This window comes from Poecilia mexicana, unplaced genomic scaffold (assembly GCF_051168715.1).
Source record: "Poecilia mexicana isolate PSO_F unplaced genomic scaffold, ASM5116871v1 scaffold_18, whole genome shotgun sequence".
NCBI classification, from domain to species: Eukaryota; Metazoa; Chordata; class Actinopteri; order Cyprinodontiformes; family Poeciliidae; genus Poecilia; species Poecilia mexicana.
Genome location: NW_028263387.1, coordinates 6,899,162 through 7,179,565, shown reverse-complemented (window position 1 = coordinate 7,179,565; position 280,404 = coordinate 6,899,162). Strand labels below are relative to the sequence as shown.

General features: G+C 37.4%; 25 protein-coding genes, 4 long non-coding RNA genes and 1 pseudogene across 33 annotated transcripts; 22 read left to right on the top strand and 8 right to left on the bottom strand.

Annotated features, from left to right (window-relative positions):
- Positions 1-2,680: 2,680 nt before the first annotated feature.
- LOC106933490 (GTPase IMAP family member 9-like) lies at positions 2,681-4,348 on the bottom strand. The gene has a single exon (XM_015012764.2). It carries the CDS (start codon positions 4,337-4,339, stop codon positions 3,380-3,382), a length of 960 nt encoding a protein of 319 aa, XP_014868250.2. The 5' UTR covers positions 4,340-4,348; the 3' UTR covers positions 2,681-3,379.
- A 1,551-nt stretch (positions 4,349-5,899) lies between these two features.
- On the top strand, positions 5,900-8,585 carry LOC106933489 (GTPase IMAP family member 7-like). Of its 2 annotated transcripts, XM_088015351.1 has the most exons (3): positions 5,900-6,407; positions 7,159-7,250; positions 7,357-8,585. In XM_088015351.1, exon 3 carries the CDS (start codon positions 7,362-7,364, stop codon positions 8,235-8,237), a length of 876 nt encoding a protein of 291 aa, XP_087871477.1. In that variant the 5' UTR covers positions 5,900-6,407; positions 7,159-7,250; positions 7,357-7,361; the 3' UTR covers positions 8,238-8,585. The 2 variants fall into 2 exon arrangements, with proteins under 2 accessions (XP_087871477.1, XP_014868249.2); XM_015012763.2 differs by having other exon boundaries at positions 7,159-8,585.
- A 2,769-nt stretch (positions 8,586-11,354) lies between these two features.
- On the top strand, positions 11,355-13,846 carry LOC106933488 (GTPase IMAP family member 7-like). Its single transcript, XM_015012762.2, has 2 exons — positions 11,355-11,440; positions 12,200-13,846. The coding sequence occupies exons 1-2, from the start codon at positions 11,434-11,436 to the stop codon at positions 13,261-13,263; spliced, it is 1,071 nt and encodes a 356-aa protein (XP_014868248.2). The 5' UTR covers positions 11,355-11,433; the 3' UTR covers positions 13,264-13,846.
- Positions 13,847-16,027: 2,181 nt separating this feature from the next.
- LOC106933499 (uncharacterized) lies at positions 16,028-22,533 on the top strand. Its single transcript, XM_015012776.2, has 7 exons — positions 16,028-16,288; positions 17,559-17,689; positions 18,371-18,808; positions 18,937-19,173; positions 19,263-19,481; positions 19,916-19,973; positions 20,122-22,533. Exons 1-7 carry the CDS (start codon positions 16,111-16,113, stop codon positions 21,204-21,206), a joined length of 2,346 nt encoding a protein of 781 aa, XP_014868262.2. The 5' UTR covers positions 16,028-16,110; the 3' UTR covers positions 21,207-22,533.
- Positions 22,534-24,585: 2,052 nt separating this feature from the next.
- LOC106933500 (E3 ubiquitin/ISG15 ligase TRIM25-like) lies at positions 24,586-28,492 on the top strand. 2 transcript variants are annotated; one of them, XM_015012777.2, is made up of 7 exons: positions 24,588-24,972; positions 25,557-25,931; positions 26,037-26,132; positions 26,932-27,165; positions 27,450-27,612; positions 27,703-27,762; positions 27,860-28,492. In XM_015012777.2, the coding sequence occupies exons 1-7, from the start codon at positions 24,733-24,735 to the stop codon at positions 28,381-28,383; spliced, it is 1,692 nt and encodes a 563-aa protein (XP_014868263.2). In that variant the 5' UTR covers positions 24,588-24,732; the 3' UTR covers positions 28,384-28,492. The 2 variants fall into 2 exon arrangements, with proteins under 2 accessions (XP_014868264.2, XP_014868263.2); XM_015012778.2 differs by lacking the exon at positions 26,037-26,132 and having other exon boundaries at positions 24,586-24,972.
- Positions 28,493-31,780: 3,288 nt separating this feature from the next.
- Positions 31,781-44,919, top strand: LOC106933498 (uncharacterized). The gene is made up of 7 exons (XM_015012774.2): positions 31,781-32,055; positions 38,125-38,255; positions 39,566-40,660; positions 40,799-41,035; positions 41,125-41,343; positions 41,938-42,013; positions 42,186-44,919. Exons 1-7 carry the CDS (start codon positions 31,878-31,880, stop codon positions 43,277-43,279), a joined length of 3,030 nt encoding a protein of 1,009 aa, XP_014868260.2. The 5' UTR covers positions 31,781-31,877; the 3' UTR covers positions 43,280-44,919.
- Positions 32,065-36,210, top strand: LOC148153985 (uncharacterized). 2 transcript variants are annotated; one of them, XR_015766022.1, is made up of 3 exons: positions 32,901-34,817; positions 35,164-35,276; positions 35,912-36,210. It is a non-coding gene; the product is annotated as an uncharacterized LOC148153985 (long non-coding RNA). The 2 variants fall into 2 exon arrangements; XR_015766021.1 differs by having other exon boundaries at positions 32,065-35,276.
- A 711-nt stretch (positions 44,920-45,630) lies between the features above and the next one.
- LOC106933504 (E3 ubiquitin/ISG15 ligase TRIM25-like) lies at positions 45,631-54,671 on the top strand. The gene is made up of 8 exons (XM_015012783.2): positions 45,631-45,809; positions 49,578-49,833; positions 50,431-50,799; positions 50,878-50,973; positions 51,648-51,881; positions 53,249-53,396; positions 53,474-53,533; positions 53,627-54,671. The coding sequence occupies exons 2-8, from the start codon at positions 49,582-49,584 to the stop codon at positions 54,151-54,153; spliced, it is 1,686 nt and encodes a 561-aa protein (XP_014868269.2). The 5' UTR covers positions 45,631-45,809; positions 49,578-49,581; the 3' UTR covers positions 54,154-54,671.
- Positions 54,672-55,587: 916 nt separating this feature from the next.
- Positions 55,588-64,431, top strand: ltb4r2a (leukotriene B4 receptor 2a). Its single transcript, XM_015012780.2, has 5 exons — positions 55,588-56,623; positions 60,863-61,414; positions 61,507-61,707; positions 61,790-61,833; positions 62,172-64,431. Exons 1-5 carry the CDS (start codon positions 56,606-56,608, stop codon positions 62,461-62,463), a joined length of 1,107 nt encoding a protein of 368 aa, XP_014868266.2. The 5' UTR covers positions 55,588-56,605; the 3' UTR covers positions 62,464-64,431.
- A 1,645-nt stretch (positions 64,432-66,076) lies between these two features.
- ltb4r (leukotriene B4 receptor) lies at positions 66,077-73,296 on the top strand. The gene is made up of 4 exons (XM_015012779.2): positions 66,077-67,312; positions 68,098-68,639; positions 70,889-71,162; positions 72,382-73,296. Exons 2-4 carry the CDS (start codon positions 68,143-68,145, stop codon positions 72,766-72,768), a joined length of 1,158 nt encoding a protein of 385 aa, XP_014868265.2. The 5' UTR covers positions 66,077-67,312; positions 68,098-68,142; the 3' UTR covers positions 72,769-73,296.
- Positions 73,297-77,928: 4,632 nt separating this feature from the next.
- LOC148153984 (uncharacterized) lies at positions 77,929-85,004 on the bottom strand. The gene is made up of 2 exons (XR_015766025.1): positions 83,447-85,004; positions 77,929-81,576 (listed from the first exon to the last, which is right to left on the bottom strand). It is a non-coding gene; the product is annotated as an uncharacterized LOC148153984 (long non-coding RNA).
- A 6,568-nt stretch (positions 85,005-91,572) lies between these two features.
- LOC106933487 (solute carrier family 12 member 3-like) lies at positions 91,573-109,654 on the top strand. Its single transcript, XM_088015345.1, has 28 exons — positions 91,573-91,718; positions 92,303-92,488; positions 94,060-94,216; positions 95,048-95,182; positions 95,346-95,421; positions 95,775-95,870; positions 96,968-97,107; positions 97,374-97,484; positions 97,594-97,705; positions 97,796-97,926; positions 98,002-98,086; positions 98,331-98,488; positions 98,610-98,717; positions 98,810-98,933; positions 99,037-99,138; positions 101,189-101,344; positions 101,461-101,560; positions 103,058-103,169; positions 103,342-103,476; positions 104,622-104,728; positions 104,911-104,993; positions 105,099-105,167; positions 106,219-106,323; positions 107,168-107,279; positions 107,448-107,534; positions 107,793-107,928; positions 108,011-108,078; positions 108,189-109,654. The coding sequence occupies exons 2-28, from the start codon at positions 92,322-92,324 to the stop codon at positions 108,325-108,327; spliced, it is 3,111 nt and encodes a 1,036-aa protein (XP_087871471.1). The 5' UTR covers positions 91,573-91,718; positions 92,303-92,321; the 3' UTR covers positions 108,328-109,654.
- Positions 109,655-118,135: 8,481 nt separating this feature from the next.
- On the bottom strand, positions 118,136-121,771 carry LOC106933415 (uncharacterized). The gene is made up of 4 exons (XR_001421479.2): positions 121,640-121,771; positions 120,963-121,019; positions 120,791-120,859; positions 118,136-118,845 (listed from the first exon to the last, which is right to left on the bottom strand). It is a non-coding gene; the product is annotated as an uncharacterized LOC106933415 (long non-coding RNA).
- A 17,184-nt stretch (positions 121,772-138,955) lies between these two features.
- On the top strand, positions 138,956-156,482 carry LOC106912129 (solute carrier family 12 member 3-like). Its single transcript, XM_088015344.1, has 28 exons — positions 138,956-139,061; positions 139,687-139,875; positions 140,772-140,928; positions 141,733-141,867; positions 142,369-142,444; positions 142,924-143,019; positions 144,516-144,655; positions 144,895-145,005; positions 145,118-145,229; positions 145,320-145,450; positions 145,521-145,605; positions 145,857-146,014; positions 146,140-146,247; positions 146,343-146,466; positions 146,569-146,670; positions 148,324-148,479; positions 148,596-148,695; positions 149,739-149,850; positions 149,938-150,072; positions 150,388-150,494; positions 150,656-150,741; positions 150,853-150,921; positions 151,950-152,054; positions 152,539-152,650; positions 152,817-152,903; positions 154,368-154,503; positions 154,586-154,653; positions 154,764-156,482. Exons 2-28 carry the CDS (start codon positions 139,706-139,708, stop codon positions 154,900-154,902), a joined length of 3,117 nt encoding a protein of 1,038 aa, XP_087871470.1. The 5' UTR covers positions 138,956-139,061; positions 139,687-139,705; the 3' UTR covers positions 154,903-156,482.
- A 3,690-nt stretch (positions 156,483-160,172) lies between these two features.
- Positions 160,173-161,758, top strand: LOC148153983 (C-type mannose receptor 2-like). The gene is made up of 3 exons (XM_088015353.1): positions 160,173-160,621; positions 160,771-161,118; positions 161,412-161,758. Exons 1-3 carry the CDS (start codon positions 160,207-160,209, stop codon positions 161,756-161,758), a joined length of 1,110 nt encoding a protein of 369 aa, XP_087871479.1. The 5' UTR covers positions 160,173-160,206.
- Positions 161,759-166,811: 5,053 nt separating this feature from the next.
- Positions 166,812-169,580, top strand: LOC106911644 (C-type mannose receptor 2-like). Its single transcript, XM_014978450.2, has 3 exons — positions 166,812-167,165; positions 167,349-167,702; positions 167,952-169,580. Exons 1-3 carry the CDS (start codon positions 166,901-166,903, stop codon positions 168,287-168,289), a joined length of 957 nt encoding a protein of 318 aa, XP_014833936.2. The 5' UTR covers positions 166,812-166,900; the 3' UTR covers positions 168,290-169,580.
- Positions 169,581-170,165: 585 nt separating this feature from the next.
- On the top strand, positions 170,166-172,558 carry LOC106913390 (macrophage mannose receptor 1-like). The gene is made up of 5 exons (XM_014978451.2): positions 170,166-170,243; positions 170,362-170,410; positions 170,582-170,980; positions 171,083-171,439; positions 171,560-172,558. The coding sequence occupies exons 2-5, from the start codon at positions 170,362-170,364 to the stop codon at positions 171,916-171,918; spliced, it is 1,164 nt and encodes a 387-aa protein (XP_014833937.2). The 5' UTR covers positions 170,166-170,243; the 3' UTR covers positions 171,919-172,558.
- Positions 172,559-175,027: 2,469 nt separating this feature from the next.
- LOC106906448 (bone marrow proteoglycan-like) lies at positions 175,028-177,791 on the top strand. Its single transcript, XM_088015537.1, has 3 exons — positions 175,028-175,379; positions 175,482-175,838; positions 176,186-177,791. Exons 1-3 carry the CDS (start codon positions 175,106-175,108, stop codon positions 176,521-176,523), a joined length of 969 nt encoding a protein of 322 aa, XP_087871663.1. The 5' UTR covers positions 175,028-175,105; the 3' UTR covers positions 176,524-177,791.
- Positions 177,792-179,251: 1,460 nt separating this feature from the next.
- On the top strand, positions 179,252-182,554 carry LOC106906440 (C-type mannose receptor 2-like). Its single transcript, XM_014971719.2, has 4 exons — positions 179,252-179,255; positions 179,949-180,326; positions 180,546-180,899; positions 181,320-182,554. Exons 1-4 carry the CDS (start codon positions 179,252-179,254, stop codon positions 181,670-181,672), a joined length of 1,089 nt encoding a protein of 362 aa, XP_014827205.2. The 3' UTR covers positions 181,673-182,554.
- Positions 182,555-183,746: 1,192 nt separating this feature from the next.
- On the top strand, positions 183,747-186,321 carry LOC106906447 (C-type mannose receptor 2-like). The gene is made up of 3 exons (XM_014971725.2): positions 183,747-184,131; positions 184,891-185,256; positions 185,544-186,321. The coding sequence occupies exons 1-3, from the start codon at positions 183,876-183,878 to the stop codon at positions 185,888-185,890; spliced, it is 969 nt and encodes a 322-aa protein (XP_014827211.2). The 5' UTR covers positions 183,747-183,875; the 3' UTR covers positions 185,891-186,321.
- Positions 186,322-195,074: 8,753 nt separating this feature from the next.
- On the top strand, positions 195,075-198,301 carry LOC106906446 (C-type mannose receptor 2-like). Its single transcript, XM_014971724.2, has 5 exons — positions 195,075-195,520; positions 195,622-195,684; positions 195,800-196,192; positions 196,295-196,651; positions 197,603-198,301. Exons 2-5 carry the CDS (start codon positions 195,651-195,653, stop codon positions 197,962-197,964), a joined length of 1,146 nt encoding a protein of 381 aa, XP_014827210.2. The 5' UTR covers positions 195,075-195,520; positions 195,622-195,650; the 3' UTR covers positions 197,965-198,301.
- Positions 198,302-200,289: 1,988 nt separating this feature from the next.
- Positions 200,290-202,612, top strand: LOC106906444 (C-type mannose receptor 2-like). The gene is made up of 5 exons (XM_088016098.1): positions 200,290-200,349; positions 200,470-200,541; positions 200,655-201,056; positions 201,159-201,515; positions 201,766-202,612. Exons 2-5 carry the CDS (start codon positions 200,508-200,510, stop codon positions 202,095-202,097), a joined length of 1,125 nt encoding a protein of 374 aa, XP_087872224.1. The 5' UTR covers positions 200,290-200,349; positions 200,470-200,507; the 3' UTR covers positions 202,098-202,612.
- A 6,824-nt stretch (positions 202,613-209,436) lies between these two features.
- LOC148153982 (C-type mannose receptor 2-like) lies at positions 209,437-212,297 on the top strand. The gene is made up of 3 exons (XM_088015463.1): positions 209,437-210,326; positions 210,427-210,783; positions 211,645-212,297. Exons 1-3 carry the CDS (start codon positions 209,945-209,947, stop codon positions 212,001-212,003), a joined length of 1,098 nt encoding a protein of 365 aa, XP_087871589.1. The 5' UTR covers positions 209,437-209,944; the 3' UTR covers positions 212,004-212,297.
- A 1,908-nt stretch (positions 212,298-214,205) lies between these two features.
- On the bottom strand, positions 214,206-220,877 carry LOC106906442 (uncharacterized). The gene is made up of 11 exons (XM_088016252.1): positions 219,580-220,877; positions 217,909-218,175; positions 217,295-217,594; positions 216,748-217,020; positions 215,655-215,897; positions 215,451-215,564; positions 215,306-215,318; positions 215,124-215,215; positions 214,837-214,950; positions 214,689-214,748; positions 214,206-214,566 (listed from the first exon to the last, which is right to left on the bottom strand). Exons 1-11 carry the CDS (start codon positions 219,893-219,895, stop codon positions 214,490-214,492), a joined length of 1,869 nt encoding a protein of 622 aa, XP_087872378.1. The 5' UTR covers positions 219,896-220,877; the 3' UTR covers positions 214,206-214,489.
- An 8,085-nt stretch (positions 220,878-228,962) lies between these two features.
- On the bottom strand, positions 228,963-230,381 carry LOC148153981 (uncharacterized). Its single transcript, XR_015766270.1, has 4 exons — positions 230,316-230,381; positions 230,101-230,151; positions 229,829-229,891; positions 228,963-229,737 (listed from the first exon to the last, which is right to left on the bottom strand). It is a non-coding gene; the product is annotated as an uncharacterized LOC148153981 (long non-coding RNA).
- Positions 230,382-230,476: 95 nt separating this feature from the next.
- Positions 230,477-236,574, bottom strand: LOC106906443 (sialoadhesin-like; annotated as a pseudogene). The gene is made up of 7 exons (XR_015766208.1): positions 236,541-236,574; positions 235,843-235,968; positions 235,161-235,460; positions 234,015-234,281; positions 232,635-232,934; positions 231,939-232,214; positions 230,477-230,955 (listed from the first exon to the last, which is right to left on the bottom strand). The product of XR_015766208.1 is annotated as a sialoadhesin-like (transcript).
- A 3,842-nt stretch (positions 236,575-240,416) lies between these two features.
- Positions 240,417-248,149, bottom strand: LOC106911425 (Fc receptor-like protein 5). Its single transcript, XM_088016253.1, has 7 exons — positions 247,306-248,149; positions 246,427-246,744; positions 243,136-243,402; positions 242,389-242,688; positions 241,558-241,824; positions 241,161-241,403; positions 240,417-241,073 (listed from the first exon to the last, which is right to left on the bottom strand). The coding sequence occupies exons 1-7, from the start codon at positions 247,340-247,342 to the stop codon at positions 240,886-240,888; spliced, it is 1,620 nt and encodes a 539-aa protein (XP_087872379.1). The 5' UTR covers positions 247,343-248,149; the 3' UTR covers positions 240,417-240,885.
- A 1,198-nt stretch (positions 248,150-249,347) lies between these two features.
- LOC106911423 (uncharacterized) lies at positions 249,348-268,936 on the bottom strand. Its single transcript, XM_088015999.1, has 30 exons — positions 268,532-268,936; positions 268,266-268,301; positions 266,924-267,223; positions 266,265-266,540; positions 265,691-265,990; positions 265,095-265,370; positions 264,235-264,534; positions 263,389-263,658; positions 262,834-263,076; positions 262,619-262,738; positions 262,025-262,063; positions 261,792-261,940; positions 258,749-258,791; positions 258,542-258,577; positions 258,126-258,395; positions 255,867-256,130; positions 255,507-255,773; positions 255,151-255,420; positions 254,791-255,063; positions 253,582-253,854; positions 253,219-253,494; positions 252,795-253,136; positions 252,301-252,570; positions 251,830-252,072; positions 251,435-251,518; positions 251,282-251,297; positions 251,054-251,145; positions 250,628-250,670; positions 250,487-250,543; positions 249,348-250,114 (listed from the first exon to the last, which is right to left on the bottom strand). Coding segments are annotated over exons 1-29 (5,409 nt in total). The 5' UTR covers positions 268,569-268,936; the 3' UTR covers positions 249,348-250,114; positions 250,487-250,542.
- A 3,813-nt stretch (positions 268,937-272,749) lies between these two features.
- On the top strand, positions 272,750-274,586 carry LOC148153980 (C-type mannose receptor 2-like). The gene is made up of 3 exons (XM_088016254.1): positions 272,750-273,131; positions 273,349-273,702; positions 274,003-274,586. The coding sequence occupies exons 1-3, from the start codon at positions 272,807-272,809 to the stop codon at positions 274,344-274,346; spliced, it is 1,023 nt and encodes a 340-aa protein (XP_087872380.1). The 5' UTR covers positions 272,750-272,806; the 3' UTR covers positions 274,347-274,586.
- A 2,541-nt stretch (positions 274,587-277,127) lies between these two features.
- On the top strand, positions 277,128-279,233 carry LOC106911185 (C-type mannose receptor 2-like). Its single transcript, XM_014977962.2, has 4 exons — positions 277,128-277,161; positions 277,346-277,726; positions 277,908-278,261; positions 278,571-279,233. The coding sequence occupies exons 1-4, from the start codon at positions 277,128-277,130 to the stop codon at positions 278,912-278,914; spliced, it is 1,113 nt and encodes a 370-aa protein (XP_014833448.2). The 3' UTR covers positions 278,915-279,233.
- The last annotated feature ends 1,171 nt before the right edge of the window (positions 279,234-280,404 follow it).

Sequence of the window (280,404 nt, the reverse complement as noted above, 5' to 3'; positions counted from 1 at the left end):
AATTCACTTGGATTCACTGCCAAGTGTTTGCATTTAAAAGCCGATAAGTAATATTTTCTTTACAGTCTAGAGGCCCACAGACCTGTGCTGTATCACCTATTCATCCTTTCCTCTGGGAACATCAACATGCTTTGCACCGTTGAAGGAACGACACTTATGAAATATGCATTTGACGTGGTGCTGGTGACTCATTTGATCGACTGCATTGTGGTTAAAAACTTGGTCCAGCCTATTGCAGAGAACTCTTTAGAACTAAATGTCACCAAAACAAAAACACTGTGATGTTCAAGCAGTAACCAGAGCGTCTTCTTGAGCCACTGGTTTTTCAAGGCAGGGCAATGGAGCAAGTTGAATCCTGAAGCTAAATACTTTCAATGTACATTTTAAAAAAAACCAAACAATAATGATGATAATTACAGTCCGTTCTTATGAAGGGCGGGTCCAATGACTGAAAATATGATTTAATGTTGATTACAGTGACAGTTTCATTGCAATGAAACAATGAAACACAAAGCAAAACTATCCCACATCATTAACTAAGCCAGCAAAAGTAATTGGTTCAATATAACAATTACTGTCTGAGTTGTATGATGCCTCGGTGTTTAAGAGAGCTACTCACATCAAAGAGGTACGATCACTTTCAATGCACTGTGGCGCAGTTGGTAGCGCTGATGCCAGGGCCGTGCAGAGACCTTTGGAGGGGCGGGGGCTCAAAGTTAAAAAGGGGCACAATGAACAAGATCTTAAAACACGGGACAACAACATAGCAACAACCCATATTAATCAAGAATCTCATTTTTAACCTGATCATACTATATCACTGTCATCATGTGGGGGCAATGCAAAGCAAATATAGTCTGTATTCTCCCTGATAGGTATAAATTAGCTGTTTCTGCTGCTGACAGAGGTGGAGGGCTGAGTTGATCTGAGACTGTAGTTGTTAAACAGACCAGAGGAGAGAAGGTCGCTGGTTATGAAGGTATGAAATAAGCAAATTTGCTGCTATTTTGCTAAATAAGCCCTAATAAAATCTGTTTAACCTCTATAACAACTTGGGCTGCAGACTGCTTCAAAGATCAAAAAAGCTCAAAGAGGTTCACTCTATGTACTTTTTTATGTTAGCACTTCTGAGATCTAGAATTATAAGAATGGGATAACAAGGTAAAGAAAACTCAGTAGAAATGGTTGAATTGTAACACAGACCATAGAGCTAAACCTGTAGCATTCATTTATTGAGAATGATAATGGTATTAAATTTTATTTCATGCATTCAGCAGAGAAGAAATAAAAAAAAATAAAAAGTACATTTAGGATTTAATTAGGAAGTATACTTCGTAAAAGTTTAAAGAATCAGCTTGATAGTTTGATTGTTGTGTTACCATGGCTACAGTATTGTATAATCTTTGTGTTTGATCTCTCAATGCCTTGGTAGTGCAAGTTTGTGAAGTGGAAGGAAAACATAAATGTAAAATTGTCCGAAGAATTTTACTTGAAAATTGTTGTTCATAGATGCTCTAACTGAGCTTGATATTTTTAGCAAATCTAATTGTGCAAAAAATGTACATTCATAGCTGTAATTGTTGTGAAAGGTTGTTCACCAAAGTGTTTTCTTACTTCGCGTTCAAATTTCCAGCTCTTTATTTGCACAATGTGTTGTGTTGCTCTATCAGGTGAGGTCCCAAAAAGTATTCTTAAGCCAAGCAAGTCACTTAGAACATATCATCCCACATGCTCAAACACAGGACAAGTTGTTATCTTGAATTACGAAAACATTTCACATTTTGTCAGTACTTCTGGTAGATGAGGAGTTTCAAAACTAAGTTATGTCATCCCATGACTTATAGTCAAAGTACGGTGCATTTCACTGTTCATTGATATGGTGATTTCTATCTACCTAACCAACTTGTGAGAAGACAAGGCAAAAATTATTAAAGATATAGAAACATTACTAGGTGAAATTTGCTTTGGATGATGGAAAATCCTCACCCTCACAAAAGATGAGTTGTATTTGCATTTCAAAACTGATTGATATTTCCATCACATTTAAAGCTGGAGTATGTAACGTTTCTAAAAATTAAAAAAAAAAATTGTTTTCTTACATATTTACTAATAGACAGCATGAGACAATCTACAAAAAAAAAAAAAAAAAAATTCCCCCCCCCCCCTCCCTGTGCTGCTTTTGCAGTCTGCAAAAACGCACAATTCCCGGTCAAAAACAACCAATCAGAGCCAGGAGGAGGGTCTTAGAGCTGTCAATCAAACTTGTGTACTTGCTGCAAAGTGTGCTAATGGTGGAAAAACAACTCACCGTTACAGGAAAACCATTAATCCACCATGATTAGTGACCATGCTAACTGAGCAATTGACAAGCTAGCCATAGCATAGCAAGGTGGTGAATGAGTGTAGTACGCAAGAGAATGATTGTCAGCGCTAAGACCCTCCTCCTTGCTCTGATCAGTTGTTTCTGACCAAGCTGTGCATTTTTGTAGTTAGCACTGAGAGCACTGGGAGAAGGCAGTGGAGCTCACCCCTCATTACCTCACTAGGGACAAGAGTGTAAGACAATGGATGGATACATAACTGTGCCTGTGTGTGCATTGATGCTTCACTGATACTTACTTGACAAGCAAAAATAAATCCACTCTAGATGTTTTTCATTTTTTATTACATAGATGCCAAGCACAAAAAGTAATCATATTTGCATTAGGTACAGTAATTAAAATTAGATTTACAGGTTACAGTTATTATTCATAGCAGTGTCACTCTGCCCATAGAAATGACAACTCTGCAAAGTTCGTACATTCTAATTCAAATGAGGTTTTATGTCCATCACAGTGTTTTACAAATATTAAAGAGGTGCATTTTCTGAACACACAATGACTTTAAGTAAAGTTTCAGGTTTACTCCCGTTTCTTCATTTTCTTTGGAATTGGAGAGGTCATACCTGTCAGTTAAACAAATATACAAAAGACACATAATATATATAAATCATAGCTCTGAAAGCAATCCCTCAATTGGTTAAAATGGCTATTATTAAAAACTGTGTATCACTATAAACTAACATTTAACCACAACATATAGAAAGCAGTTGTTACATTAGTGTGTGATGAAGAAAGCAGAGCGAACTGGACGAAAATCTTGGAGAAGGTACAGGTTAGCGTCTGAGCTAGCTGTTTCAAACTAAGTACAGCCAGAGACAAATTTGTTGGGTCCAAAGCAACTTGGGAAAATGATCCCAGTTACTCCCGTCCATCATTTCAGATGTCCATCATGGCGCCTCAAAGTGATACGGTAATTGCAAAAGGTCAGTATCCTCTTATAATATGTCTTTCAGCCTACATTATCCAGTGGAAGAAGTTTATTTCTTCTGTGGTTCTGCTTAGTCAGCGTCATTGTCACTTGAACCTAACTCCTGGAGTTCTCCAGTCGTCTGAACTGTAGATGTTGCTGTGCCACCTGCACCTGTGGTCTCTGCTCCCAGAGCTATCCCCACTGCTGTCCCGAATGCTATTCCAAGTACTATTGGCACTGTTGGGTTTCCTTCTCTCATTAATTTTATTCCACCACCAAGAAATGCACCTAAAAGTGCCCCTGCTGAAATCCCTGTCACCTTTAACAGGATGTTTTCAGTGACAACACTTTTGGCCTTTTGCGTGACCTCAGCAGAGGACAGATTCGGAAATGCTTGCCTTAAGCTCTCTCTCTCATCATCGATATTTCGGTTGGCCATCTGCAGCATCTCTGTGGTATAATAACCTCCATTGTTTGCCTCAAAAATATTGTACAATGTGCTCAGAAGCTCTTTCACCTGGACAGAGTTGCTCCTGTATTCGTCCTGGCTTCCCTTCCAGTATTTGTTATCAAGGACGTTGCATCTGTTCCCACACCTCTTTACCAGGTTTCTCAGCTCTTCACTTTCATTAACAAACTGATCAATGTGTGTTTCCTCTCCCAGCTGGTCTCCATGAGTGAACAGCACTGTGGCAAACCTCAGAGCTTCATCTGAGAAGTAGTCGGTTAACTTCTTTATGACTTGGTTCTCCTGTTCTGTGAATTTCTCCACTTTTAGCACGATGATAAACACATGAGGACCAGGAGCGCACTCTGTGATGCAGCTTACTATCTCAGCCTTCACGTCTTCTTCAGATCTGTCAGTGTCGAAAAAACCGGGAGTATCGACTAGAAGCAAATTGTTCCCATTGACTGTTTTTAACTCTCTCTTACATATTTTGGTTCCAGATTTGGCGGTATGATTTATTTCAAATGCATTCTCTCCAGACAAGGTGTTTAAAAGACTGCTTTTCCCAGCTCCAGTCTTTCCCAAAACCACAATCCTCATATTTTCTGGAAGAGAAAAAAAAAAGAAGTTTATATGAGGACATGGATAATTTTGTTTGTATTAATCAAAAAGTATTTTTATGACGTAGAAAGCAGAATGGGAATTAAATCTGTTTAGGGAAATGTTTCACAACTAGTCCAAAAATATTCACATCCCAAGATAGAAATGATTTAAAGTAGCCCTTTCATTTTACCACCATTCCCCTAACCGGACATGATAATATTGTTGGCACTTGTCAAATTTCCTATCAGAAACAAACATATTGACTGAAAAATAAAAATTCAGCCAAATTAAAGGTGTTGAGTTTAAATGTAAACACAAACATACAAACTCAGGAAATGTGTGACAAAACCATCTGAATTAAGTAACATTTTTGTGTACAGAGGTAAACACACTCACAGTGAAAACTTAAACTTAAACATTACTTAAATCCTTGCTGCTGTTTTTTTTTTTTTTTGTAGGAAACATTTTTTTTACACGTTTGAAAAAATAAAAATAACTGCACCCTTTGACCAAAATCATGATTATCTGTAAAACATAGTAGCCAAAAAAATAACATTTTAAATGAATGTTATATAGGTTTACCTTCCATGCTGCGATGCTGCTACGGAGACTCAGATCCCCAAACCTTTTCCTTTTCCTTGAGCTTTTGTGTCACCTGTTTGAGTTGTTTAATGAGCTTACTATTTTTACCATCTGGGAGTTCAGCATAGCGGCGGCTGAACAGACCAATTGAAAAGTTTCATAAGAAACTTGATGGACTTGTCTTCCTTACAGGGGTTGATTACCTACCAGCTGCACCCAGTAGGGACATTATTTAAGCCAAAAGAACAAACACAGAAAGGAAAAGTATAAATGGTCACAAAAATACACCTAAGAACCAAACAAACTAAATAATGAAGGGGCTGCCGTGAGTATGATGTGTAGTAATGCTCATGGCCATCTGGTCATGACATAGTTAATAATAATAACATATAACCAAATGTAGATGTTTTGTTAACCCTTTTTCTAAGATTTCTTAGGTTCTTAGCCTAAGATTTTATTCTTAAGCTAATTAGTCAGAAAATGAGATGTCAGGTATGATCCTTCAACCTTATGGGGGTTTTTTTTATTCATAATGGAAGAATCATGTGCATGTATTCATATATTCACCTCAGCAAACTTCCAACTGCAATAAATAATAAAAAAAAATATCACAGCAAAATCCACAGAGCAATCAAACTTTTATTAAACCTGCATGTAGATCTCAAAAGTTTGTAAATTGGTTAAAGTGTCCAGAAAGCATAGACCGATATTTAAATAGAGAATCATTTGATTCAGTAAGTTTTGTTTTTGTGAACATCAATTGTTGTAAAAACATACATAATGTCACTTTGACACAAATTATAAACACATTTTAGGCTACACATTGATTGTACATTTAAGACGAATTTCGCAAAATCCCATGTAGAACATAGCAATGATTTTTGAAATGTTGCGGACAACCAGATATCTTTGCCACTTTATAAGCGACACTAAGCAAAAAAAAGTATAAGCAATACTTTTGATACTTTTACACTCAAAATGTAAGAAAAATATTAAGATTAAGGTCAACACACTAGTACTCCAACAGCATAATGGTCTCTAATAATCTCTTAAATGTATAAAAACCCTTAGCTAAACATTATGAAATAGTACAAGCAGGATCCCAAAAGTCATAGATTACTGTTCGTCAGATATTGTCAAAAAATAAATAGTAATTTCCATTTCATGGACTGATTCCTCCATCTTCTCTTGCTTTGTATCTTTTAATAAACATGGCTCCATGTTGTTTCTAATTCATGTTTTGTGCTGTATCTCTGCTTCCATTGCATTGTTTTATGATAGTGTTGAGCTCTACAAAGCTGCACACTGGTGGACCAAAAATTGATTTGATGTAATTGCACTTTGTGTTTCGAGCTTGCTGCCTGGAAACAAGTCAAACAGGAAGAAAGACAACAAAGCAGGCAAGTCAGAGCAAAAGAACAAGCCTCCGAGCTCAGACGTTTCATCGTTTCTTCATGTAATTCTCTCTGCGACAACATGAACGGTAAGCTGTGCTGACGTTTCCAACTTTACCTCTTTTAACGTTAAATTTGTTTTGAGCTGAAATGTTTTTGTTACAGTAAAAATAGAATTACTTTTGACCCAATTAAATGACGAGCTGTTTGGTTATTCATCTGATTATTTTATTTATTTAATCTCAAACAAATTGTCCTTCTGAAGGTTCTGTAGGTTTATGAGAAAGTCTAACGTGTCATTTGACCCCCCGCCCCTAAAAAAAAAATTAGCATAACTCCTTTTACTATTTCTGACTCTGTTGATTTACTCTTCATTGAATTTTGGGAGGGTGTGACTCTGCAAACCTTAACACTTCTACAATATTTAATACAAATGATAAAAGTCATTCAAAACTGTTATGTTGTCGTATGTGCTGGAAGAGACCTTTGTCTAAATGTAGAGCTTAGATTCTAGATATAGACAGATAAACTGATAACATTTACAAATGCAGAGAATAATTTCATGTTCACTGAGGTTTTCTCAGACAGTTCTCCTATTCAGTTGAATACTAGTTGAATACTAATCCAACTTTCAAAAACTCTTCTGAGACTATGATTACAATTAAATATATATAGATATACAGTGATTGAATGTGCAATATTTAAACTAACATTTTTTAGTTGATTTAGAATGGAATTGATGCATTTGTTGATGTGACTGAAACTCAGTTTTGATTGCAAGGGTCTTACAGTATAAACACCAAGCAGTCTGTAAATTGATCATTTGTTGTTTTCCTCCAGGGTCAGACACATTCAGGATTGTCCTGCTGGGGAAGAGTGGAAACGGCAAGAGCAGCCTGGCTAACACCATTTTTGGAGAAGCAATTTGTCAAGTAAAAAAAATTAACGACACAAACTCCTTTGCTACCCAAGCTAAAACCAAAAGTGTCAATGGCAAAAGCCTCACTTTGATTGATACGCCTGGTTTGTTCGACTCAGGCAGGATGTCTCAGAAGGAGGTCAAGTCTGCGTGGGAGACGTGTATCATAGAGTGCGCTCCGGGGCCTCATGTCTTTCTGATTCTTCTCAAGGTGGAGAGATACACAGAGCAGGAGAAGGCTGTAGTCACCAAAATATTAGAGAAATTCACAGATGAAGCCCTGAAGTATGCAGCGGTGGTCTTCACCCACGGTGACCAGCTGCCTGAAGGGATGAAAATAGAAGAGTATGTGGACCAGAGTGACGGTCTGAGGGAACTGGTGGAGAAGTGTGGCGGTCGCTGCCATGTCTTTGATAACAGGTACTGGAAGAACAACCAGGAAGACGATTACAGAAGCAACAAGTTCCAGGTGGCAGAGCTGCTCAACACCATAGACAAGATGTTGATGGAGAACAGAGGAGGGTTCTACACCAATGCAGAGCTGAATGAGGCGGAGAGAAAAATACAAGAAGAGGCAAAGCTGATCAAGATGTCATCAGAAAACCTGTCAGAGGATGAGATCAGACAACAGGCAATAGTCAAAATCCAAAAGAAGTCTTTGGAGAGAGGAACACAAATACCCATCAAAGTCATCATTGGTGTGGCAATCTCAGGAATAATTGTAGCCATCTCCGCTTGGTTCATCAAATCTAGGTTAGAGCAGACATTACCAGAGATAACACTATCCAGCACCACAATGCCAAGTCACGGTGCTGAAGAATTGATGGTTGAAACTTTAGAGGAAGTGGGGAAAGAAGTTACAGCTGTAAGCGTACCATCCCCAGCCATCCCTATAGGCCAGGAAGTTGAGCTGGAATCAGCAGACGGAGTGGAAGGTATACTGGAATGGCTTAAGGATTTGTTTGAAAGAAGTTATGATCCATTTAATCCATTTGAATAAACAGTAAAGGAGACTTGAATGTTAAAACTAGGATTCTTCCTCACCATTGTCGTTTTTGTGCTATGTATTCATGAAACTGGTGTTTTGGGTTCAATTTCTATGTAAATTCAGCAAATTGAATAATTTTACAGTTTGGAGTGTTGTACAGTCTAATCTTCTTTGGAAATGTTTTCACTGTATACTGATTTTAAGGTAAACCAATCATATTCCCAGATATATTTAAAAAAATTTCAACACTGACATTTATGGTACTTTTCTGTACGATAAACTATCTGTGTTTTTTGTTTAGGCACATCTTTTTTTCTTGTTTTTTTGTTATTATAGCAAAATAAAACAACTTGTTGGCCACATGTCTCTTGTATAAATACTTCTGCATCTCACTTCACGCTCACTTTCGCAAGCGTAGCCTAAAAGCCAAGATGGTGTTACTTGGTGTAAGAGTTTAGTTTTTCATCAGTCAAATATAAAACATGACAATAAAAAAAAAGCTTTTAATGAGCATAAAATGTCAGGTTAGTATCAGAATAACTGACCAGCTGACATAGAACTGAGGAAATAGGGGGGAAAGATGTTACAACAGGGTACATGGCAAACAAGTAAAAACTATAAAAACACATGTCTAAATACTCAAACACCTGAGAATCATGAGAGTAACAATTTTAAACTTGAACATTTTCACTTGCACAGTTCAATAAGGAAATCCAAAAGATTTTTTGAGCTAGAAACCCAACTTGGTTGGGTTTGAAGTTCTTTCCAAAGTAGAACAATTGTCGCTGTTTACAGTTGTCTGATTCAGCTCGTTCCAGAGGTCTTCAACTTTTTTTTTTTTTAAATGCGCACCTCATTTATGTTGTTTCTAACAGAAGATTATGGTGCCTGACCAATATATTCTTTTGGCTGTTGAAGATCACTAGTCACTATTTGTTCATCTTTACCCATCTTTTCTTCAGAGGACCACAGCAGAAAGTCCTGGTACCACTTTGTAGCAATATGTATCTGAGTTTCCACTATAAATGTGTCCAACACTTGGTCTATATTCTACTGTCAAAAAACCAAACAATAAAAAAAGAGAAAAACCACAAAGGTGTTTCCATTAAATAAGAAATTCAATTAAAATCACACATGAATAAGGTTGTTCAACAGTAATGGCAGTGATGGATATAAACAGTTACATGAGATGTGTTCATAATTCAGCCATCAGAAGTCAGCATCTTATTCATGCACTGGAGCAACAAGCCCTTTACACTTGGAGAGCGGGTTCTTACGCGCCATTTTGGGGAAATGGTAGTCAGCAGTTTTACAGAAGAGGTGTGAATTCAACATGTTGGAATGACACACAACTTTTTATGAGCTGTGCGATGCTGTGGGAGCTCTGGTGGAGCCAGCTGCACGATGTCCAAAAAACCCCAAAACAAACCATCATCCTCTTACCATTTCCTGTCAATGTGACATCCAGCTGTGACTCCTGTGATGCAAAAGAAGTTTTTCTATTGCAGTCTTGCGAAATACATTTGTTTCTATTCTGCTGAAAAACCACCTCATCCAAGCACAAAAAAACATTTTTAATCAAAAAACATGAGTTGTTTTCTATTTAGCCAATTTATTTTCCTAATATCAATTTGAACAATTCTATGATGAACAGGAATGCAGCTTTTGTAAAGTATGGTTTTAGTGCATTAACTTTTCTACAAAACCACATAAAACAATTTACATAAGAAAAAACTTAAGTCAGACTTTTTCCTCACTGATTGCCATTTAAGGATGGGGGGCCAGAAGAAAGTATCTGCCCTCTGGTTGGAGCCTGGGCTGTGGATGACCTTTGGGCCTCGGGGGACGGTTGGGGACAGGGCTGGCAATTCGGTTCCCCTGGGATCGGTCAGATTTTTGGTTATGGTGGCCGACCCTTTGGTTGGGGTGGTTGCCAGATTCCAGTGGGTGGAAGTGTGCGGTGGTGATCCGGAGAGGTGGCTTCAATTTGACAGTCGGCCTGGTGTGGTGTGTTGGAAATGGGGGGTGTGCTGTCTGGTAAGGGTGCACTGTCGGCATGTTTTGTTGCCGACAGTATATATAAAATATATTTTCATGAAAGGTACACACCGTAGCTTTGCCGTCTCATCTATCAGTAGCGCTGAAAACATGCCAGCCTTTTGGTGACTTAAAAAGACTGTAAACACTTTTGTTCTGAGGTCTCTGCTGGCTGGTATTGGGTTACACCTCACACAAAAATGTCCTTTCAGTTAGTTTCCTGTCACATCACGATGCAACCCTATAAAGCTATCAAAAGATGCCACCATTGTCCTCCTATTCTCACATAAGACATTCTTGAACATTATTAACATTATCTTTTGCTTATTGTTTTTAGGTTTTTCATTAACTGCTTCGTTGAAAGGAATAGAATGAACTCATTTAAAACCAGCACCACCCTGAAAAGCTGTGAAAGATGTCATTGTTATCCTCCTCTGACTGACAGGCAGGTTCCACTGGTACTTTATAATTAAGCAAAAAAAAAAATATATATATATATACACATTATTTTATAATTAAACAAAATAACATTACACAATTGTACAACTTTATTCAAAGACAGAGGAAAAAAATAATGATTTTTCACTTCAAAATCAGTTATTCTTTGTTCTGAAGTCCTACATCTTAAAATTACACATTACAAATTGATTTTTTATGATGCTAATAAAATGTCTATAAATGACCAAAGCTGACAATAGCATACAGCGGCTTGCAAAAGTATTTAGATCCTTTAAACATTTCCATATTTTGTCACATTACAACCAAAAACCTAAGTGTGTTTCATTTTAATTTTAGCCAGGAACCACAAATGAGTGACGAGACGCGAACATGGCTGGCAAACAGTGACATAGCAATGACTAAATAAATACACAGGGGATAACAAGGGACAAATGGAAACAATCAAGAGTAAAACACGAACATTAATTATTAATCAAAAATGCACAGAAAACCCACATCCTCGTCCTCACACGTGGAGAAAATGGGGCTGAACTCTTTTGCACAGCACACTTTTCAGTTCTCAACCAACTAGGCAAACCAGAATATACAACAATCACACGCTGCTGTAGAAAAACAACAGCAGTGATCGTAGTTCCCAGACAACACTTTCCTTACATAGAAGAGCAGCTGATCAGTCTTCAGGTGGCTTTGCTGTGATCTCTTTTCTGTCAGCATGGAAGGTCAGTTTTGCTTTCTTTCTATCTGTTCCTGCTCCGAACATCATATTTTGCATTTGATTGATTAAACATTGATCAGCTTGGTTGGGTTAAATGTTAACTTTCATGGTCTTGACTGACAGATTTAAAACTGTTGGAGGCACAGTGAAGGCATTTGCCTGCAATCAGCTGAATATGGTGCTACATTGTAATGTACTGGTTTGTAAGATTTTCACCGACTTATTTTTAGGCTTAAAATGCTTTTAAATTAATTAAAAAAAAAAAAAATCTTTATCTTATCTTTGTATATGATTCCTGTTTGAAGTGTGTTTTTATGAGAGCATGATTTCACTTCTGTTTGTATTTATTTATTTTCATTTCCTGGTGTTGTAATCCCTTCAAAGTTGACTGTTTTATTGTTTACCAGTAAGTGGAGATTTTCTTTTTATGTTCTGAATGTGTTTTTATGAGAAAGAATTTAACATTATATCCAAGTGTGAAAATGTGTGAAAGTGTTTGCTGAGGATTTATCAGATCACAGTGTTTGGACTACGCCCATCCTTGAGTAACATCTCCCCATATCCCAAGAAAAACAAATAAAAGAATAAAATATCCACTTTTTCAAGTTTAAAAAACCTGCAACCATCTGTTTCTCAGTCCGAAGACCACTAGATTCATCGACTGACATTTTGTATTTCTTAAACTCAGACGTTTACTGAGTAGTGGGTTAATTGAAAAGCTTCAATTCAAATATGCTTCTCTTGTACTAATCTTTTCTTCCAGTGCCGGACTCAAAGAGAATTGTCCTTCTGGGGAAAACTGGATGCGGCAAAAGCAGCTTGGCTAACACCATATTCGGAGAGGAAGTCTTCAAGATCAGCCACTTTCCCATTTCCGAACTAAGTCTGTCTCGAGGGGAAACCAGACCTGTTAATGGCAGGAAGCTCACACTGATTGACAGTCCCAGTCTTTTTGACACCCGTGACTCTGAAGTCATGCTTAAGACGGAGATCCTGAGCTGCATCACAGAGTGCGCTCCCGGACCTCACGCTTTCCTCATCGTTCTTAAAGTGGAGAAATTCACAAAGCAGGAGAAAGACGTCATCAGAGAAATATGCAGAAACTTCTCTGAAGAGGCTCTGAAATTTGCTGCCGTTGTCTTCACCCATGGAGACCAGCTCCCAGAGGGAAGGAGGATCGAGGACTTTGTCCAACACAACGAAGAACTGAAAGACCTGGTGAAAAACTGTGGAGGCAGGTGCCATGTTGTAGACAATAAATACTGGAACCGTAACACAGAAGATCAGTATAGGAACAATAAGCTCCAAGTGGCAGAAATACTGAGTACAATTGATAAGATTAGTGAAGCAAATGATGGCAAGTTTTACACCAATGAGATGCTGCAAGCAGTGATAAACCAAATAGAGGTGGAGGAGGCAAATATGAAGCACTCATCGACTAACCAGTCATCAGAGGAAACTAGAAACAAAGCTAAAAGAAGTGTGTTTAATTCGTTAATGTGTCAGTTAGTGGGTAGTGCTACAGGGGCATTGTTGGGAGCATTCCTTGGTGTGACCAAGCACATTAAACTCTTTCTTAGTGGGTCGGAACATTCAGATGTTCCACCACAAGCATCTGTCCAAAGCCCGACATTGCTTGCTATAAGTGAAGCCATTAGGGGAGTCTGGAAAGGATACAATGCAGGTGCAGAAGCAGAAACTGTACAGGAGGCATTTAGTGAAGCCATGAAAGCTGTTTGGCATCAGGGCCCCGAGACGGACTCAAGTGTAAAAAGAGAAAAAAAGGAGAAAGACTCAGAGAGTACAGGAAAGGCAGAAACAGATTAATTTTATCTGTTTGAACATGTTAAATGTGAATACAAGTATAAAACTTTCTGATTTTATCTCTCAAGAGAATCATATATGCTGCAAAGTTTATTCATAATAGTAATAATAAAAATAATAATCTGTGAAAATCATGCATGGGAAAGTATATGTTGCAATGATATTAACTTTATTTGATTCTGTTTATCTAACGAGGTCCACTGATAAACTGTTGTAGACATACTTAGCCACCAGGGGGAGCTAAAGCGCATGAAAAGCCTGGGTGCAAAGAGAGAAAGAACAAGGCGTCTGAGATACTTTGTTGTTTAGTGTTAATGGCCTGCAGATATAAAGGCATGCTAGAGAAAATAATTTGTTCTGTGTGGATTTTGAAAAACCAGACTAATCAAAGGGGACAATGTTTCAAACAATAATCTAATATAAACAGCGCCTCCTAGAGTCTATAGATAATGGTTGCAGAAGTAGGTGCACTTTTACAGAATGTTGCAACCTTTGCTTGTTTTATTATTTCTCTGAGTTAGAGAAGTTGTATTTACTATATCAAATATGAAATAAAATTTAAATCAAATAAAATTTGTCATATTCAGTTTTGGTCACAAAACACTTGTCTCCAGAGATACATCATGGACAGGTTGCCAGCATCAAAGCAATGGAGAGACAAAGAACAGACAGCAATGCATGCAATTGAATCAGAGGGGAAGCTAAAGAAACTAATTAATCTGAACTGTTGGAGGAAGTCGGAATCCCTAGACCAAGATTCAAACCAAACACGTTCTTGCTGCATAGCAACACTGCAAACACTGTGCAGCCCAAAATACAATATAATGTTCAGAATTAATATTCAGGGAAAAGAAGGACTGGAAATTCCTTGTTGTTGTTTTGTTTACAAAGCAAGGTGACAGTCTTTGTAGGACGACAGTGTCACAAAGTTTCTCTTCAGAGTTGTTCCGCTTATTTACCTTATCAGATGGGCCACAGCTTGGAAAGTTAATAAAACAGAATTTGCCTCGCGAGCTACAGCTCATGTGACTGTAACGTTGTTGACAATAAATACGGGAACGGTGAAGTGGAACAGTAGCATCACAATCCTGAGAATGGCTGATAAGTCCAACATTTAGCCTCATCTGTATTTCCTATTTCACAAAACACAGCACTGTGTAGTTTATATATATATATATATATATATATATATATATATATATATATATATATATATATATATATATATATATATATATATATATATATATATATATATATGTTTTATATATATATTTTTATTATGTTTTATATAATGTTTTATATAATATATAAAACATTTACATGCAAATAACTTTATTTATGTTATCCCTAATTTGTGATTATAAAGTGATGTGAATTTATATATTTATTACACTATGACATATTCAGAATTTTTAAAATATACAAAAATGTATCCACTTTATTGTAAAATAATATTCCCCAGCCAGCTAAAGCAATGTGCAAACACTAGACATGATGGAGTACTTCAGTGGGCTTTGTATGTATACAATACAGCTACACCTCATCTCCCACGGCACGCGTATGCACTTCATGCTTCCTTCTGCTGGAAGGGTTTATGGAGATTCTGGTTTCATTTTCCAGCAGGTCACTGCCAAAAGATGTGAAATGCTGACTCAATGACCATGGTGTTACTGTGCTCTAAAGAGCAGCAAACCGGCCTGACATGATTGTCAAAAGGAATTTGAGTCGGCAAACCCATCAAAACAACTTGGGTTTTCATTTCGTTGCCATGGCACGCCACATGACTGCAATAATTTATGTGAACTAGAGTGTATAGAAATTAATATAGCTTTCAGAAGCCTGACATTTCTCTTTGAAGTACCTGTTTTTATTGATCTTATGATCTGACCTGAACCTTCAGAGTCACATTAAGACAGTCACAAAGTTGGCCTTCTGTCACCTAAAGAACATTAGAGGACTTATGTCTCAGCAAGATCTAGAGAAACTCATCCATGTGTTTATCTTTAGTCACACTGATTACTGCAACAGCGTCTTCACAGGTCTGTCCAACAAATTAAACAGCTGCAGCTGATCCAGATGCTGCTGCTCGTGTTCTCACTAACACCAGGAAGACAGAGTAGATCACACTAGTTTTAAAGTTCCTACACTGACTCCCTGTAGCTCAGAGAATAGACTTTAAAATACTGTTTAGTTTTTAAATCACTAAATGGCTTAGAACCACAATGCTTTAAAGATCTGCTGTTGTATCAACCTTCCAGACCTCTCAGGTCTTCTGGTTCTGGTTCTGCTCTGCATCCCAGAACCAGAACCAAGTATGGAGAAGCAGCATTCAGCTTCTATGCACCATGAATATGGAACAAACTTCCTGAAAACTGCAAAACAGGCAAAACACTGATTTCCTTTAAATTTAGACTAAAAGCCCAGCTGTTTATTGGTGAGTTTTAACCATCATAAAAGAAACAGTGACCAACATTTTGATTTGTAATGACAGCACTTGGCAAAATATGTTTACTGTGTGGTGTTATAAAGCACTTTGAGCTGCCTTGTTACTGAAGTGTGCTATAAAAAATAAACTTTATTAGTTTATTAAACTCTTAGTTGAGCAAGATATTTTGAAAGTGTTTTATTAGAAATATTTCGGGGTTTGGTTTCCTCCTGCGACATTCAGATTAAAGGTTATTTAGAAAAAGAAAAAAAGATTTACTGATATGACAGCTGTGACGTCTGTCTGCCTCAGTTGTCTTCATTGTTGCCACTAGGGGGCGCACCTCTGGAGTACATTTGAGACGTCTCGTCGTCTCATAAGGAAGTACATACTGTCAGGGATTCGAACCTGAAACCATAACTATGGCAGACAATTACCAGTACCCCGTTTTTTTCGAGTGTCACAGGCTTCTTTCGGAGAAGAACAAAAAGAAAACAGAGAGGTTTTTCCGTGTTCACAGACGGTCCGGCGGAGGAGACTGCGGTCCATTAACGAGAGAGGCTGATAATGTCTACAGCATAGCGTTCAAATATCAGAAAGGTACAGAAACATAAGACTTTCTGTTGCTGTTTGTGTTGTGACTTTGCTTTAAGAAGCATGGGAGACCTGTAACATGTCCTTCAAAACGTACACGACTATGTGAAAAAAGAAAATGCTGAAACTTATTATTTTTATTGTTGTGTTTGTTATTATTAATGTTGTTATTAATGTTGTAGTAGCATATAGTCTGTATATTCTTCGACTTTGACGAATGGAAACGGGAAATTTATCTGAAAAGTGACTTAACTCAGGCTGCCAAACGCCATAAAGAGCAGCTGAAAACTGACAGAGTGGCAAAGAGCAATGCACTGTAAAAGATAATCTAAAACAAACAGTTACACTGTTATAAAGCTGAGTAACATCTGGTTTTTTACATAACGAAAACTACTGCATAACCTGATTGATTCAGAATGATACTGAAATACAAGTAGGAATGTAAATGATCAAGCTGGAGCAAATATTAAAATATAATATTGAGCATATTACTCAGAAAAATGTTCATTGCACGTCCACACAGGTGCTAACTAAAAGGTAGAAATTTAGGAATAGCAACCAAAATTTTGTTTATGCAGGTGTCACGCTAAAGCGGTGCAGTCGATTATTAGAAATAAAGGTATATTCTAATGTTCTAAAATGCTTAGCAGTTTAAATTATTGTACAACCTTATGATTATTTCAGTTTCTACACACAACAAAATTCTGTTATGTAACTAAAAGAAGACAAAACCAAAGAGCGAGTTGTCAGGCAGTGTACTGTTATATAGCTTGGGAATTATTAAGCCAATATAACTCAAGCATAGAGGTAATCTTGGTTTTGCTTTCCAGTCATTAGTTTTAAAGGGATAGTTCAAGATTTTTTGTAAGTGGAGCTCTGGGTAAAGGTAATAGATTGTAAAAACTGCCATATAATCTTCTTGTTTGCATAGATAAAGATTAGTTGTTGCTGGAGGTGGAGTCTGATGCTTATGTGACCAATTACTTGGTCACATAAGGATCAAGTAATTGGTCCTCATGTGACTCCGAGCAGGTCTGAAACTAAATTATATGTCAACCATGAAACAATCTCGGTCTCTGGAGTTTTACCTGGAACTCAGCACTGCTTCCCTATTTACATTGGATGATTATTTCCATACAGAACCTCCGTGATTATTTACGCAGAAGTCTGAGCTCGTCCAGGATCCACAATAATATAATTTCATTGCACACGTGCACACACAGACATGAATATAATTTTGTATACATGCATGAATTTATGATGCACTGTGCTGTAGATCAACAGGAAGTGTTGAAGAAATCTAAGCACGTCGTTGAGCTCACTGACAGCTTTCTGGTGTTCAGTGTCAGGGGCAACCTGTCACCTCCCAGCTCCTCACATGACACCACCGCTGCAGCGGCAGCAGAGGTCAGCACAACATTTCCTTCTGGGTTTCCAATTCGACAAAACAAACATGAAAGGGGGCCTGCAGGGATGTTTTATAATCTGCTAAATGTCCGATCCACATCTCAATTCTTCATCTTTTTCTTTCAGGAGGTGTTAAAAAAATAAACAGCATGTCAATTTTGAAAAGTACAGTTGATTAGACTGATGTTTGATAAGCATTAAATAAGTAGTATTTTGCTTTAGCAAAGAGACACCTAAATAGTTAACACACTTGAACTTTGAGCATGATAAATGGCCAAGCTGAAGGCCAGCTTATTTCTTTAAAACCATGTCCATCCATCCATCCATCCATCCATCCATCCATAGTACTAAAGAAATAAGCCTGGCTTGCCTACAGCTTAGCCTGAAAAGATGACCTGAGAAAGTAATCTTTAACATTTACCGTGAAACTCCCATAAACTAATAATTACCAACCTATTGACTGATGGCGTAAAAGTTGTTTGGTGATAGAAAAGTAAAATGGGAAGAAGAATGACAAAGAAAGCTGTTAATGTTCAAAGAAAATACTTTTAGGATGCTAAAATATTATTCCAGTTTTAAATATGACTAGAAAATCTAGTTATATATCTGCTACGATTTTTACATGGGACCTTCCTATATATGTTTACTTTGTAAATTCTGCTATTGTTATGCTTTCAACAGAGCCAGCAGTCCATTCCTGACCTAACTGATGCAGTGGGTGAAGCTAGAGACTGGAAAGGAGAGGAAGACCAACAGTGTGATGGTACTCTGGTCCACTTTGATGAAAATCCAGATGAGGTTGAAGCTCAATACTACAGAGGAGAAGACAGCAGATTGAGGACCTCGGGTGTGGGAGGTACTCTGGTAAACGCAGAGTTGTTGGACGTAGAGGAGGAGCGACATTTCGGTGAGAGCTCTGGAAAGGTGGTGAGGGCCATGCAAAAAGCATGTGACAGGCAGCTTCTGGGGCAAAGTGCTGCCTACCGTACAGGAAGCGAAGATCCACTTGGAAGGGAGTTTGATTCTGCTGGACAAAATGTAGCCAGAGGAGCCACAGCTGGAGCTCCCAAAGGTCTCGTCCAGGTTGAGATTGTTCAGGGGACCATTGAAAACCAGCAGGTGAGAATTAATGTTGAAAAGTTTCTTGTCTCTTAAGAGGATTGATTATTGGAGTTGTACAGCACTGTTGGCAGTAAGCTATTTTAGCACATGCCAATTTGTAACCTTTGGTTTGGAACTGTTTTTAGACAGATGCAGTGGTGTCTCCAATGGTCTTCAACGATCCTCTGTCTACTCGTGTTGGAAACATTCTCAGTAAAGCAATTGGTCCTCGTGTGACTAAAACGATTATAGGGAAGTCAGAAGGTGAAATGGGGCCTGGTGACTTCATTCTAGAGGAAAATCTGACTGGAGTTCCTTTTGGTGCCGTGTTCTTCCTCAGCCTTGTTCGGTGGGATGCAGAAGACAATGGAACCGCGGTTCAGGTGAGACAACTGAGCATATATACTACAATTAGTCTGTCCGGATGAGTTCAAAATAATGTTCAGCTTGTTTCTAATACTAATTTTTGCAGGTTCTCCGACTGGGCATCAACCAAATTCTGACTTCCTGTGAGAGCAAAGGGTTTGGATCTGTAGCAATACCTGCACTTGGGGCTGGCATTGCCCTGTGTTTCCCAATCACTGTAGTAGCCAGGGTTTTACTGGAGGAGATCTCTAAATTTGAGCAGGAGAGAACCACCAGCGCACCAGTTCGAGTTCTCCTTGTTCTACCAGATCAAGAGGGTTGGGAGGTCAAGTACAATAAACATGTTTTTTTCTTAAGTAATTCACAACAGAAGGGTTAACTGTTAAAAAAATAAAATATTAGCTAATGCATAGTTATGTTTTATTTATTATATATATATTATTTTTTTTGCCAATCATATCTAAGACAATGCTCGCCTTCTTGTCTGATCTCACAATTGATTTGGTGTAAGAACGGTCAAACATTTCTGTAGACACGTCTAACCATTGTAGTTTTTCTGAAAGAACTGAGATGGTTGTTGCTGAATAAAGGTGGGGCAAATTATTTTGCAACCTTTGAAATAAAAGTTGCATGTCATTTGGTTTAGGTGTGTGTAAGTGAAAATGACTATAATTTCGGCGATAAAGTGTATGTCTGTATTGGAGAGGTGGATGCTATATGTTGCGACTTGTACTAAATTTGAATGTCTTGTCCCTACAGATCTTCAAGTGTGTACAAGAAGGTATGCAGTACAACAGATCTACTGAAAATGATCAGGGTGGGTAGAGAACTGTAAGATTTAAATTAAATTTGTTTTCAGTCTGGATGATCAAATAAATATTAGAAAGCAAGAAAATAAATGACAGTACTGATAGGTTCAAAAATATATTCTGTATTCATATCCTCAATCTCAATGTTTTCTCCAGTCTCCAGTCCAACAAGGATCGTTCTGCTGGGGAAAACTGGAATTGGGAAAAGCCACCTAGCTAACACCATCCTGGGGGAGGAAGTTTTTACTTCATGCCATTCACCTAATGCTGGAACAAGAAGATGTCAATCAGAGACCAGAACAGTTAATGGCAGACGCCTCACTTTGATCGACACACCTGGTTTCTTCGACACCGACAGGTCGGAAGAAGAGCTGAAGCCGGAGATAATGCGTTGCCTCACGGAGTGCGCACCTGGACCGCACGTCTTCCTCATTTTACTTAGAGTTGACAGATTCACAAAGCATGAGCAACAGGTTATCACAAAAATATGCGATCATTTCTCAGAGGATGCTCTGAAATACGCTATAATCGTGTTCACTCACGGCGAGCAGCTCCAAGAAGGGATGAAAATCGAAGAGTTTGTCAATAAGAATAAGAATCTGAGTAATCTGGTGAAGAAGTGCGGAGGTCGGTGCCATGTCTTTGATAATAAACACTGGAACGGAGAAGGGCAAGATGATTACAGGAACAACCAGGTCCAGTTGGAGGCATTCCTTCAGACAGTAGACAAGATGATGGTGGAAAAAAACGGATCCTACTACACCAATGCGGTTCTGCAGCACGTAGAAGAAAGGATCCAGAAGGAAGAAAAGCAGATTAGAGAGATGGCAGTGGATTTACCCCCACAGGAGATCAGGAAGCGGGCTAAAACGTTTGTGTCTAATGAATTTCTGATCCAGTTAGTGGGTACTGCCACCGGTGCTTGGTTGGGGGCATTTTTCGGAGTGGCAGCGCTATTGGAAGTTGTAATGAAAGTTGTGAATACAGCCCAGGTGATGAAACACGTGAAAAACCTAAAAACGACGGCACCTGCAGCAGTTGGAAGTGAGGTGGCAGTCGTGGCTGGCGGTGTAGCGGCAGGTGTTGCTGTGCTAGCCGCAGCTGCTTTAGGGGGAATTCAAGGTGGTGCTATTGGAAGTGAAGCATGTAACGAAGTGAAAACGCCGATGGAGGCAATTGAGAAGAGTTATGAGGCTGTTATGAAGAAAAGACATACTTTCAGGATGCTTTCACAAAATTAATATTGTGGAAGCATATCAATCTCATAACGATTGCATTGGCATTGATTAGGAAATTTAAGGTTTTTTTTTTTTTTTGCTTTGCAATTACCATAAATGTACAATATTTTGTGTTATCAGCTCCAGCATTTTGAGTGTCTTTTTAACCTTAGAAGTCACAGCATCAATATGCAGCTAACAGGTGCATTTTGCTAACAGATACACACTGGAATGTCAATGGATTGTTTCATACGAGCTTCATAGCATCTTGTGGAACCAGTGCCAATAAGAGGATAGGGGATATTTTTTAGAACCAACACTATTCAAACATCTGGTTAATGCTGCTGATCATTTTTTGTCAAAAATACTTTACATGTTTTTATGTAAAAAAAAATCTATTTTTAAACTGCACTAGCAAGATTTAGGTACTAGTTCTTCTATTGCTTCACTTATCTTTTTAAATTCCTGCTTTTGTAAAGGCACTTTATTTTGTCAGGTAGTTCATAGTACTACTTGTTTTAGACAGACTGTCATTCTGCTGCATATTCACAGCATACATATTGAGCAAAATTTTGTTGCAAGGCTCCCAACAGATAAAAAAAAAGTTTAAAAGAGAAGACAGTGTAAGTATATACCACAATAATAAAAGGACCAGTAGGAGTTTGACAGTCTTGCGGCATGGGCGATTAAGCTGTTAAGGAACGCGGTTCTGCGTTTGAAATTGCTGTACGTTTTGTCGGACGGTAGGATGGAGAATAAACGACGGTGAGGGAGGATATTTTACACATTTGAAAGGTTTTACTTTTCTTGAAGACTTAAAGGCTTTTTATTTTATTTCTTTGTAAAAATGAAACTTTGTGTCGATTCTCTACCTCCACTTTTTTAGTGAGTGCTTCAAGCTTTTGTTTTTATTTTTCCAATGAGATTGACTTCAAAAATTACGCATTTGTCAAGCAATTCACAAAACAGGAGAAATATGCAAATATTTCAGGGTCCCACGCCGGACTCAAGTGTAAAAAGTGAGAAAGAGGAGAAAGACTCTGAGAGTAAAAGAAAGGCAGAAACAGATTAATTTTGTCTGTTTGATATGTACAGATATGAAACATTTTGCAGCTTCTCTTTTGAAATTATTATTGAAATGCTGTGATATTATTTCTCATCTGTAGAATTTCTCCGTTTTGCACTGATTTACGAAAGTGTTTGTTTATTTGTTTGACACAAACCCTAAAATTGTCCTTAACAATTTTTACAAAATTATTTCCCTTTATATTTGAAATGAGATAATAATGTTTTCTTCATGTTGTTTTTTACTGTTTTTATCTTCCACAATAAAATATGAACCTTAAACTGAGGTTTAATTTTGAATCTGTCTTAGTACAGCCTTTTTACACCATAAGAACTGAAAACCAAATTTTTAATCATAAGACAGAAATAACATCGGAATGTCAACATCCCAGACGGAAACATTAGGGAACTCACAAGAAATGTCTATTTTGTATTTGAAAATGTATAATAATAAAAAAAACTTTTTTCTTTTTAGCTTTTTGTGGCCATATACAGTACAGACCAAAAGTTTGGACACACCTTCTCATTTAATGAGTTTCCTTTATTTTCATGACTATTGACATTGTAGATTCACACTGAAGGCATCAAAACTATGAATTAACACATGTGGAATTATATACTTAACAAAAATGTGTGAAACAACCGAAAATACGCCTTATATTCTAGTTTCTTCAAAGTCACAACCTGTCGCTGTGATTACTGCTTTGCACACACTCTGCATTCTCTTGATGAGTTTCAAGAGGTCGTCACCTGAAATGGTTTTCACTTCACAGCTGTGCCCTGTCAGGTTAATAAGTGGGATTTATTGCCTTATAAATGGGGCTGGGACCACCAGTTGTGTTGTGCAGAAGTCATGTGGACACACAGCTGATAGTCCTACTGAATAGAGTGTCAGAATGTGTATTATGGCAAAACAAAAGCAGCTAAGTAAAGAAAAACGAGAGGCCATCATTACTTTAAGAAATGAAGGTCAGTCAGTCCGAAAAATTGGGAAAACTTCAAAGTGTCCCCAAGTGCAGTCGCAAAAACCATCAAGTGCTACAAAGAAACTGGCTCACATGAGGACCGCCCCAGGAAAGGAAGACCAAGAGTCACCTCTGCTGCGGAGGATAAGTTCATCCGAGTCACCAGCCTCAGAAATCGCAGGTTAACAGCAACTCAGATTAGAGACCAGGTCAATGCCACGCAGAGTTCTAGCAGCAGACACATCTCTGCAACAACTGTTAAGAGGAAACTGTGTGAATCAGGCCTTCATAGTAGAATAGCTGCTAGGAAACCACTGCTAAGGACAGGTAACAAGCAGAAGAGACTTGTTTGGGCTAAAGAACACAAGGAATGGAGATTAGACCAGTGGAAATCTGTGCTTTGATCTGATGAGTCCAAATTTGAGATCTTTGGTTCCAACCACCGTGTCTTTGTGCGACACAGAAAAGGTGAACGGATGGACTCTACATGCCTGGTTCCCACCGTGAAGCATGGAGGAGGAGGTGTGATGGTGTGGGGGGGCTTTGCTGGTGACACTGTTGGGGATTTATTCAAAATTGAAGGGATACTGGACCAGCATGGCTACCACAGCATCTTGCAGCAGCATGCTATTCCATCCGGTTTGCGTTTAGTTGGACCATCATTTATTTTTCATCAAGACAATGACCCCAAACACACCTCCAGGCTGTGTAAGGGCTATTTGACCAAGAAGGAGAGTGATGGGGTGCCGCGCCAGATGACCTCGCCTCCACAGTCACCAGACCTGAACCCAATCGAGAAAAAGGGCCAACAAGTGCTAATCATCTCTGGGATCTCCTTCAAGACTGTTGGAAGACCATTTCCCTAATTTGTAATTATGAAATTATGTGAATTTATTTAATTATTTATTACACTATGACTAGGAGTTTTAAAACATACAGAAATTGATCTACTTTAATGTATATATATAAAAAAAAACATATTTCCCAGCCAGCTAATGTGCGAACACTAGATATAGTGGAGTACTTCAGTGGGTTATGTTTAAAATACTACCTCACCTCCCACAGCCCGCGTCTGCAATTCAGATTTTTCAATCAAGTTTCAATCAATTAATTTATTTGTAAAGCATAATTCAGCAACAAGACGGTTCAAAGCGATTTACATCATAAAAAGACACTCGCACACACACATAAAAAATACAAAGTTACAGAACACACAATTACACATCAAAATGTTGATTAAATTCTATAGACCAATGCGTGAGTTCATTAAAACAATATGCGGTAGGGGCGGGGTTTTCCATAACCGCGCTTGTCCAATTATACAATTATGTTGAGTTCAGAAAAAAGAAAGACAATTATATAAGATGCTTTCTTATTGGTTATCCCTGCCACAAACTTAAGCATTATTTCCGAGCAGGTGAGAAGCACCAATAGGACAGCTCTCGCGGCTTCCCGTTTCCGGATACTTAAGAAAAGCCCGCGCGCTCCTTAGTCAGCTGCACACCTAATATTCTTTCAAGATGGCAGAGAACCCACCGGAGCATGGAGTTGATTTGGACCAGAGCCAGTTCTGTTGTTCGGTGTGTTTGGACCTGTTCAGGGAGCCTGTCACCGTCCCCTGCGGACACAGCTACTGCAGGCGCTGCATTGAAACCTGCTGGCAGCGCGACGACGAGGCGGAGGGCCGATACAGCTGCCCGCAGTGCAGAGAGGTCTTCCAGCCTCGACCTGTATTGAGGAAAAACATCACTCTAGCTGAGGTGACACACTTGCACTTAAGCGGTTGTTTTCTCTGAGACGAAGCCGTTTGAAATTGAGTCTCTAAAGTTAAGTTTAGCGACTCAATTTGGATAAATTTATCCAGAACTCGAGGACGTAATTCTGTGTCCACGTGAGCAAAAACCTGAAATGCGGTGTAATTGACCAAGCTGCGTGTAAGGAGGGACATCATTATTTCATCTCCTGCTGACTTTATAAATTTACCTCAGATGTATTAACTTTTTACTTTTAAAGTAAAATTCTGAAACTAGTTGTATATAAGTCAATCTACTTGGAATAAGTCTAACCAACAAAATGAAGCTGTTTACTGGGGCAAGTAAAGTCTGGCAGCCTACCAGGCTTGTAATGCACTGGGAGAAACCCTGAAATATCACAACTCTATGGGGAAGTGTCAATTCTTTGCAATTGCAAAATGCATAAAAAATGTATATGCTGCTAGTTAAAATGCTAGTTATGTCTGTTGGAAAATATAAGTGACTGTAAAAGCATTTGCCATTTGATTACTTAAGTCATTTGCATTTTTTTTTTTTTTTTGTCCCTTCTCTTAACCAACAATCTGACTCAGGTTGTGGGGAAGCTGAAGGTGATGGGCACCATGGAAACCCCTCTCTTTGTTGAGTTTACCTGTGCTGGCCCAGATGACGTTGCCTGCGATTTCTGCTGCGAGTCCAGAAGACACAAGGCCTCCATGTCCTGTCTGACGTGCCTGGCGTCGTACTGCAGTTTTCACCTGGCGTCTCACTACACAGTTCCTGCGCTGGAGACGCACCAGCTGGTGTCCGTCACAGTCCCGCTGAAGGAGAAGATGTGCAAGAAGCACAAGAAGCTGCTGGAGGTGTACTGTCAGTCTGACAAGCGCTGTATCTGCTACCTGTGCATAATAGATGAACACCGGGGACACTTCACTGTTCCAGCCTCAGCAGAACGAGCCACAGAGCAGGTAGGAACAGAAACTCTGCAGGGAGGTGCAAAGAAGTTAAAAATCTTAACGTAGGTCAAAGGTTCTTGACTCAAAGTTGATTTTTTTTTTTTTTTTTTTTTTAAGATTCTGCTGAATATGTATCAAATCGGTGTCCAGAGGAGTCTGCAGAATAGAGAGAATGAGCTGAAGGAGTTGGGCAAAGCTCTGGAAGATTTCAAGGTGGGGGAGGAAAATCAAGACAATTTAAGTTTTATGTAGTGACTTGCAGTGATTTTTATTTTTTGAGAACTGCTTCCACTTGAAACGTGACAAATGGTGCAATAACTTGTGATCTCTATGGGAAAAAAATATGTTTAGAGATTCTTTCTGTTCCCATATGATCTCCAGCAGTGGCATTCTCATTTAATGTTTAATAAGACAATGCAGGTTTGTTTCTAACTTTTTGGGGCTCTTATGTGAGATTTTATTGGGGTCCCCTTTTTGTGCTGCTATGTTTGGGAGTTTTGACAGTGTCATTGCCACTGCTTTAAAAAAAGAAGAAAACACTTGATTAAAACTAAGTCAAAACGACTACAAAAATCAACTAAATATGCCGCTCTTGGTGGTTGCCATGTCGCCCATATCAGAAATGTTAAATCTGTTTTCATAATGGAAGAAATATATTAGTAGTTCATAAGGGTTTTACTGCAGTAGTGCTAACACTTGTTTCTACTTTTTTGACAGGTTTTTTTTTTCTTAATATTGGGTGAGGAGCTCAAAATCTGAGATCAGAAGTTTAATGTCCTACTCTGAAGTGTCTTCCTCAGAATTATAAAATTGTCAAAAGTGTGGTAAAACTTTATTTCTAAATTTGCCAGCAGTATAAATAATTTTGCACTCAACTGTATGCATTTGATCTTTTTGTTTTCACTAATTTATCTTGTTGTGAAGGAGCAGAATGCATACGAGGGCATATTTTTAGGCTGTCCCTTTCCAACCTTAATACAAAGAGCAGCATCAACAACTTTAGTTTCAACAGGTTTGTAGCCGGACTGCAGTGGACAACGTCGACAAGATCATAAACATGTTGATTTCCTCCATCCAAATGAGACGCATTTTGGCAAAGCAGATGATGGACATGAGAGAGAAACTGGCGATTGCTGAGGCTGAAAAGCTGCAACTCCAGCTACAGGAGGAGATCACCAAGCTGCGGAAACGAAACGGTGACCTTCAGAAGCTCTCTCTCTCCAGTGACCACATTCATTTCATTCAGGTACCTCAAGTTTGAGTTTAATGCGGCTGCCCAATGCAAAGTGGCATACAAGTTTGAACTTTTCATCTTATAGCAATCTGCATGGAAGACATTTATAATCAGATTTTATATTTATTTCTCAGTAATTATCAGTAAAGTTCAGTTTTGCATTTCCATGACGGCCACAGTTCACTGTTAACTGCAGAGGCTTTAGTAAATTCAGAAATTGTAAAATTGCACCTGGGTAACATCTGATGTCCTGGTTGAGTATATTTTGAATTGATCATCTGATGTCCTTCCTCCAGACTTTCCCAGCTCTCTCCACTTCCTGTGAATCTCCAGACCTGCCACCCGGTGCTGTTGTTCGCCCTCGTGAGTCAATGGCAGCTGCATCTCGTTTTTTAGATGACCTGAAAGATAAAGTGGATGGTATTCTGGAGGACTCCTGGTCCAACTTTTCTGCCACGGGTACATCACCGTTTCATAAGAATCTTGATTTATATCTAGACCGTTTTCCTTAGCACTGTGTGGGATTGAGGATTTTCTTTCTGTTGGCAGTGTCTGCTGTCAATGTTGTGCTGCCACCTGTGCCAAAAACCAGAGAGCAGTTTTTACTCTGTAAGTAAAGTGTTTAGCCCTCATCAGATGGCAGGCATTTCATTTAAAGTCTTACTAGAAATCAGGAATATTGATGTTCATGTTTGGATTTTTGCAGATGGCTGTGTCCTCACCCTTGACATCCAAACAGCCCACAAGTGTTTGTCCATCTCCAAAGAGCAACAGCGAGACGTTAGTGTGTCCCGCTACGCCCCCTACTACGTTAGTCGCTCAGACATGTTTGAGAGTGTGAAGCAGGTTCTGTGCTGCGAGGCTCTGTCAGAGCGCTGCTACTGGGAGGTCACCTGGGAAGGTTCCTTTTGCGCAGTAGCCGTGGCGTACAAAGACATTGCAAGATCATCGTCTGATTCCGAGTTTGGATGCAATGACAAATCGTGGAGCTTGGAGTGCTCCAAGGATTCCTATGTTTTCCGACACCGTTCTCAGAAGAAAGTTTTGTCAGGCCCTCTGACCTCCTGGATCGGTGTGTACCTGGATTACAGGTCAGGTACTCTGGCTTTTTACAGCATCTCTAAAGAGATGATGCTGCTCCACAGAGAACAGACCATGTTCTGTAAACCCCTTTATCCTGGACTTGGGCTGAAGGACGATGTTCAAGCAAAACTGGTGAAGTTATGGTGAGGAAGTTTTCATGCTGATGCATAGCTGAGCAGTTTTTTTTCTTTTTTTTTTTTAACATGCCAAACAACTAAAATGCAATGTTTGAATAAAGTTCAAGTAATTAAACAAACTACCTCCCTGTTTTTTTTACTTGAAATTTGCTAGAAAATCCGAATAAATCATGAAGCACGAAATTTTACCAGCTTTACTTTGTTTCAATAACATTAGGTGTTTCTTTTCTCAAGCAATTATCAATATGAACTAGGGCTGAAACGATTCCTCGAATGGTTCGAGTACCTCGATTACTAAAATTCCTCGAGGAAAATTTACCTGCCTCGAAGCTTCGTTAATTTATGTTTTATTAGTTAGCGCACCGTGTTCCGGCCGGGACTTCATTTGCGTTGCGCGGAGCTCTCACTTCCGCCTCTGAGTTGTTGACAAAAGCTAAGTCTCAGCGGCATAAAGTCCAATCTTCAAGATTGGCCCGTGGGGATTTTATTGATTGATGATAATGCCCGACTTTTTATCGTTTTTGGGGAACCAATAAGCATCCTTAAAATGACTGGGGGAATGCCTGGAGTACGGCAGCATTTCTCCTCCGGGGCTGCTGGTTGAAAGCGAACGGCGGGAAGAGCGCTGAGGTGAGCGGATAGCCTGAACAGGGCGGGCGGCTGAGTAGCTGATGCTTACCGTGTAAATGTAGCTTTACCGACGAACCGCACAATAAATTTCATATCCCGGTCTGAAGAAACGGGTGGCGGAGCGCATCGTACATGGCTGGTAGATGAGTTTCTGAGTGTGACCAGTGAAGGTGTCGTAAATATCCCGTATTGCTTCCCCCGTGTTCGTCTCCCGGTCTAACGGTTCGTCAGTCCGCTGGTCTATTTCCTCCCCTCCACCCCATGTTCGTTCATTCGCCCTCTCCTCCCACTCCAGGCGGCATTTCCCGTATTTTCAAAACCAAAGCGTGACAGGTTAGGTGGCAAGGTGAGTTTAATTAATCTATTAAACTCACTGAAGATGAATACATAAACTAAAAGCTGGATTGTAGACATTTTTTATAAGCATATTTGTGAGCCTGCCTCTTTGTTATTAAATTCCATATAATTTCAGATTTTTCTATAACTTTTCTTCTGGTTAACTTAGAAAGTGAGCTATTATTGTTACAGGTTAGTTTTCTAAACTACAAAAAAGCAACTGTTAGGGATGCTCAAATATGAAAAATTGGACTGATATTGATATCTGATAGTAACACCGGTATTATGCCAGATTTACCAATATTTCATTTTATAATTTTTTTTATCCGATTACTCAATTAATCGTAAGAATAATCGATAGATTACTCGATTACTAAAATATTCGTTTACAACAGCCCTAATATGAACACCTTCCCATGACGTCAGGTTGTGGCTGGGTCTTTCAGGATGGCTTCAGATTCAACTTGGATGCTAAATTCTTCAGCTATGTTAAAATATAGTTTTGTTTTTCCTATACAATAAAACTTAATAATTTTGCTGCACACTGGAAACTCTCAAATGAAATTGTCCCTCTTAACTCATGTCACACCCTGATCTTTAGTGATTTCCTGCAAAGGTTTCCTGTGACACTAAATGGTCAATCTGGGCCAGCAGGCTACACAATTGTGTGGAAGAGTCACATGGTGGGTAGGCCATAAAAGGTGATTGCTGAAGATGCATGTTTTTCTGAGTACTGCATCCAAGCAGATTTATAGAAAGTTGAGTGCAAGTACAAAGTGTGACAGGGAAATAAGGAAATGGGATAACTAAAGGATTGGATAGAAAAATGTGGCCTGAGGCTGGAGTTGATAGTGTTTCCATTGACCATACAGCTGTGCAATTTGAGATTTCAAAAATGAGATTAATGGAAAAGCGGCAACTTTGGAAAAAAATTTTAGTTTGAAGCATTTTGTCGCATGGACGAGGTGAGTTTTCTTTGCCTGTATCAAAGTTGGTTCAACCTCACAAAACTGCAATGGAAATCATGATCAATTATTGGATGTTACTGGCGCAAACCATGAAGATGACAGGGAGTAGTTGGAGGGTAGTAGCTTTGCATGTTCTTTAATAACTTGTTGCAAGACTCAACTTATGCACATGATTTTGTTTACTTACTGGAAACCCTGCAATTGCAAAATTTTGACATCAGTGGAATATTGACAAAGTTTTGCATACATGTATACAAAACCCATCTAGTACATCAAAAAACTACAATATACTGACGAATCCTACACATGGGAAACAAGCGTATTAGCTGGACTGAGGAAAAGAACTGAATCGTTCGGTGGTCCAAAGACCTTAACTCAAAGGAAACCACGGTTATTTCATTTGGAATTCAATTTCAGAGTCTGGAGGAAGAGCAGAGAGGTATGGAATCCACATTGCTTGAAACCCAAAGTGAACTGTTCACTTGGCAATGACTTTGGGTACCAGGTCATCTCTTAGTATTGGTCGCCTGTGTTTTCTGAAGTCCAGTTAATGCAGGAAAGGCTTTATGGAGATACTGGTTTCATTTTCCAACAGGACACTGCTAAAAGATGTGAAATGCTGGCTCAATGACCAATTTGTTACTGCGCTCTAAAGGGCAGCAAACTGGCCTGACCTGATTGTCGAGAGGAAGGTGAGTCACTAGACTCACTTTTAGACTCGCCTTCCTCAACCTTTAGGTTTATAGCAACCAAAAGGTTGCTATGAAAACAACCTGGCTTGTTTTCAGTTCACAGCTGCCATGACATGCCACACAACTGCAATAATTCATTTGAAAGGAGTCTGAACCAAGAATAGAGTGCATAGAAATGAAACATCCTTTTTTATTGATTTTATGTAGCACTTACATTGTCTGAGAAACTGAATTATGGGTTTTCACTACAATTATTGTTTAAATTACAATACAAAGAGGCTTGGAATATTTCACTTTTTCACCCACAAATAATGTAAGACGTTCATCAGGACACCCAACTCTGAGCAAACAAGCATTTTTACAGAAATCTGTTTAAAAGTGGTACAATCACACCATAATTTGCATCGACAGCCAATGTGTTGCTTTTGTTTTCAAGAACTGTTTTGCATCTATTACAACATATTTCTAAAATACACATTTCATTGTCATTTTTTTAGTATGTGGGTTCATTTTAGAAGAGGACCTGAAGAATTCAGACTTCTGCATCCATAACCTCACATGGGGTCTTAACCCCAACTTTTAGGAACAACTCTTTAGCTTCCACTTGCATCCAGCGCTTTTACTGAACCATTAAGATAACAATACAATGTATTATGAAAGTGCTACGGTGGAAATAACCTAATATTATTTGACTTTTGGATTAAGGCTTAGAAGAAAAAAAAAAGTGGATTGACGTGACAGCTGTGACGCCTCCCTGCCTCAGTTGTCTTCATTGTTGACACTAGGGGGCGCAGCTCCGAAGTATATTGAAAACGCCTCGTCGTGTCTCAAGGAAATGCGTACTGTTATGTCTGACGTTCTGGCGTGAAGAGAGAACTATGGGGGACAAGTACAAATACCCCGTTTATTTCCAGTGCCAGAAGCTTCTTGAGGGAAAGAACATAAAGAAAACTGAGAGCCACTTCCGTGTTCACAGACGGTCCGGCGGAGGAGACTGCGGTCCATTAACGAGAGAGGCTGATAATGTCTACAGCATAGCGTTCAGATATCAGAAAGGTACAGTAACATAAGACTTTCTTTTGCTGTTTGTTTGTGTCGTGACTTAGACACTTTGCTTTAAGAAGCCTGAGTGACCTACATATTTAAAATGTCCTTCAAAACACGCACGACCATAAAAGTATTGAAACTATTGCTATTATTGTTAATATTATTAATGTTATTTTTTATTATTAATGCTGTTATTAATCATGACGATGTTATAGCCGATAGCCTGTATGCACATCAATATTGACAAATGGAAACGGGAAACTTCTCTGGAAAGTGAAACTTAACTCAGGCTGCCAAACGCCAGCTGAAAAACTGACAGAGTGGCAAAGAGCAATGGACTGTAAAAGATAATCAAAAACGCAGTTATGCTGTTATGAAGCTTAGTAAAATCAGTTGTTGGTCTTTAAAGCCACTGCATAACCTGACCTGACTTAAAACTACCCAGATAGCACATGATGTTAAATCAACGTTGAAAAATAGTTAGAATCGTTGATTTTTGGTTGAAGTCAACAAATGACGATGGATCAACCATCAAACAACCATCCAATCAAACCGTTGAAACTGTGACATTGAATCAATGTTGTTTTGTGGTTGAAATCTGATCACTGAAATGCCGAAGTCTGATTAATGGTTGATTTTTGGTTGAAGATGACAAATGACGGTGGATCAACCATCAAACAACCATCCACCTCTAGCCAAGTAACCAATGTTGAAACTGTGTCATTGAATCAATGTTGTTTTGTGGTTGAAATCTAATGACTGAAATGCTGATGTCGGATCAACATCTGATCAATATTGAATCAATGTCAGATGTATTGCCGCACCCCTTCCCCTCATCTCCTCCTCATCAGCGCTCTGGGTCAGAGCATTTTATTACTGAGCGGGGGTTATCACATTTAAATTAAGCACTGTAGAGGATAGTCGGTGGTGATTCCTTTCTGTACATTTTCTTACTTGTTCATAACAATTCTCACTGACTGTGTGTGTGTGATATATTGACACAAAAACATCTACAACTTACTACAAGGAGTGGAGGGGTCCACCCCCACCGTTTACATGAGTGGGATGTCCCAAACACACAGCTGCTTTGCTGTTGGCTTGTTGGAAAATATGTTAATTCAATGTTGAATTATCATCACAAAGGTTGCATGTTTGGTTGAGGTCAACAACTGATGGTGGATCAACTATAAAACAACCATTCAATTCTAGCCAATTAACTAATGTTGAAACTGTGTCATTGAATCAATGTTGTTTTGTGGTTGACATCAAATAAATGAAATGCCAACGTCGAATCCTGTGTGTTTCACCACCGGTCCTCCAGGCCCTACAAGTTTTAGGCATTTCCCTAATTCAACACACATGATATTAATTGAAGTCTGATTAACGGGGTTTTGCTGAACTGAAAAAACGCAGGTCAGTTTGATTGACGTCAAGGTTTGGGGAAGAACTACCCAGATAGCACACGATGTTAATTTAATGTTGAATTATGATCACAAAGGCTGCATGTATGGTTCAGGTCAACGACAGAAGCTGGATCAACCATCAAACAACCATTCAATTCTAGCCAATTAACATTCATTGATTGAAATGCCACATCGAATCCAGTGTTTTTCAGCACTGGCACCAGGCACACTGCCCTGCAAGTTTTAGCCATTTCCCTAATTCAGCACACATGATTTTAATTAACATTTGATTAACAAGGTTTTGCTGAACTGAAAGCATGCAGGTCAGTTTGCCTTGAGGATAAGGTTTGGGGAAAAACTAGTAATCAAAGTGTTCAGGTGTTTTTTGCACCCCTCACCACCGCCTGCCATTCAAACGCCCAACCCCCTTCCCTCCACCCGCCACCCCCACTCATGTAAATGGCGGGGGTGGACCGCTCCACTCCTTGTAGTAAGTTGTAGATGTTTTTGTGTCAATATATCACACACAAATGGTCAGTAGGACTTTTTTATGAAAAAGAAAGAAAATGTACAGAAATGAATCTTCACCCACTATCCTTTACAGAGGTTAATTTAGAAAGTAATACCCCCCACTCACTAATAAAATGCTCTGACCCAGAGCTCTGATGAGGAGGAGAGGAGGGGAAGGGGTGTGGCAAAAGAGCTGACATTGATTCAACATTGATTCAACATTGGTCAGTCGTTGATCAGACATTAGCATTTCATTCATTAGATTTCAACCACAAAACAACATTGACTCAATGACAGTTTCAACATTGGTTACTTGGCTGGAGGTGGATGGTTGTTTGATGGTTGATCAACCGTCAGTTGTTGACCTCAACCAAAAATCAACCATTCTGACTATAATTCAACGTTTATTTACCGTTGTGTGCAATCTGGGCAGTTTGTTGCAGCCCTCATCACCTCCTCATCTCCCCCTACTCCCTCCCAAGCCTCCCCCCACCCAGCTGCTCCTCCCAACCTTCTCCTCTTTACCCCCCTCTCATCCCTTCTTCCCTCCCCCTCCTTGAGCTCTGGGTCAGAACATTTTATTACTAGGTGGGGGTTAATCATGTTTCAAATTAAGCACTACATGTTGAGAACAGTGGGTTGTGATTCCTTTCTGTACATTTTCTTACTTGTCTGTAAATATTATTACTGACTGTGCATAATGTGTTGACACAAAAACATCTACAAGTCTGTACTAGGAGTTGTACAGTCCACCTCCCCAATTTTACACTTGTGGTTTGTCCCAACCAAACAGCCACTTTGCTGCTGGCTTGTTTGCTACCGGCTTCTGAATTGAATTCTCCGCTGAGCACTTTTATGGTAAGTTTTTCAATATTACTTTGATCTTAAATGTGTTTATTGAAAAATAAGGGCATTGTTTTGTGCCCATAGTAATCCTGGTTATTTTGGGGCAAAACGGATATTTTTAATAATTGAGGTCATGTCTCCTTTTGTATTATTTTCATCCTACCCACCACTCCAGGCCTAAGTATGAAATCCTGCGAGATTTTGTGGGATTTGAGTTTTTAAAATAGGGCGGGGCCTATTGTTTGGTCTGGGAGAGCATGTGGTGGACAAGGAAGTGTAAGGCTGGCTAGTCCAGGTGGGCTTTAAATTGTTGTGATAGTAATCACTTGTTTTTAACTTTTTATTATGATGTGCTTAGGGTCGTGCTTAAATGAGCCTCTGTACCAGAACAGCTGAGTTGGATGATTACATGACCGTCTGCAGCCATCAAGAAGTGCAGAAGGTTGTTAATCATCCACAGATTCAATCCAGGTGAGGCAGAAGGGAAACACTTAACATGTAAGGCAGGTGAAACACTGAACTAAACCTGCTAATGACTGATTCAGTCTGTTGATCCTTGGATTGGTAACTGGTTAAATTGAACTGGACTATTGTTACTTGTGTGGGATCTTTATTAGCATATAGACACTTTTTAAGGAATTTAATCAACTTATTTGGAAATATTTGTAGTTGGAAGATTGAACCAGCTATTTGATGGAAGTTTATTCTGTATAAATTATAATTTTTCCAACTACACTATAAATCACCTTTTGTTCGATTTATTTGTCTCTGGTGTGTTAAATAAACCTGATCCTCCCTGAGTTTTATTGTTAGGTTTTCTGATAAACAGCCCTTTATTTTAAATATTGATTTAATATCAATATCATAAATCCTACACTATACTGCAGCTTGATGGGTAAATGCAGTTGTATATGTAAACATTAAGATAAATATTAATGAAAGATTAAGATATTAATTTAACAGTGAGTGTACATGGGGAACTATATGGTTTGTATTTGTTCTCAGACCTGTAACCAGTACAGTGTTTAATCTTTCATTGTGTTTCAGAACTTTTCAAATGTTTATCATATTTCCAACTGGACCTTCCTCACTTTTATTTTTTTCAGCTGTTGCTCTGCAGTTTGACCGAAAGCTGACTCTTGAGGACTGCAGCAAAATTGTCAAGAAGTGGCTTCATTATGCGCCAGAATGAGAGGAAGACATCACAAGGAATCAAAGTGACGCCAACCAGAGTCAAACTGGGGTTACCACAACTTGTACTGTTTCCCTACTTCATACAGTACAAATCTTAACTTCATGGACTCTGTTCTTCTGTGGACAACATACTGTTGTTTTGACAGTCAAAAAGGAATCAAATATGTTTAAAGATCTGTCCCTCTTTTCTTAAATAAAATGTTAAATCAAACCCATGTTGTCATTTATAAACTTTTGTACACAGTTTACGCATCATCTGCCAATAATAGTGTTTAACACCAGTGAAGAAACTTTTAGTGGCATGTTATGATGTAGACCTATCAGACGTAAAATGTACATAAATCCTTAGCTTTCATTCAATATAAAAACAACCCAAATCTGCATGTACATCCACAGTCAAATGATGGTTGAATCAACATTGATTCAATGTAGAATTAACACAAATCTGCATGCAGATCCACGTTCAGCTGATGGTTGAATGAACGTTGATTCCTAACTGATTCAATGTAGAATCAACACAGATATGCATGCAGATCCATAGTCAAATGAGTGTTGAATCAACATTGATTCAATGTAGAATCAACACAAATATGCATGCAGATCCACGTTCAGATGATGGTTGAATCACCATTGATTCCTAACTTATTCAATGTAGAATCAACACAAATCTGCATGCAGATCCACAGTCAAATGAGTGTTGAATCAACATTGATTCAATGTAGAATCAACACAAATATGCATGCAGATCCACAGTCAAATGAGTGTTGAATCAACATTGATTCAAGGTAGAATCAACACAAATCTGCATGCAGATCCACGTTCAGATGATGGTTGAATCACCATTGATTCCTAACTTATTCAATGTAGAATCAACACAAATCTGCATGCAGATCCACAGTCAAATGAGTGTTGAATCAACATTGATTCAAGGTAGAATCAACACAAATCTGCATGCAGATCCACGTTCAGATGATGGTTGAATCACCATTGATTCCTAACTTATTCAATGTAGAATCAACCGAAATCCGGATGCAGATCCACGTTCAGATGATGGTTGACTCAACATTGATATAATGTAGAATCAACATTGATTCATAACTGATTCAATGTACTATCAACACAAATATGCATACAAGTTGACATACAGATGATGGTTGAATCAACATTGATATAATGTCAGTTATGGTTGAAACCCTAACGTTGATTCAACATACAAGTCACCGACCACTTTCAATGTTGTTTCAATGTCAGCGTTCAACGTTGATTCAATGTTTCTGGCTGACATTGATTCAATGTTGTTTCAATCATTCTGTGCTATCTGGGTAGAGATTGGAGCCGAAATAAAGCCAGGAGTTAATCTCAAGCTGGGATAAATATTAAAATATACCATCTGAATCGTATGCAAATGCATGCTATTCAGTTCACTTTTGAAAATGTTCAGTGCAGCTACTAAATAAAAGTAGAAATTAAACAATAGTCAGCATAATTTGGCTTAGGTCACCACTAAAGCGGGCTTTGCATAACACAGCGATGGTTTAAAAATAAATGTATATGGATTCCAATGTCCTAAGATGCTTTGCAGTTTGAAATATTGTACAACATTTATTCCTAGTTCAGTCAGTCCAACGTCTAAGCTTTTTAATAACTACGAGAAGATAAAGTCATATCAATTAGTGTGTTGTCAAGTGGTGTACTGTACTTAAGCTGGGGAATCACTGTCATATAATTCAAACACAGAAGTTATCTCTGTTTCGCTTTCCAAACATCAGCCTCAAAGGGATAGTTCAGGAATTTTTATAGGTGGAGCTCTGGGTAAAGGTAGCAGGCTGTAAAATCTGCCACACAGATGTTAACAGCTCCTTGTTTGCATAAATAAAGATGAGTTGTTGCTAGAGGTGGAGTCTGGTTACAATCTTAAGTCTCCAGATTTTCACATGAAACTCAGCACTGGTGCCCTGTTCTCATTGGATGGTTATTTCCATAAAACTCTTGATTATTTGAACACATGTTTGAGCAGGTCCAAGATTGACAATAAAAGCCAAATTCATATATTTATATATATATTGTATTATGTGTAGATGCATATATATTCATATGTTAACCTCTGTTATGCTTTGTGCTGTAGATCAACAGGAAGTGTTGAAGAAATCTAAGCATGTCGTTGAGCTCACTGACGGCCTTCTGGTGTTCAGTGTCAGGGACAACCTGTCACCTCCCAGCTCCTCACATGACACCACTGCTGCAGCGCCAGCAGAGGTCAGCACAACATTTCCTTCTGGGTTTCTAATTCGACAAAACAAACATGAAAGGGGGCCTGCAGGGATGTTTTATAATCTGCTAAATGTCTGATCCACATCTCAATTCTTCTTGTTTTTCTTTCAGAAAGTGTTGAAAAATAACAGCGATTGCGAAAGATACAGACTGTCTATATGCTATATGAGCACTTTTCTTTGCTCATATAGCATAGTATTTTGCTTTAGTAAAGTGAAACCTAAGCTGAAGGCAAGACAGGCTTATTTCTTTAGTGCCGATCATGAAGAAGTTCCTTCTGCAAAAAGAATAAAAAGTAGGCAAAATCTGATTTAAATTCAAAACAAATGCCAAGCTAATATGTGATCATGACAACCTGAAAAAGGTGATCTAAAAAAGTGATCTTTGACATTTACTGTAGAAGAATCCTAAACTAATAAACATCTGTTTATTTCTGGTCTCACTGATTGCTGTCTACACAGGTCTGCCTAAAAACACAAATCAAACACCTGCTGCTGATCCAAAATGCTGCTGCTCACATTCTCACTAAAACCAGGAAAGACGGGGTACATCACCCCAGTTCTGAAATCATTAGATCAGAAAATAGACTTTTAAACACTGTTGATTTGTAAATCACTGAACGGCTTAGCACCACAATACACTAAAGAGCTGCTGTTGTCCTATCAACCTTTGTTAGGTTGTTTGGTTCTGGTTCTGCTCTCCATCCCCAGAACCAGAACCAAACATGGAGAAGCAGCATTCAGCTTCTATGCACCACAAATCAGGAACAAACTTCCAGAAAAATGCAAAAAAGCTGAAACACTGAGTTCCTTTAAATCAAGACTAAACCCTACATGCTTAGAGTTGCTTGTTAACCATAATAGATGGAAAATTGACCAACATATTTGATGTGTATCGATGATTTGACAAAATGATGTTTTTGTGTTGTCATGATGTAAAGCACTTTGAAATGCCTTTTTGCTGAAATGCACTATACAAATACACTTGATTGATTGATTGATTGATTGTTAATAATTACCAACCTGTTGAGTAATGCTGTAAAAGCCTGTATTAGTGGTTTGCTGTATTTTTACTGTCATCTGCAGAATGTCACTAGAAAAGTGATCAGTAAAGCAGAAGGTAAAAGGAAGCTGTTAACAAAGAAAATACTTCTCGGATACATAGAATATTATACCTCTGTTTTAGTTTTAAATATTTTCTCTCTCTCATTGAAAGCAAATTTAATACCAGCTAAGATTTTAACATGTTACCTTTATATATGTTTGTAAAATCTGTTACTGTTGTGCTTTTACCAGAACCAGCAGTCCAGTCCTGAGCTAACTGCCCCACTGAGTGGTAAAGAAGTTGAAGAACAACCAGAAGAACACAAACTTCCTGCGCTGTCTGATTCCCCTGATACTGAGGAACTGCTCACCTCTGGTTTTTACTCGGCTGAGCATTACCAAAAGGAGGAAGAGACGTTAGTGAGAAGATTATCTCAAACTGACACTGTGGGTGAAGGAGAGGAAGACCAACAGTGTCGTGGTTCTCCAGACCCCTCTCATAAAGATCAGCACGATGTTGCAGCACAGCACTACAAAGACGAAGTCAGCAGAGCGAGGACAGCAGTTGTGGCAGGTAGTCTGGTGAAAACAGAGATGTTAGATGTAGAGGATAAGCCATGTTTAGGTGAGAGTTTGAGAGCAGTAGCCACTTACAACCTTACTGATGATGTTCAGCTGATGGTGTATCAGGGAGACATCACCATGTTTGGGGCTGATGCCCTGGTGAACTCTTCCAATGAGGATCTGAATCATTGCGAAGGCATCGCTGCTGCCCTGAGTCAGGCTGGGGGTCCTGATGTGCAGTTTGAGATCGACTCTTTAAGGAAACGTAAAGGACAAATCCCTACTGGTGAAGTTGTAGTGACCATTGGGGGTAATTTACCTTGCAAAAGACTGCTGCATGCTGTTGGGCCTGTGGCTGGAAAAGCAGCTGGTAAGGAGAGGGTGTTACTGGAAAGAACTGTTCGGCGGGCTCTGAGTTTGGCAGAATTGATGAAATTTAAGTCCATCGCCATGCCGTGTATTGGCTCAGGAGTGTTTGGCATTCCTGTCATAGTTTGTTCTGACGCCATTGTGTGTGCTGTCAAGGAATTCGGTAGTCAGGGTGGAAAGAGTCTTCAGACAATTTCACTGATAGATGACAGAGGAGAGGTGGTCAGGGCCATGCAAGAAGCATGTGACAGGCATCTTCTGGGGCAAAGTGCTGCCTACCCTGCAGAACACAAAGATCCACTTGGAAGGGAGTTTGATTCTGTTGGACAAAATGTAGCCAGAGGAGCCACAGCTGGAGCTCCCAAAGGTCTCGTCCAGGTTGAGATTGTTCAGGGGACCATTGAAAGCCAGCAGGTGAGAATTCCTTAATTTTAAGTTTATCTTTTTATTATTATGGATTGATTATTGCAGTGTTATAACACTGTTAATATGCCGCTATTTTACCTGTCAACATAAGCAAGTTCATAACCTTTGCTTTGGAACTGTTTTTAGACAGATGCAGTGGTGTCTCCAATGGTCTTCAACGATCCTCTGTCAACTCGTGTTGGAAACATTCTCAGTAAAGCAATTGGTCGTCGTGTGACTAAAACGATTATAGGGAAGTCAGAAGGGGAAATGGGGCCTGGTGACTTCATACTAGAGGAAAATCTGACTGGAGTTCCTTTTGGTGCCGTGTTCTTCCTCAGCCTTGTTCGGTGGGATGCAGAAGACAATGGAACCGCAGTTCAGGTGAGATATCTGAGCATATATACTACAATTAGTCTGTCCGGATGAGTTAAAAATAATGTTCAGCTTATTTCTAATACTAATTTTTGCAGGTTCTCCGACTGGGCATCAACCAAATTCTGACTTCCTGTGAGAGCAAAGGGTTTGGATCTGTAGCAATACCTGCACTTGGGGCTGGCATTGCCCTGTGTTTCCCAATCACTGTAGTAGCCAGGGTTTTACTGGAGGAGATCTCTAAATTTGAGCAGGAGAGAACCACCAGCGCACCATTTCGAGTTCTCCTTGTTCTACCAGATCAAGAGGGTTGGGAGGTAAAGTACAATAAACATGTTTTTTTCCTTGAGTGATTTACAACGAAAGGGTTTTTTTAACTGTTAAAAGTGGACATAACAAGCTATATAGAGTAATATTTTTAGCAATTTTATGTTTCTTGACAGCCACATTCTTTGAGTCCTAACCACAGTGGAAACCCATCTATCCGCAGTTCAGTATTTGTGGATTCACCTGTTCACAGACTTTTTTTTTGTGGAACATAACTCCAAATTATTCGTGGAAATTATGCCTGTTTGTATAATTTTTTGGTTCATTTGCACAGCATATCTGAAATAATGCTCACCTTCCTGTCCAACATCAGTGTCTGATCTAACAAATACATTGGTGTATAAATAATAATAAAAAAAATCCCATAAATGCACAATGTACACAGCCTTGAAAGAACAAAAGTGTTTGTCTTTTTCTAAAAAAGGTGGGGCAACAGTTTTTGCAACCTTTGTAATAAAAATAGGATGTCATTTGGGTGTGTGTAAATGCAACTGACCTCATTAGTTTCGACAATGTTTTATATATCTGTATTGAAGTGGTGAATCCTTGGACTTGTATTAAACTTGAATATATTACCTCTACAGGTTTTCAAATCTGTCCAAGAAGATATAAAGTTCAACAGATGTACTGAAAACGATCTGGAGAGCGGTCGAGATCAGGGTCAGTATTGACCATAGGGAACCTGTAAGATTGAAATGAAATTATGCTATTGTGTTCTTCCTTCTGTGAAAATATGCTAAGATAATTTATTAGAAACCAACGGAAAACTTAACAGCACTAAAATGTCCAAAACTTAATTCTGCATTAATTTCTTCAATCTGAATCTTTACAGACTCCAGTCCAACAAGGATCGTTCTGCTGGGCAAAACTGGAGCTGGGAAAAGCCACCTAGCTAACACCATCCTGGGGGAGGAAGTTTTTGCTTCATACCATTCTCCTAACTCTGGAACTAATAAATGTCAATCAGAGACCAGAACAGTTAATGGGAGGTGCCTCACTTTGATCGACACACCTGGTTTCTTCGACACCGACAGGTCGGAAGAGGAGCTGAAGCCGGAGATAATGCATTGCCTCACGGAGTGCTCACCTGGACCGCACGTCTTCCTCATTTTACTTAGAGTTGACAGATTCACAAAGCATGAGCAACAGGTTATCACAAAAATATGCGATCATTTCTCAGAGGATGCTCTGAAATACGCTATAATCGTGTTCACTCACGGCGAGCAGCTCCAAGAAGGGATGAAAATCGAAGAGTTTGTCAGTAAGAATAAGAATCTGAGTAATCTGGTGAAGAAGTGCGGAGGTCGGTGCCATGTCTTTGATAATAAACACTGGAACGGAGAAGGGCAAGATGATTACAGGAATAACCAGGTCCAGTTGGAGGCGTTCCTTCAGACAGTAGACAAGATGATGGTGGAAAAAAACGGATCCTACTACACCAATGCGGTTCTGCAGCACGTAGAAGAAAGGATCCAGAAGGAAGAAAAGCAGATTAGAGAGGTGGAAGTGGATTTACCCCCACAGGAGATCAGGGAGCGGGCTAAAACATCCGTGTCTAATGAATTTCTGACCCAGTTAGCGGGTACTGCCACCGGTGCTTTGTTGGGGGCATTTTTTGGAGTGGCAGCGCTATTGGAAGTTGTAATGAAAGTTGTGAAAAATCCCACCGAAGTGATGAAGCGCGTGAAAGCCTTAACAGCGATGGCACCTGCAGCGACTGTAGCGGGAAGTGAGGTGGCAGTCGTGGCTGCCGGAGTGGTGGCAGGCGTCGCCACAGTAACCGCAGCTGCTGCAGGAGGAGTACGAGGTGGTGTTATGGGTCAGGAAGCATCTAAGGAAGCGAAAAGTCCGATGGAGGCAATTGAGAAGAGTTTTGACGCTATTATGAAGGAAAGAAGTAGATTTAGGATGCTTCCACCAAATTAAGGGTGCATTCACAGCAGCTCTTGTTTAGTCCACTTTAATCCGACTGTAGTTTATTTGTCTAGAAAGTCTGGTAAGTTTGGGGAGGTGTAAATCCACAATTGAACTCTGAGGACCAAAAAATAAAACCTCTGGTCCACCTAAAAACCTAGGTCTTGGTTTGGTTAAAGTGAACTCTGGCGCGGTTTGAATTTGACGTGAGATCACTCCAAAAGCAGGAAGCAAATTATAGCGCAGGGCATTCTGGGTCAATAGACCAAAAACAAATGGGCAATTACAAGGAGAAATGGCTCATGGTCTTCTGTCAGAGACGAGAGAGAAATCCTACAACCACTAAAATCTGATGCCGCTCCATTTTGGTTCACTTTTTGTGAAGAATGTAGGTGCACTGGTTTTCTTCCAAGGTTTTTGTGCCGTTTCCTTCAGTGACTCTTGGTGTATCACCACCACAGGAAGGGGTGGGGGGAAACAGGTTCTTCAAAGCGTTTGGATCATTTGACACAGAGCAATGTGAAAGCAAACTGTACCAGCTGAAAATGTAACATGGTGCAATCGAACCGAGTCTATCGGACTATCAGGTGTGAAAACAACCCAACATTTGGCATTGGCAATCGTAAAGCTTTAAGTTTTGAGGAATGTTTTTATTCTTTGCACATGTCTTAAATATTCAGTTTTTTTGTGCCATCACTTGCCCTGGTGAGGCATTTTGAGTGGATTCTAACCATGGAAATTACAACATCAATGTGTAGCTGGCAGATCTGCAGAAATGATCATGTTAGACACAGAACAGCAAAGGAATGTTTCATATGAGCTGCATAGCATCTCGTGGAACCAGTGCTGATTCGAGATAACACTATATTTTTAGAACAAACTCTACACAAAGACTTGATTTGTTTGTGCTGCTGCGCATAGGAATTGTTACTCTTAACCTGTATTGGTAAGCTTTGGCCACTAGGGGTATCCTCAGTTTTTTTTTTTTTACTTTTTTTTTCTACTTTTTTTTTTAATTCCTGCTTTTGTTGAGGTACTTTACAAATCCTACAGCCGCTTTTTCTAAATACTCTACATTCTAATTGTTGATGCACTTTCGGTGATAGTATTACTCGTTTTAACGGGACATTATTTTAAAGACGGACAGGGTTTATTGTCACTGTTACCTTGTTTGAAGATTCATAGGCATGTTATGTAATTTCTTTGTTAAAAATGACACTTGGTGTGAGTCCTCTTGCCTAATTTATTAAGCAGTTCAAGCTGCTATTGCTTTTTATTTGCAATGAGATTATGACATTGAAAGCACATTTGTATCTCAATCTAAACTTTATGGTACAACTTTATTTGAAAAATGTGAACAAACAACTTGAGTAAGCACTAAATTTATGTATTTTAAGAGACACAAAAAGCTCTGTTGATGTAATGCTTTTATCACCAGTAGTAATAAAAGCATTACATGATATAAGAACAATACATGTAATAATCACTCTCTGTTTTGCGTATTATATTTTGTTGTGTAAAATGATCTTAATTTTACATAATATAAAAGTCTTTGTTGTTTTGCACATTTATTCCATGTTTGTTGACTTTGACAAAATGACATACAGTACATACCTTTTAATATATTTGAATAAAGTTTCTAAAAAATAAAAGCACACCATGCGTCTGCTTTACTGTTTAACTACAATCGATCTTGAAGGTTCTTTGTGACTGATGATGTTTTTTAAGCTTGTTTAAGAAGTGTGGTGGTATTTTTCTGAAAAGGGGTGTTTAATATTCATTTTACTTAAACTGAACGTGAGCAGGCTTTCTAATACTTCAATGTAATCGGTGGAAATAATTATCACGACAGATGCATATTGTCGCCTTCCTAAAAATAATGACCCAAGTCATTTTTTGCCAAAAGGGGCTTTAAGGGTGGGGGAACAAACAAACAACAAAACGTACGTATAACTCATACTACCCTAATCAGGTGTATAACGGCTAACTGTAGCTTTCCATTGTTAGTTTCAAGTTCAAGTCCGAGAAACATTTTTTATAGGTTTCTTTACTGATTAGACCATTTCGAAAACATTCTCCAAATATTTTAAAAATGATGGAAATGACACATTAATCTTTCTTAATCCTCCCGGGAGCTTTGGATCAAAGGTTGATAATACAATTATTCACGGTGTCACCTTCGACCTATTCTGGACATTTCAAAAATGATAAGTGCAATAACAAAGCTTATTAAAAGTTTTGTACTCTTCTGTAACAAAATAACTATTTCAAGATCGTCTCTGAACACTTTCCAAAACCTGTCAAATGATGAGAAAAGCAGCCCAGATTTTAACAACCCGCCCAAAGCTGTTTTTTTTTTTTTTTTTTTTCTCCATTCAAACGTGTTCAAACACAATTTTAATGTACTGCTATGCTATGTCCACCCATTGGGCGGAAACCCGCCCATGTTGGCAACACTGATTTTTCTTCGGTCCTGCTGTGGTTCATTCAGGGACAAAAGTGGCTGCTGACCTTTCCAGCACAGCATTCAAACATCAGAAAGGTACAGTAAGATGCGGCTTTATTTTGCTTTTTCTTATTTGTGTTGCGACAGACACCTTGTGTAAGAAGCTTGAGTGACGTAAGTGAACTTACAGTTTTGTTTTAAAACATGCACGACTATATAAAAAAGAAAAGTACCAGAAGAAACCATTTTTGTGCATACTGCTGTTATTATTATTGGCGTGCGGTCTGTGTGTGTAAGTTGACAAATGGAAACGGGAAATTTCTCTGGAAAGTGAAACTTAACTCGAGTATAGGCGTAGGAAGCGGGGGGGACGGGGGGGACATGTCCCCCCCAATATTGGAGAGAGTCACATTCGTCCCCCCCAATAATTTCACCGCTGTTGCGAAGAATTTTAAAATCTTCCACTCGCGTGCTTTTATTTTGAAGGCGCACAACAGCGCATTCAACGGAGCGCTTCCTCCCCCTCCCCCCTCTGAACGGCTCAGAGTAAAAGGCAGCAGCAGATGGAGTCAGAAACTCCGTTTGAAGGAGGTAAACGATCTGCCAGGAATGTTGAATATCGCTCGTTTATAACATCTTGTTGTCAGTTTACTTTCATATATAGAACTAAATCTTTTAGGTTAAGCCGTTTTAATTCTGGGATAGTCACATGTCCAAAATTTTACTGCTAACTTTGTTTAAAAGTTAGCTAGTCTAGTCACAATGATTTAGAATGAGACTGAAACAGCAACGAAATTAGCCTTTTTATTATTTAAAGTGAGCAACATCTGATCATACTCGACCACTTAACATGTATTTATATATTATATTATATTATATTATATTATATTATTTAGATATTTAGGAGAACAGCAGTGCTAGAATGATGCTGAAGAAAGGTGAAGAAGCTCTGGTGAGGTCTTCATTTAGTTTACTGAAATATGTATTAACTGTTTTTAATTTTTAAATAAGCTAAACTATTTTATTATGAGAGGAGCAGGTCAGGGAAGACATAAGAGAGCCAGGTGGAGTTTCAGGGTAAAGATATAAAAATTATATTAATTAATTACATTAAAAATTATATTAATTAATTATATTAAAAAATATATTAATTACAGGAGACAATAAAAAAAGTGCTTGAGGAGAGGTGTAAAGATAAATTAGTGAAAATGTTTGCTACACAGTAAATAGAGTTGAGATGTATAATAATGCATACATCTGAAAATTAAGTTGTTTAAATTCTCATTCTGTATGATAAAAACACTTTTTATATTTAGTTCACATTCTGACACTGTACATTACTGTAGTGTCTGTTGTAAATCCATGAATCCATGCAGGAACATCAGGCTCCAGAGAGTCAGAGGAAGGCAGAGACAGAAACACATATCTGTAGATATTTTAGTTAAATGTTTGCGGCTGAAAATGACAGGAGAAAAAAACATTTAGTCTTTTTGCTTCAGTGTTTTTTATGGATCATGTTTGGTAAGTTACTGAATGCAGAGCTGGAAAGTGAGACTGAGTTAACAGTGAGGAGCTAAGGTGTCTGTTAGACATGAAAAGTATAATTTTTATTTATTTTGTAGATCAAACTGTTGCACTGATGTAGAGAGTTGTTAAAGAAGAACAAAACTTGTTTAGATTTTATTTTTGTTGGTCAAATTGCTGTATTGAGTTTAAAACTGCGGAGTCATATTTTATGAGCTGTTTTTTTACTTTGGTTTTAGAAAGAAGTAGAACCTGTTCAATTACCAGTCAATTTATATCAATGCGTTTTGACCAATAATCAAATGTCTTTTGACCAATAAAATATATCAGAATCTGGTAGCCTGTGTGTGCTACCAAAGTATTTAGCTTGCTAGTTGTGAGAGGCAAATGCTAAAGTGAGTGTTCATCCTGGAATGACGGTCATTGTACTATGCATAACTTTAATCTGATTATTGGATTGTAAATAGTAACATGTTAGAATACTTGTTATTGAAACAAGGGTCAGATTAGAGTAATGCATTACTGATGAGTTGATGGCATCAGGCACATGCAGAGGGAGGGGCTGGGGGGGCTTGAGCACCTGCCCCTTTTGCTCCTTGCCCCCAAGTGCCCTTTTGGTCAAACTTTTTTTTTTTTTTGGTCTTATTTTCTAAGCCCTCTTCTGACACATAATAACGTACTAAAATTATTTGTTGTTTACATTTTTAATAGTTTAGTTCTGTAGAGACAAAATATGTCTGGTGGTTTAGCTCTGATTTACATATCCTGCTAAATTGTGGGTTTGAATATGGCAATACTTTCCTATAACAAAATAGACCTGCAGAAAGAAATTACTAATAAAATATCTTACATATGCATAGTTGTATGGTCTTTTCCTTAGCTTTGATTGTGTATCTCACAATTTTGTAAATTATCATTGTTTATTAAACTCTGAAAGCTGTGAGGCTTTGTTAATATTCTGTCCAAGAATGCGGTGAGATGTGCCCTTTTTTTTTGAGCACCTGCCCCTTTAGTGGTCCCTGCACGGCCCTGGACGGCATAATTGTTTGACAATTATGCTCAAGCTACTTACTGATCTGTCAGGTTTCCAATATGCGTCCCCCCCAATGACAGACTCGTTCCTACGCCCTTGCTAGTAGCCAAATACCATAAAGAGCATCTGACAAGCCCACAGGATGGTAAACGACGCGACGAGCAATTCATCCAAAAATGCACACTGTGGTTCCTTATTGTGCTGCTGGAACAAAAGTTTCTGTATAACACAAATTGAAGATTGACTGTAGAACTAGAGAATGATGCTGAAGTTGGTGTAAACATCAAAGTTGTAGTACTAAGACTAGATAAAGAGCGGTGTGTGATCAGTTATTAAGCTGGGACAAATGTTAAAATATACTTTATTATCTGTTTGAGTGATATTGGTGTATTACTCAGAAGTACACTTTTAGAAATGTTCAGTCCACTTAACACATATAACAGTCACTGCTTTGTAATAAGCAGTGACTGCCTAGATATTGTCCAAGTTTTTATTTTTTGCAGTTTAAAACATTATATAGCTCATAATGCCCTGTTCAATCACAATACACATTAAACTTCTGGTTCTGTTGTTTTACTATAAGAAAACAGGAATGTACTGTAATAATGGGAATTCACTTTCCTATTTTCTTTGTAGGTGGAGCTCTGGGTAAAGTTAGCAGGCTGTAAAATCGACCATAGATGATTTTGTTGTTTTGCATAAAGATGCCCAAATGAGACACAAATTTCCTGGGAAATAAACTAAAAAACTAAACTAAAAAAGAATGGCAGGAATTAGGAACTTTGCTTCATTCCCATAATTTAAGGACTCCACATTTTCTAGCGATGTCTTAGACATTTTCTTCTATGCCGTTTGAACTTTGTTGAAAAACTTATGCTGAAAAAAAAATAATAAAAAATCACATTTCCCTTGAGCACATATAAACCAAAACAGGTGTTCAAGTTTGGGATGCCTTCAAGCAATTTGTCAGCATTTAAATTTCAGAACTGTGAATCAACAAGTTGTTCATAGATAAAAAAATAAAAATAAAAAAAAGTATTTCAGAATCTGTCTGGTCATGCAGAATCAGAAAATCAGGACACTTTCCTGTCTCAACTTTATGAAGGCCCACTACTATGCTATTTGTTCTACGTATCTCCCCAGAAGTTGTTTATGATCAACATGATCTCAGACTGATTACTCTTGCAATGCCTCCACCAGCCCAACAGCAGATGGTTATTGCAGTTCGAACACTGAAACCTCTCCTCGCCACGTGTTCAATTCAAAAACCTCTCTGATCCGTTCCTCTTGTGTTGCTATCTTTTTAGCTAGATGGCTGGTAAGGAGGAAGATCTGCAGGACAATCAGTGCAGAGTCAATCTGGACCGTGAGCAGTTCTGCTGCTCGGTTTGTCTGGATCTGCTGAAGGAGCCCGTCACCATCCCCTGCGGACACAGTTACTGCCGAAGCTGCATCGAGAGCTGCTGGGACAGGCAGGGTGAGAGGGAGGAATACGGCTGCCCCCAGTGCAGGGAGACCTTCCATCCCAGGCCTGTCCTGAAGAGAAACAACATGCTGGCTGAGGTGAGGGGGGCCTATCCAAAGTCCTCTCCTAGGGCCATTTGAAGCCTCTGGGTTGATTTTGATTCCTGACTACAATTCATGAAAAATACTAATTTGGCATGACACCACAGGTGAACTGTAACATTTATAACAGAAATTTTCCAATTGTCTAAGGAAAATTTTAAGTACAACACAAAGTATTCATCTTCTAGCAACCAAGCTTTTTGAATTATCTTCACTTTAGTAGCAAATAGAAGCACATCTTTCCAGTGACTCTTATTCAAAGATAGACTTTGGTGTGCTAAAATAGGCTTTTAACTAATTTTTTAAAATTGGTGTAAATACAGTAAGTTTTTTCAGTTACCCAAATTGTGTTTTTGTTGCTGAAAATATAATTTTTCCATGTTCTCAATCTGATCCAAACTGGATTTCTCTCTTTTAATCAGGAAGATTTGGAAAACACAGTTTTTCTAGTTTGGGATCTACGACATACTTTTAACTTTAACAACCAGTTTGGACTCCACTGCTCTGACTAGATCTTACAAAGGTCTCTTTGGGGTACCTTAAGAATCAAATTTTCTCACTAGTCCAAACTGACTTCACAACCTGCTTCTCCAGGTGGTGAAGAACCTGAAGATGATGAGATATCCCCAACCACCGCCTCCGTCTCTGACCCTGCCCGCCCCGCCTGACGTCGCCTGCGACTTTTGCAGTCTCGGACGAAACAAAGCCACCAAGTCTTGCTTGACGTGCTTGGCGTCTTACTGCGACGAACATGTAGAGCCTCACTACACTGTCCCCGTGTTGCAGAAGCATGAACTGATCTCAGCTACGATGCCAGTAGGGGACAAGGTGTGCACCGAGCATCGGAAGTTGATGGATCTCTGCTGCCAGAAGGACGAACAGCTCATCTGCACCGAGTGCACGGTGGACAAACATAAAGGTCACACGTTTGTGTCTATTTTGGAGTTAAAAGAGACAACAAAGGTAAAAACAAATGATGTGATTAAAGAGTCACAGTCCAATTAAAAAGGTACTCAATGGGAGCCTTCTGGTTTCTTCCAGGAACGGCTGGAGAAAGTTCGAAAGCAAGTGCAAGAGAAAGTCCAGCAAAGAGAAGAAGAGCTGGAGACGATCATACAGGCAGAGAAGAATGTTAAGGTATAACCTAATAAAAAAAGTAAAAAAATTAAAATAGACTTTCTGTTTTTGTTTCCAGAGGTGTAATCAGTAAAACTGAATGTACTGTTAAAGAACTGGAACAAAAGACTGATCTTTATTGTGAAATGTAAGGATCAAAGACCTAAGCAGGAACAGCACGTATCTCCCGGACGTGACTCACTGGTGTATTGCTGAAAACTTTCAGCTGGAACATAACTAAGTAATTAGTTTGTCTGATATGGTGCCAGACCTCCATCTGAGTCTGACGGGTAACAATGTCTTCCTTCCACCACTTGATGGCAGCAGAGAGAAATCATGCATGGTTGGAGTTACATTTTGGGAGCTGAAAAACTCTCAAAATTCTTCTGAAGTGTAACAATTTATAGACTCTGATGTAATCACTAAGAGTCCATCCAACCTGCTAGCCAATTTGAGTTTTAAAGAATTGCAACTTTAACTCATTTATTAAAGCAAACCTAAACCATAACATTGGGGGCATGAAATATTTTCTGGCAAAAGAGAAAAACCATCCATGCCTGTTTTTTATCTTTTAAGTGTCATTTTAATTTGAACAAAAAAGAACCACAGGTTTGACTGAATCCCCCTGAAGGGAATCCAGTTTAGCTCCTATAAGTGTAACCACGCTTTAATAAGAGCTGCGTTTGTTCCCACAGAGCAGTGCCCAAACCTCAAAGGCAGACTGTGCCAAGGCGTTCTCCGAGCTGATCTCGTCCGTGCAGAACAGACGCAGTAAGCTGGAGCAGCTGATCGAAGCCCAGGAGAAGAGCGCCCTGGCTCAGGCTGGGGAGCTGAAGCAGCGCCTGGAGAAGGAGCTCGGTGAGCTGAGAGGGAGGGACGCTCAACTGCTGCGGCTTTCAAGCAGCGATGACGTTGTCTACCTGGCGCAGGTATAGACAGCGTTCGGACTTGTGTGCACTTGCTGAGGTTCTTTTTTCCTTCTGACTTGAATAAAGCTGAGTTACCATCAAACTCCCAGCATCGCGCTGTGCTCCGTTGACCTGTTTAGCATGTCAAAACATTTTAAAGAATTTAGGCTTCCTTTATGATTCCCTGTTTTTTTTTGTTTTTTTTGTTTTTTGTTACTTTCCAATGCCACTTTAGCATTTTAATATTTTCTAATACCACCAAACCATGTTTTGCAAATTAAAGGGTGACAAATCAGAAAAGAAGGATTTTCTCCACAACAAAGATACCTGGAAGACAAGTAACTACTTGTTTTGGAGCGGCAGAACCAGAACCTTGAATTAAATCTGGTTGAGAATATGTGCTGAAAGATTAGGGTGATGGCAAGGATGCCTTCCAACTTTACAGACTTGTATCAAACAAAGATGCACATAAAAAATATAAGTGAAAAAATAAACAAACTGGTCTGGTTACAAAAATGACAACAAAGATTTTTTTTTCATTGCTAATCAAAAATGATACATGTCATCTTTTAGATGCTATTTCTTTTTTTTCTTTTTTTTAAAGTGCCAGTAAATAAAAATGATACCGCTGTGATTACAATGAACACTCACAATGAGTGTTGACTTTTTCAAATTTCCTTCTTAGGAAGGAAATTATATTATTTCCTGTAATGTAAATAATTCGTTATTTACATTACAGTGCCCAGATCTCAAAAGGCAGATAGTATTCCTAAGAAGGAATATTATTTCCTTGCTACTCAAAATAATATTATTTCCTTCCTAAGAATATAAAAGAGCAACTGTTTTAACTTATAGCCTGGCCATTTATGCCCTACACAATTCTGTTTGATTCTAATTTCCTCTCACTGCTCTGTCTGGGCTTTCTCCCATTGCACTGGATTTCTCTGGCAGAATTTCTAGAGAACAGAAGGAGAAGTTATCAACGACATTATCGGTTTTCTGCGCTGTTTTAGAATTGTAGTCTGCCTGTAGTTTGACAATGGCGAGAGATGAAGTGAAGGAAGCCCTTAAGTCCATGTTAGCCACTCTTCTAAATATTGAATTAACATTAACAGCCATCTTATTCGACTCGGTATGTCTCAATTCACAGCGGAGGATGGCTGTTTTCGGTAAGCTTCATAGCGTCGAACTGGTGCATTACATACATCACGTTAGCAATTGGGTAAAATTTAAGACAGAAACAGGCATGGACAACAGAATCCATGCCTCCAGCTAGGATTCGTTTCTCAGTCACTGAGGATCCAGACTCTCTGTATGAGGCAAAGCGTAGAACAAGAGGCTGGTTTTTACCTGGATAGTATTAACTACTTTCTCTATATATTTTTCAGCGTAACTCCATTTCCGTTGCATTTCAAGACTTTGCGCCGGGTGCCGGTCCTCCACGTTCTTTCACAGATGTGACTGCCTGTGTGACTGAGCTGAAAGCTAAAGCAGACATTTTGCTGAACGAGACATGGCCCAAGATCTCAGCTACGGGTAAGTAGAGTTTCTGTGTGTATAAGATTTGCTTTCTTTCAGTGGCTCTTAAAAATGACTGCTGTGTCTTCTCACAGTCTCTTACGTTGACTTCTCCTTACCGCCTGCACCCAACAGCAGAGAGGAGTTTTTACGTTGTAAGAAATCAAACTACAGATATCTTTCTTTAATGGTCACAAATATTGTCAGAATTATTACAGTGGTGACTCTGTTTCTGCTTTGCTTGGCAGATTGGCGTCCCCTTACATTGGATGACACGTCAAACTACCCTAACCTGAACCTGGTGGACAGCTGTAAAATGAGGCCTTCACCCATCCCCTATCCTCCTCATCCGAACAGATTCACAAAGTTCCCACAGGTTCTCTGCAAAGAGGCTTTAACAGAGCGGAGTTACTGGGAGGTGGAGTGGCATGCTCGCACCCTCTCTGTGGCTGTAGCTTACGCAGACGCCAACCGAACATCGGACGAGTCAGAGTTTGGGAGAAACGACAAGTCCTGGACTCTAGAATGCTCAGGAGACACCCTGAAGTTTCGACACAATGATGTTGATATGAAAGTACCAGGCTCTTGCTCCAAAAAGATTGGCGTGTTCCTGGATTACCAAGCAGGAATTCTGAGTTTTTATCAGGTTTCTGACCAGATGCTGCAAATCTTTGAAGTCCAGACCATGTTCACTGAGCCTCTTCATCCTGGTATTGGTTTGAACTATGAGTGGTACGATACTGGAGTATTTGCACAGCTGGCCATATTGAAATAGTACAAGGACATGAAATGGTACAGAAATAGAACCACCGCAGTAATAATTATGACAATGTTTGTGAGTAGCGGTTTGCAGGTGTGGCAAAACTAATTCAGTGTAACAGAATTTCTGTCAAGAACTTGGAAAGTTTCCAAAGATTAAGGTGAAAGGGAAAGAGTAATTAAACTCTGTGGTGGAGGGAAAATATGAGGAAGTATTTTCACTTGGTTTGATGTGTTTTGAATTCGCCAACATGTCCTCAATTTGTTGTTTTTTTTTCTCGCAAAATCCATCTTCATCAGTTTCTCACAAGAGAAGAATCAGCAACTCCCTGTGTACTTGTGAAACCTTTTTTGTTTTGCATCGGTCAAAGGTGGAACCAACTCACACACCATCAGAGAAATGCACAGAGCAGATTTTCTGGGCGTTGGATTTTCTACTTTTGTAGTTTTGAACAGAAATGGACAAAGTCAAGTTTCTCAGGCTGTTTGATATGTACAATTTGATCTTGGGGAAATAAACATCTTTTTAACAAATTTGTAAGTTGTTATGTAATCATAATTTGTAAAAATGCATTTTAGTGTTGGTTGCGATCAGAAACTTTTCACCTAATAAACAACATTTTCTGTATGAGGTGAAAGTGACAGAGTAAGACAAGATAGAAGCAAACATTGGTTGTTCACATCAACCCAGTTTTACATATTGATACAATATTAAAAATGACTAAAATAAGCCGATACTGATATTAATACTTGCATATTGTGCAATCCTAGAAATTATTGCTATTATCATTACATCTGTCCAGTGACTATTATAATTTCCAGAGACTTTAAAGTAACTTGTCTGCTTACTGATGATTGAAAGCTTGATAAAAATTAAAGTTGGGGTATGTAGGATTCATAAAAAGAGATGTATTTGCATATTTATTAAAATTGTCACTGTGTCATGGTAGCAGGATGGTATGAGAAAGATAATATGTGAAAAAATCTGAGCTCCTCTGCCTTCTCCCAGTGATAGCTAGAGAAATACATAGCTCAGTCAGAAACAACCAATAAGAGCCAGGAGGAGGATCTTAGCCCTCTCAATCATGCTTGTATAGGTGCTGCTCACACCCTCTCACTTGCTTTCTTTTACATGCAGCTTCTCTCCATCAACAGTCTGAAATGAATGCTATGGCTAGTTAGCGTAGCTACTCATGACGGCAGATAAGAAGTTTTCCTGAAACGGTAAGTTGTTTCTCTGCCAGCACTGAGACCCGCCTCCTGGCTCTGATTGGTTTTGATTGGAGCAATTCTGCAGAAGGCAATAGTAACATTGAGGAGGTGAAGGAGCTTGATCTTTTCACAGATTATCTGTCTCATACTGAACAAATATGTGAAATAAGCATTTTATTAATTTTTTAATAATTATTAAAGTTACAGTTACCCTAGTTTAAGTACACAGAGCATGATAGAAGTGTTTTGGTACTGGGGCAAGAGTCCTCTTTTTTTGGAAATCAAAATATGGTCACCCTGATGCTGTCACATCTAAACCTTAGATGTAAGAACCGGTGGAACCGTGAGAGTATCAGGTTTCATGCTGACTTAACATTGATCCTGGCAGAGGTAGCTAGATGTCCTTTTTAAATTGTCTCCTTGGGAGCTTTTTTTTTTTTTTTTTTTTTTTTTTAAATCATCTTAATCCTTTCTTTTGATTTTTAAAGGTTTCTTTAGAGGGGGTCATGCACGAGGGACCAGTTTTACTTATGCAGCTGGAAAGCTGAGCAATCTCATTTTATTATTATTATTAATTTTTTAGTTAAAGTGCTGGGCTAACCTGGTTATTATTTGGTGTAGAATGGATAACTTTGGTTTGTTCCTGAGAGTACTGTTTTGTTTCAGTTGTTTTGATTATTATTTATGACTTAGTTTATTGTTTTCTTATTCTAGTGCAAATTATTTCAAGGGAATGCATGAATAAGAAAAAGTATAAGGAAAAAAAGCTAAAACGGGGCTATGCTAATGCTGGGAGGGGGGAAATGAATAGTAAGATAATTGTTCTTGTCTTTTTATGATGTATGATGTAACGCAGTTTGAACTACCTTGTTGCTAAAATGTTACAAATGAACTTGACAAAAAAAAAAAAAAAAAAAAAAAAAAAGGAACCGAAAGCTGCACAATTGACAGGAGGAATTCCAGGTTACTGTTAAATCACGGCTTCGAACAGGTAACTGGAGAAATATGTTCACATACTTGTATAAACATTATCAGACTGTCAAGGCAGACAGAAGCAGCCCAGGTTACTACGGACACACCCATCCTCTGTTAAAACGTGTCGAAGCAAGAAGAGCAAACCTATGGCGTGAGACACGGGGAGAAAAGAAGGGAGAGGACGTAGGTGGGTTGGAAAGCGTGGGCAAAGGGAAAGGTATAAAGGAGAGGAGGAAAAGTGTCCCACCTGAAAGGGAACCAGTCGTGCTTCACCTGTACTCATGGCGCCCTCTCTCTCGGTGAGTTTACGTCTGTTTTTCTGAGTTTTCACGTGCGATAAGAATCTCAGATGTGCTCAGGTTGCTCGAGCGCACATGAACTCTGTTATACTACGAACTATGAGTGCTGTAATATTTTTTTAAAAGAAATGTCAAAGTAATTTTTTTAATTGAGCAACAATTTGGTATTTTATGCTTTCTGAAGAACATTAAAAAAAGAAAAAAGAAATCCAAACAAATCCCGTCCAGCTAAATCTATGTTCTGCACGTGAGATGTAGTTTCGGGTACGTGTAGTTTTTTTTCCTCCATTGGTGCAGCAGCTGTCATTCTGAAGGCATGTCTTTGTGTCACATTGTACACAAACACACCTTCTGAGTCATTCGGGTCGCAATCTTTGGTCGGATTTGTTTGTACAACTGATGGAGGGGAAAAGACAAGGAGCAGCAAGTGTGCTATAGGGTTGACAGGAATAGAAGCGGGACGGATAACACAGAGCCAGGACTCACTCAACAGACTTTCTGTTGTCACTCGTCACGTGAAACTTTACTTTAACTCCGAGGAATCCTATTTGAACGTGTGCATGCTGCAGGGACTTATGTTAAAAGTTGAAAATTTATTGCAATAAATCTCTCTCAGGTGCATGCACTTGTCTGTCTTTAAAACAAACAACACAGTGATTTGCTCCCATGGATCATCTGTGATAATGGTGATTAATCAGAAAATCAACTAAGCCGGTTGAACGAGATCTTGGTTACAACTGGCAGAAAAAAAAACTGCTGGTAGAGCTTGAGTGATTGAAATGATAGAGAAAGTAAAAACTTGATGCAGGAACTTTTGCAGGTAGACAGAATTACTTTATCCTAAAGAAAGACTCCAATCCTAAAGAAAGTCTTCAATGCTGGCTAAAATACCCCAAAAAACCCCTGTGAGAGATTGCGTTTTATATATATATATGTATGTATATATATGCGTTTGAGTTACTTTTCTTCAGATAGTTTTGACTTGTCAATAATTGCAAATTCCAATCAGTGTTGGCCTAAAACCTTAAGTTTGAGTTTTAGAAGATTTAGCTTAGAAAAAAAGAAGTGAGACCAAGTAGCTGCACATCCAAATCACTATAAGAATCACTGGATGAGTTGTTAAAAAAAAAAAGAAAAAAAAGAAAGTTCTGGAAATCTCTAATTAGTGGCCACAACTATGTTTAATTAAAAAATTATTAAAAATAAAAAAATCTGCATGCACACCTAAAGAGCGCGTTAAGTTCTGATTGATTTGAAGAACTTTGGCAAATATTGTCAAGTCAAGATGTGACATGTACCAGACCGAGTGCTGAGAATGAATCAAAGTTTTTTTTCCCCCCGCCTTTTTAACATATTTGCTTGTTCTACAGTTGAATTTTACAAATATAAAGCGTTTTATTTTTCTAATCAGCTGCACGTTTTTTTTCTTTTTTTTTTTTTTTTAGTTTTCTACCATATATTTCTTATGCTGCAAGTTCGTTGGGTTTTTTTTATTATTATATTTTTTGTTTTTAATTTACATTTTGTGCAAATCTGCACGATTCCAGCACTTTGCTGAACTTTCCCGCTGACGGACGATGAAGGATTATTCTATTCTGTTCTACATATTGTTTTTTTTCCAGCACTTTGTCAAAAAGACTTCATACATTTGCATGACATCCCTAAATAATTAAGAATAAGAATGAAGTTGTTCTATTGCGAGAATAATATTATGACTTTGATCATTTGATCAACTCATGACTTAATTCTTGTAATTTTATTGTTTTTAAATTTTCTTAGCGTGGCCATAATACTCCGTCGTAGTTTGCTGCATGTCTCTGCCCTGAAGACTTTTCTTCAGCAAATTCCTAGTAAATCACTGCAGGTTGAGTTTTTTCAGACTGAGTTGACTTATGGCCAAATGTGAATGTTGATCTAAGTGTAACCATTTGTGCTTTGCACATGCATGTCGGATTGAGAAACAGCAGCTCCTGAGTCAACAAGTCGGCTGGAAAACTTGTTAATTGACATGAAATGTAAAATCTGAATAACAGAAGTGGAAACTAAAAGGCAGCCAGTGAGTCTGGTTACTCGAAAACAATAAATATGGAGATTATGGAACTAATTACGATGGAAAGAAGCTCTTAGGCTCTTAGGCTGCTCTAACAGGTTATTCCTGTTTTATATGAAGCAGTGTCTAACTTATCTAAAGCGGTCTCATTAAATAACTGTCTGTTTTAAGCCACAGGTTTTACCTGCTCATATGGCAGCTTTCTACTATAGGAGTTTCTATTTGCTTTTTATGCTTGAACATCAGATTTCAGTCACATGAGGAAAATGGATATTTGCTGAGGTATACAGCTTCCAAAAGTATTCACACCCTTTACACAATACAGCCACAAACATAAATATATTTCATTGGAATTTTAAGTGAAAGACCGACACAAAGTGGTAGACAGGTGTGAAGTGGAGAGAAAAATATGCAAGATTCAAAATGTTATTTACACAAAAAAGAACACTGAAAAGTGTGGTGTGCAAAAGTGTTCAAGCCCCTTCTCTCTAGTTGCCTTCAGAAGTTGCTTGACGACTGCTACAAATCCAGCTGCTCTGTGACGCCTCAGAGTTTGAGAGAATATTGGGAAGCAAATGGCATCATGGAGTCCAAGGAACAAACCAGACTGACCTGTCTGGTTTGTTCCTTGGACTCCATGATGCCATTTGGAGAAACATGTGGAGAAGTTTAAAGCAGGCTTAGGCTATAAAAAGATTTCCTGAGGTTTGAACAGAGCTCTGTTCAGACCATCGTCCAGAAACGGAAAGAGTGCAGCACAACTGTAAACCGACCAAGACGAGGCCGTCCAGCTAAACTTCCAGGCTGAACAAGGAGATCCCTGATCAGAGATGCAGTCAAGAGGCTCATGGTGACTCTGGACCAGATGCAGAGATCCACAGCTCAGGTGGAGGAATTTGTTCACGGGAAAACTATTAGTCATTCACAGCACAAATGTGGTTTTTATGGAAGAGTGGCTAGAAGAAAACCAAGATGGTCGGTGCTGATGGGAAGATGAATGGAGCCAAATAAAGGGCAATCATGGAAGAAAACCAATTTGAGTCTGTTTAAAACACAACATAATCATGTGTAAGAATGGCCCAGTCAAAGTCCACACCTTAACCTAATTGAGAACCTGTGGCAAGATCTGGAAACTGCTGTTTACAAACACTTTTCATCTAATCTGACTGAGCCTGAGCTGCTTAGCAAAGAAGAATGAACAAAAATTTCAGTCACTAGACATGCAAACTAGACAAAAACTAAAAGAGTTAAAGCTGGAATTGAAGCAAAAGGTGGTTCAACAGAGTACTGACTCACGCAGGCTGAACACTTTTACACACCACTGTTTTCAGTTCCTTATTTGTAAAACATCTTTAGAATCATGTATAACTTTCTTTCCACTTCACAGTTGTATCAGGGCCTCTCACATACAATTCCAGTGAAACATATTCATGTTTGCGGTTTTAATGTGAGAAAATATGGAAAGTTCAAAAGGTATGAATACTTTTGCAAGCTACTGTAACTAATTTTATTGTTGCACTTTGTAAATAAGCTAATCATTTAGCTACTTTATTCTTATCAGAATGCATGCAGCAGTGTAGTGCCTTCTACACCTTAATCGCATGAAAGTAGGAAAATCAGCCTGAACAGTTCCACAGAACATGCATCATTAGAAGACCTCAAAATTATGCAGAGGTGCTCTTTTCCATTTTTGCAGGATGAGATATTGTCATGTTGTGCGGTGTTGCTTTTTTTTTTTCTCTTCAACATTGCTCAGTTGAAGCAGCGCTTCGGATTTTTAATGACGCAGAAAGTTTTGCCCCATCAGGTATGCAAATAAAAAACCTAGTTGTAAATCATCACTCCAGTCCCGAAAGCAGCTGTTGCTAAGCGGTGTACTCTGCTCATGTCTGGTCTCGTCGTTCAGGAATTAAGAGTCCCGGTTAAAACCCGTCACACTTGTGCCCCTCTAATACGCGTCAGCGCAAGCAGTTAATACCTGTGAATCTCACGCCCACACCAGGAAAAACATTGAGGTCCTGTTCTTCTATCAGGCAATCTTGAAAAGGTGTTTGTTTTAGAACGACACTATAGAATAAAAGAACCTTCCCACTCTTGCGGTGGCTAATTTGTGGTTCTTTTTTTATGGGAAAGGAATAAACGCAACAACCCTGAATACAAATTGCTCTCCAATGCTTCCTCTTTACCAGGGAACACAGATGCCCCCCAATAACAGCAGCTGTATGATCAATGACAGCATTGTAAGTACTCCAGCTGCCACAGTGACGGGCACGCTCATCCTCTCCGCCGTGTTTCTGTTGGGATTCCCCGGAAACCTCTTCGTCATCTGGAGCATCCTGGCGCGGGCCCGAAAGCAATCCGTCACGACCCTTCTCATCCTCAACCTAGCCATTGCGGACGGCTCCCTGATGGCTCTGACCCCGTTCTTCATCGCCTACCTGGCTATGATGGACTGGAAAATGGGGACTGTGATGTGCAAGGTTCTGTTCTACCTCTGCTTGGCCAACATGTACGCCTCCATCCAGCTGATCATGCTGATGAGCATTTACAGGTTGGTGTCGGTGGTGTGGCCCCAGCGCATCAGCGTGATCACCGGCAAGAGGACGATCATGCGAGTGCTGGGGGTCATGTGGTTGCTCGTCATGGTCGCCTCGATTCCTGCGCTGATCTATCGAGATGCGAGGCTTAATAAAGAGAGGAATAGAACGGTTTGTGATTCATTCCACGACAAAGACCCAGATGTAAGTTTGGACAATCCCTTCTCTCTTGTTAGTTCTCTGAATACATATGAACTTTCTCTAATTTTTCCCTTCTTTTGCCCCCTGTATCTCAGGTGGTTCTGCAGTACATGCTGGAGATTGTGTTGGGCTTCGTGGTACCTTACGGAGTCATTTTAGTCAGTTACATTTGCATCCTGCGCAGGATTCGGCAGACCAGATTCCGCCGCCGGATCCGCAGCGAAAAGCTCATTCTGGCCATCGTGGTGACCTTCTGCCTGTTTTGGTTACCCTACCACATCATCAACATGGTGCAAGTACGCCACGTTTCTTCTGAGCATGATATGGGAGTTCATTTTTGAGTTGTTAGTCATCATGTCGTTTTTGTATTCCCCTCAGGTTGCATCGGCTTTGCTTCCAGAATGTTCACCAAAAAGATTGTTGTAAGTGATCCCCCGTCCGCAAACACACTCATCTTAGAATAAAAAGGAAAAAAACAACTCAAGCACTGAGCTATCTTCCTCCAAGGTTAAATTAACTCTTTTTGGTACCAATGAATGGACTGACGACAGAAACAGAAACTGATTGGCTTAAAGAGCAGCTCTCACTAACTGAAACTCCAGTCCTATGGTTCAGGGTATTGAGCCATTAAAAATATTCAGATTGTTTGACAAAAATACGGAGAGTAACAAGTGCCGTATAGAAGCCTGGCTGTCAGCTTTATAAAAATTTGTTCTTCTTTCCCAACTCTCACTCGTCTGTTTATGTCTTGTCTTACAAGGTTGGAGAAAATATGGAAGAAATTCCGCGCCGTTACCTCCACCATCGCCTTCATCAGCAGCTGTGCCAACCCGGTGCTCTACTTCTTTGCAGGAAAGTCTTACATCAGACGGGAGGGTCTGGCGTTCATGGCTCGCTTGTTTGAGGGCACGGGCTTGGACTCCACCAGGAAGAGCCAAATGAACAGCCAGAACAGCCGGGACAAGGACAAAGACGCGGAAGTCGTGCTGCAAGACAAAGACTCGTCCACAAACTCAAACTCTATCATCAAATCAGCAAAAACGGGAAAATAGAAGTGAACATCCTCTCTGTTGTGTAAATCTTTCTTCCGTCCAATCGTAAAAAAAAAAAAAGGTTTTACAAAGACTTGAGACTCGACACCACCAAGTAAGACTCAGCAGATCGCCGAAGAGGTACTCTTGGATACATTTGCAGACAAAAGCCTGTTAAAATGGTGATGCTACATGTATATAGAAATAATTGAAAACAGGCTTAACACCCATATGGAATATCAGACAAAATGAGGATCACAGCCAGGGATGCTTAGACTTCTCAGAGGTCTAGTTCAAGTCCTCTAACTTTGTACATTCTGAATAGTAGTTAAGTTTCCACATGCTTTTAAATGGATTACCTGCTATTAATTTGCTTGCTGATGTCTTTTCCCTGGGACACTGTCTTTTATTATCTTTGCATAATAGCATTTTTAAGGCGTCATTGAACTACATGTGAATTTTTACAGCACAACAAATAATTCCACTTTTGTATAAAACAAAAACTATTGTGTGCTTTATCATATCGAAACATTGAAAGAGAGTACTGGTTTCACTTTAGAGTCCTTCTCGCGTTTGCACTATATTGCTGTTCCAGTCATGATTTTGCATTTCTCTCTCCAGGACTAAAATGTCTAGTTTCACAATACATGCCACTAGATGTCACAGTTTTCCACCTGCTGAACCTTTATTTCTTTCTTTCTTTTTTTTTTTTTTTTTTTTACAAATAATTGTTTTCTGGCAATTTGAGAGAGCACAAAAGAGCAATCAGTCTTGCATGGCAAAAACTAAAACACAAGACTAAATTGTCTTTTCGCCTACTACGTTCAAGAATGGTAAGTTATTTTTTTTCTTCATATACCACATCCAAAGTAGAGTTTTATAGAAGTTAAATGTGTTTTTTACTTTCAAAAGCTTGTCAGAAGACGTGATTTTGAATTTATGTCTGTATGGCACAGAGGTATACATCTCGTAAGTGGACAAAGCAACATTCTTACTATTATGCATCCTCATCATTTTTTTTTCAATGACTTCTGCACTATTTTACAGAATATACTACTCACAAATAGATATGTTGAATTTTGTACAGTTTTTTTCCCCCGTCATCATCAAAACTAAACGACACACATAAAACACCAAACACAGAATGTATGAGTTGTCTGTAATAATGAGCAATGTATATCTCAAAATCCTCCAAATTTGAACGTCAGAAATCTATTTTCAACATCTCTGGCAAATTTTTACTGTAAATATCTAAGTAAAGCAAAAGCTACTTTTATTTCTAGTGAACCTTGAGAAATTTAGAGATATTTTGGGAGCAGATATATTGACCCCAAATAGATAAAAGATTAAATAACCATTCAGACTTTAACCTTTTGTGTCGGTCATATGGCTTCTGTTCTCCAAAAATGCTTAACACTAGACATTGAAAAATAAGACCACAGAAGTGATCTGTCATGGCTAATGTGGCGTTAGCAGCACTTCCTGTGAATCCACGTATTGGCCGTCTGGAGAAACTGTGATTTCTACCATGGATGCTCAGTCTATTTTGCCGTAACTTCATAACTCATTGTACCGGTTCCTCGTTCCTGCTAACAAACTGCAAAATCTTTTGGACGTCCATCAATTGCTTCCATTCAATAATCTGTTGTTTTATAACATCGTCACTTGCGTATAGAATGTCAGACAATATAAACTACATGTCTGAATGAAGAGTCGTTCTCTATAAAACGAGCAGTCCTTTTATTTTTCTAGGCATTGCAAACAAACGTGGCATTAATGAATATCTGTGAATTTAATTGATTTCTTTATAATTTTTTTTCTAGAAAATGTCTTTCAAATTGTCACAGCTTTCACTGTTTTTTAGCTATGAACTACAGCTTTAGCCAAAGTGTGTTTGTTGTACATAAGATTGTACTTTGCTTTTGCACAATTTTGTGAACAAATTAAAATAGAAAAAAAAAATACATGCAATAAAAATGTGAAGCAGTCCCCTGTATTCATTTAAATGGAAACAAACAATCTGCAGCTTACAGTAATCGTATCTCAAACGGCTGTGCTAGTGGTTTATGGTTCTGTCTTGAATATTTACAGGCAGTACCACACAAGATCTGATTCTACTGCACTGAATACACCAACAGTTACGTGTCATTGTGAAACCGTGACAAAGTCATTCATGCTTACAGACATTGGCGTCATGACTTCTCATTTTGTCAATGCTCACTTTTTCATTGACATGAATGTACTTGCCTTTTAGGAATGATCAGCAAGTGTCGTGGTGTTTTCAGGTCATCAGCTACGGTAAAGAAATGAACAGTGGAAATCCTTATAGAGATGTGAGAAATGCATCAAAGTGACTGAAAAACTGTACCGAGTCATGGATTTCCGTCTTGAGAAATATTTCTCTGAAACTGATCTCGAGAACATGTTTTTTTATATTATTATTATTTGTGTAGCAATACACCTATATCCTTCATGTTCCAAAGTATTTCTGCAATGTAGTTGAGCCACAGCCAGAAACCTCCTTTGGCAATCTTTTTTATTTCCTTATTTCCTTGTGAGCTATCTAGCTAGATATCAAGATAGCTGGCTGTCCAGATAGCTGATATCAAGCTATCTTGAGATCTAACAAGATTGCTAGCTAGATATCAAGATAGATAAGTACATTAGGCTCTGTGAGAAGTGGAAACAGAACACAAACAGTTTAACATGTTTGGCGTTGTTTATGTTTAAACCCTCACTTGTGTACACAAAAACCTTGAAGCGGTCCTCTTCACTGCCACGCTGGGACCCGTCTCCATATATGGCGGCCTGCAGCTTTGGAATGTGAGGATGTCACACATTTCTCACTAGGTCAGTCAAAACACGAAACTTCTTCGCATAGATGTGTTAATAATGAGTAATGATGATGGTTTAACAATGGTAATTTTTTTCTGGTGATATTTTAAAAACGTTTAGATTGCTGTCAGTTTTGAATTAAATGATTATCTGGTTATATGTGAGGGTAGAGTGAATGACAACCCTACGATTTTAACCACTTACCGCAAAACAGAACACAGCATGTTCACAGTAGCTCTCTGTTAACAAAACAAATATTAGTCATTTTATTTGGTTGATTTTTATTTATTTATTTTTTTCCTATTGTGAATCAGTGCTGGCTTCAAATATTTAAACATTCTGTGTCGCATTATGCTTCTTTTATTTATTTTCTGATTTGGGGGTAGCTAAAAAGACACGGAGGAAAGAAATCAAGAGGAACACACACATACATAGCAAATGGTCTGTGGCAGGAAGTTGACTGTCAAGGCCCTGGCCAGCCTTGGTTCAAACCAGGTTTTCCGTTCGCTAAACCTCTTGGCCCAGTTTCACCTCACTTTCTGTAACCCTCCCAAGAGCCATGATTCTGTTTGAGCTGACCTGAAGGCTTTTCTGCTGAATTTTACCTAGCAGTATGTAACCTACAACTCGTTAGATATTCTATAGACCAATTACTACTACAATTTAATTACTGGTGAACAATAACATGAGCTCGATGTTTTCCAATGACGTGTTGTAAAGTAAATGAGGTCACACACAGGTTTGCACGTGTCTGATAACGACAATCCCCGCCCATTTTGGAGGCGGCACTTTCGTCAAAGCTAATGCAGCTAGAGCTAGGGTACTTTGGGGCCAAAGCGACTGTAGTTTGGCGGTTTAGCGTTAATAACTATTTCATTTCTGTAAAAGACAAAAAGGAGAAAGAAAGCTAAACCAAAATTTATGACAAAGTAAAGGGGTGTAAAACATTGTTTGTATGAACTGCGACAAGCATTCTTGGACTTTAACGTGACAGAAATCCTCTTCACTCTCGGCCCAATTTGACAAGAAGTTGGTTCTAGCAGGTGAGATATTGTCTATTGCCTTAAAAAAAAAGCAGTTAAGACCAAAACAGTTTTACAATACACACAATATTTTTATTCAACACTTCTGTTTGCGCAAATTTAAAAGACTAATACCATTTAAGTTGAACCGAGACGATCTTTACTGAGTTAAATACTCTTAATTATGTAGTAGGAAGAATTATTTTCTAGGAAGGAAAGCTGAGTTAAACATATGCATTTGACTTTCAAAGTTTTTTTTTTATTTTTATTTTTTAAACCAACTGAGAAGTTTCTGGCAGAAAAGTAGATCATATGATGCAAACCATGACACAATTGATGCCGATGCTTATGAAACTGAATACATCCTGTCCATCTGCTTGACACAGATGTGGAAAGAAGAAAGTGCCGTAAAAGAAGAAAAAAAAGGTGTGTTGCAACAGCAAAAAAAAAAACAAAAAAAAACACAATGCTCCGTGATCCGAACTCGTGTACGAACAAGAGTCAGTCAGTTTACTGGAATATTCACCTCCCTCATTTATTTTCTTCCTCAAATGATGAAATCTCAAGCAGTTCATTCGCATTCTACCATAAACAAAGAACGCTAATGGTTTTTAGGCATGTTGAAGCATCCTTTTACTTTTATAGAATGAAATTATGGGGGAAGGTAGCTTCAACCAGACTGGAATTTATTTATTTATTTATTTTTTATTTATTATGATTGGACTTTTTGCCTCTTTGCGTCATACAGACACTGCTTCACAGAGACCTTCTTTCGCATGCCAACACTCTGGAGGAGGAGCAAGAACTACCTTGAAATCCAGTTAGGTTTTCTCTTGGCTTCCTGTGGTCAATGGGTTTCCCCTCACGTCACGTGACCAGCATTTCGCAATGGGCTTGGTTTGCTCATCACAGAAACGGCAGTCAGAGAGAGCAACAAAGTTCATACAAGTTGGAGAATAGAAGAAATACAGTGGAGTTATGGTGGCGAATTGAATTGAAGAGATCATTTTCAGGTGAGTTTCATACTATTGATACTTTGACCTTTTGATTGAAATTCAGACAATTATTTGGTTAATATTGCCTTGTTTCATCAATATGTATCTTCAGTCTTGAAGATTTGAGAAAGGGATTAAAAATGTTGGGCTGTACAAGTTTGCTATTGTTATTCATTCAACGTATAGAGTTTTTTAAATGAAAGCTTTACCATGTGTTATTTTATTTTATTTGTATTTAACTATTTGAACAACCTGTGATGTTTTGGTGGTGGGCTGGAATAATTCCATTGTTTCTTTTTTTATTTTTCTTAATTTCATTAATTTCAATGCCTTTAAAGCAAACTGATTGTACCTGAATAGATTAAAAAAGCGAATTGCTCCACCATTTCAACATTTACCGCACTACAAAACACAAACTCTTACCAAATAGTTTTAGTTTATTTTCTGGACCTTAAATAAGACAAAACTAACTTGCGAGTAATTTTTAAGCAAGACATAGGAGCTAAATATTGATAAAAAATGATCAATATGTTTGACTCCACTGGCAGATTATTTTCACTTTAAACAAAACACATTCCCCATATTATAAGTGAAATTATCTGCCAGTGGAAGTGGCTTGTTTTTCTACTCAATATTACATTATTCACCTTTTAATAAGCTCCTATTTCTTGCTAAAAAATTACTTGTAAGTTTTATTTCAAGATATTTGCACTAGAAACTAGACAAAAAAAAAAAGATTCTGTGTTTTTGCAGTGAGGATAAACAGCATACCATGTTTCCTCCCCTTCCTCCCTTTCTGACAGGTTTGGCAGTTTCATGCTAGCTGAAGCCAAATTCACATTCTTCAGATGAATTTTTCTTTGGGATCCAGTATGAACACCACTACCGCCGTCCCCATCTCGTCTCCTCCCAAAAACATCTCGGCTCAAATTGGCACCGCCATCCTGACCCTGGCTTTCCTGCTGGGTTTCCCTGGTAACATGTTCGTCGTTTGGTCCGTGCTCTGCCGGGTGAAAAAGCGCTCGGTGACGTGCTTGTTGGTGCTGAACCTGGCCTTGGCCGACGGCTTCGTGCTGCTCAGCGCCCCGCTGTTCATTCGGTTCCTGACGGCAGGACGGGGCTGGGAGTTTGGCTCGCCGGCGTGCAAGCTGGTGCATTACCTGTCGAGCGTGAACATGTACGTGTCCATCTACCTGATCAGTCTCATGAGCATGGACCGCTGGCTGGCCGTCACGAGGCCCTTCGTGTCTCAGAGGATGAGGACCAAGCGCTCCCTGCTGGTCCTCCTGTTTGGGGTCTGGGTGTTGGCTTTCCTCCTGTCACTGCCAATGCCGTTCTACCGCAGGTAAGACCAACACAGACAAAGGTTTCAGTACAATGAGGTATTTCTGATTGTGACACAATGGAAAAACCCTTGGAGACTAAACTACTCTAGGGTATCTGAAGCTATGGTCTCTAGGGTTTAATCTCTAAACTAGGCTCTAAAGACTAATCTAGGACAACTCTGGAGACTAAATTACCCTAGAGACTAAACCCTGTTTTAGAAACACAGTTTCTAAAACTCTGTTTTAGAAACTCTTTTGGAGTTGGGGTTTCCAAGGGTTGATAAAAACCAATGGTTGCATTTTGACAAAAAACAATCAAGTCCATTGATTTATTTTTTATCATGCATGGTTTCTTTGAAGGGATATAGGAAAGTTTCTTTAGAATTTCCTTAATATTTAGGCTTTTATTTCCTTTCATTGGGCAGGTTCATATACACCATCATATGTGAATTTTAATTAAGACAATCCAGTGTATACATGGAGCTTAATGGGACATAGTTCTTTGCTGTAACTCAATACAATTCACTAAGATTTGATGTACCATTAAAACTAAAATGATCACAGCCCTGGGAGATTTATGCTTAGTATTTTCAGTTTACTGTTTTCTTCTGACCAATGTTGATAATATTTTTGTAGAGACAAAGCCAGAATCGTGATGTCAATCTGAAGAAAATGTTGAGGGAGCTAAACGTTAGGATGATGTCAACCTTAAAGACTTGGAGTTTATCATCAAAGATTAATGGTCAAAATATAGTACGATAAATTTTATACAGATTGAATCAAAAAAAAATTACAACTTCAAATAACAGAAAAGGGAACAGTGACAATGACAATGGTATTCAAAACAGTAACTATTGATCTGACATGACTCAAAATTATGCAATATTCCAACCAAAACAAAACAAAAACTATTGCATAATTTGCCCTACATTTGTCTTTCAATCAATCCATCATCGGTCTTCTGTTGTAGAGTTAAGATCTGGTATGAATTAAATGTTTTCTATGAATGAAAACTATTTAGTTTCATACAGTTATTTTATGACTCAAACGAATCTGTAGATTTCATCGCACTTTCACAAGCTTGGATGAACTTCTCAATTAGTTATATTTTATTGGCTAAAATGTAACATTTTTAATTTTCTCAACAAGTTGCATCACTAATTACCTCTGAATACCTTTGTTCACTTTCATTTATGGAATAAGTCAAGAACTCTCCAAAAATGGTTTCCACAACCTGCTTATTTTTCTTAGTTTCTGTTGACTTAAGTGGAAAGTTCTTGCTCAACTTGAGGCAAGTTCCCACATCAGGAACTTTTGCCAGGATAAAAAGTTCCTGGTAATAGTAAAGTCATCCTCAATAAATTAGAACGTCGGTACCTCTTAAAAATAACTTTTTCAAGCAAGTAATGAACATAAGTCTCTAAGTCTACATTTCTGTATTACATTTGTTTTATTAGCCTGATGTATTGTAATGTTAGATGTTGTGTTTTCATTAGATGTAATCAGCAAATTATCACAATTAATACAACTTCAGTCTGAGTGCCTAATCTATATGTATTTCACTTAATGAATTGAATTACTGAAATAAATGAACTTTCAAACCATATTCTAGTTAATTGAATATGACTCTAGATTCCCAAAGTGTTTATATTTCGAGGCACGACTTTGCATAGAGTTTTGACTTTGGAAAAAAAAACAAACTGGAGTCTGCCCTTTGTGAAACAATCACCGATTATAGTTTTTATCAACAGTGGCACAAGAATATAATCAGCAACTGAATGTTGCATCCAGTGTTTAATTGTTGTTATACTTCATACATAGCCTATATATTCGGTATCCAGACTCTTCTTCTACACTCCTACTGTATTTCAATACCTCTAATGGAAAGCGGAGGATTACACGCAACACAACAAACAGAAAGAAATGGCAATCCTTTTATTTACTCAAGTAAATGTGTCTTGATTTTTTTCTAAAGTCTGGCTTTTTTGAAAAGTTTCTAAGGGTTTTTTCTGACGTTGGCTCAACTTGCTGAATTTACCCATTTTCATCTGTTGCTTGTTTTATTGCACGCAAACTGACAGTGACTTTAAAACTACCATTAATGGCTTTGCTTGATGGTGCATGGATGCATTTTGTTTTTGTTGTCTAATAATACTGAAAGTATTTAACAATTAATATTAAAGTATTAATTTCCACAAAGCCTGACTTTTATCATGTGGACAGTGAATTCATCTCTGCCTCATTCTCTCTTCTTGTGTCTTTCCTACAGTATTATAAAGTTACCTAAAAACAACATCACCATACCCATTTGCATGCCGTACCACTGGGGGAGCGTGGGCCACCCGGTCTTCCAGTACCTGTTTGAGACCATCATGGGCTGCTTGGTTCCCTTCTCACTCATCAGCACCTGCTACTCGTCCGTCATATGCAGACTGCAAAGCGCCAAGTTCCAGCGCAGAGGACAAGGCAGTCGTCTCATCCTGCTGATCATCGTCACCTTTGCCATTTTCTGGCTTCCCTATCACATCGTCAACATCACTGAGGTGATTCTGCTAATGCTATTATTAGTATTAGTATCTGAAAACTTTGTATAAGGTTTATTTCTGTTTAATTTTGGCTTTGAATGCTGTATACATCCAAAACAAAAGAAATTTGATGCTGCGTCATAGCCCTCTCGGACACATTGGAACTGACCTGTCTCTGAACCCCCCAGCCCTTTCCACCACTCCCCCCTCAGGTTGTCATCACAACGATGCTCCTCCATGCCATCCGTTGATGCCATTTACGACCGTTCTTAGGAGCGTTGCAGTTTGTGTGATTATAGCAGGTGTGCAGCTCCACCAGGTGTTTGCATATTCGCCTCCAGCAATTTGGGGCCGCTAGTCTGGAGGAGCTGGGTGGGGCATGATTAAGGGAGGGGTGGTCTGTGGGAGGAGAGCTCAACTGGGAAGTGAAACTCCTAGAGTCAAAGATAAGGTATTGACATTATAATGTAACATAAAGCTCAAAAAAGTTCCAACATGCTCCAGCTGGAACTGAACAGACTGTTAAGGGCCATTTGTTTTCACACACACCTTCCACACAACGGCGCAGACCATCCGGGGAACAGTCCTCCAGCTTCAGTGTACATCACGCCCTAGTCATCGGGGATTCCTCACCACAATACAGGATTTCCATCCTGTAGTTTTATTAACATAGTAGGAGTTTAGTGAAGAACTGTACAAATTTACGTAATTTCTCACCCTGTCAGATAAACGTTCCTCAGAGGTATTCATGTCTTTTGTGGATACAAAATCCGGAGAGTGGAAGAGGACTACGTTAAAGAGAAATATCAGCATTGCTGTCTGATCACATCATATAAAACAGGGCAACAAACTTCTGACCAATCACACAGCACTTGGCGCAGAGCTCTATTGAGTGGAGGATGGCTCTCATCAAACACAATGACGCAATTTCCGTCTTGTGTCTATGTCAATGACAGACGATTTCGGTACTTCGTTTTAAGTGTGTGGGAGCCTTAACTATGCTTGGAATTGTTATGTAGGTAATTTTCATTTCACTGACATCTGCTGATTGCCATTACAGAACCGTTAACTGGAATTCTTTATGAACGATTTCCTAAATATGCAAGAAACACTTTCCGAAGTACTGTAGCTGAGGATGAAGACCCAAACTTCTTCATAGAAACCCACTTTTAAAAAAATCCACATCCTCCTGTTGTCATGGATTATTTGAGAAATATCTCTCTTCTCACTTCCTCAGGTGGCTTGTTTACTGAAGAACTATAAGTCGGGGAAAGGCTGCAGTCCCGGCGCTCGGCCCACCGTCACAGCCTTCGCCTACTTCAGCAGCGCGGTGAACCCCATCCTCTACGTGTTTGCCGGGAGCTCCCACATCCGCCAGGCCGGGCTCAGCTTCATGGGCCGGCTCTTCGAGGCCACCAACTCGGAGAGCAGGACCACGTCCACCATCGCCCGCAGCGGCCGCAGCGGCTCTTCGCCGGACGAGAGCTCCGTCCTGTACACGCTGTCGACCAAAATCGGGAAGCCTTTCAAAGGAAAGGGCAAGGAGCGAAGCAGCAGCGTGGCGGGCAAGGAAGCTAACGAGCCAGAGCTCAAAACTCTCGCCACGGTTGAACAGATAGAGTAGCACTCGAGCCGTTTTATATGTACTGCAAAGAGGAAAGTAGCTTTAAAAGAGAAAAAAAAAAGGTAAGCCTTCTGTTTTTGAGTTTCATTGTTTGTCGTTAAAACTGGGAAATATTACTGTGCCTGAACCAGCGTAAGTTATAATCTATTTAAATCTTGTTATAAACATTAATGCTGTAGTGAAGTTTTTTATGCATTAGCAACAGGATTTCATGTGAAATAGATTTAATAGAGCAGTAGATTCAAACTTTGTATGTATATATTTTTATCAGAACTGTGTACATAAGACTGAATTTACTTTTATTATTTAAGAAGAAAAACAGTTTTGATATTAAACTATCATCCCAACACCTTATTGTATGTATTTATTATTGTAATTTGAACATCATAACTTTTCTGTTGTATATTCTTCCAATACTTGAGTTGATCTTGCATATTTTTTAAAGGGGAAAAAAAATGGAAAGCTACATGCTTTATTGATTTTAAATGCATTTAAATAGTAATAATACTAATAAATCTGTCAAGTTTTTTTTTTGGATGACTTTCTGGATTTTTTACATCTTACAATGTATTTACGTATCTATATTTGTAAGAGTCCGACTGATACACGATGTTCATACTGACGGATGTTCTGCAACACAAACAGAACATTGCACAAGAAACGTTTCGCCAATCATCCTTCCTGTAATCGTTTTGATGCATCGCTCTTCCCTCCGTTTCTCAACACAAGTGAAATGTTCTTTTTGCTTACACCTTGTGGTTAAACTCTGTTGAGGTTCAGAGCTGCTGTCAGACTGTGGTGGACTCGTTGATATAGATGTAAAACTGGAGCAACTTCACAGAAAACATGAGTCACATTCATGAAGCGGACTCAAAAACACGACTCATTTCAAGTGTTGATTAGGTGTTAAAGGTTAGAAATACATCTGACACACAAAAATGAAGAAAAAATGATTTATGGTATCATCTCATCAGTCATGCTTGTTGATGACAAAGAAAGTAGGAATATTTTTGCTTCCGGGGGTTACCAGTCCAGACGTGCACCTCATCAGCTGACGATTGGAAACCTTTCCAAAGAAACCTACATTCATGACTTATCAGCTTTTTTTATTAGAAGGCTGCCTTTAGTTTAATTTGTCAAAAAATATCTCTATTTTCAATTTATTTCTGATTGTGCTTTGAAGATTTTAAAATCATGTATTCTTTATCTGTTAGGATGTTAAGATCCCGAGTTGTTTTGATGTTTGTTTATTCTGTATTCCTTAGTTTCCTTTTTATTAGACAAATCTTTTTTCTGTTTTATTTTAGTCCAATTCTTCCTTAGTGATTAGTTTACTATGCTCATTTTTATGTTTAGCTATACTTTGTTTTTCTTCTTAGGTCTAGTTGTTCTTTAGTTTTAGATTGATTTCTTAGTCCCTTGAATCTGTCTCTCTCCCCTCAAACCTGCAACTCATTTCTAATCAGCCGTCTGTTCATTGTTCAGTTACTCATTCTCAGTTCCTCCTTGCTGGATCCTCCTGTCTAGTACTGTTATATCACATTAAACCTTGTCATCTACCTGCTGATTTCCTGTTTTGCTCCTGGATTCCTGTTTTTGTTCTGCTCTGGCTCCCTGTGCTCCCTCCAGGTTTTTTTAAATAGGTTTTTTTCATCATTTTTGATCATTAAACATTATTCGTCTTGAGGCTGCCTGCATTTTCTGCATTTTGATCCTCCATCACAACATATATCATGACAGAGTATTTTGTGTAGGCTCTGTTATATAGAATCCTAATAAAATACATTAAAGTTTGTCGTTTGCTGTTGGGCTCTGGTGACTCAGGTCTTAGGAGTTCATAGGAGTTCAACCGGTGGGCTGCAGGTCGGAACCTGCAGCCCACCGGTTGAACCGGTTGCCCACGAACAGTCGCCATGTCCTTGGGCGAGACACTTCAGCCATTTTTCTGATTGTATGGCAGCCTTGCTTCTGTTAAGTCTCCCTCAGGGCAGGTGTGGCTTCAGTTTCCCACCATCAGCAATGACTGCACTAAAGCGCTTGGGAGTCACCGTACAAGTAGACGCCATCTGCTATTTTTACCATCTGTGGTATTCGTACGGCAACACATCAAAAGGTTGTGCTGTGGTTGAAGAGATGCGAGCAGGAGATAATATGAAGCAGCTGTTAGCTACCTCTAATTCGAAAATAAACTAAATCCGCCAAAACCAGGGAGTGTGTAAAGAGCGCTAAGTGGGGACAGAGTTTTGAAAGGTTGTCATGGACACACTAGCTTGAAGAGTTAATGACCTGGCATGGTTTGATGGCATCATCTGGTTTTAGCTGAAGGGTAAAATGTCACACAAGCTACAGACACAACAGATGAGATGATTGTGATACTGGCAGCTAAATACTCCTCCATTCCTTGCCCTATATTGCATCATGTGCTGTTATCAGTAGAAAATCATGACATTCTGTTTTTGATTCTCTGTCTACGAAGTCTGCAAGACCAGATATTTCCTGCAGCTGTATGACTCACCAAAAAAGAAGATGAATTTGTCAATTAATTTAATATCTTCCATGGCCTGATGAGTGAATCTCTTTCTTTCTTATTAGTTGGATTAGTTTTGGGTGTATCTGTTCCTCTATTTAAACATGTTCTTATCATAAGTAATAATAAAAGTCATACATATGATGCACTTCTTCTATGTAAATATGTCTCTAAATACTAGTTTATTAGTAGAGAATTATAATTTTATTATTGCGCAACCGTGAGCTTTTAATAGCTTTAAGCTAAGTCAGAAATTTGGCTCACTAGTTTCCTCTCAGTTTTTATTGCATAAACTTGCACACCGATTCATCTAATACCAAATTAATTCATTTATTCAGAAAGAGCCAGTATATTAATACTTCATAATGTGCATTGTATTATAAAATAATTAATCACAGACAAACTCATAGCAGCCACTTCATGTTTTAGTGATTATCTTCTGATCTGTTGAGTCAGAGGTAATCTCATGAATCCTCGGTGGAGCCATTAGAAGCTCATAGTGAACAACAGGAATCTTTCATGTCATGCTATAGTTTATATAATAAATAATGACATGTTTTATGCCATTTATGCATAAAAAAAAGAAACAAAACTATTGCTTCTATAAGATGTAAGAGGGACAGTTGCAGCCAGCAATGGTCCGTCAAAGTTTTAAGCAAACAAAAACATATCTCTCTCTCTCTCTCTCTCTCTCCATATATATATATATAAATGTGTCAGTTTCAAATAAAAAGTGTTGAAAGTTAATGGTGGAACAGTTAGGAAGACTGAACTTTTTTTGTTGTTTTGGACGGTTGGTGTGGTAAAGGTTGAGCCAAAAAACAAAACAAAACAAAGACAGCATGACCTAGTTTCTGAATTTACATCCAATACCAAATACAAAGGCTTTCCACTCATTTCAGATTTTCGTTTGTAAACCGTTTAAAGAAATGTATCCATTTCCCTTATACTTCACAATAGATATAAGGGAAAGTCATGAAAGTCAGCAGTTAACACTGTTGCAAGATCATGTAGTTCCTTGTTCTCTTTTGAGTTATTACCAAATAAACTGAACTGAAATCACCTCACTTCAAATTTCATATACACTGGATGTTTCTTAATGTTTTCCCCGTTAGTCAATTTTAAAAAGTTTTTTTTTTTTTTTTTTTTGTGACCAGTATAAAAATGCTTACAAGTTTGCTTGTAGTATTTGGACTTCTGTAAACAATACCTGATCAAGAATAATTTCTAAGTTAAAATAGTATGGCTCCAAGTACAGCCATGTGAGTAAGTACACTTTGGTCAATAGTTATGTATTTACCAAACTTATTCAAATCTGAGCGCATCCACAAAGCCTCAGGGCTCAGATTCAAACGTGTTGTTACAAAAGACGAAACGCATGAAAATATAGGAAATCCACAGATTTTGCTGGTGAGAATTTAGAAAGGTGGTTTTTGAGTGACATACTTTTTATATTCGCACGTGTCACTTTTCAATTTAACAATTGAGGAAATTACTTTTTGACCCTTAAATGTCAAAATAAATAAATAAATGAAAAATTCTGACCAAAATGCTGATCAGTTTCTGTCTGACATACGTTTTGAAAATAAATAAAAAGAAAAAAAAAAAAGGAATAAGAAGTGAGTGGCCGGCATTTACATTATGTGAAGAATGAAAATGCTTTTTTTTTTAGTCAGCTTATTGTTTTCAAGCCAGTCGATGTCCATTACTCACAACAGGATGCTGCTTAAGACTGTGCACAGTTGAATAAGTGGGTCATAGCACACATGCAAAACAGTACAAACAAAAAAGAAAATCATAGTGGTTTATCTGATCTCATTTAGCAACATTCACAGGAAGTGGTTGGACTGTTAGAAAGTTTACTAAAGTGATGATGTCCTTAGAATTTTCTTAGTTTGACACTCAGGTATTTTTTTAAATTTTATAAGCTCTTATTTCAAATAAAACTTTTTTTTTCGCCGCCATCATATTGCATGCAAAATCCAGCCTAATCCTAATATTCCAGGACTGTTCATAGCTTAAACTTTTAACAATTTCTAAAATAGAAAACACTTGAAATTCTTGAAACTTTGCATTAGTTTTGATACTGTTTCAGAAATTTCTATTTGAGTAAAATGTAATAATTTCATAAAAAAAAAAAAAAAAACACTTGGTTCTGAAAATAAGCGTCTGCATGCATATGCAGGTGTGGCTCAATGAATGAGAAAATGTTTTTTTTCATTTCAGAAATTCAATTCAATAATTTTAGTCATTAAATTTCTGAATTTAATTAATATTCCAAAGATATGATTCTCTTAGTTTACACAATTCTGGCCTACAATCAGTGAGAACATAGTTTAGGTAGTTAGATATTGGGAATGCAGTATAAGATCATCTAAGGCTCCAGCAGACATTTAAAGCAACTTTTTTCCCTTACTGTCATCACTATTGACTGTTATTTTGCTCAAGTGGCCTGAAAAATGTTTTCCATTCATGGTTGTGGTTGTCATAATACAACCCACTTGTTTTTCTAAAGGGACAGCACCAACGGCATCTCAATTAGGGCGTCTCACAAATTTGTGACAAAGATCAAACCTTAGATAAACCAAATTATGCCAACAAGGCATAATATTATGACCACTTCATTGAGAAGTGAAATGAATAATACTTTTAATCTGTTCGTTTTAGAATTATACAGTAAATTGGTCACCAATTGAACATTTCTGTCTTCAAAGCTGATGTACTATAACAAGAAAAGGGTTTAAAGAACAGTCAAATTTTGATGCTGATTGACGTCACATCTCCAAAGCTTAGGGTCAAGATGCAACAAAAATGGCGTAGTGGCCAATCTTAGTTGGTGTAGGATTTCTCTTTTGTGGTTGATAAAAGACCATGAGACATTTCTCCCGCCAGCCGTAGACCCTTGCGTTTGTTTTGGTTTTATTTACCCAGAATGCCATCTTTAGGAGCGGTCTCTGGTTAGCTTGACAGTCACAAATGCATTCGAATCCTGCCAGAGTTCACTTCCATCGAACTGAGACCGAGGTTTTCAGGCAGACAAGAGGTTTTTTGTTTTTTTGCATTCACAATTCCTCAGACAAACTGGACTTTCTAGACAAACAAGCCAGAGTTCAATTAAAGTGGAGTCAACAGGGCTGGTGTGAATGCAGCCTTAAGCTCTCTTGTTGCGTTTAGGCGGTCTATGAAAATAGCAGTGATGGATGTTTAAGCCTCAGAGATGCATGTGGGGGTTAAAGACTGGCCTGTAGTTTAACAGATCAGCTATTTTAGCTCAACTTGCTGTAAAAACATAGGGGCACCAGTCATGTTGGAAAACCACTATAGGAAAAATGGTCTGGCCCAGTTCTGGCCCACAAAGTACACTTGCACTCGGCAGACATACCGCGAAGGCCTAGATTTGGTGGCCTAGATCTGCTTTGCCACTGGTGGCCCTGTGCCGGCCCAGAGCAGTCTGAGCACAGGAACCAGATGTCAGCCAGGTGTGCACCTAAATGAAGCCATTTAATACATTTTTAACAGTTCTTTAACGCTTATATAGTTGTACAAATGTTTATTTGTAACCGAATAGTCAGATATAACAGCGAAAATGAAGATGGTGCCATTTAGTGAAATGACGTTCACGAGCAATCCAATTCTTTTGAGCAGCTGCTTACGCTAAACGATAGGACTGGGTTAGCTCTACACACACTGCAGCAGCTTTTCTTATTCAATTTAAGTTAAAAATGTATTTATTCAATCAGTGAATTAATGAAATAGACAAAAGAAAATAGAAAAAAGGGCTTGATCTATGAGCACACAGAGCACGCTCGAGCGGCTACCTGTGTGTTTTCGTCACGCGTCATGGCGGATCTGTGCGGAACCTGATTGTTTCTGTCCTACTGCGGTTATTTACTTAATACGGATGATTTAACTTTTTTTTGTGAACTTCACCCACAATAACCATTAAAATAAAACTGTGTTATGGATAACATGGCTTGTTCTCAAAAAATACATGTACATTTTCAAAAGTAGATCATTTGGATGGTTCCTTGTAGTGAGAGCATCCTGAAGATTCAGTTCTCTTCAAAGAGTCATAAGTCCCATCACTACTTCTATTTATGTTGCGCAACATCCTCTAACAGTATTGGTTAACATGCAATGAAACAACCCTCAGGACTGGAGGAATTAGGTTTGAAGTGTTTCCTACAAATTTTAAAAGGAGCGACGTTCATTCACAAAGCTGCTTTGTCAGTTAGCGTGTCATGATAAGCCTGGGAGTAAACATAAACCAGTCAGATAATCTAACAGTGAAAGGACTAATAAAAGAAAATGTAGACATGAGTAAATAAACGTTTGGGAAGACGGATCTAAAATAAAGCAAGGGTGGCAGAAACAGAAAACAAAATAACTAAGGCAGGGCACAGATGAAGATTTGATGAAAAATACAAACACCGAAGACACCCACTCAAAAACCCACAATGTTTGGTTTTCTCTTTCTTATTGGGTGAGCTACCACTGAAGGTACGAAAAAAGAAAAGTAGAAATGAATTCTCTAAGGTTCATAATAAGCACATGCAGGTTGTGGGCAGCTTAAGTTGCCCAGCCCACTATTGGCGCACATATGGCACACACACATTCAATTCACGTAAACTCAACCATTATCGGGCCCCTTGTGGTATGCCTTCTTATAATCGGTGCCATCAGTGCCAGAACTTGCCCAGTTCTGGTTGAAATACTGGTTGCCGTGGCAGCAGACCGTCAGTAGTGCCATCCTGATGTTAGATCCAGCCCAGACCTGCTACATGGAGTATTTAGTCTAATATTTAACTTTTAAAGGGGCAGCGTCATGTCAAATTGACTTTTTTGAGCTTTACATCATGTTCTCGTGTTATTCTCCCTTTAAAAACACACCTGGAGTGTTGTTTTGATTCTTTCATGCATATTTGAGAACTTTAATCTTCTTCTGCAACCATAGGTCCGCTTGTGCAAAATCCCCAAGCGGACCTAGCCCCGCCTTCAAGGACGAATCCCCTCCTCTTTTCTAGAAGAAGCTCCTCCACAGAGCAGCAGTTTCCAAGCTTCCGCCTCACAGAGCAGCCCTCCTCCACAACTCCTCAGTCACTTCCTTCAGACTAGCCAGCAGCAATTAGCAAACATCTGGCAGAACTGCACATCTGCTCATATATCATACAAACTACTTCTCTGGCAAAAACATTTGCTAAAGGGTTCACAGAGGAGCAATGTTGTGATGACTGTCTGAAGGCGGAGTTTCAGAAAGAGTAATGGCTTCGTAAAAAGACAGACTCAATTTCAAGGCGTTAGATTGGCGTTAGACCACAGACCACCGCTTCCAGAGGGCGAGCCAACCTGCGGGGGAAGACGACAATATAAACTGAAAAAGAATCGGCGTCTTACAACTGTGAAAGAGTCACTATTCTTTCATTGACAAAATGTGTTGCATGACATAAGGTAGTCAGTTTTATCTATGGACCATTCTCCTCCTTTGACTGCTTAGCAGTTCCCCCTAGTGGCTCATGAGCTACATAAGAGGATGGAGGTAAAGTTTTATGTTCTGTATATGAACCTTGATAAACTCCAACTTTTTTCCTTTTTTTATCCAGCAGTTCTAACTATAAGGAAATCTTTCCTGCTTGGCATGATGAACAGTTGATCATTGTGCTTGATTTACTGTCATGTGGAGTGCATGGAGTGGTTGTTGGATCCATTTTGGATAGCAACTGATGCACCAAAAGCTTGGCACCAACTTACTTTGAGTGTCACTGGAGTGAGAGCCAGAATTCAGCCGAAACCACCTCATCCTAGTGCAAAAACGTTTTTATCAAAAAATGTGATTGTTTTTCTCAAAATGTTTCCATTCAGCACATTTATTTGCATAACTCCAATTTGTGCAATTTTGAGTTTTATGTTCTACCTCTTGACAATGCCTTCTGGAAATAAATTACAAGACCTGTGTGCACTATGTGAGCCAGCAGGTCCACAAAACAACTTGGTCAATTGATGCTGCTCTTTAAAACATGCACCACCCAAATCATTCCCACAAATTTATCAAGGTGCTAATAAAGCACCTCTGACATGTATCCCTGTGCAGATTTGCTTAGTACTTTATGCACCTCCAGGTGTTTTCCTCAGGACTGTAAAACTCCACATCGTCCGTGTATTGGCTGTCGTCGTAGTTACCACCCAAAACAAAAACCTTTGCGTCAAGGCAAACCGCTGCAAAGTAGTCCCTTGGGCACAACATGTCAGGTAGTTCCTCCCATTTCCACTGCGTCAGGTCTAGCCTGTGAAAAAACAAACAAACAGATAATTATACTATGTTTCATTCTTCGTTCATCATTCATGGATTCCTTCCGAAAGCATGTCGGATTAGAAGAATCTTGTCTCATTTTTAACTAAATTTTTTTCCCCCCCAAAAAATCTGTTAAAAATATTGAAAGGCAATGAGTACATTTAACAACAACCCTCTAAATTTAGGTAATTCTGGACTACCGTCAGTTTTCCTTATTGGAAGTGCAAATTACATCATTTTACACAGAAACCATTTTAACAGAAATATTAAAAAAATGTTTTAAATATTTTTTTGGCCACATGTAGCAATTAAGTCTGAATAAACAGCATTAACTGTCTATGAGTACGGACACAGAGAAAGCTACAGTATTTTGGAAACAGGCAAATCAAAAATAGCTACCATAGCTTAACTAGCAATGAGCTTGCACCATTTAGCATGAGGATAAATGAGCACATTTAGTCTGTTTCAATAAATATTTATGTATTTTAGTGAGGAGAGGAAAGAAAAAAACTATAAAGCTTACATCAAGACTGAACAGACTTATCAGTCATAAAAGTACAAAACTAATGTTTATACCAGGATTCATGGTCTGCTTCCACTCAAGGAGTTAAAGAATTACGCTCTACAAAACACCACAAAAACCCACTGTGATATCACACAGACAATACTTCAAACATTTCATCCTAATTTATAAGGAGTTCCATAGAACAGTGGAAAGAAGGAAGGCAGCCGGTGGATGGGATTAAAGGACGCTACTGCAGCGTTTGTTAAATATTCTTTCACTGGGATCCTGCAAGACTATGATTTTCTTAAGTTTTCAAATGTTGCTTAATAATGTGTATTCAAACTTCCCTACTCCATTCAAACACTGATTCCTGTTTGGATTTTTTTAAGTACAAAGGTAGTTTCTATTGACGTATTATGCATTCACTATTGCTGTTGTAGTTTCACCTTTTTTTCGTTCTGTTTTCCAAGGTGACCTTGGATGATCTAAAGAGGACTGTCAATGAGAATATTTTCATGGTTTTTCTTCAATTGAATTCATAATAATAATAATTAATAATAACTATCTTTATGATAATAGTAGCAACAACAAATATTACTGTTATTATTTTATTATTGTAATGCAATTATTTAATTACATTTATTATTTAATAATTAAACTAATTATTAAATAATATTTAAAAATTAAAATAATTTAAATTGTTATTATTAAATACAATAATATATTTATTATATTTAATAATTCTTATTATAGATGATTAATAATAATAATAATAATAACTTTATTATTATTACAAGTATAGCAAAGGAATAATTTGCAATGACTTTAGTTTGTCAGTTCATTTTGCAATCAAAAATTCACTTTCTTAAATTATGTTTTTATGAATGTACAAAATTACATTAAAGGTAATTATGCTTTCTGAGAGTAATAAATTGCTTCAACACCAGTCTTAAAGAAAACTATAAGGTTCAGAAAAAAAAGAGAAAAAGGTGTTCAGTATACCTCCACATATGTCTATATATAAACAGTTTCTCTTCTCCCGAGGTCTATTCTTTAAAAGTACAGCAGATGATTCATTATTTGTATTGCTGACAGGCTGTTTGGTCAGTTCAGGGAGATATTCATAGAACGTTTTCTCCGAAAGGCAAAGCATTCCTGCGTTATGAGTTTGTAAAGCTGTGACACATCATTTGGGTGGAAAATGTCAGAAATAACTGAGGTTTGTGTTGATGTCTGACGTTACCTTTTTCTAACAACCAGGATGGGTCACAGGTGATGTCCCATTCTGGGAAAGGGATTCTGGTAAAAATGTCAGGAAGAAGTACACAACGTATAACTGGAAGATGTATCATCTTACCTGAATATCTCTCTCCAGTATCTGCTTGTATTATTATATCACATCCTAATCCTTTGCCCCACGTGTCCTTGATCATCACCAAGCTCTTGTCTTTCTCCTTCGAAACAGAGGTGGTGACAGTTTGTGTGAGCCCCTTCCTCAGCCGATCCATTTGTAGATAATCACAGGTATTCAGGACCTCCACCATCTCTTCTTCTTGAAGGTGGTCCACAGCCAAGAGTCCATAATATGCAAACTCCAGAACAGCCCCAAATCCAAGTGGAGTCAGGAAATCTGGAATTTCTTTCATTCCAAGTCCAGAGATTGGTTTTGCACCAAAAAATAAATGTGGGCATTGACTGGCAGATGCGAGCACTACACTATGGGAGCGGAAAGTGTTGCCTTGAATGCAAAGACTGAAGTCCAGGAGAAGCTCTTCCTCTCTAAGGCTTTTAAAGAGGATGTTAAAGTATGATGGGAGGATATAGAAATCTGTTTGCTTAGGCTAAGTTGAAGAATGATGGAGAAGAAGGCGATGGACTGTAGAGTCTTGAGCATGCTTTGATTCTTCACCTAGAGTTTTGGTTTGAGGGAAACGTTTGGGTACAACTTTTCTTTGGACATCCCCTAAAGGTTCCGTCTCTTTCCATTGGTAGCTGCAGAGCCTACCATACTCTGGGCCAGCAGCGAAGACAGGCAGGCATTTATTTGGAAACTACAAGAAAGTTAGGGAGACAAAACAAGGAAAAAGCAGGGATGGAGCAGCAATAGAGTTCTTGGAAATGTTACATACACAATCACCGCACTCCGTGACATCAGACACACCAATACACATTGTGACCACTGAAGAGCCTTAGTTTGTAAATATTGGCACAGATGGAGAACAATGCAAGTAAAAATATTTCTCACACTAAAATGTATTAGTGTGAGAAATGTAAAAAAAAATGCCCCCGGGATCACAAGAGTTCACAAACAGTCCAGTTCAGCAAAGATTCCCTTAATGTCTAGTAACCAGTAACCTCACCTCTAAGTGACATTGAAAGTAGTCAGGGAAAATGAAAGTGAGAGAGAAACTCTACAATGTTGCTTCTGTAGATGTCATTTAGGCAGTTAAATATAAAACTTTGGAAAGCTTCAAAGAGAATACAGTATAATATCAGATTTGTGTAAGTTGTTGATAGTCTTTTATTTTCCTGGAGTTTATTTAGAAATCACCCATCAATTCGTCACTCCCAGGTGAGCATTTTCCTTTGAATCAATAAGCAAGTTATTTCTCATTCAGTTCTGTGACAATGTTTGTCCTTCAGTCAGTGGTGCTCAGGAATGCATCCCAATCCTGATCTGGTGAGCTCTGGAAAACAGGAGTTAAAGTGTTTTCATCAAGCTCTATAACAATTCATGTTAAAACAGTGTTAATAAATGTAAATAAGGAAACTAAAACATCTATTTGTAGAAATGTTATTTATGTGGTTAAATTGTCTCCATGGACTAAAACCTCTTTCTCTTAAGAGCATCTTTGGTAGAAGATTACTGGTTCTTGTAAACAGCCGTTAAAATCCAGGCCTGGTTAGGAACTTGAATCTTCTTGTTAGATTAGACCAAAGTTCAGTGGTGGGAAGTAACTTGTACTTAAGTACAATTTTCGTGTATCTGTACTTTACTTATGTAGATTTAATAATGGATACTTTCTACTTTCACTCCACTACATTTTACAGTAAGTATCTGTAAAAAAAAACTACATTCCGTTTTTTTCCGTTAAAATGTGAAGTTCAAGGACTTAAGATGGCGCCGTAAAATCCTGGCAATAACGTGACTTACGTGTCTGTTGTCACCCATCGCCTACCCTTTTACTCGCACGCAAAGCTCCAAGACATGCGCAGTGGTTTCCTCTGAGCGTGAGAATATGTCCGTCTAATCGTCAGTAATATAATAGCGCTGCATAAATCATAAGACATGGCGACATGTAAATTCAGCAGCGCTTCGCCTTCACAGACGGTGGGGACTTTGTCCAACTTTTAGCGTCACTTGAAAGGAAAGCTTAAAGAAAGGTAAGCTCCGTGGACGTGATGCTAGCAAAGCTAGCTGCACTGACTGAGACACACATGTTGCATCTCAGATGAAAAAAAGTTGTCACTCATCTGCTGAATTGTTGTGTGGAGGAGCCATTGTGCATAAATAAGCAGCTGAAAATAAAACAACAGACTCACCGGAGAAATCCCGGAACAGAATGTACATCATCCAGTTCAAAATAAACAGATTTCTTTCGTATAACAGCAGCCTTGTGAGAAGTGACTTCTCTACTTCTGCTGAAACGTGCTTAGTCTACATAGTCTGCCACTGTAAAAAACTTGGCGTTTTAGACCCCTTGTAGACCCCTGTGTTCTTCTTTACCAACACAGGAGACATTTGGGTCTAGTGCCCTCTACAGGACATTCTAAGAACTAATAAGACAACACATTAAACATACAGACAGATCTGCATAGTTTATAGGGGTTACATATATATTAGCAGACTCCAGTGGGTGGCTACCAAAAATAAAGTCACCAGGTCTTGCAGTTGAGACTAGGACATGTGATAAGGAAGGAATGAAGAATGTCTGCATAACTTAATGAGATAAAGCAATAAGGTACAGGCTGAGCCTCAATTCCTTCTCAAAGATATAAAGACTTTTATGAAAACATTCTCATCACCATGTTAGTATTTCAAACTGTTTCAGCAAAGTTCAAGTTTCAAAACTTACAAAAAATGAAAACATATTCTGTTCTTTCCTTTTACACCAAGCAGCGTAAAAGGTTAATATTTCAATTTTGGATCACTGAAGACGTACCTGACTTTTTCTTCTTCTTCCTGCAGCGTGGGTGCAATGAGGGGCTTCAGCTGGAGTACAAAGGCTTTGTGTGCAAGTCGGTATTCAACGCCTCACAGAGAGTCTAATTATAGCAGGGCTATGGAGAACACACTGCAGGAAAACTAAAAAAAAAACATCTCCACCTATTAATGGGCACTCAGAGTTATTGTAATGTTTTTTTTTAGTTAGTTAGTTGGGCATTTTTTAGCAAAACCTCTTTGCTAAAGGACAATGTAGAACATTAGCCACAATGCAAACTCAAACAGCTATTTGTTTTTGCTTCAGTGTATCTGCAATCAGTAATTCTTGGTTTCCTGTAACACCTACATATGCACATTATTGAAATCTTAAATATTAACTAGTTTTTAATAGAAATTGATCAGTGGGTTTTTGGCATCATTCTGATGGAATTTGGCTGACATTAGTGAAATCAGTTTTTGCTTGGACTAAAAAGGAATAGAGAAGCATAGGGGGCCCTGATACTATTTTTACTAATGGTCAGTGACAACGCAGAGGAGGATCTTTGTGTTTATTATTGATGTAGAAAACACTGCAAGCCCATGTATTGTCAACAGTTCTGGAAAAAAAAAAACCCGTTGAGTTATGGTTTAACTCCTTATAACAGGGGTGTCCAAAGTCGGTCCTCGAGGGCCGGCATCCAGCATGAAAACATGCTGGATGTTTTCGGCATCCAGCATGGTGGTAGTAACAAACTTTTCAGCAAGTCAATGTTCTTTTTGGCCTTCTAATGAGCCATCATTTGATCCAGGTGTGTTAAACCAGGGAGAGAACTAAAACATGCTGTCATGAAATGCATTTAGAGGTGCTGAGAAAGACACTGAGCATCCAGGTTGGAATGAAAGAATTATGTTTTAATGAAGAAAAAGCACAAATAATCCAAAGGGAATACTGGGAGAGGGCAGAGACTTGGAAGGAGCACTAGGAGGTGGGCTGGCGGTGGCGACAGGCGCCGAGTCTGCTGCGGCGACTGGAGGTCTGGCGGAGGTCTGGTCTGGTCATCGCCTGGAGGTGGTGCTAGTCGTGGAGATGCTGGCGCTGGGGTGGTGGAGCGGAAGTCTGGCTTAGGAGGCACAGGGTCGCCAGGCATGACTGCTAAAGCTGTCTGGCATTCCCACTCTGCCTCCCGCTGCAACTCCACCAAACCCAGCCATTGGAGATGGGCTGACCAGCCCTCCAACACCAAAAGAAGCCTGATGGAGACCCAGAGGCATCTGAAAACAAAGTAGGGCTCTGCCATAATCTCTCTAAAGTTCTTGATTGTTGATTTTAATTCATTCCAACGTGTAAGGTCCATGATGTTTATTTCTAGTGCGTTCCTCACCATAGCCACTTATGGTTGGATCCTTCTGTCATGAAATGCGGCTAGAGGTGGTGAGAAAGACGCTGAGGATCCAGGTCGGAATGAAGGAATGATGTTTTAATGAAGAAAAGCACAAATAATAAAAAGTCCAAGCAGCACAGAATGAGCGGAAGGCTAAGGCTCAAAAAATTGGTAGCAACTGGAAGCTAAATAGACGGCAGCAACAGACGTATACCAGACAGGATGACAAGACAGCAGGGTTTCCCCCATAAAACTTGCTGAGCCCGGTGGTCGGGGTGCTGAGGCTGTCTATTTAACATCTTTTAAAAGATGTTAAATAGACAGGACATGTAAAAATATTACTTGGTAATTATATGTTATGGGAAAACATCACCAGTCAAATGCTATTTAAACCCACAACTAGTCTTAAAAAACAACAAATCAAAAAATCCAATTAAAACGAATATCAAGTATTTGCACTTCTGTTTAATCCAAATTAAGTCAGCAGCTCCATCAGGCTCCCAGGGCTTCAGCTGCCCATAAATGCTAATATTTTAACACAGACCACAGATACATAAATGTAACATTTATTTATTGAGATTATCATTGCTGCTAAATTTGATTTAATTTAGCACAATCTTATGTAAGATTTCAATCTTACATTTAAAATATATATGTAAGATTTTAAGGAGTTGGCAAGTTTACTTTATAAAAATTCAAAGTACAATAGTCAGAGTTAAACTGTTTTATTACCATAGCAACAATCTGATGCTGAGTTTAATCTTTGAGTTTGAGCTCTGTTATAATAAAACTAGTAAACTGCAATTATAGCTTATTGCTTTTTATGTTGCCCATTTAAACTATTCTCTTCTCTCAGATTAAATCTAACACAGAAGCAGTTAGTGGTGTTTTTAGTAACAAAAGGGGGTCCCAAGTCAAATTCTGCTCAAGGCCTCATGCAGCCTTGGACTGGCCCTGCATGAGCTGAATCCGCTGCACTATGCAGAAATGTACAACAAACGGGAGATTTTTAACTTAATACTGCTAAGTTAACCCTTTCATGCATGAATAATGATGCTTTGTGTCAGGATTTTTTTTTCCAAATTTGCTTTGATTTTCTTAAGGCATAAAAAAGGTAGGAATTTTTTTTTATTACATTTTTTTAGGTGATCAATTGTAATTTTCTCCAAATACAACGTTATTTCAAAAATACATCAGTAGTATTAGTCTTTTGTCTGTCAGCCATATTGGATTTAACAAAAATAATTTCTTGCGTTTGCAACTGATGGCTAGTAGTTGATAGTGTATTTTATGACGCAATAGTGTTCACTTCAGTGGTCTGTGTGCATTTATAACATAAAAATCCACAAGAAGCACAAGAAAATGGCCTTTAGCTATTTAGCTGTCCACTAGTGACAGCTAAAGTTAAATCTTTAGTTTTTTTGGTTGGTTCAGTTTGTGGGCCGAGTTTCTCAAATTTCCGCGCACATTAACTCTGGCTACGTGGACAAAGCATATATGGTTTGGTGCATCGCGTAACCCGGAAAAAATTATACTAAAAATAACTAAATAATGTAAAACCAACGTGAAACATGACTACGAGGAGAGCGTGAAAGCTCCTCACAGGGGTGAACGTGCATGATCAGGTTAGCGCTGGTTGGTTAACCACTAACGCTCCAACCAACCGGAACCACAGACATACACTTTATCAGCACAGACGGAGCCGGGCGCTGGGCAACGTGTTGAGATGGAAAAGACGCACAAAATTATTTGTCCACAAATATAAATCACTCTCACCGCTCGCTCAATGCACCTCTGGAAGTGCGACTACAAGTTATTCCTGCGGTTCTCGTAGAGCTGCGCAACCAGAGCTAACGCGGCGGGGTTTGAACTCCTATCTTGATCAAAAACTCATAATGCCTGACGGGGTTGTTAGAAATATCCACACAGGTCAGCACGTGTCCAGTTTGAGTGAAAGGAGGCGCGCGGGATCCGCGCTGAGGTCAACTTAATGCTACAGCTACTGCAGCGCGCGAGGCAACGCGGAGAGGCGCCAGTGCTGTGATTGGTCCGGCTTTAAATGCATCAACTATAAACCTATCTTCTATAAACTATATGCATATCTTTTAGGAATAAATCTGCTCCGCCTGTGAACCGCTCAGAGCAACAGAGACACTTGCAATCATGGGCGTAGGTTTGGGTAGGGACGGTAGGGACATGTCCCGACCAATATTCACGGGATATGAAAAAGTCCCGACCAATTTTTGCCATATTGGCTCAAAGAACGTGGATCTACGATCTTTGATTAGCAGCAACAGGCGGTGCGCGGAACGGAAGCTTCTTAGTTTGACATTTATTATGAGCCTCCGAGACCGTGTCGGAACGGTGCTGTGCGGGGAGGGGGAGTCAGTTGAATCGTCGGACGTTCTTTGATTAGCTGCAAAAGGCGGCGGCTAGCTGGGCACACGCGTCTCCTTCTGAGTCTCCGAGACCATGTCGCCACCAAAAAAGAAAAGGACAGACATTAGAAATTATTTCGCTACGTCGGCTGTAAGTACAGTGAGTGGACCCATAAGTTAGATATCTATCACGCAACGCATTTGTTGTAAAGTCCGGTGTTTAGTAAGGTCAGCACTGAATGTGAGGTAGAATAGGTCTGTTAATTATGTAATATTTTTTCACATAGGATGCTCAGACAGCAGAGCAAGGGGCAGAGCAGAACGATGGAGAGATGGCTGGAGCTTCAGGGCTCCAGGTGAGGTGTTAGTTCTCAGATATGAAATATACTGTGAAATTATCTCAGTAAATATGGCATTTGAAGTGTTAGTCTTAAATTAAGTTAATCTGCTGAGTATGACTGTATCTGGTTGTATACACAAGATGTATGATATGGTTATGGTTGGGGGGAGGGGGTTATTAAGCCAATGTGGTTTCCCCCCCTTCTCAAAAATGTTCGGTGCTCTTGGGCATTTCACTGTGCTGCTGCGGGGGGTCAAGGTCCCCACCAAAACTTAGACCGAACCTACGCCCTTGCTTGCAATCCATATTTAAAAATAAACTTTATTATTATTATTATTTCCCTTAAACCATTAACAAGAAAGGCTTAGCCTGGCAGTGGGGCTAGTAAAGCATGGTGGGTCACCAGGCCTATAATACACTGGGTGAAATCCTGAGACAGATATGACAAGGAACCGACGAGGAACAAGAAACACATTTGGGATTAAATACACAGAAGGTAATCAAGTAACGAGACACACCTGGGAAGAATCAAGAAGAATCGAGGACAATACAGAGACTCAATAGACACAGAAACCTAAAATAAACACACAGAGAAACTCAAATCCTCACACATGCACAATGCTGGCCCTCAAGGACCGACTTTGAACACCCCTGCCTTATATGGACTCATTTAAAAAAAGTTTCAACAAGTTTGAATTTCAAACTGGTTTTCAAAATTAAAAATAAAGAACATTTCCATCTGAAATGGAAAAAAAAAATAGATCTAAATTTGGGATTATGTTGTGCAGCTCTGTTTTTTGTGGCATTTGTATATTGTAACACAGCTCAGGTAAATGCAAAATTGCAGATAAAATAAATTTTGGGAAAAAAAAGTCAATTGATTTCACGTTGGGTAGCAACATAAGCAAGTCGTATTAATCTTTCAAAGCTGCCATGGCAACTTAGTACCCGCTTGTTCTCCCTGTTTACTCTAATAACTTTGCGGCTACCAAATCAGTGGCTCACGCTTCCATTGTTTTGTGTCTAAAACTCACATTTCCAAAAACCATCTTCCAGAAACTAGATGTCACATCTATAAAGCCATTGTAGAATCGGATTTGCATATGTGTGACTGTGTACGCACATACCTTTCCGTGTGCATGCGTCTGCATGTTTATTGAAGACAGGATGAGTATGATTATGTATGTGTGTGTGTGTGTGTGTGTGTGTGTGTGTGTGTGTGTGTGTGTCTGTCTGAGGGGGAGGAAATGCATGGAGTAAATGGGAGGGATTTAACCTGCCTCACCAAGGTATAAATTGCAAGAGTTTTGCGGTGCGTTGATAAAAGGTGTATGTTTGATCTGGGGACAGATCAGGCAGCTCTTTCATCAGCTACAGAACCACTTGTGAGTATAAGGTCCTTCTTTCTTTCTTTTTCTCTTTCTCTCTTTCTTTCTTTCAACTTTTTATTTGACATTAGACCGAATAACTCCTTTCCAGAGTCAAAAATTGGAACATGGATTAATATTTGTTCTTTGCTTCTCATTTGGGAGAGACTTCAGATTTCATAATGTCTTAAATTTGTATTTGCCAGAATTTGTCATATTATTACCAAGTATGATGCGAGTAAAACATCACGTTGCTAGGGGAGTTCACACCAAAATAATATATCATGAAGCATATACAAATGCATATACACATTTCACTTATTTTGTGTGCTTAGACAATGTACAGTAAGTCAGAAAATGAAAACTACACAATGTGCCATATGGACTCTTCATAGATGATGTCAAAAAGATTCAAAACTAAAGAAAATATCAATGTCTGTTATATATTGTTTATTTTTGGCATTACAAAGTTATATTTACATTCTTAAAAAAAATAGCAAAATTTGGAGTGCTTAAGGTTTTTTTTTTCTAGCATGCTGATAAAAAAACAAAGTGAATTTGTTAATTTACTGTATTCTAGTTTAATGATTGTCGTTGTACAGGAATCACAAAGACGGGCTGATGGGGCAGTTTACCTCCAAAAGTAACGTAACTGCCAGGGGGGTGCACTCTTCCACCAATGAGGAGGGACCTCCCAGGTACTCCTCACACCACTTTGACAGCAGCACCATGAATGGAAGCAATGGGCTTCGAATCCCTCCCACCATCGTCGTCTCCGATGAGTCCAGGTTGGTGCCATCATTAAGAGTCCGTTTTCACATTTTGGACAGGCTCTTTTTTTGTCAATAGGAAATGCACTTTTGCTTTTGAATCGGGTTAGGAATGGATGACAAATTGCCCATCCTCCCACCCTGCTGTGTTTTACTTCCAATTGTCATGATTTGTGGTTGTGGCTGTGAGGAAAGACGCAGGAAGGCCTAGGTAGACATGAAGAAAATAATGGTTTAATGATAAATCCAAGTAGCTGATTCGGGAGTACAAGGAACAGACGGTGTCAGAAGACACACACGACGTAGTACGACAAGGACCCGACAAGAGACAAAGACAACAGGTGGGTTTAAATACACAATCAGGGAACGATAAACACCTGGGAACAATCAGGACAGGACAGCACAGAGACTGACAGGGGAACAGAACTAAATAAGCACAGAAAAACCTCAAACTAAATACACAGATCACAACAGTTACCCCCCGCATCCCCAAGGGCAGCTACCAGATGCCCAAACAACAAAAAGTCAACAAAAAACAACTCATCAGGGTGGGTGGAGGGGCGACGGACAGAGAGCAAGAGACCACAGGGAACAACACGGAAGAAACTCAGTCCAAACAAAAAAGAAAAGCAGCACGGCCAAAGCAGGGCCTGCCGTGGATAATCCAAGGGCGTCCACGGCGCAACAGGCGGACCCTTAGAGGCGGGTCCGGTGGGTGTGGCCGTAGCTGGAGCCACGGGGGGGCAGCGATGAGACCTTTTGGGCCCAACCCCAGGCTCGGGAGCACCGGCAGGGGGCGGAGACTCCGGAGGAGCACAGGGAGGCAGGGAAGCAGCAGACGCTCAGGGGGCGGGATCTCCGGCGGCTCAGGGGAGCAGTAACGGCGGGGTCCAACTCTGGGCGGGCAGATCGCTAGCCGCGATCCCCTCAGCAGCCTCAGACTGGGAGAAGCTCCTCCAAAAAACTCCTCTTTAGACCTCCGCCACGGCCTCCGTCTTTTGGCTGGGTCTTTTTTTTCCTGCGTTCCTCACCTTGATCTGGTCGGGTCCTTCTGTCATGATTTGTGGTTGTGGTGGTGAGGAAATACGCAGGAAGGCATGACATGAAGAAAATAATGGTTTAATGCAGTGTTTCTCAATTCCGGTCCTCACGCCCCCCTGCCCTGCATGTTTTAGGTATTTCCCTTGTGCCACACACCTGGATCGAATCTGTGGGTGATTAACAGGCTTGTGCAGTACTTGATGGTCATGCAATCATTTGAGTCATTTGATAGTGTAATTTTAATAACTACAGAGGAAGCTAAATGAGAATGCCCAATATAAGGTTGTGTTGATCTTCTGTTTTAGAGGAGGATGTAGTTTACTATGTTGAAAAGAGAAAGTTGTGGATGTTTAACAGACTGTATCAAATGCAGAGCTTTACACCATGAATGCATATTTAGCCTTGCCCTGCGCTGCTCCCATCAGTCACGCATCCTAGAAGATTTGCTCTTTACTCACCCTGTGCTTACAACAAGCAGCAAAATGGAGCTGGAAGGTATCAAACAAAAGCCATAGTTTTCAGACATGCTTCTGCATCTCGTCATGCAGCACATCAGAGCGTCGCGGCTCCAGAGCAGAGCTGCGCAGGTCCTCCGTCTACAGCACCATGGACCTGGTGCCCCAGCTGGAGCATTACGCCAATACTTTGCCACGCCAGATGACAAAGAGCAGGCCGTCTCTTGAAACCCTGCGCAAGACATTTGAGGTACGTTTGTCCTTCAGTTTGTGCTATTTGACAAATTTTTCCATTTTATTAATGCATTGTTCTGCTATGTATACTCAATTTCTTTACATCAGTGGCAGCATATGGGAAAACATGAGGAGTGCAACCGGTGAAATTTAGCCCCTTTAAATGAAATGTGATAAATAAGTGTTAAAAATGTATTATTCAGACTGCTGTAGTATTATGTAAAATTTACTTTTTTAAGCTTTACATCATGTTATAATCAAAATCACACTTGGAGTGTTGAGTTGAGTTTTTCATACACGTTTAAGAAATCCTTCAATCTCCCATGGCAACCATTCAGCTGTCCAAAATGTCATCTGAACCTAGCTCTGCCTTCGAGGTGCAGCTCCTCTTTGGAGATGAAGTTTCCAAGCTTCCACCTCACAAAGCAGCCCTCTATGTGATTCCCCCATTCAGCTCCTTCAGACTAGCCTGAGGTAATTAGCAAACACTTGATGGAACTAGCATCTGGTAAGCTCATTATAGGAGCTACTACTCAGTGCAATGCTGGTAAAAATGCTGTTAAATGTTTAATAGAGGAGTCATGTTCTGATGACTTCCTGAAGGCAGATTGTTGGGAAGAGAATTACTTTCTTAAAGAGACAGAGGCCAAATTTTAAGGTGTTAAATTTCTTTTAAGTCACATTTGATACACATAACACTTTCATAACAACTGAAGGTAACATTTTGTGCTCTAAAATAACTGGATGTACCTGGAAAACACCTAATATCGCTCCTCTAAACAAATTATTTAACAGTTTAAGCCTGACAGATGGTTCAGTTTCATTAGTTCTTTCCTTTGCATTAAAGGTTGTGGAGATCGGAATGGACGGAACGTCCACCTCTGACTCAGGCAGCCTGCCGGCACCAGATATGGAAAACGAAGAGTCCGAAGATCCTAAAGGGGACGCTCCAGTTAGATTTGGCTGGATAATCGGTGTCAAGGTGAGATTTTGTTTCTTAATACTAAATTTAATGCGGGTAACGTAAATGCTACATTCATGAAAAAAAAAAGTCACATTTCTGACTTGCCAGCTAAATTATCAGCACAATCACCTGGTCACTATGCAAATATCACCTGGCTGTTTTCATTGGTCTTTGGTAACAGATGCGCTGCATGCTGAATATTTGGGGCGTTATCATGTTCCTGCGTCTGTCATGGATCACGTCTCAGGCAGGCATTGGTGAGTCATTGCTTCCGGGTTTTTGGAACTCAGTATATTTGATTTTCTAGCACACACCGCACTGATCTCCTTCTTATCTTGAGAATATCTAGATTTTTTGTTAACACTTTATTTGAAGGGGTGTGCATAAGACTGACATGACACTGTCATAAACATGACATAATATCTGTCATGAGTATAAATAAGTCTTTATGAATGTTTATGACAGTTGTCATGAAGTGTCGTTCGGTAAATAATGACACTTTTAATGCAAAGTTGCTCTAAAAGTTCAGTTGAAAGTCCATTAAAACAGAAATAAAACACAGAAATGAGTTATAATTATGACTAATAAATATATATTCCTCTGATGACAGTGCTGACTTGTGTAATTATCCTGATGTCCGTGGTGGTGACCTCTGTGACTGCACTGTCCATCTCTGCTATTGCCACCAATGGGAGGGTCAGATCAGGTGAGTCCATGTGTAAAGAGATGAAATGTAAACATTAATTTGCATTATTGTAAATTAAAAATGATGCACACTATGGGAAATTCATAGCTTAGGTCATCAGTACAAACAAATTATACATCACTGTGCTGCCTGAATTTAGTGGACGCTTGAAATTTTTGTACTCAGCATAGAAACATGATGGGAACAATGGAATGATGCACAAAATATATGTGTAAATAGAGTAAACAAAAACACTTTTATTAATTAAATTTGTTATACAACAAAGTAAGCAATGGAAGACAAAAATGCTTGAGAATTGCCTTGCAAAGATCCTTACTCTGTTTTATTCTGACAACCTGCTTTTACTGCTAATTAACAAAAGTACTCACTTTCTTGTACAAGTTTATAAAAATTGGCAATGGCTGCCTTTCCATTGACTTGAAATTTGAGCAAATTCCAAAAATAAATTTCCCAATGTAAACACTAATTTAAAAAACAAAACAAACAAACAAACAAACAAAAAAAAAACAACACTTTTTACATTGAAGAAATTTTTTGCCCTGGGTTGAAGTGTGTGTCGTTTAACAACTTATCGCGTCACCAAACCTATTCACGTGATTTTAACTGTATTTCTTATTTAGTAGAAACATTCAACATTAGTGGAATATCAACAAAGTTTGGCTCACATTTGTTGTGGGATTTAGAAATAATGCAGGAGGTGCATTTACAAATCTGCAAGCAGTTCCATTTGTCGAACTAGACATCCTGATAAAACACAACGGGTTCTTTTACTTTACAATTCTCCTAAAGACAGATTTTTGTTACCAGAAAAAAAATCTAATCTTTAACTTTCTTTCCAGTTCACAGATCTACAGTATTTTGTGTGTTTCAATCACACAAAATCGAAATAAGACACAAATTATAGACTGACATGGCAAAGTGTAAACATAAACAAAAAAAACTAAGTCAAAAGGATAGGAACAATTTTGAGAGGCAACGCAAATCTTATAGCTATAAACTACTTTATTATTTGAGTATTCTTTTGTTAGTTTTCATAAAAATTGTCTTTCGTGTGTGTGTGTGTGTGTGTGTGCGTGCGTGTGTGAAACATTTTGCAGGCGGAGCATATTTCATGATCTCCCGCACGCTGGGTCCTGAAATCGGAGGACCAATTGGACTGGTGTTTGCCTTAGCAAACGCGATGGCCTGTGCGCTCCACACTGTTGGTTTTTCATTGGTGGTTCGTGATTTGACGCATGTATGTGGATCTGTTTCATCTTGTGTCAATACTTGTTTTATTCAGACAGAAAAAAAAAAATCATATTTATAAGTTCAGTGAGTATGTTTTAAGGTGATTTTAGTGTATGGCAAAAGAATGTGAAGGTTTTCATGCATATTTTTTGGAAAATGATTAAAACACAGATACAGGTAAGTATTTCCATAAATGTTTTCATCGTATTACGCCTTTCATATAAACCCCAATGTGTTGCATAGCTTTTTTGAGAATTATGTCACTCATTTTAGGAATTTGGTGCCATCATGGTGGATCCAATCAATGACGTTCGCATTATAGGCGTAGTCACAGTCACGATTCTTCTTATGATTACTCAGGCTGGAATGGCGTGGGAGTCCAAGGTGAGCCTATTCGTGGGAAATTTTGTGCGACAAAGCAACACCATTTTGCTTTGTTCATGAAATGTTCTTTGACTTAATCATTTTTAAATAACTTGCTTTGTGTTTTCAGACCCAGATTTTGTTCTTCCTAGCGCTTATGGTGTCCTTTGCAAACTACATTATTGGCACTGTAATCCCTCCAACCATTGAGAAGCAGGCTATCGGCATCTTCGGATACCGAGGTAAAGAACTCTTCTCTTTCCCACCAAACACTTCATTCGACGACGTAATTGGAAACACAACTCCTGACTCGATGTCAACGCTCTCTACAGGCGATATTTTTGTCCAGAACCTCACACCAAACTGGCGGGGCGCTCAAAACGATTTTTTCCGGATGTTCGCCATTTTCTTTCCTGCTGCTACTGGAATTATGTCCGGGGTCAACATCTGTGGAGATCTAAAGGTTTGAATCTCAACAAGGCTGAAAGAAAACAAGGAGCAACAAGGAGCAAGGTGATGATCAGCTTTCTGTTCGCAGGACCCTGCAACAGCTATCCCAAAGGGTACATTAATGGCTATTTTTTGGACAACATTGAGCTACCTGGTGATAGCAGTAACTACAGGTAGGTAACTTTTATAACATTACTACCTTCATCTTGTCTAATTATTGATTGACTCAATATAACTTTGAGCTTCCTGAAGTTAGTGTTTGCCAATACTGACATTAAAATTGTTAAACAAAATGAAAATGCAAGAGGTAATCTTCCCGTTTAGTGTCCATGTAGTAAAGAAACTGTAGTTTTCCAAAAAATGTGGTAAGAAATATCAGAAAGTTCAGCTCAGACTTGGAATATTTTTTTTTTCCAGGGTCATGTGTGGTGCGGGACGCCTCTGGGAATAAAAGTCACATCCTGACGGGAAACCACACAGACGGTTGCGTGGGACTGGCATGTAACTTGGGTTGGAACTTCACAGACTGTAGCCAGTCGCAGACCTGTCGATATGGACTCGCCAACAGCTTCAATGTATCTATCAAACTCATTGTCGTGGATAGATAGTTCAGTTTCACTTAAGTGTCGTTTACAGTCTTTAAGCATGGCTGTATAAAATGATCTCCTGTTGACTTTACTCAAATATTCTAACCAGGTTCTTGGACAACTCTCCGGTGTTTACTACATCATCATTGTGGGAATCTTTGCTGCCACTTTATCTTCTGCCCTGGGTTTTCTTGTCTCTGCACCCAAAATCTTTCAGGTGAAACAACGTTCACCTAAAGTATTCTGTTTTATACCACTAAATTGTGTGTCAACATTGAATAAAAAACAACTTTCCTGTCTTTTTTTCAGTGTCTGTGCAATGACAAGATATACCCTTACATCATTTTCTTTGCAAAAGGTTATGGGAAAAACAACGAGCCACGTCGAGCTTATATTCTCTGCTACTTAATTGCAACAGCTGTCATCCTTATTGGTGTGTAAAATGTGATTTTTTTTTTTTTTTACAAATGATTATTCATATTTTACACAGGTTAACAGTGTAAGTTTACATTTTGTCTGTTTGCTGCCCACTACAGCGGACCTTAACGCCATTGCTCCCCTCATCTCTAATTTCTTCCTTTGCTCCTATGCCCTGATTAACTTCAGTTGTTTTCATGCATCCATCACCAATTCCCCTGGTAAGTCACTTACCTTTTTTATTTTAATTAATCTATTTGCAGTTAATATAGTCTAAAATTTGTCATTAAATAATTGCTGTTGCTAATGACATAGTGTAAATAACAGAGACCCATAATGGGGTTTATTTTAAGAGCAAATTTATACAATCAATGTTATTTAGGACAAAATAAATACTCATGAAATAAGACTTTATGCATATAATACAGATTACAATTGTGTTTCTTTCAGAAAGGAGGAATGTTTAAGTTAGTGTCTAGATTTAGAAAGTCTATTTTACTTGGTTGTTAGAGGTGTTTTTGACTGAAAATAGTTTGCGAAATTAGAAATATGGATTTTGGATGTGGGAATTACTTTCTGGAAAGGAGAAAATAACTTTAAATTTGGAACAGAGATAAAACAAATCACCTTCTAGAACTTTGTTCTAGTAAAGCTAACCTAAGTGAACACATTAATATTTTCTCATGACGAAGGGAGATTTGTTTATTATGTATTTATTTACTTTTTTTTGTGTTTATTTATTTTCCCCACAAGCACACGCAAAATAGGTTTCACACTGAATCCTGGGCCACTCCTGTACAAAGAGTCTGGAACATTTTACTTGCTCTGACAGAGATTTGTAAATTTGAATAGATGTGAGCAATTTTGAATAGTCAAAAGCAGAAACAAAAAGTTTGCAAATTTAAATCATGTTTAGACAAGCAAAACAGAATTAAAACCAATCTGTAAGTCTAAAAACTTTATTTCCCCAGAGATTATACTATCTTTGCTAAGTAAAAATACCTTAGCCTCATTAATGCCTAATGAGTTTTGCTACAGATTACCCCAGAGGTGGGTGGAGTACCCAATAAAATGTACTCAAGTAAGAGTAGCATTACTCCAACATAATTCAAATAAATGTAAAAAGTAGCTGTCTAAGAAATTGCGTAAGAGTAAAAAAGTATTTGGCAAAAAGTCTACCCAAGAACTCAGTAACTTAAAAAATGACATAATCAGATCGACCAAAATATAAAGTTAAGTGGAAATGTTGGTATCTTAAAGACAAAAATAACAAGAATTCATATACCATATTTCCCGGACTATAGAGCGCACCATACTATAAGCTGCACCTTTAAAAAAAATAAAAATCTGGAAACGTACATACTGTATATAAACCGCTGGTATCTCTGTTGCTCTCGGTTTTCCATAAGGACCCAGCAGAGGGCTGTGTCCTAATAAATCTGCTGGATATATTAAGAATGCAGCCCTCCGTCTCCAAAGCCAAATCATGGTTTTGTTCACGCTAAGCTTACGTGCAGCGGCTCTATTTCCCTCCTGTAGTGCCAGATTGACAGCCTTCAACTTAAAAGCTGCATCATATGAGTTTGAAAACATTTCTCTGTTGTGCCTGCTGCTAGCATGAGCTTGTTAAATGAAAATTAGCATGTTCTTCTTTGATTTACAATTTTGACTTCGAATGATTCACTTCCTGCTAAAGAGCCCCCTGGTGGTTGAAGAAAAATCCACAGAAAAGCCGAACTGGGCTATAAGCCACATGGTTCAAAGCTTAGGAAAAAAGTAGCAGCTTATAGTCCGGAAAATACGGTAAGTAACAAAAAATAAATAAAGTCAGGCAAAAGAAATTTGTTCCAAATCAGTTTCTTTGTAAACTTATGAAACTTTAACAAAAACTGCAGGTCTGTGTCTGGTGAATTTGTGGTTAAAAAATCTCTGTTTTCCATTCAGTGGGTAGAAAATCCAGAAATTTTACTCAAGTAAGAGTTTAAATACTTCATAATAAAATAAGTAAAGTAAAAGTCAGCATAGTAAAAATACTCCTAAAAGTAATTTTTTTAAAGTTACTCAAGTAGCTAGAAGTAACTAGTTATACTACCCAACTCTGCAGGTAACTCCCTAAAGTTCTGCCTCTTTATGAGTCAGCTGGTTTAGCATCTCCGTTCACGTAGCAGATTGGACAAACATGACCAACAACCCTTCTTAGAGAGGAATATCAAAAAGTACATTTAAGGTAGATAACGTGGGAAAACACGTCTTATTTGTCGACTCTTTCAGGCTGGAGGCCGTCCTTCCGCTACTACAGCAAATGGACGGCTCTGTTTGGAGCGGTCATATCTGTGGTGCTGATGTTCCTGTTCACCTGGTGGGCCGCTCTGGTCACCTTCACTATCATCATCTTCCTCTTAGGATACGTCAACTACAACAAACCAAGTGGGTGCAGCTCGTTGAGCCTGAGCTCAGTTCAGCTGAGAGACGTTAAACTGAAAACAAGCAGAAAACTTTCTGCTGCGTTTGGTCTTGCTAAGCCACTGCTTCTCTTTCCACAGAGTTAAACTGGGGTTCGTCAATGCAGGCAGGCACATACAACATGGCTCTGTCTTCCTCCGTCTCTCTGACCGGAGTGGAGGATCATGTGAAGAATTTCAGGTGAGTCGTCCTAAAGAATATCGTAGATTTTCAATATATTTTCATTAACACAATAATGATCCTTCCTTTGTTTACTCATTTATTAAATGTTCTTACACCAATCCTTGGATATTTTTACTTATTTTAATTGTACACAGTTCTTTAAAAGTCCTGTGAGTAAATATATTTGCCCATTTATCCATAATAGCTGGAATTTTCAATATCTAGCAAGTTATTTTTGCAATTTACTGTCTATTAACCCCTAGAACCCGACGGACCCACCGGTGGGTCCAGCTGCCGGGACCTCGGCTCGCTCTGTAAACAAAGGCTCCACGTGCCTTTAAATTTTTTTTATTTTTTATTATCCGCTAAAAGAGGCTTTGATCTTTCAAAAACTATTCCGCAGAAAGGTTTTGCCCAAAATGTTAAGTTTAAATTTATTTATACCCACTGAGGGTGTAAGAGGTTTAAAAGAGTGCCACTCAGAATAATTTCACTCGATGCTGTACGGGAGATAGCGCAAAGTGGGGCAGAATTACGGTAAATTTGACTGGATTGTTGCCGACATGTTTTGTCTGGAAGTGGTTCCCAAAGTGTGGTGGCACAGTGCCGTTGAAGCAGCACGGGAAGCAGTATGGATGAATGAAAAAAATTAAAATAAAAACAGTTATACAAAAGTTTTTTCACTGTAAAAGTAGTTCATAGTGTGTTTTGTTGCAACCTGAAGTGTGAAATAAACTTCAGTGGAGTTTGAAAACAAAATATGTGTATATGTCTGGTTGAACGACGTGTGTGCCCAGTTAATTTTTTTTTTCTCTTTAGGGGGTGGGAGGTTTATGGTAATTCATAAAGGGAGCCAGAGAATCTTTTGGAATCACTGAGTTAACCAGCTTTAAATTAGACCTTTTTGCATTGCCTTGCACATGGCAAAACTCATTTAATCCTAATTTTGTCAATTCGTGTAGCAAAAAAGCTAAACAGGGAATCTGTTAATCATTAACAGATTAACTGTATCATTAACAATTAATGGAACAAAATAATTTAGTTTTAATAGAAAACCGTTTTAAATGTTTGAAATTCAGGGAACGTGGAACATTTTTCAGGTTGTTTTGCTTTTTTTCCTGATGTGGAAAACAGTTTGAAACTATTCTCAGCAACAACAGTGAGAATTTTTTTTGTGTGTGTGTTTTCTTTTTTGGGGCTGGGGGAAATCTTAATGTAAAGAGTTCAATAAATGGGTGCAACATGTCTGCTTGTTAGTAGAAATCCCATTTAATATGATCTTAACATAAAAACTAAAGGAGTGGCTATAAAGAAGACAAACAGGTTCAATGAGAAGATGGTCAAATGGACTAATAAAGTCCACACTTTATTAAATCCCCTCACAGCTCTTTGGACTTGAAACAAAGAAATTAGTCTGATTTGAAACTTTTGCCCGGCATTCTGTCCAAAACATTTACCAATTCCCATTTTTTTTTTTTTTTTTTTTTTTTTTTGCTTTCTCCTGTCTTCGACCAGGCCCCAGTGTCTCGTCCTGACTGGTCCTCCAAACCAGCGGCCTGCACTAGTGGACTTTGTCGGCTCCTTCACGAAACACATCAGCCTCATGATCTGTGGCGATATTATACTGGTACTGTAGCTTTTGGGCATATATACAAAGAATCCCCTTAAAAAATGAGCACAAAGCTACATTTTATCAACACTAAAACTGTTTAGCTGTATTTCTGGTTGCCTTCAATCCCATTTTCCTTCACTGAATGTTCCTATCAATGAAATGGATGTTATTTTTTTGCCTTTTCTAGGAGCAGGACAGGAAGATGCGGCCTCAGGACGCCACAAACAGTTTGGTGAAGTGGATGAACAAAAGGAAGGTGCGGTCGTTCTACACTCCCCTGTCCGCTGACAACTTAAGGGATGGAACTAAGCAGCTGCTACAGGTAAGAAAAATGATTTATTCTATTTTTTCACAATATATTTGTTGAAGGAATCCAAGAATACCAAAGATAAACATCGCAGTAACTACTAATTCAAACTTAATTGGACTCTGGAAGGGTGGAAAACCTACAAATCTCAGTTTATTTTGGTAGATGCTCCCTATAGAGTGTGTATTGCAGTGAGTGTGGCAGATATCCAGAAATAAACTGTTTACAAAGGTTAAAAACGACAAACATTGTAATAAATGTTCTGTCAAATGCAAGGGCGTAGGTTTGGTCTAAGTTTTGGTGGGGACCTTGACACCCCCCCCCTCCCGGCAGCACAGTGAAATGCCCAAGAGCACCGAACATTTTTGAGAAGGGGGGGAAACCACATTGGCTTAATAACCCCTCCCCCCAACCATAACCATATCATACATCTTGTGTATACAACCAGATACAGTCATACTCAGCAGATCAGTTCAAGAACACTTTACTTTTTCCTTTACAAAATTCAGCAAACGTTACAAGTAAGATCAAAAGAAATATCCTCTGGATACAGCAAACACAATTGCAGATAAGAAGAAATCAATAATAAAATAAAAAAGAAAAAATATTACATAATTAACAGACCTATTCTACCTCACATTCAGTGCTGACCTTACTAAACACCGGACTTTACAACAAATGCGTTGCGTGATAGATATCTAACTTATGGGTCCACTCACTGTACTTACAGCCGACGTAGCGAAATAATTTCTAATGTCTGTCCTTTTCTTTTTTGGTGGCGACATGGTCTCGGAGACTCAGAAGGAGACGCGTGTGCCCAGCTAGCCGCCGCCTTTAGCAGCTAATCAAAGAACGTCCGACGATTCAACTGACTCCCCCTCCCCCCACAGCACCGTTCCGACACGGTCTCGGAGGCTCATAATAAATGTCAAACTAAGAAGCTTCCGTTCCGCGCACCGCCTGTTGCTGCTAATCAAAGATCGTAGATCCACGTTCTTTGAGCCAATATGGCAAAAATTGGTCGGGACTTTTTCATATCCCGTGAATATTGGTCGGGACATGTCCCTACCGTCCCTACCCAAACCTACGCCCATGGTCAAATGAAGTGCTTTGACAATATTTAATCAAAATGTCAATCGTTCACCTTTAATCTTTTCAAGGCGTCTGGTCTGGGTAAACTGAAACCCAACACTCTGGTTCTGGGCTTCAAGTCGAACTGGAGGGACAGCGCTCCAGAAAGCATCGAGGACTACATCAGCACCATTTAGTAAGATTGAAAGTTTCTTTTCAACCGACTCAAAATATTTCATTTTGAGCCTAACAGCTGCTGAACTAACAGCTGCTGAACTAACAGCAGCTGCGATATGAATGTTAAAACATTAATATGTTATATGATTTAAAAGAGAATTTCTGATTTTCTAATTATGGTTGTTGTTTTTTTTTTTACAGTGATACGTTTGACTCCAACTACGGTTTGTGCATCTTGAGGATGATATCTGGACTGGATATCTCTGATGATTTAGAATTTGAAGGTTTTTTTTTTTTTTTTTACTCAACAATATTTTATTTTTGGACTTCACCACATAAAGCTATAATTAAACTAACATGGATCTGACCATGTCATTTGAACCCCACAGTCAACCAGGGCTTTGAGGCCGATGAAAATGTGGACAATCTGGACCAGCAAACCAACGAGGAGGAAACGGGTGAGGTGGCACATCAGCGAAAATATAAAACTCTGTTTGTCTGAACTTTTCTACTTCAATAAACACAGTGGAAAAATGAAATGAAATTCAAAGTCACGCAAGAAACAACTGTGAAGATACTGAGAATGCCATATGTTTACAGTCATTGTTTTCAGAGAACATTTTCCACCTCTCCTTTGTTTATAGTAAAGAAATTGTAGCAGCTGTTGCCATAGCATGTTTTTCTGTTCCACGATCACTTAAACTAAAAGTTACTCTACTTGCAAGTTACTGACTGATGCAGCAACACAAATTATTAGGCGTCATTTTGTGTAAATACATACCGCACCTAGGTACCGTAAATATTGACTCTCATACACTCTGTTTCAAGATGTCTTGCATGTTAAAACTCAACATGTCTTCACAATTCTTAACCTCTCTTCACAAAGTTGTGACTCACGTTGCGTGTTCGCGTTATTGGCAAAGGTAAAAGTTTATCAGGCATTTGCAGTAAACAAACAACACAACAACCGTTAAATTTGTTCACATAAACATGTATTACAAGTATTTTTATCTGACTTTAACAGTAAGTTAAGTGAATTTAGGTTCTGTGTTGGTAGTTTTTGTTTTCTGATGTTTCTTGGGATTCCATGACTTATCAGTACATACGTCGGTATAGGTTGATATCGATCCCTTTTTAATGTATCGTATCGCCCTGCCAAATAAAATGGACGGATATTTATTTCTGTTTTGTCGCTGCTTGTTTCTGGAGGGGAAGTGGAAGAGGCCGGTCATGTGGTGATGTATGGTCATGTGATATTGATGCAGCGCGGGGTTTTGCCACTTTCAGCAGCTGGGTTTCCATTACAAATGTGCACAAAACATTGTTGATATTCTGCTAATGTTTAAAAAAAGAAATGTCGTTTTGCAATTCAGGTGTTTCTATAAATTAAGAAACGCAATTAAAATCGTACGTGGATAAGCTTGCTCACACAATAAGTCATTATAAAAACATGTATTTGTGCATCAGTGATTGTTTTGCTTTCCTCTAAAGCTTCTCCTTGTGTTGCAGCTGATGACATGTCTGACGAAGGCAGCAGCGATCAGATGAAGACCGTGTTTCAAAACGACCAGGGAAAGAAAACCATTGATGTCTACTGGATCGCAGACGATGGAGGTGAGTAATAAAGGGGAACGAAGGGATTTAGCTTTAGATATTTATAGATTAAAAAAAAAACATGAAACAGCTGCAAACTTTTCCAAGAGTGATCAGGATAAGAACAATAGTAATAATGGGGGGTTTCCAATGGCAAAAACATGTCCTGATCAAAAAGAACTAGAAAAATTAATCATAAAATGCACATTGAAGATCTTTGGGAAAATATCCTGTGCACTGATGGGACAAAAATTGAACTTTTTGGAACGTGTGTCACATCACAACACAGCATTTCAGAAAAAGAAAAAATATCCACTAAAAAGCATAGTGATGCTGGGAGAGTGCTTTTCAAACCTTCTTACAGTTGGACCAAAACTATGCAGTAGTTTAAAAAATTTTAAAAAAAATTATTTCTGTAATAAAAAATGAAAAATAATTTTTTTTTAAATTATTTCTATTACCTAATGAGTTTTCTGATTCTTGTGATATATAAATCTTTGTAGATGTTAAAGGAACAGAAGGTAATTTTGAATGAAAATTGACTGTATGAACATCTCTGTCTGCAAGAGAAGCTGCAAGACATGGATTAAGGATTTACTTATAAAAATTGTAGATTTTATGACCAAATGCTCGCATTTTTTAGTAATAATCCATTACTGTGCTTTAAACCAGGTTTTAAGATAAGCCTGGTTTGAGGTTTTAAGATAAACCATCTTGTTAAAACCTTAAACCAGGTTTTATCCAGGTTTAAGATAAAACTTGGTTTATCTTAAAATACCGTTTTAAGATAAATGTGTTCCCGTCACTTCTATTCAGATCAGTGGCTTAAACTATTACCATTTATAATCACTTTGTCTGTTTTAAGGTCTGACTCTACTGGTGCCCTACCTGGTCACCAGGAGGAAACGCTGGCGCCGATGCAAAGTCCGGGTTTTCACCGTGGGCGACGAACAAAACATGGAGGAGACTCGCGACGAGTAGGTTTTCCAAGAAAGATTTGGACTCAGAAGAGAAAAGAAATGTTTTGCTATTCATTTCTTTGTTGAAATCAAGTTGTTTGAGCACTTTTATGTAGAGTTTTTTGATTAGAGTGGATTGGAGAGCTGTGTAATGCAGGGAACATGATGTTATCTTATATATTTCAGGATGATGGCTCTGCTGAACAGGTTTCGTTTGAACATTAGTGATGTTATAGTCATGACAGACATTGAGAAACGCCCTCATCCAAAAAGGTAAGAAAAATGTAATGATATCATTTTTTTTATGTTTATGAAGCACAAAAAAGTGGAATATACTTTTAGTAAATAATCTACAGCATTGGTATTAACTGTTGGTTTAAAATATTGGGAAAATCCATTTGTCTCATATACCAACATAACGGTGTTCCAATAAGACTCACTCGCTTTCACAGGTTTCCATCTGTATGTGTTCACTTCCAGGCAGTGTGTTTGTTCTTCACAGGAAAATTGACCTTTGCTTCCTTATTTCAGCTTGAGCAGGTTTGTGGACAGCGTCGCCCCCTTCAGGCTACATGATGAACAGCAGGAAGGCGTCTCAGTGCAGGAGCTGAGACAAAGCGCTCCCTGGAAGATATCTGACAAACAATTTGAGGCCTTTAAGCTGAAGGTGGGCGTTTTTAGCAAACATTTGAGGCAAAACTACGTCTTAGCAGAATAAAAATATCTAATATATTGTTTACCTTTTACAGTCTGAGCGAAAGGTGAGGCTGAATGAAATCATTCGGAAGAATTCTCAACACACTGCTCTTGTTCTAGTGTGAGTATAGATCGTAAACACCTGAAAATGTTCGGATGAAGAAAGCATTTACAGCTAACTGATGGAATCGTATATTTACCGACACATTTATTTGTGTATTTTCCTCGCAGGAGCCTTCCAGTTCCTCAAAGCGATTGCCCCAGCGCTTTGTATATGGCCTGGCTGGACACTCTGACGTGTGGCCTTCACTGCCCCGCCGTGTTGATACGAGGAAACCAACAGAACGTCCTCACGTTCTACTGCCAGTAAAACTAGCAATGGACCGATCCACCTTCTTTCACTTCTGATATCGATACCGATATCTGAGGTTTAGCATTGCCCAATAAACTGACTACATTAGTGAAAAAGTGAAAAGTAAACTGCAACAAACCTTGAAGAATGACGGCGCTCAGGCCACAAAGTATAAAATTAGACTGAATAGATCAGCCCCTATGAACCGGAGACATTATCACTGTTACCCTATCTAGAATATTTTTTTCAATATCGGAACTGATAAAAATATTTAATATTGGATCAGAGCATCTCTAAGTGAAACTTCATGTTTAGTGATGGGATTGTAATAGGAATGAAGAACTGTTCTGTAAATAATTCTCCACGAATAATAGCGAGATGAAATGTTGAAATATGTATATGTCTGTAATATTACAAAAAGAGACGTAGCTAATGCTATAAAAAAGGTGTAGCTTCTGCTGGAGTCAAGTGAGTTAACAACAATGTATAGATATGGAGTAACTTCATGTAGTGAATTTATTTTTCTTCTTGTGGATCTTAATTTAGATTTCAGATCAACCAATAGTTGAGTTTCTTGGTTCTTAAAGAGGAAGAGATGAGAATCAGACTCAAAAATACACAAGAGTGTTTTACAGGATCCTGTTAGCCTCACATTCTAGACTTAAAATGTAAAAACCAAACACATCCTGAAGAAGCTTGAAAAGAAGTATCAAAGAACATTAGTGTGATGGAGACCAGGGGTTCCATCCCTAATTGATTATTGATATTATGCTTAGTTTATTTACAGATCAAATGCTTTTTGTTTCATTTCTTTATTTCAGTTACACTGACATTTAGTTAAACATTCTTCCAGGCAGAGGGACTGGCCTTCCTTCCTGTACAGGGAGATTGTGGGTAAAATCTGAGTTTGTTTCTCATTTCTATTGGTTTAATTTGAGTTTGCTAATTGTTTAAGTACTTAACTTTACCGGGTGTGTCTCCTCAGCAGGGGAGACATGTGCTCCAGGTTTTGTTAAAAAGCTCCTGGAACATACCATTACCATTAAGAGGGGTAATGCTCTGAGGAGTTATATTTAGCTAAATGTATTCTTTGATTGACCTTAGATCAGTTTAGCTCTAATGATTTGCATATATGTAAATATGTGTTGGTACCATTTTTTGTTTTGGTGTTAAGTTTGTGTAAGTAGTGTTTGTTTCTTGTTTGGTCTTTTCTGATCACCCCTTTCCTTGGTATAAGTAGTGAACTTGCCTCAGGTATAAATGTCAGCTTCTTTGTCTCACTTGTAACATAACCACTATGTGTGTTTTTTTCTGACTAAATACATTAAAGAGTAAATGTATCAAACTGTTTTGTTAAAATTATTCCGAACTGAAAGGGTGGGCAGGGGGAGGACATGGAATCAAGGAGCCACATAGCAGAGTTGTAGTCAAGACCACCAAACCCGAGACCAAGTCAAGACGAAGACCAGTGCCCTGCGCTACATGACACAATAAAATGAAGTGTACTTATCAAAATTGCTTCTCAAATTGATCTGAAAGATCCACATTCCCATAAAACACATAGATATTAAATACTTAGAGCTGAAATCAATTTAATCAGTATCAATTGAAACTCTTCATTCTGTTTTGCTTCTATCTCTGCTACAATCTGCAGAGGTCTCCTGACATCCCTAAAAAGATAATGCCCTGGGCAGTTGCCCATATCGCCCATGTCAGAAACCACAACTGTCTGCACTATTAAACATAGTAATTAACGGTAAATAACGCTCAACTATAAACACTGTCAAAGGCGCAATAAGCAAAAAGTAACCAAGCATAAGGAGCACCGTGACTGTTTTTACCCTCCCTCCCGCTGCAATGTCTGCCACCATGACAGGAGACAAAAACAATCAAAGAAAGTGCAATGAGCACGCTCTATGTTCTTGTTTTATTTATTCGCCAATTAAATAAATCTTTTTTTTTTTTTTTAAGGAAATAATAATAGCCACACCCCTTTTCAACAACGGGGGGACTCTAAACCTGAAGCCCTTTTCTCCCTAGCACTTGAACCCTGTTTGGGATTCAAATCCCAATTGTTGTTTATATTCCATAAGCAACTCTAAACAGGTGGGTTTTAAGTCAAGTTTTAAAGGCACTCAGTGTTTCAGCTGTTTTACAGTTTTCTGGAAGCTTGTTCCAAATTTGTGGTGCATAGAATCTGAATTCTGCTTCTCCTCGTTTGGTTCTGGTTCTGGGGATGCAGAGCAGACCAGAACCAGAAGATCTGAGGGGTCTAGATGGTTGGTAAGGCAACAACAGATCTTTAATATATTCTGGTGCTAAGTCATTTAGTGATTTATAAACAACAGTTATCAGTTGTTTATCACAGTTTATCAACAGTTTATCACACATCACTAACAGTTTCTGAGGCGGCCCGGCGTGTCAGAATGTTGTCAGGTCATCATGTTGGCATGGCTACGGGACTAAAGAATGATTTCAACAATGATGTCACAGACTCCTTTGATGTCACAGAGGTGGAACTCTTGACTTTATCATAAGATTACCTTTGCCTCACTTTGAAGGAGTCTGCGTCGTCTCTGCTTACAGAAATTGCTGCAAACCTTTTAGCCTAAAGTAGTTGCTCATCAAACTAAACTGAAAATGTTTGACTTTGGAAAGATTTCAGGATCCGTGGTCCCACGCAAAACTCTTAAGCAGAGAGTTTGTAAAAAAGTTGGCACATTTTTTGACAAAGTTTGCAAGCTTTTCAATACAGCCGGCACTATCCGGGAAGAGAATGAAACTTTGCCTAAGGAAGTCAAACAAATCGCCATGAGAGTAGAAAACACACGAGGTCTTGAAGATGATTGTAAGTACCTGGAGAAACAGATAAAGACTGATCGTTCGATAAACCAGAAGTTAAAACGGCAAGTTCATGATCTGAAAATGAAACTGGAGTCTCAAGAAGTCTTGGAGGAAAAATACAACACAAGACAGGAAGAACTTCAGCAACTGGAGGAAATCAAGGAAAAGCTTCTAGAAGAAGTTGTTGCCTTGAATTTGATATTGAAGGATTTGGTTGTATTGAAAGAAACCTACAGGATGTTAGAAGGCAAGAAGAAAATTCTGACCCAGCAAAACAGCTTTTTGGTGAAGCACGTTGAGAAAGTCCAACAAAAAGTTTTACAACAACACCACACAGAAAGGACTCTGTCAGACAACAGAAGTGAGAGACCTACATCTTCACACAAACAAAATGGCAAAAACTCCAAGGCTTCTCTCAAGGACAAACTTCGGAGTATGACCTTCCTTTTTTCCTCAGCAAAGACTGACGAGGAAGATTGTATCTCCACTGAGATGACCCAATATCTCGGAGAAGAATCTGACCTGGCATCCAGGTCGGATGCCTGGCATCCTGGCATCCGACCTGGCATCCGGGCATCCGACCTGGCATGAACCGATGCCTTTTGCCCCTTAGAGCAGTTCAAACAAAATGACGAGATGGGGTTGCAAAACACAACACAGCCCTGGTGCTTTTCACCAAGGGTTCAAAATTCCAACACTTTGTTTCTGCATGGACTTTCCACAATATTCCTATGCAGATTTGGGTTTCCTCCAAGAGCTTTGGCTTCTCCCACCATCAAAAAAGCAACATATTAGCTTCTTTTACATTCCCTACATTTCCCTTCAAACAGTATATGGATGCAAACATGACAAACTTTGTTCCACCAAAGTGGAACTGTGATACTACACACAGAGTATCACGGGAACTCTGGATGGAGTTTCCAATGTGCAGATGTGGGTTCTCTCCAAGAGCTTTGGCTTCTCCCACCATCAAAAAAAGGCAACATCTTCATTTCCTTTAATTAGACTCACTACATTTCATTTGAAAAAGAGTGCATGCATTCATGCACATTTGTTCCACCACTGGATGTTTCTGCATGGACTTTCCACAATATTTCTATGCAGATGTGGGTTCTCTCCTAGTGCTTTGGCTTCTCCCACCACCAAAAAAGGCAACATGTTAGTTTCTTTTAATTAGGCTCACTACATTTCATTTGAAAAAGAGTGCATGCATTCATGCACATTTATTCCACCACTGGATGTTTCTGCATCGAGTTTCCATGATGTCCCTGTGCAGATGTGGGTTCTCTCCAAGAGCTTTGGCTTCTCCCACCATCAAAAAAGCTGGTTAGTTTCGGTTAATTGGCCCCTTTACATTGTGTTATGATTTGCGGTTGTTGAGGTTCGGACCCAAAAGCAGAGAGGTGAGGCAGCAACTGAGTTTTGAGGATTTAATGAGGATCTTCAGAGAGTCCAGGCAGCAGGTGAGCAATGAAGCTAAAACTCAGCACACAGGAGCTCTTCAACGTGACATAATTACTGGTTTCTTAGTTACTCCACTGTCCATCAGTTGAAATAAAATGCAAACTGCACTTCAATCACCATTCGTTGTTGTATCATCAGCTCACGACAAAAAGTATGTCAGATATCAATTAATATAAATAATTCAATGAATGCTTTATTTGTGCAAGTTAAGTTTTGCAGTACAAAATTATAAATTATCTGATGGGCTTTTCAAAAATAATCAAATATCTTCTCACCACCAAAGTGAGCTGGACTCACCTCATAAAACCACAGGAAAAAGTTTTTGTTTGGGATGGCAAAAACAATTCTTATAAATAAATAAATAGATAAATAAATAAAACAACTTCATTGAATTATTTATATTAATTGATATCTGACATACTTTTTGTCATGAGCTGATGATACAACGAATGGTGATTGCAGTGCAGTTTGCATTTTATTTCAACTAACATGCTACTTAGTTACGCATTATTTGAAATAAAATGCAAACTGCACTGCAATCACCATCCGTCCTACAAAAAAAGACACAAACACATCAGGTTTTAGTTTTATATATTATTATTACAGTATTTAATCAGTCAACAGACCAAAGGGCAAAATTCTCCAGATTTGAAGCTGACATCATTTTGTCTCCAAAGTGAAACTTTTGTTTGAAATATATTATTTCTGCCAACGTCTTCTTAATAAATGTTATACAAGTGGGTCAAATGATCAGCCAAGATTTTCAGTGTCATTTAACAGTAAAGAAAGAAGATGCAAAAATTAAGGGTCATTATATTTTTAAGTCTGAGCAAAGGCTGGGGAACATTTTTTTGTGTTTGAGGTTTTTATTTTTTTGTAAAACAAGAGGTGAAACCTAAGGAGCTTTCTTCGCCCAGACCTCGGAAATAATATCACATTAATGACAGTTTGGCTTTCTATACATAATAAATACGCCGGAAGTCCAAAACTCTGTCTATATGCTTATGAGGCAATTCTTGACTCCATACACAGTTTTCAGGACCATACTGTAATGTTATTAAAAACAAACTGTAAGAGTTAACACAGTCTGCAGCAAACTGAACAACCAACTTAGATTAAATGTTTAATCCTCTGTCGGCTCAAACTTTTAATTCTTCACACCAAGGGTGTAGGAACGAGTCTGTCATTGGGGGGGGGATACATATCGGAAACCTGACAGATCAGTAAAAGGCTTGAGCAGAAATGTCAAACTATTGTGCCATCAACACGTCAGTAACGCGTTACTCTAATCTGACCCTTGTTTCAGTAACAAGTATTCTAACATGTTACTATTTACAGTCCAATAATCAGATTAAAGTTATGCATCCACATACCATAATGACTGTCATTCCAGGATGAACACTCACTTTATCATTTGCCTCACAACTAGAGAGATAAATAATACTCTGGTAGCACAGAGCCGACCAGATTCTGATATATCTTATTGATCAAAATGCATTGATATAAATTGACTGGCAATTGAAGAAGTTCTGCCTCTTTCTAAAACCAAAGTAAAAAACAAATCATAAAATAGGACTCAGCAGTTTTAAACTCAATACATCAGTTTGACCAACAAAGATAAAATCTAAAAATAACAAGTTTTGTTCTTCTTGAACTACTCTCTACATCAGTGCAACAATTTGATCTGCAAAATAAATAAAAATGATATTTTTCACTTCTAACAGACATCTTAGCCCCTCACTGATAACTCAGTCCCACTTTCCAGCCCTGCATTCAGTAACTTACCAAAGAGCCATGAAAAACACTGAGGCAAAAAACCTAAATGTTTTTTTTTCTCCTGCCATTTTCAGCCACAAACATTTAACTAAAATATCTACTATTATGTGTTTCTGTCTTTGCCTTCTTCTGACTCTCTGCAGCCTGATGTCCCTACATGAATTCATGGATTTACAACAGACAATACAGTAATTTACAGTGTCAGAATGTGAGCTAAAGATAAAAAAAGTATGTTTTTATCATACAGAATGAGAATTTAAACACAAGATGGGGTGTGGGGGTGGGGGGGAGGACGAATGTGACTGTCTCTAATATTGGGGGCGGGAGGACATGTCCCCCCCGTCACTCCCGGTTCCTACGCCTATGGTTACAAAATAAAAAGGTAGGGTGAACTGACGCAACCTTGGGGGGCCCTGTGCTACTTAACATATCAGAGAGAACTGAATTGTATTTTACTTGCTGAGATTATTTTGATAAAAAAGAATAATACCAATTAGTTAAAAAGGATTAACCTTCAACTGTACCAATTTCCTGAGAAGAATGTTAACATGGATAGAATTAAAAGCTGAACTAAAATCGACAAAAATGCTGTGGAGTTCTCCAGATGCTTTGAGAGATATGTCAGTTTCAAAATAGCATAGATGAGGATAGTATGAGCAGAGCATACTATTCACCATGCTCTGCTAATGCCGGCTATATCTTTTGGTATTCATAACCTTCATACTTTTGATGATATTCAGCTTTTTATGAATTTTTCATCCCCATAGAGATGAATGGAAAAATAGGAACACCTCCCTCTGCTGGCAGACTTGAGAATTACAATGTAAAATCTAAATTTCGTTTCACAGTTTCTTTTCATCCCCATAGACATGAATGGAAAAACAAGAATCGCTCCCTCTGCTGGCAGACTTGAGAATTACAATATAAAATCTAAGTTTTGTTATTTGTTCCTGTGTCAGGTTGGCTTCAAAAACTTTTGCCATCTTCACCAAAAACATTCAGGATTGACCATTCAGCATTCAGCATTCACACTTGCATTTTCTTAGGAAATGCACACATTCTAGTTTGATTCTGATATTCTCTCCAACATATCTGCCTATCAGACATCAGACCCAACATTAAAACTAGTGGTGGAGAAAGTACTAAAAAAATTTACTTAAGTGAAAGTACAAATATACAGACAAAAATGTACTCTAGTAAAAGTAAAAGTACCACATTAACATTTTACTTAAGTAAAAAAGTACTGACTTTTAAAAAATACTTAAGTATTAAAAGTAAAAGTACTTGCTGAAAGCATTACCTAATCACTAATACAATATCAATAAGTGTACTTATCATATTTAATTTTAATACATCAGAAATGTGCCATTTTATTGAACAATGCCATAGATAAAGCATGTTTTTATTGTGTTTACTCTCAGTAACATGGTTTAGACTTAGATATGTGATTCTATGCATCATAATTTCAGGGATGGAAACATCTTGTTTCCTGTCCTAACATAGCAAGAACTTCACTTTTCTGCCACTAGTGACATTTATTTTGAAAGAAATCCAACAGAAAGGGGATGGAAAAAAGGCGGGTGGAGGAGGACATGCAACCAAGGAGCCACGTAGCAGTGGCCACCAAACCCGAGACCAAGTCAAGACCAAGACCAGCGTCCCGTGCTACATGACACAATAAAATTAAGTGTACCTATCAAAATTGCTTCTCAAATTGATCTGAAAGATCCACGTAAAACCCATCCCATAAATCCCATAAAACACATAGATATTAAATACTTAAAGCTGAAATAAATTTAACCAGTGTCATTATCAATTCAAACTCTTCTTCATTCTGCTTTGCTTCCATCTCTGTGCTACAATCCACAGAGGTCTCCTGCCATCCCTAAAAAGATAACGCCTGGGCGGTTGCCCATATCGCCTATGTCAGAAACCACAACTGTCTGCACTATTAAACATAGCAATTAAGACAATGCCTTAATAGTAATAGTAATAGTAATAGTAGACGTTACGCTTATGGCAAGCCATTTTAATATAAATTCGGTTTTACTGCCCTTACATTCTAGATATCTCAAATTGTTTTATGACTAGATGTTTTAGCGATTTAAGATATCTGTAATTACATTTTGACTAGACAAAATAACTATTTGAGATATCTCTAATTACATTCTGACTAGTCAAAATGACATCAGATTTACCATTGAATTATATGGAGACTTCAATTCAAGACATCTAAAATAAATGACCGGCTATCTGAAATGCACAATTCAGATATCTACAATTAAATTATGACCAGTCATGAAGTAAATTAAAGATATCTCGATTTTATTTTTGACTCGTCATAATTCTAATTAAAGACATCTCGAATGACAACATAATTCAAGATATCTTAAATTTATTTTTTGATAGGAGGTATGTAGTTTTGACTAGTGAAAAATAAATTAAAGATATCTTGAATTGTAATTTTGACTTAAATTACCATTCCGCATATTTAAAATGTAGTTTTGTTCTGTCAAAATGCATTTTTAGATATCTAGAATGTAATTACGGATAGTCAGACGAAACCAAATTCGTGTTAAAACGGCTTGCCATAGTGGGTGCTCATGATCCCAGACATTGACTCCACAACTGCAGAGTAAGAGACAGTAGCAGCGAGCTAGCCATACAGTAAAGTGCAGCAATATATTCCTCGTACCACAGTGATCACTTATTAATAATCGCAAAATAAACATTAAGCCTAAAACCATACCACTGCAACAGACTGAATGTTCTGCTCTTTGTGTGGGAAATATTTCAGTGTTTTTTTTAGGGGCATTGTTGTCAGTTGCTATGACAACGAGTCTGTGTGTAACTTGGCCAATGCAGAGAGCGAGAAAGACGTGGCTTTTAGTTGTACTTCAACGGGTTTTCCCTTTGCTGTGGAGCACAGCATGAAATTAGTAATACCTGCATTTCCAAATTTCATTGAGTTATCAGAATTATTCTACGGCGGCAGCGCGGCTATGCATGGCATGTAAAACAATAGTCTTTTTGCACTCCAGCGTTGTCCGCATGCGCGGAATTTCCTTATGTAAACGATAACACGCAGGTGGTCAACATTTGTACATCTGATTATGATTAAGTCAGTGCCTCACCAGCTTTGCACCTCATCACACGTCACTGTGTAAAGTGATATATTGTCCTCCTTTATTTAAAAGCTAGTGTAAATACTTGAATAATTCTTAAATCTGGGTGATTCATAGAAAGTATCCATGCCCCGATTTTGACCTTTCATAACGTTTGGAAACTTTTACGAAAAAAAAAAATATATATATAAAAAAATACACACAAATGCAGCACAAATGTTTGGTACCAATTTTTTTTGACTGGAAGATGACGGGGGGGAGTCTGGGTGACCTTTTGACCTTTAAACTTAATTACTATATTTAAAACAACAGCAGGACAAATAAAAAATGTTATCAGGACAAACATACCAAAATTGACTGACACCAATTTTGTTTGATTTCGTAAATTTGGGTGGGGGGGACTGGTTGACCTCTCATGACCTCTGGAAACATTTACAGATACCTTTAAAGTAAATTTGGGACAAACTATGATTTTTGCTGCAAAATTCAGCACAAACATTTGACACCAATTTTGTTCGATTTGAAGAAGTTGGGGTGGGGGGGACTTTGCATGCATGAATAGAGTAGTAGTGGTAATGTACTTTTGTTTATAAATTAGATAGAAACAAGGCAAGAGCTCGTTCTAAGCTTGTGGGTTGTTTATTGTTATAGCAACTACCATTACAGTTAGTTATGATCCCTACCAAGATGGCTGACAGCTACAAAGTTCCCCAAAGTGTTTTGTCACATGAGAACTACATATCAATTCGATAACTAACCAAGAATACTATATGGTCACTCTGGAGGAGCTACAGAGATTCACAGGTTGCAGAGTCCGAATACAAATTCACGGCATCCTTTTCAGAACATGAATAATTTTCCTCCCACTTCCAAATTATACACTACTTTGATTTTAACAAATCTCAATCGTAATGTGACAAAATGTGAAACAGATCAAGGGGTATGGATACATTTCCAATTACTGTCTTTATCAACTAAGAGACATGTTAATTCCAGGTCTGAAGAGGGTCTGACATTACATGTTGCATATTGTAAATGCCAAAGCGCTCATTGACATGAACAGGTATAACGTGTAACTTGGACAGCATGTCCTTGCAGCAAAATTGTCCACTATCTTAAAGTTGCTGAAAACGTCGCAAAATTAAGTTCGGCTCTAATGGTTCCTCTATTACACAGGAACCATTAAACGCCACTAGGTGTTTTCTGACTTTTGTTCTGAGGTGCACCAAAAGGTAAAGGTTCAAACCGTCTAGGAAACCTCCTGGTACGGAGACACTGAAGCCTTCCTCATCCGTTCAATCTGGATCTTGTCGTAGATCGTCTGAGCCTAAATGATTGGGAGAAAATAAAAAATACATTTTAGGGTTTCTCAGTGGTGGCTTAAGATAATTTTTCCTGCAGCTTCCAATGGTTAAACAATTCACTGAAAGTGCTATGAAGGATCATTTGTTCTTACAGTTCTCAATACACTGAAGCACAGAGAACAATTCAGAACATATTTCTACGAAAAGTTTGAGTAAAAACAGCCATTTATCATTCTGATATTTAAAAATATGGTCAGAATTAAATCAGTGAATCTAAAGAGTTTTGGTCAGTTTTTGTGTAGAAAGCATGGTGTGGAGTAGAGGGTTTGTTAACAAATGCATACACAGGCTGATGTAGTAATATTAAAAATATATTTTGTTATAAATTTCTGTTCTGCTGTTTATTTAAACTTTAAAACCTATATAGAGCTGAACAAGATAACTGACAAACACATCAGAATATAAGCATTTCATATCAATCAATATTGGTAATTATTGATTAGCTTTTTTGTTTTATTTATCTGAAATACATCCAAACTGGTGACATGATCTCCAGTTCTTTATCCACAATTTCCTCTTGAACTTTTGACTCCATCTTTGCAAATTTATTATTATTAAATAATAATGAAAATATAGAGATGTTAAATGCTCATATTTGCTTCTGTCTCCCCTGTGTGTGTGCTTTTTTAAAATATTATTTTAGTGATTGGCATCATTTCACGGTTCACCTGTGGGGGGCGCCCCGTATAGCTACTAGCTAGGGGGTAGAGGTGCCGTCAGGGTCGTGACATACCAGAAGCGTGAATGGAGCTGAAAAGTAAGTCTTCACCTTGGAACGGACCAACCCACAAGTGGAGCGTCGGAGTTTTGGTCGGGTTGAAGTTTTTCTGTTGTTGCTGTTGATTTTTTTTTTTTTTTTTTTTTTTTTTGGAAAGAGCTGGCTGGACGCTAAAGGATTGTTGGACCGGGTAGTTCACACGCCTGCTGTTACTAGCCACCGACAAAGTCACATTTGATGTGTTTTTAGGAAAAGACAGAAAAAAATATATCTAAAGAAAAAATAATAATACGAAGGAAAAAAGCTACTAAACTGAGGGTCTGACGGACGAAGGACTCTGCGGGCTGGCCCTTCTCAACGGAACGTTAGCTCGTTGAGGAACTCTGAAGCAACATTGAAGGTAGGCCCCACCCCATGTGTGTTCCGCCAGGTGCCTGTTTTATGTATTGCTTTTTATCTTTTTACGGGAGTAGAGCCTATTGTTGCGGCTGTACTCCCGTAACACTATATATATATATATATATATATATATATATATATATATATATATATATATATATATATATATATATATATACTGCTAAAAAAAAAATAAAGGGAACATTTCACTTTAATTTTGTGTGTGGCTCCAAATCCAGGCCTCCATTGGTTAATAAATTTGATTTCCATTGATGATTTTTGTGTGATTTTTGTGTCAGCACATTCAACTTTGTACAGAACAAAGTATTCAATGAGAATATTTCATTCATTCAGATCTACGATGTGTTATTTGAGTGTTCCCTGTATTTTTTTGAGCAGTGTATATATATATATATATTTTCTTAGTTGTAAAAGCCTACGACAATATTATCTCAATGTAAACAGACAGACATCTCTGTCTCAGCCCCCATCCTTTAAAATGTAGATATAAAACAATCCATTTTCGCATTGTGCTGCTTTCAATTGTTTAGCGGAAGTGAAAATAGGCGTACAAGTTCATTTCCTGTCGCGAGATGGAATTTACTTTTACTCAACAACAATCATTGGTGGGTTTTTTTTTAATAAGCTGTGTTTTGCGAGGAAAATATTGCAACAACCACATAATATTAACTTGAATGAAAAGGAAAGTAATAATCTGATATCCACCAGGGGGAGCTATTGCACCACCTAACTCGCGCCCTCCTGGGTCACCGCTGAGGTTTAGCTCTTACCATCTGGTGATCCGGGCTGTTTCTGGCGTCAATAATGTCGTACAGAGAGCAGGGCTTATCAGAGGGACCCTGCAGGTTTGCATTCGTATGTATTAAGGAGAAAAAAAAACTCAGTTAGGAAACAATAAATCACTGTAAACATTTGCTCATTGTAAGGCTTGTGTGTACTTACAACTGCAGATGAAAAATCTGAGATATCGGCATAAATTGAGTTCGTTTGAATCGCTGCCTGCGTAAAGAAAACAAAATTACAGAAATGACTGTGGCTGGTAAAAAGCCATAATAATGAAGTAAGAGAGAGAGGAAAAAATTGCACATTAAAGAGTTTCTTATCACACCATCTTTTTTTGCAGAGACATACTAGGAGTGGGACAAAGCAGGCAGTGACAAAAAAAGAAAAGATGATCTATCTCCAAGTTGCAAAGGTTTCCATACATATGTAGCAGGAAATCTGCCAACACAGAAACATGCAACTCCCGAGTCTTAATATTCAGCCACAAAGGACAAGGAGAATAAATTCAGATCGTCACAGAACACAAATTTTCCATGTTCCAATTCCCAAATTATTATGGAACTTCAGCTTCAAAAGCAGACAGGAGTTAATATTTTAACAAAACCTTCTTAATGATAAGATATTGTATTGAAAAATCAATTACAAAAAACAAAGCACTATGAGGAATGAATAAAAAAAACATTGAAGAAACAACACCTCCCTTTCCAAGGAGGTATGCAAATATCCCGTTCTAAGGAACCGAATCGTAATTCTTTGTCAAAGTCACAACTACAGAAAAGCGGGAGGTTGATCACCATCCATGGCAGTAAACATGAGGGGCAGACCAGGTCACGTACCGTGGCGGGAGACCCCGAGAAGCAGCGCGGCCGTGTACGCGAGAAGGCAGCTCAGGCAGCGAAAGCGACCACCAGCCATCTCTGTGGGGAGCGGAGCAGTGTCTGTTTCCTCTTCTGCTCGCTGCAGTAAGCAAAGTTAGAAAAAAAAAAACGGAGGGAGGGGTGGAGGAAGCTTCCGTAAATGTAGAGCATGAAGCAGGTTGAGTATACAGAGAAATATCTGCAAACACTTTAAGGTTAAAAAGCTCTGGAGGAAACGTCTCAATCAGATCCCATCACCTCCCAGACCTTCATTTTGTTTTAATTATTATTTGAACGTAGACTTGCTGGTTGACCTGCATGCAGACCCATGTAGCCAAAGGTCACAAACTGATGGGGGGACATTGTCCTTCCTGTTTGTTTTTTTTTTAACACCGTGAGTGATAGTACAGTGTAGCAAAGAATGCAGCCACAGACCATCACACCACATGTTGGACTTTCTGTACAGTGCTTTTTTTCTGAAAAGCTATGTGTGTTTTTTTTAACAGCAGATAAAATATTACACACAACTTCTAAAAAGTTCCACTTTTGTCCCATCAGTTCACAAGATGATTTTTGGACTAATGGGCTTCAGGTCCTGTTTGGGTGAACGATGAGTTTCAACCTTTGTAACTCTCAGATGAAGATCTGAGTTCTGACCCAGTTTCTATCCTACTGCTGAATCATGATCACTGAGCTTATCTGAGGTCTGCAGGGCTTCAGATGTTTTTTTTTGTGTGTTTTTTTTCTGAATTATGTTGCGACCTCTTGCGTGAGTCTTCTTTGCACTCTTGGAGTGGTTGTCAGCCACTCCCGAGAAAGTTCCTTCCAGGTATTTCCTGTTTGTGGCTAATGGTTCCTCATTGTGGTTTAGTAGCGTCCAGAAGCTTTAGAAAGGGGCGTTCATTTGTTACGATCAGGAAATGGTGCGTCTTTTTCAGACTCTTTAACTTGTTTTATGACCACGAAGAGCCTTAACACTAATTTTAGGGTTTTGAAATCAATCCTGTATCGGATTGTTAAGCAAAGCCAGCATTGATGATATGTGCTGACATAACAGTAACATTTTTTTAAAGTTTTTTTAAAAAAAATGTTTAAAACCATGACATGTTCGCATACACCTCATAAAGTATGTAGTTGCGTCCGTGACCTGCAGACTGATCGTCATGGTTACAGCTCAGTTACCATGGCTTCAGGGTTCTTCCATGATTCAGACAACCTGTCGTGACTGATGTGTATTTTTTTCCATAATAAAAATAAGTTCCAGCTCCTATAGTGAATGGTTACTATTTTATTTGGAAAATACCAAAATAAAATGTCAGTATTGAACTTACTATTAACACTTATCTGTATTTGTAAAACAACTTTTTCAACCAGAACATCAACTGTTGATATACTTTATAAATATCAAACTGAGAATAAAAAACATTAGCATGTCTACTTTTCTTGTGTTTATGTCCAACCTGCTACTGGAACTACATTTGCCGTCAGAATCATCCCAGATGAAAAATACTAAAATTCAATGTACTGACAATATTTTAGAAATATTAAAATGAACTTTTAGTGTGCCATTTTCAAGCAGCCTATTTTGCACTTAGTAAAGTCAAGTTAAAATTAAATACAATATAATTCCAATTAAAGTGTAATTAACTTTTTTATGCTAAAGTCAAACAACTTTTTGAATTTCTTTGTTGCCCCACTAAATGTTTACAGCGATATTAAACTGGAACAATATAACTTGGATCGAATGATGTTGAAAAATGATATTAGAAAAATGATATTATCTTGCAGTGGCCAATCAGACAATGATGAAAACAATACTTTTAAGAACAAAATCAATATTTTGGAAAATTATTAATGGAATCTAGGCTGACTATGGCGTAAATAATAATAGTATTGGATCACAGGATGTAAACATCAGCATATCAGGTTAGTTTATGGTTTGAATACTCAAATTTAGTCTATATGCTAAAACAAAAATCAACATCAGGCACTGAGCATTTCACTGAGGACGGTCTACAACCAAACATCAAGCTGTTGGATTTTCTCTGCTATCATGGTGAGACAATAGTCCTCTGTGTTTGTCTAAATCCTCTCATTCATGTTTGTATTAAAACTGACACGTGAAAGTGTTTTGAGCTCTGACTTGTTTATTTCACAGAAAATGATTCATTACAGACATACAACTTGATTTATGAATCGACGAACTGGATGGAAGCTCAGAGTTACTGTAGACAGAAACACACAGACCTGATCAGTGGAAAGAAGCAGCTAAAGGATGGAGAAGTGAACAAGGGGTTAAATTTGACTGCAAATTCAAGGTACATATTTACTGGTCTGTTTAGTGACACCTGGATGTGGTCAGATGGAAACAGTTCCTCCTTCAGACACTGGAATCTGAAGTTTAATAATCAGAAAATCATCAGTGGTCAATGTGCCATGACTGTGTTTGATGATGGAGGCAGATGGAAGAATGAGAACTGTGATGAAAGAAAACCCTTCATCTGTTATGATGGTAAGTTGTTCTTACAAAACTCTAAAAATAAAACATTGAATAAAAATGCCTAAAAGAGAAAAAAATACAATTTAAAACTCAACTTAGGATCAACAAAGATTTCTTTTTGTATTTGTGTAAATACTACTGCTCAAAGGTTTGTAGTAAGATCAAATTTGTCCAAATAAGTAACATAGTCTGATTGTTTTTCTTTAAAACATAAAACAACAAGAATGTTTAAAAGGAGCTTTTCTCAGGGTGCTTTTCTTGGAGTCTGTGCTTTTCTTGCACAAACTTTCTCTAAAGTAACTCCCCTGATTTTTCTAAACAGCAAATATACAAAATGCAAGATTTGACTTTTTGTTTCTTTGCATTAAAATTGTGAATCTTAAAACTAGGTCCTTCTTTGCTTTTAACATTTTTCCAGAAAGGTATATTTAGAAATAAACACATTAAAGTCTGATCATGCAGCTAATGCATCCCATAATCTGAAGAGCTCATATTAGGATTTTTTTTTTATGAATGGATCAATGCAGAGTTTGGGTATGTTGAAATAAAATTCTCAGTAGCGATATAGATTATAATGGTGTCTTGAAGAATGTTTCCATTGAGCAATGTAAACAGTAAATATTCAGAAAAATATCGTGCTCAATACGATGTTCCAGCGCCGGCCCAAGCCTCCATGGGGCCTTAAGCAAAGTATGGTTTTGGGGCCCTCTAGTTCTGCTAACAATGTGGACTGGCTGCAATCAGCAGTCCGATTATTAAATCATTCACACACCTGCTATAAACTTATTTAATCTCTGGCAGTGCTGTTTACATTACATACATGTAGGGCTGTTGTAAACGAATATTTTAGTAATCGAGTAATCTATCGATTATTCTTACGATTAATCGAGTAATCGGATAAAAAAAATTATAAAATGAAATATTGGTAAATCTGGCATAATACCGGTGTTACTATCAGATATCAATATCAGTCCAATTTTTCATATTTGAGCATCCCTAACAGTTGCTTTTTTGTAGTTTAGAAAACTAACCTGTAACAATAATATCTCACTTTCTAAGTTAACCAGAAGAAAAGTTATAGAAAAATCTGAAATTATATTGAATTTAATAACAAAGAGGCAGGCTCACAAATATGCTTATAAAAAATGTCTACAATCCAGCTTTTAGTTTATGTATTCATCTTCAGTGAGTTTAATAGATTAATTAAACTCACCTTGCCACCTAACCTGTCACGCTTTGGGTTTGAAAATACGGGAAATGCCGCCTGGAGTGGGAGGAGAGGGCGAATGAACGAACGTAAGATGGGGTGGAGGGGAGGAAATAGACCAGCGGACTGACGAACCGTTAGACCGGGGGACGAACACGGGGGGAAGCAATACGGGATATTTACGACACCTTCACTGGTCACACTCAGAAACTCATCTACCAGCCATGTACGATGCGCTCCGCCACCCGTTTCTTCAGACCGGGATATGAAATTTATTGTGCGGTTCGTCGGTAAAGCTACATTTACACGGTAAGCATCAGCTACTCAGCCGCCCGCCCTGTTCAGGCTATCCGCTCACCTCAGCGCTCTTCCCGCCGTTCGCTTTCAACCAGCAGCCCCGGAGGAGAAATGCTGCCGTACTCCAGGCATTCCCCCAGTCATTTTAAGGATGCTTATTGGTTCCCCAAAAACGATAAAAAGTCGGGCATTATCATCAATAAATAAAATCCCCACGGGCCAATCTTGAAGATTGGACTTTATGCCGCTGAGACTTAGCTTTTGTCAACAACTCAGAGGCGGAAGTGAGAGCTCCGCGCAACGCAAATGAAGTCCCGGCCGGAACGGTGCGCTAACTAATAAAACATAAATTAACGAAGCTTCGAGGCAGGTAAATTTTCCTCGAGGAATTTTAGTAATCGAGGTACTCGAATCATTCGAGGAATCGTTTCAGCCCTACATACATGTATAATATAGGATACATTTATTGGCCAACTGATTTATCAACCAGTTGATTTCTGGGTGCCGATTTCCTTAATTTTGGGGGATTGTGATTGGCTGATATTTACACGTGAAGCCCATCTTATCCCCTAATCTTATCTTCATCAGCAAAGGTTTATAAATCATCCTCTGTCCTTTCCTGCTCTACAGTGAGAGCTTTGACTGACCCACCAAATCAGGTCTCAACATTTACAGTTAACAATATTCACTCCACTGTTACAACTCAGTGACTTTCTTGCTATATTTAGTGACATTTCAGACAGAAAAAAAAATCATATCAGCCAAAATCAAAATGGGCAGGCCAGACTTTTTAAAGATTGGTAATTGACGATTGGCCAGAAAACTGCAATCGGTGCAGCCCTACACACATATTCATGACATTCTTTGATTAAATTAATTTCTCTTAAGCGTAACTCCAATAGCTAAAAATGTAATATATACCAGGTGAGTGTTTCTCTCATGAGAATGTGGACCGGTATCAGTACTGGCCTGATTCTGAGCATTCAAATGATTTTAACAGAAGTTTCACATAACTTAGAAAAATAATGTTTGCTTTAGCCACAAAATGATTATGCTCAGCAGCAAGCAACATATCCCCAACTACAGCATAGAGCAGCTCATCGATGTACCATCTATTTAGCCTGAAATAAAACCATTTTGCTAGACAATGTCAAACATTGAAAAGTTTTAATTATTGTTATTAAACGTTATCAAACACGGCGCTTTGAAGCCAAAAATACCTCAGTGTTACATGCCTGCCAGGCTGTTTGTTTTTCTTTCCCCTCCCCCTTTGTCTCTTCACAGGTACTAGGGAAAGCTGGTGTCAATCTCCCCTGATTGATTCTCATCAACCATGGGCCAATCAGCATCCAGGGAGGCCTTATTTAAGCAGCCCAGCTGGGGAGAGCTGGAATCTGTCTTTGTTACTTGACGCATAACTTGTTCCTCTTTGTGTGAAGGTTTGTGGTGGGAGTTAGAGGGTGAGGTAAGTTTGGGGTACCCTGTACATTTCATCACGTAGGTGTTTTTTCTGTTAGATACACTAGGTAAGCAGGTGGGTGCCACCCATGTAAAGTTTTGGTGGAAACTTTTGTTAGATTAGATAGGCAGGGTTTTTGTTTTCTTTTGTTTCTTTAGCACAGTCGGTAGATAGGCCCTGTTTTGTTTTATTATTTTCTTTGATTTGGCACCACCTAACCGCCCCTTTCTCCCCCACAGTTTGTGTGAGCCTTCTGGGATTTTTGTCATCAATAAATCCCTTCTTTTGACAACATTCACTTGGACTCTGTCAAGTTTTTATGGTTGTCGTGTTACTCCCCTCCTCCTCACAAAGGGGGGGGCCGTAACACAAGTGGGGGCTCGTCCGGGATCTCACCATTTTCCCTGAGCTGTAGACATCCATAATAATTTGAGAGATCCTTGTGTCTGTTTAGAAATGAGCTTCAGCTTAGAGGATTTTGTACAGGCTCCTAGCCATGAACAGCTGGAACTGTGTCGTAAGGACGACTTGTTATGTCTGGCTGAGCATTTTGACATTTCAGTGAAAAAACACTTTTCAAAAGCTGAAATTAAGAACATTGTTGCTCAAAAGCTGGTTGAGATTAAAGTCCTGGTGGACCCAAGTAAAATGGATATAGATGTTTGTGATCCTTCTGTTGATTTAGGACTCCCTCCTTCGAAAGATGAAGGAGTTGCTGTAATGGCAACGCCACCAAGGGGGTTGGGAGAGCCACAGGTGCCCCCTGCGACTTTACCACGGTTTGATCCAGTGTCACCAGAACTCAGTGGCTCCAGTGGTAATGTCAGACTCAAGGTTCGGCTGGCTCGCCTACAGCTGGAGGCACAGGAGAGGGAGGTGGTAAGAAAAGCTGAGTTTGATTTCAAACTTGAAATGCGCAAGTTGGAAATTGAAGCTGAAAAAGCGATTAAGCTGAAACAGCTTGAGGTAGAAGCTATGAGACTTTCACGTGGCAACTCGCCTCCTCGTTCAGCTGTGTACTCTGATTCTCCACAGGTGGTGTCAGACAAAAACAAGTTTGATGTCAGCAAGAATATTGCTTTGGTGCCTGCGTTTAGGGAGTCGGAAGTGGATTCTTACTTCAATGCATTTGAGAGGATTGCTGTGGCACTGGAGTGGCCAAAGGAGATGTGGGCTGTTCTATTGCAGTGCAAGCTCATGGGTAAAGCACAGGAGGTTGTTTCATCACTGTCAACAGAAGAGGGCATGAAGTATGAGGTACTGAAAGTCAATCTTGCGTGCTTATGAACTTGTACCTGAAGCTTACAGGCAAAAATTCAGGAACCATAAGAGGTCTAGTGGCCAGACCTATGTGGAGTTTGCACGTGAGAAGGGACTACTTTTTGATAAATGGTGTGCTGCAAGTGAGGTTAAAGGTGACTTTGAATCCCTTCGCCAACTAATTCTGTTGGAAGACTTCAAGAACACATTGCCTGAAAGACTGGTGGTTTTCTTGAATGAGCAAAAGGTGGCCTCTTTGTCTAAAGCAGCCATTGTCGCTGATGAGTTTATGTTGACCCACAAGAATGTATTTGTGTCTGTACCTCGTGCAGATAAAGTTTTGAACATTCGTCAACAAAAACCTGACCCCACTCAGTCAGAAGCTAAGGCTAAGCAGCAATCTCTTTCTCCACGTGAGGTAAGGGAGTGCTTTTACTGTCATAAAAAAGGCCATGTCATTGCTGACTGCCTTTCATTAAAGAGCAAGGCTTTGGCAACACAGACAAAAGGTGTTGGGTTGCTTAAAAATGTGTCGCACTCCAGCAACCAAACTGCTAAAAATGAGAATGAACTAGATCCCTGTTTCATACCTTTTGTTACCCAGGGTCTTGTTTCTTTAACAGGGGATCCAAAGGATGGCCGACAAGTCAAAATCCTGAGGGACACAGGTGGTTCCCAGACAATCATTCGGGAGGGTATTTTATCTTTGCCCGTCATGTCATCTTGTCACTCCAAAGTGGTTGTTCAAGGTATTGGAATGACTTTTGTATCTGCACCACTGCATAATATCCACCTTAACTCATCTCTTGTGAGTGGTTTTTGCAGGGTTGCTGTTCTTCCCACCTTGCCCATAAAGGGGATTGATCTTATTCTAGGGAATGACTTGGCAGGTGGAAAAGTATTACCTGTGCCTGAGGTGTTGGACACACCTGACACAAGTGTGGTCTTTGAACCAATGCCTGACGTTTTCCCTGCTTGTGTGGTTACGCGGGCCCAGTCAAAGAAATACAGTCTTGATTTGTCTGATTCTTTTCTTGCTACAGAGCAGACTCAATCAGCTGGATCAGAGACTGAACTCAACAAATCTAAAAATGTATTTCCTCTTCCAGGTCCAGAGATGATGAAATTACCAGCTTCCAGGGAGGAATTCATTGCTGCTCAAAAACAGGACACGACTCTGTTGAAATGTCATTCTTCTGTTCTTACCCAGGAGGAAGCCCAGGGGAAGAAGGTGGCATATATGGTTGATGATGGTCTCCTGTTGCGACGCTGGGCTGGTGAAAACTTGGAAGACTGGAGTACCATTTATCAGGTGGTTGTGCCAACAAGGTACCGCATGCAGGTGCTAGCATTAGCACACGATCACCCACTGTCGGGGCATCTGGGTATAAATAAAACTTATAACAAAGTTCTCAACCACTTCTTTTGGCCAGGTCTCAAATCTGATGTTTCACTTTATTGTCGTACTTGCCATGTCTGCCAAGTTGCAGGCAAGCCTAACCAGGTTATACCTCCTGCTCCTTTGTCCCCAATTCCAGTTGTGGGTGAACCATTTGGAAGGGTGATTGTAGATTGTGTGGGGCCTTTGCCAAAGTCTAGAAGTGGAAACCAGTTCATCTTGACTATAATGTGTGCTTCCACCAGGTTTCCTGAAGCCGTGCCCCTGCGGAGGATCACAGCTCCCATGATTACCAAAGCTCTGGTAAAGTTCTTCTCAGTGTTTGGTCTTCCCAAAGTTGTCCAAACAGACCAGGGCACAAACTTTAAGTCTAGAACCTTTGCCCAGGCACTAAAACAGTTGGGTGTAGAGCATGTCACCTCGAGCTCTTACCATCCTGAAAGCCAAGGTGCACTTGAAAGGTTTCACCAGACATTAAAAGCGATGCTGAGAAAATACTGTATGGATACAGAGAAGGACTGGGATGAAGGTATCCCATTTCTATTGTTTGCTGTGCGTGGAACAGTGCAGGACACTTTAGGTTGTAGTCCTGCTGGACTTGTGTTTGGACATGAGGTTAGGGGACCTTTAAATGTCCTTAAAGACCAACTAATCTCACTCTCTCGCTCTGTAAAGAGCATTCCAGAGTATGTTTCAAAGATGAGAGAGCGCCTTCAGGCAGCTTGCGCTCTTGCGCAGAAAGCCTTGGCTTCAAAGCAGGTCAAAATGAAGCAACATTATGACAGGAAAGCAGTCACTCGTGAGTTCAACCCTGGTGATAAGGTTTTGATCTTGCTGCCCATCCCTGGCTCTTCTCTGGAAACAAAGTTCTCTGGACCATATGTGGTAGAAAAGAAACTTAGTGAAACAAACTACATTGTTCAAACTCCTGATCGCCGCCGCAAGACCAGGCTTTGTCATGTCAATATGATAAAACTGTATCATTCAAGAGAGACCGACCAACCAACCCAGAATCGGGTTGAAGCCATTTCCCCTGTAACCTGTGTGTCAAAGTCAGCTGAGGAGGATATGGTAACACGCAAAGATCCTCCACAAGTTGCAAGGCTTAGTAATAGTGAAATACTGGCTAACCTGCCTGACTATTTGTCACATTTATCAGGTGACCAAGTGGAGGACATCACAAAACTCATATCAGACTTCCAATGTCTGTTTGGGGATGTTCCTACCAAGACTAATGTGGTGTCTCATGACATTGTTCTTTCCAATCCTGCACCTATAAAGCAGAGAGCATACCGTGTCAATCCCACAAAGAGGGAGGTCATGAAAAAGGAAGTGGAGTACCTTGTTAAAAATGGACTCGCCATTCAGAGTTGCAGCCCATGGAGTTCTCCATGTCTATTAGACATGAAGGCTGATGGAAGTCCAAGGTTCTGCACAGACTTTCGTAAGGTGAATGCTGTCACAGTCCTTGATGCACAACCGCTACCCCTCATTGAAGACTGTATTGATGAAATCGGACCAGCAAAATTTGTCACTAAACTTGACATGCTGAAAGGGTATTGGCAAGTACCTCTAACCAAACAGGCCTCTGATATCTCAGCTTTTGTTACACCAGACTGTTTTCTTCAGTACACAGTGATGCCTTTCGGGCTATGTAATGCACCGGCTACATTTCAAAGGCTTGTAAATGGAGTACTGGGAGATGTGCCAAACTGCCGGGTATATCTAGATGACATTGTGGTATATTCAAATAACTGGTCTACTCATCTTTCTGTTTTGCTTGAGGTCTTCAAACGTCTTTCAGCTGCCTCACTGACACTCAATCTGTCAAAGTGCGAGTTTGGTAAAGGTACCATTGTCTATCTGGGCCAACAGGTTGGTGGAGGAAAAGTGTGTCCTGTGGATGCAAAAGTCAAAGTAATTTCTGACTTTCCTGTTCCTTCAAGCAGGAGGGAGCTGCGTCGATTCCTGGGGATGGCAGGATTCTACCGTCGCTTTTGTAAAAACTTTTCTACGGTAGCTGCTCCTTTAACAACTTTGACCAGCCCTTCTACACCTTTTACTTGGTCTGATGAATGTCAGCATGCTTTTGAACATCTAAAAGGATTGCTCTCATGTTCTCCTGTTCTTTCCGCCCCAAATTTTAGTCTGCCATTTAAGCTGGACATAGATGCCAGTGCTGTTGGGGTAGGAGCTGTCCTTCTGCAGGAGGATGAAGACGGCATAGAGCATCCTGTAAGCTACTTCTCAAGGAAGTTTAATCTTCATCAAGGTAGATATTCTACCATTGAGAAGGAAGCGCTTGCACTACTCTTGGCATTACAGCATTTTGAAGCTTACCTTGGCTTGAGTGTGGAACCAGTCACTGTCTTCACAGACCATAACCCACTTGTCTTTCTTTCCAGGATGTACAATCAAAATCAAAGACTTATGCGGTGGGCTTTGATCATTCAGGAGTACAACCTGAAGATCTGCCACAAAAAGGGGTCTGAGAATGTATTGGCAGATGCTTTGTCACGTGCTTTTTGAGCTTGTTTTCTTTTACCTTGAGTATTCCAAACATTTATGTTTGGACTTATAAGGGTGGGGGTGTTACATGCCTGCCAGGCTGTTTGTTTTTCTTTCCCCTCCCCCTTTGTCTCTTCACAGGTACTAGGGAAAGCTGGTGTCAATCTCCCCTGATTGATTCTCATCAACCATGGGCCAATCAGCATCCAGGGAGGCCTTATTTAAGCAGCCCAGCTGGGGAGAGCTGGAATCTGTCTTTGTTACTTGACGCATAACTTGTTCCTCTTTGTGTGAAGGTTTGTGGTGGGAGTTAGAGGGTGAGGTAAGTTTGGGGTACCCTGTACATTTCATCACGTAGGTGTTTTTTCTGTTAGATACACTAGGTAAGCAGGTGGGTGCCACCCATGTAAAGTTTTGGTGGAAACTTTTGTTAGATTAGATAGGCAGGGTTTTTGTTTTCTTTTGTTTCTTTAGCACAGTCGGTAGATAGGCCCTGTTTTGTTTTATTATTTTCTTTGATTTGGCACCACCTAACCGCCCCTTTCTCCCCCACAGTTTGTGTGAGCCTTCTGGGATTTTTGTCATCAATAAATCCCTTCTTTTGACAACATTCACTTGGACTCTGTCAAGTTTTTATGGTTGTCGTGTTACTCCCCTCCTCCTCACAAAGGGGGGGGCCGTAACACTCAGAAATATACAGAGCCAAGCAGGAGAATCAACTCATTTAAAGTTAAAACTCAGTTTCACACAAACACAAATACCCTAACATAAATGTTTGGCTGTTGAACTGGACCATTCCAGGTCACTATCAAGCTAATTTTCTATTACCAGCTTTACTAATCTTTTATATTACATTACCAAGGCACATTAAAACAAACCTTTATCTTGGCTTTTTTCTATTCTTCCTCTTTCTTTTCTTCCTCCCTGAAGGATAAGTCTTTTTTTTTAGACATTTTTTTGCTTAACTTCTGACTGGAGCTTTGGATATTTGGATGCTCTGCACATTGCATGGTAGCTCATGTTACTGGCGAAGTGTGCAGTACCTACCGTGGTCACCAGGGGCCCCCAAGAGCAATTTATTTTTTTCTTTTTATCAATAAAATTATAATTTCTACATACATTATCAAACATATATTGTAAAGACAAATCACTTCATAGTGAAATTGTGTGTTTTTGATATTATAATGACATAGAAATTATTACTTTAAAAAAAAACATCAGCTCCACTCAGGGGGTCCCTTAGTGGTCCTGGGGCCCTAAGCGGCTGCTTAGTTTGCTTATGCCATGGGCCAGCCCTGCAATGTTCTATGCATTTTTGCACATTACTCTATACTGCTCATATATTTACCCCATTGAAGATACAAATTAACAAAGAAATTAAATTAAAAAAGTGTCAGTTTAACAAGATAATATTAAAACGCAAAAGAGAAAATCTAAAGCTTGAGTTCAACATTTCTTGGCTACTTAAGTTCTGTCGTCTTCAACCTTCTTTAAAATGCACTTTAATTATTAATCAAGATTGATTTCCCAAAACATAACACTGTATCTTCAGTCAGGGCAAAGAGGTTATTGACATAAACATCTGAAAACTTTCCATTAGGGATTAAATATGATGTCAATATTTCACTATTCAAATGCTGCCAGGGCGTAGGAACAAGTTTATCATTGGAAGGGACACATATCAGAAACCTGACAGATCCGTAAATAGCTTGAGCAGAAATGTCAAACAACGGTGTCATCAACGTGTTTCTCTAATCTGCCCCCTTGTAATGTGTAATCTAACGCATTACTATTTACAATCCAATAATCAGATTAAAGTTACGTAGTCAGTGGTGCTCAGGAATGCATCACAATTCTGATCTGGTGAGCTCTTATCCACCTCAGCAGCTAAAGGAGTTAAATTTTTAGCTCCTGTTTAGTTCTTAAACAGGAGCTAAAGTTTTTTCATCTAGCTCTAGTCACACCGCCTATTCATGTTAAAACAGAGTTAATAAATTGAAATAAGGAAACTAAAACATCTGTTTGTAGAACTGTTGTTTATGCGGTGATACATGTCAAAGTTCTACTGAGACCCGCTAAGAAATAGAAATTTTGATCTGTTTATGAGGAACCCAGGAAAGAGCTAAAGTATGCAGAATACCGGACCTTGAGGGCTGGAGTAGAAGAAGAGCAGAGCGCACTGCCTTTACAAAACAAGACAAGACAACAAGCTAGCGCTAGCCACTTGCTTTGTTGACCTTTATGACCCTTGCTGTCATAAAGGTTTGGTTCAGGAGAATGAGCCAAGCTTTCATGAACAAACACATCAACAACAGACAAGTCGAGAGCACAGGGAGTGCAGCGTGAGTCAGAGAGAGTGGGAGAAACTGTGAAAGGATGATTAAAATAAACTCACTGTAAAGTAAGATGTTTTGGAATTAACTGGAAAGGTTTCCCGCCGCCCCCAACTCAACTCTACACTTGCGCTTTGTACGCGTGAAGATGTCTGCAGCAAGCAGATGTGCGGCTATACAACGACGCATCTTTGGCCCAGAAGCAGAAGTGGAGACTCCTGCACAACCATCAAAGATGCAACAAGTGTTTTATTTTTTTTAAATTGTAAGTCAACAACAAAACACTCCCAATCATGAAATGAACTCTTCCAGAGTCTGCACTAGGGAAATAGACTGAACCTGAAGAGATAATTACAGGCCCCTGTTTGAACCTTTTAGCCTGAACACACTAAGAAAAGAGGAGACAAAGGTAAGTATATGACCATACACTTAAAACTGAAGATTTGCTAAATTTGTTTTAGCTTTATGTAGCAAACCAGCCATTCAATTACACTGTTAGAAATTTCTGTAAATTTACAGCAGAATTCTAGCAGTAACATACTGTTATTGTAAAGTACAGTAGAATGCTGTTATTTTATGTATTTTTTTGTTGTTATAATCAAGAATGATGACAGTCAGCAACTACTGTAAAATAATGGTGTGAAACAGTATTTTGTCTTGGATGGACATTTTTCTTCAATATTTGTAACTTTCACAATCTGCATTCATCCTCCAATTTTAAGCACCAAAAGGGTAAGAAAAATCACTATGGATAATTAAAAGTTTGTTTTTGCATGACAGAAAGTGAATTTAGACCAGAAACTGTGCTGTTATGTCATTTGTCTTTGATTTTACTTTGGATAACCACGTCTTGGGTCACAGTCAAGTAGTAAGGAAAGTTAATTTATTTGTAATATTGAGCTGTAATACAAGTATTTTGTGCCTAAGGTCTATCTAATACAAAAACAATACAGGGCCAATTTTTTTCTCTTTCATCTTTCCATAGCTGTGAATTCAAGCTGGCGTTAGCTAGGTCTAATGTTAACTGGTGCAAAATCATCGCAGGTAAATATTAAAAGTTTTATCCATTTTTGCATATTCATACTGTTTTTCTAATACACACTTATCCATTCTATGCAACAGCAGCAGATGTTGAAACCAGCCTACGTTTGTCAGTCAGGTGGCAGGCCTTGTCTGATATTGTGGAAGAAGAAAGAATGATCAATATTTACCTGTTTTGCTTATTACTTTTTAACATGTTGGTTTTTTTCTATAATAACATGGTTCTTTAAAAAAATAATAATTTACACATGAAAGAAGACTGGAAGGCACTATCATTAACATGAGAGTGAAATAATTTTCTATGTTGACCTGAAATTAATTCAGGTATGATGTGTCAAAGTATAGAATCTATAAAATGTTTGGGGAAAAATACAACAAAACGTCTCTCTCTGCCCATCATAGAGCAATGACCAAACTGGTGGATGGATGGATGATCAGCGCTGAAGGCCCCGTCATCTTTGAGGGGGTCCAGTTAGCCTTTGTGACAAGACTTGCAGCAGCGCTTGTCACTTTCCAAAATCAAGATAAGGACTTTGTGGCTTATTCAATGTTAAAACTACTCCCATGATTTTGTTTTGAAAACACTGGAGACGGTGATGCACATGTTTCTACCCTGATCAAAATCATGATGGACTTTTACTGTCATTTCAGGGTAGTTGTTTTCATGTTTCTTTGAAATAGTTCTGTTTCCAAATAATTTAAAGTCTAACTGATACGTCCATGCTTGAGTGTACCTTCACTTTCATCTGAAAAAGTAAAAGCTACTTTGACTGTTGAATAATAAGTACAAAATCCCATGTTTAAATTGTCTGAAACATGTTTAATTGTTACTTTTTTGTCTTTAACAATACAAAGAGGCCTTGTTATGTGAGATATATATTTTTAACATTGTCATGAAGTGGAGTTTTGTGGTGGTGAGGATGGACACGGCAAGATCCAGGTTATGGTGAAAATGTGATTTAACGATGAAAGCAAGATGTAGACAAGTCCTGGCAGCACAGGTGAGCAAGAAGGCTTGTAGCTGATTCTCTGAAACCTGGCAATGTGCTCTTATTATTATTGTTCATATAATTGGATATGATTTGTACATAACTGCACCTTTGATTAAAAAATCTGTTCTAAAGAATGTAATCTTAACCTCTATTATGTGATTTAACTTGGTGATCATTACTAGTAAAGTAGTTCATTTATGATTACTGTCTGCTCTGTTTGGACTTCCCCTCAGCCTTCAACACCATCATCCCACAGACCTTGGTTAAATTACTTATTGTTAATTTACTTGTTTATTTTTCAAATATTTTTGTGTAGTAAATTTCTTAATCTGGGATCTGAGTTGGAATTTTGTACCACAAATGAGCAAGGTGGTATGACAATAACAAATCCTTGAATCCTTGATTATGCATTTTAAAACTGCACCAATTGTAGCACTTTTAGAACTTCTATTCTACTGCCAAACTAAGACTGCTCAATATTTCTCTTTTTACAGGAGCTTACTGATGAAATTCATGGACTAGTGAAACTAAATGTGAAAGACATCAAATTTATCACAGTCAGATCACATATGAATATGCTGTTTATGTGTGTGTATTATAGTTCACAGATGCTCCACCCAATTTGTTTTGTTTATTATAATAAGTTCACTTTTCATTGCAGTTTGTTCATTCTTTCAGAGCTTAGTTTGTCTGTCTGTCTCCTGCCTTAATCATCTGAATGTCTGTAGGGCCCTTAGCAGACTCCAGTGGGTGGCTACCGAAAATGAAGTCATGCAGGCCTTGCAGTTAAGACTAGGACATGTGATGAGGCATATGACAAATGTCTGCATAACTTAATGAGATAAAGCAATAAGGTAAAGGCTGAGCCTCAATTCCTTCTCAAAGATATAAAGTCTCCTATGGAAACATTCTCATCACCATGTTAGTATTTCAAACTGCTTCAGCAAAGTCTGAGATTCAAAACTTATAAACAATGAAAACATATTCTGTTCTTTCCTTTTGCACCAAGCAGAATATAAAAGGTTGATATTTCAATTTTGGATCACCGAAGATATACCTGACTTTTTCTTCTTCTTCTTTTTCTCCTTCTTCCAGCAGCGTGGGTGCATTGAGGGCCTTCAGCTGGAGCACAAAGGCTTTGTGTGCAAGTCGGGTATTTAACGCCTGTCGGCAAGTCTAATTATAGCAGGGCTATGGAGAACACACTGCAGGAAAAGGAAAAAAATAATCCATCTGTTAATGGGCACTCAAAGTTAATGTAATGTTTTTTTTTTTAGTTGGGAATTTTTTTACCAAAACCTCTTTGTTAAAGGACAATGTAGAACATTAGCCACAATGCAAACTCGAGCAGCTATTTGTATCTGCAATACGTAATTCTTAGTTTCCTGTAACACCTACGTATGCACATTATTGAAATCTTAAATATTAACTAGTTTTTGAATAGAAATCGATCAGTGGGATTTTTGGCATCATTGGGATGGCATTTGGCCGACGTTCCTGAAAACAATTCTTGCTTGGACTAAAATGGGATAGAGAAGCATAGGGGACCCTGATATTATTTTTACTATGGACAGTGACAACGCAGAGGAGGATCTTCCTGTTTTGTATTGATGTAGAAAACACTGCAAGGCCATGTAGTGGCAACAGTTCTGGAAAAAAAAATTGAGTTACGGTTCAACTCCTTATATGGACTAATTTAAAAAATTTTTAACAAGTTTGAATTTCAAACTACTTTTCAAAATTAAAAATAACATCTCCATCTGAAATGGAAAAAAGTATAGATGTAAATTTGGGAATTTGTTGTGTAGCTATGTTTTTTGTGGCATTTGTATATTGTAACACAGCTCAGGTAAATGTAAAATTGCAGATAAAACAAATTTTTGGGAAAAAAAAAGTAAATTGATTTCACGTTGGGTAGCAACATAAGCAAGTCGTATTAATCTTTCAAAGCCGCCATGGCAAGTTGGTACCCGCTTGTTCTCCCTGTTTACTCCAATAACTTTGCTGCTATCAAACCAGTGGATCACGCTTCCATTGTTTTGTGTCTAAAACTCACATTTCCAAAAACCATCTTCCAGAAACTAGATGTGGAAAATTGAAAACCATTTGTGGCTCAAGAAAAGTCATTGTAGAATTGCATTTGCATAAGTGTGACTGTGCGCGCGCATATCTTTCCGTGTGCATGTGTCTGGGTGTGTGGCTGTTTTTTGAACACCCACACACCCTCATAGAATGAGTGTGACTATGTATGTGTGAGTGTGTGTCTGAGGGGGAGGAAAGTACATGAAGTCAATGGGAGGGATGTAACCTGCCTCACCAAGGTATAAATTACAAGAGTTTTGCGGTGCGTTGATAAAAGGTGTATGTTTGATCTGGCAGCTCTTTCATCAGCTACAGAACCACTTGTGAGTATAAGATTTTTTCTCTTACTTTCTTTCAACTTTTTATTTGACATTAGACCGAATAACTCTTTTTCAAAGTCATAAATTGGAACATGGATTAATATTTGTTCTTTGCTTCTCATTTGGGAGAGACTTCAGATTTCATAATGTCTTAAATTTGTATTTGCCAGAATTTGTCATATTATCACCAAGTATGATGCGAGTATAACATCATGTTGCTAGGGGAGTTCACACCAAGATAATATATCATGAATCATATACAAATGCATATACACATTTCACTTATTTTGTGTGCTTAGACAATGTACAGTAAGTCAGAAAATGAAAACTACACTATGTGCAATATGGACTCTTCATAGATGATGTCAAAAAGATTCAAAACTAAAGAAAATATCTATCTGTTACATATCGTTTATTTTTTGGCATTACAAAGTTATATTTACATTCTTAAAAAAAATAGCAAAATTTGGAGTGCTTAAGGTTTTTTTTTTAACTCTCATGTCTCTTGTTAATCATGATTTTGGTCAAAAAGTGGCATGTTGATTTAAAAAAAATAAATGAAGTGAATTTGTTAATTTAGTGTATTCTAGTCAAATGACTTTTAGTATTTCTCTGTATCACTCCACAGAAATCACAAAGACGCACTGATGGGGCAGTTTGCGTCCAAACGTAACGTACTGGCCCGAGGAGTGCACTTTTCCACCAATGAGGAGGGACCTCCCAGGTACTCCTCACACCACTTTGATGGCAGCACCATGAATGGAGGCAATGGGCTTCGAATCCCTCCCACCATCGTCGTCTCCGATGAGGAGTCCAGGTTGGTGCCGTCATTAAGAGTCCGTTTTCACATTTTGGACAGGCATTTTTTTCCCTATCAATAGGAAGAGCAGTTTTGCTTTTGTATCGGATTAGGAATGCATGATGAATTGCCCATCCTCCCGTGCTGCTGTGTTTTACTTCTAAAGAAGCCATCAGGAAATAATGAAGAAAATAAATAGAGCTCCTTTCAACAGATAGAAGAAATGCTAATCAGCTGTGTCAACCAAAAACTGTTTACCTTAAAACAATATTGACACACTTAAAAAAAATACAGTACCATTTTTCTCATCATCTGACATAAAATCCAACTGGACTTTTATTGTTTGAGGTCTGGTGGGAATATCAATGTTTTGCTAAATACCAGAGTGATTTGTGACAATGATATTAAAGATATGATAATTATTCTCTTCAAAGTCAGAGGGCAATACAGACTATCAATCCCAGAATAAAAGCAAAATACCTTTTAAAGTAGATATTAGCTTGAGCCTGACCTCTAAACCAGCCCAAAATTAGGTTAGGGCTGAATTTAATGTTTGATGGTGAGTTTGGGTCAGAACCGGGCTTTGATAGTGTGCTTTTAATAAATGTACAGAGAAAACTAAAAGAGAATGCCCAATATAAGGTTGTGTTAATCTACTGTTTATAGTTTAGAGGAGCATGTAGTTTACTATGTTGAAAAGAGAAAGTTGTGGATGTTTAACAGACTGTAACAAATGCAGAGCTTTACACCACTAATGCATATTTAGCCTTGCCCTGCGCTGCTCCCATCAGTCACGCATCCTAGAAGATTTGCTCTTTACTCACCCTGTGCTTACAACAAGCAGCAAAATGGAGCTGGAAGGTATCAAACAAAAGCCATAGTTTTCAGACATGCTTCTGCATCTTGTCATGCAGCACATCAGAGCGCCGCGGCTCCAGGGCAGAGCTGCGCAGGTCCTCCGTCTACAGCACCATGGACCTGGTGCCCCAGCTGGAGCATTACGCCAATTCTTTGCCACGCCAGATGACAAAGAGCAGGCCGTCTCTTGAAACCCTGCGCAAGACATTTGAGGTACGTTTGTCCTTCAATTTGTGCTATTTGGCAAATTTTTCCATTTTATTAATGCATTTTTCTTTACATCAATGGCAGCATATGGGCAAACATAAGGACTAAAGAAATGTTGCCCCTTTAAATGAAATGTAATAAATATGTATTAAAAATGTATTAATATTCAAACTGCAGCAGTATTATGTAAAATGTACTTTTTTTATGTTTACATCTTGTTATAATCAAAATCACACTTGGAGTGTTGAGTTTTTCATACACGTTTAAGAAATCCTTCAATCTCCCATGGCAACCATTCAGCTGTCCAAAATGTCTGAGTGGACCTAGCTCCGCCTTCGAGGTGCAGCTCCTCTTTGGAGCTGAAGTTTCCAAGCTTCCACCTCACAAAGCAGCCCTCTATGTGACTCCCCCATTCAGCTCCTTCAGACTAGCCAGAGGCAATTAGCAAACACTTGATGGAACTAGCATCTGGTAAGCTAATTATAGGAGCTACTACTCAGTGCAACGCTGGTAAAAATGCTGTTAAATGTTTAATAGAGGAGTCATGTTCTGATGACTTCCTGAAGGCAGATTGTTGGGAAGAGAAGAACTTTCTTAAAGAGACAGAGGCCAAATTTTAAGGTGTTAATTTCTTTTTAAGTCACATTTGATACACATAACACTTTCATAACAACTGAAGGTAACATTTTGTGCTCTAAAATAACTGGATGTACCTGGAAAACACCTAATATCGCCCCTTTAAACAAATTATTTAACAGTTTAAGCCTGTCAGATGGTTCAGTTTCATTGGTTCTTTCCGTTGCATTAAAGGTTGTGGAGATCGGAATGGACGGAACGTCCACCTCTGACTCAGGCAGCCTGCCGGCACCAGATATGGGAAACGAAGAGTCCGAAGATCCTCAGGAAAAAGCTCCCGTTAGATTTGGCTGGATAGTCGGCGTCATGGTGAGATTTTGTTTCTTTCATACTGAATTTAATGTGGGTAGCAGAAATTTTAAACATGTAACAGTCATAGCCTCCTGACTACCAGTAGTTCATTTTTGTCCTCTGTAGAGGACATTTCTAAACTTGAATATCTCCCACCCCCTGCATTCTACTGAATTAATTCCTTTTGGTATCTGGAGAGGACATTTAGGGCTTTTCAATGATGCCACATGTGAAGGGGTGGACTTTTGTACCTTCCTTTTTCTAATTCATAAAAATGGCATTTATCAGTAATAACACATTTTATGGGAAGAGACAAAGTAAGTGCATAAAACCTTTTATTACCTTACAAAGACTGTGGGATTTTAAAAAAAATGGTGATTGGACAATATTTTTTTTCCTGGTAGTCAGGAGGATAGAAAAAAAAAATCACATTTCTGAATTGGCAGCTAAATTATCAGCACAATCACCTGGTCACTATGGAAATATCACCCGGCTGTTTTCATTGGTCTTTGGGAACAGGTCCGCTGCATGCTGAATATCTGGGGGGTTATCTTGTTCCTGCGTCTGTCATGGATCACGTCTCAGGCAGGCATTGGTGAGTCATCGCTTCCGGGTTTTTGGAACTCAGTATATTTGATTTTCTAGCACACACCGCACTGAATTTCTTCCTTCTTATCTTGAGAATATATTGATTTTTATTGCTTGTTTCTTATTTATTTTACCATTTATATTACTGGAACTCTCCATGTTATCAAAGGTAAATAAATCTGGAAGTTTCTACAAAATCTTTGACTGTTCTATTTAAAAATGTAAGAGTTAAAACAAATGTAGATCAGAAAACCCAAACACAATGTGGTAAAATGTTTTTTTTAAACTATGAATGTGTTATGGTTGTAATAATTTGGATACTTGATTTGACGTACACATCGTGGAAAGAAAAGGAAGAAAAGAGAAAAATAACAAAACGGCAACGGATTTGCTAAGTTATTATTTTCTGAACAAGTTCAAGAAGGAAATAAAACACAGAAATGAGTTATAATTATGACTAATAAATATGTATTCCTCTGATGACAGTGCTGACTTGTGTAATTATCCTGATGTCCGTGGTGGTGACCTCTGTGACTGCACTGTCCATCTCTGCTATTGCCACCAATGGGAGAGTGGTATCAGGTGAGTCCATATGCAAAGTAATGACATGTAAAAAAATGTGGATCATTATAAATTAAAAATTATGCACACTATGGGAAATATGTAGCTTAGAGCAGTGTTTCCCAACCCTGGTCTTCAAGGCACACTGCCCTGTATGTTTTAGGTATTTCCCTGCTTCAACACACATGGTTTCAATTGATGGCTGATTAACAAGCTTTTTCTGAACTGCAATCATTTAAATGGGGTGTGTTAAAGCAGGGAGACATCTAAAACATGGAGGGCAGTGTGCCTTGAGGACCAGGGTTGGGCTTAGAGAGCCATCAGTACAAACAAATTATCCATCACTTTACTGCCAGACTTTAGAGGACTCTTCAATGTTTCACAACAATTTCAAATTCTTGTACTCAGCAGAAAAATCTGAAAGGAATAATGGCATGATGCATTAAATTTCTCTATATAAATAGAGAAAATAAAGACATTCTTTCAAAATTAAATTTGCACATCAAAATAAGCAAAGAAAGACAAAAATTCTTATTCTGATCCTTATTCAGTTTTATTCCAACAATCTGTTATTTTAAACAAAAAATGACATCAAAGACAAACGGATTAATTTTCTTCTGTAGGTTTATATAAATTACATTTTCACTGACCTCAAATTTGCGCAAATTAGAATTAAATAACGTAAATGGCAGTTTTGGAGAAAAAAAAAACATGTTTAGATCTAATAGTCATGAACAAATGTTTACGCTGTGTTCAGGTGGTTTTTCGGCTGCATCAAAAGTAACGTATTTCAACGGAAACACTTACTTCACATCACACGATCAACATAATCACCAACCGGATGTTACTCCTAGCGAAAAAGATGAAAAAGACAACAAGTTGGTTGGCAGATTCTTAATGACTTATCGGGTGACCAAACTTATTCACGTGATTTTAACTGTATTCCTTATTTAATGGAAACATCATGATTGCAAATTTTTATTTTTTCAACATTAGTGAAATACCAAAAAAGATTTGTTTACATTTGTGGGATTAAACACAGCCAGAACTATGATAGAACGGTTTGAGTAAAACATGATGTGTTAATACGACATCGTCAAGTGTTGATAAAAAGTAGAATCCATGTCTAGACACTTTAATAAAACATGACATTGTTTTACTTTACATTTCCCTGAAAGACTTGTAGCTTCAGATTTTTGTCACCAGAAAAAAATCAAATTTATAATTTTCTTTCCACTTTACAATTGTACACTATTTTGTGAGTTGCAATCACACAAAATCACAATAAAACATAATAAAGTCTAACAAACAAAAAAATGATGATGATGATGATGATGGGATAGGAATCATTTTGAGAGGCACCACATGTCTCATAGCTGTAAACTGTGTTTTATTATTTGAGTATTCTTTTGTTAGCTTTTCATTAAAATAGTCATTGTGTGTGTGTGTGTGTGTGTGTGTGTGTGTGTGTGTGTGTGTGTGTGTGTGTGTGTGTGTGTGTGTGAAACATTTTGCAGGCGGAGCATATTTCATGATCTCCCGCACACTGGGTCCTGAAATCGGAGGACCAATTGGAGTGGTGTTCTCTTTTGCAAACGCGCTGGCCTGTGCGCTCAACACTGTTGGTTTTGCAGAGGTGGTTCGGGATTTGATGCAGGTATGTCGATCTTTTTCATCTTGTGTCAATACTTGTTTTATTCAGACAGAAAAAAAAAATCATAAGTTCAGTGAGTATGTTTTAAGGTGATTTTAGTGTATGGCAAAAGAATGTGAAGGTCTCCATGCATATATTTTGGGAAATGATTTTTTCCATAAATGTTTTCATCGTATTACGCCTTTCATATAAAACCCCAATGTGTTGCATAGCTTTTTTGAGAATTATGTCACTCATTTTAGGAATTTGGTGCTGTCATGGTGGATCCAATCAATGACGTCCGCATTATAGGCGTAATCACAGTCACGGTTCTTCTTATGATTTCACTGGCTGGAATGGAGTGGGAGTCCAAGGTGAGCCTATCCGTGGGAAATTTTGTGTGACAAAGCAACACCGTTTTGCTTAGTTCATGAAATGTTCTTTGACTTAATCATTGTTTTTAAACAACTTGCTTTGTGTTTTCAGACCCAGATTTTGTTCTTCCTAGTGCTTTTGGTGTCCTTTGCAAACTACTTTGTTGGCACCGTAATCCCTCCAAAAGTTGACAAGCAGGCTGTCGGCATCTTCGGATATCGGGGTAAAGAACTCTTCTCTTTTTCACGAAACACTTCATTTGACGACGTAATTGGAAAAGCAACTCCTGACTCTTTGTCAACGCTCTCTACAGGCGATATTTTTGTCGAGAACCTCACACCAGACTGGCGGGGCTCTGAGGGAAGTTTTTTCCAGATGTTCGCCATTTTCTTTCCTGCTGCCATTGGCATTCTGTCCGGGGCCAACATCTCTGGGGATCTAAAGGTTTGAGTCTCAATGAGCTTGAAACAAGGAGCAACAAGGAGCAAGGTGATGATCAGCTTTCTGTTCGCAGGACCCTGCAACAGCTATCCCAAAGGGTACATTGATGGCTATTTTTTGGACAACATTGAGCTACCTGGGGGTAGCAGTAACTGTCGGTGGGTTACTTTTATCACATTCCTACCTTCGTCTTGTCTAATTATTGATTGGCTCAGTAAATCTTTGAGCTTGCTGAAGTTAGTGTTTGCCAATGGTAACTATCATTAAAACTATTGAAGATAATGAAAATGCAAGAGGTCATTTTCTGGTTTACCGTCCATGTAGTAAAGAAACGGTAGTTAAAAAAAAAAAAAGCGATACGAAATACCAGAAAGCTCAGCTCAGACTCAGAGTATTTATTTTTTTCCAGGGTCATGTGTGGTGCGGGACGCCTCTGGGAATAAAAGTCACATCCTGATGGGAAACAACACAGACGGTTGCGTGGGACTGGCATGTAACTTGGGTTGGAACTTCACAGACTGTAGCCAGTCGCAGACCTGTCGATATGGACTCGCCAACAGCGTCAAGGTATTAATCAAACTCATCGTCGTGGATAGATAGTCTTGATTGTTTAACTTAAATGTCGTTCACAGTCTTTAAGCGTAGCTGTACAAAATGGTCTCCTGTTGACTTTACTCAAATATTCCAAACAGGTTCTTGGACAACTCTCCGGTTTCTACTACCTCATCACTGCGGGTGTTTTTGCTGCCAGTTTATCTTCCGCCCTGGGTTTTCTTGTCTCTGCACCTAAAGTCTTTCAGGTGAGACAGCATCCTGCTATAAAATTACTGAGTTTTATGACACTAAATTGTTTGTAATCATTGGAAAAAAATGAATTCCTGTCTTTGTTTTTCAGTGTCTGTGCAAGGACCAAATATACCCTTACATCATTTTCTTTGCGAAAGGTTATGGGAAAAACAACGAGCCATTTCGAGCTTATGTTCTCTGCTACTTAATTTCTATAGCCTTCATCCTTATCGGTGTGTGAGATGTGATATCTCTGCAAATTATTATTCGTATTTTACACAGGTTGATGGTGTAAATTTACATTTTGTCTTTTTGTCTCCCATGTGCCAATACAGCTGAGCTTAACATCATCGCTGCCCTCATCTCTAATTTCTTCCTTTGCTCCTACTGCTTGATTAATTTCAGTTGTTTTCATGCATCCATCACCAATTCCCCTGGTATGTCACTTACCTTTTTTTTTAATTTATTTTAATTATTCTATTTGCAGTTAATATCATCTAAAATTTGTTATTAAATAATTGCTGTTGCCAGTGTCTGAAATTAGTCCTACCTTGACATAGTGTAAATAACAGATACTCGTAATGGAGTTTATTTTATGAGCAAATTACATGCAATGAAGGTTATTTTGGACAAAATAAATACTCATAAAAACAAGCCTTTATGCATAAAATACAAATAATCTCAGATTACAACTGTGTTTCTTTCAGCAAGGAGGATTGTTTAAATTAGTGCCTAGATTAGAAAGTATTTTACTTGGTTGTTAGAGGTGTTTTCAACGGAAAGTAGTTTGAAAAATTAAAAATGTAGATTTTTGATTTGGGAATCACTTTCTGGAAAGGAGAAAATACTTTTAAATTGGGAGCAGAGATAAAACAAATAATCTTCCAAGAAGTTAATATGCCTTCTACTTTGTTCCAGTAAAGCTAACCTAAGTGAGCACATTAACATTTTCTTATGGGATTTATTCATTATATACTTATTTACTATTTTTTTTGTTTCCCACGAGCACACACACAAAAGATGTCACACTGGATGCTGCGTCACACTTGTACAAAACGTCTGGAACATTCTACTTGTTCTGACAGAGATTTGTAAATTTGAATAGTTATGAGTCATTTTAAATAGTCTCTGATAAAAAAGCTTGAACATTTAAAACATGTTTAGACATGCAAAACAGAAAAAAAAAATATCTGTAAGTCTTAACACTTTGGTTCCCCAGAGATTTTCCTATCTTTGCTAAGGAAAATACCTTAGCATCATTGACTTAATGCCAAGTCATTAATGACTTTTGCTACAAGTAACCAGAGGTGGATGGAGTACCCAATAAAATGTACTTAAGTAAGATTAACACTACTTCAACATAGTTTAAGTCAAGTAAATGTAAAAGCTTTACATTTACTTTCTAAGGAATGACTCAAGTAACAATAAAAAAAGTATTTGGCAAAAAGTCTATTCAAGAACTGAATGACTATAAAAAACTAAAAAAAGATACATAGTCAGATGGACCAAAACATAAGGTTATGTGGAAATGTTGGTATTTTAAAGACAAAAATGACAATAATTCATATAAGTAAAAAATAAATAAAGCCAGGCAAAAGAAATTTGTTCCAAATCAGTTTCTTTCAATAGAAAATGTATGAAACTTTAACAAGACCTGCAGGTGTGTCTGTGTCTGGTGAAAACATGTTATGGTTTAAAACATGGTTAAAATGTGTTTGTTTTCATTCAGTGGATAGAAAATCCAGATATTTTACTCAAGTAAGAGTAGAAATACTTTATAATAAAATAAGTTAAGTAAAAGTCGACATAGTAAAAATACTCCTAAAAGTACATTTTTCAAAAAAAAGTATCTCAAGTAAAAGTAACTAGTCATACTACCCAACTCTGCAGGTAACTCCCTAAAGTTCTGCCTCTTTATGAGTCAGCTGGTTTAGCATCTCCGTTCACATAGCAGATTGGACAAACATGACCAACAACCCTTCTTAGAGAGGAATATCAAAAAGTACATCTGGTCATTTTAGACAAACTTTTAGCCCCACATTTAACGTAGATAACGTGGGAAAACACGTCTTATTTGTCGACTCTTTCAGGCTGGAGGCCGTCCTTCCACTACTACAGCAAATGGACGGCTCTGTTTGGAGCGGTCATATCTGTGGTGCTGATGTTCCTTTTCACCTGGTGGGCCGCTCTGGTCACTTTCTGTATCATCTTCTTCCTCTTCGGATACGTCAACTACAACAAACCAAGTGGGTGCAGCTCGTTGAACCTGAGCTCAGTTCAGTTGAGAGATGTTGAACTGAAAACAAGCAGAAAACTTTCTGCTGCGTTTGCTTTTGCTAAACCACTGCTTCTCTTTCCACAGAGATAAACTGGGGTTCGTCGGTCCAGGCAGGCACATACAACATGGCTCTGTCTTACTCCGTCTCTCTGACAGGAGTGGAGGATCATGTGAAGAATTTCAGGTGAGTCGTCCTAAAGAATATCATAGATTTTCAATATATTTTCATTAACACAATAATGATCCTTCCTTTGTTTACTCATTTTGTTTTATTTTCTTACTCATCCAATTTTTGTTTATTTTAATGGTATGCGGTTCTTTAAAAGTCCTTTGAGTAAATATATTTGCCTATTTATCCATAACAATTTGAACTTTCAATATCTAGCAAGTTATTTTCTCAATTTACCATCTATTAAAAGAGCGCCACTCATTAATTTCACTCCTTCCTATGGCGGGGATGAAGTTACCTTAACAACCCAATATTGGTTGGAAAGCGCAACGTCTCCCCTTTCAGAAACCGTTGGAATTTTTCAGATAGCGCCAAGTGTGGCAGAATTACGGAACTGCAAGTTTGGTTGTGTCGTTGGCGCTTCGTTTTGTCTGGAAGGGTTAACCAATGAACCGATTTTAAATTAGGTCTTTATGGATTTCCTGGCACATAGCAAAACTCATTTAATCCTGATTTTGTCAATTTGCATAACAAAAAAAGCTAAACAGGGAATCTGTTTATGGAACAAAATAATCTAATTTTAATAGAAAACAGTTTTAAATGTTTGAAATTCAGTCAACATTGAACATTTTTTCAGGTTGTTTTGCTGTTTTTCCTGATGTGGAAACAGCGTGAGTCTATTCTCTGCAACAACAGTGACAAATTAGTTTTCTTTTTGTTTTCTTTTTTTTTTTTGGTGGGTGGGGAGGGATCTTAATGTACAGAGCTTAATAAATACATACAACATGTCTGCCTTTTAGTAGAAATCACATTTAATATAATATTAACATAAAAGCTAAAGGAGTGGCTATAAAAGAAATGATAAAAACTTTCTATGGTCAAATGGTCCAATAAAGTTCACACTTTATTGAATCCCCTCACAGCGCTTTGGACTTAAAATGTAAAGAAATTAGATTGATTTGAAACTTTTGCCCGGCATTTTGTCCAGGGCAAATGCCTGGCAAATGTCCAAAGCATTTACCAATTCACCCCCCCCTTTTTTTTTTTTTTTCTACCAGGCCCCAGTGTCTCGTCCTGACTGGTCCTCCAAACCAGCGGCCTGCACTAGTGGACTTTGTCGGCTCCTTCACAAAACACATCAGCCTCATGATCTGTGGCGATATTATACTGGTACTGTAGCTTTTGGGCATATATACAAGGAAGTCCCAAAAGAATCTTCCTATCAATGAAATTCATTTTTTGTTTTGCCTTTTCTAGGAGCAGGACAGGAAGACGCGGCCTCAGGACGCCACAGACTGCCTGGTGAAGTGGATGAACAACAGGAAGGTGCGGTCGTTTTACACTCCCCTGTCCGCTGACAACTTAAGGGCTGGAACTAAGCAGCTGCTACAGGTAAGAAAAATGAAAAATTTTATTCATTTCCAAAGATGTTTGGTGAAGGAATCCAAGAATACCAAAGATGAACATCACAGTAACTACTAATTCAAACTTAATAGGACTCTGGAAGGGTGGAAAACCTACAAATCTCAGTTTATTTTGGTAGATGCTCCCTATAGAGTGTGTATTGCAATGAGTGTGGCAGATATCCAGAAATAAACTGTTTAAAAAGGTTAAAAACGACAAACATTGTAATAAATGTTCCGTCAAATGAAGTGCTTTGACAATATTTAATCAAAATGTCAATCGTTCACCTTTAATCTTTTCAAGGCGTCTGGTCTGGGTAAACTGAAACCCAACACTCTGGTTCTGGGCTTCAAGTCGAACTGGAGGGACAGCGCTCCAGAAAGCATCGAGGACTACATCAGCACCATTTAGTAAGATTGAGATCTTTTTTTTGTCAACTGGCTCAAAATGTCATTTCTGAACTAACAGCAGCTGTGATACTAATGTTAAATCACATAATGCATTATGTGATTTAAAAGATAATTTCTGATTTTCTGATTTTTTTATTTTATTTTATTTTTTTTTGTTACAGTGATACGTTTGACTCCAACTACGGTTTGTGCATCTTGAGGATGATGGATGGACTGGATATCTCTGATGATTTAGAATTTGAAGAAGGTTTTTTTTTTTTTTTTTTTTTTTACTCAACAATATTTTATTTTTGGACTTCACCACATAAAGCTATAATTAAACTAACATGGATCTGACCATGTCGTTTGAACCCCACAGTCAACCAGGGCTTTGAGGCCGATGAAAATGTGGACAATCTGGACCAGCAAACCAACGAGGAGGAAACGGGTGAGGTGGCACATCAGCGAAAATATAAAATTCTGTTTGTCTAAACTTTTCTACTGGAATAAACATGGTGGCAAAATTAAACGAAATTCAAAGTAACACAAGAAACAACTGTGAAGATACTGAGAATGCCAAATGTTTACAGTCATTGTTTTTGGAGAACATTCTCTGCCTCTCTTCTGTTTACAGTAAAGAAATTATAGTTGTTGGTGCCATAGCATGTTTTTCTGTTCCACTTTCACTTAAACTAAAAGTTAATCTACTTGCAAGTTATTGACTGATGTCATCCTTTTGTGTAAACACATACTGCAGCTAGGTACCATAAATATTGACTCTCATACACTCCGTTTCAAGATTTCTTGCGTGTTAAAACTTGACATGTTTTCATGAGTCTTAACTTCTTAGAGTTGCGTTATTGGCGAAGGTCAAAGTTTTTCAGTAAACAAGGCGTTTGCAGTAAACAAATAACACAACAACCATTAAATTTGTTCACATAAACATGTATTACAAAGATTTTTATCTGACTTTAACACTAAGTTAGGTGAATTTAGGTTCTGTGTTGGTAGTTTTTATTTTGCAATGTTTCTTGGCATTAACGACATATCAGTACAGACTTTGGTATCGGTTGATATCAGTCCTTTTTTAACGTATCGGTATCGCCCTGCCAAATAAAATGGACTGATTTTAACAACCAATATTTATTTCCGTTTTGTCGCTGCTTGTTTCTGGAGGGGAAGTGGAAGAGGCCGGTCATGTGGTGATGTATGGTCATGTGATACCTATGCAGCGCAGGGATTTGCCACTGTCAGCAACTGGGTTTCCATTACAAATGTGCACAAAACATTGTTGATATTCTGCTAATGTTTAAAAAAAGAAATGCCGTTTTGCAATTCAGGTGTTTCTATAAATTAAGAAACGCAATTAAAATCGTACGTGGATAAGCTTGCTCACACAATAAGTCATTATAAAAACATGTATTTGTGCATCAGTGATTGTTTAGCTTTCCTCTAAAGCTTCTCCTTGTGTTGCAGCTGATGACATGTCTGACGAAGGCAGCAGCGATCAGATGAAGACCGTGTTTCAAAACGACCAGGGGAAGAAAACCATTGATGTCTACTGGATCGCAGACGATGGAGGTGAGTAATAAAGGGGAACGTCGGATTAGAAAGGGATTTAGCTTTAGATATTTATAGATAAAAGAAAAACGTGAAACGGCTGCAAACCTTTCCTAGAGTGATCAGGATAAGAACAATAGTAATAATGGGGGCTTTCCAACGGCAAAAACATGTCCTGATCAAAAAGAACTAGAAAAATTAATCATAAAATGCATATTGAAGATCTTTGGGAAAATATCCTGTGTACTGATGGGACAAAAATTGATTTTTTTTTTTTTTTAATAAAAAAATATTGACTGTATGACAATTTGTAACACATGCATTAAAAAACATAAGGGTTTACTTGTAGAAATTGTAGCTTTTATGACCAAATACTTCCATGAGTTGGTAATAATCTGTTACCATGCTAATCCCTTTATCTTTAAACCGGATTGAATGTGTTCCCTTCACTTCTATTCAGATCAGTGGTGCAAACTGCCACCATTTATAATCACTTTGTTTTAAGGTCTGACTCTACTGGTGCCCTACCTGGTCACCAGGAGGAAACGCTGGCGCCGATGCAAGGTCCGGGTTTTCATCGTGGGCGACGAACAAAACATGGAGGAGGGTCGCGACCAGTAGGTTTTCCAAGAATTATTTAGTCTTAGAGAAAAGAAATGTTTTGCTATTCATTTCTTTGTTGAAATCAAGTTGTTTGAGCACTTCTATACACAGTTTCTTTGTTTAGAGTGAATTGGAGAGCTGTGTAATGCAGGGAACATGATGTTATCATATATATTTCAGGATGGTGGCTCTGCTGAAGAGGTTTCGTTTGGATGTTAGTGATGTTATAGTCATGACAGACATTGAGAAACGCCCTCATCAAAAGAGGTAAGAAAAATGTCATGATATTTTTTATGTTTATGAAGCACAAAAAAGTGGAATATACTTTTAGTAAATAATCTACAGCAGTGTTTTTCAACCACTGTTCCGCGGCACACTAGTGTGCCATGAGTGATCGTCAGGTGTGCCGTGGAAATTATTCAATTTCACCTATGGTACCGTATTTTCCGGACTATAAGCTGCTACTTTTTTACTAAACTTTGAACCATGCGGATTGTAGCCCGGTGCGGCTTTTCTGTGTATTTTTCTTCAACCACCAGGGGGCTCTCTAGCAGGAAGTGAATCATTAGAAGTCAAAATTGTAAATCAAAGAAGAACGGTTTAATTTTCATTTAGAACAACCACATGCTAGCAGCAGGCACGATGGAGAAATGTTTTCAAACTCATATGATGCAGCTTTTAAGTTGAGGGCTGTCGATCTGGCACTACAGAAGGGAAATAGAGCCGCTGCACTTAAGCTCGGTGTGAACAAAACCATGGTTAGTAGTGGCTAGCGGCTTAATCATGTAATTTTCTTACCACTAGATGGCAGTAGGTACAGAGCATTTTACATTAAAAGAAGAGAATTAGTGATGCATGAATGTTACAGGTAGCGGTGAGAGCATCGTATCTAGAAAGACTGTAACGACAGTGATGAAAAAGACAGTGAACCTCAGCAGTAGTTAGAAAGAACATGGGTCCATTTCCCACAACATGTCTGTGTGAAGTGAGCTTCTCAAGCCTGGTTACTATAAAAACTAAAAATAGAGACTGAGAGCTGTTGAGAAAGAGCTTTGTCTTCAGTTTCTGCCAGGAAATCAGCTGTTTTCATCCAAACATGCACAGGTTTCACACTAGATGGATAAAATATACAGATATTTTGTACATGCAACTCTTCATATTGTAACAGTGAAATCTTTCCCAAATATTATTGCTTCTTTCAGAATAAGAATTATTTTCTGTATTCTGTCTAAAAGAATGCTTGTTGATTAGTTTGTAAATCACTGACGTTTTCTACAACTTCTTTAAATTTAACACCAGTGTTGTGGCCCTGTTCAGGTGTATTTTTGAAGTGGAGATGTTACGTGCAATTTGAAATAAGAAATGTAAAATGTGATAAAAATACATTTTTGTGTTTATTTGATTCCTATTCAAGACACTTTGATAAGAATGACTATATATGTAATATAGGCGACTACAGAGTATCTTTGTTTGCATTTTTGGTTGATGGTGTGCCTCGAGATTTTTTCAATTAAAACAGTGTACCTTGGCTCAAAAAAGGTTGAAAAACACTGATCTACAGCATTGGTACTTTTAACTGTTGGTTTAAAATATTGGGAAAATCCATTTGTCTAACATAACGGTGCTCCAATGAGACTCACTCACTTTCACAGGTTTCCATCTGTATGTGTTCACTTCCAGGCAGTGTGTTTGTTCTTCACAGGAAAATTGACCTTTGCTTCCTTGTTTCAGCTTGAGCAGGTTTGTGGACAGCGTCGCCCCCTTCAGGCTACATGATGAGCAGCAGGAAGGCGTCTCAGTGCAGGAGCTGAGACAAAGCGCTCCCTGGAAGATATCTGACAAACAATTTGAGGCCTTTAAGCTGAAGGTGGGCGTTTTTAGCAAACATTTGAGGCAAAACTACGTCTTAGTAGAATAAAATGATCTAATATATTGTTTACCTTTTACAGTCTGAGCGAAAGGTGAGGCTGAATGAAATCATTCGGAAGAATTCTCAACACACTGCTCTTGTTCTAGTGTGAGTATAGATTGTAAACACCTGAAAATGTTTGGATGAAGAAAGCATTTACAGCTAACTGATGGAATCGTATATTTACCGACACATTTATTTGTGTATTTTCCTCGCAGGAGCCTTCCAGTTCCTCAAAGCGATTGCCCCAGCGCTTTGTATATGGCCTGGTTGGACACTCTGACGTGTGGCCTTCACTGCCCCGCCGTGTTGATACGAGGAAACCAACAGAACGTCCTCACGTTCTACTGCCAGTAAAACTAGCAATGGACCGATCCACCTTCTTTCACTTCTGATATCAATACCGATATCTGAGGTTTAGCATTGCCCAATAAATTGACTACATTAGTGAAAAAGTGAAAAGTAAACTACAACAAACCTTCTTTAACCCTTGTGCGTGCGAGGACTGAGGCAAACGTAGAGGACTATGGCAAATGATACAAGTTTTATGTGTGTGGGGTCAGTTGGACCCAATTTCTACATACAAGGGTTAAAATGCTTCAGAAACCCCAGCTTGTCATTTTAAATGTAATATAAAATTAATAAAGAACAACGGCGCTCAGAGCACAAAGCATAGAATTGGCTGATCTATGAACCGGACACATTGTCACTGATACCTTATCTAGAATTTTTATTTATTTTTTTTTCCAATATCAGAACTGATACCGATGTTTAATATTGGATCAGAGCATCTCTAAGTGAAACTTCATGTTTAGACATGGGATTGCAATAGGAATGAAGAACTGTTCTGTAAATAATTCTCCACGAATAATAGCGAGATGAAATGTTGAAATATGTATATGTCTATAATATTATTACAAAAAGAGACGTAGCTAATGCTATAGAAAAGGTGTTGTAGCTCCTGCTGGAGTAAAATGAGTTAACAACAATGCATAAATATGCAGTAACTTCATGTAATGAATTTTTTTTTTTCTTGTGGATCTTAATTTTGGATTTCTGTTCAACCAATAGTTGAGTTTCTTGGTTCTTAAAGAGGAAGAGGTGAGAATCAGACTCAAAACTACACAGGAGTGTTTTATAGGATCCCGTTAGCCTCACATTCTAAACTTAAAATGTAAAAAACACATCCTAAAGAAGCTTGAAAAAAAGTATCAAAAAGTCAAAAAAAATACATATATGCACAGAAATGGTTGGGTCGTGAATGAAATTAATCAATGGCTACTCCATACAAGATTTTCCTGACCATATTTTGTCTGGATTTTAAGGAAGTTCTGATAATTTTGCTGCTCTTGAGACAAACTTGAAAGATATTCCTGCCATCTCGTCTTGAGCCAATACTGTAGCAAGTGTTCTTTGAGCAATAGGAAGGTTATCATTATAAAAACTGAAATATATTCAGGGAATTTGGATTCCATTCTCTTGAAATGCCACATAATGTGACTTGAATGACTTCTGGAGTAAAACGGTTTGGTTGGCAAAAGCAATGATTTTTTTTTTTTTGCCATTTTTTTGTTCAATTTTTTTTTATTTGAACTGTTATCGATTGAGCACATACTGTAACTGTAGCAATGTATAAATGTTCATATAAGTACAATCAGGGGTTGTGTCTTTAACTCGTATATGATATACACTTTGTTGATGTGAAAGCTCTGCTAAAGGGACAAAAATGATTATTCAAACAATAGAAAATGTCAGTTAATTCAGCAGTTAATGGCTTTATGTGTTTTTCTGTTTCTTTCTAACTTTATAACAATGCACTAGTACTTGTACATGTATATTTTGGCTGTGTACATTTTTTCTAAAATATTAAATACAGAGAGTTTTTGTTGTGTACACTTTATATTACTGATGGTGAATTAAAAAGTTTAGTATCTTTATTTGTCTCATTTGGGAAAAATTCTTTCCGGACTGGGGAAAACCGCTACAACAACCACATTAAACACAATACGACATGAAAAATGATCAAGTAAATTGTATTTTCCAAAAAGAAAAAAAAAATCATTTAACTTTGGCCACAAAAATATTTATCAATGATCTTCCCACTCCCAAACATCAGTACAGATTCCAGTAAAATGAATTCATCAACAGGCCTCCTGCGATCCAGCTCATCTACTCGTCAACGGTCGCATACAAATATCCATGCAAACATTGGTGTATGTTTTTTCAGGCAAGGTATAAGAGTTAGAGCAAGTATTCAGTTGGCAGAGTCCATTCAACAGAAAACGGTAAAGCCTTTGATAACACAGGAAAACGTGTGACTGTTTACGGGAAAACAAACTGCTCTGTAGTGATGAGTCACCTTTATAGAGTTGGACAACAAAAAAATGGGTTTAACCAAAACAAATGAGAAAATAAGTAGTGAAATGAACACTGTGTCATGAATGGTGAGTTTATGGATGGACCAAAATGCAGACAGGGGCTGGGGGCATGGAGCGTGTTGAATGTTTTGATGAAAATAAACTTACAAAAGAACCCCCACAGGAGCACAGGGAGTCAGAGCATAACAAAAACAGAAATCCAGGGAAAATAGACAGCAGGGTAACAAGAGGACGAGACAGGATAAAACTGGTAACGGGGTTTAACAGAAGGAACCAGCAAGGAGTGTCAGCAGGAGAAGGGTTTCAATATTGTGAGGGTGAAAGCTGCACTGTAAAAAAAAAAGTGTCTCTAATTTATATCAGCCGCTGTGGCAACCAAAGAATTTTACAGCATAAATACGGTAAAATTCTGCCAATCACAGCTGCCAGTATTTTACCGTAAATTGAAGATGTTTTTTTGCAGTGTGGAACAAAAGACCTGGGCTGATTGGCTATCGGGTTGCATGTGTGAGGGGAGAAAGAGAGAGGAAGCGAAATACACTGGGGACCTTTTTCCTTCATTTGTATTTCAATCAAGCCCTGCAGGAAGCATGGAAAAGAACAGAATCTAAATCTCATGAGATGCAGTCCAAATATTTACAGATAGCGTTAATTTTTGAAGCGCTATGACATCTACTGGTGTTGGTACATTGTGTTTCATCAGCACAGATGTAAGGAGATCCTGATTCCACCTCAAACCAAAATCACTCCAAACTCACCAGCTGCGCCAGTCTTCTTTTTACAAGAAAATCTTTCTGTTTCAAACTGCGTCAAGGTTTGACTGTAAAAAAATACTGACGTTCACCAGAGAAATGCATGCAATTTCCCAGAAGATATACTGTAGCATGTTTTTTCTAAATCATACTGCAATTAGAAACTTATCCTCAATTAAATTTCTAACTCTGAATAAATGCTCAACACGATTTATATATATGATTTGTTTTGCTTTCCTTAGGAGTCATCCAGCCACACTAACATGCTGTCAGTGTGTTTTCCCTTTGTAAATAATCAACCCAAGTTACGGCAATATTTTAAATGTTTGTTCATTCAAATGCTGCTGCTGAAAGGGGGTCTGTGCTGAGCTGAAGTGAGCATTTGATTGTGTGGAAACGGCACACTGAGATAGAGCATCGTTTCCACCCGACGAAAAAGACATAACCAGATGTAAGTTTCTCTTCTAGCTAAAGTTTGACATTGTATCAGCTGAAGTGATGCAACTGTATGTGTATTTATTTTCTACTTGTCTTTTTTTCTCCAAATGTTACACTTCCAAAATCTTAAAATCAGTTTAGATTTTGAAGAAGTATGTTTTGTTTTTTTTTTCCTCCTAAGATCTGGAGCTTTCAACTATTTTTATTAGAGACATTTATAAAAAAAAAAAAAAAATCTAAGACTGTCATATGTGTTTTATTTATCAGAGGCAAATATTTGGGAAACATTAAGACAAAGAGAAGGATAAAACGATGCCTTGGGACAGAGCAAACACGCAGTGGATCATTTTTCTGCTCATTTCGATGGGTGAGTGGCTCTACATCATAAAAATAACTGATGAAAAAGTAACATCTGATATCTCATGCAAGAATAAAGTTGTAATAATATAAGAATAAAGTCATAATATTCTGAAAATGAAGTCATAACTTACAAGAATCAAGTTGATATTATGAGAACTATGACTTACCACTGCGGTAAAATGAAGACTTTAGTATTTTAAATTGTTATACTCAGCATCTGATTTATCAATAGCAGAACTTCAAAACAATTGACATGGCCCCGCCCCCTTGCGGAAGTAGAGCTGTCCTCCGACAAGCCAGCTGTTATTAAGGCAGACTAACGGACCTCATTGCGTTATCCGATACATTTTTTGAGACATTTTTGCCTTGTAAACCAACACTGAGGCAAAGACGGTGGGCAAGAAAATTTTCTAACTAATCCTATGTCAGGTCTATAAGGTTATTAGCGGAAAATAACGGAGAAATCAACGATAAAGCCCAAGAAGAAATATGAGGGACAAAAAAGTCTGGTTGAGTGCGAGTCTGAACGCTGTCGACGCATTTTGCACGTACAAAATAGGTGAGTAATCACTTAAATAATACCGGCTTGTGAAAATCTGTCTTCGGGAAAATGCTTAGAAATAAACAGTAGCGAAACGGTGTTTAATCCTTGTGCGTGCGAGGACTGAGGCAAACGTAGAGGACTATGGCAAATGATACAAGTTTTACGTGTGTGGGGTCGGCTGGACCCCATTTCTACATACAAGGGTTAAATTTCTGAACAGCAGTTATTGCAGGTTAAGCTTTGATGCTGCCATAGAGCTACTGTTGGAATCTACACGCATAAAATCTAGATAACTACCTTCACTTATTGATCTGGAAATGATTAGATGTTTAGCATTGATGTTTTAATTTAACTGAGTTGTGCTTATTTGACACCGCCGTCAGCCGTGAGTTGCTAAGTCGTTAGCACGGAGCCTGAGTCGTTAGCACGAAGCTATTAGTAAGTGTCCTTATAACAAAAAAAAGAAAAAAAGAAGGGATTTTTACTACCTTTTACTTTCGTGCTGAATAACGTGATAGTTCCCGTCCATCAGTTTCATTCAACTGGACGTGAGGTGGGCTGCAGTCCATGATCCATTTCTTCCGTTATTTCAGACTCCTTTTTGATTTAGGAAATGTAATAAATTGTATTCCGTCCTCTACACGTTCTGGGTAACGGCTGTCGGGAATTAATATTATCCACTGACAACTGTGATTATTTATTATTTTCCTCAAAATCTCTCTGACTGCAGCGTGTTTTGTATGATAGATACGGTAAATATTGTTGCAGTACTGTACTTGGAACGCTGATTGGTCAGTTGCAGACAAGTGCCCTGGAATGATTGGGGGAGGATTGCTCTACGTCACCATGGGGGCGGAGCCGGCGTCATGTCAATTGCTCAAATGACTGTTACTATGACCTGCTTCTGGTAATATTGCTTTACTTTGGAATTAATATAACTATATTCTCCTATTGTTTCAATGCTATTTTTTGTAATTATATGAACATATTGTCACAATACTGTGACTATATCCTTTTTTGTTGTTGTTTTACTTGGCCCAAATACGCCATTGTACAAGTGCTAGTGGGATTGCTGAAGTTTATTTTCTATTCAAATTAATGTTGGAGGTGGAAAACCATTTTGAAATTAATGCAACTCTGATAATGCTCTCTATAAATAGTTTTATTTATATCCTTGCAATTAAGTTAAATGACCACATTTTTCTTATGCGTAGGTCATTGTTTTCTAGCAGTTTGTCAGCTCTATAAGCTTCACTATATTGAAAAGAAAGAGACCTGGACTGAAGCTCAGCAGTACTGCAGAGAGAAACACACTGACCTGGTCACAGTGACTAACATGACCAACATGGAGAGACTCCTCAGTTCAATGAAGAAGGGAAAAGATGGAGCTTGGATTGGTCTGTTCTACCAAACAGATGGTACCAGAACATGGTACTGGTCTCTGCCTGGAGTGGAGCTCAATGAAAGTGAGATAACGTGGAACGAAGGAGAACCGAATGACAACGACACTGAAAATTGTGGGTTTTTACGCAATGACCTCAAAATGGGAGACGTGTCTTGTAAAGGAGAATACAAAGACACAAGCTATTTTGTTTGTTTTGATGGTGAGGATAATTTTAATGGATGCTAAATTAGTTTTAGAATTATAGTTGTTTTTTTTTTTTAATAAAATAGGTTAGTCCTGAATTTATATTCAGCTTTCAAGTGGTACTGAAAAAATAAAAGTTGTGCTTTGACATTCTTTCCTCCACAGAGAGTAAGCAAAATAAGAAATTTCAAGTGATCAAAGAAAAGAAGACCTGGCTCAAAGCTCAGAGTTACTGCAGAGACCAACACACAGATTTAGTCAGCGGTACAAACCAGCTAAAGGATCCCCAACTCGAGAAAGAGATCAAGTCCGTGAACACATTTATGTTTGTCGGCCTGTTCAGGGATGCCTGGCGCTGGTCAGATGGAAGCAGTTTCTCTTTCAGACACTGGCATGAAGAGTTTGATGACGAGCAGGAAAATGACGGTCAGTGTGCCATGACTGTGTTTGATGATGAAGGCAGATGGGAAACTGACAGCTGTAATGAAGAAAAACCCTTCATCTGTTATGACGGTGAGGTTTTTGTTCTTATTTTTAATATGTCCTGGCCACAAAGCAATCAGAGTTATCGTCTAAGTGCCAATGAATAGCCTGACAGATTTATTTTGAAAAGTGGAACATTACGGCTTTCTATATAATGTTCCACATAAAACAGGTACATTTACACCAATGTAGACATGATCATAACTGAAATTTGGAGATATTCTTTTCAAATAAATCTTTTGACAAGCCATTAGTTCAGAGTAAAAGTCTAAACGAAGACAACAGTGAGATTATCTATGGGTGTTCATTTTTTATTAATTCAGATAAAGTGATCCTGATCAAAGAGGCGATGAACTGGGAGGACGCCTTGTACTACTGCAGAGATCACCACCATGACCTGGTCACCATCACCAACATGGATGATCAGAGATGGATCCAGGAGAAAGTGAAGGAGGCATCGACTGATTATGTCTGGATGGGTCTGCGTTACACCTGCACTCTGGATTTCTGGTTCTGGGTCAGTGATGAGGTGGTCAGCTATGAGAACTGGGCTTTAGATGGACAGATGGACGACTGTGACATGTCTGGAGCCATGGAGACGGGAGGAGAACATAAGTGGTTCAACATGAAAGATGATGAGGAATTTAATTTCATATGTTCAACATCCTAAATCTTACAGTACTTTTCATTCATTTGACCACTTCTTCACTTCTGTTGGAAGCACTTTTTTCTTCAGAGTTGTGCCCCACCAAATCTCACTACCGTCTCAGACCCAGATCACCGAGAATCATTTTGTCTTTAGACACATTTACTCCACATCATTTTTGACACAGACTTTGATCTTAGGTTTTAAATCAGGTTTCAAGCAACCATAGATGAGCTGACTCCATTCTTTAACAACACAGAGGTTGTTCTCATTTCATGTCCTCTTAAAGATGAGTTTTAAGACGGAAAATAACTAGAAATTATTTTGATTGGTATTTGAGTTATTTGTTCTTTCACTCAGTAACAGCTCATCATTTAGCACAACAATCTGAAGTAAATTCAGCCATTTATGTACTTCCTATTTATTAAATAAAAGAGACTCTTACTTGTATACCATCTTGTTTGTAAACAACAATTTCTTATATGTCTTATAAAGTTATGATTTAAAAGGCAAGGAGTGTTTATTGGCTGCATTAAAAAACGTAGCAGTGCCTGTTCAGTGCCAGTGTTGTAAAGGGCAAACGCTGACATCTTTATCTTACATTCTGCACCTAGGAAACAGGCTAAATATACCGTTTACTGAATCCTATCAGCAGTTATCTGTCGACACCAGGAAACATTATGTAAATTAGAGAAACTGACATTATGTTCATTGTATCTCAGCTGTTCCCTGGAAGCCCGCTAATATAAAATCTAAAACACAATAGACACAGTCAGTCTAAGAGACGGGTTTGGCCAGCAGCTGTTGCAAACAGGTGTTTCTTTATACCAAGGTCTCAAAAAAAAAACAAGACATCAATATGTCAAAAAATTTGTGCAATTGCATTTTTGAGCTTTTTCTTTTTGTTGTTTAGAAATATTTATTTATTTGCAAAAAATATTTTGAGTTTTCTCTAGTGAAATTACATTATCACTCAAATGTACTTGAGTGAGTTATAAATATCTCAAATTTATAACATTTGCTTCTGTCATATTAGCTTAGTATTGACATTATTTTGATATAAGTGGATTCTCAGATATCTCTAAGACTTAGGGACATCTTAGTCTAAGCCAAGACTAATTAACTTAGTCTTGGTTAGAGTTTGCTACTTATTGTGGATCCTCCATGTTGTATTAAAGGCCTCACATAGCCTGAAAGAAACTGTTGGTTGGTGAGTAAAACAATGAATTTTTCAGCGGTTGAAACAGCTTTCAACATCTGACTTGGAGACTTTGCCACTTAGAGACCAAGTACTAACATTGACTTGCTTACCAAGTCAAGTCAACACTGACTTAAAAAAAAATCACGGTTCCCCAGGTATTTACCATTTCTTCCCACAGCGCCACTCGATGGCTGCGTAGGTGGCAATAGGATTCCCATTTTGGTCCTCTTGGAGTCATCATTCAAAACCTAATATGCTACTGGTTTTTACTTCTCCAACCATCCCAGAATCCTCCTGTTCACTTTGCTGCACCACTGCAAACTTCCTCTCCTTGAATTCTGTGGAATTAAGCATGGCAATGTAAATCTACTCAACTCTTCCTCCTAAACCAGTGTTTCTCATCTTGGTCGGCTTTATCCAAGCTATTATTGAGACTGTCTGTATTTGGTGGTCTCAATAATGTATATTTCTTCATTTGGTTAAGGACAAAAATTCCACACATAATAGCAAAAGTTCTTCTGTTTTTTCCCTAATTCTACTGAAATCATAAAATGCACTGAAATTATGAAAACGCTTAAAGTTAGTTTTTGTTACAGGATAATTTCTATTCTGTTTTTACTAAAATGGAAAATAACTAGGATCTTGCTTTTTATAAGGCAAGATCTTTTTTTCATTTTTTCAAATGTGTTTTCCATATAATATAAAAAATATATGTAATTTTATGTTTTGTTTTGACACTACATTCAATAAAGTGAAGTGTTTGTTAATGTTCAAAACTTTCCCGTGTGAAAAATCTTTTGACTGTCGCATTTTGCAATTCAAATGCTAACATTTCTAACTTTTTATTTATAATATATATGAAGACCAGGATGTCTGTGAAAGTCCTGTCTGACAAAAATGAAAAACAGGACAAATATAGCTGTGAGGGTAGCTCCAGCAACAGCTAAGGAATATAGTTTTCATAATAGCAGGAAACAGGATTCATATAATTTCACCAACCTAAATTTAACTCATAAATAGACCCATTTAGCTCAAGAGACACATTTGGTTTAAAGAGCAACCAATAAAAACAATACTACACATTTTCTTTTTCTGATTTAACTCATCACACAGAGTGGCTTACAAACACGTTTGTGCGTTTTAAACATGCCAAATGCGTAGGGCGAGAATAGCGCAAAGCTAGCACCTATGTCAGCCAATCACAATCCTTCAAAACAACCATTGACTTTCTGTTAGGAATGAAACATGACGCCAGTAGGTTCAGACAGAGAGGCTGAACTAGTTTCCGTGAGAATCGTGTCAAAGCGAGTATACAGACATATTGGTGCTTTTACAGTATCACCCAACAGAGTCCTCAAATGAGTTTCCGCACCTGAAAAGGGAAACTATGGTGGAAAATAAAAAAAAAATTACAATGAATGATATCTGAGGTAAATATGCTTTGTAGTCTAATTGAGGATTCTAAATTAAGCTGCCATTTGAATGAGAGTGGCTGCATGTCTGTTTATTGGCTATAATTCAAGTCACCAGTCCATTATTGAGAATAATAATGTGGCCAGAATGGCTTTCTCTGCTAGCCCTTGAAAATTGAAAAGAAAAAGCATAAAATGTCTTAATCATATTTAATTTTATCTATAATATAATTTTTATTCTACAAACAAGTTGCTTATGGGTATTATTGAGGTTTTACTTCAATTTCCTACTTTAAAAAGTGCCTAATTTTAAAGAGTGTAGCTATGAGCACTAGGAGTGGATAACAGCTAGCTCTGAGCACAACAAGCTATTTTGCTAACCATGTTTACTTTTCAACTCAGGACAGATACATGGATATTATTTACAAGCAATTATTTACAAGTGAGTGTTACTTTTCTATTACTTTCTCATACAGACTTTACCGAACATTTTTCCATTTTAATTGTTCACAGGTGCTTTTTGAGCCCTGTTGCCTGTGTATTTTGCTGAAATATAAGTTGAGATATGTTGCTTGATATATTCATTGTTGGGCTGCATTGTTGTTTTACTTGGTGTATTTTTATTTATTTGCACATTATTGGATGCCTTTGAGTTGGTGTGGTGCATAGTTTTTGCATTGTCCTGACGGCTTGGCCCTGACTGAAACCCGATGGGTTACATCAAATATAAAAAAGCAGATATCACACAAAAATGAAGCCCTAGGCAAAAATTCAACCTGTAAGACTCTTCTGGCATCACCTATCACCACAGCTTCACCCCAGCCAATCAGGAAGGCACCACCTCTCTACCTCGATCCAATCAACTGGCAAGAGCTCCTTCAAAAAGGCGAAGCAACCACGGATCCGCCCGCTTCAGCTGTGTTTCAACCCACCTCCTCCCCGTTTCCACCACCAGTCTCCCGGACGGTCCCCTCAAGACTCCTCTCTCAAGTTCCGCTCCACCACCAGTGACTGGGCCCGGGGGAAGACCTACCTGAGCTTCGTTTGAGCCGATCATTCAATCTCGCTGCGATTGCACATCTTCCGCCGGTGTCCGAGATAATAAGGATGACAACTAGTCAGTCATGGTAAATATAAGATTAATATTTTAGATAAGGTTGCTTTCCTCCTCAACTCTCCTAATATTTCAGGACTTGCTTTCATTCATTCATGCAAATGAACAGCACACCTGCATGACGTGTTTTCACAGGGGAATATTCAAATGCAGTTCTTGAGCCAACAAAAGTGATCTCTGTTACTACGACTGGGCATTTTGCAGAGCACTCCCTTCAGCAAAACAAGAGAAAAGTCAACCATTCCAGCAAGAAAGGGAAAAACGTAAGTTTTATCTCTGTGGAGGAAGGAAATATAATAAACATGCATGTATGACTGGATTAGCAGCAGGATGTCTATGTATAGTTGCAGAGTTTTCTTTTCCTATTTACAAAGACAGAAACATTTGAAATGGACTTAACATGGTTCCCAACTATCATTGAAGATGCATAATTTGCATGTAAATATTGCAGTTTCCTCTAATTATAAAAAATATACATAAAAAAAATTAAGCATGTGTAAAAGGCTGATTATAAAAGAACCTGGTGGATGGATTTGTTGTCAATGGACAAACTATCTAAATATTTGAATTTGTTCAATTGAGACAAACCTTCCTTACATTTTAAACAAAACACTCTATAGATCCATCTGACAAAGCAAATATGGTTCTGGGTGTGGCTGGTACTGTGACAAGTATTAACCCTGAGATTGAAAGACAGATAACTAACACGTCTGGAGCCGCAACACAAGTTGATCCAACTAAATGGTGGAGAGAATTTCAAACACCACCAAACCTCTAAATATTTTTGTATGTAAAGCGGTACAATTTGGTCGTGGAGTCAGTTTACTTTCTCTTTGCCTAAAAGTGACTTGACATGGTTAACAGTTACAAGAATTAAATACTAATCCCTGCTTCAGCCAACAAAATGTACTATCCTTAATGCCTTAATTCAAGATTTAGACACTAAGTATTAAATACAACTATCTGCACTTTCTGAAGAAATAAGTGAAGAAATTATTGTTACATAAAACCCTGTAGTTTATAAATTTCTTGTACACAACTTTTGTAAATACATTAATTTGTCCAACAGAGACCAACCTTCCTGATCCCTGAACCAAAACAGTCTAAAATCATCTGACAGAGGAACCATGCAGTGGAATTTGTTTCTGTTTGTTTTGATGGGTAAGTAACCATATAACTGCAACGGCGTTTAATTAGACGTTAGTTTACATTCATAAAATACCTCATAACGTAATTATAAACACATTTTGATTCCTGTAAAATTGAAACTGGAACTAAATTGTCTTATTGGCTCAATGTGTGCTTTCTTTCTATTTCAGGTCAGTGTTGTTTGGTTTTTTGTCAGCTCTGAGTTTCTCTACGTTAGTGAGGAAAAGACCTGGACTGAAGCTCAGCAGTACTGCAGAGAGAATCACACTGACCTGGTCACAGTGACTAACATGAAGGACATGAAGAGACTCATCAACATCTCAACTAGAAATAAGAGTGAAGCTTGGATTGGTCTGTATGACCAAACACATGGTACCAGAACTTGGTACTGGTCTCAATCTGAAGTGGAGTTCAATGAAAGTGAGACAAACTGGAATCCCTCAACAAGTGAACCAAATGATAGTGGAGGTGTTGAAAATTGTGGGTTTATGTGGAAAACCCAGAAGTGGGGAGATTTGTCCTGTAATGACCGTTACATTTTTCTGTGCTATAGTGGTAAGAATATATTCCCTTTGTTGTTAGTTTGTTAGTGAAAGTATCATGAACTAAGCTAAAACTGTGCTAGGAATGGAAAACTAATTAACTTTGAATTATTTACTTATATTTACCAACATTTTCACTCTATTATTTAGAAATGTAAAGTGTTCTTTACCTTGGTTTATTCTTTTCACTGCATAGAAACCAATGAATCAAAGACATATCACTTGATTCAAGAAGAGAAGACCTGGCTAGAAGCTCAGAGTTACTGCAGACAGAATCACACAGACCTGGTCAGTGGAACGAAGCAGCTACAGGACCAGCAACTCAAAAATGTATGCAGCTCTTTAGGACAAAATCAGTACATACTTAACGGTTTATTCAGAGACACCTGGAGGTGGTCAGATGGAAGCAGTTTCTCTTTCAGACACTGGAATCTACAGTTTAACAATCAGAGATTCAACAGTGGTCAATGTGCCATGACTGTGTTTGATGATGGAGGCAGATGGAAGAATGTGAACTGTGCTGAAAGAAAACCCTTCATCTGTTATGATGGTGAGTTTTACTTTGAATTGGAAAGTGTTTTAAATATAAATCTGATTATTTTTCATGTTGCTGATAGGAGTCTTAATGTTTTCTTAATAGGATTAATGTTCAACATGAAAAATTCAAAGCATTTCTTTTATTTTCTATAATTTTACAAATAGATTTACTTGACATTAGCATAAACTTGGAAATTTACTGACACTGTTTATGTGCTTACACATATTAAACTAGTTATTCCATGTTTGTGCCATGAAACAGATAAAGTGATCCTGGTCAAAGAAAATATGAACTGGTCAAAAGCCTTAAACCACTGCAGAACTCACCACCATGACCCGGTCACCATCACCAACATGGATGATCAGATATGGATCCAGGAGAAAGTCAAGAATGCATCGACTGATTACGTCTGGATGGGTCTGCGCTTCAACTGTACTCTGAATTTCTGGTGCTGGGTCTGTCCCGGGATGACCACCTTTAACATCTCAGACGGAGCGACGGATGACTGTAACATATCAGGCTGTATGGATGTCAGAGGACAACATAGATGGTTTAATAAAAATGCTACAGAGGAGTTTAATTTTATCTGTAAGATTTAAATCTCACTAAATGCTTTTACAAGGTTTTTATTCACACACATTTACTTTTTTTTTTTTTTAATTACTGATAGTGTAGTGTAATTGCAGTTCCAAGGTCTGGAAAGGACCCGCCCTTTTTTAGATTATATTGACCCAAATGATCACGAAATTTGTTCACACTTAGTGTAAAATATACTCTAAACAATTAGCTGTGAAGGTTTACAGTGAAAATTATAACCCTGCTTTGGAGACTTTTATAGTAAAAACATGTACATATGCATTTTTCTGTGACTCACTGTTCTATAATTGTTTTTATCATAGCAGACGTGGGACCAGTTTTCAATTTATGTCAGGAAATGGTAGAAGGTACAGCCAAACATCTGTGAGTTTTAACATCGGTAAAAAAGTCATTCTCGCGGAACTTCCTTTACACTCTGACCAACCGAGATTATATCATCAGTCATTTGTTGGCATTTTTTTTTATTTCTTTTGTACAGAGTTTATGCTTTAATGGACTTCCGTCCAATTTTAGATTCTTTTTTATTTTACATTCTCTGAAGCTCATGTAAACATAGCCCCACATTCACTATGGAAAACAGGGTGGAACAGAAATCAAATAAGAAAGGGCTGGAAATATATGTGGTGCTTTGCTGTTCATCAGCTGAATGATTAGAATAAATTATATGATGGTAGTAAAGTTTTGAGAAAATATTTTAAACTCACGCTGAGTGACTGCATCACAGTTACCGATTTGATTTACGAATCAACAAATTTTCCCCATGTTATAATCATTTTCCACTGGCAGATTATTTAACTTGTAAGTATCAATATTAAGGAATTATTGACTTAAATCGAGCTCACATATCGTGCTAAGGTTACTTGTAAGTTTTGTATTATTTCAAGTATGCTGTAAATTTTGCACTAGAAACTAGACCAAAAATAGTTTGTAAGATTTACTGTTTTTGCAGTGCAAGATAAAACACAGGCAAATGTATTTGTTGTGATTTTATCAGCAAAAACATTAAATTGGTTAAAAAAATTAAATTCTATAGTATGTTTGAAATGAAATAAACTGTGAAATAAAATAATGAATCACTAAATGAGAATAAAGAAGGAAAACGGACATTCCTTTGGATGTCCGATAAAATCTTTTTCTGGTTTTCTGAGTTATTTCTTCACTCTTGTGTTATCACTTCAGTTGTTCTTGTAGAGCTATTCCACATAAAGCCACCAGAGGGCAGCGGTCACATTAGTTTTTTTAGTTTCAAGTTTATTCTTATGACAAAAGGGTGGAAAATAAATGTTAATATTGAAATTTTAACGCAGGTGTGTGTCTCCTCGGCTCTGTACTGCAGCATCAAATGTTTAAAAGATAATAATAAGCCACTATTATTTTTTTTATTATTATTTGTCTTTATTGTCATTGTACAGAAGCACATCAAGACATATTTTCAGTACAGTCAATTTTCTATGTAAAATTGGATTTGATCACTCGGTCAGTTTTACTGCACATGTAGGCACATGTTGTCATATGTTGACAAATATTTTTATGTTACCAAATTCGCTAAGCATGAATTTCCTACAACAAAATGTATTATCATATTTCTCTACAGCAACTTGACTATTACTTCTAGTCAAATACTTTAGGTACTGAATCTGCCTAAAAATATCTACAGTTAAATTGATCCTCATCAAAGAACATTTGTAATGTGACACAACCTGACCTGATACTCAAAAACCTTTGGAAAATTTGGATTAGGAAATAACTTATATCTACCTATGGCGTTACATTTGTGTTGGATTCCAGGATGTAAACATCAGCATATCAGATTCTTTTAAAGTTTGAATATTCAAATAGTCTCGGTGCTAAAACAAGAATCAGCATCAGGCACTGAGCATTTCACTGAGGACGGTCTACAACCAAACATCAAGCTGTTGGATCATTTTGAATCCATGTGAAAGGAGAAAACAAGTTGTAAGTTTGTCTTTAAAAACATTGCAAGTAGATATTTTATTAGGAGGGATTTCTGGAAAATACCTGTTTTTTTATGTTGGCTTTTTTCCTCTCTATTGTCTATCTCTCAACAAAATAGATGGATGAAGTAAATATGCAGTGGATTCTGTTTCTGCTTACTGTAATGGGTGAGATCTTATACATAGATTTTATTATTTAGATTTGATCTAAAATCATTGTAATTTGATTTTCCCTCATCAAATCATTGGATGATAACACAATAAACATTTTATTCTCCTTAACATGAAGCTGATGATGTAATGTGATTTAAAACAAATTTGTCTTTATTTCGTTTTTAGCTCAGAATCATCTGATGGACTGTCAGCTCTATGAGTTTCACTACATTAATGAAGCAAAGAACTGGACTGAAGCTCAGCAGTACTGCAGAGAGAAACACACTGACCTGGCCACAGTGATTAGTATGACAGACATGGAGAGACTCAATAATAATTCACAAAGAGGCATAAAGGAAGCTTGGATTGGTCTGTATGATCAAACAAACGCACAGAGATCATGGCACTGGTCTCTGCCTGGAGTGGAGTTCAATGAAAATGAGACAAACTGGGAAAAAAGTACAAAAGAACCAAATAATCTCGGATCTGATCAAAATTGTGGGATTACATGGAAAAATGGCAATTTTTTTCTCAAGTGGGGAGATTTATCCTGTAATGAAAAGAATAATTTTCTCTGCTATAGTGGTGAGAAAATAGTCCTTTGTTTTTGTCTAGATCCTCTCATTAATGTTTATTTCAAGATTTACATGTGAAAGTGTTTTGTGCTCTGATTTCTTTATTTCACAGAAAACAATTCATCACAGAAATACCACTTGATTTATGAATCAAAGAACTGGACAGAAGCTCAGAGTTACTGCAGAGAGAAACACACAGACCTGATCAGTGGAACGAAGCAGCTACAGGATGGAGAAGTGAACAAGGGGTTAAATTTAACGACTGCAAATTCAGATTACATATTTATCGGTCTGTTTAGTGACACCTGGATGTGGTCAGATGGAAGTAATTTCTCCTTCAGACACTGGAATCTACAGTTTAATAATCAGAGAATCAACAGTGGTCAATGTGCCATGACTGTGTTTGATGATGGAGGCAGATGGAAGAACGAGAACTGTGATCAAAGAAAACCCTTCATCTGTTATGATGGTGAGATGTCATTTTGTATTTGCATGTACATTACTGGACAAAGAAGGAAGGACGTATGGATTTACAATAATAACCAGAATAAAACAACAGATTAGATGTTTATCTTCCTTATTTCAACAGATAATGTGATCCTGGTCAAAGAAAAGATGAACTGGGAGGACGCCTTGACCTACTGCAGAGATCACCACCATGACCTGGTCACCATCACCAACATGGATGATCAGAGATGGATCCAGGAGAAAGTCAAGGAGGCATCGACTCCTTTTGTCTGGATGGGTCTGCGTTACAGCTGCACTCTGGATTTCTGGTTCTGGGTCAGTGATGAGGTGGTCAGATATAAGAACTGGGCTTTAGATGAACCGATGGATGACTGTGACATGTCTGGAGCCATGGAGACGGGAGGGAAATACAAGTGGTTTAAAAGAAATGATGCAGACATGTTTAACTTCATCTGTTCTAAACAACCACCAGGAGAATAAGTGTTGTATTATACAGTACTTATTCTCATATTCTTGTACATGTATGCTGATATAAGTAGAAAAGGAAGCGATTTCACATAGTAGGTTATGTTGTTTGGGTTTTGTTGTGTTTTACATCATATGTACAGGGTTTCCCCCAGAAAACTTTCTAAGCACGGTGATCAGGGCACTACGGCAGTCATTCATCCAGCCAACCACCGTTTTTTTTTTGTTAAAAAATGTTTAAAGTTGACAGGAAATTTGAAAATATAATTTGATAGCTATACATTTTTGGAAGACTGGAAGACTAATACTCAAGCATCAACTAGAAATTCTTAAAAAAACAAACAAAAACAAACAAAAAATCATAAAAAAAAAATTAAAAAAATAACAATGCTAAGGCTGGTGGCGGCACAAGTAAAGCCTGGTGGCCCGCCAGGCTTATAATACACTGATGGAATCCCTGATGTATATGTATCATGTAGTTCTGTTTTCTCAAAGCACATATAACTGTTTTATATTTAATCTAATAATATCCATGTTTATATTCTCAAGCTATCCATATTGCTCACATGTTTAATTGATCACGATATTTAACTATTACATTACTGTATGTAAAAAAGCAAAAAAAAAAAAAAAAGACAATAAAGTAAAAAAAATATCTACTGATTTATTTATTCATTCAATTTAAGATATTTTTTTTTCCTTCACCCAATTTGGATTTCAACTGGTGGACATCAATTATAAGTTATTATTGTTGCATAAATGAGGTTACCACAAGGCTAACAGCAATAATATAATATATTAATAGATGCTTTTGAGAAATAACAATAAAAAAATTTTAAACATTGGAGGGTTAAAATATTTGATCTAAATTCTCAGTAGATGTAACGATAGTGATGGTGGTTTAATTTCCATTATGCAACATATCTGTTGATGCAGTTTAAACACAAGGATAAACTATCACATTTGTTGAGGATGTTCATATGGATGAAACTTATAAAAGTTCCAGTAAATATCCTGGAAAATATTCAATTTTATACCATTTTTATTACATTTTTGCACACTTTTCTATAAAGCTCATAAAATTACCTCCACTGAAATTACACATTTTAAAAATTTAATTTTGAGTCTTTTACAGAACAAAGATGTTTTGACATCAACATGTGAAAGTTTTCCATTAGGGAATTTGATCTCAGAGTTTCACTATTCAAATGCTGCAGCTAAAAACACGAACTCTGATGAGAGAAGGAAGCAGTTTGTACATCTGGACTCTCTATAAGTCCAATGTTAGAAACTTTCCCCAGGAAGAAAAACCTACTTATATAATGTAATGAGTTCTATTTATGAACAAACAAGGAAACTCTATGAAAACCTGAGCGGCTTTTGGAAATATCCAGTGGGCGAATCAGGAAATTCTGTTTTGAGAACAAACAAGGAAAATGGCAACCGAACAAAAAATGCTTCAAAACAGGAAATAACACAAAATAGAAAAATAACAAGCAATGAAGTTATTTAACAGTCTTGTCATCTTAAATTTTGAAATTCTAGGTAATAAGTTACAGATGGAGAGTGAAATGGTGAATTAAAATCTTCTGGTTATCTCAGATCCAGCTGAGTGAGCAGCAGAACCAGGAGGGAAAGCCAGACATGACTGTGGGCTATGTGTGGGTTGAACTGGGTTCAACCAGTTCAACCAGTTCAACCAGTTCATTTTGACTGTTAAGCTGAAGGGATGGATGGAAAGAACAGGGGGGAGAATTTGTCTTGCCTTTCTTATTCAACGGAAATACTGCATTTGCAAAATTGTGTTTTGTCGACATCGTTTTAGGTATAACTTTTGATATTAGCAGAACGTCAAAAGCTTTGCCTGCATTTGTAAGCTGGTGATGAGGCGGAGCGGCTCATCCACCTGGAGCTTAACTCTGTCAATAACTTCTTTGCTAAATAAATAAATAAATATGCATTTAAACAACATTTTCACAGAAGCTAAAATAATTTTAGACACAGCAGGACATGTTTTCACGAGGTTTGAATATTCAAATGTTGTTCCCGAGCTCACAAAGGTCATCGTTTATCCAGGATGTACAAGTGGGGCAACGGTTAGGAGAGACCTTCATTTTAATGTAATACCAGGAAGAGATGTACATTTTTCACTCTGTTTTCACCATTTAATTAGCTGACATGTTTTCAGCTTTATTGTACAAACCTTATGGAGATTAATGTTTCATTACCATGTGCGTCATAAGTGAAGGCAGCAACATGGCAGGTGGTTACAGACAACCTAGATCTGCATGGCGGAAATTTAAAACAGGGAGAAAACTCAAGAAAATGTTGTCCAACAGTTATAGAAAACATGGAAAAGCTGTTAAAAGCTTATTGGTCAAAACTAATTAGGGGTGGACCTTACTCATGTGTTTACTTCACACTCTCACAACTTTCACACCATGTGAAAAAGTGATAACATATGTCACAAGCAGTTAAGATAGCAGCATTTAGAGAAATAGCTTTTTATCAGCACAAACATATAAAGGACATTGGCAGAAAATCAGTAGATCATCTGTTGCTTATTCTGTAAGGTAAGTGGATCTGCATAAATACTTTGATAAAAAATTTGATTATGAGCTTCCTAATAATATGCCTGTATAATATCTGTTTACAACTGTAGAAGTCTCTTTCTACAATTGTAGAATTGTAGAAAAGATTTAGATACAGTTTTATATATTTTTAACAAAACTCTAAAAATGTTTTTGAAAATGTGCCAGGTATTAAATCATACTGGGGAAAAAAAACTCTGTTTTTCTTATCCTTTGAAATAGTATATTGTTTATTTTATATATTTATTTCCAACAGTGCAGAACTCATCCGTCTGACAGAGCAGACATGCAGTGGAATCTGTTGCTCATTTGGTTAGGTAAGTGGTTCAGCAAAGTAAAATGGTTAACATCGTTAGCAAAAGTAATTCCAATACAAACAACCAGAACTTAAAATATTTTTGATGATATTATTATAAAGATGGTAGTTTATTGTGTGCACTGTACTTTAAAACTTTTCATCAACCGTAACACGTTTCTGAATGTGCTTAGGTCAGTGTTGCTTCATTGACTGTCAGCTCTATGAATACCACTACATTAATGAGAATAAGACCTGGACTGAAGCTCAGCAGTACTGCAGAGAGAAACACACTGACCTGGTCACAGTGACTAACATGAAGGACATGAAGAGACTCATCAACATCTCAGCTGGAGATCAGAGTGAAGCTTGGATTGGTCTGTATGATCAAACAAACGCACAGAGATCTTGGCACTGGTCTCTGCCTGGAGTGGAGTTCAGTGAAAGTGAGACAAACTGGGAAAAAGGAGAACCAAATAATCTCCTACCTGGAGGCCAGAATTGTGTGATTATATGGAAAGATTCCCCTTCTTTTCTCAAGTGGGGAGATTTATCCTGTAATGAACAGCATAATTTTATCTGCTATAGCGGTGAGAAAATAGTCATTTGTTTTTATCTAGATCCTCTCATTAATGTTTATATTATGACTTACTTATGAAAGTGTTTCGAGCTCTGATTTCTTTATTTCACAGAAAACGATTCATCACAGAAATACCACTTGATTTATGAATCAAAGAACTGGACAGAAGCTCAGAGTTACTGCAGAGAGAAACACACAGACCTGATCAGTGGAAAGAAGCAGCTACAGGATGGAGAAGTGAACAAGGGGTTAAATTTAATGACTGCAAATTCAAAATACATATTTACTGGTCTGTTCAGTGACACCTGGACGTGGTCAGATGGAAACAGTTCCTCCTTCAGACACTGGAATCTGAAGTTTAATAATCAGAGAATCAACAGTGGTCAATGTGCCATGACTGTGTTTGATGATGGAGGCAGATGGAGGAATGAGAACTGTGATGAAAGAAAACCCTTCATCTGTTATGATGGTGAGTTTTTAATGTGAAAATGTCTTAAATATAAACAAGATTAATTTATATGTTGCAGATATCTGATGTCTTTAAGGTGTTCTATATGATATTTTTGTGAATAAGGAAATAACTTCAACATCATCAAAAAGCGTGGGAAAAATAAAAGCATTTTTTTTACTATGATTTGGCAAATAGATTATACCTCAACATTAGCATAAATTTGGAAACTTGCTGACACTGTGATTTTTGAGATGAAACATGGCACACTAAATTTATCCATGTGCTTAAACGTCTGTTCAAATCATCAATACATAAGCAATGTCTTGCTATTAAACTAGTTATTTCATGTTTGTGTCGTGAAACAGATAAAGTGATCCTGGTCAAAGAAAATATGAACTGGTCAAAAGCCTTAAACCACTGCAGAACTCACCACCATGACCTGGTCACCATCACCAACATGGATGATCAGAGATGGATCCAGGAGAAAGTCAAGGAGGCATCGACTGATTACGTCTGGATGGGTCTGCGCTTCAACTGTACTCTGAATTTCTGGTTCTGGGTCTGTCCCGGGATGACCACCTTTAGCATCTCAGACGGAGCGACGGATGACTGTAACATATCTGGCTGTATGGATGTCAGAGGACAACATAGATGGTTTAATAAAAATGCTACAGAGGAGTTTAATTTTATCTGTAAGATTTAAATCTCACTAAATGCTTTTACAAGGTTTTTATTCACACACATTTACTTTTTTTTAAATTACTGATAGTGTAGTGTAATTACAGTTCCAAGGTCTGGAAAGGACCCGCCCTTTTTTATATTATATTGACCCAAATGATCACAGAGTTTGATGGAAACTTTACACCTAAAGTGTAAAATATACTCTAAACAAGTCACTGTGTAGGTTTACTGTGAAAATTATAACCCTGTGATGGAGACTTTTAGCAAGATGATGTACATATGCATTCTCTCTGTGGTGTGGTTTTCTCTAAGTGTTTTTGTCACAGCAGGAGTGGGATCAGTTTCAAAAAGACTTTTAAAAACAGATTCATGTCAGGAAATGGTAGAAGGCACAGCCATACATCTGAGTTTTAACTTTGGTAAAAAAGTCGTTCTTACAGAACTTCTTTGACCCTCTGACCAACCGAGATTATGTCGTAAGTTATTTTTATTATGTACATAGGCATTTTTCATTTGTTTTGTGCAGAGTTTATGCTTTAATGGACTTCCTTTCAATTTTAGTGGATTATTTACATTTCCTTTAGCTGATGTACATGTGAGCATCAAGTGGTTCACTGTGGGAAACGGGGCTGATTGAAATCTAATAGGAATGAGCTGCAAATAGGTGTGTTCATTGTTGTTCATTAGCTGAATGATAATAAATACGTTTTGAGAAAATAATTAAAACTAACCTCGAGTGATTGCATGACATTTACCGATTTAATTTAATTTTCCCCATATTATAAGTCAAAATATCTCGTTCCACTGGCAGATTACTAGATTAACGAGAACTTTTTCATCAATTTTAAGGAATTACTGACTTAAATAAATGTCAGTAATTGGATGTCCCATAACTTTCTCCAGCTGAACAGAAACAGAACTGAAGTCATTATGTTTGGATCTAAAGAGTAGTGATGGACTCTGACCTCCATCCATCCATCCATCCATCCATCCATCCATCCATCCATCCATCCATCCATCCATCCATCCATCCATCCATCCATCCATCCATCCATCCATCCATCCATCCATCCATCCATCCATCCATCCATCCATCCATCCATCCATCCATCCATCCATCCATCCATCCATCCATCCATCCATCTTCTTTAGTTTTAAGTTTATTCTGACACAAGGGAGGAAAATAATGTAAATAATGAAATGTTAACACAGGTGTGTGTCTCCTTGGTTCTGTACTGCAGCATCAAATGTCTAAAGGACAATAATAAATTACTATTATGTTTTTATTATTGTCATTTGTCTTTATTGTCTTTGTACAGAAGCCCAACAAAATGTCTTTTCAGTCCAGTCGATTTACTATATAAGCCTGGATTTGGTCACTAGGCCAGTTTTATTTCACATGTGCCTACATGTGCAGCAGTAACAAACATTTTTATGAAAGCAAACTCCCTAAGCACGAATTTCCTCCAACAAAATGTACCATCATAATTCTCTACAGCAACTTGACTATTACTTTTACTGATTTTATACATATAGTATAGCAACGTTTTAAAGGTGATTGTCTCCTCTCAGCACATATTGGAAAAAAAAAAACACACGTCAGGATCATTTGCTGATTGTTCTTAGAAAGTTCCAGAATAGCCCACTGCATTTTGGGAATTTTAGGAAACGTACAGCAATAATCCCAATGCAGCTGCAATTTACAGCTTTATTACATTTACACAAAGATAAATGCAATCCCAGACTTTCAAATAAATTGGACTTTGAGAAAAATGTAAGATGTTAAACATCGCATATGTACAAGCCACAGGTGATAGGCAACGTTGTCCTTTGGACAATCAGATAATCTAGATCACAACACCATTCTATCGGTACACTGAAAGTCTCAAAATCTCGTGACATATGTAACGTGCCAAATCGACGCTAAGAAACTTTCCGGGCTTAATGTGTTTGTCAGGTGATTCCATCTCGAACCTTTGCGTGTGTATTTTAGCATTAAAAACGCTCCTGCTGATCCTCACAGCATCTTTTATGGAGATGCATCATTGCAAAAAGTTGCATTACGACCAAGACATTAACAACTAATGTACCTCTATGGGTCTGTTTGTTTAGTGAAAGTGTTGAGTCTGTTTCTAGAGTCAAGTTGCCGTAGGGAAATGATCAGATATAATCAGTACAAAATGCAAAAAAATACACAAATATTGTCAGCTAAATGTGTTGCTGTTTGCATCCTCTCTTCTCTTCATGTTATGCTTGTTTTTTTTTTCTAAGATTAAAATATTTTAATATATATATCCTCTAGGTTTAATTTAATTTCCATACATTGTTTCTCAACTTAGTTGAATTCATATTTACTACATTTTTATTTGGTCAGTTCTTGGTAAGTTTTCGATGCTGAAACGTTATACTGATTATAAAAGTTAAAATACAAAAACGTTAAATGATAGGGGTCCCAAGTTGAAGTGACAATTATTTTGTCCTATTTAAGTTTTTTTTTTTATTGTAATGTTGAAAATTAGAAAAGAACAGCATGCCACATTTTTGCTTAACTTTGTCATCAAATCCAAGCACCCAGGATCTGTTAACCCTCAAAAGCTTCACATTAAGAGTCAAATCTTCATTCAGGTCAGTTCCTCTGCCACCTCATCTTATTGTACCCTTTTAAGTACGCAAAGAAACAGCTCACATGCATGGTGCTTTCCTTTTTGGTTTATTGAAATAAGGTCTCTAAGCAAACAAAATAATCAGTCATGGGTGAGGCTGAACATTTCCATAATTCTGCCTTCAGCTGAATTTCAGGACAAGCAGTTCTCAGTTAGAGGACAGAACCGTAAGTGTTTCTTCTGCTTGTTATTTAAAGTTGTGTTAATAACTTGTATGCATCTACATTAAGCTGCAGTAGTCTGGAAATAGCACAGTAAGTGTTGTAAAGGTTGAACTAACAGTTATGAGAATTGAACTTCTGATCAGAGAAATGCAACCAAAGTGGCTGGAAAAAAAAAGAAAAAAAAATTGTAAATACCAGATATTCTGATAATCCTTGAGGGAATTATGTATCTGTCTAGTCTGTTGTTTGCCTTTTTTTAATTTCTTTTTTTTTTCTTTTTTTTTTTTTACAGTGGCTGAAAACATTTAACAAGAGTTTAAATGTGAAAAAGGTCACCTCCACTCGACCCAGCAACCATGCAGTGGAATCTATTTCTGTTTATTCTGACAAGTAAGTATCTCTTTATGATTACTACAGCTGATGTTTTAGTCAAAACCCACTGAAGTTTATTTTGCATTTACATATTTATTTATATTTATTTATATTTATTTTGCATTTATTTAAGTTTATTTTGCATTTAGATGTAAGCATGGTAACACCAGAGTTTTCTGAAGTGAATAAAATGAAGCTGACAAACTTCTGTATGTTGAAACTCTTGTGATTGTATTTTTTGTTCACAGCTCAGTGTTGCTTCATTGACTGTCAGCTCTATCAGTTTCACTACATTAATGAGAATAAGACCTGGACTGAAGCTCAGCAGTACTGCAGAGAGAAACACACTGACCTGGTCACAGTGACTAACATGAAGGACATGGAGAGACTCATCGGGAACTCACCAGGAAGTATGAAGGAAGCTTGGATTGGTCTGTATGATCCAACACATGGTACCAGAACTTGGTACTGGTCTCTGCCTGGAGTGGAGTTTGATGAAAGGGAGGCAAACTGGAAACATGGGGAACCAAATGATGCAGGAACTGAGAACTGTGGGTTCGTATGGAAACATCTTCAGTGGGGAGACGTATCATGTAACAGTCCAACACAATTTATTTGCTATGACGGTAATGACCTGTACATTTATTTTTAATTCAACAAAGTTTTATTCAGATACAACTTTTCAGAGAGCTGTAAAATGTGGTAAAAATGTATTTTTCTAATTGATAGTCTTAAGTTATCCTCTTCTGTTGTTGCTGCTAATGTTCTTCTCATCTTTCTTGAATTCCAACGATTCTGAGAAAGATTTTTTTTTAGACCTCTGTCTTCTGACTTTAATTCCACAGACAACAACACTTCTAAGAAATTCAATCTAATTGAAGAAGCAAAGACCTGGATGGAGGCTCAGAGTTACTGCAGAGAGAAACACACAGACCTGATCAGTGGAACGAAGCAGCTACAGGATGAAGAACTGAAGATGATGTTAGAGTCTAAAGAAAATCACCAATATATGTTCATGGGCCTGATCAGAGACACCTGGAGGTGGTCAGATGGAAGAAGTTTTTCTTTCAGACACTGGAATAAAGGGTTTGATGATGAGCAAATCAACAGTGGTCAATGCACTGTGACTGTGTTTAATGATGGAGGCAGATGGAGGAATGAGAACTGTGATGAGAAAAAACCCTTCATCTGTTATGATGGTGAGTTTAAGTTTACGTAATATCTCTGCACAGACCGAAAAATATCTGATTTGGATTATTTTGCTATGTTCATGTGCTTTTAAAATAAAATAGTTTTCTAGATTCTCCACAAATTCAAACAATCAAACAGTCAATTTGCTGGCCAAAAATGTTCCGGATACAAGACCCGATAGATTCATGCTTTCTTGTCATTTACAACAAATTTTTACTTTGTCATTTGAATGCTTCTGGTTAAAACAAATCCAACCAGGGAATGTTTTGCCAATCTATTATTTATTGTGCAAACTATGTCTTCAGTTTCTATATTAGCTTGTGGGAGAGGCATCAAGTGTGATTAGAAAATAAACTGGTTGAATTCATGAGGTTTGGTTTACAATTTGAACAATCCTTTGGGTTTTCTGTTTTCTGTTTCAATGACAGATAAAGTGATCCTGATCAGTGAAAAGATGAACTGGTTGGACGCTTTAACCTACTGCAGAGATCACCACCATGACCTGGTCACCATCACCACCATGGATGATCAGAGGTGGATCCAGGAGAAAGTCAAGAACGCATTGACTTATTTCGTCTGGTTGGGTCTGCGCTTCCACTGCAAACTGAAATTCTGGTCCTGGGTTTGTCGTGAGGCGATCGGTCACAGAACCCAGGCAACCCAGACGTCAGGACGGACGGACGGCTGTAACATGTCTGGAGCCATGGAGACAGGAGGACGACACATGTGGTTCCAGAGAAACGGCGGAGAGGAGCATAATTTTATTTGCTCTAAGATTTAAACTAAAAGGTTTAGTCTGCTCTTCTCTGACATGCTTTAGTTGAGTTCTTTACTTTTTACCATTGTATTGGTATCAAACAGTTTTATGTTCTATTTGGTGTCTGTAAACATCTGGTTACATTCAGCCTCCCCGTCATGTGCTGCAGAACTTAAACTTATTTTATTATTTCTCCACTTTACTCGACACTTGGTGACTTAGTGGGGCAAAACATCTGACAGAGCCAGTGATTGGTCTGCAGTCACTTGTCTGAGTTTCTTGGAAGAAGGGAGTTAAAAGATTTACAGGAAAAATATTTCATTGATTTGTTTTTGTGCTGCAACAGGCAAATGAGTACATCTATGGAAAATGATGACACAAATAGGAACCTTGGATTCTCATAGAGAGCCAGAGTGAATCCAGACAGAGCTTGTTATTAGCGTGTCTGGTTTGTCTTTCATGTTTTTGCAAATATTCTACTTTTTTTTTGACTAAATTATTGACATTCCTGACTATAACAAAATAATCTAAACACCACTGACTGAAGCTACTCTCCCTAGCGGATGGTTATCTGTCCCAGAGTTGTATTATTTATGTAACCGAGCAACAGGCTTGAGTGACCCGTTTATTCAAATTGTCTCTTTGGCGACAAAAGCCGTCTGTTCTGAGACGACGTCAACATTTCTCTCGGACCCGTCTTCAGCCGAACCATTCATCCAAACAGATGTAACCAGATGCAAGTCTCTTCTCTACTCATTTGATCATGTTCCTGTTCTATTGTTAAATGTGTCATTTTTTTTTCATTTGCGGTGAAATCTCTTTTTATAACCATTTGAATGGGTTTTTTTTGTATGTTATCTCTATACTGTAACATAATAATAAAAATAAAGTCCTCTCTGAAACAAACTGGCTCACATGTTAAACATTTACCTTGATTTGTGTAAAGTTTCTTGAGGAAAGTAAGAAAGAAGAAAAACCTACTGTCATATATACAGCTCCCTTTGAGCAATGGAAAATGTGTTTTCTTTTGCACTACCTTGCGTAGTGCCACGCGATACTTTTAGGTTCCTTCACAACAATGTGCTTACTCGTCAGTTCATGCAGCATCTTGAAGTCTTTCTGCTTCAATGTAAGGTTTCTGTGTAGTTTTTCCACGAATGTGATCTCGTTTGTGAGATATTAGCCATTACATCTTGTTCATTCAGAAACAAAGCCACAAAAAACTCATGTGAAAAATTAACCAGGGGAACAGAGTGTCTTTCCATAACCACTGAGAATTTGGCTCAACTTTAACCAAAAGACTCCCAAAACTGTCGATGGTTAATATTTTTGTCACATGTATGCTTTCTGATTGTTAGGAATGACTCTCACTACTACAAGTGTGCAGCTGTATTCTAAAAATCTCCATTTCCATCTACAAAGCAACATTTTAATAAACCCAGATCTGGATGCTGCTCTCAGACTAATGATCTCATCCAGACAAACCAGCTGGACTTTCTCGTCTGTCCTGGATAGTGTACTCTCACAAATCCTCCTTTTCTGCTGCTATTGGTCTTTCACCTCTTGAAATAATTCTTGGATGTGTGTTTGAGGAGCAGCTGTGGCTCATTACATTTAGAAACTTGTGGAAATGCGAAAACAATGAACCGATTAATACATCTTGCTGAAAGGATGCAACTGGATATGTATATTTTAAAGGGTTAAGACTCAAGATAAAATAGTTGAATGGATGAATACTCAAAAACAGCAACTTTTACAAAACCTGCCCAGAAAACATGTAATTGTCTAGAATATAATCTGGATTAGTGGTAAACCTAGTTGTAATTGTTCTTACTATTACAGACAGAATGTGTCTAAATAATCTACTTTTTTCCCAACAGACATGACTCTTTGAAAACAAACTGTTGACCTTTGACCAAGAAGATATGAAGCTGAATTTTTTCCTTCTTATTCTGTTGGGTGAGTGCTTCTGAATAAACATTATAGTTATAGTTTACAGTTTTGATCAATTGTAAACCAGCTTCAGTAAACCAGCAAAGTCTTCAGATTACACATAAATAAATAAATACAAATCATTTACTTAATTTCTTTTCTCTTATTAACAGGCTATTGTTGTTTCATTGACTGTCAGCTCTATCAGTTTCTCTACATTAATGAGAATAAGACCTGGACTGAAGCTCAGCAGTACTGCAGAGAGAAACACACTGACCTGGTCACAGTGACTAACATGAAGGACATGAAGAGACTCATCAGCAAATCACCAGGAACAATGACAGAAGCTTGGATTGGTCTGTATGATCAAACAAACGCACAGAGAACTTGGCACTGGTCTCAGCCTGGAGTGGAGTTCGATGTGAATAAAACAGAATGGGACCATAATGAGCCAAATGACCACGATACTGAAAACTGTGGCTTTATTTTAGAAAGTCTAAAGTGGGGCGACATCTCTTGCAACAGACAGAAGTACTTTCTCTGCTACAATGGTAAGATTGTTTTGTGTCAGTAATTGGTCTTGTTTTTGCCCTTTTAAAATAAACATGAAAAAAGAAATACAATGATGAAAATGTTCCCACTTTTAAGCCCACAGTTACAAACCAGAGACCATAATGAAATGTTTGCCTAGAGCCATCAAATCTTTTTTAAAACTATCTAAGAACACCAGTAAAACTCATATTAATGCTGGTGGTAATGACACCTTGCTTACAGTAAACAACAGTAACTATTTATCAGGTCTCCAAAATCCTGAGGTCTGAGGGATCAGACCAGGAAGCAGAGATGCAGGTGGAGCAAGATTTCTGATAAATATCATAAAGGTTTATGTCTCTAATTTTAGCTGTCCTCATTGACTCCCTGTTAAATCCAGAATAAAATCTAATTACAAATCAAGCTCCATCATTCATCAGAGTTCTGATTGTTTAATGCAGTTTGTTCCTTGTGGACACCTTTAAGCTCAGACTGCAGGTTTACTGCTGGTTCCTATAAGTAGAATGGGAAGCAGATCCTTTAGTTCTCAGGCTTAGTTAGTTTGTGAAGAAGACACCCTGTCAACTTTTAAAACTCGGTTTGACAAAGCTTAAGTTATCCTGAGCTATTACTTTAGTAATGCTGTCGTACAGGGTGAGGCTGATGAAGGACAAACTGGCCACTTTCATAAAACTTAGAGTTTGAGATTTTTCTCTTGGGGTTCTGAAACTGTCCCCGACTTTTAACACATCCTGCTCTCATTGACTGTCTCTCCACAGAAAGAAAAACTTCAGATAAATTCTATCTGATAAAACAAGAGAAGACCTGGCTGGAAGCTCAGAGTTACTGCAGAAAGGAGCACACAGACCTGATCAGTGGACTGGACCAGGTGACTGATGAACAACTGAGGAATGTATTCAGATCGACAGGCAACCTGCAAAACGGACTACAATATGTGTTTATGGGTCTGATCAGAGACACCTGGAGGTGGTCAGATGGAAGCAGTTTCTCTTTCAGACACTGGAATCTACAGTTTAATGATGAGAAATACAACAGCGGTCAATGCGCCCTGGTTGAATTCAGTGGTGAAGGCAGATGGAAGAATGAGAGCTGTGATGTTACAAAACCTTTCATCTATTATGATGGTGAGTTTTTCTTCAACATCTGTGACTATAAAACAACAATCTACTTGCTTGAAATACGAACTGGAATATTACAGATTATGTTGTAAACAATTCAGTTAATGAAAGCGTGAATTTGGCAGTCATTGACATGCTGTTGTTCACTTTGCATTAGCATGAATGCGTCAGTTCTGGGCGTTGCTGTTTTTCAAAGCCCAGAACAAAAAAGCATTTTCAGGCTTTGGAGAACCTATAGTCACAACAGCTGGATCAGAGATTCAGGTTTGATGCATTATCTGTTTCTCTCCCAGATAAACTGATTCTGATCATCAAAAATAAAACCTGGGAGGACGCCTTATACCACTGCAGAGATCACTACCATGACCTGGTCACCATCACCAACATGGATGACCAAATATGGATCCAGGAGAAAGTCAGGAAGGCCACAAGTCCTCTAGTTTGGATGGGTCTGCGTTACACCTGCACTCTGGATTTCTGGTTCTGGGTCAGTGACGAGGTGGTCAGATATAAGAACTGGGCCAAAGGTGAACTGATGGACGACTGTGACATGTCAGAGGCCATGGAGACGGGAAGACCATATCAGTGGTTCAAAACATTTGATCATATGCGGTTTAATTTTGTCTGCTATGTGTCTTAATTATTACATTTTTTTTTGCTCTGTTAAAACCACATGTAAACTATTGATACAAATTTGCCACAACCCAGTTCCTGTTTTTACTCAGTCATGGTGTGTATTCTGTTATTGCCTGTTTATGCATAGTACAGTCATATCAAAAGTAATTTGCACTTAGCAGCTTTGTAAAGCTAAAAAAGCTCCATATCCAGGCTTCCTTGCCAAACATAAATATCAGTATGCGCTTCGCTCAATAGGGAAAGAATCTGAGATGAAGAGAAGCACACACACTTCCAAATTGTGCGTAAAGAAAGTATGGTAGTTTTAGTTCTCTAGGGTATATTTCTAATTAAAAATATATCTCTTTCAGCATGAAGATTTCAAACTAATGCTAATGTTCTTTTTCCATGAGAAACTGAATTGCATAATTAAAGATGGATTCTTTCAGGTTTCAATACATTGTCGTCTCACTTGATTTATGAATTTTGAGTCCTTTCTTCAAATGCATTTTTAAAGGTCCTGATTCTGCAAACTCTGCTTCTCCAGAGAGGTTAGTAAGTCATGTGATGTGTTTCATGAAAGCAACATCTGCTGCATGTTTTCCTCTACGTGTGGAATCAAAAGTAAAATATGACAATGATGCAACATGAACAACACTAATACAGTCAATGTGCTTTTTTTTAAACTTTATAACAATCTTATTCAGAACATGGGACCTTGGTTCTGTGCAACCAGCTCTTTAAACAAGATCAGCAGTTTTACTGAAATTGTTGTTTGTGTTAGGTTGGGGTTTTTTCTGTTTTGCTTTTTGATTCTCTTCTGTTCTGTCCTGGGTTTTTCTGGGAAGCTGCTATTTCCCCTCACAGCCACCAGATGTCACCACTGGGCGGAGCCCCTGGAGAAGTGTGGCGGCCAACCTGTAGACACACCTGTGTCTATTTTTCGAGAGCTGCGGAGGTGCTTCATAAGGACCGACTAGCTGACACTCCAGTGTATGAGAGGCCCCATAGGCCAAAACCTACAAACTCTCTTTCACGCACTATCAAACCCTCTCACATTTGCTATCAAAACCTCTCACACGTACTATCAAACCCTCTCACATTCGCTATCAAACCCTCTCACATTCACAGTCAAACCCTCTTGCACGTACTATCAAACTCCCTGACAGAGTTTGATTGCAACGGAAGTTATCTTAAAATTTCAGTTTCTGATTGGACCCCTGGCAGGCTTTTCAAAATAAAAGCGGACCTCCGGTTTATGTTTGATTCATGTTTCTCTCCTGCGGCTTTAAAAATGTAAAACTTTGTGTTAATTGATTTGCTAAATGTTAGAGCCATAAATAGGAAATATTTAAGTTATTTGTAAGATGGTTTGTTTGTATTTTATAAAATTTAGTTAGGACGATTGATATTTGTTTAGGCATTTTTATTGTGCAATTTAGTTTTATTTTGAAAGGACTAGGGAATGAAACAGATATTGGATCTATTGCCATAACACTAAAGGAAATCATGTATCTGAAAATAAATTAAAACATATTATGTTGGCAAAAAAATCTGTAAACCACATATGTGCTACCTCAATCAAAATAGCTGACATTTGACATTTAACAAATCTTTCAGATTACATAAACAATACCTTACCAGGTACTTTTCTGACTTCAGGATGACACAGGGGCACCTATAAGACCAATTTTAACTGAGGTTGCACATATGTGCTTTACAGGATTTTTTGCCCACACAATATTTTTTTTTCAGATACATAATGTTTTGCAAATTAAAACCCTCTATGGCATGGCGTTGCCCTCGGGCAACAAACCACATTTCTGTACCTCACATTGCGCTGTAATTTTATTTTGGGGGGAATGATTTAAAATACCTCCAGACATATTTTTGTCCAAATAAAAGAGGTATTGAGGTTCTTGTGACCTTTTACTTAGAAGAGCAGCAGTCGTTTTTATGAAGAGGAGGTGCATGCTACACCTTGCCTCCTTGTTGTAAGTTATACATCACTTTTCTTCATGTTTAAATTTGGGTCACTCTAACTAAAATATTTTAATATCTGTAAGTATGTAAAGAAGCATTATAGATCATTTCAAGACATTTTTTTAAATAATTTATATGCTAAAACTGTGTTTTTTTGTTTGTTGCCTCAGGGCAACATTGCGCAGTTAGAGCCCTTTTGCTCAGACAATATTATTCTAATGTGATGATATTCAATTGACTACAAAATAATTATCAAAGCCGATTTTTTTTTACTTTATTATTGACTAACAGCAACATGAGATGGATGCAAGATCATTTCATGGACAAAAGGTGCATGGTTCATAAGCTGGGGTCATTCCCAATGAAAACATGAGGATCCATTGTAAAACCATTATTTCATTGTTTGTTTATCCTCAAAACTGACTTCAGTCCCAAAGGGTGAAGAGCTGGTCATCAATGAAGAAATGGCCCCATTCCAAGGCAGGTAAAGACTGAAGCAATACCTGCTAAACCCAAATATACGGATCTGCAGGGTACTTCATATGGCTGGTGCAGATGGTGTTCCTTACAACTTGAAAATCTACACAGGGCCAAATCTACCAGATATGGGAGCTGGTGGAAATGTTGTCCTTTGCTTGGCTCAAATTCTACCAAAAAAATCAGAACTACAAACTCTTATAACCTGCACCCCTAACTCCTGTCACTGATATGAATCTGGTCACTACAACCCATAGATAATCAGATAACCAGATGGTGATTCCCAGGTATGCCAGTAATCAAGTGCCAAAAATGTGATACACACTTTTTTTCACATTAGCAAGCAATTCCTTCATGATGTTTAACATATAATAGGGAAAAAGACTAATTTCAACATCCTTAGTGATTCTAACTCTGCCAAACATACCCATGTACAAACACACAAATGCTCGTTTTAGTAATTTGCGCAAATGTACCATTCATTAATGAAAGTTAGTTGTTTATTTTATATTTTGTGAGTTGGAACGATGTCTGATTTATTTTTGTGAAAAAAGTTTTTTTTATGAATATAGTTTTTGTTTGATTTGTATTTCATTTCTCATAATCACTGTAGAAAACTTGTCGTTTTAGACCCCTTGGTAGAGCAATGTTGCCCTGAGGCAACAAACCCAAATCCGGTTCCGGGAGATGTCAGGGTCCGATTTTATGATTGATATGTAATTAGGAACCAACAAGCTCCCAAAAGAATGCAGGAAAAAACATTATGTATCTGAAAAAAAAAATTATTCATTCATTGATGACCAGCTCTTCACCCTTTGGGACTGAAGTCAGTTTTGAGGATAAACAAACAATGAAATAATGGTTTTACAATGGATCCTCATGTTTTCATTGGGAATGACCCCAGCTTATGAACCATGCACCTTTTGTCCATGAAATGATCTTGCATCCATCTCATGTTGCTGTTAGTCAATAATAAAGTAAAAAAAAATCGGCTTTGATAATTATTTTGTAGTCAATTGAATATCATCACATTAGAATAATATTGTCTGAGCAAAAGGGCTCTAACTGCGCAATGTTGCCCTGAGGCAACAAACAAAAAAACACAGTTTTAGCATATAAATTATTTAAAAAAATGTCTTGAAATGATCTATAATGCTTCTTTACATACTTACAGATATTAAAATATTTTAGTTAGAGTGACCCAAATTTAAACATGAAGAAAAGTGATGTATAACTTACAACAAGGAGGCAAGGTGTAGCATGCACCTCCTCTTCATAAAAACGACTGCTGCTCTTCTAAGTAAAAGGTCACAAGAACCTCAATACCTCTTTTATTTGGACAAAAATATGTCTGGAGGTATTTTAAATCATTCCCCCCAAAATAAAATTACAGCGCAATGTGAGGTACAGAAATGTGGTTTGTTGCCCGAGGGCAACGCCATGCCATAGAGGGTTTTAATTTGCAAAACATTATGTATCTGAAAAAAAAATATTGTGTGGGCAAAAAATCCTGTAAAGCACATATGTGCAACCTCAGTTAAAATTGGTCTTATAGGTGCCCCTGTGTCATCCTGAAGTCAGAAAAGTACCTGGTAAGGTATTGTTTATGTAATCTGGAAGATTTGTTAAATGTCAAATGTCAGCTATTTTGATTGAGGTAGCACATATGTGGTTTACAGATTTTTTTGCCAACATAATATGTTTTAATTTATTTTCAGATACATGATTTCCTTTAGTGTTATGGCAATAGATCCAATATCTGTTTCATTCCCTAGTCCTTTCAAAATAAAACTAAATTGCACAATAAAAATGCCTAAACAAATATCAATCGTCCTAACTAAATTTTATAAAATACAAACAAACCATCTTACAAATAACTTAAATATTTCTATTTATGGCTCTAACATTTAGCAAATCAATTAACACAAAGTTTTACATTTTTAAAGCCGCAGGAGAGAAACATGAATCAAACATAAACCGGAGGTCCGCTTTTATTTTGAAAAGCCTGCCAGGGGTCCAATCAGAAACTGAAATTTTAAGATAACTTCCGTTGCAATCAAACTCTGTCAGGGAGTTTGATAGTACGTGCAAGAGGGTTTGACTGTGAATGTGAGAGGGTTTGATAGTACGTGTGAGAGGGTTTGTAGGTTTGATAGCGAATGTGAGAGAGTTTGTTAGTACGTGTGAGAGGGTTTGATAGCGAATGTGAGAGGGTTTGATAGTACGTGTAAGAGAGTTTGTAGGTTTTGGCCTATGGGGCCTCTCATACCAGTGCCTGAGTATTTGCCTCAACTGGTAAACGTTTCCTTAGTGAAAGCCTTCTACGATTGAACTCGTGTTTTGATCGCTCCTTGTGTTCTCCCTGTCAGGTTTCCTTGTAGTCATCCTGAGACTCCTCGAGGTGGACAAGCGTTCCCGTCTGGATTTCCCTTGTGTTTCTTCACGACGCCATTGGTGTTACCAATCGGTTGCCCTCCCTCGTGCACTCACCTCCCTGGTCCCTTCCCGTGGATTCCCTGCGTCTCGCCACAGGTTGGGCCTGCCGGCGCTTCATGCCCCGGGAGCTAGCCATCGGAACCCCCGCTCAGATGTCAGCTTGCTCCCCTCACCAGCTACAAGGCTTACCTGTTCGCTCTCCAACTGTAACCCATTTCTCCAGCTGCCGCCACCGACAAGACCCAACTCCGCCTTCAAGTAAGCACTCTCTGAAAGACTCAGAATTATTTCCTTGGATCTGTCCAGTTTTTCACTCCGCTTTTCTCAACAGTCCGACGACCGGTTTCCCTCCACTCCCAGGTTCCAGGACTGTTCCCCCTGACCCCCACCACCTTTCCCCAAATAAATATTATTGTTTTCATATCGCTTCTCTTAGTGTGTTCTTGCATGTGGGTAACCCGGCTAGAACCCAACATGACAGTTGTGCTTTTTTGTATAACAGTGATTCTTGAGAATAGGGACAAAATGGGTTTTAATTTTCCCATATTTTTTTTTAATTATTTCTCAACCTTATGTATGCAAATATGACAAATAATGTTTAGAAAACATGAAGATGCTAAGGTACAGGCTCCCAGTTGCGAATTTTTTTTAAAAAAAATTACATTTTTAATCGACCTGACCCAGAACTTTGTCATCACCATCTGACAAAAATAAATCTAAAATGATTTTTAAAATACCCCATTAGTGATATTTTTACTCAATTTACAGACAAATGCTTCTCAAGAAATAAAATAAATATTATTTAAAACAAAAAACAAGAAAAAGTCCATCTGATGGAGTTGACAGTGCATGACGGAGTTGACACAGAACTGAAGGTGGTGACAAACTAGTGAGTAAAATGAAAAACTTGGTACATGTGAAGTAATGCAATTCATGTAAAATACATTAAAATGAATTAGTTGCACAATTAAGTGAGATTTGACAACAATTTCACTGAAAGAGTCAGAAAAACTCTGACGGAGTTGACATCTGACGGAGTTGACGAAATGCCAAACTACCTCAATTTACATGATGTTATTCTGAAGGAGGCCATATTGTAGCTCGTCAGGTCCATGAAATCTTTACAGTTTACCAAAATTAAACTTTTATTTCGCAAAATTTCATCAAAGTTTTGTAAATTGTCAGTTATGGAGTTGACACATCATGGTTGTGACAAACAACTTAGGAATAAAACAGAAGAAAAAACTAAAGAATAACTTAAGCTAACCAGAGCTAACTAGCCCTCCTAGCAAAGGAAGAGAAAAGACAACGTCATGGGGTCCTCAGAAGTTCTGGTGCCCCCCAATAATGCCTGATTTTTTTACATTCTTTTCATTTCTGACGGTGTTGACAAAAACTAAGGACAAATTTCAACGGACTTGGAAAATATCTAAAAATTATTTTTAATTCAATTTATCGATACTTTTATAATTATTTATATGACTACTTATACTTAATTGTCATAATATATAATTTTAGTATTTCTTTAATTGTTTTAAACTATAAGAATGTGTTGAGTTCTGCTCCTGGACAAGGGCTTTTACAGGCATCATCCACCGACTACAATGTTTAAAATAAAAAAATATTCAGCAAAAAAAAGAAAAATATACATTGTTGTGCTCACATGACCCAGGTTAGTTTAGTTAGATATTTGAAAAAAATATATTTTGTGTATATTTTATTCAAATTTCATGCTTTATCCATAGGACCTGTTTTGTCCCTATTCTCAAGAATCACTGATAATCAATTCTCTGCTATAAAGATTGTAGAGAATTTAGAAAACCAGCTGCTTATCTTTGATTTTCTTTTTCACAAATTGGCCATTACTCCTTTTTGGCAATAATATACTTAAATCTACAAGTGTTTGTTGGCCCTTTTTAATCTTCAGTTTATTGTAACAGTGATTCTTGAGAATAGGGACAAAATGGGTTTTAATTTTCCCATATTTTTTTTTTATTATTTCTCAACCTTATGTATGCAAATATGACAAATAATGTTTAGAAAATATGAAGATGCTAAGGTACAGGCTCCCAGTTGCGAATTTTTAAAAAAAAATTACATTTTTAATCGACCTGACCCAGAACTTTGTCATCACCATCTGACAAAAATAAATCTAAAATGATTTTTAAAATACCCCATTAGTGATATTTTTACTCAATTTACAGACAAATGCTTCTCAAGAAATAAAATAAATATTATTTAAAACAAAAAACAAGAAAAAGTCCATCTGATGGAGTTGACAGTGCATGACGGAGTTGACACAGAACTGAAGGTGGTGACAAACTAGTGAGTAAAATGAAAAACTTGGTACATGTGAAGTAATGCAATTCATGTAAAATACATTAAAATGAATTAGTTGCACAATTAAGTGAGATTTGACAACAATTTCACTGAAAGAGTCAGAAAAACTCTGATGGAGTTGACATCTGACGGAGTTGACGAAATGCCAAACTACCTCAATTTATATGATGTTATTCTGAAGGAGGCCATATTGTAGCTCGTCAGGTCCATGAAATCTTTACAGTTTACCAAAATTAAGCTTTTATTTCGCAAAATTTCATCAAAGTTTTGTAAATTGTCAGTTATGGAGTTGACACATCATGGTTGTGACAAACAACTTAGGAATAAAACAGAAGAAAAAACTAAAGAATAACTTAAGCTAACCGGAGCTAACTAGCCCTCCTAGCAAAGGAAGAGAAAAGACAACGTCATGGGGTCCTCAGAAGTTCTGGTGCCCCCCAATAATGCCTGATTTTTTTGCATTCTTTTCATTTCTGACGGTGTTGACAAAAACTAAGGACAAATTTCAACGGAGTTGGAAAATATCTAAAAATTATTTTTAATTCAATTTATCAATACTTTTATAATTATTTATATGACTACTTATACTTAATTGTCATAATATATAATTTTAGTATTTCTTTAATTGTTTTAAACTATAAGAATGTGTTGAGTTCTGCTCCTGGACAAGGGCTTTTACAGGCATCATCCACCGACTACAATGTTTAAAATAAAAAAATATTCAGCAAAAAAAAGAAAAATATACATTGTTGTGCTCACATGACCCAGGTTAGTTTAGTTAGATATTTGAAAAAAATATATTTTGTGTATATTTTATTCAAATTTCATGCTTTATCCATAGGACCTGTTTTGTCCCTATTCTCAAGAATCACTAACTGTGGAGGGAAGGGTTCTTTAATCTGTAAATTCTTTAAATGCATTGTTTTACCACTTGTCATATTTTCATTGGTGTTCAATCCATTGCCAGACACAACTGATATGAGTGTGCACTTCACATTTATTCCACATATCATGTGTGGCTTTTTTGTGTCATATCTGAGCTTTTTTGAAATGATAAAACTAATACTACTAATTATATTTATTTAGTATTGTAAGACATATAGTAGTAACACGGTCGTTTCAGGCTTGTTGGGTTTTGGTTTTCTTTTGTGTTTAAATCTTTTTTTTGCTTATTTATGTTCAGACCTGTTTTGCCATACTCAGTTCTTTGTGTTCATTATTGGTCAGAGTGTTGCCGTATCAGGTTCATCAGTGTGTTTAGTTTCGCAAAATTTACTTTGAATATTTTGTGTATGGTAGACAATGAGGGGATACATATTTTTGATTTTGTGTTCTAATAAAACTTCTCAGCTGGTAATATTTAAAAAGGTTACTATCAGGTATATTGAATTTAGACACTATTTATTCAAATGTTAGCCTAAAACTGCTGATTTACTTGAAACTCATTTTTCCATGTTGGACTGAAAACCGAGAAATTGGTTATTTCTTACAAAACCTTTTAAACGGATGTAATTCCACAATGTAAGCAAGCAGGATGTAAACTGAGGCTGTTACTTTGTGACACCTTTGGGTTTAGATGAGTTTGTTTTATGGCTGGAACTGGATTGGTTAAAAAACAGGAATCTGATTAAAAAAAAACAAAAAAACACAACTGCAAAGTGATATCAAAATGTCTTCAGTGGTGAGACATGTTGTATGACATTAACATAAATAAAATGTTTATGTCACTGAAGAAAATATTCTCAGAAAGAAGTTCAATCTTGATATTTTTAAGTTTTAAAATGCCCTACAATCTGCAGCTATGCTTTGTCTTTTTTATTGAAGCAAAGTTGTTCTTAGTAGCATTCATGTCAACAAAACAGTGAAAAAAAATAATGTGCAACATTTTTATCTGACACAACTTTTCCTTTTTGGTGTGGCGAAACCTAAAAGAATAATTTGATAAAACAATCATCTTTTTAAAATTCTGTGTTTCCTCCAAAAATGTTTTACAGCATTAAATCAAGATAACTGAAATATTAAGCTGAAACAAATTAAGTTGGGCCAAATGACGATGAAGCAATTTAAAAAAAACAAAAAAAACTGAACTATAAATAAATGACAAAAAAATATTCTGATCTTGCAGAACACAGCAGGCCATATGTTTCTGATCTAAACTGGAAAAGAAAGAAAACAAAAACACTTCAAAAATTTGTAATGAAACCTAAGCTGACATTACACTTGTTTTGGATTCCATGACGCAAATAATCAGCATAGGTTTTTTTTTTTTTTTTTTTTTTTTTTGAAAGTTTGAATATTCAAATAGTCTATGTGCTAAAACAAGAGATCAGTGTCAGGCACTGAGCATTTCCCTGAGGACGGTCAACAAACATCGAGCTGTTGGATCATTTTGAATCCTTGTGAACGGACGTAATCAAATGTAAGTTTGTCTTTCATAACAGTTTATACATGTAGATTATTATTATTGGGATGGGATTTCTAGAAATTATATTCATTGTTTGATGTTGACTTTTCCTCTAGTGTTGATCTCTACACAAACTACAGTAAACATGCAGTGGTACTTGTTCTTTCTTACTGTGATGGGTAAGTTGATCTGAATAAATATTATGGAGACTATATGCCTTCATAAAATCATTGGATGAGAAAAGTTTTATTCTGGTGTAATGTGATTTAAAACTGTTTTCTTTGTTTTTTTTAGTTCAGAATCATTTGATGGACTGTCAGCTCTATCAGTATCAATATGTTGATGAGAATAAGACCTGGACTGAAGCTCAGCAGTACTGCAGAGAGAAACACACTGACCTGGTCACAGTGACTAACATGAAGGACATGAAGAGACTCATCAGTGTCTCACTAGGAGATATAAAGGAAGCTTGGATTGGTCTGTATGATCAAACAAACATACAGAGATCATGGCACTGGTCTCTGCCTGGAGTGGAGTTCAATGAAAGTGAGACAAACTGGGAAACAAATGAACCAAATAATCTCGGATCTGAAGGCCAAAACTGTGGGATTATATGGAAAAATTCCCCTTTTCTTAAATGGGGAGATTTATCCTGTAATGAAAAGCAGAACTTTCTATGTTATAATGGTGAGAAAATACTCATTTGTTTTAATCTAGATCCTCACAATAATGTTTATTTCAAGACTTTCATATGAAAGTGTTTTTAGCTCTGACTTTTTTATTTCACAGAAAACAATTCATCACAGAAATACCACTTGATTTATGAATCAAAGAACTGGACAGAAGCTCAGAGTTACTGCAGAGAGAAACACACAGACCTGATCAGTGGAAAGAAGCAGATACAGGATGGAGAAGTGAACAAGGGGTTAAATTTAATGACTGCAAAATCAGATTACATATTTATCGGTCTGTTCAGTGACACCTGGATGTGGTCAGATGGAAACAGTTCCTCCTTCAGACACTGGAATCTGAAGTTTGACAATCAGAAAATCAACAGTGGTCAATGTGCCATGACTGTGTTTGATGATGGAGGCAGATGGAAGAATGAGAACTGCAACAAGAAAATACCCTTCATCTGTTATGATGGTAAGATGTTTTCTATTTGCATGTACATTACTGGTCAAACAATTGGGATCAAGTTCACTTTTCTTCTTTTTGCTGTTTCCCCCTCTGGGTTTATAAGCACCATGCATACAAGTACTGAATTTGATTTAGCTTTTTTTCATCAAAATTATGACTCTTAAAATTATTTTTTTAAAACCAAATCCTTCTTTCTTGTTTTTTTTTCCTGCAAAGGTTTGGTTCCATTTATATCTAAAAAGTAGATTTAGTATTATGGAATGAAATTAAAGTGTGATCCATTGTTGGTATTCAAATGTTTCTGTGATAAGCCCATATGTTAGAGACTTTCTTAAAGGGGCAGTATTATGTAAAATCAATTTTACATAATTTTATAATGTTATTCATTCATCAGAAACATACTTGAAGTGTTGCCTTGTTTCTCCATGCATGTTTTAGAAATTCCTTAATCTCCTGTAGCAATCGTTTGGTGCTACCCCACAACTCCTCCACTCAGCTCCTTCAGACTAGCCAACAGCAATTAGCAAATACCTGGTGGAATTGCACATCTGCTGAGTTCATCATTCAAGCTATTTCTCAGTGAAAAGTGGATGAAAAATGCTAAAGAGTTAATAGAGGAGCCATTTTGTGTTGACTTCCTGAAGGTGGAGTTTCAGAAAGAGCAGGAGGTTGTTTTTTTTTTTTTTTTTTTTTTTTAAAAAAAACAGAGACCCAATTTTAAGGCATTATTACTACACTAAATTTCTTCTAAGTTATCTTTTACATACAACATTTTTTATCACAACTTGAGTTAGCATAGGTACTTGATTATGCTATAAAATGACACTGTGTACCTGGAAATCACATATTACTAACCCTCTAACATCGATGGATGGACAAACTGAGACAAACTATTAGTCCACAACACTGGCCTGAGTAAAACTACAGATAAGATGTTTGTCTTCCTTATTTCAACAGAAAGTACAATAATCCTGATCAAAGAAAATAAAACCTGGCATGAAGCCTTGACCTACTGCAGAACGAACCACCATGGCCTGGTCACCATCACCGACTCTGATGAGCAGAGACTGGTCCAGCAGGAAGCCCAGTTTGCTTCAACTCCTTTTGTCTGGATGGGTCTGCACTACGCCTGCACTCTGGATGTCTGGTTCTGGGTCAGTGACGAGGCGGTCAGCTATGAGAACTGGAACCAAGATGGACCGATGGATGACTGTGACATGTCTGGAGCCATGGAGACGGGAGGAGAACATAAGTGGTTTAAAAAAAATGATACAGAGAAGTTTAACTTCATCTGTTCTAAACATCCACCAGGAGAATAAATGATGTCATATAACACTTTCTCTCAAACAGGCTGTATATGAATGCTGATATATGTAGAAAAGGAAAAGATTGAACGCTTTACATCAGGGTAGATTGTTTGGATTTTGTTGTTTTACAACGTTATGTGTCAAGTAAATTATGTTTACTCAAAGCAATATTTCTATCCTAACCCTAACTGTAAGGAAGAATGATAAAAAAAAAACAGCTTGTTTTAAATGTGATCTAATAATATCCATGTATATAATCTCTAGCTATCCAGAACGCTCACTTGTTATTGATCAATATATTAAACTATCATGTTAAATGCTGTAAGATAATAAATAATCACCAAACATTTATTGAGTTTTTTATTCTTAAGGTTTAATGTGTTTTTGTGAATTACTGCCACAAAGAAAACATGTTAGTAAATGTGGACCAGCAGAGTCATAATTGATAATAAATTTTCATTTTGGTTTCTTGTCTTTAGTTCATATGTTTCTGTAAAGTTCTCCTGACTTATGATGCCAAGCTGAAATAGGGAAGAGTAAACATTTTGCCCACAATTTAGATTGAACATAAATTGTTGCATAAATTAGGTTACCTAGCAACAAAACACCACATTTTAAACATCGGGGCAGGGACATCAGAGGGTTATAGTGTTTGATTTATCAATATATTTATTCCCGGTAGAGATAAAGACAATAATAGTGGCTGGAAGAATGATCCCATGATGCAATGTGTCTGCTAATGCAGCATATTCAAGGGAAAGGGTTTTGCTGTTTTCTTCAGGATATTAATATGGATGGAACTGATGGATTTTCAGTAAAATATTCTGTTCAGCACCAGATTCAATACATTTTGTTCACTGCTCTCCATTGCTTCTACATTTATCCCATTAAAACTCAGATCGATTTAGTAAAACAATGGATTCCAGTGTCACAGTTCTGTCAATTTAACAAGATAAAAATTAGAAGTCATAGAACAGACAATCTGGGGCGATGAACTCAGCATTCTTTAGATACCATAATTTCTGTCTTCTTCCAGCTTCATTGAAACACAAATTTTTCTAATCCATGAAAATTGATTCTCCAAAATATACGATTATATTGTGAGTTTTTCTTAAAGTTTTCCATTTGTGAATATATTTGAGCTCAGTGTTTCAATATTCAAATGCAGCAGCTAAAAAAAAGACGTGTGACGAGAGAAGGAAGCAGTTTGCAGAGGCGCAAAAAGGGGGTATGCAGCGTATGCAACGCATAGGGGCGCAGCACCAGAGGGGGCGCCAAAACCCCGTCTGGAGGGGGCGTCGCGCCGATTATGTTTTCCCATACAGTTCAGCGCCTCACGCTCCTTCACCTCTCGCACATAACGAGGTAAATGTAGCGATTTTTACACTCCACGCAGCGTCGCCTCGGGGGGGGTGAGCGTCGGACTTTCAGCCTGAAGTTCCTACCGTCCGGGGGGGGGAGCCGATTTATGCTTTCGCATCCACCTGAATAATGTGCAGTTGCGCCACTGGCAGTTTGTACACCAGGGCTGTAAACTCTGATTTGCATATTGTTTGACTTTTTAAACAACAACCTTACATGAGGAATTTTCAACAGGAAGTAAAACACAGTGGGTTTATAATATGAGTTCTGTTTTATGAGCAAACAGGTGTGAAATGTCAGGAGAACAGGTTCAGTTTTAACGAGCTGCAGTCTTGATCCAGGTCAAGATCTAAAACTGAATCTGCACACAATATGTAAAGTCTGACAGATGGGAGGAGGAAGGTGAAGAAGACGAGCAGCATTGGTTGATAATAATGAAGAAATATGATTTAATGGCCATGACGGAGATGAAACATTAGGGTGTGGCAGGGCAGAAGGATGCTGAACTTTATTTTTATGTCCCCATTACATTATATAGCTTAAATAAAATGAAAACACTGAAATCTGAAAACGACCAATGATGAAATAATCAGAATTTATCATATTTGTGAATATCTGTATTACAGAGATAAACCAAATAACTTAAGTGGAACTGAGACAGGCTGAGTTGGACCAAGTGATGATGGAAAAAAATGAAGATATTTTTATATTGAGCTATAAATAAATGACAAGAGAAAACAATCAGATCTTGCTGAAGCCCATCAGGATACGTCTTTCTGATCTAAACTGTGAAAGTATGAAAACAAACTTTTGGAAAACATGAATTTAGAAATAACCTAACAGACATCTATGGCATTACATTTGTTTTGGATTCCAGGATGTAAACATGTTCTGTTAAGGTTTGAATATTCAAATAGAGTCTCGGTGCTAAAACAAGAATCAACATCAGGCACTGAGCATTTCACTGAGGACGGTCTACAACCAAACATCAAGCTGTTGGATCATTTTGACTCCATATGAAAGAAAAAAAAAGATGTAAGTTTGGATATCATATAAAAATTTATATAATATCCATGTTTATATTCTCAATAATGATATTACTAAGAAGAATTTTTAAAAAATATATTCATTGTTCGATTACTTTTTTTTGTCTAGTGTATATCTCTAAACCAAAATAGACGGACAAAGTAAATATGCAGTGGAGTTTGTTTCTTCTTACTGCAATGGGTGAGTTCTTATACTTCATTATAATAATTGAGATTTTATCTGAAATCATTGTAATTTAATGTGTCCCTACATAAAGCTGACTGTGTACTATGATTTAAAACTTTTGTTTTTAGCTCAGAATCATCTGATGGACTGTCAGTTCTATCAGTTTCACTACATTAATGAGAATAAGACCTGGACTGAAGCTCAGCAGTACTGCAGAGAGAAACACACTGACCTGGTCACAGTGACTAACATGAAGGACATGAAGAGACTCATCAGTGTCTCAGCTGGAGACATGAAGGAAGCTTGGATTGGTCTGTATGATCAAACAAACACACAGAGATCTTGGCACTGGTCTCTGCCTGGAGTGGAGTTCAATGAAAGTGAGACAAACTGGGAAACAAGTATAAATGAACCAAATAATCTCGGATCTGAAGGCCAAAACTGTGTGATGATATGGAAAGATTCCCCTTCTTTTCTCAAGTGGGGAGATTTATCCTGTAATGAAAAGCATAATTATATCTGCTATAGTGGTGAGAAAATAGTCCTTTGTTTTTATCTAGATCCTCTCATTAATGTTTACTTCAAGACTTTCATATGAAAGTGTTTTTAGCTCTGACTTTTTTATTTCACAGAAAATGATTCATCACAGAAATACCACTTGATTTATGAATCAAAGAACTGGACAGAAGCTCAGAGTTACTGCAGAGAGAAACACACAGACCTGATCAGTGGAAAGAAGCAGCTACAGGATGGAGAAGTGAACAAGGGGTTAAATTTAATGACTGCAAAATCAGATTACATATTTATCGGTCTGTTCAGTGACACCTGGATGTGGTCAGATGGAAGCAGTTTCTCCTTCAGACACTGGAATCTGAAGTTTGACAATCAGAGAATCAACAGTGGTCAATGTGCCATGACTGTGTTTGATGATGGAGGCAGATGGAAGAATGAGAACTGTGATGAAAGAAAACCCTTCATCTGTTATGATGGTGAGATGTTTTAAAAGAACTGTGTGTTTCTTCTTGTGCATTCTTGTTTCAAAAGTGGTTCAAATTTTATTTAGCAAGTACTGATTTTTAATTCTCAAATAATATCCACATTCGTGATACATAAAAAGCAAACGTTTTACTCTAACATCCATGTTTTCTGTAAAATAATGGTAGTTGCCACGATTTCTGAATAATAAGATGAATAAAGGTGTGAACAATGAATTGTTTGTTCCCTTTACTCCTATGACAGATAAAGTGATCCTGATCAAAGAAAACAAAAGCTGGTATGAAGCCTTGACCTACTGCAGAGATCACCACCATGACCTGGTCACCATCACCAACATGGATGAACAGATATGGATCCAGGAGAAAGTCAAGGAGGCATCGACTCCTTTTGTCTGGTTGGGTCTGCGCTTCAGCTGCTTGCAGAAGATCTGGTTCTGGGTCTGTAAGGAGAATGCAACCTTTGAAGGACAGATCAATGATTGTGACATATCTGGAGCCATGGAGGCAGGAGGGCAACACATGTGGTTCCAAAGAAATAACACAGAGAAATTGAATTTTTTCTGTCATAAGCTTTAAGTTTTTCTTTGGCTGATTGTGCTTTTTAAAACAGTTTAAGAACTTTGTTGAAATACACATTTTATTTCACCTATGAAGAAAAAACCCTTCATCTGCTATGATGGTGAGTTGTCACTCAAAGGGATCTTAAAATTAATTAGACACATTTTAAGGTTAAGCTTTTATTACAAACTCCATGGTGACAGAAAGCTAATGAAAGTGGCTGCTGTGATGCTTCCTTTGTTTTTGTATTCCAGCAAATAAATAACATTTAGTTTATTTTTTACAGTCCTGTAAATTTTGTTTACCAGTCCAGATAAGCAAAGTTCAGATTTATACAGGATAAACTCTTGTAGGTCTTGTGTATGTTGTTTTCCTTTCTAAACTGCCTTATATGATGCCTGTATATATCCGTGCATAATTTGATGTAATAGTCTCTCCTTAACATTATGGAGATCATTCTTCTGTAAAGTATGGATGCATTCTTGACAATCTTGAATTAAAGAATCAGTTTAATTAACTGGTAAAAAAACAAAGTTTTCCAGTGTCTGTTATTTTAAAGTGTGGACAAAATAGTGATATGAATCTGAAAGCATCTATATAAATATCAAATATATCAAACATTTGATATTTGGCATGATTAACAGTAGAACTTGTTGCAGAGCAATTTTTTCATAATGGTGAACAATAACAATAACACTAAATTAAACTCTTTAGTGCAACATTTTAGTAATGAATTTTAAGAGAAACATAAATTAGCATTCATAAATGTTTTTGTATTTTCCTTATCAGAATATATTATTCCTAAAAGAGCCCAGTACTAAGTCAACATGTTCGAAAACAAAGTTTAGTGTTTAAGTAGAAAAAAAAAAGAGAGAGAAACACACAGACCTGATCAGTGGAAAGAAGCAGCTACAGGATGTAGTGAACATTGGATTAAATTTAACAACTGCAGAGTACATATTTATTGGAATCTGAAGTTTAATAATCAGAGAATCAACAGTGGTCAATGTGCCATGACTGTGTTTGATGATGGAGGCAGATGGAGGAATGAGAACTGCAACAAGAAAAAACCCTTCATATGTTATGATGGTAAGTTGTCATTTTATATTTGCATGTAGATTTCTGGACAAGGATGGAAGGACATATGGATTTACAATAATGACCAGAATGAAGCAACAGACTAGATGTTTTTCTTCCTCATTTCAACAGATAACGTGATCCTGATAAAAGAAAATGAAACCTGGGAGAACGCCTTGACCTACTGCAGAGATCACCACCATGACCTGGTCACCATCACCAACATGGATTATCAGAGAGTCAAGGAGGCATCGACTGATTATGTCTGGATTGGACTGAGCTACACCTGCACTCTGGATTTGTGGTTCTGGGTCAGTGATGAGGTGGTCAGATATAAGAACTTGGCCCAAAATTAACCGATGGACGACTGTGACATGTCAGGGGCCATGGAGACAAAAGGAGAATACAGATGGTTTAAAGAAATGATACAGAGAAGTTTAATTTAATCTGTTCTAAACATCCACCAGGAGAATAAGTGATGTGTTATACAGCTGATATATGTAGGAAAGGAAATGATTTCATGTAGATTATGTTGTGTTTTATGTCATATGTATATGCATCATGTAATTATGTTTTTTTCAAGGCACATAACCTGTATGATGAAGCAAAAAAAAAAAAAGAAAAAGAAAAAAGAAAATAAATCACCAAATTATCTACTGATTTATTTATTCTGTAATGCTCACAACAGAAGACCTAAAATTTCAGCCAGCACACAGTTTGAAGAAATGAATGGTTCATTTAGAATGGGGGTATGGGATGACCAGCAGCAGGACCAGGAACCACTGAGAATGCAGAAGCAGATTTGTGGCTAGTATTTGGTGTCAAATGTTCAAACAAGAAAGTCACTAACCTTCACAGGAAGTTTTAAGGAAGCTGAGGGTCCTTGGTTAATCAGGGAAGCTGTGATGACCAACCACCTCCAGGGTATTTATTGGAGGGTGTTAAGGAAGAAATATATAAAATAGGTTAACTTTAGAAAAAGTTTGGCTCTCTCTTCCACTGGATCCCAGGTCCTCTCTGCGAGCCACGTGTAGCCACAAGGAAAACAGAAATGCGTGTTGACGTCACAGAATTACAGAGTTTAATCCAATATAAGACAATGCATAAACTTAGACCAGAAACTGCAGAACAACGGAGACATACATTCATTTACCTGACATAAATGGAAAGAAAGAAAGAAAAGCAAAGACGTGCAAAGACATCTTTGGAGAATTGCAAGAGCAAATCTGATTTGTTACTTCTGTGTAGAAAGTTTTATCCTCTTGTATTTAATTTATTCAAATAAGGCGTATCTTTGCTCCTCCAACCAGGAGCTATCTCTGACCCTCTATCTGAAGCCTAAACCCCTGCAGTGTTTACAGCCCTTCACAGATGCGTGTGAAAAGCCAGAACTTCCACTGTATTGTTTTCTCACAGACAAAAGGCAGTTCAAACGATCCTAGCAAACCATCTGCTGTAACTACAAGTAAAATAAAGGTCAACAGGCCAGAATAAGTCACTGATTTAAAACCACAATTTAGGCCATTTGAAACAAGACATGTTAAGTTTTAAAACTAGCTTATTTTAAATTTATTTTCTCAACAAGGGGTAAAAACTCAGGAGAAAACTGAGCCCAGATGTTGACAGGCCGAGGCAGGGTCATAGACATTTGAGGGTTAGAATATATGATGTATTATTATCTAAATTCTCAGTAGAGATAGAGATGATGGTTTCATTAAAGAATCTTTCTATTATGCAGCATATCTGCTGATGCAGCAAAAAGCAGTAACGAATGTTTATCTCTTTTGTTGAGGTTATTAATGTGGATGAAATTGATAAAAGTTTCAGTAAATATCCAGTAAAATTATTCCGCTTTGCAATATTTTCAATACATTTTTGCACACTGATCTATAAAGCTCATGAAATGACCAAGTTACAGATGTTAAAACTCAGATCTGAAAAGTAAAACAAAGACCTTCAATTTGAAATTTTGATAATTTAACAAAATAATATTAAAACTCACGAAACAGATAATGTTAGACGGTTAAATAATTTCTTCTTCTTCAAGCATCATTGAAATACACTTTTCATTTTATCAATGAAAGAAATGTACAGTTAGATTATGAGTCTTTTCAAAAATAAACTTTTTTGACATCCAGATCTGAAAGTTTTCCATTTGGGAATTTGATCTCAGAGTTTCAATATTCAAATGCTGCAGCTAAAAACAGGAACTCTGATGAGAGAAGGAAGCAGTTTGTACATCTGGATTCTCTGTAAGTCCAATGTTAGGAACTTTCACCAGGAAGAAAAAGCTAATTATATAATGTAATGAGTTCTATTCATGAACAAACAAGGAAACTCTATGAAAAGCAGAGCAGTCAAGGAAATATGAAAAACAGCGACTGAACAAGAAATGCTTCAAAACAGGAAATAACACAACATGTAAAAATAATAATCAATGAAGTTATTTAACAGTCTTGTAATCTTAAATTGTGAAATTATAGGTAATAAGTTAAGCAGGTAGAGTGAATGGCTGAATTCATTCCTTCTGGTAATTTGAGATCAAGCTGAGTGAGAATCAGATCCAGGAGGGAAACCCAGACATAACTCTGGGTTTTTGATATCAACAGGATAACAAAAGTTTTGTAAGCTGGTTATAAGTGATGAAGCGGAGCGGCTCATCCACCTGGATCTGAACTCTGTCAACAACGTCTTTGCTAAATAAATAAATATGCATTTAAACAACATTTCCACAGAAGTGTAAATGATTTTGGACGTAGCGTGACATGTTCTCACGAAGTTTGAATATTCTAATGTTATTCCTGAACTCACAAAGGTCATCATTTATCCAGGATGTAGAAGCCAGAAACATTTGGGGAAATTTTCTTTACATAATCCCAGGAAGAGGATGTAACCAGATGTACATTTTTCACTGTTTTATGAGCCGACATGTTCTCATGTTCCAAGAATTCAAACTTTTAAAAGCAGGAGTTTTCAACTTCATTGTACGAACCTCATGGAAATTAATGTTTCATATCTACGTTTTTTTCAGGGTCATAAGTGAACGCAGCAACAAGACATGTAATAACAGACTAACAGACAACCTAGAAATGTATGGGGAAACAAAAAAAATGCAAAAAACCCCCAAAACCCAGAAGTTCAAGGAAATGGTGTCCAATAATCATAGAAAACAAGGAAAAGCTGTTAAACTTTGTGTTTCTTAAATCAATATTAATATTAATATTGACAATAATATGTCTGTATAATCCTGCTATTCATTTCCAATTGTAAAAGCCAGTTTCTATAATTGTGTAGCAATGGATTTAAATACAGTTTTATATGTTTTAAATAAAATTTTACATTTTTGAAATTGAGACAAGTATTAAACCTTCCTGGAAACCACAACTCTGTGTTTTAACACAGACATCTTGTGACATCTTGACACTAACCAAAAAATCATTACTGATACAAATTTGTTATAAAAATATTACTGATTGCACTTTAAAAATTAGATAACTTTATGTTATTAAAGGTAAAGTTTAAACAGTAATGATTTCTTGGTTAATGTCAAGTTGTCATAACAAAGACATTTTGAATAATGTCAACTTTGTATTAAAAGTGTCATAATTTACCGAATGACGCTTTATGACAACAGTCATAAATATTCATGAAGGCTTATTCATGTTCATGACATGTGTTTATGACATGTTTATGACAGTGTCATGTCAGTCTTATTCAACCCCCTTCAAATAAAGTGTTACCCAACATGTTCGATAAATAAGAACAAAAGTCTAGTGTTTAGGTAGAAAACAAAAAGATGTTTTAATAAAATGGTTTGCTCTGGTTTATATAAACAAATCACTGACTAGTGAAATAATAGGATTTGTAAAGTCATCTTATATGTATTTTCTTTTCTTCATTTATATACATAATTTCATATTTTAGCATCAGCTGCTGCTGGACTCAAAACTCATGTAAATGGAGAGAAAGAGAATACATGTAATAAAAAATAATGTCAAAGCAAAGAGGCAAACAAAATTCACTATTCCTTTAGTAAAGGTCATACTACACTATTAAATGACAACATATCTATTGATGTAAATTATTCAATGATAAGTCATATTTTATTGCACACTATTGCTGCTGGTTTCCTGCTGCTGCTGCCCTCACAGTAAACAGCGCCCTCTTGTGGGCCATGATGCCTCCCTGTTGATACAGTAAAATTAAAAATGTATTCAAACGTACTTAGCCAAAATCAAAGGCAGCATAATGTGTTTGGTGTTTTTGTGAGTGTAAGTGACGTCACCGGCTTCATCTTCATCTGGGACAAAAAAACGTTTCATATCTGGAATCCGTCTGCTGAATTAAAACTCCTGTTGCAATTTAACTGCTCTGTGACTATGATTAACATTTTTTTGTTTAATTTAAATTACTAAATCTTTTGAATATATATATATTTAAAAAATGACTGGGGATAGTCATTGTTTACAGTCTGGTTGATTTTTAGATGAGCCCCTGATCAGTGATCACTGACTGGATTATCCTAAAACACATGAAGTCAGTTAGATACAGTCACTTATGTCATAATTGCATATGTTAATATTTCATTCTTACGTCTATTGTTTTTCCACCAACGCTAAATGAACTTTTTTCTAGACATTAGCGCTTCGCTAACAGGGTCGTGTGTAACATGTCACATTACCTTTACCGTACCAGCTACTGTGTGCTGGAATAGTTATGACAATATACTGCAGCATGTGATTGAACATACATGCAAGTTTTATCTAAATGCTTTTGTGTTTTACACGCCTTTTACTTGGCATTAATAATAACCATTTGCTTACACTACAATTACACATATTGTATCGCATTTAAATAAAAATGAAGAAGAGGGAGGCAGTACGCTAGTTTTTCCAGTTCTTGAATTAGGACAAAAATGTTTAGAGTTAGAGGAAACAATGTTGTTTATGGTGACACCTCTCTAGTTTTAACTGACCAAATATTTTTACTTCAAAAATATCTTGGTAAGGTTCATGTCAGAAGTGTTGCTCTCTGTCAGGACTCACTGCGAGAGACGCAGCTGGACGGGAGGCTAAATAAAACGACATAAAATATGGAACGAGTTGAAATATTCAGAGAGGAATTTTTTGTTTTTGTTTTGATGAATCCATTATCATTGTTTTTATTTTAAATATTGTTTAACAACATTGTTTGATGAACCAAATTTCCTTTAGGTTTTTGGTGCTTTATAAACTTTCTCATTCTTTTAAACCAGTACAAGCTAAATTAAACAGATGTACATTTGATCCTTGTAGCTTTTTACACCCCAGTTAGGATCTATCGGTGTAGTAAAATTAGGAATGAAAAGAACTGAAACTCTGGTTCGCTGTAAACACTGAAGTGCTCTGGGTTTCCTCTTTCAGCTTTGCATGCGTTTCCTGCTGTGTGTTTCTGTACATGAATGGCGACGGCCCATCGACGCCATCAGGCAGCAGGTCCTGATCAGCCATTGTTAGGCTGATCAGGAAGAACACCAGAAGAACCTTGAACCTGCAGACTGATCGTCATGGTTACAGCTCAGTTACCATGGCTTCAGGGTTCTTCCATGATTCAGACAGCCTGTCCTGACTGATGTGCATTTTTTCCCACAATAAAAACAAGTTTCAGCTGCTATAGTGAATGGTTACTATTTTATTTGGGAATAAAAAAGTCAGTATTGACCTTACTAATATCACTTGTTTCTATTTGTAAAACAACTTTTTCAACCAGAACATCAACTGTTGATATACTTTATAAATATCAAACTGAGAATAAAAAACATTAGCATGTCTACTTTTCTTGTGTTTATGTCCAACCTGCTACTGGAACTACATTTGCTGTCTGAATCATCCCAGATGAAAAATGCTAAAATTCAATGTACTGACAATATTTTAGAAATATTAAAATGAACTTTTAGTGTGCCATTTTCAAGCAGCCTATTTTGCACTTAGTAAAGTCAAGTTCAATCTAAATACAATATAATTCCAATTAAAGTGTAATTAACTTTTTTATGCTAAAGTCAAACAACTTTTTGAATTTCTTTGTTACCCCATAAAATGTTTACAGCGATATTAAACTGGAACAATATAACTTGGATCGAATGATGTTGAAAAATGATATTATCTTGCAGTGGCCAATCAGACAGTGATGAAAACAATACTTTGAAGAACAAAATCAATATTTTGGAAAATTGTTAATGGAATCTAAGCTGACTTTGTTCTACCTATGGCGTGACAGTAGTATTGTATTACAGGATGTAAACATCAGCATATCAGGTTAGTTTATGGTTTGAATATTCAAATAGAGTCCAGGTGCTAAAACAAGAGGCCGGTGTCAAGCACTGAGCATTTCACTGAGGACGGTCTACAACCAAACATCAATCATCTTGAATCCATGTGAACGGACATAACCAGATGTAAGTTTGTCTTTTATAACATTGTATGTAGATATGATATTAGGAAGGGATTTCTGGAAATCACATTTATGATTTTCTTTTGTTTTTTCTTTTTTTTTTTAGTGTTCATCGCTAAGCAAAACAGACAAAGTAAATATGCAGTGGAATCTGTTTCTTCTTACTGTGATGGGTAAGCTCATACATAAATATTATTTTTCAGATTTTATCTAAAGTCATTGTAATTTAATGTGCTCTCATACAATAATTGGATGGGGACACAAGAAAAGTCTTATTCTGGTTAACATAAAACTGATGATGTGACTGAATAACTCAAAGCAAATTTGTTTTTGTTTTTTCTTTAGCTCAGAATCATCTGATGGTTTGTCAGCTCTATCAGTATCACTATGTTAATGAGGAAAAAACCTGGACTGAAGCTCAGCAGTACTGCAGAGAGAAACACACTGACCTGGTCACAGTGACTAACATGAAGGACATGAAGAGACTCATCAACATCTCAGCTGGATATCAGAGGGAAGCTTGGATTGGTCTGTATGATCAAACAAACGCACAGAGATCATGGCACTGGTCTCTGCCTGGAGTGGAGTTCAATGAAAGTGAGACAAACTGGGAAAAAGGAGAACCAAATAATCTCCTACCTGGAGGCCAGAATTGTGTGATTATATGGAAAGATTCCCCTTCTTTTCTCAAGTGGGGAGATTTATCCTGTAATGAACAGCATAATTTTCTCTGTTATCATGGTGAGACAACAGTCCTCTGTTTTTCTAAATCCTCTCATTCATGTCTGTATTAAAACTTACATATGAAAGTGTTTTGAGATCTGACTTGTTAATTTCACAGAAAATGATTCATCACAGAAATACCACTTGATTTATGAATCAAAGAACTGGTTAGAAGCTCAGAGTTACTGTAGAGAGAAACACACAGACCTGATCAGTGGATTGGAGCAGCTACAGGATGGAGAAGTGAACAAGGGGTTAAATTTAACGACTGCAAATTCAAGATACATCTTTACTGGTCTGTTCAGTGACACCTGGAGGTGGTCAGATGGAAACAGTTCCTCCTTCAGACACTGGAATCTGAAGTTTGACAATCAGAAAATCAACAGTGGTCAATGTGCCATGACTGTGTTTGATGATGGAGGCAGATGGAGGAATGAGAACTGTGATGAAAGAAAACCCTTCATCTGTTATGATGGTGAGTTGTTCTTATAAAACTCTAAAAATAAAACATTGAATAAAAACACCTATAAGAGAAAAAAAAATATTATTTGAAACTCAATTTAGGATCAACGGAGATTTCACTTTGCAATTGTATACTACTGTGTAAAGATTTGTAAGTGAGATCTAATTTGTCCAAAAAAAGTAACAGTTTGATTGTTTGTAAAACATAAAATAATATAAAACAATACAAAACAAAAACAACAGGAATGTTTAAAAGGATTCCCTTAGCATGTTTATTCTTCTCTAAAGTAACCCTCTCTGATTTTTATAAATAGCGTACATACAGAATGCAGGATTTGATTTTGTTTTTATTTGCATTAAAATTGTGATTCTTCAAAATCCTTTTTTTAAAGGTTTTATTGGCTCTGGTGGACTTTATTTGATAGTTAATTAACAGGAAAGTTGGCAATGAGGAAAGACATGTGGCAAAGGTTGGAGTTGAACCTGCAGCGTTGAGGGTTAAGGCCTCCATACATGGGTTGTGCTGAACCCCTGTGCCACCACAGCACACCCCAAAATCTTGTGAATCTTAAAACTAAGCTCTTCTTTGCTATTGACAATTTTCCAGAAAAGGTCTGGCAACATCTACGTATACCTAAATATAAATTTAAAAATAAAATTGAAGTCTGATCATAAGCTAAAGAGCTCATACTATGATTTATCCATGAAAGACAAACTTGATTGTTTCTCTTACTTTTTACTTTGTACTTGATGATATTTTAATGTTTTGTGATAAACAGATATTACATAGACTTTCTTAATCTACTGCATTGATGAATGAGTCCACAATTAAGACTTGAATAAAGCTACAGATTTGTATTTCCTATTTCAACAGATAACGTGGTCCTGGTAAAAGATAGTAAAACCTGGGAGGACGCCTTGAACCACTGCAGAGATCACCACCATGACCTGGTCACCATCACCAACATGGATGATCAGAGATGGATCGAGAAGAAAGTGAAGGAGGCATCGACTGATTATGTCTGGATTGGACTGAGCTACGCCTGCACTCTGGATTTGTGGTTCTGGGTCAGTGACGAGGTGGTCCGTTACAACAACTCGGCCCAAAATGAACCGATGGACGACTGTGACATGTCTGGAGCCATGGAGAAAGGAGGAAAACACCTATGGTTTAAAAAAAATGATACTGAGAAGTTTAACTTCATCTGCTCTAAGAATACGCGAGGAGAATAAGTGTGAATGCTGACAAGTGTCAGTATCATAATGAAATGATTGAAAATAGTAGCTTGTATTTTGTTTTTGTTTTATTTTACATATTTCATATGTAAATTATTTTTACCCAAGCAAAATGGTAAAGTCTATCCTAACCTAATCCAAATGAAAGATTCATTAAATTGAAAAAGATCTGATGTTTTGATTTCTACTGTTTGTATTTTTCTCAAGCTATCTAGATTGCGCTCTTCTTTTAATGGTCTCTATCATAAAATATCTTGTTTAAGTATGTTTGAAAGGAGAAAAGACAATAAATACTTACCTAAAAATTTACTGGTTTATTTATTAAGTTTTTACTATGTATTTTTTATGTAAGCTCTTGATATATTTGAATACAAATTAGTTACATAAATTTGAACTTGTTAATAAATGTAGCACAGCACAGAGTCATGGAACCTGATGTGATGAGAGATGATCTTTTTGAGTTGAAATTGGGAAGAGGAAAATTTTGACCACAATGTGGATTTCATTTTTTACATGGCAACCATGTTATTATTGCTGCTTATATTAGGTTACTCCAAGCCGTGAAGCATTTATATAATATTTACAAATGTTCTTCAAACCTCCCACAGTCGAAGCCTAATGCTCAGGAGGAGCGCAGCAGATTTCACGGTCAAACAAAAGGGAAGCGATGGGATTGTCCTGTCAGAGCGTCAGTTCCCGAAACCACACACACACAAAAGTCTCGTAAGAGCACACGCGGTGTCAATGCGAACCAGCCAGACCTCATCCCTTAACAAAGCCAGAGGGCTAAGAATAATAAAAGATTTTAAATAGTGGAACAAACTTTGGAGAGTTTGGGTATGTTGATATGAAATCCTCAGTAGCGATAAAGATTATAATGGTGGCTTGAAGAATTTTTCCATTGAGAAATGAAAACAGTAAATATTCAGAAAAATATTCTGCTCTTTATGATGTTCTATACATTTTGCACATTACTCTATACTGCTCATATATTTACCCCGTTGAAGATACAAATTAACAAAGAAATTCAATTAAAAAAATATAAATTTAACAAGATAATTTAAAACTCATTGGCTGCATAATTTCTGTCGTCTTCAACCTTCTTTAAAATGCACTTTTATTATTAATCAAGATTAATTTCCCAAAACATAACACTGTATCTTAAGTCAGAACAAAGAGGTTATTGACATAAACATCTGAAAACTTTCCATTAGGGATTATAAATTTAACTATTTAACTATTCAAATGCTACAGCTAAAAAACAAGACCTCTGAGAAGAGAGAAGGAAGCAAAATGTCCATCTGGATTCTCATGAAGCTCTGCTTTACATTTTGTTTTGCCTTTTCATCACCAACCTTCTGTGAGAAGCTTTCACGAGGAAGTAAAACACGGCTGGATAATGTAACGAGTTCTGTTTCAAGAATAAACAGGGAAGTAGTATGGAAAGCAGAGCAGCTTTGGGCGACGTTTGGTCCGTGAGAAAGCGAATGAATGAATGAGTTGCTTTTTACAGTAAGGACAAACGAGGAAATAAAATAAGAAATTAGCATCTGAACGAGACATGTTTCATAACAGGAAATAGAACAAAATTAAAATAATGAAGTTATTTAGAGATGTTGTTACCTTAGAGTTTTGAACTCTACCTTGGTGAGTAAATAAGAGAATGAGTGAATTCAATTCTTAGAGCTCAGCTTGCTGGTAAAATATCCTGGCTGTTTCTCCTATATTCCCCCTGCTGACTGTGTGGATTATTTTTTTATATTAACTGCATAAAAAGAACCATAATTATGCTTTGTTCTGTGAATACTTACGGTGAATATCAATCTATAGAAAAAAAATGGAACAAAGTTCCATTTAAATAACCTTTTATTGTGAAAGGGAAGAGTTAAAACTACATCATGACTTCAAAATAATGCGTCTGTTTCCTACATAATGTTAGCTTATGAATACCGCTTTAAAAAAATGCATTCAAAAAGGCAAAAGTAGCGACTTTTTAAGGTCAGCTCTTGGAAAATGTAAATTGTAAAGATTATTTTTTCCAAACATAAATTACAGACAAGCATTTGTAACTCTGTCTAGAGTCAAGACGTTGATAAAAAAAAGCATGATTTATTCTCTTGTAGTCAAACAATCCCTTTCTCAGATTAAATAGAATATATATATATGTTTAAAGTTACAACAGTGAAATGAAACCAAATATTAGGAATGACACAAATAAAAGCTTTTATTTAATTTACAGGCATATAAAATAGATAAAAAACATTACTGAGTCAACATGTTACATAAATAAGAAAAACTCTGGTGTTTAGGCAGAAAATAAAAAATAAATGACTTTACAAAAAAAAAAAAGATAACTGGTTTTATATATAGAGCTCACTGACAAGACTTGTGAAATAAGATCTATCAGGTAATGGTTATGTGAGCTTTTATGTAAAAGAAAAAAAATGCACGATTAAATAATATGCAGTTTAAAGTTAACCCAACTAGCTTACTCTCTTCTTAGATCCTTTCCTGACTTCAGAATAAAGTGCTGTGTCAGCTGCTGCAGCACTCAATGCTTCTGTAAATGGAGAGAATAAATGTAATAAATAAATATCTGATGAAAATTATGAAATATTTACCAATGTAAAGTGTCATATATGTCATATATATTAGTGCAAACTGTATTGCTGCTGACTGTACCTGCAGCTGCTGTCCTCACATCGGAGTAAACAGCGCCCTCTTCTGGCTCATGATGCCTCCCTGTTGGAACAATCAAATTGGATTCATTTGTAACCAAAAAATTAATAAATTTTTGGTAAAAAAAAAAATCATTTGGTAAAATCAAAACCTTTCATATCCAGCGCACTGTGTTGGACTCTGCCTCTTTTGGAGGACTTTGTTTTCTGTTTGGTGTTTTTGAACTTAATATCAGCGTATGTGACGTCACCGGCTTCCTCTTCAGCTGGAACAGAAAACAGTTTCATATCTGGGATCAGTCTGCTGACACAAACATCCCGTTGCAGTCTAACTACATCTAAAAGTAAACGGCATGACTTTAACTTAATTTTTTGTTATTAACATCCAAAATCTTCTGAATATGTTGCAAACGAGTGTGGATGTTATGCAACCACAGACCATGAGAAGACAAGCTGTATTCAATGGTCGAGGTCTGATTGAGAGGTTGATCTATAGCAGATCCCTGATCAGCGATCTCTGATTGGATCACCCTGGAACACAGGAAGTCAATTTGAAACAGCAAATTACAACACTTATGCTTCAAGTTTAAGGTGAGTGGAAATAAAAAAAAAAGTTCTGACCTCTGGGAAGAACCTGAAAAGAATTGTGATAAAATAATGATGTTAATATGCTTTTTTCTTTTTTTAAATTTTGTATTTGTGACATTGTATGACCTAATAAAACCGGTGAGCTGTGTAATGTAGTTTTAGGAAATGAAAGTTTCACCTTTGGAATGTTTAAAGCAACACAGCAGCAGCAGCAGAATAATAAATACGGATCCACAAACTACTCCAAGAACCAACAGCAGTGGAAATGAAGAGCTCCCAGGTTTGGAAACACCTGGGTGAAGATTTTTACCTATAAAAATGTTTTCATTTCTCACAGAATTGTAATGATTAAAAATGCAATAATATATTGAATCCAGCTCACCTTTAACTCCCATCCAGCTCTGAGGTGAAACTTCTCCTGAATGTTCACACTTGTAGAAACCTTCATCTGACTGAGACACTGCAGAGATCTTCAGCTCTCCTCTGCTGTCATTTTGGATCAGTTTGTCATGATGATAGAAAATCACATCAGAAAGTTTGTTTTCTCCTCTCCGTCTGCAGCTCAGAGTAACAGAAGCTCCTTCAGTCACAGGATGGACGGGGCTCACCAGGAGAAGATCTTCATCTGGAAACCAGACAGAGAAAAACATAATTTATGATATGAGGCTTCAGTAATAAATCAAGTACAGTGTTTTATCCACCTCTTAATTGGTTAAGTAAAAAAACACTTAAAAAAGCTAAATATCTTACAAATGTTTACAGTATGTAGTATATTCTTTTCTAATCACTGCAATCATTGCAATACAATGTGTTTGATTTATAAATGCAGCTCTAAATAACTGGTCATTTTAAACAATGCCAGTCACTATTTCTGAGTAGAAACCAAAGTTAGAGACGTTGTAATAAAACTTGGCATTTTAAAAGTCCTTGTAGTGTTTAGAGACAGAGTCAGAGCTGCTGCCATCAGAGCAGAATGAAAACCGGGATTTTGAGTGCAGCTCTATCCAGCACTCTAACTAAAGTGAGCAAATGTATACAGTCAATGAAAAGCTAATTCCAGAGAATGATAGAAAAGAAAAACACATTGGCAGAGTAAAAAAATATGGAAGTGAAAGAGTTTTAGTTCTGCCACAACAGAATTAAAAAGAATCAGTTGCATTGATCCTTTTTAATTATTGCTATTGAAAACAAAATTCTATATTCAGTATTCCACTGAAAACAGGAAGAGGAAGATGATACATTGATTTTTCCATTAAAAAATTTATTCATTTAAAATATTACTAATCTAACTTCTAACCCTAACTCATTGAATTTTTTGAAAATTGAACAATTTTGATGGTTATGTATTATAAACTATGTGGAGTTTCTCAGATGAACTGTCCAAAGAAATTTGTTTCAGAAATATTTTAATACATTTCCTGTGACAATTACACACTAAAAAGTAAACAAAAAACACACACTGGATAATAACTTACTGTGTAAGGTGATGTTGACTGTGTTGCTGAACTCTCCTGATCCAGACTCACACCAGAACACTGCTTTAGAGGAAGACTGTCTGCTAACGACACATGAGGATCCAGACATTTTCATCCAGTCAGAGCAGTTTGGTATGACGGTCAGGTCACCTGATTCTGAAAACCTCTTCACTCTCCACTCAGAGTTTCCTCCACAGTTCAGAGTCACAGACTCAGAGGTGAAGTGTTGCTCTCTGTCAGGACTCACTGAGAGAGACGCTGCTGGATGGGAGACTAAATAAAACAAGATAAAAAGTATATATATATATATATAAAAATTCCCTTCTCACCCTCTGCGGGTGGTCTCTTTCATCCTCTGAGCTCGGGTCCTCTACCAGAGGACCCGAGCTCAGAGGATAACATTATTAACATGTCTTTCAGACAGTTTTTGCTTCATTAAGTTTGTTCTTCTTTTGCAACAAGTATAAACCTGAACATTTGTCACATTGCACATGGGATTATTTTAGGTATTACCAGTGTGTCAAAATTAAAAATACAAAGCACTGACCTGCAGACCAGACAAACTTTGGTTCACTGTAATCAGTAAAATACTTTGGGTTTCCTCTTCCAGCTCTACATGTAAATCCTGCTGTTTGTTTCTGACCGTGAATCATGAAGGAGTTCTCTACAGTCCCACTGATGCTACCAGGCAGCAGCTCATATCTGTAGCCATTCTCAGACTTATGAGGAACAGCTTTATACCAGTAGATCCTCCAACCTGCAGACTGGTCGTCATGGTTACATCTCAGAGTCACTGAGGCTTCAGGATTCAGCCATGATGGAGACACAGTGAGGACTGGCTTTGGTTCTGTAGGACAGAGAAATGTTTTTATAATTAAAAACATGTTCCAGCTTCTATAACGTATGATCACAATATTATAGAAATAAAAGTTGAAAATAATATCAATAGTGACCTTGTTCACTATATTTACTTACAGCCAACAACATTTTTCAACCAAGACAAAAACTGCTGAGATACTTTATACAGATAAAAAATAAAAATCCTTAAAACATCTAGTCTACTTTTCATGTGTTCACATGTGCAAGAGGTTACTGTGAACTACAGTCACTATTAGAATCATTCAAATACAAAGCAAAACATGTTCATATATAATAACCTACTGTATATAGTGATGTTGACTGCATTGCTGAACTCTGATCCAGACTCACACCAGTACACTGATTCATGGGCTGACTTGCTGTTGACGATACATGAGGATTCATTCATTGTCCACCAGGTGGAGCAGTCATACAGATATGACTGAGTGTTTATTTCTCTATAATATCTTATTCTCCCATCAGTAGATTTTCCATCACATTTTAATGAGACGTTATGATCAGTGAAATGTTTCTCTCTGTCAGGACTCACTGTCAGAGAGGCTGCTGAATCTGAAAAACAAACATTTGCAAACATTTAATTTAGTAAACAAAAATGATTAATTTACTGAATAAGAACATTTGTATACTTTCCCATTTATTTATTTCTGTTATTGTTAAAGCTGTCATTAATTAGACTGTATGCCCATCTAATCCACAGGAAAGGAACAGTTTACTAACTTTACATCCTGTTATAGGTTGCTGTATTTAAATCCATGTAAAAGTTAGTCATGAACGTGGAACAGAAGCAGCTGGATGTAAATTGGTAAAAAGGCAGCACTACATCAGAACTCATGTCACTTATATTTTCCTCATCCCATCTCATCATTAAAAAACGTATCCAGCCTAGCCCTTAATCCTAACCCTACTTGTCCAGCTCTACCATTTGTGTGATTGTTCCTGCTTATGTGAGTTAGGAAGGTAAACGATATTTTAGTTCAGTTCATTTATTTCAGTTAGGTAACTTTCATTAATATTCCCCCTTTTTTCCTACCATGTAGTTCCGAGTTATTTCTGGTTCTATTGAACATAAAACTGACCTTCTGTGACTAAATGAGTTCAGTACAGTTTCTATTTCCCGATGAATTTCTAACATTGAAAAATCTGCAGGGTCCTGTCCATGTATTTCTTAATAAAAGCGCTGTTAAAGGTTTTCTGCTGATGATCAAATCATGTAATCTTTGTGTTTGGCGCCATCCTCTGACTTGGAGTAGTATTGTTCTAGGTAGCATGCACAAGGTCACATATTCTGAACCAAACATCCACTGCATCCTAGTGAGCAGTACACATGTTAGCCTTCACACTGGAATAATGGAAGCAACTATTGGCAAAGTTTGCCATTGTGGAACTGATTTTATTCTAAGGGAAAAAAGCTTTATCCAAATTAAATGTCTTAACTTTGTTTAGACTTATGTAACAGATGTTGTTTAAGAATGCATGATGCATTATATTTTTAAATCAGGCGTGGACAGATAAACTATCTTGGGCTGCATTTACCACTGAATACATCTTGTTTAAATCAGTACTGTGTACTTTTCATTGACGCTGTTATACATACGTTATCTCTGTGGTTTCTCAGATCTGTTCTCACACACTTATAGGTGTTTTATTGTCGTCTCTTTGACCTTCTTTCTCTCCTCTATTTCTTATCTCACTTTTCCCCTTTTTGCACCAAGTCTCCCTTTTTTCATATCATGTGTACGTTTTGGCAGGTTCTCACTGCTGTTTCCCATCTTACACTAGTTATAAGAAAGATAAGTTAACATCACACATAAATATATGTAATAAATGTGGAAAGTTGTCATTTTTTCACGATGCTATATATATGTATGTTATGTCAGATTAAAAGTCAACATGAGAGTTTATCAGAGACATAAAAACAAATGAGAGAATAGATTAGAGTAGAAACAAACTGACCTGCAGACCAGACAAACTTTGGTTCACTATAATCAGTTGATGACTCTGGGTTTCCTCTTCTAGCTCTACATGCAAATCCTGCTGTGTGTTTCTGTCCAGTAATGATGAAGGAGTTTTCTTTAGTCCCACTGGTGTTACCAGGCAGCAGCTTATAACTGTAGTTCTTGTTTCTTAGATCAGGAACAGCTTTATACCAGAAGAACCTCCATTCTGGAGATGAAGGTTCAGCTTTACAGCTCAGATTTACTGAGGCTCCTTTAATCAGCCATGATGGAGACACACTGAGGAAAGGCTTTGGTTCTGTTAAAGACAGCATTTTATGATTTATGTTTTTTATAATATTACCCTTATTCAGATTCTTATTTTTAAGATAATCAAAAAATGTCTCATTGACATTTCAAAACTAGTGAACATTGTTTTAGCCCAGTATTTAAAATAATTGATCACAAACTATTAAAAGTTCAACAGTGGTTTTAACAGCCACTAGAGGGCAGCTGTCATGTAATGCAGGTGTCACTACAGACATACTTATAACACTTAAGAGGTTATGAGGTATTTCTTAAAATGAAATAAACAAGATAAGTTATTAGAATAAAAGTGCAATCCTTTTTGATAAAGAATGAGTTAATGGACGGGTAAAAAAGGAAACATTACCTTGAGTTTTTCCACACCCAAGAAGAGGACTGAGACCTAAAACCACAAATCTTATCAGATGTCACATAAAAATGAAACATGAAAGGGGAAATGTGAGAAGTCTAAAATAGATGTTTTCTTTTTCTTTTTTTTTTTTTTTTTTTTTTTTTTACATTTCTACTAATAATTGTAACAATACAGGTGTAAGGAACTAAAGATGTGACAATATTTTATTAAAAACAAAGCTTTTCTTGCAGAGAGCAGTTCACATGCATTAAATTGACTCGACTTTCAAATACTTTATAGCTATTTGCCTCTGCTCATTATTATGAGTCCACATCTAAAGGCGGATGCTTTAAGCTTTCCATGCTGCTTTATATCTAAAGTTACAAAGGAGCCAGATATTGAAGTGCCCTTCTTGTGAGCATCACGTTGAGGATGTTTTTATTCAACAGAAACGAATCCAAACGTACCAAACAGAGCAACACCACCGATAACCATCAGGTCAGTGTGGTGCAGTATGCTATAGCTCACATTAGACCAATGTGACGATGATCACAGAAGTAGCACACATTCTCTGTCCACAAGCCAAAATATAGAACTTAGACACAAAGACCTGTTTACCACCATGAGTCTTTTTATTCCATTCTGAGAATGTATGTGGTCAAAACTTCCTCCACCGTTTCTAATTATGCAGTTGACTGATACTTCTCTACAGTTCAGTCTGCATTGTCTTTTTGTGGCTACAGGACTTCAGAGTTATGCTAACTTTATCTACGCACTGTGAGAAGAGAGTCAAGAGATACTTGACAATGATAGAAAAAAGTGAACCTCACTATGTTCTTCACTGGCTGATTGCACTAGATTATTTGAGCACCAAAACAAAAGCTCATCAATTTTGGTTATGAAGGGGCTATAAAAGATTTGGTGTCTGATAAGCAAGATACAAGTTATGAGTCTAAGAAAATAAATATAATGTTTCTGTAGGCGACAGATGATTTAGACCAACGTTAAAGATCATTTGTTCGAAATCCGAAATACTTATTAAACTGACAAAACCTGAAATGTATTGTTTTACACTGAACAGATGCTTTTAAACCATTTTTAATGTTTTTTTTTTTGGTATTAGCGTCAGAGTGTGACAAACATGAACGACATGCAAACTGTTAAGCCCCAAATTACTCATTCTCCTGGGATATTTTGTAATATTTTGATTTTCCCAAACTGGCTTTTGACATTAATGTTTTAAAATGTCTGTGAATCCAATATCCCCCGCACTTTCTCGTTTTGTGAACTGAATCTATAATTTACCCCAAAACAAAACCCGAGGAAAAATAAAACAAAAAGCAACAGAAATTCTGCACAGTTAACTTTTTTGCCCAAAACTCGGCCCGTTTACATATTGTAAACGTTGCAAACATTTTCCATCGCCTGCACGCTTCAGAAAGACAAAGCGATCTACTTACAGAGTACGGCCAGCACCGACAGCAAAAGGTGACCCATCCTCACATCCAACACCGATGATGTGTCACTGCTTCAGACGTACTTCAACTTTTTTAACCATAGACAGACTGACATCAGAAGCCCAGTCACTTCTTAGCATGAAATAACTGCTATGTACAAAAAATTTTAGTCTTTCTGCTTCCTTCTTTTCTCTTGCACAACTTTCACACTGCTTCAGTGGTTTTCCTCTATGCTACACATTCACATTTCCTGCTAGACGTCAGGTTGAGCCTAGCTTCATATGCTTTTGCTCTTTATATCAAGGTAAAGGCACATAAAATACAAGTTTCATCTGGAAGTAATCAATGTGATTTTTGGGGGGATACAGACTACTTTTTATTTTAATCTAGATGTGCATTCCTGATCATTGCATTTGCTTTTTCAATGTCTGGTTATTTACAGAAGTGTCCACTCAACCTTTAGTTTCAGGATTTTACATATTTGACCAACATTATATAGAATATTATATAGAAGAAGAAAAAGTGAATAATTTAGCATTTGCTTTCTCCTTCCCTTTCTTCTATAAAGGCTCACCAGCCACTATATTAGGTACACTTTGCTAGTTTCAGGTTGGACTCCCTTTTGCCTCCAGAACTGCCTTAATCCTACATGGCATAGATTCAACAAAGTACTGGAAACATTCTTCCATATTGACACGATGGCATCACGCAGTTGCTGCAGATTTGTCAGCTGCACATCCGTGATGCGAATCTCCCGTTCCACCACATCCCAATGCTGCTTTATTGGATAGAGATCTGGTGACTGCGGAGGGCAGCTGAGTTCAGTGAACTCATTGTTGTGTTCAAGAAACCAGTCTGAGATGATTCACGCTCTCTGACATGGCATGTTATCCTGCTGGAAGTAGAAGATGAGTTCACTGTGGTCATAAAGGGATGAACATGGTCAGCAACAATACTCAGGTAGGCTGTGGCATTGACACGATGCTCTACTGGTACTAATAGGCCCAAAATGTGCCAGGAAAATATCCACAGCACCACCACCACCAACCTGAACCGCTGATACAAGGCAGGATGGATCCATGCTTTCATGTTGTTGATGACAAATTCTGACCGGACCTTCCAAATGTCGCAGCAGGAATCGAGACTCATCAGACCAGGCAACATTTTTCCAATCTTCTTTTGCACTGGTTCCCAAACTACGGCCCGCGGGCCGCATTCAGCCCGCCTCCACATTTGGTCCGGCCCCCTGAACAATACCAGAGAGTATTTAGATTTTTTTTCATATACCTAAGCTTTGAACCATGTGGTTTATAAGTGGATTTTTCTTCAACCACCAGGGGGCTCTTTTGCAGGAAGTGAAACATTGGAAGTCAAAATTGGAAATAAAAGAAGAAAGCGCCCATTAAAACAGAATTAGGTTTTAATAGGGAATTGAAATTTGAGAATGTTGTTGATCAATTAAATAGCATTGAGGGGAAAAAGAGGATTTTTCTTTTTTTTTTTTTTATAAAACAGGGATGAGAATTTGAGGTATTGATATTAGGATCCAATAGATGGCAGTAGTGCAACAATAATGGATTCAAGCTGGTGTTGAAATCTAAAGAAGAAGCAGAAGAAGAAAACGCCCATTTTCATTTAGCACATGCTAGTAGCAGACACGAAGGATCAGCACTTTTACTGTTACAGTTACCTTTCGGAAACTAGCGTAATCAGTTCAGTTAAATCTAAATTTGGCAACTTTTTCTTCTTCAACCTTAATAAATGTGATATTCAATTGACCTGTTATGACTCAAATTTTGGGTGTCTGCCACCCTCTGCTGCTGCTGCATCGTTGTGGAAAACCTAGAGTGGCAGAGATATCTGAGGCTTATATGTGTATGTTTACTGTTTTTTACATAAACTTTGGGGTCGCGGCTTATAGTCCAGAAAATATGGTATTTATTTCATAAATAGTGTTATTTCCTGGGTTTTTTCTGTGAAGAACCCAGAGAGGGCTATTTGATTGTGCTTTCTGGAAAACAATATATTTTTACATTTAGGCACTCCTGCGATCGTCACACTTTTTCTGTTACAAACTGACTCTGGCCCCCCATCAGAGAAGGGAAAAGTTATGTGGCCCTCACAGGAAAAAGTTTGGGGACCCATGTTCTATTGTCTAATTTTGGTGAACCTGTGTGAATTGTAGCCCCAATTTCCTATTCTTAGCTGGTTGGAGTGGTAAACGGTGTGGTCTTCTGCTGCTGTAGCCCATCCGCCTCAAGGTTCGACATGTTGTGCATTCAGAGATGCTCTTCTCTGAATGCAAGTGGTCATTTGAGTTAATGTTGTCGTTCTATCAGCTCAAACCGGTCTGGCCTCTGGCATCAACCAGGCATTTGCTCCCACAGAACTGCCTCTTACTGGATGTTTTCTCTTTCTTGAACCATTTTCTGTAAACCCTAGAGATGGTTGTGTGTGAAAATCAAATTTAATGATCCCTGTCATACATTAGTGAGGAAAAGGAGTTACACCCTTCTCCATCTGTAAGGTTTCCTTAATCAAGACAAAGAATCTGTTTTTTACCAGTGTAAAAAACATACAACATATTCCCTGTTGTCAATATTACAAAAATATATATCAACGAAAAAAAAAAAAGTTACTTCTCTCTGTGGTTCTGTCTTGGCATTTCAGGCATATCATATAGAGAAGCTGGTTGCCTACATGACTATAGGAAGGATTTCTGTAGCTAGTACACCAAATTGACTATATCACGACTGCATCCAGGATGAACAATGGCAGGTCAGATTAATAGCAACCTGTCTTTATCATGAAAAGCATTTTGAATTGTCTTGTTGCCAGAATGTGATATACAAATGAACTTGTCTTCTCTTGACATATGCTCAATCATTTGGGTTGTGTGTGTGTCGGAGTGTTTGTGTGTGGGTGAGATGATAAGTGTGTGCACAGAAACACTTGTGCTTGTGTCGAGTGGGAGGATGTGAGTGTGTTTGTCACCTAGAGGTGAAGAGTAGTTGCCGTGGAAGACTGAGCTACATGTGGACTGAGCTACGAAAGGTCACAACGACCTCTTTAAAAAGGATGAAAAACAAATTTAACAGTAAAAGCATCTTAATGCATAGTTGGAAGGTTTGTACTTTGAATTGTCTAAGCATCAATCAATCAATCAATCAATCAATCAATCAATCAATCAATCAATCAGTCAATCAATCAATCAATCAATCAATCAATCAATCAAATTTTATTTGTATAGCACATTTCAGCAGCAAGGCATTTCAAAGTGCTTTACATAATAAAAAACAAAACAAAACAAAACAAAAAACAACCAGCATGTGACACTGAATAAACAGTAAGAAAGAGAAAGAGATTTAAAAAAAAAAACGATTAAAAAAAGATAAAAACATTAAAACCCGCACCCCTGTCGTTATCTGGGACTCTAACCCGATCTGGGACTTTAGTCAAAAATGCCGTTTGACAAGGACTCCAACCTCTAGGACTTTAGTTAAAAGCATGAGATGTTTGGTTCTGTAGTGTGTGCCACCAGCTGTATAAAGCAAATGATCCTATTAATAGTGAGTTGTTTTTTTGTTTTTTTTTATACCACAGCCTGTATTTCCTCTCAGCGTGTGGTTAAGTTTAAAATGACGCAGTGTTGCTGGCAGACTGACTTCTAATTTTCACATATAGTTCCTCCATTGTTCCTCAGTCTCTGTGTACAGAACTGTTAGAACAAGAGTCTGTGAATATATATATAATTGCAAATCAAATATACTTAAATTCCTAATTTAGATTTGACAACTTATTTATTTATTTGTTTTTATTGAAAAGCAATAATTAAACTCCTACAAAATTGCTTTGGTAATTTTGTTTTACAAAACTATTAATCCTAAACCTTTTCTGCTAGCAGCTTTGTAGGCTTTTTAGGTTGCATTGCTAACTGTATGAAGCAAAACCTGTCGTTTTAAGCCTTGACCACAGGCTGTATTTCCTCTTTTCTACGTGGTTAAAATGGTAATGATGTTTTGTCGTTTGAAGCAAAAAACGAGGCTGAACATTAAGTGTGGTCTTCTGCAACATGCAACATTATTAGATGTGTGTTCACTAAACCTTATTTAGTCTGGATTTACTGAAAAAGCTCATTTATTTACATAAAATTAAACGACTATCAGCAAGTCTTAGACTTCCTGCTCTGACGTCATGAAGTTGTTGCTGTCCAAAGCAGAAATATGACATGTGAGAATTAGCGCCTGCAGCTGTATGGCTGTACACACTGTGTGTTTTTTTTTTTTGTATCTGCATGAGTTTGTTGGAGCGGGCACATGTCCGACCTAAACCTACATGTTATTGGTCAGTCCACTTTTGTTCATTTGATGGATTGGCGCTCTTTGTGTAAGCTAAATGTCACTATGGAGTGAAGCTAGCTAAAAATGAGTAAGCTGGGTTTTAACCCTCCCATAGTAGAGCGGTGGAGTAAGCTCCGCCTGAGCTCTTTGCCATGTGTGCGGTTCTGGTGGGATCGCCAGTTGGCCAACAATGACATCTGCCGCACCCTTCCTGAGCGATGCCCTAATACTGCAGGTTAAACAGTTAAATCTAGTCAAAACTTTGCCAAAAGAGAAGAAATTAAGCAAATGTTGTTGCTTCAGCTTCTCCTCTGGAAGTCTCAGACACACCACCTGAACCTGGGAATCTCCATCCTCCACCTCTCTTTGTCTTTCTGTCTTTATTATTTCGTAAAATTGTAAAAAAAACTAAACAAACAAAAATAAAAACGGTTAGATCTGCTGTATTTGTGGGCTATGTGCATTACGCACATATAGCCTACATTTGTGTGGTTTAGGTTTGTGCTGGTTTTGTGCGACATGCACATAATGCGGGTTGGAGATGTAGCTGTGCTCCAGTGGGTCAGGTGCAGCGATAGTATTGTGTGTAACCTCTGATAATGTCCTTCAGGCGCCCCTTTGTGTTTTACTGTAACACGTTAGCAAATGGTAGAGGTGTAAAACATTTTAAAAATATCTCTTTTTACATGGAATATAAACAAGCAACATTTTGTGTCAGGACAAGTAAGTTCAAATGGGTACCGATTACACCTGGTTTGAATATTTTCCTGTGCAGGGGAAAAAGAAACGACGTTAAGAATCAGAAAAAAAAACAAACAAAAAAAAAAAACGTGCCTGATATGGTAGTGTAAACAGTGCTGTTGACTCCGCTGCTGAACTCGCCTGATCCAGACTCACACCAGTACACTGCTTCATTGGATCGAAGACGGTAGATGACGATCCAGTCATTGCCCCAAGTCTGGAGCAGTTTTTGAAATGTGGCAGATAACCTGTTTCTGTAAACCTCTTTGCTCTTAATGAGCACAGTTATCTTCATTTTTTTAAGAGAGTCAGAAATGAAGTGTTGCCGTCTGTCAGGAATCAGTGTAAGTGTTATTAGTAGAAGCTCTATTTTGATGTTGAAGCTAATTTTGTTTTTGGGTGATGAAGAGTAATGAAAATAAGAAAATATACAAAAGTATCAACTATGCAAAAGTAGAGTTGGAAGATCACTAACAGATGCTCAATAAGATAAAGGAAGACGGTGACAGCTTGGTGTTTACTGCCTCAATCTGACAAACTCAAGTGACAAAACTTGTTTTCCTGTCATGGCATTCACTGAAGTGAAAACTGAGCTACGTGTTGTGAAAATGTCTTAGTGTTTTTTTTTTAAAGAATATTTCTGAAAAGACATGCTGAAAAAATACTTTTATAGTGGAAAATGATTTTCAACAGCACTGTTGATGCTCTGTTTATTCTCAAGAACCTTTAAATGAGATTTTATTCCACCATATCAAGAATTTCACAGTTTGCAAAAATGTTGAATGAAACAGGAAGGACTCTTCACAGCTCTGTAGAACCAACAGTTTAAGGTGTCATGCAACTCATGAATAAAATTAACCCCCAAAACTCTGAATGAGTCAGTGGAAAATTACATAAGTAGTCACATTCTTGTATTTATTTAGGGCTTAAATAAATACAGGAAAGGGAGGTGCAGTAAAAGACCGACAATCTAAATCTTCTCGGTTCACATTTCTAACCATAACAATGCGGCTTTTCACCAACCAGCATGACACTTTTATCATCTTTCCATTGTCAGATCAGTATAATCTGTTATAACTCTCTTTAATTATCTAGAACAATTAAAGGGATTTACAACACATTATTAAAGTAAACGTCCTTGCCAAAGGCCCATTAGTTAGCTTTCTAGATACAGTATGTTATTGACTGTTTTATCCAGCTTGTGTCTTCACATTTCAGAACTGACACAGACAGAAAAGTGACTGACATGCAGGTCAGGCAAACTTTTGCTCAGTGTATTTCATTAAATGTGTTTCCATTGGAATAGCTACCTGTCCACAGAGTACCTTGGCTCTCACCCATTCACATCTGGACACCTTGCAAGGACAAGCAGGTATAGATAATGAATCCATGGATGGATGGATGAAAGTGCGACATTCACGTCCTTCAGGGTCTCTATGTCCATGAAGAAAATTAGAGAAATACTGATACTTTAAGGCAGCAGTTATGTTGTGTGATAGGTCAGGAACAGTGCAGGGCAGCTTATCACCATAAGTAAGTAAGTAAGTAAGTAAGTAAGTATCCTTCCATATCTCCTGCTATTGTGTAAAAATGCCAATTGAAGCTCCTCTGAGTTTATAAAGTCATTGGCAGTCAAGTTGTTGAACTACACTTCCATCTGCTGAACAACTGTGGTATTACATGTTGAGACTTTGTAAATTCTCTCTAATAGTTTTGAAGGTACAGAGGATTGAACTGAACAAGTTGGGGTGGAAATAGCTTAATTATTATTTTTTAAACCGTTTTGTCTTTGTCTTTACATGGAGCTAAGTTCGTTTGATTTTATTGATACAAGTGATGGTAAAATGTGCAATATGCTAAACATGATTTTTATTGACCAAAAATAACAAAATCCTGATTAATAATGTAACTCTTTTTCTTAATATATTTTGCCACTTGAATAGTGTAAGGAATAGCCTTACACAGTTAGGTGTCCATTGCAACTAATTATTATGTTACGTCCCCATTTTGAATAGAGATGCAACATAACATGACCATCCGATTATTAAAGCCATTATACATTTCCTGACGAGAAAATTTCCACCACATTGTCGTAGGAGTTGTTTGATGACTTATCCAACATTACTATGTATTGATATAATAATATACGTAACATTTAATGAAAATGTGATGTTTTGCGGTGGAGAAGGACATCAGTAGACACGTGTGAGAAGAGTTAATATTTAATAAGTCATAATAATAACAGTTCTCAGGGGAAACATAAGAACCAGCGATGACACGGACTGATTTACAACAAGGACCAACTCAAAACAGGTGAATGTGTTCAACAAAAAGACAGGGGTGTGGATCATGTCAGGAAAACAAAGCTTTCTCATGATAATACAGAGACGTCATGACTGAAGTGGAAAACGTATCACGTTCGGTTATTATGGGGTAAAATTGAAGCTTTAGCTGAATTTAGAGCTTTCCAAAGCATATAAATTGTTACATACATTATGTGTGACCAAATTGTTAAGAGAAAATAAGACATTTGATATTTCTCCCCGATAATATTAATTCAGCAATAAAAACTCTGTATTAGTAAGATTTATGTCAGATTATATTACTTTGGACACCTTTACAAAAACTAAAGACTTCTGCAGACAGTTTCATCTGACATCCTGCATAAACTGGTAAAGACTTGCCTATGTGACAAATATAAAGTAGAATATTTACATGATGTTAAAAAAGAAAACTTGCATCAACTTACAGTAAACTATCCTTTTTACAGATATGGTGTATTCCTATAGCGACAGAATATATCTAAAGCATAAAAAATACAATTAACTAACTCAAATGATGTCAAAAACTGTAAAATCTAAAACAAAAATGAGAGATTTTATAGGTAAACCTCAAACAAGACGTCTACTGCTGCTCCACAGTTAACAAGTTTGATTTAAAATGTTGTTTCAACAATGCTGACACCATGCTGGATTTTCAATCTAAACAAATCATGAAAAAAGATCAGAAAAGGAGAAAAAAAATAAGACAAGATAACACTTTATAAAAAATACTTCTTGATGAGGTTTGTACCTGGGTTTTATTCTGCATCCACATTAGCATAGTCGGTGTTCTTCTCTGGATCATCATGTTGTCCTGTTCATGTGATTTTATGAAAGACAATTAATAATAACCATTGCTACTCATTCAGTGTTATCGTTACCTGATTGCTGAGGTGAATCAAATATATTATCATAATGAAAACACATTAATTCTGACCTGAAACAGTATTGTAATTCACTGCACTGTTACTATATTGTTATAAAATCTCCAGCATTATTTGATAATCAGACTTTATACTGAACCTTTTCCTGAGTTTTCAGGGCCTCTGATTGTTTCATAGACACAAAGGTCACCTAAAGGTCAATGAAAGTCAAACACAGATTAATTAGTCACTTTATGTCTGTGATACAGATGGACACTTAACAAATTTCAAAGCTGCAGCAGAAGTTTCTGTCAGAGTTGAATTTGGTGGATTCATAGATTAGTGAAAATATTCAAAACTAAGTGAAAGACTGACCATGTAGGAGAGAGGAGTAAACTTGATGAAGACGTTCATCCTGACCGACTGGCTGCTCTGAACCTTGAATGTTTTTCATAAAGACATACTTTTATGAAATTGTTTAGTTTTTAAAGATTTCTTGATTAAGACGTGGATGTTACAATATAAATGCATTTCAGTCAGAAGAAGACGCCCTCACATTTTGACTTTAAGAAGAAACAGATCAGCAGCAGCAGAATGAGAACAATGAATCCAATCACTGATCCAGTGACCAACAGAACAGAAAAAGACGAGCTTCCAGGTCTGGATACAGCTGTGTTTAGAGATCAATAAGGAATATTACTTATGACAAATGAAATAGACATTCACACCAAAAAGGAAAGCATTTCAAGAGATATGATATTAAAGACTCCACCTTTAACTCCCATCCAGCTCTGAGGTGAAACTTCTCCTGAATGTTCACACTTGTAGAAACCTTCATCTGACTGAGACACTGCAGAGATCTTCAGCTCTCCTCTGCTGTCATTTTGGATCAGTTTGTCATGATGATAGAAAATCACATCAGAAATATTGTTTTCTCCTCTCCGTCTGCAGCTCAGAGTAACAGAAGCTCCTTCAGTCACAGGATGGACGGGGCTCACCAGGAGAAGATCTTCATCTGGAAACCAGACAGAATATAATAGATTTTCTGAGATAAAGAGATCCAGCTCTCTACTGGTTCTACAAAAACATGGGCCTGTCCCGAACAAGCTCAAGTGTGTAAACCAGTCAGAAAATAATACAATTCATTTTATTAGATTAAGTGATCAAGCTCTAAACCTTTATGAAACCATCACTTAAACCGAGGATTTAACTGCAACAAAAGGTCGTAAAAGCTGAAACCTAATTCATTTTGTAATCACAGTAAATAATTGTTGTAATATAGTCTGTTAAACTCATTATGTACTGTATCAACAGTGAAAAAAATACTGTTTTAAATAATTATTCATTGTAAACAATGTCACCCATCATTTTTGAGTATACTCAATGTTAGGGACATTGCTCCAAACACTTTTTTTTTTCTTTTAAATCAGCAGCTGAATTTAAAAGTCCTCGTCGTGTTTGGGAACAGAACCAGAGCCACTGATAGGACTGGCTGAAAACAATGATTCTGAGTTCATCTTTGTTCTATTCAGGGAATTTACTTCTAAGGTCAAACAAAAGAAAAATCAGGTTTAGGTGTATAATTTTTGACATTGCTTTAAATATACTAGTTATGTTTGTAAAGTAAGAGTGGCATAAAACTGTAATAGTATAAACATTTGTGTGATTGAGCAACATACACACTTTATCTAAAATGATTTTTCATTCCTTACAAAGTTTAACAATGTTTTTATAAAGCATTTCCTTTTATTAAAACTATGTTCAATAATCAACCAAACTGTGTAAGAACATTTAGGGAGAACAGAAAAATATCCTGAGATGTCAGTGATTACATGCTTTAATAATTGTGTTTCTGTATTTTTGCAAACCGTTACTGATAGTAGAGTAATGCATCAAACTGTTCTAATATTTTTGGCTTAAGAAATATTTTATTAAGGTTCGTGTTAGAATTACCCACTAAGAAATGAATAGAAATACACACAATGGATAACAACTTACTGTGTAAGGTGATGTTGACTGAGTTGCTGAACTCTCCTGATCCAGACTCACACCAGAACACTGCTTTAGAGGAAGACTGTCTGCTAACGACACATGAGGATCCAGACATTTTCATCCAGTCAGAGCAGTTTGGTATGACGGTCAGGTCACCTGATTCTGAAAACCTCATCACTCTCCACTCAGTAGAGTTTCCTCCACAGTTCAGTGTCACAGACTGAGAGGTGAAGTGTTGCTCTCTGTCAGGACTCACTGAGAGAGACGCTGCTGGACGGGAGACTAAATAAAACAAGATAAAAAAAAATTATTTATATATATATATATATATATATATATATATATATATATATATATATATATATATATATATATATATATATATATATATATATATATATATATATATATATATATATATATATATATATATATATATATATATATATATATATATATATATATATATATATATATATATATATATATATATTTGGAGAAATAAATTATTTTTTGTTGTTTTTATTTGGAATTATTTATTTGTTCGCATTATTAATAACATGTCCTTCAGATATTTTCTGCTTCATTAAGTTTGTTCTTCTTTTGGAACAAGTTTAAACTAAACTGAACATTTGTCACATTGCACATGGGATTATTTTAGGTATTACCAGTGTGTCAAAATTAAAAATACAAAGCACTGACCTGCAGACCAGACAAACTTTGGTTCACTGTAATCAGTCAAATACTTTGGGTTTCCTCTTCCAGCTCTACATGCAAATCCTGCTGTTTGTTTCTGTCCATGAATGATGAAGGAGTTCTCTACAGTCCCACTGATGCTACCAGGCAGCAGCTCATATCTGTAGCCATTCTCAAACTTATGAGGAACAGCTTTATACCAGTAGATCCTCCAACCTGGAGACTGGTCGTCATGGTTACATCTCAGAGTCACTGAGGCTTCAGGATTCAGCCATGATGGAGACACAGTGAGGACTGGCTTTGGTTCTGTAGGAAAGATATATTTAAAGATATATAAAGATATAAATATATATTTATTATATTATTATATTTATTTCTTATATATTTTTTATAATAAGAACATGTTCCAGCTTCTGATCACAATCTCATAAAAATGAAAGTTGAAAATATTATCAGTAATGACCTTTCTCACAATATTTGTGAGAAAGGTCAACTTTCTTATGACTAGTGACATGTTACACTAGTCATAAGAAAGATGACAGAAGCTTTTATCACACATGAATATATTTAATAATATGGCTAATCTCTATGTTATGTCAGATTAAAAGTCAACATGAGAGTTTATCAGAGACATAGAAACAAATGAGGGAATAGATTAGAGTAGAAACACACTGACCTGCAGACCAGACAAACCTTTGGTTCACTATAATCATTTATAAGCAGGTTTTTTTATCAGCATTTTTCAATCAAGACAACAACTGCTGAGATACTATAGATATCTTGTCAGTTAAAAAAAAAAACATAGGTAACACTTTATTTGAAGGGGGTTGAATAAGACTGTCACGACACTGTCATGAACATGAATAAGCCTTCATGAATATTTATGACTGTTGTCATAAAGCGTCATTCGGTAAATTATGACACTTTTAATACAAAGTTGACATTATTCAAAATGTCTTTGTTATGACAACTTGACATTAACCAGGAAATCATTACTGTTTAAACTTTACCTTTAATAACATAAAGTTACCTAATTTTTAAAGTGCAATAATTAATTCTTTTATAACAAATTTATATCAGTAATGATTTCCTGGTTAATGTCAAGTTGTCATAACAAAGACATGTCATAATTTACCGAATGACGCTTTATGTCAACAGTCATAAATATTCATGAAGGCTTATTCATGTTCATGACAGGTGTTATGTCATGTTTATGACAGTGTCATGACAGTCTTATTCAACCCCCTTCAGATAAAGTATTACCAAAACATAACATAAAAAACTTAAAACACATGTGTTCACATGTGCAACATGTTACTGTGAACTACAGTCACTGTTAGAATCATTCAAATACAAAGCAAAACATGTTCATATATAATAACCTACTGTATATCGTGATGTTGACTGCATTGCTGAACTCTGATCCAGACTCACACCAGAACACTGCTTTATAGGCCGACTTGCTAATGACGATACATGAGGATTCATTCATTGTCCACCAGGTGGAGCAGTCATACAGATATGACTGAGTGTTTATTTCTCTATAATATCTTATTCTCCCATCACTAGAGTTTCCATCACATTTTAATGAGACGTTATGACCAGTGAAATGTTTTTCTCTGTCAGGACTCACTGTCAGAGAGGCTGCTGAATCTGAAAAACAAACATTTGCAAAAATGTATTTTAGTAAACAAAAATGATTAATTTACTGAATAAGAACATTTTTTCCACTTTATTTATTTCTGTTATTGTTAAAGCTGTCTTTAATTAATCCATAGGAAAGGAACAGTTTACTAACTTTACATCCTGTTATAGGTTGCTGTATTTAAATCCATGTAAATGGTAGTTAGTCATGAACGTGGAACAGAAGAAGCTGGATGTAAATTGGTAAAAAGGCAGCACTACATCAGAACTCATATCATTTTTATTTTCCTCATCTCATCTAGTCACCAAAAAGTTATCCAGTGCTATCATTTGTGTGATTACTCTTGTTTGGGAAGGTAAGATATTTTGGTTCAGTTCATTTTAATTCAAATAGGTAACTTTCAATAACTTCCAATATTTCCTTTTGGGTTGTTTTTATTTTGTCTGAGTTATGTCTGGTCTTATTGACCATCTTTATTGACTAAATGAAGTGAAGTGTAATTTTTGTATCATTGTTTACACTTTTATCAGCACTGTGTGCTTTTCATTGACCTTGCTATACGTATTATTGCTATGGTTTCTCAGATCTCTGTGTTTTTCTCTCTGTCTGCAGGTTTAGTAGAAGACTTCCAGGTGTTCTCTTGTCTCTCTTTTTCATTCTTTCTCCTAATACACCAGATCTCTTTCTTTCATAGCATATCCATTGTGGCAGGTTCTCACTGCTGTACGTCATGTTACACTAGTCATAAGAAAGATGACATAAGCTTTTATCACACATAAATATATTTGATATTAAGGCTAATCTCTGACAGATTAAAAGTCAACATGAGAGTTTATCAGGTACATAGAAACAAATGAGGGAATAGATTAGAGTAGCAACACACTGACCTGCAGACCAGACAAACTTTGGTTCACTATAATCAGTTGATGACTTTGAGTTTCCTCTTCTAGCTCTACATGCAAATCCTGCTGTGTGTTTCTGTCCAGTAATGATGAAGGAGTTTTCTTTAGTCCCTCTGGTGTTACCAGGCAGCAGCTCATATCTGTAGTTCTTGTTTCTTAGATCAGGAACAGCTTTATACCAGAAGAACCTCCATTCTGGAGATGAAGGTTCAGCTTTACAGCTCAGATTTACTGAGGCTCCTTTAATCAGCCATGATGGAGAGACACTGAGGAAAGGCTTTGGTTCTGTTAAAGACAGATTTTTTATGATTTATTTTCCAGATGTTCTTAATAATTTTATCCTTAATCAAATTTTTATTTTTAAACTATTCAAAAAATGCCTCATTGACATTTCAAGAGTGTGTATTGCTTTAGTCCAGTATTTAAAATAATTGATCACAAACGATTAAAAGTTCAACAGTGGTTTTAACAGCCACTAGAGGGCATCTGTCTTGTAATGTAGGTGTCACTACAGACATACTTTGAACACATAAGAGCTTATTAGGTACTTCTTAAAAAAACAAAACAAAACAAAACAAAAACAAGATAAGTCACCAGAATAAAAACTCAATCATATTTGATAAAAAATGTGTTAATGGACAGTTATAGGAGGAAACTGTTCAATTACCTTGAGTTTTTCCACACCCAAGAAGAGAACTGAGACCTAAAAACACAGAGCTTATCAGACATCTTATAAAAATGAAACATGAAAGAGGAAATGTGAAAACTCTTGAATATAGGGGGGCAGGGGATATTTACATTTCCATTAATAATTGTAATAATAGATGTGTAAGGAACTTAAAATGTGATATTTTATTAAAAATAAAGCTTTTCTTGCAGAGAGAAGTTCACATACAGTAGATTGACTCGACTTTCAGTTACTGTGTTAGCTATTTGCTTCTGCCTATTATTCTGAGTCAGAAATATAGAGGTGAATGCTTTTGGCTTTCCATGCTGCATCTATATTTGAAACAGTTTTAAAGTTACGACGGAGTCAGATACTGAGGTGCCCTTCTTGTGAGGAAAACAGTGAGGACATTTTATTCAACATGAGCGAATTTGCAGATATTTATCTAAACGCAACAGAGCAATACAAATAATGACTGTGAGGTCAGTGTGGCGAAGTAGGCTGTTGCTCACGAGAGATAACCAGAAGTTACTAAGATGATCACAAATGTAGCCAAGCCAAGGTCATGTGTACAAAGACCACTCTGTTTATTGCACTGCATCTTTTTATATTTCATTCTGAGAATGTACGTGGTCAAAACTTCCTCCACCGTTTCTAAATGTTTGGTTCACTGAAACGTCTCTATGGCTAACACTTACCTGTCTTTTCGTGGCTGCATGACCTCAAAGCCATGCTAACTTTATCTGTGAGAAAAAGGCCAGAGATACTTGACAAAGCTAGAAAAAGGTGAACTTCATTATGAAAATAAAAATAGTGGCTCTGTAGTCGATAGATGATTTACAGCTTCAGTTTTTTTTAGACAAATGTTTCACAGTTTTGTTTAACTGTCATTTGTTCAAAGTCTGACTAAAAAACTAAAACTAAAACTGACTAAAAAAATAAATCAAAAAATAAATTGTTCTACACTGAACAGATGCTTTTAAACATATTTTCACAGCTACTTTTTTTTTTCATTATTAGCACACACACAAAAAAAACAAAAAAAACTTGAGCATGCAAATTGTTCAGCCCCAAATTATTCAGACTCCTGGGAGATTTTGTAATCTTTTGATTTTTCCAAATTGGTTTTTGACACTAATGTTTTAAAGAGGCCCTGCCAAAGTCCAGACTTGAAAATGACTGAGAATGTATGGAAGGAGCTAAAGATTAGGGTGATAGCAAGGAGCCCTTCCAATCTTATGTTGTGTTTTCTTGTTCGGTACTCATGTTCACAATGAAACAGTGCATATACACGATATTGAAAAGAAAGCGGCGGGATGCAGAACTTGCAGCTGTGCCTTTCAAAGTAATTTAGAAAACATGAATACATAACACAAAATAACTCAAAGACAAGTTAAGATGAGAATATAGTCTAACATCTTATCACCATGTAGAGTTAAACACCAGTTGATACATGCAAAAAGCTGGTCTGGCTCTGTTACTGTAATGATGATATAGTGTTGCCATTTGTTTCACAAAATATAATTAAAAATAGATTTTCTTTTGGAAACTGCTTTCAAACTATCTTCTATTCCTATTAGAACAAGATTCTTTATACAATAAAAATGATTTTGCCCTTAGACTTAGACATAGACTTGGTCAATCCAAATTATTTGGCACCGATTACAAAATCTGCGGTTTTCTAAATCTCAATCAAATTTTTTCCTCATTCTTGTGAATCAAATATTCCCCATGTCTCTCTTTTAGAAAACCGAAAGAGCCCAAAATGAACATAAAGTCTGTACAGTCAGCTTTTTGTGCAAAAATAAGCCAGTGAATCTCTGACATATTGTAAAGATTGAAAACATGGTTTCCATCGCCTGCACACTTCAGAAAGAAAAAGCGATCTACTTACAGAGTACGGCCAGCACCGACAGCAAAGGGTGACCCATCCTCACATCCAACACTGATTATGTGTCACTGCTTCAGACGTACTTCAACTTTTTAACCATAGACAGACTGAAACCATAAGCCCGTCACTTATGGCCACTATCTACACGAAATGTTTATCTTTCTGCTTCCTTCTTTACTCTATTTGCATAAACTAAATAATCTTATTAACACTGGGCTTTTTCTTTTCTTCTTCTTCTATAAACCACAGTCTACATTTCATCTGCAGTATGAGGTTAAGTTTGAAAGTGTGTAGTGTTTGGTGGGTTTGCACACTGCCCGGGTTGTTGCAGAAGTTTAATTTTAGAAAGCTGCTCACACTGATAGTGACCAGGAACCAATTCTGCAGGTTCTGAGGGGCTGTTTCCCTTAAAACCCACAGAATTATAAAATACGTTTGCTCATAATTTTCACATATTTCTGCTCCACTGTTGCTCAATCTCTCTTTATAGAACTGGTAGAAAAAGGGTTTGCGAAATATATTGAACTGCAAATCTAATCTAATTTCTTGTTATTTTTTTTTGTTTGTTTTTTTTGTTTTTTTTTACTGTTCATAATAATGAAGCTCCTATAAAAATGCTTTGGAAATGTAGCAGCATAAATGGTACGCTGCCACTTTAACAAGACCAATTTCGGCTTCTGTATAAGCACGTCTCCACCTGTCATGATGCTATTGCGTCGTGACGTCTGTGTCTCTGCCTCCTTCTGCTGCCGCTACAGACCATAGACATAATATAAGGGTAGACGCCGCATTGGCTGCTCCGGCGCAGGAAATACGGCGGCCATCTTAGAGCGGTATAAACTCCTACTTTCCTCAATCAAAACAATAGACGATGCCTCAGCTCTGAGGGATATTATTGTTCGGATCTATGGATTATTGATGTGAGGGCTCCACAGACAGCATTTCACAAGTAAGATGGACATATTATTGTGTATATATTGTGATTATATTATATATTAGAATATTACTTTACTGTATTTATGTCCACCGGCGAGATACCAGCTAATATTAGCTACAGTGCTTGGTGTAATACGGGTTCAGCCCCGCTATGAAGACTAACTGAGATTCTGTACATCTAAAAATATTAATTATTCTCTAACATTGACTTAGATTATATGACACAAGAGCATTAGAAATGAAACAATATAACACATATTATAAAACTTATGTGTTATAACATTCACCAGCAAAGTTTACACAGGTGGTAAAGACTATTATTTATATGTAATTCTTTCACTAGTAAGATACATCCCAAATCTTCCGTTTTTGTTTTGAAAGTTTCATAAAGACACGATGTGAGGAAGAAGAGGGAGAAATCTATAAAGAGAGACGAATTCACTGCAGCAGGATGGATCTCATCAGATTTTGGACTTAATCTCAACTGCTGAATCTCTGAAGCTAGAAGTCGGCAAAAAAAAAAAAAAAAAAAAAAAAAAAAAAAAAAATATATATATATATATATATATATATTTTTTTATTTTATAAAAAAAATTATATTTATATATATATATATATAAATATATATAAACATATATATATATATAAACATATATATAAACATATATATATATATAAACATATATATATATATATATATATATATATATATATATATATATATATATATATATAATTCAGTATTAATTATTTATTTGTGCCATTATGAATCTTTATTTGTGTTGTATAGTTATTTAAATATGTATTATTACTAAATAATTTATTAAATAAATTATGAACGGCTGTGTGCTTTGTAATATGCTCTTTATACACCAATATCAGAATATTCCATTCCTATTCTATTGTTTTAGCCACTAAGCATATTTAAATACTTAAATAACTTAAATAACATACTTAAATAATACAATTGTTTATAAATGTAGCTTTGATAGCTGTTTGAATAAGGTTTCCAGTAACAAAAAAGCGTGTTATGATCGATTAAATGCGCTGATCCGTCACTGTGCCTGTTAAACACATAGGACCGAGTAGAGTGGTATACCGCTCCAAGATGGCCGCCCTAAATCTCGTCAGCGACAATAGGCGACAGCGGGGCATGAGGCGTCTATCCTTATATTATGTCTATGCTACAGACTGTCCTGAGGACTGAGAATCTTGTTATGGCGGTGGCGACCCCTGGTGGCGGAGTCTTGTCTTGTTTTGTTCATTTTGTTGGAGCACCTTTTTCTTTAGTAATCCCTTTGTCTTCAGATGTTGCCCACTACGGAGCCCTCCAGGGGACATGGGGAATTTTTTTTTCTTTTGCGTTCCCTCGCAATAATCTACTGATCGGTTCATGCGGCATAATTGATACTGTAAGCCTTTTTTACGATGGCCGCCGTAATTTCTGCTTTAAGACAAGCTTATAAGGTTTTTCTATGGACTATTGAGTTATTATCGCGGGTCATCTGATTGTGTTCGTAGTCTGAATGGTTTAAAGGGCTGCTTTCAGTGCCGTTCCATCTGAGCCTTAACAGACATAAACATGCAGTAAATAAATCGATTTTCAATCAGTTTTTTGCACCGAACAGTTAATAATAATAATAAACACGTTTTATTATAAAACACAACAAACTAATGGTAGTAGAGGGCCGCACTGGGTTAACTCTGGGAATCTCATCTGTCCGTGTATCAATCAACTCCAAACCTCTTTGTTCTGTCACAATTATAGATTTATTTAATTTTGATTAAAATGCTCCAAACTTTGCGAGGACTGACCACCCAGCTCACCGCTTCCTCATACGCACACAGCCAGCAGCGTCACCTGCCCATTCATACTTGTTGACGTCACTCCCACATCGACACGCCCACCACCAGGTGTCAAAGCCGCTGCTCCTGTCATATCAATAATTACTTATTTCATTCATAAGTAATGAAATAAGTAATTATCTTATAGAGCCTCAGTGAAAACGTGTTTGTTATGATTTTATTTTTTTATTTTCCCCTTTTAAGCCTTTCTTGGTCTGTTGATGATACATTTCCTGAAAGAAAACCACCATGAAAACATTTAAAATAGTAAAGAATGAAGATGTTAAATATTCACACTTCATAACCTCAGTGGTTCAGCTTAGTGTTTGTCTCCATAACAATTTCACTTCGGAAATAATTGTTTATGTATGTTAAAAAAAAGATGGACAAACATTCATCAAGTAGCTGATTTCATAAAGCATGAGAAGAAATGAATCACCTTTTAAATATCTGCAGTGGGACAGCAGAATCAGGAGGATGATTAGGATTTTTCCACTGAGTCCACCGAGTCCAGCGACCAGCAGCACTGGGAAGGACGGGTGTTCAGGTCTGGGCAGCACTTTAAGTCATTTTTTAACAATAAATTTAAAACTGAAAATACAAACACAATACAATAACTAATGTCCAGCAATAGATTCTTTCTTACCTTTAACTGCCATCCAGCTCTGAGGTGAAGCTTTTCCTGAATGTTCACACTTGTAGAAACCTTCATCTGACTGAGACACTGCAGAGATCTTCAGCTCTCCTCTGCTGTCATTTTGGATCAGTTTGTCATTATGATAGAAAATCACATCAGAAAGTTTGTTTTCTCCTCTCCGTCTGCAGCTCAGAGTAACAGAAGCTCCTTCAGTCACAGGATGGACGGGGCTCACCAGGAGAAGATCTTCATCTGGAAACCAGACAGAGAAAATGAAGCTTCAGTCAGAAATCAGCTGCTGGAGACAATTAGAACAGACAATAAACTGAGTGTGTTTTTATCCATATTTGACATTTTATGTCATACAATTTCATCAAGCATTAAGAAAAAAACATAAAAATCATACTATGTATGGTGAGGTTGACTGCAGCACTGAACTCTCCCGATGTAGACTCACACCAGTACACTGACTTATCGGAGTGAGCCCGATTGATGGTACATAAAGATCCAGTCATTACCAAACAGATTCTTAAATATATCAGATGACCTGTTACTGAAAACTTCATCACTCTCCACTCAGTAGAATTTCCTCCACAGTTCAGAGTCACAGACTCAGAGGTGAAGTGTTGCTCTCTGTCAGGACTCACTGAGAGAGACGCTGCTGGATGAGGATCTGGAATATAGAATGTAATGGGAAATAAATATGAAGTGGCAGATGTTAAACAAAGCACATTATTTAAATCATTGGTCTCCCTCCACTTCTTATTCACTAATGATGTTGTTAACCCTTCCAGACTGAATGTAGCCATGGAGATGCAGTTTAATTTGTGGTACTGTAATTCCTTGACACTTAGCGCTATCTGAAAAATTCCAACGGTTTCTGAAAGTGGGAGACGTTGGGCTTTTCAGCCAATATTGGGTTATTACGGTAACTTCTCTCCCGCCGTAGCAAGGTGTGAAATTTACCTCTTTTAATATGCGGTAAATTACGAAAATAACTTCCTAGATATTTAAAGTTCCAGTTGTTATGGATAAATGGGCAAATATATTTACTCACAGGACATTTAAAGAACCACGTACAATTAAAATAAGCAAAAAGTATCCAGGCAGAGATTTTAAATTTAGGACATAAAGGGTTAATGGCAGTATCCATTGCCCATCAAACCTTTTATATATAAAATAATGGAAAAGATTCACGGTTACATGCCTTTAAGCTTTGATTTACTACAGAACTGACCTGCAGACCAGACAAACTTTGGTTCACTGTAATCAGTCAAATACTCTGGGTTTCCTCTTCCAGCTCTACATGCAAATCCTGCTGTGTGTTTCTGTCCATGAACCATGTAGGAGTTCTTCACTGTCCCACCGATGCTACCAGGCAGCAGCTCATATTTGTAGGCCCCAGGTGAAACTTTAGGAACAGCTTTAAACCAGTAGAGCCTCCATCCTTCAGACAGATTTTCAATCTGACAGTTTAGGATAACAGGTGCTTCAGGACTCTGCCATGGTGGAGACACAGTCAGGACTGGTTTCGGTTCTGTTGAAGAGAACATATTGAGGCAGAATTCTGTATTATTCCTCAGAGAAGTGCACACGTCTTCTTAAAGGGAAAAAATTTGATTAAAAAAAAATCAACTGTAAACGAGCCTCATTACACAAATGTTCATCGTGCTCTGGAATTATTTCTCTTTATATGGAGCTAAATTTTCTATAGCAAAATAAATTAAAAATCATAATACCTGATCTTTTCATCAAACCATACAGCAAGATTTATACAAAATCTTGCTTAAATTTTGTTTGCTGCAAAATCTGATGATGCTCATAATCCTCATGCATTATGAGCATCAATGCTCATGCTTATAATGCATTAAGACAAAAAACTACCAGACAACTTGAAACAACTCTGAAACACGTTGTGTTCAGACATAAACACAATGCTGAAATACTCCAGATAAAAATGAAAACAAAATGATTATGAACTTACTGTGTACAGTGATGTTGACTGCATTGCTGAACTCTCCTGATCCAGACTCACACCAGAACACTGCTTCATAATTTGACGGACTGTTGAAGATGCATGATGATCCGGACAGACCAGAGCAGAATGATGAGAATGACCTACGGTTTATCTCTTTGTAACTCGTCACCCTCCACTCAGCTGAGTCTCCTCCACAGTTCAGTGAGACGTTATGATCGGTAAAATGTTTTTCCATGTCAGGACTCACTGTGAGAGAAGCTGCTGGATGAAGCACTGAAACGCAAAAAACGAGTAGTTGTGACGTTATGTTCAATTGGCTGTGTTGTACGTTACTCTGGTGTATAATCTGCGTGCTGCATAATCAGTGGAAATAGCAACATAAAACCATGTACACCTCACATTCTCCATTGTAATTGAAAGACGTTGGTATGTTGTCAAAATGGTCAAAATGGACACAAACGACGCACAACCATAAGAAGTGAGGGCAAAAAACTAAGAAAAAGCACAATTTTTCTCACTTCATAATGTCCCAGATAATGCAATGAATATTATTAACCAGGGTTTTCATACCTGATAGGCCGGCATATCGGGGAGACTTTCTGGACATTTGAACTAGAGTTCAATTAAAGCCCATTAAACAGTGTTGGTGTGAACGCACCCTAAACCAGGGGTATCAAACTCATTTTCGTTTTGGGCCAAATCTAGATCATGAATGCTGTTAAAGGGCTGGTTGTGATAGAATGTATTGATAAAACCTGTTCACAAACTGTTCAAATATCAATGAATCCTTAAAATGAAATATTATCATTGAACATCTTTTCCCTCCAGGATTTTGTGATTTCATTTTTTTTGGCAATAAAAATCAAAGTGCTGATCGTACCAATTTGTAATATTTGTAATATTTGCTTTTATTTATGACAGTAAGCGCAACTTTTTATTACTCGCTGTGTAGGTCATGAACTATCATCTGACATCAAGTAAGGCTGAAGCAGCTGTTTAGTACAAGTAAGAAAGTTTTTGACAATATTTGATAAAAATCTACAATAAAGTCCCAATTAATTATTAGTGCAAAAAAGTGTGGGAAGTTGTTAATTTTGAGTGAATTTCCATGGTAATTCTAGAGGGACTGATTTATATACTCTGGCAGTAAACAGATAAAAACTGCACTGATTCGATTGATAAAATAATATTTAAGCACACTTAGTGTTCAGTCTAGAATCCAGAGGACCACATAGAAAGTTATGGCGGGCCAGATTTGGCCCACGGGCCTCGAGTTTGACACATGTGCCCTAGATGCTGTGTCTAGATGTGCAGATTCAATTACTCAACCTTCAATCAGAGGTGGGCTTAGTTGCCCACTGCAATTCTGCTTGCAAAAAATATAAAAAATAAAAAATCTTCTTTCCGAATCATCCTGGGTTTTCTCCCCTTGAGCCTTGAAGTTGTGAACTACGCTGTTTTAGACCTGTAGTTTCAGTAATGGTAGCAGAGGAAGTGAACAAAGCCAAATACTGAATTACCATTAACAGCTGCCTCGTTCTTCTCTCTTAGCGGTGGAGCGGTGGTTGCTAACAGCGTAGGCAATGTCCGGTACGTCATGGGCAAATGTTGAACCCTCAACACAGTCCACATCTAAAGGAAGCTCTTGTTTCTCAACAGCAGAGAGCCCAGGCCCTCTGTGTAATAGCAGGGCTGGTTTTTATCAGGCTACCCTCAATGGCTTGTTGTAACGCTTTCTATTTTCAAAATGACTTCCTGTTGCTCGGTCATGACTGACACACAGGTTCACTTCTGTACCACACACTGTCCTTTTTATGTTAGAGAGACAACAATTAGTAAGTTTCTGCTTTACCATCTTATTCCATTACACTGGAGAGAAAAAGACAATACAACAGTGGTGGGACCCAATTATTTTGTTCTTATTGTACAGCTCTTAATCGCTACTTGTTTGTTGTTAAGTGCTACATGAATAAAGTCAACATTAGCTGCGCTACCACGACTAACGAGAGCAATGCTTTTTAGATTTTCTGCCAATGTCTACAAAACACAATTGCATTCCATTAAATACGACATGCAATTAAAATCACATGTGAATATGTCTGTTCAAGCAGTAAGTCATTAAATATCATGGGATATATATATATTTCAGCCACAGCACAGGGGCTTATTAATCATCCATCAGAGGAGACGTCAGTGTCAAACAACCTCCTATACTTAGGAGCAGGTTGGTAAAAGTCCCTTGTTCTACACTTTGCTATGGCTATGCTATGATGCACAGCATAGCCATCCGATGCTATGCTATGCTGCATGGCCTTCCTATGCTGGCTTCTACTGTGGTTGACGTAAAAGAACAAGAACACACATGACAATCAGATCAGAAGGAAGTGGCAAGACCCCAAGCAATTTGCAGAAACGAATGTCTGCAAACCTCAATGAACTCACACAGTCGTCCTGTAATGAGGAGGGGATACATTCCTCCTCAGCTTTAGAGACTAAAGTCATGTCGTTCAAGTTCTGCTGCTTATTACTGTTTTGCAAGAAACAATAAATGGTTGTCTGTACTCAGCTTTATCATTTTGTCGCTGTTGTTTCAACTTCTGAATAAAGAAAAACAACAAATAGTTTATGTCCTGACACAAAAAGAGTCAAGATCTAAAAGAAACTGTGCCTGTTTTTGTTTTGTTCAACTGGTCATGATGTTGACAGACATGAAAACACAGTACGAAACATGAGGGCTTCCTCCCAACACATTGCTCACTTTTTAGATTGATCCGAAACAAACATGCTAGAAAAAGACCATTACAAATCAGCCTCACAGCAGCTTTTATGCCCAGTTTATCTTTAGAAGATAAGAGGCAACATCGTCAAATGAAAGAGAAAACACAGCTCCAATTAAAAGTGTCCTACAGCTCACTGATAACGTAAACCCTAGCAACACAGCATAGATGACTGCAAAACTGTAAATAACCGTAATTCTGTCAAAACAGACAGGAAGCAAACGCCGGACATATTAACTCAAAACCATCTCAGTTCCTCTGTCCTAATCATTGTCAAAATTTAACAGTTTAATGTTCTTACATTGTCAGATTAGTGACATAATAAGGCACATCTTGTATTGTAGGTTAAAGTTGACAACAATTATGGGAACAAAATATCGTTAAACGTACTTGTTAAACATATTCATATGTTAAATACCATTTTGTTAGCCCTCTGGATATTGTATGGCTTACAAAACATAGATTAAGTTGTTACATCAAGTTTATGTTTCAGAGGTGATGGTACAGAAACAGAACTGACCTGTGGACCAGACAAACTTCGGTTCACTGTACTGAGTGAAATCCTCTGGGTTTCCTCTTCCAGCTCTACATGCAAATCCTGCTGTTTGTTTCTGTCCATGAATGATGAAGGAGTTCTCTACAGTCCCACTGATGCTACCAGGCAGCAGCTCATATCTGTAGTTGTTCTTTGATAAATCAGGAACAGCTTTATACCAATAGAACCTCCATCCTGCAGATGAAGGTTCAACCTCACAGCTCAGAGTCACTGAGGCTCCAGGATTCAGCCATGATGGAGACACAGTGAGGACTGGTTTAAGCTCCAATGAAGAAACTTTGTCTGAAAGAAAATAATTCCTGACAGGTGAACTCGTTTGTAAGCGTAGCAACAAAAATAATGCATGGATACGATGTAAAGTATTTTTGCCGCATCAGTTTTATATTCACATATTATTAGTGAAAGTACTTGTCAAAAGTGTGAATATAACTTAACAATAAATGAAACATCTCCACTGACATTACAATTGGGATTGCATTTAGATGTATGTTTTTGCTTGCTGCTTCTATTTTGGCCATTTATCTTTTGGTAATGAGCCTAAAACCTCCAAAGTTTGAAGGTCATAATCCACATTTTTATTGCCCTCCAAAATTCAGCTGTCAGATTCAAATACATGGTTTTTGGCCGCGCCACTCCAAAACGGTAACGGAGCTTTGACTTAAAATAACTTGTGAATTCTGAAAGAAAAGAAGTAGTGTGTAATACGGATGCCAGTTTTTGTCACCCAAGCATGACGTACTTAGGGTTATTGAGAAATACGAGAAAACAAAAACACCACTTCATTTGATTGCTTTTACATGACACCTACCGACGCTGTTCAAGCAAAGTAAAGTGCGTACTTACACAGTAAGGCCAGCACACAGAGGACGGTCTGGAACATCCTTCAGACGGGAACCAGAGCAGCTGAACAGGAGACTAATGATAACCACGGAGCCAGCTTAGTGCTTCCTCTTCTGTGAATTTCACACCTCTCACAATTGCGTTTTTTTTTTTTTTGTTTTTTTTTAGTACTTCCTGCTTTGACGCCGATACATTTTAACCTGTAGAGTGACACATGCTGTTTTTGAATGATTATCACTACTATGTCACACAGGATCAGTCCGAACCTGACCCTCAGAAAGCACAACAGAAAATAGTTTGAAAGATTTTACCTGTCATTGATTTCCAGTCTAAACCCTGATAAATGAAGCCCTGTGTGGATCGTTGTCGACTAACCGAGAAACAAAAAGATGGTAGTTTGAAATATTTTACATCTAAATGAAGAGGGATTGTTAAAATATATTTTCTGTTGTGTGCTCGCTGTGTGATAATTTAAAACTAACGTCATGTAATCAAATGTGGTCATTCGATTGTCAACCACAGACCTGTTTCCTGCTTTGTGGTCAGACTTCATCTGCTGCTGTGTTTTTCGGTGGAAGCGGCTTTGTGGGGCCGTGAGCAGAGATGCAGCACGTCTTCATTTGCACGTCAGTAATGGAGGAAACCTGCCTTGGAGTAAGATGTTTTATGTTCTTAACTTAGAAAATATATGACACAGTTTCACATTCTTGTAACATGTTCATATACTGATAGCAAGAGGAAATGTTGGTCACAAGTTTGTCAAATCCTACCGTAGCGTTTTCTTTAGCATGCTCTGATGTGAACAGATGATCTGCTTCTTAAATGTTTGCTGAATTGTGGTCTGATCTTCACCTTCATGCCATGATGACGTGTTGCTGTCAGAGGTACTGGCTGTCCAAAGAGAACTATTAGGACAGACATGTGAAGTTAGTTTATCACCATTATCTCTATAGTCATAGCCAACTTATCTTTGGAAGCTGTTTTTAGATCAGAGGTGTGATGCTGAAATCTTATTCCCATCTTGCGTGCGCGGTCATATGTGATTGCTTCAGTGCTGGCACATGACATTAAGCTAAACTGATAAAGTTTACATCTAACAGGAAACTTGTGTTTTCACTGCGGCTCCTCGTGACCTGGTGGGATTCGACCTGCACTTTATCTCTGACCAGACAAACAAGAAAAGAAAACAAAACAAAACCTTCCGTAATGGAAGAACGACGAAATGGAAAAATGTTGTGATTTTGAAATTGTAACTTTTTTCATGTCAGATGAAGCAGCCTCATCTCATTGGCCAGAACCACTGGACTCTGGTTATTCAGAGCCCAGTGAGTTTTCTGCTGCTTGTGTAAAGATGCTTCCAGGTAGAGAGCATCACTGTGGTCACTCTAAAGTGATGCTGGTCTTGACCCCTCTGGAGACCACATTTCTCAAGCCTTGATTTTTACCTCAGTCTAAGCTATATTTTTGTTTGGTATTGTCTTGATTTTTTTTTTCTAAAGACTACAGAAGCAACATCCCTTTTAAATGCAGCTTTGTGAGAAAAGACTGAGGGTTTGAAACTGTGACATTACTGAGAAGTCACAGAAACTGATGGGTCTGGTTATTATCTTGTAACTTGTTCAGTCTAAAGCGTTTGTGGGACTCTTGCTGCCACGGCTGATTAGCTGATGCATATTAAGTGACTAAAATCGAAGATGAGGTCATGACTCCAGCAAAGCAGCATGTATTTATTCTCTCTTCAACAGATAGCGATGCTGATCAAGGAGCAGATTAACTGGGAGAATGCCTCATTTTAATAACCTTCACAATAACCTGCTGACCATCACCAACCAGGATGAACAGAGCTGGATCCAGGAGAGAGCTCAGGCTTAAAATCATTTAATCTGGTTGGTGCTGCACTAAAACCGCCCTCTGGATTTCCGATTCTGGGTCAGTGATGAGGGAGTCAGTAATTGTGTCTCAGATGAGCTGATGGATGACTGTGACATGACTGGAGCCACGAAGGCAGACAGAGAGAGTCCATGGCTTCATTGAATGGAAAATAATGCAACAGATCAATTTAATTTATTCTTAAAAAAACAAAAATGAATAATAAGGAATAATACTAAAGATACAAACTGTTTTAGATTGAAACAGGTGTCGGTCATGTACCTAAGATATGTTCTTCTTTGATGCTTTGTCATTCTTGCTATTTAATATATTCTTGTGCAAAAATACAGATCACCTGACTTCACTGATTTGTGTTAATGTGCGTACCGTACTTTTAATGTCTTGTCGGATGTGAACGTTTTGAAAACAGATACAATCCACAGTGATTTATGAAAAGAAAAATAAAAACAAAAAACTTTTAACTTTATTATACATTGATACTTTTTCTGTTATAATGAATAGTTATGAAGACAATACATGTTTTTACACCACAGACGTCCAGCTGGAGGAGATACTAAAGACAGCCAAACAAAACAGTGGAAATCACAAATAGGGTATTTTCATAAAATGCTATTGAAATATAAAAGGAAAATACAATAAAAAGAAATAAAAAAATACCTAGCATGGAAGCTCATATTTAAAATTCATTCAGCTGCTCCATTTTTTTATAGTGACGTTTTGAGATTATAATAATCCAGCACCATCAAGATAAGCATAACATTCATGAATATGTAATAGTTAACTGAAAACGCATGCATTTGTTCAGCTGGTTCATCAGTGTGCTGCAACAGTACAACAAAATCACAATGATTTTAATTAACATCTTAATTAGGAAAACTCTCCTCTGCTCCATTTCTTACTTCAGATGGCAAACTTTATGGATCTGAAACAAAAAAGAAACAATAAATGATATGAAGTGTGGAAGGTTTAAGAATAAAACTATAATACTATGCTGTCATAAACCTGATGGTTTGTTTACAAGTATGCAACCGAGATATGGAGAGAAGACAAGTGTACAGAATGACCAAGGGCCAAAGTGACCTGAGGATCCTATAAACTCCACCAGAATATTTAGTAAGAATAAACAGGAAAACTTCACTCGCTAAGTCTAAATTCACATCAGTGTAGTCAGATTTATTTTCCACATCCTAATGATATTATTATTATTATTATTATTATTATTACAGAACCTGTAGTTGTTTTGTTTTCTATTTAGTCAGCTCTGGTTCTAACGTCCCACATTCAGTGAACTTACCTTTCATTTTGAGTGGAATGTGAGGTTTGACTTTCTTGTCCTCATTCACTCTTTGATCTGAAAGGATTACATTTTTATTTTACTAAAAGTCATTTATTTTAAATACACAGTCATCCTTCATGAATCAGTTTATACTCCTACCATTGACCGGATTTTCTGATTGTCTCATAAACGGCAGAATCACCTACAGGGTGGAAATGAAGACAGTGACAAACCACAATGTCTCTAATTTAGCCTCTAAATGGCTCCAGCATAGTTATTATGTTGGATACATGTGTTATGCATATATATTCATTAGTGTGTTTTAGCATTTATTTAGCATAAGACCCATTTATCCAATAAATACTACATTGTGAGGACCCTCTGCTGATTATGGGGGTGAAAGCACAGGCCACATATCAGATGCTGGTTTTGGGTTAGGGGTTCGGTTTAGGACTAAACTGTGAGCTGAGTTTAGGGTTGTGCTGAAGAAATGAATGGACGCACATGAATATATAAAGACATTATTATTACAGCGAAAGCAGCAGTGGATTGTTAATAATTATTGAAACTTTAGTGAGGACTGACCTTGAAGGAGAGACGAGTATATCTGGTTTGGCGTTTCATCCTGTTGATGAGGAGCTGTGCCTGAGGTCTCGGTTCTGTGACACTGAGAAAGCCTGAAATATATAAATATATATATTTACACATTTAATTTAGGAAAACAGTCATTTTGCTTATACATTTTTCAAACTTAAAGATCTTTCCAACATTACTCTGTAGTAAAATGCAAAAACGAAAGAAAGGTTTGCTTACCTGTTGCGTAAAATTGCTGCAGAAGAGATCGAAAGTTAATATACCAAATAAAGAGATTGTGGACAAAAAAATACATAACTTCATACAGAACAAGTCAGATAATGACTGTGTTGACATTCAAGAACAGGCAGAAAACATTTGTAATGTACCGACCTAACACGATGACGAGGAGGACAGTCAGCAGGAAACCAACAACTAGTCCAATAATCAGCGACTCCGGAAGAGAAGAACTTGATGCTGTCAAGAAAATAAAGAATATGTTTCAAAGAGAACATGATTTTTTAGATGGCAAAAAGAAAAAAAGAGTTCACATGCATATAAAAGCGTGAGCTTCTTTCATATTATAATCAGACAAGCAGCTTTGTCTTATTGCTGCCTGTTTTTGGTTCTCCTGTAAAAGTCTTTGCAGTAAAATTAAAGTTAAAGCTACAGGCAAAGCAGAAACAGCTAAGAAACAAAACGGAGGCACAAATTAGAGTTACACATTTTCATTCAATGTCAAAGTGGAAGGCGATGAAAAACATTTAAAGTACATTCATAAAACCCACCTTTAACTGCCACCCAGCTCTGTGGAGACGCCTTTCCTGAATGTTCACACCTGTAGAAACCTTCGTCTGAAGCCGACGCTGCAGGGATACTCAGCTCTCCTCTGACTGTGTTCTGGATAAGTTTATCATTTTTGTAGAATCCCACAGTGGACGTGAAGTTCCCTGTCCTCAGTTCACAGCCAAGAGTGACAGGATCTCCCTCATTAACGGGATGTACAGGACTCACCAGGATTAAATCACCATCTGGAAAACAGCAGACCTTTATGTAAGACGGAGATCATTGTATTAAAAACTATTGAGAATATTTGATAATTTATAATGTACAGTGTCATCTATTTTTTAATTATCTAAAATTTCAAGATGCAAATTTCTTCTTTTACTCAATTACAACATTTCTAAGTTAGGACTATGAACAAGTGAGGAAATATTACAATTTATATTAAATCAAAACAAGAAATAAAGAAAACATACCATGTATTGTGATGTTAACTGCATTGCTGCACCCCTCTGATTCAGATTCACACCAGTACACTGCAGTAGAGGGCCAGTAAGCTCTCATTTCTGTTGTGAATCCATTTACTTCCTTGAAGTAGCTGTATCGTGAAGACCAGGGATCAATTCTGCTAGGAGTCATCACTCTCCACTCAGTAGAGTTTCCTCCACAGTTCAGTGTCACAGACTCAGAGGTGAAGTGTTGCTCTCTGTCAGGACTCACTGAGAGAGACGCTGCTGGATGAGGATCTGAAGAACAACATTAATTCAAAAATGCTATTATAGCATGCAACACTTACTTTACATGCTTTTGTCACAGTGAACTAAATTGCATAGAAAATATTGTCTATATGCAATATGTTCATATTAAACCAAAATTTGTCAATTGTATTTTTAAACATGTTTTACTTGGACTGAGTGTTCTCTAAACTGAGTGAATGTAGAACATGTGGATGAAAAGAAGCAAGACTGACCTGCAGACCAGACAAACTTTGGTTTACTGTAATCAGTCAAATACTCTGGGTTTCCTCTTCCAGCTCTACATGCAAATCCTGCTGTTTGTTTCTGTCCATGAATGATGAAGGAGTTCTCTACAGTCCCTTTGATAGTGCCAGGCAGGTTTTCAAACCTGTATCCACTGGGAAAGTAAAAACTCCTACGTCTGCGTGCAGCGAACTCCATAAAAGGTAATAAATCAGCAGCTTTATACCAGTAGAACCTCCATCCTGCAGATGAAGGTTTAACCTCACAGCTCAGAGTCACTGAGGCTCCAGGACTCAACCATGATGGAGACACAGTGAGGACTGACGTTGGTGCTGTTGAAGAAAGTTTCTCAGTACCAGAAGAATTTAAATGAGTGATCTAGTTTAACATAAAAAACAATGTTACTTAACTTACACGAAGCATATCTGCTTGTAAAGGGAGCGCTCCACCAAGTGACATTCTGTGGCTCACTCTTCCTCCTGCCTCTACACCAGTAGTACTCAGAAAATGAATAATCTAAACTAAATATGTCACTTTGGGTCGATGGTGCAGCCCCACTGGATGTCATCCATTCAAAAACCCAATCTGTAGGTTGTCCCTGGATCTCACATCTCAGAGTGACCTTCTCACCATAATACATCATAGGCCAGTTTGGCTGCTGAGTCACAACAGGTCTCTGTTTGTCTGTCGCTGTTCCAAATTAAATGAAAAAATTGATAAGGATTATTTTCTGTTTGAACCTCAAAAATTGATGTACTAACTCATTGAAACACCTACCAGGTATGTCGACAGTAACTGACTGACTGGACTCTGTGTAGTAAACTGGACGTCCTCTTCCTGCTCTGCAGAAATACAATCCATTCTCTGACGTAACGAGTTCTCCGTTTGTATCAGATTTCAGTTCCACAGGTTTAGAGGCGATCTCGACTCTGTACCAGTAGTAAGTCCAACTAGATGATGATGATGAAAATGGTTTAACAGAACAGGTTAGGGTCACAGTGCCCCCTGTTGAGTCTCTGTCAGGAATAATTTGAGCCTTCGGTCTCTGCTCTGTTGAGATAAAGAGGTAAACTATTGTTAAAAAAGACCAAAAAGAACAAAAATAAACACTAAAAAACACTGCAGCTGCAAATTAAACATCAGTTTCTTAATGACATTGGAATAAATGCTTTTAACTATGAAACTCAATATTCTTAGTGTTTAAACTCATAGGCTCGTTAACTGTTGTAGGAACAAAACTGACATTCACTCTGTATTTAAAAAAAATAATTCAAGGGTCCTGCTACACCACTCCAGACAGTTGTCCAAACTGATATTTATTTCCTAAATTCTTGATTAAAAGACAAATCTATAAGGTCTTCCTTTAGTCTGAAATGTAAGGCACTCTTAAGCAATTTTCGTGAGACATTTCTGAATATTTGTCAACTGTCATCCTTCCATTTATGCAGAAAAACTTCTTCAGAGTAGACTGCTTCTTCCAGCATGCTTGATGAAAAGGTTATTGTTTGTGAGATGAGCAGTCCACAATGGTATTTCTCATGTTCATGCCACTCTGTAAGGAATGCTTTGGCAAAATTCAACAATGCTACTATGTTCATCAAGCCACACTTCCACAAAGACCAAATCGACAGAAGGTTTTAGCAATGGTTTGGTTAAGATGGGAGGATTGGATTCTTGGTGATCTTTCTCACCAGAATGTGCCCAGTTTATTTGGACAGGTGTAAGAAGACTCTTGTCTCATTTCAAGTCACTCACCAAAAGTCTTCAGACAAGCAAGAGTTTGTTAACACTGCACTGAAATACTACATTCGTACTACAATTAAAAGGTAGAATTGTGTTCTTGTGCTGCAGCAAAACAACATTTCGAGGTCTGTTTATAAATAATATCTTTTTTATAACAGTAAGTACAGATGAAACCAAAAAGGTCTATGTTTTACACTATAATGAAAATAATGGGATCTGGATCAAGATGAAATTCATTCCCACCAGAAACTGTGACTGTCGTGATGTCGCTCCACTCGGTCGATGAATACAGATCCTGCTTGTTTCTCCCCAAACACCTGTAGTTCCCACTGCTGGACTCAGATGCATCAACAATTCGGTATTCATTCGTTGGTAATGTATCTGATATTGGCTTGCTCCATTCATAAACCCATTCGTTGTTTCTACCTCCAGAAATCTCACATCTAACAGTGATCGTCTCTCCAGAGTAAATCACGGGGCAGTCAGGCTCCAGAGAAACAGAAGCCATATTGGAAACTGTGAAAACACAATACAGGTGAGGAAAAAGTGGTTAATTGTTAAAGATTAGTCATGGATCATGCTAACAGCCATCATCATACCTACCTCTTTTCTCAATGGTGATCCGATGACTTTCTTCAGTGAAGAAGACTGGACTTCCTCTTCCTCCCTGACAGTAGTACACTCCTCCCTGTGAGATACTGATGACATTTTCTGATTTTCCTTCGTCAACGGTCTGAACTTCAGAAATGTTGCCAGTGTGTCTGAACCAGTAGTATTTCCACTCAGTCGGATTGTCCACAGAGCAGGTGAGAGTTAAGTTGCCCCCTACTGGTATGAGTCTTTTATCGGCCCTCACCGTGGGTCTTGGTTTATCTGTGGTTTATTTGTGGTGAGAATAAAGCATCATTTGCTGAAAAAATTACCAAAAGACACACAAAAAAACGAAAATAAATACTTACCTGATACTCTCAGATGGCATGTTTGGCTCCACTCGGTTGAGGAAAATGGATCTGCTCTCCCCCTACACCAGAAGTCACCACTGGAGAAAACAGAGGCTCTAATATGAAATGTTCTCTCTCTTGATGGCGGCTTTGAAGTTGTTGTTCTCCACTCGTATTCCCACTTAGAGTTTCCTCCTCCCTTTATCTCACAGCTCATGGATATTGCCTCACCGCTGTATATCTGACTCCAGTCATGTTGCAAAGCAACATTTGCCTGGTTGGACACTGATTATGGTTTGAGTACAGAAAAAAATTAAGCTGTGAATGCCAAACAACACTGTTCAGCTCATGTTCTTTTCTTCATGTTGTGAAACTCACATGTGTTCTCAATGTAGAACATTTCACTGGGCTCAGTCAAGAAATCTGGGCTTCCTCTTCTTCCTCTGCACCAGTAGATGCCTCCACGGTGGATGTTGATGGTGTTTTTGACAACATTGCTTTCAATCTGGACTTCAGAGAATATGTGCCTGAACCAGTCATACTTCCATCCGGCAGAGTCTTGAACTGAACAGGTAAGTTCAGTCGGTCTGTCCTCTGAAATGGTCTTCCTGTTTGCAGTCACAGTAGCTGTAGGCCTGTTGGCTGATTTATTTAAAAGCAGTTTTGTTTTACATTATTATTATTATAGATATTTAAAAAAAACAGCATCAAAAAATTATGTTTAGGCTGCATACTTAATTCATTATTTTACATTATTTATATGTATAAACGTTAAATAAAAGTCAGAATTTGTGAATTCATTAGCATTTCACTGAGAGAAATAAGTAGTTGATCCTCAAACAAAATGTGAGTAACTGGTGGTAAAACCCTAGCGTTACCAAGTTTCCAGAAATCTCAGGAGGGATTTCAGTCCACTCCTCTTTACTCTATACCAGGGGTCCCCAAACTTTTTCCTGCGAGGGCCACATGAGTGTTCCTTTTTCTGGTCGGGGGCCGGTCTTAGTTTTTCGAGAAAGAAACCTTAGAAAAGTTTTGTTGAGGGGGGGGGGCATTGGATTACTGCCGACGACATATTCGCGTTTGTAGATAGATTTTTACCCAGAATGCAAATGGAAAAAAGCCGTGAGCGAAACGGTGACTGGTACTGAGTAGTATATATTCCATTGAGGGAAACTAAGTTTCATATCTGCTCAAGAGCCCCCCTGGTGGTTGAAGAAAAATCCACATATATATGAAAAAAAACACTGAATGCTCTCTGGTATTGTTCAGGGGGCCAGACCAAATGAGGAGGCGGGCCGGATCCAGCCCGCAGGCTGAAGCTTGGGGACCCCTGCTCTATACTCTCTCATTTCTGAAAGTTCAAAGGTTTCTTTGGATAGGTGACCTTGCAAAAGGAAAATATGCTTAAGATGTGCTTTAACCCTCCTGCAGTCCTAGTTTGACACTGACGAAGAGAACAGCAGATGTCACAGTCAGACATATCCCCAAAACTAAAAGAAAAACTTTGTACAAGAGGAAAATATGTATTATTCAAAGTTGGGCCTCCATTTAACTGAAATGTACAAAATTATGACAATCGTGCCAATCATGAAAATGCATATTAATGTTAGGATGCATATATTTTCAAATATGAGTAAAGAAATAAGAAATTATCCCATTCTGGCATTATGTGATCAGTAAGCAGAACAGGCACTGCCTACTGGGCTACTCGCAAAAAGTGCATTTCTATCTCAGAGCATGTTTACTTTAAGACATCTTAGAATGATTTATCTCCTTTATGTTTCCATGGAAACCCTTGAGTTGAGAACAGCTTAACAGAAATAACCCAACTATGACACCTTCTGGTCAGGCAGGAAGCTGGCTTCTTATCGTCCTAGTCGTATTTTGTGACTGTCAAACAGTCACAGTTCTGTTTTTGTGTTAAGCTCCAGATTTTTAGCAAACATTCAGACGACATCAAATAGGAAAGAGATGTTCACAATAGTTTTATCTCAAACACTCTTTTTTTCTAACAGTATTCTAAGATGTTGCAGAGGTTATTTAGTGGAGTTGAGAAACAATTTGAATTAAGAAGAAAATGATATTGCACAGGATGTGTGCAAACAGCATGCAATGTTTTCATTACCTGCTCAAGCTCCACAGCTTGAGCATTTCTGCTTTTTTTTTTTTTGTCACTTCTGTAAAAGACTTAGCTGCTCAACTCAGTCTGCAACTACCCAAAGTGGCTTCACTGTGGTCAGTTCAACAGCAGCAGAAAAGCTGATACTATCTATGAGTGCTGGAACATGGCCGCATATGCTCCCCCTCCAGACCCGCCTCTAAGCGAAGGTCTTGAGTCAACAATACCATTCAAGGAAAAATGCATATATGTAGGTAATGTATGTATATCCCCTCCCACCCTCAACACTGACATCATCCTGCTCAAATGAAGGATCCAACATACGATTGGTTCCTTCATAACTTCAACATTTCCAACATGAAATTTACAAATGAAATCATCAAATAGGATGCAGACTTAAGGAAACTTCAAGCAAGACCACTCAAACTGCACTCTCTATCCAAACTCTATGTCAGATGCCTAAGCTTGTGATGCTTCTGATGCCAAACCCGACTGCAAAGACGGTAACGTGAACATACCTGCCACAGAAAGCGTGATGTTGTTACTCTGCTTGATGAACCCTGGCGAGTCCTTATGATAAGCGGAGCACTGGTATCGCCCGCTCAGGTCGGTCATTAGGTCGAGTTGAAGGAACTTTGAAACATCTGACTTGGAGACAATGTGTTGACCGTTTCGGTGGAATACGTAGCGCCAGTTAGAGTCGTATCCTGCTGTCATGTTGCATGTGAAGGTAACGGACTCTCCAAGAAATAAAGTGGATGAACTGGGGTCATGGGTCAACTGAACATCTAGATTAAACAACAAAAAACACAAGATGTAAACAATGAATGCAAGGGTACTTGTGTTATGCCAAAACATATTCAACTGGAAAAGGTTTAAGAGTAAAATTAGTGTGAAGATCCAGAGTAACAGATAAAAAAAGACGTTACGTCACCTTGTGCATGTCCAAAATTGAAGACCATATGCAGCACTAAAAAGCAGATTTTAGACATTAAACATCATAACTTACTGAGACATATTATACATTTGATAAACACACTGCCATTTCAACCATACACACATACACACACACACACACACACACACACACACACACACACACACCCCCCCACACACACACACACACACAAATTGTACTCACAAAGTAAAGTCACCCAACAGAGTGAGGTTTTCCCCATCCTAACCTACAAGATCTGACTTGTTCTGTATGAACGCGAGTGGAGAAGGACAAGCAGAGAGTACAAGTTTAATGAAAATGGGGAACTGAGACGGTACATATCTTCATTTAGCGTCACAGTCCAACCCTCCTTCTACTTCCTTCCTTTAAAACACTGACCACATGAAGTTGTTCTACCAAAAAAATAGAAAAAGAATGTCCCCTTATCACATGCAACCATCTTCTAACACTTACTGGCTCCCTGATGGCGTTTAAGTTTGCACTAAATGCTTGCAACTCTGTCAGAGAGTCTGGTTAATGTTCTCCATTCCCTTCTGGGCCCACAGATCAAGTAGAAATTTCAATTAAAATATCTTCCTTTTGCAAGAATTACATCTGCAGAGAGGTAAGAATGTGCTATTGTGAAGAAAAAGACAAAAATATCTTTAGGACACACGCTTCCTTGATGCATGAGGAACTGACAGAATAGAAAAACTTCAACCTTTTAGTCACTATTTATGTAATGTATCGGTAAAATAAAGATCAAGCACCAGCTTAGTTTGTTTATAGTGATTTTGAAAAGCTATGACTCAAAAGTAAAAAAACAAACAAAAAAACTAGAACGCCTCTGCACACAATCGCTCGTACACACAGTAATGCATAAACACAAATGAGCCATCTGTATTTTATTAATGCAACATCTCAATTTTGATTCCAGATCAAACTTTGATTTAATGAGCATTCATGACGATTTCTCCAGATATCATCTAACCACCTTCCTTTTTTTTTCTTTATGACAAAAAAGTAAATAGTGTTAGGTTCTGGGTTTTGTTTAGGTGGTCCTTTGGTTGCTGAGTTATCTCCCCACTATATGGAGTCCGAGAGGTGGCGGGCTGTGGTTTCATTGATGATGTCATCCTCTCACCGGAGGCTGATCATCTAATTGACGGCAGCATAAGAAGGGTGGAACGCCGGTACTTCAACGCCAGAGTGTCAACCTTAGATGGTACCTCCGGCCCCTCAGAGTTTTGCTCCGAGTTTTTGAGATCTGCCTGTTTTTTGTGTTGTGCTTCATTGTGGGTTTTTGCTCCCCTCAGGATCCTTCCACATCTGGTTGCCTGACCACTGGTTTCTCCCACGACGTCATGGGATCTTGCCCCATAGATGCCTGAAAGCCAAACCTCACCTGTTACTGTAAGATTCTGCCAGCCATTCAGAAGTCTCCGACCGGCCGTTCCACCTAGACTCAGCCGCTTTCAAGGACAAGCCTCCCTGTCTGCCTTCCAACGTCACTCTCCGAACCACCAAGCTCCACGGAGAAGCAAATCTATAGGTTAGAAAGAACTCCAGGACCAACCAACCCCCTCCAAGCCGTTCGAACGCACTGAGCCAGTAAGTTTACTTAATTCTCATTCACAACCTCCCGTTTCCCAGTCACCTGAACTCACCAAGCTTCTCTTATCTTCTCAGTGCACCGAGAGCAGCCGAGCAGTTTTCTGGACCAGCTTTCCTTTAATTGTTGCTTGCTGTAAATAAAACGTTTCATTTTTACATCCGTCTCTTTGGTGTTCCTGCATGTGGGTGAAATCCGTTAAACCCGTCATGACAAATAGACCCAAAACAGAGATAACTATTTCAAATTAATAGAAAGTGAATAAGAAAATAAAGCAAACTTTTAAAACCACTGGCAAAACAGATGAAATACAACTTTAATTTGTGGATTTAAATTCAGAGAATCGAGGACATGTAAGATTTTGGACATTTTAACACCTGCTGCTTTAAACAGTTCTATGCATGTGGAACGCTTATTCGTTTATTTTTTAAAATCAAGAGTGAAAACAAATTGCTGATTGATTCATACAAAGAAAAAATAATTCTAATCAAAACTGAAATTAGAGTTTAGGTTGAGCCTAAAAATCCCACCATAAGCATTGAATCTCGATAGGTATTTTTCTCGAACCTTCATAAAAGAACCACAGACAACGTATATGAATTTTATGGCGAAGCTTTTGCAAAAGGAGAAGACTCAGCAAACTGCTCCTCCGAGCCATTCACAGAGCGTTCTAAAGACCTTTGGTTACAGCTTGTCTTTTATTATCAAGCAAAAAGAGGGAGGATAGGTAAGGAAGAGAGCAGAGACAATATACTACTGCACACAGACAGTTTCTAAGGTAGGGAGTATTCCGGTTGATAAGGAGGCACCTGTGGAAAAATAATTAAAGGTCTGGGAAACTCACAGATAACTGTTTCACATGAAGACGAACAGGCAGATGTGACCTCCAGGTCAGTTTATACACACAGAAGGAAGAGAACACTTTAAACTGAAAATCACAATAATCTATAGACTGAATGTTGATTAACTATTAATTAACATTAGACTGAATATGAACTAAAGTAATAACAAAATGATAATACCAAAAAATCTCTAACAAATCTGATTTTATCTGTTTGCACACACTGCAAATGGACAGAAAATTACTGAATGACAGTTAAACTGGAGATGTAAGAGTACGACTATGTCACATCCGGGATTAAGGTCTTCAATCTTTATCCAGAGCTGTGCTTCACTTCAGGATAAACCGCTACATTAGCTAATGCTAATGTGAATGCTTCGTTTTCCTGTGAATGAAGAGAGAAAACAAATGTAAGCAATAAAATTAATAATTGATATCAGTTATTTTGTTTTTCAAAAAGCTCCGCACAGCTTGTTTTTAACCCAAAGTGATGATGAAAAATATTCACAAACTGTATAAAGTTTACAAATTAAAAACACGGTTCTGTACATTTTGTAGTGGATCATTACAGAAAAATAAAAAATAAAAATAAAAAGAATAAAGTCGTAACATTTAAGAAATAAAAACATCAATCGGTGTGTTTGAAGGTCTCAGATGTGTGTAACTTAAAAACTGTTGTTACCTGACAGACTTTTTCAGAATCACTGAACGTTCCTGCTGGCGGTTCCTGGAGCTCCTGTCTTCACAGCAGAGTAAACAGCGCCCCCCACTGGTTCCCCAGGCTCACCTGATTATATCCACACACCGACTTGCGTTAAATACAGTCGAAACCTTTGAGAAACATAACATTTTTCACAAAGTATGTGTTTAACAAACTCACCCTTTTTTTCACCATGTTTTAAGTCAACAAGAGCATAAGTGATATGTTGGAATTCACGTGGATCTGAAACAAATCAAGAGTTTCTGTCATTCACTAGGACTCAGACTGAAATTTTCATGTGTTTTCTCTCCAAAATGTAAACAATACCATTTCCAGAACCTTCAGAGGGTCCCAGACAATCAGAGCCTAAAGCCAACAAAGAATATATTTTGTCACAACTTCACCTTAAATCCATAATAGAAAGTAGAACAGTAAAACAAACAAACAAACAAACAAACAAAAAAACTACAGGGTTTATGTGTCTTTGTTTTACTTTTTATTGGAGTGACCAACAGATACAGCTATTTTCAAAATCCACGTTTGACCTAAAGCCAATAGAAGTCACAACTTTCCTGATGCTCAAGCCATAATAATATTATAAGAAAAATATATAATGATGCTAATCAGTTTAAACACAAGCTATTTTAAGGGAACTATTAACTATTGTTTATCGCTTGAACCAGTGTTCAAACATACAACGTATTGTAAACACACAGAAAGTTCTGATGATTTATGATTAAGATGTTTAGAAAATGAAGTCATACTGACCGTAAGAGGCAGCATGAATGTAAAAAAAAGAGATAATTTGTTTCATGATTGTTTCAAAGATTTGTACAGTGGCTTTGAAATATAAGAATATTCAACACTATGTCTGGATACATTAAATAAATATAATGCAGCTTAAGAGAAAGAAGGCGTCACCTCTGGAGTTCCTGAAGCGACTCAGCAGCAGCAGGAGGAGAAGAAGAATGAAGGCGACTCCACTGACTGTCCCAACAACCAGCAGCAAAGGAAATGAAGAGCTTTCAGTTCTGGATGCAGCTGTTGTGATTAAAAATAACTAATATTAATATTACATTTAATTTTCAAAATGTTTCCTTAAGTCAAGATTCATAAAAAACACAAACTCTGCTCACCTTTAACTCCCATCCAGCTCTGAGGTGAAACTTCTCCTGAATGTTCACACTTGTAGAAACCTTCATCTGACTGAGACACTGCAGAGATCTTCAGCTCTCCTCTGCTGTCATTTTGGATCAGTTTGTCATGATGATAGAAAATCACATCAGAAATATTGTTTTCTCCTCTCAGTCTGCAGCTCAGAGTAACAGAAGCTCCTTCAGTCACAGGATGGACGGGGCTCACCAGGAGAAGATCTTCATCTGGAAACCAGACAGAGAAAATGAAGCTTCAGTCAGAAATCAGCTGCTGAAAACTTTTAGAGGACGTTTGGAAATTATTTTCCATTGATAAAATTAAATGAAGACATGGATTTTTTTTTGTTTTTTGTATTTTTGCTGAAGTCAGTTAGATGGAAACATAGTTACACAATGTTTCTAGTTTTGACATAGTTACACTATTACCACCAGTGAACAACAAAGACTCTACAGTCATTCATCCCTTGCTTTTACACCAAAGGATGTAACAATGTATTTAAAAAAAATAGCACAACATTAAAAAAAAAAAAAACCTACTCTGTACAGTGATGTTGACTGAATTGCTGAACTCTCCTGTTTCAGACTCACACCAGTACACTGCTTTATGGTACCAGTTACTGTTAATGGTACATGAGGATCCAGTCATTTCCCCCCAGTTGGAGCAATCTGATAACTTCTGGTTTATTCCTCTAAACTCCTTCACTCTCCACTCAGTAGAGTTTCCTCCACAGTTCAGTGTCACAGACTCAGAGGTGAAGTGTTGCTCTCTGTCAGGACTCACTGAGAGAGACGCTGCTGGATGAGGATCTGAAGAACAACATGGAGGAAATAATCAAGACAAGCAGCCAACAAACATCTTCACTGTTATCGTCTTTAGTTATTGAACATCTGTTTAAAACATTCCATGCTTTTATATTCTGTCTAATAAAACTGCTTCAGCTCAACTTATTTTATTTTACCCTTTTAAAGTACCCATTAAAATCTGTGTTTAAGCACTTATATCAGTATAATTCTGTTGGTAATGATTTATTTAAATACTCAATGACAGATGCTGTCAGATCCCACGAATACTTCATCATGCAAATGTGTATCATTTTCTGATACCAAGAATCTGAACCACTGACTGGTTCTGATTCTTGACTGAACTTTTGACAAATCATGATTAGTAAGTAATTACACATGTGACAGTAGTTAAATAACCACATGTTCTTACAATTACTTCTAACTAAAACATAGAAAGTTAGGTTTGATTTTAAAGCTGCTAAATAAAGATACAAAAATATAATTTATGCCAAAAAAGAAAAGCCACAAAATCACTATATGGGCTAAATGAAGATTAAAACTTTCTCATCCCAAACCAGGAAAGAACAGAAACACACTGACCTGCAGACCAGATAAACTTTGGTTCACTGTAATCTGTGAAATCCTCTGGGTTTCCTCCTTTGGCTCTACATGCAAATCCTGCTGTGTTTTTCTGTCCATGAACAATAATGGAGTCCTGTACCGACCCACTGATGCTCTCAGGCAGCAGCTCATATCTGTAGTTGTTCTTTGATAAATCAGGAACAGCTTTATACCAGTAGAACCTCCATCCTGCAGATGAAGGTTTAACCTCACAGCTCAGAGTCACTGAGGCTCCAGGATTCAGCCATGATGGAGACACAGTGAGGATGGACTCTGGTGCTGTTGGACAAACACATATTAAATCTATTTGTGAGCTGAGAAAAGTCTTCAAAAAATATAAAATAAAAACCAAGAACAAAAGCAAATCACAACACTTGACAGCATTCTCCGGTTTGCAGCATAGTTGCAGTATTTGTCATTACAACAGATATTTTGCAACCACTTTTGCAAACATCTTAATATGTTTGTTCTGATTAGTAAAAAAAAACAAAACAACCTTTAATAAAACAGTAATGAACATTGTGTAACTTTTGGAGAAATAAAATGAATAATTTGTGAAATTATGGATCTGTGTCTTTATTACTATCAAATATATTTTACAACAGCTTCGTTGCATTACTATGACCCTCTTTGTCACACTGCTGGGGATTTTTGAACTAGATCTAATCTTGTGGTTTTTTGTTTTTTTTTGTCAGATTTGCTCTGTAACAGCCTGTTGATGATGTTTAATATTAATATGTGGTCTATTCATTATGAACTGCTGATCTGGACAGGATACATTGTCAGGAGTGACAAATAAAACCAATGCTATAGGCTTTAAAACTAAACGAAGAACTTACTGCGTAACGTGAGGTTGACTGCATTGCTGAACTCTCCTGTTTCAGACTCACACCAGTACACTGCTTTATGGGACCAGCGACTTTTAATGGTGCAGGAGGATCCAGTTAGTGTCCCCCAGCTGGAGCAGTGGGATAAATATGACGACTTTTCAGTTTTTTCAAACTTCATCACTCTCCACCCAGTAGGATTTCCTTGGCAACTCAGCAGGACGTCATCTACAGTGAAAAGCTTCTCTCTGTCAGGACTCACAGAGAGAGCTGCTGCTGGGTGAGAATCTGGCATTTAAGAAACAAGGACATAAAAATCAAGTTTGAGACCAATGAAAAATATTTATTTTTACTCAAGATTGTGTCTACCCTTTCAACATTGCTAAAATGAGATTATTGGTGATTTTTTTTAATTCACATTGACTGAGATTATTATTATTATTATTTTTTACCAATGATCAATTATTTTACCACATGTATCGCATGAATCATTGTCAGAACATTGTCAAAATTACTTGTTGCTGCCAAGATAGTGAGTTGTTGAGAATATCATGAACAAACTAAATGATCACATCTGTAGTTATTGACTGAAGAGACACAGAACTGACCTGCAGACCAGACAAACTTTGGTTCACTGTAATCAGTGAAGACCTCTGGGTTTCCTCTTCCAGCTCTACATGCAAATCCTGCTGTGTGTTTCTGTCCATGAATGATGAAGGAGTCATTTTCTGTCCCACTGGTGCTACCAGGCAAAAGCTTGTAATTGTATTTTGTGTGTGATCCATCAGGAGCAGCTTGGTACCAGTAGAACCTCCATCCTACAGATAGCAGTCCAACATTACAGCTTAGAGTCACTGGAGCCCCAGGATTCAGCCATGATGGAGACACAGTGAGGACTGATTCAGGCTCTGTTGAACAAAGAAACATTATTTTTTATGGCAACAAAACACAAAACGAAACAAAACAAAACAAAAATATGCTATAATGTGTTAAGCATAAAATAGCATTGATAAAATCTTCAAAAACAACAAGAGCTTAAAATATGATAAATTACAAACACCATAAATGCATATTCCAGCACACAACTCTCACAATATCACAATATATAGTCTAAAACAAATCTGTTTAATGTATGTTTTATAAACCATTTAAGTGCATAGAGAAAAATGTTTAATGACGCACTGTGTAACGTGAGGTTGACTGCGTTGCTGAACTCTCCTGATCCAGACTCACACCAGAACACGGCGTTCTGGGGCCAAAGACTGAGAAAGCGACACGAGGATCCAGTCATGGTCCCCCAGCTGGAGCAGTCCGATAAATACGTGGAATATCCAATTGTTTCAAACTTCCTCACTCTCCACGCAGCAGAGGATCCCTGACACTTTAACTGTACATCTTGTAGGGAGAAAAGCTTCTCTCCTCTGGGGCTCACTGTGAGAGACGCTTCTGGATGAGAACCTGAGTTGTAAAACAGAAAACAACTTAAATTAAGGTGAAAGTTCACTGGAAATGAAAGTTTCATAAATCACATTGTTTCTTTTTTTTTTTTTTTTTTACATTTTAAAGGTGTTGAGAATTCACAAACATTACAGATAAACTAGGTAGTCAAATAAAAAAATCTAATGTAAAACACATAGTTGACTTAAAATAATTTTAAATGTTAAAAAAAATATATATATATTAACATAGATTTTGTCCACCTCTCAGAATGTTATGTCGGCTGTTTTTATACAGCCGACATAACATCTACAGAACAGTGTCTATAACAATGAACATTTTTTGTCAAAGCAACTCTGATGCACAGAACAATTATTTCTTTGACTAAGAGAAACAGAACTGACCTTCAGACCAGACGAACTTTGGTTCACTGTAACCAGTCAGATCCTCTGGGTTTCCTCCTTTGGCTCTACATGCATATCCTGCTGTGTCTGTCTGTCCATGAAGGATGTAAGAATCCTCGACGGTCCCACTGATACCATCAGGCAGCAGCTCATACGTATAGTTCTTGTTGGGTAGATCAGGAACAGCTCGGTACCAGTAGAACACCCAGCTCGACGACGAGGTTTTGACCCTACAGCTCAGAGTGACTGAGGCTCCTGGACTCAGCCATGATGGAGACACCGTGAGGAGTGGCACCCAGGCTGCTTGACAAACACATGTTGTCATTTCTCACATTTGTCCCTCAAACTGTGATGCATTAGATGATTTTATGCGTATTTACAGATCATCCCAGGGCAGCACATGATTGAGAAGTGGAAGAGAAATGTTAAATGTTTTTCCAAATCTTTGGCAAATAAAACTCTGACATATATTTGCATCGAGCTCCGTTTACTGTCTGATACAATCCAGAGCAACTCAAGCATTTGCTTTAAACAGTAGTCTGGCGGGCGGATGTCTAAGGCCTGTGGGTAGAGGGGGTTTGCAGACTTCCTGTTTTGCTTGCAGCTTACTGTACAACTTCCTGTTTAGCTTTCAACAGTGTTAAAAATATTTAGTATTTTTTTTATATCTAGTACTTCACTGTTCTTGTCTCAAAACTCTGAGGCAAGAGCAGAGAACAAATCCACAAATGGATTTGTGGATTTGTTCAGTTTAAGCTAATCTGGATTTGCAATGAGACTTCTCAGTTATCAGCACGGATCAAACCATCAACATGCGTACAGGCCAACGTCAGACATAACACCCATTGCAGAATCTGTGGTCATTTCCATGGACAGACCCCGTCTAATCTTACCAAGTTTGAAGCAATTTAACAGAAAAGAAAACATTTCATTAGCTAAACATGCAGAGCACTTAGAAAAGAATTGCATTTGTAGTTGCTGCAAAGGTTGGTTGTAACAGGGAGGTTGAACTCAAATCCATCGTACACTTTTTAGATTTTAATTTTAAAAAAACAAACTTTGAAAATCACATATTTGTGTTCCCTGTTTTTATACATTTTGATCTACTTACTGTTGGTCAGCCAAATGAAATAACAGTAAAATAAATCCAACCGTTTTTTCTAATCTGAAAATGTTTAAAGGTATGAATAAATATTGCAAAATAAAATGACTAGTTAGTAGTCCGTTGATAGGTTGATTAATTTTACTGAGAAGCATTACAAAGGAAGGCTGCAGCTTGTGAAAGCTGATGAGAACTGAGTGAAGGAAGGAAGCAGAAAAGACAGAAGAAATGTTTAGTCACCTTCAACGTCTCCACAGCAGAGCAGCAAACTGAGAACTTAAGCAAAAAAAAAATAAAAAAATAAACTTGTTTGTCAAACAAACATATTACAAATAGCTAAATGAATTAAATTAAATGTTGCATCAAGAATTGAATTTCTAATCTGAAGCAAAACTTGTAGCAAAGAGAAAAAAACTTCTCATCTCATGTTTTGCTGTCCTAGTCGTCTCTTTTTACACTTTTTTTTAAAAGTCTAAATAGTGCAGATGAAAAAGCGAAGTACTTACACAGTAAACGTGTCACACGGAGCAAAGTGTGACCCATCCTCGTATCCAACACTGACGATTTACTTCAGAGAAAACTTTCCACTTCGACTGAGAGGATGAAACTAAAGCAGAAACTCTGGATGAGATCAGGAGTTTTCGGATCAAAATTTTAAAATCATCCTGTTTGCTTCTTTTTAGTACCTCTGCAGTGGGTTTCTTCTGCAGACCACCCTTACACTTCCTCCTTCCGCATCTCCTGTCCAACAGCTACAACGTGCAAAGGGACGGTTTCTGCACCTCTGAACATAATGTGCGTTGTCACTGAAATCCTTGTTGTGTGCATTACCAACCAAACAGATGGTAGATTAGTGTTTTTAAGTAGCTTCTTTTATTCTTTTATTCACCAAGGCTTTGCAAAAATACAAGTTTGATCAACATTTGGCCTGAAAATGCAGCAGAAACTTGATTTGGTGTTTCAGTACGTCTGCACAACAATGAAGTTGTCATTGTTAGACTACAGGCAATAGACTTTACAACAAGATAGATCAGAACTGTAACACTTTAAAGGTTAACTGTACTCCATTCCATTGGAGAGGTAAAAAGTCAAGCTGTGTCTTTGTGTTTCCGACAGTCGCTCTGCTGTGAGCTTCAGGTTGATGAAACAATCTCTTGTTTCATCTCGTCAAAAAGAGATGAGGCAAAACCAGAGGGTCTTTAAGCTTGGCTGTAGATCCTCAGGTGATGACGTTGTGCTGCTGTTAAAAACCAAAAAGAAAAAGTGTGTGGGAGTGTGAACAGCTGAATGTTACTTTCTTGCAAACAGGTGCGCACCACAACCTTTGGTCTGGTCCCCCTGTGTTTCCTGTTTCATGCTGCTTTACTGTTGAGGGAAACGTTGCATCTCTTTATGTCTCTTTGGCTGCAGACAAACCAAATCAGTTGCTACTTCTGTATGCAGTGTAGGTGTAGAAATGGACGATTTACCAATCAGTGACTGGATGAGCACGAGCATACACTGAATATCTGTTGTTGTTGTATCAACTTTCCAGATCTCTCAGGTCTTCTGGTTCTGGTTCTGCTCTGCATCCCCAGAAACCAGAACCAAACATGGAGAAGCAGCATTCAGCTTCTATGCACCACAAATCTGGAACAAACTTCCAGAAAACTGCAAAGAAGCCGAAACATCTTGGCAGACCAAAGGAACGATGAGGCCCCTTCAGTCAGAAAAATAGTGTTGCTATTTACATTCAGATCTCACAAACTACTTAAAGGTAAAACATGTTTGAAGTTGCATGTTAAGCATATTCCTTAAAAACTCTTACCTGAAGCACGACTGGACCAAAAGATTTGATGACGCACTTCTCACTTCTGGTTATTAATCATATATCTTGTGTCTCCAGTTGTTGTTATGATCATGTTTGCCAGACATTTCTTCAACTGAAGTAAAACTACACGATCATTTTGATCCCCAACAGAAAGCAGCTGTGCTGATGTAAACACCATCCTTCTCTTCCTTTTCCCTGAATCACAGTGAAGAAAAGGACTTTGTGCCACAAAGAGAATCTTTAACATGAATGTTCAAAGACTACATACAGTTTATTTACATAAGGTGAAAAACAAGTGACACTTTGTTTCCATATGAAGCAAGAAAACACGTGTTGAGTGTGTGACAAGGTGTGTCAGATGATGTCACCCTAGGCCTGGCCTTCCTAATTTAGTTCCTGTTTTGCAGGAACTAAACAGTTCAGATCAGTTCACCACTCAAAATATATATATGTATATATATATATATATATATATATATATATATATATATATATATATATATATATATATATATATATATATATATATATATATATATAAACAGAACTTGTGTTTACTTTGTCAATCTTATGATCATTTCGAGTCACCCGGCAACCTTTGCTTCTTGAAGACATTTATTTCTCTCCTCAGTGATAAAGATTATTGCCACAGAGTTTTCCTTTAGTTAGAGCAGGATGTTTGTGTCACTATGAGCAAATATGAAGGAAACATCTCCAGGGAAATGGATCCAGGTTGTAAATGGAGACTCACAGGCTCTGCTTTGTGTTGATTTTTATGACAGATACTCTGAAAAGTTTCCAGCAGGAAGTAAAAACAGTCAGTTGTTGTTCTGAGTTTAGCTTTATGAGGAGACAAGCAAACAGTGTGAACATAGGATCAGTTTTTATTATTATAACATGCAAATGGCTGCAGAGACATGAAGAGCAGAAGAAGACATGACATCACAAAACATTAGAAAAGATAAGTGAAAGTAAAGGTTACAATTGAGAAAAATCAATTGATACATTGATTTATCACTATACCTGACTTTGTGAGCTGAAAAGGTAAAAATACACAAGTTTCAAATGTGTGTGTGTGTGGGGGGGGGGGGGGGGGGGGTTGACAGCTACTCTCTGAAAAGTTTCCAGGCGGAAACATCAGTTTTTATTATTACCATATGCAAATGGAGATGAAGACCAGTGAAAGACGTCACATCACAAAACATTAGATGATCAGAGACATTTAGTTATATATTTATATATAAAAATATGCTTGCTTATCAAGTGACTCGTGTGATGTGAAAACAGTGTTTCCATTGCAGTTCTGAAAAATACACTAATTTCGATATAGTCAAAAAATGAGTCAGAGGTTTTAATATGCATTTAAAATATAATACTGACTATAGATGTCAGCTTTGTTGTTCAAGTGCAGAAGGAACTCTGCATAATGAACTAGAAACTCATTACATAAAGAAAAACATTTTTTCTTCAGAGAGAATATTTAACTGGACATTAATTCACCATAACCACAATGATCTTTGGGAACAAAATGACAATAATTGACTGAAAATAGATGTTAAACAAAGAGATTTATTCTTAAATCTATCAATATTGACACATTTTGAAGCTACATCTAGTTAATTCAGACATCTGATGTTTATTTTTGCACATTTGAATATTCAAATTTTCTCCCCACCCTGTCAGTTATCTGTCAGACGGACGGAGCAGTCGAACAGATCTGTCTGCAACAGAACACCAACATCTTTATTTACTTCAACACAAGACAAACTAACTGAATGTAAGTTTTTAAATCTATTATCTGATGCGTGTCTGTTTGTGATTAGGATCCACATTAATGGCTTCTCCTTTATTCAATTGTTGATACAAGTTTGTAACATTGAGTTGTCCAAGCTCTTTATGCTAACAGAAGTATGTTAAAACAATGCAATGGTGAATTAAAACAAAATTTTTAAGACGGATTTAAGGTTCTTCATAACGTTTGTGGTTATTTTTCAGATTTTTGTGGAAAACAACCTCTGTTTCCCTAGACCTATAAAATAATCAGTAAATGTACAAAAAAAAAAGATTAATTCTCATGAACCTTCTAAGAAGTTTTCATGAAGTACAGTCTTTTTATTTTATTTATGTTTACATTTAGCTACAAAAAGATTTTTTTATTGTTAGATTTTGGGGTAACACTTTATTTGAAGGGGGTTGAATAAGACTGTCATGACAATTTCATAAACATGACATAACACCTGTCATGAACATGAATGAGCCTTCATGAATATTTATGACTGTTGTCATAAAGCGTCATTCGGGAAATTATGACACTTTTAATACAAAGTTGACTTTATTCAAAATGTCTTTATTATGACAACTTGACATTAACCAATAAATCATTACTGTTTAAACTTTACCTTTAATAACATAAAGTTACCTAATTTTTAAAGTGCAGTCATTAATACTTTTATAACAAATTTATATCAGTAATGATTTCTTAGTTAATGTCAAGTTGTCATAACAAAGACATTTTGAATAATGTCAACTGTGTATTAAAAGTGTCATAATTTACCGAATGACATTTTATGACAACAGTCATAAATATTCATGAAGGCTTTTTCATGTTCATGACAGGTGTTATGTCAGTCTTATTCAACCCCCTTCAAATAAACTGTTACCGATTTTGGAAGTTTTTGGGGGGGATTTTACATGTATGTTTTTTTTTTCAACAGAATCAAATCAGTAAAAATAAAACACTGGCAAAAATGCAGTGGACTCTGCTTCTGCTGATGTGGATGGGTGAGTGTCTCCACCACTTACTCTAGTTGTTGGCATCTTTATACAATCCCAATAAAGTCTTTGATGTAGTTGCCTTACAGCACTTTAAAAGTGTCTTGTGATTAAATCCACTGACTATTTTCTTTCTGTTTTAGGTCAATGCTGTCCAGTGGTTTCTCAGCTCTATCAGTATCACTATATTAATGTGGAAATGACCTGTACTGAAGCTCAGCAGTACTGCAGAGAGAATCACACTGACCTGGTCACAGTGACTAACATGAAGGACATCAAGAGACTCATCAACATCTCAGCTGGAGAAATGAAGGAAGCTTGGATTGGTCTGTATTATCAAACAGATGGTGACAGAAAGTGGTACTGGTCTCAATCTGAAGTGAAGTTCAATGAAAGTGAGACAAACTGGAACACAAACGAGCCAAATGATAAAACTGGATGGCAGAACTGTGGAATCATATGGAAGAACCTGAAGTGGGGAGACCTGTCCTGTCATGATCATCGATATTTTCTCTGCTATGACGGTGAGAACATTTGAGTTTTAAGGTTGAATCCAGTATTTTGGATGGAATTTTCTTTAATCAGAAGTAAAACAAAGTATGACTAAAATAACCAATATATTATTAGAAAATACTTAGTTATAACTTGGACATGCATTTTGCTGCAATATCTGACTTACGATTGTATTCTGGGAAGAAAATACTTATTTCAGCTGATGCTCATATTTTGTTTATCACACAGACAGTAATTCATCCAAGAAATATCACTTGATTCAAGAAAATAAAACCTGGACAGAAGCTCAGAGTTACTGCAGAGAGAATCACACAGACCTGATCAGTGGTACGAAGCAGATAGAGGATGAAGAAGTGAAGAATGAAATCAGCCATGTGGGAGAAAATACATACATTTTAACTGGTCTGTTCAGAGAGAAATGGAGGTGGTCAGATGGAAGCAGTTTCTCTTTCAGACACTGGAGTAAAGGGTTTGACATTCAGGCAAGTTATGATGGTCAATGTGCCATGACTAAGTTTGATGATGGAGGCAGATGGAAGAATGAGAACTGTGATCAAAGAAAACCCTTCATCTGTTATGATGGTGAGTTTTTCTAGTAAAAATTCCCACAATAACAAAATTAATACTGTGTGGCAAAAGAACAGTTGAATTCATTCATCTACCCATTTGCATTTTTAAATTTGTGTTCTGAAAAAAGCTTGAAAATATAAATATGTTTATTGCAAATCATGAATGTACAAAACACTTGAAATTTCAAAATGTTCTGTCAAATCACAGATATATTTTAGTTTTTCCATGCTATATTTCATTGTTCTTGTTTATAAATAACATCCTAAGACATAAGGTATGAGTTATTTCATATGTACTGTGAATGTCTGACAGATAACATGATCCTGATCAAAGAAAATAAAACCTGGGAGGACGCCTTGACCTACTGCAGAGATCATCACCATGACCTGGTCACCATCACCAACATGGAGGATCAGAGATGGATCCAGGAGAAAGTCAAGAACACATCGACTGATTATGTCTGGATGGGTCTGAGCTACGCCTGCACTCTGGATCTGTGGTTCTGGGTCAGTGATGAGGTGGTCAGATATAAGAACTGGGCCTCAGATGAACCGATGGACGACTGTGACATGTCTGGAGCCATGGAGACGGGAGGAGAACATCAGTGGTTTAAAAAACAGGATACTGAGAAGTTTAATTTCATCTGTTCTAAGTAGAGGCCAGCAGGATGGTTGCTTTTAGCCAGGTGTCATTAGATTAGATCTGAACTTCCAGGGCTTAAATCATTTTTTTTTTTTTTTTTTTTTGTTTGTTTGATTGCTCTGGACTTAAAGAAGGACCAAATTTAATGTTAGTTAAAAACTTGTATTTGCATGTTGAACACTAAAAAACACAAATGTATCAGCTTATATCAATAAAGATGTAAATAAACCGTAAAAGACCGAAAAAGAAAGAAATGAACATCTTTCTGTTCTTTTCAGCTTAACAAGAGTCAGGCTGAGTCATGTGGTTTTGGTTCATCAGTTCTTTTGCATTTATTGACATTCATCCCAACTTTTAAGTTGTTGCAGAAGCTTCATGTAAATTTAGAAAAGATATGCATAAGAACCACATAAATGACATCAGATCTCTGAAAGAGATAAACTCTCTTAACCATATTTATTTTATTGACTTGAGAAAAGAGTCAGCTAGTCAAAACTTCAAGTATGTAGAGGAAAATATCTGAAAAATATGCTTATTGTTCAGTCTGTAATTTTCATTGTATGCCTGTATTTGGTGCCATTGATAATAAAAAGAAACTCTTTTACGAAGAAATGTTTGTTCATCTAAGGGTCCCTGAATGAACTGTACTCTGTTAAATAAATGGGTTTGTTTATGCAGTTTTCCTTAAGCCTAACCTATTTAATCTATTTAATATCTTGCTTAAACACAAAATAAAATCCAATGTGTTCTTCTGATCTTTTTGGTAAGAAATTAAAGCTTCTGATAACCAAATCAATTTTAGTTTATGGAGCTTAAATGTTGTGGATCCTCTTTAAGTTTTTAAAAGTTTTCTCATGTCGTGGCAAATAAAAAAATGCCTCTGAGTTTCATGACAGGAGCAGATGTTTGGACGGAGTAATTTAATATTCAAATACTGACATTAGTGCTGAATAGAAGGCATACATGAGAACCAGGAAGAATGATCCAGAGGAAGTAGCTTCACCTGTAAAAAAAATAAAAAAATAAAATAAAATAAAATAAGCTTGGAATGAAACGTAAATGAGATGTAAAAGAAGTTTGTTAAAATATAAGGAAAAAAAAAACCCTAAAATGTTCTGAGGTTTTCCTTGTTGTGGAAGGAAAAACCATAGCAGGTTTTTCTATTCTGGTTTTTTCCATGTGAAGAAAAACACTGAGGAGAGAAGAAGAGACGATATTTGAGCAACAATCAAAGGAGATTTGAACAAATCTACATAAGAGCAGTTACTGAAAAGAGCCTATTAGATTGAGATTTTAGATAAATGTTTGAAAGATGATGTAAAACAAAACAAAACTGCAGATCAGTTTAAGTGGAATTTGTGTTTTGGATATTGAAAAATCTCCCAGTTTGAGTTCAGGTGTTTTTATGCCAGTTTGACGTTTGAACATCAGAAACAGTGGCTAACGCTGCAGATGGATGGTGACAAAATGAAAGATACTGCAGACACTGAAAAAGAGTTGGCATTAGAAAACATGTACTGTGACACTGAACAGGAAAAGTTGTCCTTAGAGATTAAACTGGATTTGATTAAAAGTGGAAAGTTAAATGTTGATGGTGAGAAACTTTATAGAATCTAATGCTGAATCTTTTGATAGTTTGTTTAACCTGTTCTAGATAAATAAGTAAAAGCACCGTTGACTTAATTTCGTGACTGATGAAGATTTTTAGCCAGAATGTTTAAATATTCAAATACTAACATTGGTGTTGAACAGAAGCTACGCATGAGATCCAGGATAAAAATACTACAGTAAGCAGTAAATGAGATGGAAATGAGGACTGTCCATCTAACTATTCTGATGTGTTTCCAAACAGATGGTTGTTTCAATGTTACTCATAGAAAACCCTGTGAAAGTTTTTTTTTTTCTTTATGTTATGATGAAATACTGGTTGTCTATTTCTTTCACATAGCAAGGTTAAATGGAAAGATCAAGCTGATTTGAACATTTTTTTTTATTCTCTGACTTTATAAATCTTCCAATAAACAACAGAACCAGATAATATGTTAACGTCAACTTAATGTTTCGTTCACTGTGAAAGTTTTATTTGTGAAACATAATAACTTTAAATCCATTAACACTGACCCCCTTTTGATACTACAAATAGGGAAACTGAAATATATTTTTATTTTTGTTCATTTTTGAATATTCAAATTCCTCCCACCAAAGCCCAGGTCTACAAATGAGATGTCAGATGGAACTGAACAGACATTGAAGCAACATTAAGACAACATAGCCACTGGCTGCAGACGTAAGTTTTTATCCTCAGCTCAGATTATTGATTCATTTTTTTATTAAATGTGTATCCATTTATATATTGGGTAAAGGATATGTATTTATTGGACGTTTGCTTTCTTTATTCTTCATATTAGTATTAATATTTGTAGTACTTTGTTCTTGCTGCTCCTTATATTAACAGATTCATGCTTTAATGATGTGAAAGTCAATTTAAATGATTTTTTAAAATCTTTTTGAGAAGGATCTAAAGTTCTTAAAGTTTGTGGTTATTTTACTTATTATGGTTGGACACAAGAATCATCTATGCGTCCCCAAAACACTAAAACAGACATATTGGTAAAATCCTCAGTAAATCTTTATCAAATTATTATAAATCCTCAAGAAAGTTTCTATGAAGACTGAGTTTTATCTTAGCTCAGCTTTTTCTCATGTTTAAATTTATTTTTCAAATTTTACATGTTTTCTCCAGCAGAGACAAATCTGTGAAAAGACGACATCAGATACAACGACTAACATCAAATATGAGGTTCAATCTGCTTCTGCTCATTTGGATGAGTAAGTAATTATGTTGCTGACTTTTTTAAATAAATAATACAGCTCAATTATCTCCTAGCGAACCAATGGATGGTAACATAAATTTGTGTTGAATAAAAATATCATAAAATCTATGATGTAATTGCCATGCTGCCCTTAAAATCTACCCTGTGATTAACTTCACCAACATTTTCTGATGTTTTAGGTCAATATTATGCAATGGACTGTCAGCTCTATCAGTTTCACTACATTAATGAAGCAAAAACCTGGACTGAAGCTCAGCAGTACTGCAGAGAGAAACACACTGACCTGGTCACAGTGACTAACATGAAGGACATGAAGAGACTCATCAAAATCTTACCTGGAAATTGGAGGGGAGCCTGGATTGGTCTGTATTATCAAACAGATGGTGACAGAAAGTGGCACTGGTCTCAATCTGAAGTGAAGTTCAATGAAAGTGAGACAAACTGGAACACAAACGAGCCAAATGATGCAACTGGGATGCAGAACTGTGGAATCATATGGAAGAACCTGAAGTGGGGAGACCTGTCCTGTAACGATCATCGATATTTTCTCTGCCATGATGGTGAGAACATTTGAGATTAAGGGTTCAATTTAAATCCTGCATTTTGAATGGAAAATCAAAAGTAAAATCTACTTAAACGAAAACAATTAATGGGTGATTTGGGTACTTGATGAAACCTGTGATTGAATATCATAGAAAATTATTTAGGTAGTTTGATGTTCACAATTTCTTTGAATCACAGACAGAAATTCTTCAAAGAAATTCCACTTGATTCAAGAAAACAAAAAGTGGACAGAAGCTCAGAGTTACTGCAGAGAGAAACACACAGACCTGATCAGTGGAACGAAGCAGATAGAGGATGAAGAAGTGAAGAATGGAATCAGCCATGTGGGAGATGATACATACATTTTAACTGGTCTGTTCAGAGACACCTGGAGGTGGTCAGATGGAAGCAGTTTCTCTTTCAGACACTGGAATAAATGGTTTGACTATCAGATAATCAACAGTGGTCAATGTGCCATGACTGTGTTTGATGATGGAGGCAGATGGAGGAATGAGAACTGTGATGTGCAGAAACCCTTCATCTGTTATGGTGGTGAGTTTTTCTAGTAAAAATTCCCACATTAAGAAAAATAATACTGGATGGCAAAAGAACAGTTGAATCTATTCATCTACCATTTGCATTTTTATATTTGTGTTTGGAAAAAACATTAAATTAGCTTGAAAATAAAAATATGTTTATCTCAAATCATGAATGTACAAAACACTTGAAATTTCAAAATGTTCTGTCAAATCACAGATATATTCTAGTTTTTTCATGCTATATTTCATTGTTCTTGTTTATAAATAACAGCGTAAGACATAAGGTGTGAGTTATTTTTTCTGTGCTGTGAACTTCTGACAGATAACATGATCCTGATCAAAGAAAATAAAACCTGGGAGGACGCCTTGTACTACTGCAGAGATCATCACCATGACCTGGTCACCATCACCAACATGGATGATCAGATATCAGTCCAGCAGGAAGCCCAGTTTGCATCGACTGGTTATGTCTGGATGGGTCTGCGTTACACCTGCACTCTGGATTTCTGGTTCTGGGTCAGTGATGAGGTGGTCAGATATAAGAACTGGGCCTCAGATGAACCGATGGACGACTGTGACATGTCTGGAGCCATGGAGACGGGAGGAGAACATCAGTGGAGAAAAAAAAGAGACAGTGAGAAGTTTAATTTCATCTGTTCTAAGTAGAGGCCAGCAGGATGGTTGCTTTTAGCCAGGTGTCATTTTTAATCTTTCATTTATTTATTTATTTTGTTTGCCCTGGACCTCAAGAAAGATAAAATGTAATGTTAGTTCAATTACTCAATTATCATAAAAGACCAAAAAAATAACTGAACATCTTTCTGTTCTTTTCAGCTTAACAAGAGTCAGGCTGAGTAATTTGGTTTTGGTTCATCAGTTCTTTTGCATTTATTGACATTCATCCCAACTTTTAAGTTGTTGCAGAAGCTTCACATAAATTTAGAAAAGATATGCATAAAAACCACATAAATGACATCAGATCTCTGAAAGATTGTAGAATATCTGAGAAGCAGGAAACTCTCTTAACCATATTTATTTTATTGACTTGAGAAAAGAGTCAGTTAGTCAAAACTTCAAGTATGTAGAGAAAAAATCTGAAAAAAAGAAAACTTTTTAGTCTATAATTTGCACTTTTTTGCCTATTTTTTAACTATTCATAACGAAAAGGAAATCTTTAGCCAACAATAAACCCTGAATGGGTTTGTTTGTTAGTTGTCCTTGAGTACAGCCTAATTAATCTATTTAATATGTTGTTTAAAAACAAAAACAAGGAAAAATGTTTTTTTCTTACATTTTTGGACAGAAAGTAAAGCCTCTGAAAACCAAATCAATTTTAGTTTATGGAGCTTTAATGTTATGGATCCTCTTTAAGTTTTTAAAAGTTTCCTCATGTCGTGGCAAATAAAAAAATGCCTCTGAGTTTCGTGACAGGAACAGATGTTTGGACGGAGTAATTTAATATTCAAATACTGACATTAGTGCTGAATAGAACTAATGTCTATTCAGCACTAATGCGGAACAGGAATAATGATCCAGAGGAAGTAGCTTCACCTGTAAAATAAAAAAAAACAAGAAAAAAAACAAGCTTGGAATAAAACAGAAATGAGATGTAAAATAAGTCTGTTAAATCATTAAGAGAAAAAAGAAAAAAAAATGCTTTGTGATTTTTCTTGTTGTGGAAGGAAAAACCAGCAACAAGTTTTTCTTTCCTGGTTTTTCCATGTGAAGAAAAACTCTGAGGAAAGAAGAAAAAAAACAATATTCGAGCAACAAAGGAGATTTGAACACATGCATTTAAGAGCAGTTACTGAAAAGAGCCTATTAGATTGAGATTTCAGATAAATGTTTGAAAGATAATGTAAAAAAAAATGTACTGAACTTTACAGACTCTAATGTTGAATCTTTTGATAGTTTGTGTAAACTGTTCTAGATAAATAAGTAAAAATCCCCCTGACTTTATTCTGTGACTGATGAAGATTTTTAGCCAGAATGTTTTAATATTCAGAGTGTTGAATAGAAGCTATACATGAGATCTAGGTTAAAAAGACTACAGTAAGCAGCTTCATCTGCTGCAGAGTGAAACCTCTGAGACTCAAATGAGATGCAAATGAGGACCGTGCTTCCAAACAGATGTTTGTTTTAATGATATTCAGAAA

Bases quoted from the DNA above. Each gene is read 5' to 3' on its own strand.
- LOC106933490 (XM_015012764.2), bottom strand. From the start codon at position 4,339: ATGAGGATTGTGGTTTTGGGAAAGACTGGAGCTGGGAAAAGCAGTCTT.
- LOC106933499 (XM_015012776.2), top strand. From the start codon at position 16,111: ATGGCAGACAATTACCAGTACCCCGTTTTTTTCGAGTGTCACAGGCTT. The intron at 17,690-18,370 runs GTCAGCACAACA...TGCTTTCAACAG, and splicing joins CCGCTGCAGCGGCAGCAGAG to AGCCAGCAGTCCATTCCTGA. The intron at 18,809-18,936 runs GTGAGAATTAAT...AACTGTTTTTAG, and splicing joins GGACCATTGAAAACCAGCAG to ACAGATGCAGTGGTGTCTCC.
- LOC106933500 (XM_015012777.2), top strand. From the start codon at position 24,733: ATGGCAGAGAACCCACCGGAGCATGGAGTTGATTTGGACCAGAGCCAG. The intron at 26,133-26,931 runs GTGGGGGAGGAA...TAGTTTCAACAG, and splicing joins AAGCTCTGGAAGATTTCAAG to GTTTGTAGCCGGACTGCAGT. The intron at 27,166-27,449 runs GTACCTCAAGTT...TCCTTCCTCCAG, and splicing joins ACCACATTCATTTCATTCAG to ACTTTCCCAGCTCTCTCCAC.
- LOC106933498 (XM_015012774.2), top strand. From the start codon at position 31,878: ATGGGGGACAAGTACAAATACCCCGTTTATTTCCAGTGCCAGAAGCTT. The intron at 38,256-39,565 runs GTCAGCACAACA...TGCTTTTACCAG, and splicing joins CTGCTGCAGCGCCAGCAGAG to AACCAGCAGTCCAGTCCTGA. The intron at 40,661-40,798 runs GTGAGAATTCCT...AACTGTTTTTAG, and splicing joins GGACCATTGAAAGCCAGCAG to ACAGATGCAGTGGTGTCTCC.
- LOC106933504 (XM_015012783.2), top strand. From the start codon at position 49,582: ATGGCTGGTAAGGAGGAAGATCTGCAGGACAATCAGTGCAGAGTCAAT. The intron at 50,974-51,647 runs GTATAACCTAAT...TTGTTCCCACAG, and splicing joins AGGCAGAGAAGAATGTTAAG to AGCAGTGCCCAAACCTCAAA. The intron at 53,534-53,626 runs GTAAGAAATCAA...TTTGCTTGGCAG, and splicing joins CAGAGAGGAGTTTTTACGTT to ATTGGCGTCCCCTTACATTG.
- ltb4r2a (XM_015012780.2), top strand. The intron at 61,415-61,506 runs GTAAGTTTGGAC...CCTGTATCTCAG, and splicing joins TCCACGACAAAGACCCAGAT to GTGGTTCTGCAGTACATGCT. The intron at 61,708-61,789 runs GTACGCCACGTT...TATTCCCCTCAG, and splicing joins ACATCATCAACATGGTGCAA to GTTGCATCGGCTTTGCTTCC.
- ltb4r (XM_015012779.2), top strand. From the start codon at position 68,143: ATGAATTTTTCTTTGGGATCCAGTATGAACACCACTACCGCCGTCCCC. The intron at 68,640-70,888 runs GTAAGACCAACA...TCTTTCCTACAG, and splicing joins CCAATGCCGTTCTACCGCAG to TATTATAAAGTTACCTAAAA. The intron at 71,163-72,381 runs GTGATTCTGCTA...TCACTTCCTCAG, and splicing joins ACATCGTCAACATCACTGAG to GTGGCTTGTTTACTGAAGAA.
- LOC106933487 (XM_088015345.1), top strand. From the start codon at position 92,322: ATGGGGCAGTTTACCTCCAAAAGTAACGTAACTGCCAGGGGGGTGCAC. The intron at 92,489-94,059 runs GTTGGTGCCATC...CTCGTCATGCAG, and splicing joins GTCGTCTCCGATGAGTCCAG to CACATCAGAGCGTCGCGGCT. The intron at 98,718-98,809 runs GTGAAACAACGT...TCTTTTTTTCAG, and splicing joins CTGCACCCAAAATCTTTCAG to TGTCTGTGCAATGACAAGAT.
- LOC106912129 (XM_088015344.1), top strand. From the start codon at position 139,706: ATGGGGCAGTTTGCGTCCAAACGTAACGTACTGGCCCGAGGAGTGCAC. The intron at 145,006-145,117 runs GTGAGCCTATCC...TTGTGTTTTCAG, and splicing joins GAATGGAGTGGGAGTCCAAG to ACCCAGATTTTGTTCTTCCT. The intron at 152,055-152,538 runs GTGAGTAATAAA...CTTTGTTTTAAG, and splicing joins CTGGATCGCAGACGATGGAG to GTCTGACTCTACTGGTGCCC.
- LOC148153983 (XM_088015353.1), top strand. From the start codon at position 160,207: ATGACCACATTTTTCTTATGCGTAGGTCATTGTTTTCTAGCAGTTTGT. The intron at 160,622-160,770 runs GTGAGGATAATT...TTTCCTCCACAG, and splicing joins CTATTTTGTTTGTTTTGATG to AGAGTAAGCAAAATAAGAAA. The intron at 161,119-161,411 runs GTGAGGTTTTTG...TTATTAATTCAG, and splicing joins ACCCTTCATCTGTTATGACG to ATAAAGTGATCCTGATCAAA.
- LOC106911644 (XM_014978450.2), top strand. From the start codon at position 166,901: ATGAAGGACATGAAGAGACTCATCAACATCTCAACTAGAAATAAGAGT. The intron at 167,166-167,348 runs GTAAGAATATAT...TTCACTGCATAG, and splicing joins CATTTTTCTGTGCTATAGTG to AAACCAATGAATCAAAGACA. The intron at 167,703-167,951 runs GTGAGTTTTACT...GCCATGAAACAG, and splicing joins ACCCTTCATCTGTTATGATG to ATAAAGTGATCCTGGTCAAA.
- LOC106913390 (XM_014978451.2), top strand. From the start codon at position 170,362: ATGGATGAAGTAAATATGCAGTGGATTCTGTTTCTGCTTACTGTAATG. The intron at 170,981-171,082 runs GTGAGAAAATAG...TTTATTTCACAG, and splicing joins TAATTTTCTCTGCTATAGTG to AAAACAATTCATCACAGAAA. The intron at 171,440-171,559 runs GTGAGATGTCAT...TTATTTCAACAG, and splicing joins ACCCTTCATCTGTTATGATG to ATAATGTGATCCTGGTCAAA.
- LOC106906448 (XM_088015537.1), top strand. From the start codon at position 175,106: ATGAAGGACATGAAGAGACTCATCAACATCTCAGCTGGAGATCAGAGT. The intron at 175,380-175,481 runs GTGAGAAAATAG...TTTATTTCACAG, and splicing joins TAATTTTATCTGCTATAGCG to AAAACGATTCATCACAGAAA. The intron at 175,839-176,185 runs GTGAGTTTTTAA...GTCGTGAAACAG, and splicing joins ACCCTTCATCTGTTATGATG to ATAAAGTGATCCTGGTCAAA.
- LOC106906440 (XM_014971719.2), top strand. The intron at 180,327-180,545 runs GTAATGACCTGT...TTAATTCCACAG, and splicing joins ACAATTTATTTGCTATGACG to ACAACAACACTTCTAAGAAA. The intron at 180,900-181,319 runs GTGAGTTTAAGT...TTTCAATGACAG, and splicing joins ACCCTTCATCTGTTATGATG to ATAAAGTGATCCTGATCAGT.
- LOC106906447 (XM_014971725.2), top strand. From the start codon at position 183,876: ATGAAGGACATGAAGAGACTCATCAGCAAATCACCAGGAACAATGACA. The intron at 184,132-184,890 runs GTAAGATTGTTT...GTCTCTCCACAG, and splicing joins GTACTTTCTCTGCTACAATG to AAAGAAAAACTTCAGATAAA. The intron at 185,257-185,543 runs GTGAGTTTTTCT...TTTCTCTCCCAG, and splicing joins ACCTTTCATCTATTATGATG to ATAAACTGATTCTGATCATC.
- LOC106906446 (XM_014971724.2), top strand. From the start codon at position 195,651: ATGCAGTGGTACTTGTTCTTTCTTACTGTGATGG. The intron at 195,685-195,799 runs GTAAGTTGATCT...TGTTTTTTTTAG, and splicing joins GTTCTTTCTTACTGTGATGG to TTCAGAATCATTTGATGGAC. The intron at 196,193-196,294 runs GTGAGAAAATAC...TTTATTTCACAG, and splicing joins GAACTTTCTATGTTATAATG to AAAACAATTCATCACAGAAA.
- LOC106906444 (XM_088016098.1), top strand. From the start codon at position 200,508: ATGCAGTGGAGTTTGTTTCTTCTTACTGCAATGG. The intron at 201,057-201,158 runs GTGAGAAAATAG...TTTATTTCACAG, and splicing joins TAATTATATCTGCTATAGTG to AAAATGATTCATCACAGAAA. The intron at 201,516-201,765 runs GTGAGATGTTTT...CTCCTATGACAG, and splicing joins ACCCTTCATCTGTTATGATG to ATAAAGTGATCCTGATCAAA.
- LOC148153982 (XM_088015463.1), top strand. From the start codon at position 209,945: ATGGTTTGTCAGCTCTATCAGTATCACTATGTTAATGAGGAAAAAACC. The intron at 210,327-210,426 runs GTGAGACAACAG...TTAATTTCACAG, and splicing joins TAATTTTCTCTGTTATCATG to AAAATGATTCATCACAGAAA. The intron at 210,784-211,644 runs GTGAGTTGTTCT...CTATTTCAACAG, and splicing joins ACCCTTCATCTGTTATGATG to ATAACGTGGTCCTGGTAAAA.
- LOC106906442 (XM_088016252.1), bottom strand. From the start codon at position 219,895: ATGCTGTCTTTAACAGAACCAAAGCCTTTCCTCAGTGTGTCTCCATCA. The intron at 217,595-217,908 runs GTAGGTTATTAT...TCTGTCCTACAG, and splicing joins AGTCAACATCACTATATACA to AACCAAAGCCAGTCCTCACT. The intron at 214,749-214,836 runs GTTTTGATTTTA...TTGTTCCAACAG, and splicing joins CAGTGCGCTGGATATGAAAG to GGAGGCATCATGAGCCAGAA.
- LOC106911425 (XM_088016253.1), bottom strand. From the start codon at position 247,342: ATGTTCCAGACCGTCCTCTGTGTGCTGGCCTTACTGT. The intron at 246,745-247,305 runs GTAAGTACGCAC...ATTTTCTTTCAG, and splicing joins CTGTGTGCTGGCCTTACTGT to ACAAAGTTTCTTCATTGGAG. The intron at 242,689-243,135 runs GTAAGTTCATAA...TCTCTTCAACAG, and splicing joins AGTCAACATCACTGTACACA to AACCGAAACCAGTCCTGACT.
- LOC106911423 (XM_088015999.1), bottom strand. From the start codon at position 268,568: ATGGGTCACACTTTGCTCCGTGTGACACGTTTACTGT. The intron at 262,064-262,618 runs GTGACGCCTTCT...TGTTGGCTTTAG, and splicing joins TCGCTTCAGGAACTCCAGAG to GCTCTGATTGTCTGGGACCC. The intron at 250,671-251,053 runs GTCAGTCCTCAC...TCCACCCTGTAG, and splicing joins ATACTCGTCTCTCCTTCAAG to GTGATTCTGCCGTTTATGAG.
- LOC148153980 (XM_088016254.1), top strand. From the start codon at position 272,807: ATGACCTGTACTGAAGCTCAGCAGTACTGCAGAGAGAATCACACTGAC. The intron at 273,132-273,348 runs GTGAGAACATTT...TTTATCACACAG, and splicing joins ATATTTTCTCTGCTATGACG to ACAGTAATTCATCCAAGAAA. The intron at 273,703-274,002 runs GTGAGTTTTTCT...AATGTCTGACAG, and splicing joins ACCCTTCATCTGTTATGATG to ATAACATGATCCTGATCAAA.
- LOC106911185 (XM_014977962.2), top strand. From the start codon at position 277,128: ATGAGGTTCAATCTGCTTCTGCTCATTTGGATGA. The intron at 277,162-277,345 runs GTAAGTAATTAT...CTGATGTTTTAG, and splicing joins GCTTCTGCTCATTTGGATGA to GTCAATATTATGCAATGGAC. The intron at 277,727-277,907 runs GTGAGAACATTT...TTTGAATCACAG, and splicing joins ATATTTTCTCTGCCATGATG to ACAGAAATTCTTCAAAGAAA.